General features: G+C 37.0%; 1 protein-coding gene across 29 annotated transcripts; it reads left to right on the forward strand.

Moving 5' to 3' along the window:
* Window positions 1–11187: 11187 nt before the first annotated feature.
* Window positions 11188–169670, forward strand: ARPP21 (cAMP regulated phosphoprotein 21). 29 transcript variants are annotated; one of them, XM_039461936.2, is made up of 22 exons: window positions 11188–12160; window positions 53740–53913; window positions 54783–54873; window positions 55633–55799; window positions 56756–56797; window positions 57580–57669; window positions 61595–61739; window positions 63150–63228; window positions 63979–64038; window positions 65015–65155; window positions 80590–80698; window positions 82545–82646; window positions 88982–89019; window positions 90843–90902; window positions 95097–95329; window positions 102689–102922; window positions 110625–110809; window positions 111662–111757; window positions 113511–113771; window positions 118004–118130; window positions 167539–167687; window positions 168890–169670. In XM_039461936.2, exons 4-22 carry the CDS (start codon window positions 55671–55673, stop codon window positions 169145–169147), a joined length of 2538 nt encoding a protein of 845 aa, XP_039317870.1. In that variant the 5' UTR covers window positions 11188–12160; window positions 53740–53913; window positions 54783–54873; window positions 55633–55670; the 3' UTR covers window positions 169148–169670. The 29 variants fall into 29 exon arrangements, with proteins under 29 accessions (XP_039317870.1, XP_074262085.1, XP_039317867.1 ...); XM_039461933.2 differs by lacking the exon at window positions 54783–54873 and having other exon boundaries at window positions 11191–12160; XM_074405980.1 differs by lacking the exon at window positions 54783–54873 and having other exon boundaries at window positions 11191–12160; window positions 90846–90902.
* The last annotated feature ends 118688 nt before the right edge of the window (window positions 169671–288358 follow it).

The following is a 288358-nucleotide window of genomic DNA, read 5'->3' on the forward strand; positions in this document are numbered from 1 at the left end:
TTCTGCATCACTTACATCCTTTCATTGCTTTTTTCAGATCATGACCTTTTTCTTGTCATGGCTGCATGTTGTGTGAAACACCCTATTCACTTATGTAATAACGTTTGCTTATTACTAGTGTTCTTCCATTTATATCCTCATTGATATTGCTGCCAAATAGCTTCCATCCACTCACGACCTTTTGTTCCTGGCTTCTTTTTATTTAACAACCTTTCTGATTAAGTTAGGCATTTGTGTTCTCTAGTAAACAAGACAAGTCATTTTAAAATATTTTTATGACATACACTAGAAACTTTTCACAAGTATGGAATATTCCTCTGATTTTAAAACCTTTAAGTGTATCTCTTTACATTCTATTCAAGTTAATTCACTAGAATGCAAGGAGTTTGGATGGCATTCTTAGAGAAATAACAATAAATTTATTTTTAAAGTAACTAGAAAATAAAATTTAAATATTATTTGTGAGAAACTGAGACACATTTCACAACTGACTGTGATACTCTGCTATATCAGCCCATTATTAATGACCATTGAGCACCAAGAAACATTCTTAAACGTTTTTGTCTTAAGCAGAGGGAGTAGCTTAGATTTTATCCACCCTGAATTAGTGAATAGATCTGTCAGGAGGATGTACAAGACACTTCAGTAAGCCCTGAGAAATATTCTTCTGTTTGTATATGTCTACTGAGAGGGTTTAAGGATTTCTACTGTCATCCAAGCGTGAAAGCTGCTGAGATAAGATGCTTTTCTTCTCTTTCTAGAAAACTTTATTGTCCAGAAATTATCCAGCTTGTTACACGCATCATAACTGGTTGCACCAAATGTGGTTGTGTTTCAGAGAGACAGATCTAGTCTCTAAGTTTCATAAGGAAGACCGCATGCAGTAAGTTTAGAAACCAGAACAGAGACAGTGGCAGACAATGCAGTACAGCCTACTTCACACTATTTCAGATTTCTTTTTTCAGACTTCCTTACTGTGGGAGATGAAAAGGGAACTATGTGAATGCCTGGACTATATTATATGGAGTCATGATAATGGGACATAGTTTGTGGCGATAAGATATAAGCCGCAGAACCTGGAGATATCTCTCCCCTAGCCCCAGAAGCAAAGTCTTATGAGTTAGACTTTTCTTATTCGTCTACCTATTTTCTTCTTTCTTCCTCAGTGAGACTCAGGGGAATATTGAGTCCTGCTTCCACTATGAATGCATAACCATTTAAAAGATCAAACTCTCCTGAGACAATAATAAACTGAGGAATCAAAGCTAGCATGTTTGGGAAGGGAGTTGATTATTAAAACAAGATATCCGCATGGATTGAGTTAAATATTTTTTTATGGCTTGCAGGCTGAGGACAATCAAAAGTCAGGCTTGTGTGACAACTAAAACTCCATTCAAAAACCTACTGGCTTAATAGCGTGAAGAAACACTGAAAAGTAGGGAAGGATGTCTGGAAAGGATATATTCAGAAAGAAGGAGCCCAAGTCTGTAAACTCTTCTGAAATCTCTGACTGATCCATGGCAGTACATACACTGGACAGACTACAAGCAGTCAGTTAAAGAGAAAGAGAAATAACCTAAAATTTTAAGCTGATGACTTAAATATTGAATGTGAAGTTTTAACCCAATCAAGTTAAGTACCTGGTGAAACAAAAATATCAACAGTCTTCACTGGACAACGATAGTACAAAGACTTTCAACAATATAACATTCATATGATCCATGATAAAATTAAATATTAATTGATATTTGAAAAGATGCAGAAAAATGCTAATCAGTCTCAAATTTTAAAAATGTCAATGAAGGCTGACTTCTGGGTAGCCCTGTTTTTGAAAATTAGTAAATAATAACATTAAAACAGAGATAGATGAGATAAATGAAAATACACTTATAATAATAATAAAAAAAGATGGAAAACCTGAGTAAGAAACAGAAGCTGAAAAAGAAGAAAATGCAAATTCTAGAACCGAAAATTATAATATCTGAAATAAAAAATTACTGGATAAAAGTTACTTTTAGTCACTTTAAAGAGAATATGCTTTGTTTCTGGTGGATTTAAGACTATATAAGAAAAGTTTGCAACACTACTTAACCACTCAGATAAAATAAGCTATGCAGTTATCAAAGAACTCTTCAAAGAGTTTTTCAGGTGTGTAGGTAGTATGTATGTATGCATATATTTATTATATATAATATGTAGTGTGTTATATTTATGTAATATATTACATCTCATAGGGTATTATGTACTTTAAATATTCACTGGTGTATGTGTGTGGATGTGTCTATATATGTATACAATTTACTATAAAATATAATACACAGTGTCAATTGTGTAACACATAATGTATGATATATAATATATACATTATATATATGTAATATGCTATATACATACATTTGCCAATGTATTTTTAAGAAGCTAGTTCAATTGAAAAAAATGTGGAGCTAGATATAATACTACATAGCTGTCAAAGAAATCTGCTAAAAAGTTGTCATATTATATATATATATATGCTATAATATATATTATAGCATGTTTATATAATATAGCAACATAAGCTATAATATATATAATTGTATGCATATATAATATATATTATAGCATGTAATATGTTAGATGGTAACATATAGGTGTAAAAATACACATGTAATATATATGAAGTTATTGCTTTTAGCCTGGTTACTGTAAACCAACCAAACAAATATTGCTTGCCAATGACAAGTTATATAAAAAGTAATGTGGTAATATGTTTCATTATGTAAATCAGGGTTATAGTGTTATAGATATTTTAGAAAGTGAACTTCTTGCTTCTTCCTACTAAAAACCTTAGGCTGGGTGTAGTGGCTTACACCTGTAATCCCAGCGCTCTGAGAGGCCAAGACAGGATCACCTCTGAAACTCAGAGTTCAAGACCAGCCTGGGCAACACAGTGAAACCATTTGTCTACAAAAACATTTTTAAAATTATCCAGGCTTGGTGGTGTACACCTGTGGACCCTGCTACTCAATAGGCTGAGGTGGGAGGATCTCTTAAGCACAGGAAATCGAGGTTGCTATGAGACATGGAAAAAAAATACTTTAAAAAAATGTTTCATTTTTACCATGCCACACTAAATATATTCTGAAGCCTCTTCCTCCTGGTCTAATTCTATGAAAATGACAAAACTGCACAGAGAAATTAGAAGCGGTTTTATCAGTGCATTAGTAATTATGGAAAGAAAAACACATATCAAAGAGGAAACTACATTGAAAAAGTAATCCAAGCCCTTTGCTTTAAAAATAGGGAGAGCTTCAAAGGTGTTTATGTCCCAAAAGTGGCAGCTTTCTAAAAAACAGAGGGAGTTCAGTGGCAATTGAAAAGTTAGCAGTTTGCAAAACCACAACTGTTATCCATGGTTTGATACTGACATATTCATTCATCCACTCCTATTTTGTCAGGTAGCATGAGAATAGAAATAAAAAAGGTACGTGACTATAGCAGCAGAGTGGTTTTTTCATTTGTCTTTAATGTGTGGAAGAATAAAATGTATATGGGAATAATCTGAATAGGTGGATGACAAGTATAGTTTTTCCCAATAAATATAAAATTAAAAAGTTACTATAACAATAACTAAAAAACTGGAATATTCCAGAAATCATGGTTGAAATTGAAATGCATCCTTAATTCTATGTTTTAAGAAGCTATCAAACTGAGACTTTCAAGATCCAGATAATTCTTTTTATTTACACTTTTCTGGAAGATAGCGAATCATGGGGAGTTGGCACAAAATGATTTTATTGAGTCCTCTAATACCTGAAACAGATAAGGACAACCTAGGAAGGGAAAGCTATAGACCAACATAAATTAGAAACATGTAATAAATCATTGGCAAACCAAACAAAAATTATATATGTAGTCATTGAAATAATATTAAAAACCAGTGGATGGTTTAACAGGCGTCCCCAAACTATGGCCCGTGGGCCACATGTGGCCCCCTGAGGCCATTTATCCGGCCCCCCGCCACACTTCAGGAAGGGGCACCTCTTTCATTGGTGGTCAGTGAGAGGAGCACAGTATGTGGCGGCCCTCCAACGGTCTGAGGGACAGTGAACTGGCCCCCTGTGTAAAAAGTTTGGGGACGGCTGGTTTAAGAATACTAAACATAGTGAAAAGCAGCAAAGCTAGATATGAGGAAATCATGTAGAAGTCTATGCAGAGAGATAAGGAAATTTTGTGAGGGAAAACCTATAGCTCATGTCTAATATGTGTCCCCAAAAAGATAATTTTAAAAAGGCCATAATCATATGGGGAAATTATTTAGAAATAAAAAAGTAAGATTCTTCAAATGAAAAAAATAAAAACAGTGCATGAAGTCCCTAGTAAGATAAATGAAAACAAATCTGTAAACCTAACCCTGAGATTTTATATATATATATATATATATATATATATATATATATATATATACACACACACATACTTCTTTTTCTTTTCTTTTTTCTTTCTTTTTTTTCCAGGTTCAAACCATTCTTCTGTCTCAGCCTCCCAAGTAGCAGGAATGCACCACCACCAAATCCAGCTAATTTATATGTATATATATATATATATATATATATATATATTTTTTTTTTTTTTTATTGGAGACTGGGTTTCACCATGTTGGCCAGGCTGGTCTTGAACCCTTGACCTCATGTGATCCGCTCACTTTGACCTCCCAAAGTGCTTGGATTACAGGTGTGAGCCACCGTGTCCGGCCTGAGATTACATTTTTAAAAAGACATCCAGCTGTATGATTTTAAATAAAGCATGATTAGAGTACAGAACATACCCATGTACAATACAGAAAATTTGAAGGACTATAATATATATTAGCACAGGCTAGCCAAAATAAAGTTCTAGAGTCAACATCGGGGTCCCAACCCCTAGGCCTCAGACCCATAGGTATCCATGATGTGTTAAGAACCGGGTCGCACAGCAGGAGGCGAGTGGCCTATAGCAGCATTACTCTCTGAGCTCCTCCTCCTGTCAGGTTGGCAGAGGCATTAGAGTCTCACAGGAGCACTAACTCTATTGTGAATTACACATGTGAGGGCTCTAGGTTGTGTGCTCTTTATGAGAATCTAATGCCTGATGATCTGAGGTGGAACAGTCTTATCCCAAAACTGTGCCCTTATCCCCTTTGGAAAAATTGTCTTCCACATAACTGGTCACTGGTGCCAAAAATGTTGGGGATCATTGGTCTATATGAATGGCAGACAAAATAGAATCTAAAGTAGAAGCATTGACAGAGATGAAAGACATTGAAAGAAGCAATAATCTATCAAGAAGACATATAACTTATAACTTTGTTCCTGTTTAACAAAACGTAAAAAAATTTAGAAAGTGAAAATTGAAATTATTGCAAGAAAAAATTTAGAATCCATAGTTCTCTCAAAGGAAGGTAGATCAAAGCAGATAGCATTGATAATAAATAAGTCATTATTATATTTAATATTTTTACTAATAAAATGAAAATATTTTTACTAACAAAATGAAAATATTTTAAATAATGTAAATAAATTTTATTTATCTGAACATATAGATTTATATAGAACTTGGCACTATTAAAGAATATGCATTGTTTTCAAGAACACATGGACTATTAACAGGAATTGTTCATACCCAGATGCTATGTGATTTCTCAACAAATCAAAATTATTGACTTAAATTAAATTAAAACCTAATAATAAATATGAGCACTCCCTCAAAAAGACCTTTATGAACCAAAAGCAAAAAGTAAAAATTCTTGTAAATAGTCCATGGGATGAAAATGAGAATTACAATGTTGAACAAAACAATGAGAAAGCTTCAATGGTAAAATGTTTGTTATGCAGCTAAAATGTACAAAAATGAATATATATATATATACTTAAGTGGGTATAATAGGAAATAACACATATTACAATTTAATGAGCTAAGCTTTCTTCTTAAAGCTAGGTTTGGTGGCACAAGCTTGTAGTCTCGGCTACTTAGGGGGCTGAGGTGGAAGAAACACTTGAGCAAAAGAGTTCAACTCTAGCCTGGACAACATAGCAAAAACCTCTTATCTTCTCTAAAAAATTCACTGTGGTGCCAAAATGTAAAATATAGATTCTCAGAGAATGAGAAATTCAAATTTTAAAGATTTGCCTAAAGGAAAAATTTCCCAACTTGGAAACCATGCCCATCAATAGCTTTGATTTATGTATAACATACACATGTTCTGTATTCAATAGATTACTATGCTGTTATAAATGCATTGATATAGTCAATTTCATGGGGGAAAAAAACCCATCAGTTATTCTAAAGTAGAGAGCAGATTATAAAGTAGGAAAGCAGATTATAAAGTAATATGCATTCTGTAATCCATATATGCTAACTATAGCTCTTTTTATGGTTATATATGCAGAGAGATTAAGCACAAAAATCATGGCAGTTTGGGTGGTGGTATACTAGGAGACTTTTTTTGTTCCTTTTTGATTTAGTTCACTCACTTTTTTTTTGTTTAACAAATCTCTATACATTTTGCAAATGTACATTTATTTTAAAAAGACAGAAAGAAACTTTAAGAGTATCTTTAGAGAACAAGTTGTACATTTATGCAGAATTATGTATCTGTACATTGTTGTTATTCTTCAGATGCTGGGTATTGAGCCTACAATGGGGTTTCCAGGAAGATCTAAGTTCTCTTTTGGCATACTAGCACTATGAATATACTATGAATATGTTTTACTTTTTGACTACACACACACACACACACACACACACACACACACATACCATTTAAGGAAGGTATGCAGAACAGTTTAAACACGTACATTTACTATACTTCATTACAGATGGATTGAAGCTGTTTTATTCTAGTGGCTAATTGATAGACCTTTTAATGTCATCTCAAGGTTGAGAAGCCAAATATATTATTCCAAGTTCTGAATAGTTTGGTAACCTTTTTCTTTCTTTGTGAGAAAAGGAGAACTGTGTCCATCGTGGAAGAAAGTGTGATCTCTGGAACAGCAGTGCAAGAGAGGCAAGATCACAGAGAGTGGTTTGGCAAATGTTAGGTTATGCTCTGTGTCATCATGCCTTGTGTTTCAGAGGGATAACATTTACCTCTGTTTTTCCCACATATGCTTCTAATGCTTCTGCTTTCAATTCTAGGCCAGGTTTTGAAAAATCAAAAACACCTTTGGTGGGTTCCATAGGAGACTTCAAACACTTTTTGTTGAAGCAGGTCCTGGTGGGAGTGATAATATAGGCTGGGTAGAGAGGGCCCGCTGCTGGGCATCCTGCCTCCAGCCTTGCTCCACATCAGAAAAAGTCCATGCATCTGTGTTCTGCTGGCTGCCTGGCCTGCCTTAGCCACACCAAAGCCACAGATCCCTCTGGGCTGGGAGGGCAGAGGAAGAAACACAGTGCTCTGTGGACCAGGAGGAGAAAACCCCCAGATACTAAGGATGTGTCTGAAAAAGGGTATACCTATCCTAAGAGATGCTGAAAAGAAATAGGAAATTCAGTCAGTGACCTTTCTTGTCTCTTGATGCTCCGATCTTTTAGTGACAGGTTTCCCAACCTTCTCTTTAACTGTTTCCTCCAATTTCTTGTTGTCTTTCCTCTAATTCATGCATCTCTGTGAAAGCACCACACACATTCATTTTTGAGGACATTTCTTGGTTTGCATTTTCAGCAAAGCATCTTTGTGCATGTGCAGGCCAGTATTCATTTGTAGTCTGCTTGTGAGAACTCCAGGGGTTCGTGGAGATGATTTTCTCATCCTATACACAGCCTATTACAGAAGAGACATGGCTGCCATCAAGGGATCTGTGCCATTAGAACATTTGGTTTCTAGTCTCCCAAATCCTCTTTGTTTTTGATCGTGACATTTCTTCATGCTCAGATGCATACGTGATGTAACATTCTTTGTTGATGTTCTGAAATGTGTTTTAGAGTTATTTTGGCTTCCACAAAATAAGAATGGGGCGCAAAACTTTCTGGTTGAAATGCTAATCTTTGGGGCTTTTTCTTTTGCTTTTCTCCTGCTTTTAGGTACCATGCATATTTGTAAAGCTTTACACCCAAGACTGGTATTTAATAGACCCTAGACTGTTTTGTGGGAAACAGGGCAAATGAGAAGTCTCTCTAGGGGATTTGTGGGCCTTTATTGTGGTGCCAGAGTATGCCCTAAAGGGGAGCCACTCGCAGCCTAATTGTTGAGGAGTGATAGAAGCTCAACAGCATGTAAACTCTACTTCTCGCTTCAGCTAAAAAGGTGCTTATAAAGGTAGCTGGGCTATTTTAGCAATTTGCCTTATTTCGAAAATCCAATTTGGTAGCTTCATTAAAGGGCACTAATTTAGTGTCTTAGGGGAATATATGTATAAAGGAGCTTGTCAACAATCGTAGATGTTTTCCAGTGTGTAGATGAGCTCAACTCCCCAAGCTGGGGTTACCTGGTTACATGCCTGCTCCTTCATTTCAAACATAATACAAAATAAATTCAAAAGCCCTCAAACCAAGAGAGGAACAGTACCACTGCCTCTTTCCCAAGTACTGTCTCCCATTCCTCAAGTTAGGGTGCTCTTTGTGCATAAACACATCTGCAGTTGACATAGTCAGTCTGTCACCCAGAGGTCTAATATGGAGGACGATAGTTTTCGTTAGTTTAGTGATGGTTAGTAACAGTCTAAGGGCCTTAAAGGATGATAACTGTCTTAAATTGTTTAAAAAAATAGAAACACTTTCTGAATGCCTAGATTCAGAATTACTTATTGCTCACTGCCTGCCTAATACTCCCAAGGGTATATTTCAGTCCCACATTGGGACAAAACATTTAAAGTTGAGTAGCTGAATGCTAATTATCTACATAGCCTCAAATAAACTTGAGCCTTCTACAGTTTATGTTGACAAAATATTATGAGAAAAGATAGAAAATAGTTGAAGCAAATTAAACTTATTCTTTGGGATGCTTTTTTTAAAAAAAATAAAATAATGAAGCTTAAAATCCATGAAATACTACAACAAATATTGTCATCAAGTTTGTCAATACACAGTTAAGCTATGAAAAGAGTTTTGTTTTTTCAGATAATCACTAGAGTTTGTGCTAAGAATACTGAGTTCTCCCTCCCCTCTTTTAATAGCTATAATTTCTAATCCAGTTTATAGAACTGGGTCCCATTTTAAAAAATAAACTCTCAGAGTGAATTCTGTTTTTTTTTTGTTGTTTTTTTTTTTTTTTTTTTTTTTTTTGTAGAGACTTTGTGTTATGAACAAGCTGCTAAGGTTTCCTATTAATAGATTACCTGTCTATCCATTCAGGAGATGCTGAGATATGGTTCTGTCCAGAAGAGAAATCAAATACACTAACTTTCTTCCTATGCAGTCTCAATTTCCCCCAAAGAAAAATAGATTTTTCGGAATGCCTTGAGCTGAAGGAAATGGTAGTAAATTAGAAATGCTTTCATAGTTTTTTTTAAATTTTATATTTCTGGAAGGAAGGAGAAAATACCTGTAAAAAAAGCACTTTGGAGATGACTAAGTAAAAATGATAAGGATATAGATCAAAGTAACTGTTCTGAATTCATTGGGTTTGGTTTGTCTGAAAACTCATACAGCAGATTCATTCTTATTCTGGTGAGAGCTGAACACCAAGGGAGACAATTTCGAATCGTTGGAAAATAATTACCTATTCATCAAGGGTCGGTACAACCTTATACTATTTTTATAGTCATTTCTAGAAGTACACATATCATTTATTTGAGATTTATAATCAATATCTTAGCACATATGAACATGGCCACAGCTATAGAAATCAGGTTTCTGTAATAATGCAAAGACATTTATCTTAACAAATCTGTTTGTAATGTCTGTCATTATGGGTGAGTGTTCCCAAATAAGCAAAACTAAAAGGATGTGGAAAATTTCATGACATATTTTATATGCTAGTTATTTATTTGTTGTATATTCATGGGGTTACTAATTACAGCTGGTAAAAGTTGATTTTCTCCTCTTCAGTTTATTGTGAGATGGGGCGTTCATTTCATGAGATACATAGTTATTCAGTGTCTACATTTCAGAAACTGAATTGCTGGATACAGTCAAAATGAGCTTTGGCAATTCCATGTGTGAGTGTACAACTATAATTTTGCTGCACATTAATAACAATCTTGCAAAGAAGCCCAGAATCAAATGCCTTGCTCTCAGCTGGGGGCAGAAAGCTAAAGTGGTATATCTTGGCTGGTGACCTATAATGTTGGAAAAGCAGGCTCTACATTCACTCAGAAGGGGTAGGTGGCGTTCTGGAAATTTATTCCCTCTTCTTCACTGAGCCTTTTCCTTTTTTTTTTTTTTTTTTTTTCTCTCCTTGTAGTGTGTTAGTGAGTGCTCAGAGACAATGAAAAAAAAAAAAACAACTGAATCACAGATAATAAAAATAGTGCCTCTCTAGAACAAGCGGTAAAATCAAGGATTTTATTTCTTCAGGTGTCAACTCTGTTCCTTCCCCAAGTCCTGCCCTGCCCAGGCTTCTGCGGCACCTCAGTGATTCCAACTCAGCGATCAGGTGGGCAGAGGTCTGGGCAGTCACCCACAGGGAGGACACTTGCTGCTGCCCGCTCGGACTTGCGGTCTTGGTCAAAGCAGAGAATCTCCAAGAGGTCCCAGGCTACGGATGCATTCGGGTGGGGCGAGGTGTTATTATTGCTGGATTGTCTCTGCAGAGTTTGCCTGGAGAGTGAGCGCTAGAGGGAGTGGAGCAAGTGTCCCCAGGAGTCCAGGGGCGCCTCCCCCCCCCCCCCAAGACGGGTACGCTGGAGGGCTCGGGCACGGGGGACGAGAGAGAATTCCTGCCTTCTGGCTGGGAGCAGGGAGGCGGTGTGGCGGGGCAGGGGGCAACGTGCCAGTTTTCTCTCTGATTAATGATGCTCACGCTGCTGCGCGTGGCTCATGCGCTTTGTCTCCAGCCTTAGGGCTGGCGGAGAACAGCCCAGGGAACGAGTGGTACCGCGGGCGCCCAGCGCACCCAGCAGGTGCCATCCCTCTGGATGGGCCAGTTCTGGATGCTCCCCAAGGGACAGAGGCCGCGACGCCGCCAGGCGCCCGGCTTCGGCCACCTCCCGGGTGTGGCGGGTCTGTGGCCCGGGGTCTCCGGCCAGAGCAGCCGCGGAGCCACGTGCAACACGCGCGTTGCCCTCAGCCCGGGCGGGGACCGGACGCATCCGGGGCTGCGGGGAGGAGCCGGGCGCCGCCCCCGGCGGCAGTGCCAGTCGCGTGGGAGGGCACGGACCGGCGGAGGGGCAGACGACGGAGGCGGCCAAACAGGAGGAGCGGGACCGAGGGATCGGCCGAGGCTGGCTGGCTAGGGGTGGGACTGGCAGCGCCACGGACAGGTGGGAGCAGCCAGACAGCCCGAGAGAGGGAGCCCAGAACGCAGCGAGAGCGAGAGCGTGAAGTAGGCAGGGAGAGGCGCCCGGAGAGAGAGACAGCCGCGCGCGCGCGCCTCCTCCCTCCACGCGCCCTCCTCGCACCGCGCGCAGCGGCCAGGAGCGCAGAGTGGGAGAGGACCGTGGGCACAGGAGGCCGGAAGAGGGACGCTGCGTGGCTGGCGGGACGGAGGGATTCGGACGGACGGACGGACCAGCGCGCAGACTGGCAGCCTGCGAGAGGGGCGGCTTCGAGAGCAGAGCGCAGGCTAGCGGGAATCCCGCGCGGAGCGGCTGGGCGGACCGACAGACGGTCGGACTGACAGACGCGCAGACGGACAGAAGGGCAGACGGGAGGCGGGGGCGCGTCCACTCCTCGCGGCCGGCCGGGCGGAGCAGGCGGCGGTGGCACCTTCTGAGCGCGCCCGGAGCGGAGACCGGCGGCAGCAGGTGCAGCGGAGACGCCCGCCGCGACCGAGCCGCCGCCGCCGCAGCCCTGGCTGCCACAGCTGTGCGGAACTCCAGCCGACGCTGCAAAAAGCTCCGTTTACTAGCAGTTAAATAAATCAACCAAAAACCAAACAAACAAACCAACCCAACAACAACAACAACAAAGCCAAGCCAAAAGCCAAAACTAACAAATCCAGCCAAATCAATCACTAAGAAACAATACTATTAATAAAATCCAAAACTAAATCAAACCCATCAAGGCACCAAGACGCAGGGGGGATATCCACTGTTCGATCAAGGTAATAATCGAGGTCTTCCGACGTGAACATTGCACGCCTTTTGTGGCTTTTTAAGAATTCCTTCTTTCTTTCTGCCATATATCTGTGTGTCTCTTTTGAATTATTTCTTGTCTGTATTTCTCGTGTTTGTAGAAAGCTGATGTTGTTATACATGTATTGTGTTTTGTGTGTTTCGTCAAGGAGGGATGGACGCTCCTTCCCCCAAAAAAGACAGAAGTGGAAAGCTGGAACTAAATTGAAAAGGGCAATGTTTTTCATCGGAGAAGTCTACGGTGATTTCTATAGGCGTTATGGTACAAAGTTTGCAATGCTCTTTTTGGAAGAGACCTATTGAAGAGGTAGAAACTTATACTCTGTTTGTTGTCCTGGCAGGATTGGGGTCCTAGGTCCCAAGGGGTTTAGGGGGAAGAAAAGAAAAGATGTTCAGTTTTATTTTTATATGCATGAAACCAGTGTTTCATCGCAATCACCAGTTTACTTTCTGTCTCAGGTTGTAGATATGGTGGTAGAATTGAGTTGAATTAGACAGGTGTTTCGAAAGTTTCTTAGGAAGAGAATTAACTCCCTCAATGTTTATGCATAGAAATATAGCTGAGGTGGATGTGGCTGCTGTCAGCTATTCAGATTTGCTACCTGATCACCTTCTGAAGATGTAGGATAAGGACAGAATCCAAGCCTAAAAGACAAAAAAAAAAAAAAAAAAAAAAAAAAAAGAGAGAGAGAGAAAAAGAGAGAGAGAGAGAGAGAGAGAATTGCAAGTTATAGGGGTGGGCAGCTAAGAAATATAAAAGGCTGGTAGAAATCATTTTCATTAGAATGTGGTTAGAGTACAGATATTCATTTTGATTTATGATTTCTTTCAGTTTTTTGATTTTTGATTTTCTACCAGTGTGACCCTCAAGCTCTCAAAACAAGAAGGATATTCCTCAAAGTTGAAATGAATCTATGTAAGATTTTGTTCAAATGAAGAATCAATTTTAATGATTCCTAACCCCTCCTCATCTACTTTGGAGATAAAGACTGCTATGATTGTTTTGGGTAAACAGACAAGTGGAAATGACAGGAAATCATTTTTTATTTGTTAAAAATCAGAAAACCTTTGACACACACTTTAAAATAAATACACCTACTCCTTTGATCTTCTATGTATGTATTACCACAGGGCTTAAATATCTTAATAGGATTTTAGTTAATGTCATTTTCATGAAAGACAGTCATTCAGAAACCAAGAGCTCTATGTTTTGTCCAAATAGCCGAGTAATCTCCTATCTTGGCAGTAATTGCTTTTGCTGCATTTCTAATGTGTATTGCATGAAGAGGTTATGCATACACTCAAGTGTGTGTGTGGGTTTTCAAGGTATGTATTTGTGTTTCCTTTGTTATAACATTCTCCTACTTTTCATCACTTTGACTAATAGAATATTTGTAAATTTTCTGGAGAGTGAGTTTGGGCATATGCTTTGAGGGATATGCTTCTGCATCACAAAAGATATGGAAACATAATTGATTACTTGCTTATCAATAATATTTTGATTTTGTTTAAATGAAATTTTTAAGACATTCGGATTGCTATGCATTCATGTTTTAAATTTACCCTCTCTGGGCATGTTTTATGTCATTTGATAAATAAAATAACTAAGTTACTTCAGAAAAATACCTATTAAGCAGAGTACTTTGTTTAGAGAAGGTATATTTAAAGAAACTTATACAGCTAAAGAAATTGACTTTCATCTTCTCAGTGACTTAATTTCACTACCTGCTGATTTGTCCTTTGCAGTATTTAGTTCAGACCAAGACAGAATTGTGTGTGCTGTTAGATTTGCAAATTGCTGATCTCCCAGTGACTTTCCCTCTTAGATCCCAGTTGAGTATGGTTACCTTGAGAACTGTGGTATTAGCCGTGTTAGAGCATGCTCCACTGGGGAGTTCTGTGCAGTCTATTTTTAATGCTATTTAATGAAGGAGCGAGCGCCTCACTCAGCAATAAAAGAAGCATGAGGGAAGACAGAGCAGTGCATGGTTATGGATACTGGACAAGGATATTTGGAAAGGTGAAGACTGACCACTGAATATGGTAATTTTAATTAAGTCCTAATATATTGTATGAATGGAAATATTGATTTTTGTTAGAGAATTATACATGAATAGTTCAATGGATGTTTTCGTATACCTCTTCACTAGTTCTTAGAAAGAAGACTCAATAATATGAGTTTTTAAAACTTGAGGGAGATACTAACTGGGAAATTCCTGCATGCATACTATTTTTAATACAAGCTGTCATATTCTTGGGTGGTGAGAAGTGCAGAAATAATTTCAAATTCCTAAAATATTGTTCTGGTGAAAGGTTTGGAGCTCGTATAACATTCTGCGAATAAAATAACTAATGTGATTCTAAGATACTACAATAACCTGAAGCTCTGCCTTGTGAATTGCTTCATTTTTTTTTTTTTTTTTTTTTTTTTTTATGAACTTGGAGTCTAGGTCCAGAATTGTAACAACTTAAGGAAGCAGGAAGTTTTGATTGAACTTGATAAGAATATTTGGGTTGTTTTCTCTCCTTTGCATTAAGATAAGCACCGCAGATTATCTTACTGAAGGTTAAATATTTTAAAAATATATATATATATATAGCAGAGGCAACACTGATAACTTTCGGCAAGTTGTAATGAGGGACAAAATATCTTAGCATTATAGTGTGTACAATGCAAGAAGCCATCTGCCTGCAGCATTTGCATATATACAGAACACCTGTCTTGAGGTAGAAAGTGAGAATGTTCAATCAGAAAGGTCTTGTGTTGATTTTCATATTAACAACTTACTATAATCAGGGTTTTTTGTTGTTGTTGTTCAGAGTAAAACTAATTAGACAAAATGCTTAAGTAGTTTCAAAGTTAATAAACATAAGAGAAAGTAAGCAGTTTCTATTAGTTGGGGAAGTTAGTCATAGAATTTTTAAATAAAGCTGTTAGAACAATGTGCAAAGTTGATCTGGATTTTTGCCAATTCTTATGAAAAATGATCCCCAAAAATAAACTATTAAGGAAAATACATCACAAGGAGTTACTGTGATTTTTGTTTGTCTTTTTGACTTAGCTCTAGAGGAGGAAAACAACTCACACAGGCTAAAATATTTCCCTTAGTGGTCATGTATTTTGAACCACAATGCTGATACCTTTCTCAAGCTTCTCAAATCAGTAGGCATTCTCATCTGAATTCAATGTCTATTTTGTCTGTGGACAAGATAATGATAAGCTACATGAGTAGAGTGTAGGATGAGTCAGCCACTGAAGATACAATATGCAAGGTAGCCAGAGTGAATATGATTGAGAATTCTCATTAGTATGAGAAGACAGTTTGACGTCCATAAGGTTGGAAATTACAAAATAATCATTTGTATATAAGTCAGTTTAATTCAGATCTGCTTTGTGACAAGGTTAGGAAAGAATGTGGGGCTTAAAGGTGATGTCGACAATGAAAGCCATTTCTTCAGATGGTAAGTACTGGCATCATTCTAACTGGTATCACATGGTAGTAGCCTATTTAGAAATTTGTGAATCTTTAATCACAAAAAGAATTGAGTTCCTTAAAAATGTATTATGTCACCTGGAACGTTCTTAATATATTTTAAGTCAGAGATGATGCATTTGTAAAATATATACTTCCTCTCTTTAGACAAAGGATCTTTTTGATTCCAGAAGCTCTACATTTCTGTGGACTTTGCCTTCTTTTATTTTTTATTCTAGCATTTAATGTTAAATATGATAAATGAATTTCAAGCAGCAATGAAAGCAAATGCTGAAGGACTGTTGAAGGAAAAAAAGAATATTAACAACATGTATTTGTAACTAGATTTGTTTTTCTTAGAGTGTCTTTGCTTCTGAGTGTTGGTTTCCTTTAGGTGGCTTTATGCCAAGTTTTAATAAATTGATTATTTGTAGTGTCTTAGTGTTATAATTTAATTAATTTTGCTCATCTTGAATTAATTTTGGCCCTAGATATTGAAGTATGTACTACTTGTATTTCTACATCATAGCCAGTGGTCTATAGGATTAGATATGAGCTGAGCTATAAAGTATTTAAATTATATACATAATGTTTCATAAAGAATAAAGTGCATGAGAAAGAATATCAGATTTATTCAGCAGTTTTTAAATGTCTGGTAACGTTGTTATTTGTAGTCTCAAAATCTTCTGTGGTCTGATGATATTTTCTTTCGGCATGAAATGTTCATATAACGTTTTGAATGCACCTTTCTCTAAACTTACTGGGACATATCTGTGCTTTCAGAAATCGCTATGCAGGCAAACCAAAAAAGTGAATTGAAATAATTACATCAAGACAATGAAGGGGATGTTGAAAAACAAAGGGGTTTGCTTGAGTGCATCAAATTGCTGTCTACTTTCAGATGGAATCCTTAGCATCATATTATGCTTCTTCTTCTTTTTTTTTTTTTTTTTTTTTTTTTTGTCATCATTATAGATCCTGGAATTGCCAGGTGGAGAGAATGTTAATCACTGTCCATTGTCACAGTAGATCAATATTTTTAGATTTCTTTACACACTTTGCCCAAAGAAATGTCTTTCGGCAGTTGTATAAGCCCTGTTTAATATACCTTTCAATGGGACAGGTTTAGTAGATTTTTGTGTACGTTTTGTAATAAAGTGATGTGTATTAGGATACAGCTGTAATTGCGACATTAAAATGTTGAAGCATTAGTCCAAAATTGTCTCATTCAAGGAATCTATTCATAATTATTTCTCAGTCATAAATTCATACGTTTTAAAAGTAATATACATTGCAATTGTTCCTGTTACCTAGCAAAAGAAAATCACCTCATTTTATCCAGGTAAAGAGGGCAAGTGTCCACTAATAATTATCCCTTTTAAAAACAGGCCTTTTACTACATTCTCACATTTCACACTACTTCAAGAAGATACAAGTCTTAAATTAGAAATCCGTTATGAATAACACGCAAAATATTAAGATTTTATTAACAAAATCCTTCCTGTAAACAATAACATTGGTTTTAAAATAATTGCAAATAAATTTGATTGTAGTTTTAGGGGAGGATTCAAAATTTTTAACAGAAAAACAATTACGTCACTTTTTATTTCAAATATTTCAGCAAATTTTGTGGAGCGTTTTGGCATATTGTGGGCAATGTTTCTTTGCAGAATTGCAAAGTGCAATATACCATCGTTTTTTCTGCAGCTATTTCACTGGAACAAATTCACAAAGCATATCTAGCTAGATAAGCCCAGTCATCTCTCACTGATACTCACACAAATTAGGAAATAATTCCTTGTGATAGAGACATCCAAAAAAACTCAGTGGTTCCATGGCCAAATTTAGTGCTGGAACTCTTAATAATGGACAAGCATTCTTTTTCATTTGTATTATCTTTGCTTGCTTCTTTATTATACACTAAATACTTGAGATAAGAACAAGAACTCTCTCTAGGGAAACAGAAACCAGAGAAATGGTTTTCATATACTTAGCAGATTTCCCTTTAATTGCTAAGATACAATACTCATTCAGAACATTCTAGTCCATTGGATCATACCCTAAAAAAAGATAGTTTATGCATGTTGATATATTTTTGGTCTAGTTGAAATTGAGAAACAAGCAGTGAAGTAAAATATTTCCACATCTTTAGAAAACAAAATTGAACAACAACTTCTGAAAGTTTTATGGTCCTATGAGTTGTGATAAAATATCTTTTATCCTTTGACACATAAACCAGAAGGCCCAGCTATCATCTAATTGCTCAGTGATTCAAGTTGCTTTCAGATTATCTCACCACTGTTACATAGACCTAGAAAAATCAAGCTACTGGTCAATAGAGGGTGAAGGAAGGGCATGTCAACTCACTGAAATTCAGTGACTCCTCATAATTGCTTAAATTTTATTTGCCCATAAATTCAATGGAAAAAAATTGGAAAGCTAACAAATTTATTTTTCAGATTTTTGCATGTTTCTAAAACCGCAAGCTAAAGTCCTCACAAAAAGTTCTAACATAGAAAAATAAAAACATATCTGTACTCTGGATTTGCTTGTTTTCCTTAGCATTTTACTTGTTAATATGTATGTAACTTTGTTGGAAATCCCAGTGTTGCTGGCATCTGATTTGATTTAATCATCAAAGAGCTTTTGGACAGAAAACAAGTAGATTCGATGTGAGTATATGACAGAATCAAGATTTCTGCAGCATTTGCAAGCTTTAACTACTCAATGCTTCTTTAAAACAATTTTTAAATGGGTGTAAAGAGGCTTTTGGTTAAAAACTATGGTACTTTATTCTCTTTGTTTAGAGAAAGAAGATTAAGGTTTTTAGTCAAATCATGATTCTTTAAGCCAATGCAGCATATAGCTCTATTAAAATTACTATGGAATTCTACGAAATTAATTAATTGTTAGAATTCTGCAGTCATACTTATGATCTTACTTCTTTCGTATCTGGCCTATAGGAATGATCAAAGCTAACACTCTTAGATGGCTTTGTTTATATTTTTTTTTATTTTAAATTTATTTAGATATGCTGATGTTGTAAGAATTTTGGGAAATTGTCAAACAACCGGCATTGCACTAAATTCAAAAATTTTACATCAAAGAACTAGCTGGTATAAATGATTCTTCATTTTTTTTCACTCCCGTGTCATTTGACTTTGGTCACAACAATTTTTTTGTATGTGAAGACTCAAATTTTTCTCATAATCACAAATTTTCACATAATCACTAATAGCGCTCTGGAATAAGATAATCTAGCATATAATCATGTTGCATACACATGCTGCAGCTATCTGCTTACCCTTAACATTGTTAAGCACTCTAACAACTGAATGCCTTAATCTTTAATTATCATTATAATTACTGTCTTCAGTCAGAACTTCGTATGACTTGGTGTTTAGTGTTTCTTCAGCGTCAAGAGGTAGGAGAGTATACATAGCGAATGTGATAGAATTTATATATTGCAACAAATTTATACATCTTCCAGGATAAGTATGCAAATATCTCTCCAGCAGGGAAATTATTGTATTCCAAAAATAATTGTAATGTCTGTGTTAATTGTCTGATATAATGTGGGAAGCTGTAGACAGAGATATTTTGAATTTAGTGGAGCTTCTGATTGAGGTTCAGATTAAAACTACTAGAAAGGTTGTATACCAAAGGTATGCTAGGAGCTTATCTGAGAGGGAACCAGGTAAATGAGCTGTAAGCAATGAAGGAAAGCTTTACCAAGGAGGCACATGGCCCTCCGGGAGATTCTACACCTTAGAGAAATGCACAAAATTGGATTAAAATGAAAGGTCCAGGGAAATAAGGGCTAAAAGTAGTGTATCTGAGTGTCACTTTCTGTGGCTTGCCTTCATATATATGCAGTTCACCACCTGAACTGGTGCATGGTACTGGTGTTTGGCTTCTGGGTCTGAGTAAATAACGAATAGTGTGACTGTGGCCGAAGCTCTAAACCTCTCTGTGCTTCACAGTTTCTACAGGTATAATTGGGTAGTAACAACAGTCCCGACTCAGCAACTTACTAGTTGTGTGACTCTGGCAATTCAGTTAACTCCTCATTGCTTCAACTTTCCCATTTATAAGGTAGGAATAAGACCTACCTTGCATGATCAAAGCAGAAACAAAGCACCTGACTCATGGGTATTATTCAGGTAAAGGAAACCACCTTCCTTTCACATAAAAAAATTCAGAGATTGACTCTTCTTTCTTTAAAGGATCCACACCTCCATTTAAGAAAAACAAAAATCTTTTCATAATTTGGGATACAGCTCTCCTTCATTTTTATCCCATAATATTCCTGATTTAAAATTGGTGATGCTTGACTCTTTCTGTGCTATGAAATACTGAAGGTAGTAACTACTCTCAGAAGTGTTCATCGTATAAGGAATATGATGCTTAATAGGGCCATAATCTTCTATCAGTTCGTAAGGGAAGACATGGTCTAATTCAGTGTTGTCTAAAAAGTGAATATATGGGTATTGTTTCTCTAGAACATTCTAGTTGCCTAATTTCTACCATTTAAATGGGGTGAATAAAAAACCAAATCATTGAATAGGAAACAACTGGAATGAATCCATAAAGGAAAAAACTAAAATTCTGCGTTAGTGGATGAGGGCAAGGACTAGCAGTATATTTGAGGTGACACGAGAGAAACATTTTTCTAGTCTACAACAAAGCAAATAGAGCTTTGGCCTCACTAAAGGGTCCTTGGCACTCCCACAGAAGGCTTCGGCTTCCTGTCTCCAAGCACAGAGTGAGCTGTTTGCATGGGGCAGCCAATCTGGCCTCTGATCCTAAAGTACCTGCATTAATTTTGCTGAAATGAGTCAGCAACTGTGCCTCCGTGAACATGGCCAGAGAAAGGAAAGACTTCTATCATAATGAGGTTTAAACAATTGATTCCCCTACCAAAATATGGAGAGCCACAGATAATATTCAGCACAGGAGAAGGTGAGCTATTCAAAGCAGTAAATGCATCAGATAATTGCATTTTATTTTCTATTATAAAATAAATGTCAGCATTCTTCTGGGGAATAACCTAATCAACAATTTATCAAGGAAATTTCTCAGAAGGTGTCAGAGAATAAATTTATAATTTTCTGCTATCCAAATATGTGTTGGAAATCAAACAAAACAAGCAAAGTGTAGACATATTTTGTTCATATATGTTCTTGTGTGTATATATATATATATATATATAGAGAGAGAGAGAGAGAGAGAGAGAGAGAGAGTCAATATGCTTATGCACAAGTCATGTAACTAACTTACATTAAATAAACAAACAAAAGGCCTATTTCCCAGTCAATTTTTCACTGTCCTTAGAAGTTCTTGGCTAACATAGCACTTACATGCTGCAGATATTTAATCAAAGTTTGTTGAATTAAAAATCGACCTTTCTACTGTTGATGGCATCTGATATTCAGGATTCAAAATCTACTCTAAGTTTTAATTGTATTTTTTCCTGAAGTTTCAGCTTAAGCAGATTTGACATTCCTCTTTTTGAGAGGACAAAAACCTGCCCTTATGTGTAGACCTGTAACTGTGCTAGCTATTATTTTGGTTCTTACAAAAAAAGTTTCTTCTTCAGATCTCAAACAATGATTAGGGATTTGATGGGAATAACAAGACTCCTAAAAGTTCAATCTGCTTAAACTGACTACAAACACTACCTTTTCATCTAAGTGGAAGGGAATTCGTTAACACTCTGTTAATATGGCCTTGGGAGAAAGGATAAGGCAAAGGCACGTTTACAGGATATTTCCAAATCATTGTTATACAGAGCTAGAGGCAACCCATCTTTACTGGATGTGTGCCTTTGGGGGAATTAACCATGGTGAAAGACACTCATCATGTGGGGAAAGAAGTCACTCCTCTTAAGAACTAAGCAAGTAGACAGTGCTGAATTAGAAGGCAGGGGTGAGGGACAAGTGGTAAATTGGAGACTTTGAGATCTCCCTTCCTGCTTTAAACAGAACAGTTGTCACCAAGCTACAGGAAGCTCTTCACTTCCTGCTACCTAGGAAAGATGAAAGGATTAACTTGGGTTAAATAGAAAATCATTTAATCCAACTGGACAGCTGGATTAATGTTTTACCCCATCTATAAAAGTAATCTTGTTTGAAAGGAAGGGGTACAGCTGATTATAAATGAAATGAGTTTGTTTCCTTAATTTGTCTCCAGCATTTTAAGAAATGCTAATGTAATGTTGCTGGAATGAACTTAGGGAGATGAGGAACACGTTATTTCTCTTCTCCGAGACTATGGCAGGCTTTAGAAACAGGTAGAAAGCAAGAGATTTTGACATTGTTGACATTCTCATCAGGAAGCCAGGAACGTATTGTATCAAAGTGAGTGAACTTCCACACAAGCCAAATTGAGGACCCAGATGAGTTCTTGGGTGATGGCTAACAAGGCTTGTCTTTGCATTAGATATCATTACCACTCATTTATTCATTCTTATTTTTCAAGTATTTATTGAAGTTTTTTACGTGTTGTGTCTCAGGCTAAATACTTAGGAAAACTTGATGTGTAGTATTTTATATGCACTTGATGAGGTGAATGCATTTTAACGTTTCTAAACAATGAATCGAGTTGTTGAGAGTTTAGCAAAAATCCAAAGTGATAGTGTGGACAATGCCTTGGACGATAAAGCAATATGAATTAATTCCAAAAATTAGAAAAATCTTTCTTTACCAATAAAGTTAATTAGGAAATCTATAGGGAGTATGCTTTGAGGGTAGAAAAATATTGTTTCCAGAAAACAAACATGGAAGAGTGAGCACCACTGAGAAGCTTTGATGGGGAGGAAAGTTCTGTTGGTGGTAATAGGCCACAAAGTAAAACCAAGTTATATTGCTCGCCAACAAGAGGAAACCCCATCAACCAAGACAAATGTATGTGAAATTAGTATGAGCCAGTCATATTCTCTTTTTCAATCCAATCATGCATTTACTATATTAGTTACTAGGGCTGCAAGTAAATGATTGAGATTACATTAGGATTATGATCTGGAACCAAAGTTCAAGGTACCTGATCAGCGAACAGAGTAAAATATAGAAAATATATGAAGCAGCCCACCTGTCTAGAATTAAAAAATAGGTTTATCAAAAGATAAGTCATTCTTTGAATTTGTTGTGAGATTCCACATTTGTGTGTTTGAGAAAGGAAACAGGAAAATCATTTCAGAAATAATAATATAAAATCTCATAATCCTTAATGGATTAAAAATAGTGCCTGTGATCAGAGGAAGATAAAATTATAAATGGTTCTATAGGAAAACCATAGAGGAATAAAATATTTGACCTGTAGGTCATCTGAAGGATGATCTTTTTTTTTTTTTTTTAAATGAAAATTGATGCCGTTTTTTTCATTGGCTGAAAAACAATTTAGATATATGGAGGCAGGGGGATGTCTGGAGAAATATATATTGTCTCTGTCCTGCTTCTTATTCAAATACCTTGTCTGAAATACTGAAGAAAAACCCTACTTTTTGAAGTTACCTGTTAGCAACAGGAGTATGCCAGATTATTTCTAAGATCTCTTCCTGTTTATAATTTTCATTATTTAATGACACTTTTTTGTATAATGTTCACGGATCCATTTTTATTGCCTGTTCATAAATGTTAACTATACTTTATTCTTTAGCCCTGAAAATAAGCACTAATGCTACACAACAGGAGTGAAATTGTTAGGAGGTGCTCTTATCAAGAATAGTTGGTTAAGAAAAGAGGCCAGGTTCCCAGGCCTGGGCTCAGATCCAACTTTGCAACTCACTAGTAAGTTTCCTAAGCTTTCTAAACCTCAGCTGTTTCATTTCTAAAAGGGGATTGTTCTAAGAATTAAATATAAACTTCTCAGCTCATTTCTTGGTATTCATTTTTTTCTGGTGATCACAGTTTCAGAGTTCCTAATGTCCTTATCGCTACGTTTTCTGGATTGCATAGGCCTCACATAATAAATAAAGCATACAATCCCTACCAATCTTGAGAATGTTTTCATGAGGTGACAGTTATCTTGGGTATTTTCTTCAGGTGTAATTGGAATCTGTTCTCAGCACAGCTATACTCCATATAATGAATGCTTCCATAGTTCAGTGAGAAGAGGCCATGTGTGAACACATAGAGTACAGGCCATTGTTTCTAGAAGACACTCCCTTGCATAGACAGCAGAATTTGACCTTTTGTAAGCTTAGATGGCAGTAGAACCTTTGAAAAGGAGATTTGGATATTCATGGCTGATTGAGCGTACACAAAATTCCATACAGTATTTTATTACCTACTAATGTGACTCAGCTTTGAGTAAGATTGTGGCTCCAGTGCTGATTTACAGAGGAAGTTAACTAGGCCTCCTAGATTTGTCTCCTAACAGTGTAGAGAGTTTAGTCTTAGCATACTCCCAGGAGCAGTATGGGACTGTTATCTATGAACTAGGGATGATTTCAAATAAAATTACAGTAAACTTGTGACTTGTTCACTTTGCAAATAAAACCAATGGTTATACCCCGCAGAAGGCCATTTGTGTAATAAAAGATTTGCCCAAAGGACCTAGCAAGAGAAGAGAGCTCTAAAATCCATTTTTCTAAAATCACTGAAAACATTACCTCATTGTTTTGATCTAGCTGTGAAAATAGATTGGTTTTGATGTTTTAAGAAAGGATGAGGAGATATCACTTGTTTCATCATTTATTGATTAGATCCTTAGGCTTAAACAGGGATCAAACGGTTTGCACTGTTAGCCAAAGAATTTACAGCATTGACACAGAAGCAGACCTACAAATGTGAATGGGCTGATATATTTTACTTCAGGTCTGTGTGAACTTACCTGATATACTGAATTGACAGAAAGCCAACCTTTAGATATTCCTGATGAGATACATCGATAAATGGTAAATAGGATCTGCATGAAAGGAATGTGATGTTTTTCTGAACCTGTTAGGGAAACTACCATGTGGCCATTTGTGGAGGAAATCCATACTTATTTCTGTATTGATTAGGTCATTTGTGCCTTTTGTTCTGCTCTGCGGGAATTACTTCACTTGGCTTGCTCTTTCTGCACTCTGATTTACCTTGTTTCTCCAGGCAAAAATTCTTATCAGTATAGATATCCAAGATTTCTGTAGCCTTGTGAGTATTACTTGCTGAAGCCACAGGGACAGTGATAAGTAAAAAGTCAGTATTCTTCTACTGATTTTGAGTTTACCTTTGGATCATGTTTGATCTAAAGCTACATGTGGCATTGTGATTTCAGAGAAATAATTTGTTTTATTGCTTCGTACTTCAAATGGTATCTGATATTTATAAACTTCCTCCTGTGTGCAAGGGACTTTGAGTGTTTGTGTGACGTCCATACTTACCTGCTTTTTGGCTGTGGTCACAGCAGTGACACTATCTCTGTTATGCTATATTTGGGACTCTTAAGGAAGCATGAAAGATGTATATTTCATCCTTAATTTTTTCCTTTTGATATAAACTACCCTGTAATATGTAATGGCCGTGCAAAACAGAGAATTTGATTATCTCAACTGGGTATCATCTAAGTAAGAATCAGGGGCTAGGGGAAGGAGGTATAGAGAAGCCATGACAAAGAAGGCCATGGAAATTAATTTGTGAAACTGCTGCAAAGGGATGGAAATTTGTCTGCATGCATCACAGATCTATACTTGTGGCTGCCGTTTATGGCATGAATGATGCCATGCACTATCAGTTCCTGATTTTACATATCCTCAAGGCACACTTTCCCCTGATGTCATAGAAAGGGGGTAGGTTTGACATCAAGTTGAGCTAAATTGAATTTCATCTCTGCTTCTTACTCACCTAGCCAAGTTAATTAACCATTGTGAACTAAACATTTTCTTCATGAGTTACATATAAAATACTTGCCACATAATAGAAATGATAGCTTGTTCCTGCTTTCTCTACATGTACTGACTATCCATTAAAACACTGAAACTTTTAAGAATATGTATACTGAAACTGTATATCAATATTTGTTTTGAAAATACTATAAAGTTGTGGATTGGGTCAAAGATATTGTATCAGTCCATGAATAACTGGAAACAAAAAATAAACAAAATAAATTTGGAGGGTTGTCAGATTCTATAGCATTGGCTTTTATAAAGTGTCAACAAGATATATTATATAATTAAGTTAAAAAAAGGAAAAAATACTACAGCTTATCTAAATCCATATTTGTATTCACCACCTAACTTAATTTGAAGCAACAAGGTTTATTTAGGGGACCTAATGGTTCACACTTAAGAATAAATAGATACCCAAGAATAAGTGATTAAGAGAAAATATTATTTTTTCAGAAAAACATAGTGATCAAATATATGAAAAATGGTTTAAAAGATGCATATTAAGTGATGAGTGAAGTTTAAAGGAAAATTGCATTTTCATTTTTTTTTTTCTAATGGATTCACAAGGTTTGAGCTTTTAAGTGCATGTTTTAAGTTACTCTTTTGTGATTCTGTACAGTTAAGGCACATTACCTTGCTCTTCAAATACAAGTTCTATGATATTTCCTCTATAAACTCAGGGAAAGGTGCTACATTATTATCTACATCCTGCCTTCTGCCCCATGGGGAGAAATAATACCAGACAGATAAAGGTATGCAATTTACCGATATTGAGGATGAAATTATCCATTCTAACTAATATGTTTCTCCTGTAATTATCTTCTGAAAACCTTAGTTAAGAACTAGCCCATGTGAACTTTCTTCACAGATTATTTGTTCTCGATTTGTTTTCTGCCAAGCAAACCAAACACCTGGAATGCACACGCTCATTCCTTGACTGTGCTTTTTGTGTTAGTTGGCAGATGGTGACGGTTACTTTTAGCAGATGTGCAGGATCAGAGTGGCCTTTTTATCTTTCTACCCTCAAGGAGTCAGTTTCTCAGATAAAGGAAGTGGTGAGGTTAACAGATATTTCAGGCTACCCTGAAATAAAAGTTAAGCATGGTAGGTATAATAAACATGTTTATTAATTATTTATCCGAAGTAGTGCCTTTGTTAAAATAATTGGAAAGAGAAATTTAAAGACAATTTAAATTAATTTTTATTAAATTTTAAACCTTATTTTATGACATGAAGTAAACTAACAACCAAAATAATTTTGTTTTCTCCCTTACCTAACTTGAAGAAATTGAAATGTTAGAAATAATGTTTATAGGTAAATATAAGGCTTTATTTGATATCAGTATATTTTACGTTATGTATATGAAACATATGGCTACAAATTTCTTAATTCATTATACGCATTAGCTAGCTTTCCTTGGAGAACTTTTGACCTACCACAAAGGGATAAGCTTTGTTTTACTATTGAGGAGTATTTCTGCAGAGATAACAGAAAATAAATATGCATACTCTTTGATAAATATATACGTGTGTATATTGATATATACATTTATGTATGTATATATTTAAGATTTCTTGTTATAAAAAATCATTATTATGATGACAGATGGGGTGCTCCACGCTAGCTTATTTTCTACTTTTTTCTTTCTTATTTCACTTTTTCCATTGCTAATAAACAATATCCAATTAAGGCTAGGATTATAGAAGGGAGTCAAGGAAGAGAGGAAACTTTTATGTACCCCTCTTCTCTGTGCATCAGTGCTGATGAAATGGCAAGATAGTAATAGAGAGTAAGATGATGAATTTATTGTTTCAAATGAGGGTTCAGGGATTTCTGTCCACTTTAAATTTTGATTTCATAGCTCTGCCCCAGTGACCAAAATGAGCTACACTGTATGTCTTTTAAATGCCAATTGGTGATCCAGGAGCCATATTTTAACACAAATGAGCCATCCTATTCCTTAAGCGAATACTATTACAAAAGGAAGTAAATGTGAGTTTTCTTATATCATCTCAAGGGGAAATTTCAGATGGTGGCACTCCTATATCATACAGGAGAGTTATTTCTGAAGCAGTAGTTCTCAAAACCTTATATACATTAGAATTGCGTGAAGGTTTATTAAAATATAGAATGTTTAGATGCACCAGATTTGGGGTGGGGCCCAAGTATATGAATTTCTAACAAGTTCTTAGTGATGTTAATGCTGCCAGTACATGGACAAGAAAGAATTTGACAACCACTAATCTAAAACATAAAACTTCTTGCCAGAATGTAGAATTTGTATGATTGATGCTTTATAATCTAAAATAATAAAGGAATACTCTAAAATTTCAAGACAAACTAAACTCACAATAACTTTGAATTTACTTTCATTTCAAAATTATTTTTTAAAACATAGCATCTTAAAGGAGGAGATGAGGATAATGGACTCCACTAGACAGAAAGATTTAAGCAGCTTCTGTTTTGAATGATTATTGAATACAAATTTTTCCCTAAGATTGTGTGTACTAAGAGTTGCCAGTGTAGGAGTATAAAATCCACAGAGATATAGTAATAATCCCCTAATTTCCCTAATCCACAAGACTGGATATTCTAAAAATCAAGAAAAATCTTAAAATAAAAATTTTAAAATCAAAACAGTCGACACAAAAATGTGAAGACAAAGATTTATAACAGCTTTATTTTAATTGCCCAAACTAGGAAGAACTCAAATGTCCTTTATGAGGTGGATGGATAAACTGCAGCACATCCATAGAGTGGAATATTGCTCAGCAATAAAAAGGAGTGAATTACCCATCTACACAATAAATTGGATGGATCTCAAGGGAAGTATTCTGAGTGAAAGAAGCCAAACGCAAGACATTGCAGGCTGTATGATCCCATTTATAGAACAGGTCAAAATGATAAAACTATCATGACAAAGGTTAGACTGGTGATTGCTAGGAGATATGACAAGAGAGGGGTGTCTCTGTGAAGGGGTTGTATGAGGAAATTTTTTGAGTTGCTGCAACTGTACCGTAGTCTGATAGTGATGGTGGTTATATAAATTTATACAAGTGTTAAAATTAATAAAACCATACAGCCCCTACACAAGTCAAATTTACCTATAATAATTTTAAAATTAAAAAAGGCAGAATTACACTATCATTTAGTTACATCAAGTAACTGAATTTGTGCGATTATGTGAGATGAAAGTGTCAATTTATATAAACAAATAAATAAAATATTTTATTTCAAACAAAAGAGAAAAAAAAAAAAGATATGGTCTCCATGAGAAACGTTCTTCAAAAATAATACTAATTCCATTTTTAACCAGGCAGAAATCCTAGGCAAGTTTTGGAATTTGTAAAACTCTGCCTGACATAGTTATTAACTGTGTTACCTTTGGTACCCTTCCGTATTTCCTCATTTGGTGTTTTTCTTAGAATCCTTTTCTGTAACCTTTGCTGCTTTAAAAATGATTTTCATGGGCACACCTTTACCTCTCATTTAGACTGAAAAACTGACAGCCCTATACGTTTCATCCAGTTACCTCCCACATGTATGTACACGCCCTCAGAAATTGCCATCCATTCACGACTTGAAGAGCCCAGTGGTGGCTACCTCGGGGTTTCTGAAAGAACCTCGTACCATTCTGAAGCAGTCATAATTTTAAAGACACTAAGGTTTCTAGAAACGTCTGGAAGATCAGGTATCCAGAAGTATTGGCAGTTTAATTCTAGACAGGGCTCTGATCAGGTGATATCAATAAACATCTGTTGAATAGATGCATATGTTTCCCTCAGTGAGTTAATAGCTAATACATTTATAATGGCAACTCTGTGTGAAGTACTCTCCTGAGTGTTTTATGTATATTAATGTGCTTAATCCTTCCAGCCACTTAGGAGGTAGCAACCCTTATATTTCCATTTCCAGATGAGAAAACTGAGGCACAAACACATTTGGTAACTTGCTCAGAGTCAGTGGTGGAGTCAGTCTTCAAGCCCTAGATGTCCAGCTTCAGAGTCCACACAGTTAACTGTCACAAAACACTTTCTCTGCTTTCTGTTTTGCTTTGTTTTTGTCTGTAGTTCCTCCTTTTACATCAGACTGGTGTATTTGTTAATGTTATCCTTCAGTTTACATATGACCCACCAATCCTTAGGTAATTCATAAACCTTTGTATAGAAATGACTTGTTGCACCAACTGGGAATTCATTCAGATTCTAGTGTTTGAACCCAGCTACACAGAATGCCATTGGATACGTGGATCTGCTTGTGGAGACACAGGTGTGAATAGAGTTGTAGGAACGGGCAGAGGGAGAGGGCAGCTGAAATGCCTGGTGATACCTGAAGCATGGTGGGTGGTGCTCTTGTCAGGGCAGACATGATGGCAAACTCAACAGCATGGTGTCTCCTATCCTGTGGACACTGTCCGCTTGTAAAATCAGAAAGCTGCTCTTATGTCAGTCAGACCTGAGTGCTGCCTGCTTAAATAAGATGCTTTTCCAAGAGGAAGTTTGTCTGAGAAGCCTGCTACCAGCCTAATGAATCTGCTTTTCCAGCTACCTTGGTTGAGCAGTGAAGAATTGGCTGAGGAACACTTCTTCTCACTCTCTGATGTCTCTGATTCAACTTGTAGAACAGACGGGGCATGCAAAACTCCAACCCAAATCTTAGAAACAAGAGGTTTTCCTTCCATTCAGTGCCACTCTGCTCTTTCTTATGTTGAACTCTGATCATGTTCCCACAGGCATTCTTTTTTTTTTTTTTTTCAAAGATAGTCTCAGTCTACTTAGTCCTAAAAGGCAGCTGTGGGTTACAGTTGCAATAGCTTAGGGTCTGCTCCATTCATCAAAGCAACCTCCAAGCCTGAATCCTAGCATGGTGGTCGAGGTGAGGCTCCATTAACCTAAGAAATACTTCTCCCAGGTATGATAACATTTGGGCCTTGGACCAGTGGTCATGCATCCACTTCACAGTAACAGGGGCTTCTGTAGTTACTTTGGTTCTCAGTTTTAAGATTACTAGGGAATCAAGTGTTGAGTATGCACTTTTGCATTTCAGAGGGATTTCTGAAGCAACATTACTGATAAAAAGTAATTGGACATTACTGGAAAGTGATAACTGGAATAATACGCTCTTGTGATGAAAGACACACTTTTTGTACGGTTTAGCATCTTTCTTTAATCAATTCCCATGATTATATGGGTGATTGTTGCATTCCCTTCTCGGTGAACACATTCCAGACTTATAGATGGGCACTGTGAGGGCAGGTAATGGAAAAAGCATGAGTTTCTGAGAACTGTGTTTGAATAATTTTGGTGCCATTTGACCTTGGACAGGGAATTTTATCCTTTCTGAAACTGTTTTCTTTCTTTCTCTTTCTTCTTCCTTCTATGAGTGAATGATTCATTGCAGTGAGGATTAAAAACACTATCAAGTGTTCCTCGTGACATTTTGTACTTGAAATAATGTGTGAAAACATGATAGCCGATATTTGTTTACCACGAGTTAAGATATCTATATTTAAGTTGAATTAAATATGAACAACTCTGGGAGTTTGTGAGGATCATTATCCCAGCACCAATTTTTAGATTTACTTTCAAAAAGTCATATGCAGTATCAATTTCTCTTGGCTACAAAGACTGTTGCTAAGAATTTTCTCCTGATGATATAAAGGTAAGTTTTGAGGAAATAAAGTAATTTAAATGTGAGTTTAATTCCAGCACAGTCATAGAAGTAAATATATGTGTATAAAATGAAGTCCTTGATTCCTTTAAGTAGCTACCTTTTAGCTTCTTTTCTGAACTGACCCCTTTTTGGGCCCCAGGCTCTGATGTGTAAGGCTGGACACGCGCTGTGCTGACTTTCAGGAGAGAGTGTAGAAGTGTTACTCACAGTACAGAGTAGCGAGAAATGGAGTACAGGCTGATCTTCTGCAGCTGGGAAGAGCAATTAGCAGCTTCATGAATTAGGGTCTTGTTTACACTGTTGTCCAAGATAATCATTTGTTTGTTTTAACTAAGATGCTCTGTCTTCATCAGAGGGATCTATCCTCATATTTAAATGATAAAGTCTTTGAATTTCACAGATAATTTTTGGATTTCACAGCAGGAACCCCATCACAGCCCATATTCTTTCTTGCTGACTTTGATAATCAAGACATGAGCTATGTATATTCCAAGTTTTTTTTTTTTCAAATAGATAGAAAAACATGATGTCATCTATTCTCGCAACTTTTTTTTACACAGACCCATTTTAAGAAATACTTTTTACATTAAGTCCCAACACATACACATACATGCTTGTGAATGTACATACACTCCACAAACATTGTGTTCTTCATATAGACACAGCCCACAAACTCATATTTTTTTTGTTAAATTGGTGCCTTAAAAACACATTTTAAAATATGATCATATGAATATAATATAAATAGTCAATGTTTTAAGCAATTGAAAAATTAATAAACTTTTCTGGATTTACATGATTAGAAGACATTCATAGAAGACATTTACATTTTTAGAAACAGGTATGCATTTCCTATTGTATTCCAGACACCTCGATGGGTCATGGAGACCCAGATAAGCAAAGAACAATCCCTGCCCGTGGGGTACTTACAGTCTGACTCTCAGGTAATTTCAAGGCCCTGGGATAAGTGCTGAAGTGCAGGTGTGTAGCCTGATAGAGACATCAAGCTGAACACAGAAGAGGAACAGATCGTGAAGAGTGGGTGTTGGAGAGCTAGGGGATTTGTTAGTGAACGGGTGCATCTCATTTTGTTGGTTCATATATACGTTTAAAGCAAGTAATTCATCACATGTTGTAAGATGAGTTTCTCAAAAGGAGAAAACCTTTAGAGAATAAAGGTGGCAGGGGTGTTCTTCTGACTGATAGAGGGGCTTCCTGCCTTATGCCAAAAGCACGATACTGTTTAGGATCAGCTCAGTCAAGAGACACTGGTGCACAGTGACACCTGCGTGTGTAAAGAGTCGAATCAGTTCTTGTAATGACAACATCAGAGAGCTGTTTTGTGACAAGAGTCACAGGTGTGCATTGCACCATCTGCTGGCATAGGGAGAGCATGAGAAGCTTTGCCAAGGGACAGATCAATGTCCTCGCCCGGACAAGCCTTCCTGGCATCCTTCTCAGGGATTCTCAGCTTTTGGATCTTGACTTTTTTCCTTTTTTGACCTAGAGCAATGCAAGAGGTGGTTTAATAAATAATCATGAGGTATGGAAATTCTTTTAAATATCTGCATTTACATGATTCTTTCCATTTCCTCCAGGAGAACACAGGGGGCTGGTCTATTCCCAATTCTGAATAAAGCACAAGACCGTATCTATAAATGATCGGTCTGGCCACCAGAGGACCTCTTGCTCTCCTGCATTTCTTTGAATTTGTTCTTAGCTTCAGCTTCTGCCTCTGGCCCCATCTTTCCAGATGTGAGCAGGCCAAACTCTCACTCTGCTTCCACTCCCTTGTCCCCCACAGACACTCTAAAAGTACATCTCACTTTTTGCCTCTTCAAACCAACCTTGCTATTGGCTACAGTCTGTGCTCTTAAAACCTCTTCTGTGCCATCCTTGGAGAAAAGGAGAGCCATACTTGAACTCTCAAGAAAGAACGGAGGAAGGTTACTTCTAACTCTCAAGTGTGTGTAACAAGAGGTTAAGGTAATGACTAAATTCATTCTCAAAGTTCACTTCTTGGTGGATAATTATCAGATTCTTGAAGGGTAATTATCAGTAAGGAGAATTAATAATTTTTGACTGAGGATTTTGAGTAAATATCTCTATTCTTTTTCATAGGATACTACTCTCTTTATATTACTGGATGAAAGATAGATGTGGGTTCCCCCCCCCCAAATAATGAATTAGTCTAATTTAACTCTTTGTCTTAAAAATTAGTGAATAAGAACTGATTTGGAATTCACTGCTTAACATACTTACTGAAAAACAAAAGAAAATATGTACTTGGAAAGCTAAATTGAGTAACTCCTTGTTTTTAGCAGATCGTAAATTTCTTAAAGGCAGGTGCAAGGCTACACCTATCTTTGTATCTCACAATTTTTAGCAGAATTCCTTACACCTAGTAGGAGCTGGGTAAATAACAGTTTATCAACTTCACTGGCATAACAAGGCTAAATAACACAGAGGGTCACATACACATGGATTATCTGTACAATTAAAACTGGATCCTCGCCGGGCGTGGTGGCTCATGCCTGTAATCCCAGCACTTTGGGAGGCTGAGGTGGGCAGATCACCTGAGGTCGGGAGTTTGAAACCAACCTGACCAACATGGAAAAACCCCATCTCTACTAAAAATACAAAATTAGCTGGGCATGGTGGCACATGCCTGTAATCCCAGCTACTCATGAGGCTGAGGCAGGAGAACTGCTTGAACCCGGGAGGCAGAGGTTGCGGTGAGCCGAGATCACTCCATTGCACTCCAGCCTGGGTAACAAGAACTAAACTCCTACTCAAAACAAACAAACAACAAAAACAAAAAACTGGATTCTCCAAGAGACCAAGTGCTTTACTGTCACCAATTTAAATACAAACCTCAGCCTTATAAAACATCAAATACATAATATAATTTAATATTCTCTCAATTATTCCTTGTCATAGTATGAAAATCAGTTATTGAGCTGTACTGGTGAGAATGGTGAATTTGTAGTGCTAAAACTTCTCCTCCAGGCATATCCACAAGGAGAAATGGCGAACAATGGGACAGAAAGAGGAAAAGAGACAAAGTGACTGTCAGTCTTTACCAGTAAAAGTCATAGAATATTACTCAGCATATAGAAACATGCTGTAAGCATTAGTGGCTATTTATAATTATTTAGGCAGCTCCTTTATTAGAATATTTGAACTCCTAGTATACATTCTCTGCATGGAGTGTTGATACTTGAAAATAAATACAGCATAGAGAAAGCAGAATACTTAAAAATTTCTTCTGACCAGCTATAAAATTCAAAAAATCAACAGTATTCAATTCTCATTGACTTTTTTATGTCCTGCCTTTTTTCCTGAAAGAGTGCTTTTGTAGAAAACAATAATATGTATTTTCTGGAGAGAGAGTGAGGCACAGCGATGGCTTTGAACTTACTGTGTTACCCTGGGCAAGTGTCTTGAGCCGACTGAATTTTAGTCGTCCCATGTGTATAATGGAGAGAGTGACATAACTATTTTTGGCTGTAAGGTAATAAGTGAGATAATTTGTATAAGTTTTATAATATTTTATGGGCACTAACTAATATGTAATCATAGTATCTTGAATGCCTATTATGTGTCAGGCCTGGTGTTAGCTATTTGGTGGTTTTAAAATTAAGTTTGAGGACATAATTTTCAGAGGTGCTCATAAGAGACATAATTTGGATTTGAGATTAGGGAGTTATGTAGCACTATAGTGGCCTCTGAGAGTTAAAGGTCAAAATAGGATCAGATTTCAGGTATAGAAGAGAATTCACTCCACTGAAAAGAATCATAGTGTGTATGGTTTATTTGTAAGAATTAAATAAGTGGTCCCATATAAACCAACTCAGCAGTACCAACTGGCATATATGTGCATATTGCACGTACAGTTTTAATACCTTTATAAATATTGCAAGATTTGGAGCACTAATGGGGTGCCAGGTATTAGAGAGGTGATTAAGAGCAGCTGACAATGGCTTGAAACTAAGTGGTGTTTCTGAACCTAGGTTTTATTACTACTGCAAAGCATTTTCAACCTTTCCAAAGGGATGTCCTGCGATGTTACAGGTAGGGTTCTGGAAGGCAGACTGAGATAGAGTTGAGTGTGCAGGATGGTAACTAAGGAGAGATCTTGGGACCAGCCCTACAGAGGGACAGGGAGGGGAGCAGGACTGGGCAGAGAGACAAGGTGAGCTGCAGTTCCGGCCAAAGGATGAGGACAGCCCCTGCTGATCCTGCAGAAAGCTCTGCCACTGGAGTGACCTTCAGAGAGTCCCACAGAGGGTTGAGATCTTAGGCCTTCTAGTACCCCCTTGATCAGTTATTGGGTTATTGGATGTGGATTATTCTAGGAAAGAGTGTGACATGAGGTGGCTTCCCTCTCTGCAGCAGAGACAGTCCCACAGGAAGCAAAAAGATCTTGAAGGCAGAATTCCACCAAGTGAAATCTACCATAAAGAAAAAAAAAAGAACAAATATTGCATATTCTCACTTATATGTGGGAGCTAAAAAATATTTGATCACGTGGAGATAGAGAGTAAGAAGATAGAAAACAGATACTGGGAAGGGTGAGTGGGATGAGGGGGACGAAGAGAAGTAGATAAAGGGGACAAACAGCAAGACAGAAGGAAGACATTCAGTGTTTGATAACAGAGTAGGGTGACCATCTCTGAGATATATCTCTCGCCTGAGAGATATATACTCAGGCGATGAACACCCTAAATACTCTGACTCTATCACTATGCATTGTATGCATGTAACAGCATTTCTCATATACCCTATAAATTTGTACAAATTAAAAAAAATAACAACAGAAACTGCCTGATGCTCTAGAGCAAATGGATCTCAATTTACCCCAGAACTGAATAAAAATTGCGTATCACTACTAGGGAGAAAAGCTTTCACTCGATGTGCATCAGGTTTTTTCAAAAAAGCTGTGATCTATAACATTTTTAAAAACCCTCACATTCTCCCTGGAAATAATAATCAATCACCTACAAATCAGAGTCTCTCTCACCTGGACGGAAGCCCAGTGTGGGCACATAATTCTTGCATCTGACAGTGATTTAATCCCCAGACAAATTTTTATACTTTGAACTTTTTATTATGGAAATTTTAAAAATGTGCACAAAATGGAGATAATTGTGTAACAAACCCCCATGTATGCATCACGGAGCGTCAGCATTTTGCCCTTCTTGTTCCAGAGGAATTTTTAATAGCACAAAGCACAGCCTCCCGTGTTGTTCGGAGACAGATCTGGAGGGATGTGTCCTCAGAGCGGGGTGAGATTTCACAATGTTTGAAGTTAGGAACATCTCTTAATAGCACTGACGTGAGTGCAGTTGAAGCTGTCAGAGCCACGATTCTGGGAAGTGGCATGCTCACCCCCACAGTCCTTCGGAGGAATGCTGGGCCTTACACTCGCATTTCCCCTGTTCCAGCTTGCCTGCTGGGCCGTGGGAATTGGATTTGGACCGGGATTGTAGGCTGATGCCTGGGGCTACCTTAAGGTTTCCCAACACCCTAGAAGGCCATACTCCACATCTAAAAAAAAAAAAAAAAAAAAAAAAAAAAGTGCAGGGTATTTAACGTGTTGGCTTTATTTTTGTAATTATGCTGTGTGACCGAGGGGCCTCTTGGAAATTGTTGCATATGCAAGTGACCTGTCCAGCCGTCCCGTCCATGTTCTTGACAAATTTTCAGGCCCAATATAAAACCAAAATCAAAATTTCTGTTTAGGAAAGGATTCTCTTCAAAAAATCTTGCCAACGATATCTAAAGCCATGTTTGAAATCTGAATCGAACCCTGTGACTTGAGCATCTAAACTACTTTTTCTGGTTTGATTTTGTTTTTAATTGGCAAGTACATATTTATGGGGTATAATGTGGTATTCCAACACATGTATTCATTGTGTAATGATCAAATCAGGGTAATTAGCATATCCATCACCTGAAATATTTGTCATTTCTTTGTGGCGAGAACATTAAAAATCCTCTCTTTTGCATATTTCATTTGGAAATATGCAATGCAATGCTGTTAACTATAGTTACCCTATGCGCAACTTCTAGAACAGAACTTCTTCCTCCTGTCTGAGTGACTTTGTACCTGTTGGCCAGACCCTCTCCATCATCTCTCCCACGATCCCTAGACTCTGGCAACTGTTATTCGACCACTTCTGATTCCCCGCATCTTAAAGTCCCCAGATGGCAGAGCGTTCAGGATGACGTCCGATCCCATTCCTGTGGAGCTATGCCTCTGTCTTCAGTGCACAGAGCCCCGGCATTCCTGGGAGTGAATCAGCAGTCCCTCTTTACCCCTTCGAACTGAGCAGGAATTTGTTGGTTGTTTGGCTCCGGAGCAGGTGGTGGCGGGGGCTGTGGCGGTTGCCTTTCCTCTTTGAGGTGGGGGCTCAGCTGTTTCCTCGGTCACGTGCCCCTGGTGAGTGCCTGGAGGAGGCAGAAGGCCAAGAATACAGCTGAGACTTGGGCTGCCGCCAGCTCCCAGCAGCTGCTGCTCTGTTCTCTGAGCTGGAATCGACTCCAGGCTGCTATGTGGCCTGATCTGGCATTCAGAGAGGGGCTTCAGAGGAGTGTCTCTTGCATACTCCGAGTGACTTAGCCCACCTGCTATTTTGTGTGTGTGTAACCTAATTCAAGTGACGCTTCTCCGACATTCAAATTGCATGAAAAATTTTAAGTCACTGAAAGAAACTAACTTTTCACTCCTTTGGAGGCAAATGAATTTGCAGATCTTAAAGGAAGGATTTTAAAAGTTAAAGCTGAGTGGACTACCCTAACTCAGATGCCTGAGTTTAATATAAGTATGTCTTGGTTTATATTTATGTCTATCTACACATGCACAAAAGCAACTTGTAAGGAACTCAGGGCTCAAAGAAGAACCGAGTCCCAGTTTTTGTGTGGCCTTTATGTAGATAAATATGTGACTTTGGACACCACCATTGCCCTTAGCCTAAGCTTTTTTTTTTTTTTTTTTTTTTTTTTTTTAAATATGACAACAAGATCTTAAATGAATGAAACTTTTTAAAAAAAAAATATAACAAACACCTCTCATGAAAACCTAATTGTGTTTTTGAAGTAAAAATTTAGTGTAAGTGGAAAGTTTTGAGCAAAGCACTATACATGGACACTCTAAAAATATCTGCAGAATCAAAATGTGTACTTAGATAACACACACAGACAGCCGTGTGTCTAGTTCTACACTGCGGTACTTAATAGGTTCTTTCAAATGACTTACCGCTGAGTTGTCTGTATAATGTAAACATATTCATTTTGAGGCAAGAGGTTATATCAAACATTCAGGATTTAGTCATTTCCTGTATTTGAGAAACAAGAAAAGAATTCTCTGGGTAAATATTGCATTAGTTAATGAAACCATCCTCATATTCAAAACCACTGCTGCAGATGAAGAACTACTTCATGAACCCTATTCGACCATTTAAAGAATTAATACAACCTCCCCCTGGAGTCTCCTAGAGGGCAGGACTGTACTCTAGCCATCATTGTAACGAGTGTTCTCATCATTCTCATCAAGGTATTTAGTTAGTGTATGCACAATATGTGGAAGGCAATAAAATGTGTCCGGCTCATTAACGGTTTCTTTCTGTAGGGTTTTTTTTTTTTTTTGACAGAGTCTGGCTCTGTCATCAGGCTAGAGTGCAGTGGTGCAATCTCGGCTCACTGTAAACTCCACCTCCTGGGTTCACGTGGTTCTCCTGCTTCAGCCTCCTGAGTAGCGATTACAGGTGTGTGCCACCATGCTCTGCTAATTTTTGTATTTTTAGTAGAGATGGGGTTTCACTACATTGGCCAGGATGGTCTCGATCTCTTGACCTCATAATCCGCTCATCTCAGTTTCCCAAAGTGCTGAGATTACAGGCGTGAGCCACCATGGCAGGCCTCATTAATGGTTTTTTAAAGGAAACATGATAGGATGTGTGTTTGTTGTGGTTTCTAAGACAGCCAGATCATTGCTCACAATACGATGGCTCAACTGGTCTGTGCCCATCTCCTCAGAACCTCCACTCCAACCTTTCAGTTCAAAGAAGAGTGGCTGAAAGGAGCTGATTAAAAGTTACAAACTTACTTGAGGGATACTCAGTCAAGGAGATTAATAAATAGTATAGACTGAGAATGCTACAAATGAATACTGATGTTCTCACTTGTATACCCTTCCCTGAATCTAAACCTACCAAGCAAAAGGGAATTTAATTTCTTTAAATGGAATTATAGTGTATTCCTGCAAACTGTTACTTTCTCTGAAATTTTTTACTGGTTTCTTGTAGAGGGAAGTAAGATTAAAACAAAACATCCCAGTCAGTGGCTCTGCATGAAAGTAACCCTGAATTCTTAAGAAATTTTAGCCTAAGTCGTATGGCAAAATTATTCTTGACTTTGTTTTTAATTATTTTGAGTTGTTTTGATTTCGGTATTTATTCCAAGAACAAAACATATTTTATAATAATTTATTGTTTATTTAATTAGTCTTGAGATTCTTTTGGCATTATTCAACTAGTTTTAACATTTTTATTAAATTATTTGGTTGTGTGTAGGTGTAGGGTTTTTAGTTTGTCTTTGACATTAATTTCAAATATGCCTGCTTGTAGACTAAATTCCCTTTATTGTACATTTTATTAAATGTAGTTCTTCTTAATTTTAGCTTTATTAATAATTTTTCTGTTGTCTTTACTTTTCTATTTTCTGATTAAATGGGTAATTACATTGCAACCACAAACATGCTTCACAGTGTGATTAACACTGCAAATAGGTATCCAGATTCATTCATTATTTTCTATCTCTTCTCAGTCTTTATGTGTACTCTTTCTAAATATAAAAATAAACAGGTTTATTTGGAATTTGGAAAGGTTAGAATAAACATGCAGCCTCAACTATCCCCTGTGGTTCTATCTACCTGAATTGCCACTGGCATCATGATGGCATGCCTTTAGTATTTATCGCTGGGCGTGTAGTGACTATTATCCTCACTCATTTCAAAAGCCTATGGATAAATTGAAGTCCCAGAACCAATCTGTCAGAATTTAGACTCTGCCTCAGCCCTTCCTAGAGAGAAGTATTTGATATGCTTAATGTATCTATGACTCAGCTTCCTTCACTCTAAAATGTGACTCTTTAAGGGCTAGTCCTATTATCATATATTCTTTGATCAAAATACTGTCAGGCACAGAGTGAGTCACCAATAAGTATATTAAATTTGTTTTAAATTGATACTATTTATATTAACATTTAACTTTAGTTTTATTCAAAATCTCAAACTGTGTTATAGTAAAACTAGTTTTATTTACCAATGTGATTTGTGCCAGTGATGATAATAATGAGGAACTAATTCTTAGTCTAAGATTGAAACCACAGTTATTTTGCATTGTGATTAGGTGTCATAATCTCATGACTGGTTAAATTTATGTATTAATTCATTAACTAAATAATTCATCAAGTTATTATTGAATGCCAGGCATTCTACTAGATGTTCTAGTACAATATTCCTCCTTTTAAAATAACGTATGTGAGAGAGGATAAGTCACTTACAGATGCTTCTGAAAGAAGCAGCCGTCTTTTTTGCATTGACCCTTGGAAGTAAGACTGTTTGTAGCTTTGATCACTTCTTAACATATTTGAGAGAGGTGCTAAATTAAAAAAAAAAAAGGCACATGAGTGTCTTTTTAACTAGAGTCCTTCTAGTTAATTAAAAGAAAATGTCATCTAGTCTGAAATTGGATTATAATGCATAACAAATTAATTTATAATGAAATTTTGCAATGGTATTGGTGCATTATCACTCCAAAATACCACACTTTGGAAGTCAGCAAGTCTTGAACACCACCTGCAGTACCTTTTTTCTTGAAGAAGAAGAAGGAGGAGGAGGAGGAGGAGGAGGAGGAGGAGGAGGGGGGAGGGGGAGGGGGGAAAACTCATACAGTCATGTAAGTGAGAACACAAATTTTCCTCTCAGGAAATTGACAATGTCCCTCCCTCAGAAATTTGTTGCTACTATTCATTGTAAAGTATCATCTCTGACTTTGTTCTTATCCATTTTGGGGGAAGAGTAGTCCTAAATATAGAAGTGTAAATTTTTGGAAGTGTATATTTTTAACAAATTAAAATAAAATGGGACCCTTAAAAAACAGGACATTTTTAGTATTTGGATGGGCAGCATTTCTTTTCAGTTTTGCAGCATCACCTTAGGTGTGGAATCTTGGTGAGCCCAGGGGACTGCCAGTAGAGCAAATAGCCAATGTATTCCACTGGCTGGCATGCTGTCTTCTCCTCGCTTCTGCTGGAGTCTCTGAAGTGTAGAGCAATAGTGGCCTATCTGGAATTGACATCCATGGGTATGCCCAAGCCCCATATGAGTCATCAGACCACAGAGTTGCCAGCAGAGATCCAGTGCTCCCAGAACTGAAAACAGAATCTACCAGGATATAAGGATAGTTTTGAACCACATAGAATGTTAGATACCCGGGATCTGCTTTTTTTTTTTTTTTTTTTTTTTGAGACAGCGTCTTACTCTGCCACCATGTGCCAGGCTGGATTGTAGTGGTGTGATCTCGGCTCACTGCAACCTCTGCCTCCCAGGTTCAAGCAATTTTCCTGCCCCAGCCTCCCAAGTAGCTGGGACTACAGGCACAAGCCACCATACCCAGCTAATTTTTGTATTTTTAGTAGAGACGGGGTTTCACCATGTTGGCCAGGATGGCCTTGATCTCTTGACCTTGTGATCCACCTGCCTTGGCCTCCCAAGTGCTGGGATTTACAGGTGTGAGCCACCATGCCCGGCCCAGGATTTGCCATTTTTACATTTGCAAATTGCCAAGGTTCAAATTACGCTAATTATAAACACACACACACACACACACACACACACACACACACACACACACACACAAATATTTAAAATTAGGATACTAATAATGCCCTGTGAGAGTAAAAGTAGTCATTTACGTAAACATGCTTAGGCTTCTTTGGTACTTGGAGATTCAAATTACTTCTCTTGTCATCATGTAGATATGTCTTGAGAGGTAACAGGATCTCATTGTGTCCTTTACTTTATTTATATCTTTTTTCCCCCACTGAAAACGTAATCGTTGAGGTGTAGAACACATTTTTCTATTTGCCAGACCTTATCAAATACAAGGAAATGCTATTCTTAACATACTACTTATCTATAATTATGAACAGTTCTCTCCGCTAGGTGCTAGCAATAAAGAACAAATGACCCATTTTGTTTCCACAGTTTTATATTTGTTTATGAAAATTAAATTTTGCTGTAGGCTTCATCATATTAATACATTCTTTAAAATATTTCATATCCCACTTTCACATATTTTCAGGAGAGTTTCTGACAGTTGGCATGCTATTTTCTCCTTGCTCCTGCTGGAGTCTCTGAAGTGTAGAGCAATCAAGGGCCTGATCTGGAATTGGCATCTGTGTTGTGCCCAATATGAATGGTCAGGCCACAGAGTTGCCAGCAGAGTGAATGTCTTCCTTCCTTCCTTCCTTCCTTCCTTCCTTCCTTCCTTCCTTCCTTCCTTCCTTCCTTCCTTCCTTCCCTCCTTCCTGGTCATCATTACAAGTAAAGAAAGGTAATAATTTCTCCTACTACATAAGATTTTTTTCCAAGTTTAGGCCTTAGACTTTATTAAGGAGACTACACAACAACAACAACAAAAATTCCACTTCTGAAAGTATCTTGCTATACATTAACAAATGCAATTACTGGCTTCTCCTTTCTTACCTACATTTAAAACCTTGAAGGTTTCAAATAAGCCCACAGCTCAGAAGCTGAGTATTTCATAATACATGAGATTGACAGATAGTTGATTTCTGTGATATATCAAATCACAAATTTGACTCTTTGCTGGATAATTTTAACCTGGCAATTTCCACATGCATAGCTTGGATGCACGCTATTGTAAACGTTTAACAACCACATTTTCTTATGTTTCTATTCTTTTGTGTGATGCCAGATTTTCAGCCTCCATTCCAGGGATCAGATTGTTCCATTCGTCATAGGAATGCTACATCACCTTTTCTGTTCAAGTTCATGATTACACATTAGAGATGCCCAAGAGGGTGGGTTAACTTCAGATCTTTCTTTCTGAAATGTCACTATGTACTGGGTGAACCAACAGTTTTCTTCTATTGAAGTGTCTGTAAAGTACACTTTAAGACTCTTTTGTTTGCCGGTAACAACCATGTACAAAGCTAATAACCCCTTCCAGGTACTTAGCTTAGGCATTGTAGAATCCATGAATAAAACCCCCAAATCTTCAACTTCATCATCGGGAATCCCCAGGGAGATTCTGAGCACACTTTAACTCTTTTTTCTTCAGTACTCACTGGTTCATTCAGCCCTGGGACCACACACCAACATCTCTCATCATCTAAGCTCAGACTGTGTTGTTGCCAGATATTAATAGTTTCTGCCAGTTAATTGATTTGGTATGGTTTGAGAATCTGCTTTTTCCTCTTTCTTCAGTAACTGGTAATGATAGCAGGTTCTAATAATTAACAGAGATTATTCCAGCATTCATTTTTATAAGATCATTGAAAAGAATGAAATATTTTGAAATATGGAGATTACAAAATGCAAACACCCATTTTCTTTGACTCTGGCTTGCTAGGATTGAAGAGTCTTATTGTCAGGTTTGTGCAGGGAGCACCCAGGTAGGAGAGTCCATCATGCAGAAGACGTTCATCTGGTTTGCTTTTAGTCTTGAATGTAACTAACTCTTTCACTTCTCCTTCAAACAAGAATGTTTTGTTTAAAAAATTTAAAAACAAAAATGGGAATATCAGATAAAATCAGGCTTACAGCAGTCAGGGGATAGTGGCAGGGGAGTTTGATACCGCCAGGCCATGCCAGCCTTTTTAGGTAGAGTGTGTTTGTGTGATCGGAATTCTCACATTGAATGATGATAGGCAGGCCAACTTCAAACCGCAGCCCTTCTCTTACAAATGACCAACCACATGCTCTCTTTCCGTTACTTTCCAAGCAGGGCATCTGGCATCCAATCAGCATTGCCACAGATGGTCCCAGAGCTTGAGTACTGCCTGACACAAACAGACACACACCAATTCAGATGGTTTAAGTCACAAAGTACCTTCTGGCTAAGCTGTGGACACGTTGCAAAAAACCCCACATTCTGCTCCACCAATGTGCTGTGAGGTTCCTGAAAATGTTTTCCTCCCAGGAATGTATTCATTTATCCTTTCGGGAAATTGGTATCGATAGCGTTCCTCCTCTGCACTAAACAACAGTTGGAAGATACACTAGCCTGAGGGCCCTCTCTGTCCAAGGAACTTAAGAGTCTAGGGCTGACGTTCTTCATCTGGACCATTTCTTCAAAACGTTTGTATTTAAAGCATGGCCGCAAACACAAGTCAAACCCTTGACGGCTTAGAAATAAAGGCTTTGAGACACTCTTTTGCATATTTATTTTTATATGCCATACATTTTTTTCTACCATAGTACCTGTAAGTCCTCTCTCCAAAGGCACATAGCTCCTTTCACCCCCCTGGCTGCTTCCTTTGTCCTCCAGGAAAGCAGACATCACATGAAATGCTTCTGCAACCCATTCTTCAGCTCTTGAGGTCCTGAACATGGACCCTTTGCCTGCAGACATTCACACCCGTTCTCAGGTAGTTTTGTTGTGATTTTCTTGCATTTGCCATTTCTGCACACCAAAAGATAACTTAACTGTGGTGAGGGAAGATTCCTACACAATGTTGCTAGGTGAATAAATAAATGCCAATGTCAAATGAATTATTTTATATTTCAGATTCGCCTATTTACAGAAAGTCTGAGGATAGCAAGAATTATTTCTTGAACACTTACTTTTACCAGCAGATATGTTGATCTCAACACTGCACTTCTTTGTTTTGATCACTGTCTTTGGTGGTGTTAGTATGTGATTTTTTTAACACTGTATTAGACCGTGCAGAGAAAGGAAGTAACAAAGCAGGGAGAAAGGAAAAAGACCCCAGCATTTAAGAAGAGACGGAGCAGGCACGTGTGATGAGAACATATTATCTTCCACTTTGTGATACGAACACCGTTGCACCTGAACTGTTTGGCACTTCCTCCTAAGGGGAGAAATGACACTTAGATGAGGACCCCATTAGAGGAAGCAGAAGAAACTTTGTGCAATAGTGAATTAAGTCTACTGTGGAAGAAAGGAGAGAAAGACATTGCCTTTATCTAGTTTTTTGTTGTTGTTGTTGTTGTTACCTAGCAATATGAGTGAGGCCTAGATGTTTGGCCTATGATAAGTCGTGCAATTAATAATGCCATCACTTTCTCAGAAAAACTCGGGAAACTCAACTCCGCCCACATGTCCGATGACACACATACAAAGAGCCTAGAGAAACTCATCTGCATGAGCATCGTCAGTTCAAAAGTTCAACACTCTCCTTTTATCTTTAATGAGAATATCTTTTCTGTTGTCTCTGCTTGTCGTTATTTATGTCTTTTAGTTTCCTTAAGAAACGTTTTCAAAATTAGCTTTCAAGAAAACATTGCGAAAACCCTAAGTTTGATGTTAGCAGTGGTATATATGTTTATATTCTATGCTTTGGTCCCCTGGTTTGCTTTGCTCTCAAATCTCTTTGTTTGTTGACTTCTACAGTTAGCTTGGTAGCTGCTTCCTAGCAAGTAAGCACCATCTCTTTGCTTTCCCCAGTATCCTATCTAGAAGGCCACAAAATATTCTGCATAGTAGGACATCAATAAATATGCTCAGCTCTCATTGAATAGATAGACCTACTGTCACAGAGTTTAGCCGACCAAAACCTTCACAAGATCCAAACATCCAGAAACAGTTCCTGGTTTTACTTTCGGGTAACTTCCAGTGGCTGTTGGTTTAGTTTAAGAGAAAACTTCACCATTGCCACATTGGTTTTCATAGGTCTTTGTATGATTAGATGTCTTGGCCTTTAGGTGGAGGAGGCAGAAACACAGTAAAGTCACATAGCCACTGCTGATTAGAATCCAGGTAGAGCTTTTAGCCTCTTTTCATTCACTGAGTCAACAAATCCTACTATGCACTAGGCACTATTCTTAATATTGGGGTTAATATAGAAGTACACAAAATAGGCCAAAATCCCCATGATTGTGGAGTTTACATAATTGTGGGAAGAGAATCTTTTTTACTACTTGGTTCAAATTTTGAGCTTTGTTAAACAATGATTCATCTGCTTTGGCTGAGACCTGGGGAATCCAGTGATTGAAGGAGCCATCAGCCAGCCAACTTAACACTGAAGAGATAGGACAGCAGACAGCTTGCTGTCTTCCCTGCTGTAGACTAGCAACGAATAGGTATATTTGATGTGAGGATAAGGTGTAATAATCTATGTAGAAAACTCAGTCAAAAATTACCCCTGTAGTATCACTCAATAAAAAGTAGTTGTTATTTCATTGGTGTGGTTGCTGAATCTTGTAGAAAGAGAATGCTATTCAGATGTTGACACAGAAGTGTAGCTCAGAGCTGCCCTGAGAGACTCCCTTTGTTCCTGTGTCTCCTGAAATCCCACAAGCTACACTTAGGATGGCAGCATACATCCGTCTCTGCTAATCTCTCTGCCCTCTCTCCTTCCCTTTTGGCAGTGGAATACACCTCTTCTGACCATAGCTTCTGCCATCATAGATCCTTTATGCTCACATTTTGCCTTTTAATTTTGGGGACTAGCCCCCTTTCATTATTTTGTGCCTTTAGAAAATCCTTTGATTCATTTTGCTGTTAGGGAAGAGGCTGAGGTCATAGATGGGCAATTTAAACTTCTGTGTTGATTCCTTTCAAAAACATTTAGAAATGATGAATTTGGTAATAAGACATCTGAAAAGGCAATATTAAGGCATGAAATAGTCATTTATGGTACCAAATACAAAGTATTGACAAAAAACAAAGATGTCATAGCAATGGAAACATCTTATTTTCCCCATAAATATATATATGAAAAAAAAAACCATGACTTTTATGGACATTTCAAAAATCAGACAAAATAACAATTTAGCAATTTTTCTTTGCTTTTATTCATTTTACCTAAATGTCTCTTCCTCTTTTCTTCCTGTGAGAAAGGTTTTAATAACTCAAACACTCAGCTCCCATTCTGGCACCTATAACTGCATCACATTTGTTAATTCATTGTTTTTGAAATGACAGATGCTTCTTTCACATCTCATAAGAATGAAGATGAAAAGAGTTCATGTCAGATATAATGATTACTATTAAAATTAGTGTTTCTCCACCTCTATTAAAAATGCCTTTTTTCTTTCTGTTGAATTTTGTATTTTTGAACCCTTTAAATCAGAATTGAATATAAGCACTTTGTGATAAATTCTTGTTCCATTAGAGATCTTCTCCAATAGAAATAACTGAAAGTAAAGAATAGATTGTTTTCTTGAGATCCAGATAAAGAAGAAACTTTTATTTTATTGAACAGAATTTAGAATGCAGAATCTCTCGTACCAGTTAGATTAGTAATGCCCAAACAAGAGTATCATCATTTCAGAAAATTATTTCCTCTCCTCATTCCTGAAATAGTACTGCTTGATATAGGAGATCACAGAACAGTGATATGAGGGAAATATCTAGGATAAATATGTAACTCACTGAAATTCCTGGAAGATCTGACTACTTAAGAACATGTTTGTCCTAGCAAAGTTATATGGTATAATTATCCACAGGATCCCAACAGTATTATTTAAGTTCCTGGGAAATTTGTTTCAGCTACACTAGGAAAGATGAGGCTATTGCTTAAGTCTGAGATCCTGGCTTTTTGCTTGAAGATTAGGGAGACACTCCTTTTGAGATGTTACCCATGTTTTATCACCAGTACGGATTATAATTAATTGTTCCACATCAAAAAATTATCAAGCCTACCTACAAAACCTGGGTACACTTTATCTGTGAATAATGCAAGCATGTGATTTTCTGCTTGGCTTTCGGAAAGATGGGCACTATGAGTTCTATGTGTGGAAGGAGGAAATTAGTCAGATAGATCTCAGACAACTTTATGGTATTCTGATAGGTATGAAAAAAATGGGCCTTAAGAATTTTCAAAAAGAGAGACTGAGCATAATATTTAGAAGCCCAAATGTGTTCATCTGATTGACCAGGAAATCCAGGAAAGAGACACACATACCATCATCAGCAGGTATGCTCAGGATGTTTCTGTGCAGTATTTGCAGGCTTATTCACAAGGAAAAAGGATAGTGGTCCAGTGAAAAACAATGCGTGGGTCCCTCTTGCAACATACTGGGAATTAATTGCATAGATTAGGTACACTTGCCCTATATTTCTAGCAGAACCATCACTAGAGGAGCACAGGTTATTGAAAAGAGCTCTGACATCCAGTCAAAATGACTGGGTTTGTTGAACCAACTCTGCTTATAGATTAACTGTGGTTGCAGATCTTGTCCGCACTATTGGATTTAATGTCAGTTAGACTAACTAATTCCAAGCTTCTTCGGAGCTCTGTGGTTTTCCAGGTCTTTGCACTTTTTTAAAAAAAGTTTGCATCATGCTGAAGGTTGATGACATCACCTTGAACATGGAAAAATCATACCTATACTCTTAATAGAATGACATTGGAAATGTAATGGGGTGATTTTCCTGTACGGGTTATGGAAGTTTAAGCCATTTAAACACTTTTGGATGGATCTCAGTGGTCACACATTCAACTAAAACTAACCTTGATGCTGTCAGATTCTTGGCTTATTTTCTAACATGGAAGCAGAGCCTTTGGCGTCATTCTCCGTGACACTGATTTTGGTCAGAAAAAAACTCTTTATCTGTAGTAAAAATATGCACAAACTGGGCCAGTCTTGTGACAAGGCTGCCCATCAGCTATTGCATTCCATCCAGCTCTCTCATTAAGATTATTGACATCCTGATGTTTGTATTGTAGCAGGACTATATCCAGGGTAAGCTTTGGGAAAAAAAATTATAGAGTTGTCTTTTTCAGTGAAAGATGATGTCTGTTACCCTTTGTTGGTGAAAGCATATTGGCTATACATGCATTGATTCTGGTGGAGGTGCAGGTGTTCTCTGAACATTGTTTTTTCTCTTTTTATTTTTGCCATGTCCACACTGGATGGATAAATAGCAATATATGTCACCAGATACTGCTAAGATGATGATGAGGAGGAGGAGGAGGAGGATGGTGATTGTAGCATTTATTCAGTACCGGTGCGAGTCAAGCACTAACCATGGAATGTTACATCCACAAAACTAGTTTGTATACATCTGTGTCATCAATATGTCAGAGGAAATTTTGTAAAGCAAAAATGCCAATTTCCCCTCTTATAGTATAATTTTCTGCCTTTGCTGTGTAGGTGTGTATATTAATTTGCTTATTTTTTATTTATATTCAGTTAAAAAAGATTTTTTAAAGTGAGGTTGTGTCAATTCACCAGAATAACACATCACAATGTAGAACATTCTTGCACATAGTAGAAGCTCATCAAAGGCTTGTTATATGAATGAAGAAGTGAAACACTGACATAAGGCCTTTCTTCAGATGCTTTTATTGACAATAGGCCTTTCTTCAGATGCTTTTATTGACAACAGACCTTCCTTAGTTTTAATGGCATTCATGATTATTATGGTGCTACTTATGTGCAGAGCCTTGGCATCAGTTCCTTCCACTTTTGGCATTCTACTAAATGTCAGTATTAGTAATATTTGATCCAGGTGACCACAGTTAAAGAAGAAAATGTGAGATTCTACATATGATCTTCTACATCTTTATAAAGTGTCAGGCTCTTAGACTAAAGCTTAAACAAGAATAGTCATGAAAACATTTCTGTTCCCCAAAATCCTAACCAGAAAACTTATTTTCTTAAATGCCCCTCTCTGTTCTTCCAACAAAATAGTTCTCTGGCAATTTTGGCGTTTTCATGACAGCTCAAGAATCTTACAGAATGCCTTCAGATGAAGTTTACTATAAAGAGTTTAATTAAAGGGGAAAGCTCCTGGTAGAGTATTTCTTATACACTATTGAACGATTACATTTGGGGGGGGGGGGGTGGTAATTAAATTAATGTAAAAATTTCTCATTGATATTTTTGTCACCTTGGGAAAATTTCACACTCGCTAAAGATATTAGTATATACATTCTATTCACGGCATTGTTGCTGTCATGTCTGAAGTGATTACATCCCAATTACTTGTTTTTACTTCTTTTAAACTTAAAGGTTCAAATTTTTTCTTAAACTAACAGAATAATTGTTTTGAAAATGAGTTCTATGCTTGGTTTATATAGTATTGCATAATATTTCAATATGTATATATCTTTTGTGGCAACTTGACAAATCAGTCATCACCACAATATACAAGTGGTTTTCATTTACTGAACAATACTCAGCTTAAAAAGAAGAAACAGTGCATATAGGCAAAACATTTCAATTTCAATAAGTAAATCTTGACTGTGTTCTTTCATCATAAAGTACCCATGCTAATCTGGGTTAATATTAATCTTCCTCGTGTTAATTTTTAGTCTAAGTATTGTGAAGAAAGTGATTAATACAGTGACACTTCAACTTATTGATAAAATTTAACTTTCATTTCCTTTTCATTGGAGAACTAAATTATTGCTGAAATTTGAATCAAATCTGACCTTTCTTTCCCAGTTGGTAGCACAGTGATAAATATGTGTAACACACACACTCACACACAAACACACTTAGGGCATATTGATTTTGATGGTGATGAAGAAAGACAGCATAATATTTGATGAGTTGCATTTTGCCTTTCTCCTCTCTACCTTTCTTTCTCATCTCCACAGTCCTAATTGTTACTGTGTTCAACTCTAAAGTAAACTAAAGAAATAAGAAACAGCATGAATATAAAGTGAGATAGCAATTATTTTGCTCACTTTCTTCATAGTTTATAGCATTGTTGATCAATCTCCTGTAGCTTGATTTACGAACTATTGACAGCCTTTGCTAACTACTAACCCCAAGATTATGTTTAAAATAGCAGGCCGGGCGCAGTGGCTCAAGCCTGTAATCCCAGCACTTTGGGAGGCCCAGGTGGGTGGATCACGAGGTCAAGAGATCGAGACCATCCTGGTCAACATGGTGAAACCCCGTCTCTACTAAAAATACAAAAAATTAGCTGGGCATGGTGGTGCGTGCCTGTAATCTCAGCAACTCAGGAGGCTGAGGCAGGAGAATTGCCTGAACCCAGGAGGCGGAGGTTGCAGTGAGCCGAGATCGCACCATTGCACTCCAGCCTGGGTAACAAGAGTGAAACTCGGTCTCAAAAAAAAAAAAAAAATGTATTGCCACTAAAAAAAAAAACTATAGTAACTTTTATTTTGTGCATTTATATATAGTCTCTTTTTTCTCCTTCCATCCTTCAAACTGTAACAGTTGAAATTTGGCCAGAATATTTATTAACCAAATGTTGAAGAAAAGATATTTGTTAAAAATAGTTTGGGTTATTTGCAAAAAGGAAAGAAATTAGAACAGATAAAGATTAAATGGCAGTGGAAGAGTCGGGTTAGTTTTGGCGAACAGAAAGCTGAAGCAGGGTTGATTTCCTGGCACTGCTTTCTCAGCAAAGAGAACAATTTTAATCAGTTACAAAAATATTTGTGATCCATATGTTCCTCTCTGCTCATTCCCATATGCCCATATTCTCTTTTATCCTGGTAGATGATGACTTTATGATTCAGGCATGCAAGAATAATACCTCGCTGACTTTAGAGCTCCGTGCTATTTCAAAACGTGTCCTGATAATTACGCACACACATATATCCATGCTGTCCCCACTTTGAGTTAGTTATGTGAATATCAGGTTGTCCTTTCTCTCTTCCTGGAAGGAATTATATCTTGCATCCTCCTACTGAGGCTGGAATAACGTTTCTAGGACTTAGTTTTGAAAATTACATTGCTGTTCACCTGCTGGATTACATGCCACTGTACAAATATGAGGGTCTGAAAGAGAAAGCGAAAGAGTTGCTGCAATCCTTGAGAACTTCATTTAACTTGGAAAAAGGAAAACAGAATCCAGAATGCATTTCATAACCATCTCGGACATCTATTCTAAGACATATTGGATAAGGATCTTCTTAATTAGATTCTAACTTTTAAGACATGACAATTTTTATTTGAGTATTAGCTAGAGTAGCTATGGTGAAACTGATCAAAATTGAAATATAAAAATTACTATTGATTAGCAATCCAGTTTTGTCTTAAATGGATATTTAGCTCTCAAAAGTCACATAATATCCAAAAACAAAAGAAACATAAAGTCTAATCATCCATCTTAATAAAACATGAATAAATCCAGAAACTATTGACTGTACAAGTGATTGCATTTCCAGCAGTTGTTTTCCCCTTGAACAACAAATGGCTTTGTAACCCAATATGTTATTAATATAGCCACAGTAAAATCCTATGAGGAACCAGCTGTGCTCATTTAAACTTGGGAGGAGTGGGTAGCAAGGAGAAGGGAGAGAGGGTTTCTAACGTTCAAATTAAATAACTGTGATGCATTTAGTGTTTTCATAGACAGGTATATGATGGAAGAGGTGCACATGCTGTTGCATTTAGCTGTTGTAGAGTTACAGGGAAAAGGAAGAGATGCAGCCTGATTTTGGCAAATGTTATTAGGAGCCTGTCTCTATGTTTGCATTCAAGCTGTCTTTGCCGCTGCTCCTGTAGGAGTTGTGAGAAAAAGAACGTGCGCATTATAGTGTGGATTGTTTTCAACAGCCTCGAAGTTTGCAAATCTGTTGAATCCCTCTGTCAGTGCTTCTTTGCTGTCAAACAGAATGCCCAGCTGGCGGTGGCAATCCCGATGGGGAGGGCGGGCTGTGGATAGATTGTGTTCACCCTGCAACAAGAATATTAGGAATGCTTCTTCCCAAACTATAAGTGGAGAGAAAGGAGTTTTTTCAGCCATGCCATTATAAAAGTTTTCTTTTTCTTTTTTTCTTTTCTTTCTTATTTTACTTTTGTTGAGAATGTTAAATCAAAATCTTTCAATTCACTTTATTCAGGTAACTTTCATAAATAAAGAAACCACAGAAATAGCTTTAAATATATAATGTAATCTATAATTAAGACAAAGGCTGTGGTTGGAAAAAAAGGCAAGACTTTTGCTCATAGGTGATCTTGATTCTCATTGAGGCAAACACACAAGCTTGTTTTTTTTTTTTCTTTCTTTCTTTCTTTCTTTTTTTTTTTTTTAACACAAAGTGCCAGATTTCACTAAAAAAGGTTAAAATTGAAGTGAGTAATCTTCGGTGCATAATGCAATTGTTAATTTTAGCTCCTTGCGTGGGTGCCGTTCTGACTTGAACAGCCGGCTGTAGCCTTCATTAGAGAAGAAGCAGGCAGCTTGAGACAGGTGGAGCTGGATCAAGCTGTGAACGTGATTTGCTGGAAGCTGGTCATTAGTGTTAGAAACCCCGTCTTATTTATTTCTTTCTTCACCCTACCATGATTATTGCAAATATTATTATTTACTTTTCATCTTTTTTCAGGTTGACGATGTGTCACACTGTGTAGGGGAATCGCATGGAGATGGGCATTCCGAACTGTTAATGGGGACATGGGACTCCAGTTGTCTCTGATCACTTGTGTGGATTTTCCTGGTGTAGAACGACCGAAGCCGCTAGTAAGTCGCCAAGACCTACAGCAGGAATTCTGCACGAAAGGTAAAGGTCTTGTTGTCTGGCTGTCATCTCATTTATATTTTAGATTTATCATTATATAAATGTGCCTGCTTGCCTACAGCAGTTCACTGAATGTAACCATGACAGGAGCTGTATCAGAGACTCATTTGGCTTGTGGTTTGGAGAATTAGAGCTCAATTTGTTCACTCTATTTTAAATCTGATCACGGTCTGTTTTTTACTTAAATGCTCTAAAAAATGAGTTAGGGCACCAGAAGTCCCCTGCCTAATGCACTAAGAAACAACCTGTTTGCCAGTGGAAAATGGAACTTTTTATTTTGTTAACCACACAGACGGAGTGTCACTGAAATAGAAGAAATCCATCAGAATGCAATGGATGAAATATCCTAAAACCTCCCCAAACCTGAATGCATTGCTTACTAGGCACTTTACAGATTCAAACTACCGTCCTGTTGGAAAACTCCCTTTTACATTCCCACAATCCTTTGCCGAATAAGCCTGTGTATTTTATAGATATCATTCGATACCATCTGTTTTGTCATGGTAGATTTTAGCAAAATTGCTGTGGTTTAGATTTTTCTCATGCCTCCTATTTTCAGTTGGAAATAGTTACTGAATTAGTAAGTGGTAATTGAACACTCTCAAAGAATCATATTAAAACTCTTATTTGTCCAATAATAATTTCCATTGTAATGACTGGGAATGGGACAGTGATTGCTTGGATTTTTTTTTTTTTTTTTTTGTAAAAGAACTAACTTTCTAAGCTACAGCGTCTCTCTCTCCTCCTTCTGCTTCTTTCTTTTTTCTTTCTTCTTTTCTCTCTCCTACTCCTTCCTCCTCCTCCTTCCTCCTTCTCTTCTTTCTTTTTTTTTCTTTCTATTTTTCTCACAGCTTAAAAAAGTGAGGAGGAAGTAAATGCTAATTTATTCATGAGCCTCATTTGACAGCACTTCAGAAGGGGAAGTGTCAGGGTTTTATAAAGGTAGGGAGAAAAAAATAATAAGAGATTTTAACTCTGAAAAGCCATTTCCAGTGTCTGTAGTCTATTGTGAACCTGAGGAAGTAGAGTTTAGTTGCTGTGGCTTCATTAGAGCTGCCTGCCAGGCTTCCTTCCACAGGATCTTGTTGCACCAGCAACTGACAGGAGCTTGGGAGCTTGGGAGAGGGCTTATGCTTTTAGTAATGTAGCTGTCAGTTCAAAGCCTGGAAATGTTGACCCTGAAAGGTTTATTGCCAAAATTAGATCCCATATTTATACTGAATTATTACTTCTTCAGTAGATTTTTACCCTTGTAGACTACTGTATTCCTTATACCTAGGGAAGCATGTTTTATGTTTGGAAGCTGCAAATAATTTTTCAGTCATCTTAGATATGCTGCAGAACATCAATACCACATCTTGAGTCAGAAGTCAAGGGTCATTTGATCAAAAGTTGGAGAAATATCCTCTGGACTAGTAGTTGTGTGGGAATTATATGCCTCTAAGATTTGTTGATCCATTTTGATGGCAAGGTGTATTCACAAGTGTGTGTAGACTGGGTGTGTGGATGGGACCACTGCATCTGCCTCTTGTGCATGCCTTGGGTACTTAATTTTATCTTCTTTTATTTCCACCTTTCGTATAAAATTCTCAAAATTGCTCTTTTGGATTTGAATATGAAAGGATAAATGAAATAGTTAAAGAATTATGGTAAATGCTTCACTTTGCACTGATTTTATTTTCTGATATCTTAACCTTCTAGGGTATAAAATCTTGTTATTTTAATTTGCATCTGGGAGAATGTCTGAGCAAGGAGACCTGAATCAGGCCATAGCAGAGGAAGGAGGGACAGAGCAGGAGACGGGCACTCCAGAGAATGGCATTGTCAAATCAGAAAGTCTGGATGAAGAGGAGAAACTGGAACTGCAGGTGAGTGAGCATAAAGAGACCCTGATTCCCATCAACTGTGTGAAGCTCCCTTCTTTTATTTTCAGAATACTTTAAAGATTTGTTTTTTAAAGAGTTTCACTAGTTGTATCATTAGGAAATTCATAATGCTAGTCTCCTACTTTTTCAATATTTTTCACGTTTTGTCCTAACTCAACCACACTCTAAAATGTGTTTTGTGGGAAAAAAAAAAAAAGGAAAGTATTTATTTTCTGAGTTTGCACACAGCATCCCAGTAACAATTTCTAGAACACCTCAAAATGTACATGGAAGGCTTCCCCCAAGGCAGCTTTAGACTAACTGAGTTTTAAAAATGAATTTTCTATTTCGTGGAAAGATGAAGATTCAATTCATGGAAAACTAGGGAAAATCAAAGGCAGGTGTTCCTTCGACCTTCCTGGGCATGCTAAGGCTCAAATCTTATTAGCAAACAAGCCAAACCCTAGAATTCCCAGCTGAAGAGAGAGTACTAGAATGGGGGAAAAAAGAGTGGGAGTGATTAAGTGAAGTGAAAAAGTGTTGTTAAATACATCATGATTTACAAGGGAAAGAGATTTGGTAGAAGGAAAGTAAGCTGCACTTACAAATAGCTTGTACGTATTGATTTTCTTTAACCTCAACTACGGAAGTGTCAACTCTTTATATACCAACAGTTAACAAAGGCAGAAAACTGCATGATGGCCAAAAGCCTTCAAAGCTGGCCTTTTTCTTTTCCCCTTTCCAATGGTTGCTGTAAAGAGAAAAAAGCTAAAAGTTAGTCGAAAGTTTTTAAAACCTAGGGAAGGAGGAGTCCTCCATAATGTTTGTGATATCTTGTTGCTGTTATTATGGATTTCTCTACTGTAGCCAGTAGTGACATTGTTCTCTCTTTCTTTGTTTCTCTTGGTTGTTGGTTTACTGTTTGTTTTTGTTTGTTTTATTTTCTTTCCAACATACAGAGGCGGCTGGAGGCTCAGAATCAAGAAAGAAGAAAATCCAAGGTAGGATTCTTGAGATTCTAAGTAGACCCAATATCACAGGTATAAATTGCATATTTTATATAAGAGTTAAAGGATTTACCAGCAGTTCAGATGATTGTGTCCAGATATTGCAGGGGATCACGGTTGGTTGTACTGGTGCTGTCTGCTTTTGAATTGTTTGTGTTTATGCATGTTTTACATTCTGGCACTCTGTATTTTTTATTTAGAGGATTTAGTGTTCAAATAGCTGAAAATGTATGTATTTGATTCTGTTTTCACACTTGGAGATTTGACAGTGATTTACAAAACAAATGGCCCTTGTTTTGTTTTTATTTTAAATAAAATTTGGAGCCTATGTTTTATGCTCACTACCTGATTTCTGCCTTGAAGTAAATAGATACCACTGCTTAGTACACACTCTTCATCCTTTTAACCATCTTCTCAGTCAAATCTCCTGCAAATTTAGTTTTAGTAGAAATTAATTTTGTTATTTCTTTCCCCCTGATATTTTCATGAAATGACAGCAATTCAGTCTTTATGTGTTCCCAATGTGATGTGCACAATTTAGTAAGAGTATTTTTCCAATTTATCTAGTCACATTCTTCTTTACTTTCATCCCCATCAATGCAGAGGTATGATGCTTTGAGCCATTGTAGACGGTACTGATTGGCAGACCTGAAATTCGGTTTTAAAAATCTCATTTGGGAAAGTTATGTGAATGTGGAGATGATTTGGCAGGCTGAGAATGTCTCCTGTTTGTTTTCTTTATTTTCCTTTTTTCCCCCTTTCCCCCCACCTCCTAGTCAGGAGCAGGAAAAGGTAAACTGACTCGCAGTCTTGCTGTCTGTGAGGAATCTTCTGCTAGACCAGGAGGTGAAAGTCTTCAGGATCAGGTATATCCCCTTGTCATTATCATTAATTGCATGAATGGGATCCACCTTTGTGTGCATGACTATTAATTTGGTGTTAAACTATATTTTGGGGGAGAAAAATATAATTGAAGAAAATAATTCATTTTTTGGCTTCATCCCCTGCTTATGCAACATTCTAAAATAGTCTGATGGTTTGTCACAGAGTATTACGTTTTTTTTTTTTTTCCAGACTCTCTGAAAACTGCAAATGGAAAGGAATTCAAAAGAATTTAGTTTAAAAGTTAAATAAAAAGTAGGCACAGTAGTGCTGAATTTCCTCAAAGGCTCTCTTTTGATAAGGCTGAACCAAATATAATCCCAAGTATCCTCTCTCCTTCCTTGTTGGAGATGTCTTACCTCTCAGCTCCCCAAAATGCACTTGCCTATAAGAAACACAATTGTTGGTTCATATGAAACTTATGAAATAGTGAATAAGGTGCATTGAACTTTGGAGAAATACTTTTATGGCCTTTGGTAGAGATTTCTCGATACTGCAGAAATTGTCCAGAAATAAATCTGAGCTGATGCTGACTTTAAGTTAATATTATTCATATATCACTGCATATTTTACCCATATTTTTACTCCTTACATCAAGATTAGTAGGTTGTAAAAATTTAAATTTCAACAAAACTCTTTGGTGACAAAATGGGAAACATCACATCATATTTATTTTTGCTTACCTTTTAGGCATCATATTAGCTTTTATAAAAAATGGTCTTGCTGCTGAAATTGTACTTATTTTATCAGAGGCTGAGAGCAGTCAAGACAAAAGTAAAATGGTTTACCTGAGCCCAGGGGAGGGAAACTTGATTAAGATATCATTATTTTTGTTTGGTTTGGTTTTGCTTTTCTCTTTTTACTTTAATTGAAATACTCTGAATTCCCCTCATGGAAACAGAGAGCATTGAGAGCACTTTCTTTAAAAGGACCAAAAATAAATTTCTTCTAGATTTTGTCCTAAGAGTGTTTTTTTTTTTTTTTTTTTTTTTTCCTAGCCTCATTTTCTTAACATGCCACTCATGTCATAAGGCATGTACAGGCTATCTTTCAGTGGCCATTATTATGTTTCACACACTTGCTTTATTTTACTTGGGCTCTGAGAAATGTGTGGCTTTCCTTCAGTATTTTATTTGTGCTTCTATTTTTAATGGAGATTGAAAAGGGGGAATAATGGGAATATCAAGGCTTATATTATTAAATGTTGATCGATGGCTTGTAATGTGCTGCACACAATATATGTTAACTTTGCAGAATGACAAACCCTGGGAAAAGTAACGCCCCAGTTGTCCCCCACTCCTAATGCCAGGCAGAGAAGAGCAGCCTTTATAGACTTAATCTTCTTTTTGTCCCATTTGACAAGGTACCAGGAGGAAACTTTTTAAGGGACCATCTGTATCATAGTGCCCACCTTGGACCTAAGTCTAGTGTCTCCATACAATTGGTGCAGAGAAATAAGGTGTAAATGGTGCTTTGTTCCTGCTGGTTCCAAGCTCAGAAACCAAGACTAGCTCTGTAGGAAAGAATAAGAGCCTGCAAGCTTCTCTTTGGATTGGCTGGGGAGTGGTGGGAGCAGGGTCCTGATAGAAAATACCCAGACACACATATAAGCAAGTGGCCGTGCTACCTTTTTAGAAAATAAAGAAACAGACTTTTGAGTTTATATGCAATGCCTTCATTAGGTACCACCGGCACTTACAAAATGTGCGAACTGAATCCCAGAGAACAGTGGCAGAAGTATACAGTATATGGATTGTATTGCTTCCCCAATGTTTGTAAATTTACAGTATTTGGAAAACTGCCTTCATTTTCCAGTGTGGGAAAAACTCTTGTTACCTGTATTACTTGATCTCAGACCCATACCTGATGGTTCAGTCTGTCCTTAAGTTAAAGGAATTTTGCTTTTCTAATGTTATACTATTTACTTATCAGTGTATTACTGCAACTTGAATCACTCTTTTACTGTTGTTGGATATAAACTTATCCTGTACCAATGTATTTATTAACACTTGTATTTTATTATTGAGCATATCAATAAAAATATTAAAAAATAACAGATTGTTTTTTACCAACTCTATAGCACTTTTGTGTGTTCTTTCAACACCGTAATGTATATGCATAGAAAAGATAATTTTTTTCCTAACTGTAGTATTTGTCAACACATGGCATCAGTTTGTACATTTTTTGTAGTGGATATTCTTCAGCCTCTGCTCATGCATTTATTAAGTCCAAGCCTCTATGATTTTAGATTCATACATACAGAGGCTAGATGTTTCAGTCAGTTTTGAAGAAGTGATGAGATGACTTTCATGGCCTGGGAGCCCTCAGTTTCCCCTGATGATTAGCTGACAAACTGAATCTTTCCCACCCCAGCCATGCCTTCGGGGCCAGAAGTGCCCCAGTGATTTCTTCAGCAAGTAGAAGCAAATCGTATGTCTAGAACCTGCCTAAACCTTTGCATATTAAGACATTTCTGTCCCAAAATGCAATAAATGACTCTATCATCAGATTGCACTCAGTGTTACATATTTTATATAAGTACATCCCCAGGAAAAACATGAAGTCGGAAAACTCGACTAAGATATTTATGGTGAAAGTATGTTTTATTTTATCATTTATATCATGTGACTTTACAATCATAGTGAAACAGGGAGTTCACAATGGAGCCCCTTCCAAAAAAGAAACTTAGCTTTGGAGAACTTTTCTTTATGATTGTTAGATTACCCAGGTTTACAGAGAACCATTAAGAAATCCAAATTTAAGAGGGTACAAGTATCAGTTTAGTCACATGTAGTGTGAGCATTAGATTAATTTTTAGTGAGCGACATTATTAGTCATTGGGATTATATTTTTCCTACATCATAAATTTTAATGTCACTAGTGGAAGAAAGCTTCCCCATCAAATGATCTCTTACATAAGAATAAGTGGGCTTAATGTTGGTTAATTTGTCATAGTTTTAATCATAGCCTAGGTTTTTCATAAAACTAAAAAACATGATTTGGCTCATTCTTCTTCAAAACAGTGAACATACTATCAATCAAATGCTGATATATGTGAGTTAATACAAAATAATCTGGTTTTAGTACCAAAAACATAAGAATAAAAATGTGGATCCAGTCCCAATACTGTAAATGACTAATCTTATATCAAATATCAGTTTAAGAGAATATTATATTTTGGAAAGGACTGATACCAAAATAAACTAACATTAAATATTTATATATTATTTATGAAAAATATAAGTCTGCTTCCTACTTTTCTAAAAGGCAATGCTTACTGTAACTATACATTATAATGATTTATTAGTGGTATTTGTAAACAATTATAATAACAGTTTATACCTCGAATTCCTGCAATTATATAGTCTGATTTTTCACAGTAGTAGAAATCATTGTTGGCCCAGTGCTAAAATTAAGTTTTTATTGTAAATTGGTATTAGTTGCTTTCTTTATGTCTGTTTTATTTGTAATTATGATTCCTAGTATCTGTCTGTCTTTGTACCAATTTCTCCTTATAAGGAATTATAAAATAAAACTATAGAAACCTTCTTTTTTTAAATATAATGGCTGTGATGCAAGCTTACTGGTAAATAAATTTTTTCTAGGTGTTTAAAAATAAACCTGTAGAAAAAATAAGTATTGTGATCTACAGGAATTCAACTTGGTTAAAATTAATATTCATGAGGCAAAGTTTCAGTACTAGATGTTCCTTCTGACCTCCCATTGACTCCTGAAGATCAAGTCATTTTAAAGGGCAATTAGTTTTCTGACAGGTTTAATTTTTACCATTTATGAAAAAAAATCTGCACCTGGTTTTCATTTTTCTATACTTTATAACCTCTATGCAAAATGGGAACCAGACAGAGATTATTAAACCTGGCCCTAAATTATTATATTTTTTCCCAACAGGACTCAATTCATTTACAGCTTTCCAGTTTTTCCAGCCTGCAAGAGGAGGATAAATCTAGGAAAGATGAATCTGAAAGAGAAAAAGAAAAGGATAAAAACAAAGATAAAACCTCTGAAAAACCCAAGATCAGAATGTTATCAAAAGGTGAATGTGAAAATGTTTTCTTAACTTACTCAATTTGGGCACATGCATAGACACAGAACACATTCTAGATTTCACATGCATATTCACCACCCACCAAACCCTGCATGTAATTCTACATGTGTACATACGTGTGTGTGTAAAAAATGTGAACGTGGTTTTCTTTCTTTCTGTTTATGATGTCATTACTTGTGTTGCTAGAGAGGTTATTTTTCAGATCACGTATTTCTTTGAATACACATTTTAATCTTCTGTTGTCAATGACAACCTTGTACAAAGGAATAAATATAAATCTGCCCTGAATTTATGTTTCTTAGACCGATTAACTTGGATTGGTGAACAATAATGAGACTGACCGTGATAGCTTAACTTTCATGTTTATCTTAAAAGACAGAGAGTAGATTAGCAATTCTCAGTTAATAAGTGATATGGTCCCCAAAGTACACATATATATATCAATGGAATACATGATTCACATTTCGTCTGGCACAGAGTAATTTAGTATTTGCACCCATCTACTTTTACATAATGTTTATTTAGAAAATGCACACTTCTACTTCAATAAATTGCTGTCCAATAAAAGTCATACCTTTACAAACCGAAAACCTATAATTCTGACAGCCCAAAACAAAACTAAGTTGAAATGAAGAGTACCATGTGTAAACAGCCTTGCAGCAGACTTAGAAAAAAATGGGCAACTGGGAAAGAAGAGAGTATCTGGTTAACTGTGGAATGAAAACCACCTCTTAACAGTTACATGTTCTATAACCATACATCTCCTTATAATTGTTGTTTCCACTGCGGAATATATAAAATCTAAGGTGTATATGACAGTAAAAAAAGTTCAGGTTTCTAAAACAGTTTTTGAAATTAAGCCTTGGACAACATTAGGATATTTAAAAGACTTGGGACTATTTAGTGTTCTCCTGTATTTTGCACTAATTAATAGATAGTCTCATAACAGAACATTCTCTTTTTTTTTTTTTTTTTTTGCCTTCTTTGTTTTAAAAGAAAAAGGGTTTCATGGGATCTCAAACTCTTGAGAGCTCTCTCTGTAGGTGGGAGTTCTGTCATGTGGAGTTTGTGCCCTTATTATTTACAGTGCAGAACGAACACGTGGTATTTGACTCCACCTCCCCCCCAACCCCAACACCTAGACTGTGCCCACTTCCCCTCCTATGACATTTGGGTCTTTCCATAGTCAGAATTTATTGGGTGTTTTCAATTCCTGAATCTAATTTTCATTCTGATGTTATATTGCCAGGTTTCTAGTTTCGAAACATGTATTTTTATACCAACAGCTTCACCTAAAATTTATCTGAGCAGGAGGGAAATAGGAAAGTTTGGGGGAACCTTTTCCACCCCACCTTTCTACTATCATTTCTGACAACTCTGACCTGCTATTTGTTTCAGATTGCAGCCAAGAATACACGGATTCTACAGGCATAGACTTACACGAGTTTCTGATTAACACATTAAAGAATAATTCCAGGTAAATTATTAAATAAGCCTCTTATTTTTAGGATCAAATAGAATATTACAAAGTTATTAATCCAACACTTCTAGGAAAGCCATTGTAAAATGCAGATACCTTCCCTGACATCTTAAACTTCTATATTTTTGTTCTGCTAATGTTTTGCATGTTTACTTTTTATAGAGAGTCTTAATAACTGGTAGTTATCCAATTAATAAATTATGGTTTAATAGCTCTGCTTTTCTAATCACAAAGATATACTAAGGAGGAAAAATAAAGAATAAAAATTATTGATGTCACATAAGCCAATCATGTTTTAATGCAGCTGTGTATTCATTTACAGTCAAAACTTGGCCTTTGTTTTCTTCCAGTTTCCTATTAATTTGAAATATACTGTTTATTTGATGTGTTTTATGATCCTAGTACCTTGCATGCCATAATTAATTTTAAGACTGCAAAATTTAGATATTTCAAAATACTTAACAGATAAGATTAGGATTATTCCTTCTTGTATTTATTAAGTATTTTAAAATACCTAAATAATCTTAAATATAATGATATATGTAAATGTATGTAAATGGTCAGCATATTCCAAAGAAGAGTTAGATACAGGTTTGTAGCAGCATACATTTAAGTAATCCTTTCCATACATTTAATTTCCATACATTTTAATTTCCATACATTTAATTAATGTAAAGACCTACATTCTTTAGGTCTTTGGAAATGGAGCATATCTAAAACCTTTTAAATATAACATTTATTTTGCAGGGACAGGATGATACTTTTGAAAATGGAGCAGGAAATTATTGATTTCATTGCTGACAACAAGTATGTTAAACTGCAATGCTGGTTAATTTGATGATGTATCCTAGTTTGGTATTTGAGTTAAATTATCCATTCTGGAAAGATTTAGGGATAGAGAAAACATTGTTTAATATGTTCCTTGATTTGTTAAATGGGGAAATTATTGGAGTCAGGAACTATATACTGATGAGAATTGTTGCTCGGACCATGTGGGCTTCTGCTTGTTAAATTCCTGACAAAATGGCTATAAACAGGGGGCCACTGATTAGCATAGAGTAGCTGTAACAAGAAGCGACCCTTTTCATTTTTATTATAGTTTTTTAATGGGCTCCAGCTGGCTGCAGTCAGTTATGCCTGAAAATAATTGTGCTGCTTTCAGTGTAAACCATGTAATGACACATCTCCATATAGGCATCTGCAATCGCATATTATGTCACATCATTTGTCCTGTTCCTGGTCCCGTTGACAAGGTAGCATGGACTAAAATACAATACTGTCCCATAGACATTACCTTCTCTCTGGCAAGAGAAATGTGTAACTATGAAACAAAGATGCTTATTGTAGCTTAATCAATAAATCTATAACAAGTAGAAAATTTATCTGGAAAGTCAGACATTAAGAGATGCCAGAACTGGGATCTGTTTGGGAAGGGCCAAAGGATGGACAATGGTGGGGTGTGGAGGTCAGGGAGAGGTAACATGGAGAGAAATACCAGATGTAGATGATGAGGGGTTGGAGGCAGCAAACCACATTGCCATGTTTGTACCTATGCAACAATCCTGCATGTTCTGCACATATACCCCAGAATCTAAAGTATAGTTAAAGAGAGAGAGAGAGAGAGAGAGAGAGAGAGAGAGAGAGAGAGAGAGAGAGATGCCAGAAATGTAATAGGCTTAGTGGTTTAGATGAAAGAGAAATAGTTCTGTGTGTATACTTGTAAAAGGTATTATGGGCAAAAAATGAAAATGCTGATTCCACTTTTTCTTGCATTATGTTCCAGTAATCATTATAAAAAGTTCCCTCAGATGTCATCATATCAGAGGATGCTTGTCCATCGAGTGGCAGCTTACTTTGGATTGGATCACAATGTGGATCAAACAGGAAAATCTGTTATCATCAACAAGACCAGCAGCACCAGAATGTAAGCCCCATCACTGTACTTATTTAGCATTTTCTTTTTCTCCTATGGATTCATTTATAAGATCACAGTATAAAATTCACAGTATATGACATTTAAAATGTGCAGTGTTATTTATCTCTTGCTCTTATCAGAAGTAGTGTGGCATTTATCTGTAGAAGATTATCTGAGAACCAAGAAAGTTTATACAATTCAGGCAATAAAGTGGATTTATTTCCTGCTCTTTTACATAGCTTCTGAAACATAATTTTCTTTCTGCCATCAGTACTCTATGAAATTACATACAAAGCTGTGAAAAATTTTGTCAAAATATAACTTAAATTAAAAACAATAGATATTTTTAAATAACCATGACATACACAGAATAATTGTTATTTTCTTTCTTCTGCTTTTTACACATCTATCTTACTGTGGTTTCTGGAGTAATAAAAAGCTCTGAACCTAGAGGCAGAAATCCTGCCTCTAAAACCCAATTCTACTTACGAGTTGTGTGACTTGGAGCAAGTCATTTAAAATCTGCCATCTCGGTTTTTTCACCTGTAAAATGAAAGTCTTGAGCTAGATGAAATATCTAAGACTTAGCTCTAAAAAGAGGATAACAAGTTTTTTCTCCTCAAAATAATTGTTTTTATCTGAATACCTGTTCATTGTTTCACTGAATCACCAAAAGCATAATAACATGAGTAGTTATTTGCTTTGAAGCTTGGTACTGCTTTTCTCGAATCCATGTATCTTTTGAGTACAGTACAAGCCACTTCTACAACAAAAGGCCTGTTAAATTAAAAAAAACTGCCCACATAAAGCATCCAGTTTTATAATTTTCTTTTTCACAGTGTCCTTGGTAAACTGTAAATTGCACGGTCTTTAGGAATGTCAGTGAAGGGAGCTTTTGTGTCAAGCAGAGTATCATAGTTAAAATACTCTGTATTTTCTGCTCACCAGAGGTTGGGACAAGTGGGGATGGAGATGAGGCTCTTTCTCAACCCAAGCATCAGTTTGTGCTCAGCAGAGGTCAGGGGAAAGTCATAGTGAAGAGAGCACAAACTGGGAGATCGGGGACCAAGCATGGCTATGATTAATATCTCCAATAAGCACTCTACTTCTGTGGGCTTCAAATTACTTATGTATCTGTAGGATGGTTTGAACTGAATCATGTTTAAGGGCCCTTGAAGTTTCAGAATCATTCAACCCTGTAGTTGCATTCTACTGTGTTAGCACAACACATTTAAAAAATTTATCAGCTTCTCACTTTATCTGATTGTTGACACATGTGCCTCATATTTGAATAGTAGTAAAAATTATGGTAACTTTTAAAGTCCTTTATGTCTTCTCTCTCCATCCAATACTCTTTGCTGTTGTTATAGTTGTGTTGTTGTTGTTTTTCCTTATTCATTTTTTTAATGGTTTTTAGATATCATAATGCAGGGACATCCTGATTGCAAAATAGAGAAGCAGTTGACTACTTCCTTTTATTTTTTCTTCTTCTTTGTCTATAAGGTTATAGCAAACATGGAAAACCTCCATAGTTCAAGCATATTAAATATGATACAGTTTCAACTGGTGGATAATAGATTTATTTTTAATTCACACTGATTTTGCAATCACATAGTCATAAATACTAGTATATATGTTTTAGACATGTTTCCTTGGAGAATGGCTTTGAGAAAATTAAGCATTATATCAAGACTCTTAGAAACTTTTGAGTACTGGCTCTAAACCTGCTCTGCCCAGTAGGTAGCCAAATATGACTATTTACATTTCAATTTACATTTATTAAGTTTATATAAAATGTAAACTTTAAAATTCAGTTCCTCTACCAGGTCAGCCACATTTCAAGTGGCTATTGGATAGAGCAGATATGGAACACTGATAGGATTTTAGAACTTTCTATTTATCAGCTCTTCTTTAAATCCTTGTGTTTCCTGCAAGCTCCCAAATACCAGTGGAGAACATAATTTGTCCTTTAAAACTTTTCTAGCTAGCAGGTATCGTATTACTAGAATTCTTCAGTTCTAGAAGAGTGCCACCTTTTTTTTTTTTAATCAATGGCCATTTAAAACTGGACACCACATGTTTATGAGTTTAGAAGAGTTGAAAGTAAGTGTGTGCAGAGAACACCTCTTGAAGGTACAGTTAAACTGGAAGACCAGGGCTCAGTCTCTGGCTAACCCTTACTCTTACATACCACACTTTAGGTACCACTTTGTAAGTCAAAGCAAATCATGCCTAAACAAAAAAGACAAATAACTGTATGTCATGGACGTTCAAGGTATTTACTGAAGTGTTGAGCTTCAATTGAACAACGTTTAATTCACAGCTGTTGAGTTCTACTGTTCTATTCTAACTACATTTCTGACCATCTTCTATGTGAGTGGCTCTTGAGGAGTATCGGTGGTTCATGCTCTGTTTGAGTAGTTCTTGAGGAGTGGTGGATAACTGATGTGTTTTAGCACAAAAAAACAAGGATGAATTAAATGTCTTTATCCAAATAGGGACAAATCACAGTTTTCAGAACCTGAATCATTGTTGGCAATTTTAGTGAAAATAAGTGGTTTTTTGTGGAAAATTATGTTTGATTTTAAGTCTGTTGCCATGCTCTTTGGGGTTGAAGTTCAAAATGGGGCATTATATCCAAAACATTCTATTCAGGTTTTAGGTGTCTTGGGTTTTTTTTGATTTTGTAAAAAATTTCAGATTTGTCTTATCAGGGCAATCAACATGTGTTAGTTACGGGAACCATATTAACTTAAAAATATTTCTGGATTGAACTGTCTCCATTTATTTGAAGGAGCGAATACTGAGATGACAGTTCCGTGTGAGTTTTGAGTTTGGGGACTACTTTTTCAATGTATACACTTTTATGCTACTCCAATGCAAATACATGAAATGTATATTTCAATGGCACTATAGGTTGAGAAAAATGCAGAAAAATGTGGCTGGGGAATGCAGAAAAATGTGGATTGAGGGTATTTTTGTTAACTGAAAGGTAGAGGGGAAAAAATCTCCGTTTATATTTTTCTTCTTCCTTGACACGTCACTACTCCTCTGACATCAACGTTTAAATAATTGTGACTATTTTAGCTCCATATTGGCTAGAATTTATTTCCCAGAATCCTGATTTTCTAGATGATAGGTAGTTTAAGTAATTATAGAATGTGACTTGAGAAGGTTAGTTTTTTCATGGAGAAGAAAGAGTTTCACACGAAATTCAAAATATCTGGGTCATAACAATACACTGTGAGGGTTACATGTGTGTGTGTACTGTACTGACCTCTAGTATTTTCAATAATATACCCAGATATAATCTATCTGCTCTTTTATGATAAAAAGAACTTGTCTCAGGATATACTTCTGTTTGTTAAATATCATCCATCACTTATAATAACATTGCCTACTGCTTATTAATTTCTCTAAGAACTTTACCTCTTATAACAATATACAATACCTGAGGCAAATGTATATTGTTACATTTAATACAAAATATATTAAATTTACAACACCTCATGTAAATGTATATTGTTACATTTAATATGAAAAACACTTAAAATATAAGTAATTAAAGCTTCATTTTGCAGAAGAAGAAAATGAGGCACAAACTGAGTTTCAGTTTGGGGCTTACATAGAAGCAATGGTTAGCATGACTGGGACCTAAACCAATGTGTCTAATATCATAAAGATTTTTTAAAATAATCTAATTCTCTTAAAGCAAAAATACCCAGAAAATACTGAGTATTCAAGAAGAGTCTCCGGATTGGTTGATGATTTCAATCCTTTTAAGTCCCTTGTTTTCTGATAAGGAAACAGTGATTGATGGACAAGATATTTTTGAAGATTAAGTCAGTGATATCATTAAGTAACAGAACCTTCCTACAATTTCATAGGTCTTGATAGATTTGTTGTGCTTATTACTGCCACAAGGTGATTTTTTTTGAAAGAATTGTGTGTGTGTGTGTGTGTGTGTGTGTGTACACACACGTATATATATATACACATATATATACATATATACATTTATATATATAATTTAAGCTTTACTCCATTTTACTATTTTTCTAAGAATGAAAAAGCCATATTTATTAATTATGTTAGTGTAGGAGATGAACTTTTTTATTGTGTTATTACAAAATTACTACAACATGCATCTGATTATTCAGTTTCATGGCTTTATGTCACATCTACAAGAGCATCAAGTGTGGTTAAGAAACAGTGAGACAAGATGGAAAGGTAGTTGAAGTAAAGTCAACTATCTAGAGACTTTACATTAATATATTCCAGGTTTCTATAAATTACCTGACAAAAGCAGAGATGTTATGTTTTTGCAGTCATAAAATATCCACAGACAAAACTTTCCGGATACTGAAAATATATTTTTAGCAACTCACCCACAAGTATGTGTCCAGCACCAAGACTTCAGCATCTGTGGTCACACAGAAAATAACAAGATAGGATTCTTGTCCTCAGACGTTTTACACTATGCCTATAGATAGGTGAATAACCTCCGAATCTCAGTCGTCTTAAAACTTGAAAAATGTAGTGCAACTCTTTGTGTATCCAAAGTAGACATGTAACAAATGCCTAGAGAATAGCTCCATAATTGAACACTATACCAAATATCCAGGAGAACATATAAAGCAGATTCAATGGGGACTACCTGCCCATCCATTTCATGGTTCAAATAAGCATTTAAGAAGACATTGAGAAAGGCTAAGGCTTAAACAAATATAGTGAGGAGGGGGATACATTGCAAGCTGGAGTACAACCTATAAATGAACGTAAGATAATAATTTCTACATTTTTTGAGCATCTACTAAGAGCAGGGCATTTTGTTGAGATGGTTGTGTTAGGTTCTCAGAGCCACCTAATGACAAGGATTTTTTTTAATTATATTTTTTACTATACTAAAAAGAAAGTACTGAAGGAAAATTCATAAATTGTCTAAAATGATATTGTCAATGACAGTGGACGGCTGCATAAGATTGGATAGAACCTTGAAGGTGGGCAGCTCTTAGAGCTTTAGAACATGAGATTTGATGTGCATAAAGTGATACATTAGAAAGGCTAATCTGGCATTGACTAGTAGGATATGTTCAAGAGGAAATGACCGAGAGTAGAAAGACGTGTGAGTGCTGCTGTCACCAAAGCATGGGGCTGGAGTTAAGAATAAAATTTATGGAAAGTAGGCGATAATAATAGTGTTCATTTGGGGCACAGTTGAAGGTGGTACTGTCACCTGGCAAACTGATGCACTTTAGAGAATTAGTAAATTTCTTTCCCCCACAGCACTGCATTTTTGTCGGAGCTCATAGCTAACCAGAGTAAGAGCAGGTTAGTGTATGTGACCAGTAGCCCCCAACCACACCTTTTGGTCTGCAGATTCAGTCTTAATAGCTGGGACTTTTCTAACAAATGAAGTCTCTGAGCTGAGGCCCTCCACGTTGTGTTTCTTCACCTCTAGTTAGTTCCTGTCTTCTATCCCATTGTAGATTGCCAGAAATATGTTTTGCTCTGACAGACACTTTTTATTTTTTGATGGAATTTTTGTCAGCTGTCTTGTTAGGTTATGATGCTAAATTAGAATCTTGGAAATCTAGGGTTGAGGTATTAAGGTCCATGTTATTTTGATATTATAAATGATATTTATAATGTATTTACATAATGCTACATGTTTTATATCTAGGATTTAGGATAAAAATATAAATAGTGATCTTATTGAAATATTTTTGATGCCACAAATATATATGTCTTTCCAGATAAGAAGTTTCACTCTTCTCTTTCTCTCACTTTCTGATCTTCAGTTTCTCTCTCTTTTACTCATTTTCTGTTTTTGGCACAAAGCAGTTTATTGTTGTTTTGTTAGATATATTTTTAACTCTCCTCTTATCCATCCATGAGAAAGGATGCACACTAAGAGTGTACCATTAGGAGACTAGCAACCATCCAGTTGCACAGGTGTTTTCCAAAAAGCCAAGATCAGCCACAGGCAATGAGAATCCCATGTATATCTGAATGTTTTTGCAGATGTCAGAGCAACTGTTTAACTCATCCCAGATAATTTTCATGTTAAAAGATTGTCATCTCTTGAACATTTTTTCTCTTGTCTTTCACATCCACCCACTGTCATTGCCTCAAATCCCCTACTCTGAGAGTTCAGAGCAAAGAAAGGAAAGAGCAAATCCACTGAAGGAGAGTGGTTACAGACCACAGAAATTGTGAAACAAAAATAGTGGCCCAAAGGCATTGATTTCAGGCTATACCTGAGGTGCCCAAGGACATATCCAGTGATTCCTGAGAAGTGTGAGCCTGGGTATTTTGCCTGGAGTGATGAGTGGTGTATGGTGACTATAGTAGTTTGGTTGCTGCATGCTCCAGAAAGAATGATTAACTGAGTCGGCTATTTGGTAAATCCTAAAAACCATGAAACTCATTCTAGCACTACACAAAGCTTCTCTATAGATAGAGCAATGGAGAAAAATTGGTTTTATTAAGAGACTCTGAAATGCTGGATAGTTATTACTACACCAGCAGGAAAGATCCTGGGACTTTCCACCTTCTCAGTGGGCAGACCCAGTCAGCAGTGGACAGCAGCATGCCAAGGTCACGGAACGTCTACTATGCTTAGTTTTCTGAAGAGGCTAAAGCTGAAAATGGGAATCCTTGGCGTTTGACCCTTAGGCATTTCACTCCCTGCAGGTAATTAAGCACATTTATTACAAAACAAAATAAAGCAAAACACGCTTTTTCTTCTGTGTTTATTATATTTGTCTTCCTTTGGCTGGGAATGTGTGTGGCTCTGTGAATAAACTGAGCGACATCCTGAAGTGGATGCTCCCTTAATCATCCTCTAAGGAAGACCAAGCATTAATTTATTTAAGTGCCTCTTAAAAATTTATGAGTGGTTGGTTAGCATCCTGTCATTTCTAAACACGGTAAATTTACTCTGCGCTTTTTACAGGAATGGCACTGAAAATCACTTGACTAGATGCCAAAGATCAGAAACCTAAGAATCACATTGTTTTCAGGAAAACCATGAAATTTTATTTACTGAGCAAGACACTTTTTTTTTTTTTTAATCTATACTCAGGATCAAAATGAGATTTATTTGTTCACATTGGTCAAACTCCATGTCATTTTCTTCAAATATCATATTTCCTCCATATTATTCTCACATATATCAGAGAATATAAGACTCTGTAGATGAAATAGGTAAATGCCAGAAAGATACTGTAAAAAGGAACATAAATTTGTTGTATTCTTTTCCCTACTTGAAATTATTTATAGGCCATTGAGTGTGAATATGTAATTAACTATTCCAGAAATGAAACATGCATGTACCTTCTATAACATAGTATACTTAATATAACATTTTTATAGAGATTTTCTGTGGAGTCATGATATGTTTAGTAATTTTATTTATTTATCTGTTTTGCTCATGACATCCTAGGTAGATAAAGCTAAGCCATCTGTCACTCAGGCATGATTCTTCTCCTAAAGTTAGAGAAAGAAGAATTAACATTACTACTCTCAAATAATGAAAAAGAAGGAGAAGAAAACCATTGTTCTTTAACTGATACCCATTGATTCACTTATAAAAGTCCTAATTTGCATTTTATTGCCTTTAAAATTGAGCAGTGAACCAAATTAAACAACATCAGTACTAAGGTAGATGGCAAAACTGTGATGCCGAAAAAAATCTTTAGAATCAGCAGACACACTGGATTCATAATTACCTTGGCATACTTAGGAATGACACAAAACTCAATTTCATATTCTTAAATTATGTCAGATGAAAATTATTTCTCAAGTGTTCGGTACTGTGCTTTGAACAAAAGAAGCATGAGCACATGTTAATTCTTTTCATAGTTTATTTGAGGAGCCATGACAATTTTGATCAAGACTGTGTGTGTGTATGTATGTGAACACATAGTGTATAACTACAAGATTGTATGTGTGTAAACAAATACTACGTATCATACAGTTAAGAAGTTAAAAGTTAATCATACACATACCTACTAGATATAGTATTGTCCTAAATGTATAATAGTTTTGGAAGAAGCAAGATTATTGTGGCTTGATTTCCTCAATCTGCCTCTCTGCTTGCTATATGCAGCAGAATTATGCCCAGTAACAGGATTTCCCTTGTTTCTTCTAAATCCTCCTGTAGGGCTGACAGTCATTTTAGCACTCATACTTTGGGAAGTTTTAGAGAATACTTAAAGGTGAGAGTCTGGTTGTGTATAATGAATATAATAATAATAACATGTTATAATGTTTAGTACAAGTCTTCAAACGATAACTTGGAATCTATCAAGAGATGTGCACATCTGTGTAACACATTTTATCCCACAACCTTACTTCTTCCAATGTACAGCCTTAAAGATAACACAGTATTCGCAGAGGAGCTTAGCCTTTAACTTCCCAATCTTTACTTCCCACCTTCTGGCCTTCAAACCAGGAAAATGAAAAAATACATAGCATTTATTTACATGTACCAAAAATATTTGGCAATTCCCTATCAACTAAACTACACTAGTAACTCTGTACCTTCATAGGGATTGAAATACTATATTTGCATATGGGCTTCAATGGAATACTTTTTTTTACAACATTACAATATATAAGCAAAAAACAGTTTCCAAAGAAAACATCACTTTCAGAAAAATACGACTGCCACATTTAGCCTACTTAAGGTTAACTATAAGGAAAATTTTGGATCAATAATCATTGTTGCTCCTTTAGATTTTTTTCTACTCAAAAAATATAAAGAGTGTAACGGTAGTTTCTAAAACTTATTAAGTGATTTACTAGTGCTTAGCACTGGGCTTGGTAGATTAGTTGCATTATTATACACCTGTGTAATCCTCACAAGCAAGTTAAGTATTATATTTTCCATTTTATACAAGAAACCAAACAACAGCCCTCTCTCTCAGAGGGAGGGTTGCAAAAAGTCACACAGTAAGCTGCAGGACTGAAAAGACGTAACTTTTTAGGCTTGTTTCTCAGTGTTATGTCTGTATTCTCAAAACTATTTTAGTTATTGCTATTTCAAGCATAGTATGCTAGTTTATGTTTATTTTATATAAAGAAATTAGGTTACATACTAAAATGTTTTGGTTATTTTAGGGGAGTGGAACTTTGAATCATTGAATGTATTAATGCTACCATCATTTAATGTTCTTATAGCACTGAAATGGAAGGATGGAGAATTTAAAGACAAAAAGTATACCAGTAGTCTAGCCCTGATTTTAGTCAGTTTATTACCACTGACAAGAAAAGTCTGAGATTAGAAAACATGCAAGAAATTAGTACCCTGGAGCTGAAGAAGAAATTATTCATCACCAATTCAGTGTTGGAAGCGAAAATAAGTGAATTCAATATGCAAAGTGTTGTGCTCTTTTATCAAAGTAGCAACAGAGAGAAGTACATTATCAACTATATTGAACCAAATATTGCATTTGTAGATTAACACTAGATTATTTGTTTATAGGTTTGCCTAGAAGATATCACTAAAACTTTCGAAAATAATAAGGAGGCTGAAATTGTCCTAGGCTAATCCTAAATCTTAATTATGATTTTGATTGATGATAAATCAATCAGTGGTTGCTATTTGGTGGAATTCTAAATTTTACACTGATCTAAAACATTTCAAGTTTTACGTGGGACCAATCTGTAAAATGATACCCATGTAAAACATTAACTGTTTTGATAATATCAAGAATCTAGGCATATATTTGATGTTATCTTCATATTTGATAAGATATGTGCACAGTATTTCATAGAAAATTTATATAAGATCATCTGCATATCATTTAGAAGATTGCCTCTCTATAGCTTTTCTACTGTAGACATGATTTTTCATCTGTGGAAATTCTAAATGTATGGGTAAACTTGAAGAAATAAATCTGCTTTGTTAAGCTAAGTGTATTTATCTGATATATGTGACTGTTAAGTGCTGTTGCCAACACCGTGCTCAATACAGTTCATAGCTAATCAAGCTCACAGACCTGGTATATAATATACCAGGTCTTAATTGCATGTCATTACTTTCCCTTTTTAAAGCTTCATATTTTCCGTGTTCTCGTAATCTTCTTCTATAACATCATTATTTAGTTTTCTATAGATAAGTAAAAAGAGATCTTCAGAGTGGACAGTATTATTTAGTTATCATTATATTATCATTAGTAAATGGATGTTTCTATACATATAGATCAAAAAGGACATAGCAAGAAAGAGAGTGATTGGCATGGTAGGTGTGGTTTACATATACTAGAGGGCCTTACAAGCAGGGAGCTTAATTAAATCTGCTATTTTTAAAGTATCAATGCAGTAGAAAAATTGAGAATTACTTTGACAAAACAAAATATCTAAATGCCTATTTTGGATGATTGCAGTAATACATGGTATGAAAGAATATTTTCTAAATATTCAAAATATTTGGATATTTTAATTGTCTATTATCCAGTAATTGGATGCAAACCACTACTAAGCTGTTGAATGGTTTTTCTATCTTTTTAAGCTAATAATTTTCATTATTTTGTTGATTTAAAAATAATTATTTTCATACTCACAAATATATAAAAGGTTTAATGTAAAATTGCTTATTATCCCACCATCAGACATACCTATACCTAGCATTACTATTATTATATATCATAGTTTCAACATAAATATGATTTCAAAGCATATCTATGTTTTTATTAATTGCTTTTCTATGTTACTCAATATTATTAGATACAATTGTATGGAGCCACATCGTATATTATGTACCTTAAATTACTTAATCTGCTATAGATTTTCACAGTTTTACTGTTGTGAATGATATAATTCTGTATTCATTTATTATTATTTTTTGATTCATTATTAGAAATGGAAACTCCTTGTCAAGAAAAAAAATGATACTTTAAAATTTTAAATCTCTAAACCCACATAGCCAAATTGTTTGCCAGAGCAGAGGTATCAATGTAAGGGATGCCTTACAAATGCATGTTGTTTTTAAATGATGTGCTTAATGCTGTTGTTCATGGAAAGTCTTATGTTAAAGGAGAGTCAAAGCTTTGGTTTGCATGCCTCTGCTTATATATAAAATACACTATAGAAACAGAGAAGAATAAAATGAATTTTGCAAGGGTGTTACAAAATTCAAAACAAGAGTTTGAAAGTTGCTAATAAAGAATGTTGGCTGCTTAGCACTGCGCATATTAAATTCACAAGGTATAGTCTTATTTTAAAGAAAACGAAGCGGTATAAAATGACAAACTGATAATGCAAAGTGTGAGATACACTTATTTAAAAAGAAGAACATAGAACTAAAATACATCCAAATTGTACATATTTTTAATTGAAATTTTTTGAGATATTAAGAGAACAGTGTCATTAGAATTCTGTAATTTGACTATTAAAATGTTTTTGATAGGTGTCTTACACCATCAAAATATTTTATACTGTTATGAACAGAAAGTTTTATTTGTTGAAATACTTATACATATTGATAACCACCTTTCAGTTACTCAGGGTGAAATTTAAGACCTCTCTGTGACTACATATTCAGTAGAATTAAATTTTTTATTTATGTTTGGAAAATGAGTGAAAGGTTAAGCTTAACTATTTGGAAGAAAAATAACAAACCTTGTCTTAAGAACCTGGCAGTAAAGTAAACTATTGAAAATACTTCAAGGTAAGAAAAATTAGAAATAATCATAATAATGAGTGCTCATCTATTTCAAGCTTTAAGGGGAAAAAAACTAACTAAAATTGGAACTGAATGACTAGAAGACAGAGTTTGATTATCTTCACTCAACCACACTGTTTCTTAATTCGTAAGCTATGCCTAAGTAAGAAACAGTGAAGAATTAATTCTGACTTTTCAGAGGTTTGATTGGGGTTGTCAAGAAATTGACCAGAAATGCTAGTACTGTTCACTACACATGAACAGTGAGTTTCACAGCAGTTATATGGTGCAATTTGTGGAAAGACATATTTTACCTTCAGAAGAAGAAAGTATTTTTCATCTAGAATAAGCATTACATTTATTTACCATGCTTTTTTTGATGGTAATATAGAGAAAGATAGAAATAATACCACATGTACTGAAATCTACCAGAAAAAAAAAGTTAGGCATGAATGATGTACAGCTATAATATGTATAGTAAAGTCTAGTTATCATTGACTTAATAAATACCACAACTTTTGCAGCTTTGAGAATGATTCACATATTAATACCTTAAAAGTTATCTATTACTATTTTAAATAAAGGTCTGAAACACATTATTTTAGTTCCATTCATTTTATTGCTTAGATATAATATTGCTATGGTGGTAAATTAACTGTGAAAGGGAGTTGAGTTTTCAAGGCTATAATATTAAGGTACATTACCAGTGATTTTAATTTAATAATTTGCAGTACTTCAGGTGGATACCTTAGTTTACATGAGCTTAAACTGCAAAATTGCTCTTTAGCTCAACAATCAAACAATTCTCTATAAAATCAACCTAGAAAAATCTTATTAGAATCATTTAATTTTTTAAAGCAAACTTCAAATAGTTACTCTATGGTCATTCAATATTTTTGGAAAAATATAAAAGGATTAATAATTTGAACTATTAAATTCCAGTATTTGAAAAAATACCTGAGTTATTTGAAATACAGTTATTAAGAATGCATTGTGTATCATTTGTATCAATAGGAAATACTCTTGCTCTAAATAATGTTCACATTATTAATTAGAATAAGCCTTTTGATTACTTTTTATGTTGTAAATGCATTTTTTTCTAAATTTATGAAGAATAAATGACTGCTACAGAGAAATGGAAATGGTATTTTTAAAATAATGTTGAAATAGCTCTTTTAAAGATACAATGACACTTGAAACTGGGAAGTTCCAAAACTAGGAAAGCCAAGATATTCATTTTCACTTTCATATCTTCCCAAGGTATCCTCTATTTAAAACAAACAAACAAAAGCATTTGTTTTTGTAGCATGATTAATTTTGGTCAACATAAATTGAAGCATAACTCGATTTTTGAAGATCTTACTAATGTTCTAAATTTGAATTTATGCTCCTACTAACCAAGTTCTCTTCTGTTTTATAATTATGGAGCTTATAATTTTATATCTTATCAAGTGACTTTTTTATCTGTCCCTGAATAGAATTTATAATAGAATTTTTAATATTCATAAATAAGAATTTATGAATAGCTCTGCTAAATGTTCATTTGTTTATACACTGTTTAGTATATTTATTCAGCCAAGTACCTCTCAGGTACCAGGCATGGTTTTAGGCACTAAGGCTTAAGTATTTTAAAAAGACAAGGTGTGCATTGACATGAAACTTGAATCCTAATTCTGGTTAGTGCACTGAAATCTCACTCTAATGCTTTCAACCTAAATAAGTCAATCTGTAACAAATTCACCTTATGCTCATGAAACAAAAAGTCCACATTCTCAGATCATTTTATTTGTAAATGAACAATTACAGACTATTACAACAAATACAAAATGGACAATTACAGACTATTACAACAAATACAAAACATACCTGTAAATTTGGAAGTCAGCAAATCATTTCACTTAACTAGAGCTGATCAGAGCTTAACAGAGCCTAGGGATATTAGAAGAGACCTAAGTAGCACTGATGGAGTGGACATCTGTATTTAAGTAACCATCCTAACTTCATTTGCTATGGAAAAAAAAAAAATGTGTAACAACATATAAGTATTGGTAGAAAATGTTAGGAAGCTTAATCTAGAGAATTGCTATTGTTTACAGGGACCTGCAAGGTTACACTGTAATATCTTTACAGTGTAATAAGAAATTAAAGTGTACTGTCACTATGCTACACTGAAATGTTTAATTTTTCTACTATAAATGGCCTTTTTATTGTTAAGTACAAGTTTATTTCTTTAGAATACTAATTTTAATATGTCATATTAGTACTTCTGGGCTTTTGTTTACATTTTAAGTTTGGTGGAAAACATTTACATTGAAAACCAGGATAAGTTGATGGAGGATTTTGGTTCTTTATTTTGGGGTTTGAGGGCCTTCAGCCCACTCTGTAGAGGAACAAAACTGGGTCGCTGAAAGGATGGGACCAGGCTGTGTGGTGCCTGTGGCTGACTGGGCAAATTCATCAACGTGAAGTCAAAAGAAGCATGGAGGGATGGTCTCCTTGTCTTTAAAAGAGGCAAAAATATTTGCTTCTGCACCAGACTTTTACCGTAAGGATTGAATAAGATATTGACACCATGTTGCAAAAATTATATTCAGTTTTGAACGCTCAAACTGGTATTACTCCAGTTTTTTGCTGTTGCCTACTCATCAATATGATAATTTATGTATACATATTTAAGGAAAGAAAAACTGCTTTTTATCAAGATTTGAATTATGCACTTAAACTACTTCTTTATTTCCAATGTGCTATTTGCTTATTTTAGAGCTAGGAGCAAATGACAAGTTTCTCCTAATTACTGGTCAGTCACATTAAACAACAGACACTGTGAGCAGCTTCCTAATGACTCAAAACATAATGAACACAGTAGGGACAGAATATCTTCTAGGCTTCAGAAGTCATACATCAGATATGACAGAGGCCATTTAATGACAGTCATAAATTATAGCTGTCTAAATCAGACACACATTTAGCACTTCCTCTGTGGATGAACCCATGTCCAGATCATTCATTGAGTTCTGTGGTCTGCAGTGACAACCGTGGGAAATTAACAAGGAAGTGGAGCCCTTTCCTTTAATAATACAAAATGATAAAGGGGACATAAAAAAGTCAATTGACTAATCCGTAGTGTATAACTGCTTGAAGCATTTTCCCCATGCTAATCAGTTATTAAGTTGTTTAAACTAAATACCTCCAGTTCTCCAATTACTGAACTGATTTACAAGACATGGTAAAGGATGTCAGTCTACTCGAGCCAGATTCCAGAGTGTTCATTATTGAAGAAGACAGAAAATAATTTTTAAGTGATCCTCTCTGACTATGCAGTCCAAAGACTCTTGAAAAGGAGGATGTGATAGAAGATACTCTGTTGGCTTCCAGACATTGGTGAATTAATGTGTTACTCTCAAGTTCTAAACCTGTATATCTGTTTGAGAATAGGGCTTATTTGAATTCAGGAGTAACAGAGGTCAAAATAACTAAGGAAAACATCTGTACACTATATGTAGGCAGGCCTTTAAATTTTGTTTTTCAATTTCAGCCATGATGAGCAGCATGTAGCAAACAAGACCCTGAATTCAAAACAACAAAAGTTCTTCTAACAACCCATGTGAAGTGACATATTATTACCTACCTGTATATTGCCAGCAACTCTAGTTTCAAAACCACTTGTAAACTTTTAAGTTAAATGACACTGTGGGGGAAGAACAACGCTAAGAAATAACTTTAAACAAGGGGAAAAAAACTTTTTTATTGATATGTTTTACTTTGCTGGCAGACCAGAGCAAAGGTTTTGTGAACATTTAAAAGATGAAAAAGGTGAAGAATCCCAGAAGCGGTTTATCTTGAAGCGAGATAACTCTAGTATTGATAAAGAAGACAATCAGGTTGGTTCTCAAGTTTGAGAGTGGCTGACATTGTTGTTTTTGAAGGTGGGCTGACTGATGTTCTTGTCGTCCCTCTGTTGTCCCTGCCTTCCCTCCAATCTTCCCTTGCCTCTAATACCACTGTCCTATCTCCAGCCTCCTTCTCCTCCTTGCCTCCCCCTTTGGCATTCAATGGGTAGCAATATATATATATGTATATATATATGTCTGGTTGCTTTAGCAATGGCTCTGTGTTGGGCTGCATGGGTGGTGCTTGGCGCAGTTTCTGCTGCATGTCTGGGGGGTCGGGATGCCACAGGCTCCGAGCTGTGGAGAAAAGCTTTGTCAGTCGCATTTCCAGATGTCTGTGTAACTATGGCAGTCGTTCCACTCCCTACAGCTTTGTCCTTCAGTTGTGCACAAATTGAGCTGGATAATCAATACGGATCGATGATCAACCGGTGTAGCTGTAAAGAACAAACCTTGTTATGGTGAGGACAGGTGGATTTTGCAACTATCCTAAAATAAGTCTTCACAGAAAAAAATTGAGTTCATGTTTTAGTCTTTTATCCCCTCTCCTTCCCATGTTTTATGGTCCATGTAAATTGTCTGCCTGTTTTGCATGAAGTGTAGCAGAACTTTATCCTTGTGTATTTCGCTTGTAACAAAACACTATGTTGTTCTAGAGCAGGCTTATTTGTGGTATCCAGACAAGAGTAAAGAGACTTTACTAAATCTCTTCTTAGATGGGGGCTGTGGGATCCAGGGTGATTAGAAGAAAACTAAATAAATGGCAAAAACCCACAAATTTTTAAATGATGATAACAATAGAAAGTCATGTAAATGCAATTCCAATTATACTTTGTGTCTCTGACAATCAAAATAGATTTTTTGAAAATGACTTTGCTTTAGAATTCTTAAAGGTAAGACAAAATGCATCTCAAGTTATCATTTTAATCACTCTGAGTGAGTCATTCAGCCGGTATGTGCGTCTCTGACGCACTTCTTTAAAACTTGTTCCTCATTTGTATCTCGTTTCCTCCCACTACCACCAAGCTACACCATGGCTCCTTTTGACTATGAAACCTGTGCCTGTGTCATGTTTAGTGGGTGTCTGTTGATGGATGGATGGATGTGGTTAGTGCAGAGCAGTTTGTAAGGAATGGCAAGAATAGATGGAAGGAGATTTAAGATGCAGGAAGTAGTTCAGAAAACAGGATAAAGAGCAGTCCTCATGCTGGGTTCTTTGAAGCATTACTTTAGTCTTCTTGGTATTGACTCTTGTTAACAAACAGGTTTTTAAAATTTAGCCTGTAAGCCTGAGGTCATTGATTCTATGCTAAATGCAATTCATAGGAGCAGTCACTGAATGAATAATACAAATTAGAAGATGGAGAAATAGTGTCCACATCTTCCTTTCTGTTCATTGCTTTCTTCGCTTCCTTGCTTTTTCTCCAGTCCCCAAGCTTTCAAAATGATTTCTTCCCTCAGCCACCTTGAACTAGCCACTTCCTCTTTTCTTCACCAGCATTCTGCCTCCTTCTGAGGAGTCAGAACTGCAAAGGACAGAGTTCATCAATGATGAGTCACCACCTACCTGAATTGGCTGAATACCTGAGGCACATCGAGGTGTATTCATTTTGGAAACACCCGTGCTACTTGCATCCAGTGAGGAACCAACCATTAGCAGCAAACACACACATGGAACATGCACCCAACACAGCCTCCTCAGGGAACAGAGAGAATGAGATTTTTCAGGCTCCATTTGTTTAAGTGAACATTTATTATTCTTAGCTGACAGTTGCTTGACCGCAGATTTCTAACAACTCAACTTGGATAACCCTCCTGATTTCTTTTTTCTGTTCAGCAAAACAGAATGCATCCATTTAGAGATGACAGACGAAGTAAATCAATTGAAGAGAGAGAAGAGGAATATCAGAGAGTGAGGGAGAGAATATTTGCACACGATGTGAGTAGTTGTTTTAATTGCCTCTTTAGTGCACTCCTTCCAACAGCAGTAGGGCTTCCTCATTCTCCAGACAGAGAGGTGGCAGGGAATAAAAACACTGGAGCCAGAGAACAAATCAAACTGAAGAAAACTAGAGGTGATTTTGGAAGAGGATCTGGTTCAGGGAAGTGATAGAAACCTAGCCGAGGTCTGGGTGTGTTCTTAGGATATGACTGGTGGGGGCATATAGAGGTATGATTTTTGTCTGTGATACAGACCTTAAGTACAGAGAGAGGTTGTCAGATTTGAAGAAATGCCTTCACCTCCACACCAGCCAGCAGATCACGTACCTAGTGTTGTTTTCTTTTTAACAATATTGTACAAGGGAAAGAACTACAAAGAAGAAAGAATCTGTTTATCTCACACACATATCCATAAACAAAGAGCATTTTCTGGGCTCTTAGAAAATATGGATATTTCATTATAGTAAAGTTGGATTATTTTTCTCTTCAATTTCAGATCAGATTTGTGAACAGTTTGTCAAGGGAATAATCACAAAACAAATCCCAACAACAAAAGGTTGGAATTTTTTATCTTTACCCACTATGGTCAAGATAAAATGCAATTACTTAAACATTAAAAGGTGAAAAAAATGGGAAAACGTCAAGCAACTGCCATATCATTTTCATTACATGCAATCATTTAGCAGCCTCCTCAAATGATGTGGGTTCTTCCCTCTGTGGAAGTACCAGTGTGAGCTCCTTTCTAAGACTCTGTGGCCATCACTTCAGTCTTTGGCGAGTCATGTGGAATATCTGATCTCCTGCTGCGATCTCCTTCTGGAAGCTATACAAAGCCGGCCCAGAGAAGTAGGCTTCAGTGCTTAGCTTGGAGGAAGACTGCTGTCCTGAAAAATTTCAAGCCAGAGCCAGTTTCTCTGATCCTCCAGCTGGTGCTGTTTCCTTTAATATGAAAGTACAGGGGAGCTTCAACCTCCTCCACCACTGTGCTGCTTTCACTTTTATATCCCGCCCCCCACCCCAACCCCACCACCTTTCTCGAACACACTGAAATAGAATTTTGATGATTGGGTGCTGTAGCTAAGAGTTCTGAAATTAGGAAAGTGTGAGAGAGAGGGAAATGGAGGTCACCATAGTTGGAGATCTGGATGCAATTTTAGAAGTCTCTGCATACATGTAGGCTACTTAGACTTTTATTGTGGTCAGAATTTTAGACAATGCAAAACACAGCCTGACACATGGTGAGCCTTTAATTGTGTTTGGTGAATACAGGAATGAAGTGATGAGAGGATCTATGCTAGTCATAATGAGATAAGGATGCCTACAGGGGCCTGGGAAGCAGCATGTTCCTGTCTGAAGACCTTCATAAAGCTTCATAGAGAGAATTTTGTAATTCATTTTTTATTCTTATCCTCTCTCTCTCTCTCTCTCTCTCTCTCTCTTTCTCTCTAACACACACACACACACACACACACACACACACACACACACACACATACACACACATTTTCCCTCACACTCTGGTCCTAGCAGGTCAAGTAATTTATAAATGAGTTATTATGTTGAAAAGAAAATGCAAATCATACATATAATGCACAAGCAATATTATGCTTTTTTAAAAGTTGTGTCACATTGCTAAACACTTGAGGGCTAGGTGAAGAAAGTCTTTCACTGATGCCTGTCTGTGATGAAGATGATACCTGTGCTGCTTATTTCATTTGCCAACTCTCACTTTTAAAGAGAGGTCACAGGGAAACAGGGTCTGCCTGACTGTCTTTGTACATTGCATTTCCCTACAACCTTGTTAACGAGATTAATAGCTGGGGATCTGGGATAAACATTTTAGGCAAGTGTTGCTATTTGAAATCTCTATGTCCACATGCTGTGTCAACATTTAAAAAAAAAAAAATAAAAGCACATTTAAATGTGAGAAAGCTTAAATGTCAAGCTATTGCCGTAGCTTTTCCAGTCCAGGAAATCATTTGGCTGCCTTCTTTAACTGCTGTGGCTTCTTCTCTCTGTAGGAAAAGAGGTGTGAGCCCTAGACTCATTAGTGGCCAGCTCTTCTGGCTTTACTAATTTGACTGGAGCACCAGCCTGTTTCTGGCACTCCTTTTAACTTGAGATCCTAGGGCAGGGTTTTAAACTGGCATCGGGTACCCAGACTATACTCGTAGAAGGACTTGACCGATTAAATGAAAGCCGTGACATCATTTGCAAATCATATTCATGGACATGTGTGCTTTTTTAAAGAAAGAATCCCTGTTGTATACGTATTCTTACATGTTTCCATAACCCTTAAAAAGCTAAGAGCCTGCCTCTTAGAGGGCAAGAAACACTCAGTGTCTTTCTTTCTACCTGTATAGCTCTGCTAGAAATATGCAGTCATACCACTGGTATTTTCTGTGCGTTAGCTGTTTATTGCCTTACAACAAATAATTCCAAACGTTGGCAGCTTAAAACAAACAAAAAACACTTACCATCTCACAGTTTCTATGGGTCAGGAGTCTGGGAGTAACTTAAAATCTGATTCTAGCTCAAAATCTGACATGAGGTTGCAGTTGAGTTGTCAACTGGGGCTCCAACCATCTGAAGGCTTGATCAGGTGGTTATCCGCTTTCAAGCATGATCGTTGGAAGGCCTCAATTCTTCACTGGATATAGGCTGGAGATCTCAGTTCCTTACTATGCAGGCTTCTCTGTAGGCTGTTTGGTGTCTTCATGACATGGCAAATCACTTCCCCTGGAGAAAGTGATTTCAGAGAGAAAGAGAGAGAGCCCAAGATGGAAGCCACAGTCTTTTATAACCTAATCTTGGAAATGACCTATCTTCCCAGCTATATTTTCTTGGACACTCAGATCAACCTTGGAACAATGTGGGAAGTACCAAACAAGATTGTGAATATCAAAAGGCAGGGATTATGGGGGTGACTCTGTATACAGAGGCTACTATATCCTCTATTGACACAAACATGAAGGCAGGACGCTTTAGGGGACCTTCATCTAGTTCTTCCAGATCCCCAAATGATCATTACCAGTAGCCCAAATGACTGAGGCACAAGATCGCTTTTTCATAAGATGATAATTACAGTATATTGAGTCAATTAGAGAACAAATGCAAAGAATCCAGCATAAGGAAACTATGTTACAAAACCCTAATCTTCGTTGGTGTTTAGTTTAGTTTCTTCATAATTTGAAAACCGAGCTAACAAAGTGGCTTTCCTTGACAATTGTTGATTAAGTAGCAGAGTTATTCAAGCAGGTTCAGATATCACTTAAGTGTATTGTTTTGCTACTTCAAGTAAAAGTAGAGGATGAAAAATACTTCCTATTATTTATAATTTATCAAAAAAAATTTTTAATCAGAAACATTATTGAATATTTTCCAAATATATCTTGGTGTCTAAGGTGTCTGTGTGTGTGTATGTGTGTGTGTGTGTGTGAGAGAGAGAGAGAGAGAGAAAGTGTGTGTGTGTGTGTGTGTGTGTGTGTGTGAGTGTGTGTGCGCTTTCGTATGCAGGCACATAATCGAAATACATGGGTTGCTTTGGGGATTTACTAGAAAAAAAATTCAAATCTACTTTGAGAATTTTGATATATTGAGATAAGACACATTTATTCATTATTTGAGAGCTAAATAGTTGTAAGCCAAAACAACAATTTAGAATTTAGTACCCAAATAATAAATATATTTTTGTAATCAGTATATATGAATATAATGCTTTTTTCCTTTGGCAAAACTTTATATTTAGGCTTAGTTTATGGTTAATTCTACGCAATGTAACTGACTTTGGAAAGGTTAAATTGATAAAGCAATATACTTGAGAAGGTATGTTTTGCCTGGAGAGTAATTTCTGAAAGGTATTTGTGTATAAACAGGGATTCAGTGAAGAGTTCATCTGTGGTTCTCCTAGCATGTACTAGGACTCCTCTTCAGTGGGAATGGGTGACAAGGGCATGTGGTGCCACGAGAGTTGAGGGTGGGATGTGGGAGAGAACTTTATAACCCATTAAACAAAATCATTTTTCCTCTTTTAAAAAGAAGCAAGCCTTTTATATCTGAGAATGCATATAAGTGACAGCTTTGAATGTTGCACTTAATTACTGTGACAATTTTATCTTTCTCTGCTATTAAAATTTGCAAGTTATTAATACTACATTTTTTAAAAAGTTTATTTTCATCAGCTACTGAATCATAGCCCATAACTATGTCTATCTTATTTACAAAAATGTATTTGAGGGGATAATGAGATAATAATATTTTAGGAACTTTCCAAAGAAATATGAAAAATACAATGTTATTGGGCAACTTTTTTTTTTTTTTTTTTTTTTTGAGACAAGGTCTGTTGCCTAGGTTGGAGTACAGTAGTGTGATCTCAGCTCACTGCAACCTCTGGATTCTGGGCTCAAGTGATTCTTCCACCTCAGTCTACCGATAGTTGGAACCACAGGTGTGCACCACCATGCCCCACTAATTTTTATATTTTTTATAGAGACAAGGTTTCACCATATTTTCCAGGCTGGTCTTGAACTCCTGAGGTTAAGCAATATGCCTGCCTTGGCCTCCCCAACGTGCTGGGATTACAAGTGTGAGCCACCACTCCAGCCTGGGCAAAGTATCTTGACTTGCTGGTGTATTACTTTTTAATACAGAGTTTGGGGTTCTTAACTTCCCGCGAATGCTATTAGATTTGATCTGAAGAGGTCACTATATCTTTAATTAACTCCTTCAGATGAATAGAGTCTCAATAATTCCAATACCCAGACAAAACATTATAAACACAATCAACCTCTTTCCAACTATTAGAGCTGAGAAGTAGCAACGTATGAACTCATAATGTATATCTGAGCTAACCTCACTTTCTTTTACATGCCATTACTTGACTCCAGCCAATAGTAAAACCAAATTAAAGGAAATAAAAGAAGTTAGGATATTCACTGTACTGTAAAGAGCCCTTCACAGGAATGTCAATGGCTCATCATTTATGTTTGTTTTCCTTTCATATATGTATATGAAAGAAAAAAATGACATATATATATTTTTTTAAAGTTGTTTTCTGAAAAGCTTTATTTTTTAATTGGCTCTTTTTGCTTTTTGTTAAATCAAGTTTTTACACACTTGAAATTCAGGATGTACATTAAGCGCAGAAAGGTTAAGCATAAACCTTAGAGATGCCGTCACTGAAATTCTCACAACACTGAGGGAAACACCATGCCTAAATCTAGCCCTTTGACTTAGTGGAAGGAAATTATTTCTCTAGCAAAATGAAAATAGAAACCAATATTCTGCTTGCCTTTCACGTTATGTAAGCAGGATCTTTTAAATCAATAATTGGTTATTAAAAGTTTATTATTACTTCTTTAGTTTTGTTTTATCTTAAAATTGACCTAAGTCGCTACTTATCCCTTTAACAAGTCATTTATTCATCATTTTGAAAATCTATGCATATAACAAGATGTGTATTTATGTTTAAAAACTGAAGTACTTTGGAAATGGTTTTGTGTTACTTCCTAAATACAGTCACCCTGTGATAGACCACAGCATCATATCTTAGTCTAGACTTCTCTTTTCTATTTGTTTAAGTTTAATTTGATCCAGCTTTCCTCAGCATGTAATGGTAATGGAATTTTATCCTCCCTACATTGTGCATTAAACACAAGATAAGGAAGAAATGAATGCTCGGTGAATAGAAGCTAAGAAGAAAGTCATTGATTTTTCTATGTGAAAAACTGGGAAATATTAGATGGAGCTTGATTTTTTTAATTAGCTTATTTTCATCTTCACTGGTCTTCTGCCCTTCCCCTCTTACTTAAAATTAATAATTGATGGCATTTCTTCAATGTTGAGAGTCTTGCAGACAATCTCATGAGAGTTTGTCCATACCAGGTAATAATTTCGGGAATGTGGCTTTACGGCTCTCCCATTCTTAGGTGAATCGTATGGAGTTTGCATGCTTTGCCTTGATTTGAACCCCTTTCCTTGGCTTTTTTTGGTGACTGCACCTGTGCAGCTCCAGAAGAAACCACTAGCTCAGAATCTGACGGCCTCATATTTCTCCAGCAGTCTCATTCACATTTCTCTTCTTCTGACCTCCATGCCAAACAGACTAAATCTAAAACCTGGAGATGCTCTGAAGGAAGCATACCCTATGCAGCATGAGATTATTTACTTTTCTAATCCTAACCTACCTTTTTCCTTTTTTATTTCTATCTTCTGTATGTAATTTTTTTTATTCTTTTCCCCTGTGAGGGAAAATTAGTTTTAAAATCAGGCAAGTATTTGGGATCCCTCAGCATATCCAGAACGTCTGATCCAATGCCTTTTTTTATTTTTCAGTCAGTTTGCTCCCAGGAAAGCCTTTTTGTGGAAAACAGGTAAAATAAAATTTACTTTTTCATGTCGTTAGAGGAACAATGTCTGTCATGTGTGTCCTGTATATTCATGAATACATATGCTATGTATGTGTGTGCTTGAGTATATGTATTAGCAAATACATATATCTATGTGTACACACATATATATTCACACATACATGTTATTTAACACATCTAAAAATTACCTAATTTGGAAAAACTTTCTCTGTTAATTCCAAGCAGAATTGTAAATATTTTTCTTATTTAAAGTCTCAATTTCTGGTCCTTGCAAAGGCATAATTCCTATTACCTTCACCAGGCATTAAGAATAATAAATGCTGAGACATCACAGGAAGTTGCAGTTTCATTGGCTTATTTGGTAGTCTGCTAGAAGCATGCATATATTTGGTATTATCGGCCACTTCTTGTGCCCATAATAATATATAGCTGTACAAATAATAATTGGAATAATATTATTTCAGATTTTTAAATTCTAAACAATCTATTAGTCTTCATAAAAGACTTGGCCTTGAAAACATGATCTAAACTGGCCTAGATTTAGCAGTGTACCTGGTATAGGAGTTAGTAGGGGGAGGTAGTTGTTATGAAATTAATGAGTTATAAAATTTATAGAGAATCTTGGAGATAAGAGCAAAGAGTTTTCAAATGTATATACACCCTTCAAAAATCATTCTTAAATTGACACATATATTAAAATATCTCATTGATTTAATTGCAAATACTCAGGGCAAATTAAGGAATCCACATTAACTGCACTAATCACATTTAAGAGGCATCAAAATGGGTACCTTGATCTGAAAATATGGTATATATAAATAATGTGGTGGTTAATTTTATTTCAGGAGTTTGCTTAATGGGTAGTCCTATGCCATTGATTAAAATGGAGCCTGTTTGATTAAATGCTAGTACTCAGAGATTTAAACTAGGCATTCAAAATGATTGGCTTAAAATTTTGCATCATTCATATTTGCAGTTGGAAATCTTTAAGAAACATGACTAAACCCCTTAGTGGAATGATCTCTTTTAAAAGAAGAAATGCAATTGAGGAACTAAAAAATGGGATTCAAAAACAACTTCAAAGTCCATGTATATTTAGACAAATATACCCTGTTTACAGTAAAACCAAGAATCCATAAGCATTGACATCTTACAGGTGATTCTAAAGGATTCCAAAATTCTCTGTCTCTGCCAGAAAAATTAAGTGAGCACGTACAATTCAGATTCATGGGAAACCTTATTCTCTAGTCTTCTAGCCAATCATTTTCCATAATCTTATTCCTTTATGCTTAAGTTTCCCTTATCCTTAAGTTGGATTATATTCAACATTACAATAATTGGTCACGTATATATACTGCATATGTTAACAGGTCTTGATGGTTCCCAAAACCAAAAATCTGCTTAAGTGGCTTCCCTCCAAATATAAATATATTTCTTGCATACCTGCCTCTGGAATGCTAATATTTCATTATGCCAAAATATAAAGAATAGTTTTAATATATTACCCTAAAAATCACAACTAATATATTTAATTAAATCTCTATTATATCGATCTCTTTCATTCTCTTCTCCTCTTCTATTCCCTCTACTTCCTCTTTTCTTCTTTCCCCCTTACCTAGCATCAGTGCCTTAATCCTAGCATAGAAATCTTAATCCTATTTTACTGCCATTAATTCATTATGGCAAAATTCAACATCATGTAAATAAAACAGTGTGTGGATTGATTTACAAGAAAGGTGTGCGATAGTAGAGTGCACATCCATTTAACATAGGGCATTTAGTACCCTTAGATTTTATATCATAAAAATCATGTTTTTCATTTCCAGTAGGCTCTTGGAAGACAGTAACATATGCAATGAAACCTATAAGAAAAGACAGCTCTTTCGGTTGGTATGGTTTACTTTCTTAAACTGTGTTTTTTCAGATTTTGTGGTAGAATCAATGTTAAATACTAGTGTACTTGTGTAAAACATTTCCGTTCATTCAAAAATGTCTAGTTACCTCTTTGTAAATCTTGTTACATAGCTAGTATTTAAATTATATTTGGTAGTATGAGATATACAACTGGAAATCTATCACTTTGTGTACAATTCTTTAGGGTTCTAGTTTTCTGCTTTTCTAGGGTTAACTTTGGTAGCACACTGCTTTAACTTTCTCAGATTAACTTCAGTGAATTACACTGAATAATTTAAATTCTCCCTGACAGATTGCAACTGTACATACATTCTCAACACTGGAAAATAAATCAATGATAGCCATATTTGGGTAATTAATTTTTAATTTTATCTGTTATAGTTTTTCAGATGGTATATTTTCAAGGGTGAATTTTATTTCTTAAGAAAACTATGAGGTTCCTTCCTATTATAATGAACTACTTAAATTAAAATCTGTGTGGGATAAGAGGAAAAAGTGACAATTTTTAAAAAGTTCTGTACTAGGCTAGAAGCTCTATGAAAGCAGAGGGACCATACCCATTTTCTCACTGCTCTATTCAATGTATATCAGACATCCATTGTAGAGCAAAGTGTACAGAGTACTATGAGTATACTCAGTATCATATATATATATATATATATATATATATATATATATAATGTGTTAATGTGTTTATGAATATTAGGATTTATCTCTGTCGTAGGAATGACAACAACAACAACAAAACTCTAACCCACTTAAAGAAAATTTAAGAATAGCAGATGAATTGAATGTTGAGAAATACATTTTTTTTAATAAATCTGGACTTCAGAACTCATTATGAGTAGTTAATTTATTATCTTACACTTTGATTGAAGCAAAAAACAGAAGCTTCTTTTTGGACTTCCTTCATTTTTCTATATTGAACTATGCAGTCTATGAAGTCTTCTGTATGTATTATCAGACAATTAATTTTCTTCTTTACACTTGAAGATTTAAGAAAATAACCTTGCACTTCTCTTGAAAACTCAGAGAAGAGCTAAAATTTACCATTAGTCCTGCACTCACACATTATGACCTAGTTTGTTTAGGCCAATACGTATAGATAAAACATGGGTTCTTGTCCCCTAGAGGCCAGGTAGTTATACATAATCCCAAATCTGCCCCAAGACAGAGCTACCATATACTTAACCCAAAAAGAATTTCATCACCCACCAAAATCACCAAGCACAGAAACTCAGGAATGTAACTTAACACAAAGCCATTCACACAATTGTAAAAGCAGTTCAAGGTGTATATCATCCCTAACCTGTGCAAAAACCAAAACAAAAAACCCCCACACACATTTAGACATAAAGAAAAATAAATATTTACAGTTATATTAATCAGCACAGAAACAGAGCTTAAAATATATGCTTTATAACTCTATCTTGGGATCAAACCCTAGTTACTTATAAGAGGGCCAGTTCCAATGACCAGATATCTCATTACTATTATCTTCCTGGATTCTGGTAGGAGAGGACCAAGACTGGGCTTAGGAGGGAGGGAAAGACACCTGTGCCTGTGGTTTTCTACAATGCCTATTACCCCTGACCCAAACAGATTTGGAATTCAATACTGGAACTCACTTCACCACTGTTAAGATGAATGTATCAAGATCTCATAAATGATGTTGGCTATCTGGGTCTTCAATCAATGGTTAAATATCTGAAAACAATAATGTCATGCAGGTGGAATTCATGCCAAGTAATCATTACTTGTTAAAATATAAGTGTAGCGGAAAAAAAAAAAGATGATAGTGCAGTATAAAATAGACAAATACAAAATATGTTTTAATGTATTGATACCTACAAATTATAAATTAGAATCATACATTATTTTGAATCTCATTAATGCTAATTCCCTAAGTCAGCAACTTAATTTCTCTTTCTTTTTAAAATGCACAGATTATGGTTTAGAACAGTGATTTGAGCTAGTGAGGTTGAGGTAGAGATGTTAAATACATCTTAGGTTACCTTATTGACCAGGGGATGTGGCATGAGTCTAAAGGAAATTCTTATAGCTCTAAAAATAGCTCCACCAGGGTGAAGGGTATAGACTACAACACACTAAATTGCACCCAGAAATAGTGGTGGCCACCTTCTTTACCCAAAAGTCTCAGTCATACTGGCGTTTGGAGGAAGTCTGGATTCCTGCCACGGAGGTACAGAGGTCATGGCTAAAGAGATAATTGAAGCAGAATTAGTAATGGGAACAAGGGATCACCCTCATATGGAGAGCTTCCATCTCATGCATCCAATAGTCTGAGGCTAAGCACCACTCCCAAATCGTCAAACCAGTGTTTTTCTGTAATAAATATTTCAAATCAGCTGCACATGAGATTATTGTCACATTTCTGGTGCATTCACAGTTGAATAATGATTCTGCTAGACTTTGTGAAAGATAGGTAACATAATCAGGATTATATGGGAGAAGAATGAAGTTGAATCTGGAGAATTAAAGAGAAGACAATCAGAAATAGAACACAAAGCCCTTGAAAAGGCTGTTTATTTCTCCACTCTATCTCCCATGGCTTTCTTGAATTTCAGAGGAGTTTAAGAGATAAAGCCACCTGGTCATTGGTGAAGGTCTGCTCAGTCATACCTACAACTTTGTTTTCATCAAGTGCTTCTTATTTCTAAAGCTAGCCATCTATGTGGTACTGAGAACAGAATGTTTGTAAAATGTTAACAGAAGATGGCAGGGCACTGAGTATTTTCATCTAATCTTCCACTCGAAAGTGCTTGTTTTCTCAATATTCTGTACCCCTTCCTCCCTTTGCTTGACTAAGTTCCTGTCACAAATCAGCCATTTCATTTTAATCTCTTATATTCATTTACCTTCTTGTGTTTTCCTGAAATAAAAGAAAAAGTTTTGTGAGTAAAGTTAAAGCAACACTTAACATTTTCTTTGTACTGTCTGTACAATTTTGTTGGTGAGTATTTCAATCAGGTATGGGCACTTCAAACATCTCAACAGCACATTGTTGTCTTTAAAATATTTTTCAATGAAGCTACCAATCACATCTGCGAGATTTGAATCAAGGCTTAAATATGTCACATTGCTAATATGAATTAGGTGTTATATTTACTGATCATGATTTATATTCCCTTCAGTTATTTATAATCCATTAAAATTTTAAGGTATTTTACTAATGCTTTATTTTTATCTTCAGAAAATCTTTTAAAATAGTAACAAAGTTATGCTTTAGACAGATTGGAAACCAATGAAAATGCAAATTTTATCAAATTTCTCTATAAAATACATGCAATTTTGCATATTTCTTAGAGATACTCTAGGGTCTTCAAAATTCACTTGTGGTTATTGGATCTCTTCCAATACATTTACTCTTTTTCCATTTGAAGTTTGAACAAATGTGTTCTTTCACCTGGGGAGTTTTTTTTGTTATTTCCATTGTTCCCTTTGGAAAGTTTTGTGTCAGTGTATAGTGTTTACACTATTATTAATTTCAAAAGTTTTTCTAAGCGAAAGGAATTAAAGTGTTCTTTCCTCTGACCATGAAGGTTAAACTCAGTAGACAAAATTATTACCATAAGTTAATAGAGTAATTTCTGTGATTTCTATGCTATCTCTCAAAACCTTGGTGATTTCAGATGTATGTTTCATAAAGCTGGAACATGAATTAACAGCTTCTCTGGATATGTGTGCATTTTTCCATTGACAATTATTTTGTGCTAAAGAGAGAGATAAAGTCTTCTTTGGTGGGAGTTACTTTTAGAATCATTTAAGATCATAATTACTTCTGAACATTCATGGATTATTGATTTGAGTCAGGAGAACTTATCTCCCTATTCTCTTTGCAAGAGAAGTTAACAACTACATTTTATACCATGTTTTTCTAGTTGTTTCTCCTTCACTGACAGAGGGATCATGTGACATTTCTAGGTTTGGTTTTTCTGTTTGTAACTTGTGTGTTATGTCTGCTGTGTTATCTGTCTATGTATCACCAAAGTATTTGTAACACTGGGAGGCAACTTGTTTAATGAAAATAGTTAGCAGGAAGGGTCTGGTGTGGATGCCTCTTCCACAGAAAGGCTTGCTCTGCACCACACCATTCAAGTAAGGTAATCCTGTCCCTTTGCATCTTTCTGGTGACTGTGCTCCAGGGGCAACAGAGATGGCTCAGGGAGAACATCTGGGAGTCGACAGAGCAGCTCAGAGAATGAACTCAAGTGGTCTGACCACCAAAGGGCCTGGAGCAGCACAGACTCCGACAGTTCCAACCGCAATCTAAAGCCCGCCATGACCAAGACGGCGAGTTTTGGGGGCATCACGGTGCTGACCAGGGGTGACAGCACTTCTAGTACCAGGAGTACCGGGAAGCTGTCCAAAGCAGGTAGTTAGTACTGAATGTGTTTATGTCCTGCGGTATTTTTGGGATTCTACCCAAGCCATATGGTCACCATTCCCTCTGACTTTGAGTTGGCTGTTAATGATGATATTAATTACAGGGATAGCTGGAAGTCAGAAGGTACAATTTAAATAGGTTACTGCCTCTTGCCAGCTATATGCCTAGGTCAAGTTATTAACCTCTTCAAGCTTCAATTTTCTCATCTGTAAAATGCAGGTTATATAATGTCATCCAAACCCACCTCAGTAGACTTAGAGTTTACTTACTTAAGTACATAAGTTTACTTACTTAATTTAAGTTTACTGAGTAAACTTAAGTTTAAATTACAGTACTTACATAAAAATGATTACCATGGCACCTGCATCACAGAAACTAGCAAAAGTTTGCTATTGCTTTTAAATTTAATAATATGAATTATTCCTTAAAAACAAACTGTAAGATAATTATAATATTAGTAGCTTTCGTTCTTGCATTGAGATGCTCTGAGTGTGATCCTGGGCATGGTTTTCAACTGTTGTGTGCCTCTGTTTTCTTCATCTGATAAATAGAAATAATAATAGTACCTATATTATAGAAATATTATGAAGACTAAAAGAGTCAGTATACAAAAAGCAACTTGATTAACATCTGGCAAGTTATAAACTCCCATAAACTCTAGTTCTAATTCATTTTTATTATTGCCATTTAATGTTTTTATCCCTACTTTGCAGATAAGACAAGTTGAGTGTCAGAGAGATTTAGAGTTTCCAAGTTACCAAATGCTTGTATCTTTTTTTGCAAAGTGAAGCAAATAATGATATTCTGAGGTAGGTAGTTCAAGTTTGCATGAAAGTTCTCGAAGGTGAGTGACAATGAGAGATTCAGGAGAGCCATTATCTTGAAACAACTTTAAACTGATGTAAGCATATACCACGGCGCTACATGAGTCTGCAAAATACCTGCATGGTCTGCCATTTCTAGCTCTTCTGTCTCCCAAAGATTATTTACTATTGTTTTCGAGTTATTTTCAAATGTTCACAATTAAAGTACCTCCCAAAAGCTCAGGGAGGGGACAAATGACCATTCACTAGCATTCTATTAACTGAAGTTTGTGATTTTTGTTATGTAATTGTTTTTGCTTTGTTTTGGTTCTGCTCTGGAAAATCAAATTCCCTGACACTTGTGTGGGTGGGGTGGGGCACTGAGAGTTGTGAATCCATCGTATGCTCTGGGTGTCACACTGTACAGGTGGAGCATTCAGGATCCTGAAGTGACAGGTGAGTGGGAGGCCAAGGCAGGAGTGGGATGATGAATGGAGGACAGCCATTAAGAGTTTAGACACGAGCTGCCCTGGACTGTGGATATTTTCCCAATAAACTTTTACTCTCCTGTTAGAGCCAAGGGGTCCCACACCTCCATGCAAAATCGGGGTTCATCTGCTGATGGTTTAATATAATTAGGTTGTGGACAAATTCCTCCTAAAAATTATCTCATGTTTTTCTATATAAGGAGAAAATTAATAGCATTTTCTTACAGCCCCTATATAATACACACACCCTACTTCTTGGTACAATTCAGATGGGCTCACACTACCTTCCTGCAATTTTTATTCACTAATTGGTGAGTTCTTGATTTCTTACTCTAATTAATTGCTCTCATATCCTACTATTGTAGCAACTGAAGTAAAGAAAATCCACTGTGGTGCACTCGAGCTGTTGTAAACTAAGAAAGGTTTAATAGTTTTAAATCTCCTTAAAATGTGAAAACCAAGTACTTTAAATGGTGCACTTAAAAATTCCAGCATACCAAAAGAGCTCTTAAGATTTTTAAATTAATAGTCATTCTCCATGCACCAGCCCCCCAGTCACTTCCAAAGCAAAGCTCTTTGGAAACATTTAAAACACTTCAAAAATGTTAAAATGCCGTGTTCTTTGAAGAATGGTTAGAGATTATAAGTGCTTCAGACTTTTTTTTCTTTTAATCTAAGTGTCTCCATTTGAAAGCTTGTCAAAGTGCAGGCATGGAAAGGGAATAAAAACTTAAAGAAGATCAAGGTAGGATGTCAAAACAAACTTACAATTTCCCAAGATGGATTTATGAAGCAAAGCTGTCAGTTTTGCTGTCACAGAGCTTCAGAACAGCTCAAGTTTTCCATTTTTTACCTAATTGTTCACAGTGGAATTGCAAACTTTTTTTGATGACCTTTTAGAAACCAAGTCTGGAGTTGTGACATTTAAGTTACTCTTCTCCTCCTCTAATTACACAGATTCTAGCTTTAAATAGATAATGATGAGACTTTTTCAATGTTGGAAACACGTTTTCCGACATTTTGGAAGAAGACGTGTTACTGAAGTACGAATGTACAAGCACATTCTCTTGAGGCCTGTGCTGCCTACCAGATGCCCAGAACACATTTCTGGAGGCAGGTGATGCCATGGTATCCTCCTTACGAAAAGCAGTTGAGTGATAGCTGTGCAGCAACCTCAGCTGTTTCTTGTTAAGAGCCATGTGGTTGAGAAATAAAAGTATGGCATCAATTTCTTACCCATTGGCCTATCTATGCTACCACTATTGTTCCGTCATCTTGATTTTCAAAGCAGGGCTTCTCAACTTTAGCTCCATCAGAATCACCCAAAGGACTCCTTAAATACCAGATCGCAGCACTCAATCTAGGGGTTTCTGGGCACCTAGGTCTGGGATGGGGCCTGAGAATTTGCATTTCCAACAAGTTCCCAGTTGACGCAATGCTGCTTGTCTGGGAACCACATTTCAAACACAATCGCTCTGAAGAAATAAGACGTCCTTTGGTTTGTTTAAACAATTTTAGGTGCTCTGACATGTTGTTTTCTGGATGCAAGGCTATTCTTGCTATTGTCACATCCTTGCATACATGCTAGAGTATTTTTTGATCCAATCCAAGACACCTCATGTTTCTACAATTTCCTCTTCTTGGTCTCTATCTTTGTTACTACACTAATATAATACATCCTGATTGTCCCTTCCTTCTTGTAATTTTGGAAATTTTAGTTATTCCACTGAACCCTGACTCCCCTGAATCTGGAAATATTTTCTTAAATTATGTATTTATAATTTAAATAAAACCTTTATGACTTGTGGTCCTTGTAAAAGAAAAATTGTACCAGATGGTGCAGGAAAAAGAATGTATTCATTATTATTGCAACAAGGATAAAGACTATGATCTCTCTTTTTAGAGAGAGAACTGAATTCCACTGAATCAAAAAGCAGGAGTCTTCAAGCACTGGGTGAGCGAGTGGTGAAATTTTGGAGGACATTATGGAGGAAATTGAGTGATGTGATTAGGCTATATGTGTTTGCTAATTGGTGCTGTGAATGTTAGGCTCCTGTCCTCCCACAGAAACTGAGAGATAGGGGCTCTATTTTTCATGATGATTAGATTTCAAAGGGATGGCTTTCAGGTACTTAAGAAAGTTCTTCCTGGCTTGTAAAAGTGGCTAAAGGCTAGGAGATTTACATCTCAAAGGGGCATAAATGTTCTAAGGAAAGGGAGGTGTGGAGGCCCTAGTCTAAGAAAACAGAGAAAAGTTTGGTCAAGCTGAGGGGAACATTAAGGTCATCTTCCTTACCATTGCTCCCCATTTAGTCTGGTACCTTATATTTTACAAGAGTATATTGAGGTCTAAAGTAGTCACTTCATGAAGAAAACACACCTAGTAAGTGGCAGAACAAGAATTAAAACCCAGCATCCTTCTTCCCTGGGGAAAGTTCTGTCTGCTCCAAGGGAATCTGCCCATACCTTTCCTTTCTGCCGTGTCCTTTCCTGGCTTTTCATTTTGTCTTACCTTGTGATCTCTTTTTCTATCTTTTGTCATGTTTCCCATTTTTGTTTTTCTGTTTTTCTCTGGAGGGTTCACCTGGGTCTCTCACCTGGCCACGCAGATGTCTTCTTTTTTCTCCTCTCTGTGGCTACCCCTTGGGGTTCAGCTTTGGTTTCTAGGCATTGTGTCTAGCATGGAATTTCTATCTAGTATCTCCTAGAACTTCACACAGGCTTGCTCAGGGCCCTGGCCCCAACTGGGCCTTGCTTAAATGCAAAGAAGATGAACGTGACCTACAGACTTAAAGAGCCACCTGTGGAATCAGGTTGTCTGGGTTTGAGCTCAGATTCTACCACACACTGAGCTTTGGGAAATTTATTTAACATGTCTGAAGATCAGTTCTCATCTTCAAAATGTTACTACTGTAAAAATTAGATTAGACAATTGACATAGAGAAAGTAGCACCGTGCTCGTCACATACGCATACTGTATAAATATTTCTTATGGTTATCATCAAACCTCTAAAAAAAGGAAACTAGAAATATTTTTAACTCTCAAGCATTCTAAATCTTAAAAGTTCTCAAATATCAGTTTCATTGTTTAAAAAATATTTGAACACTTCTAATCCTGTGCCTTTTAACAACATCATTAGCATTTGTGTTTTATCACAGACTTTAGCAACCCTGGCTATGTGTGGAATGTGGCTCTCTGTGGCCATCATGATTGATGTTTATATGCTGGTCAAAGCTGGTTATAAGCCAATCTAAACGGCCGGTTACTAAATCCTGGCTGCATGTTGATTGCTGAGTCATCCTTTTGGAGACGTTTGACTTTATTTTCATCTTATCAGGTGCAGAGAATTTGAGCCAAATTTAGGTTTTCTTCCTTCATTTTACCTGTGGAATCAAATCATTTATGTTGCCTCCTCATTTCTCCTATTGATGCTGCTCCTGTTCCCCCAGGTGAAGGAAGGGCATAATATTGTAAATCAGTGATCAATGGCCATCCTTCTAAAACCAAAATTAAATTACTCTTCGGATTTGTTTGTGACACTTCAGTCTGCCTGCATCAACCCACCCCGCCCAACACACACACCCATGCCATCACTAGCTTACAGCTCACATCCGAGTTAGGACGCACTTCTTTGGCCCCAGCTCTTTCTTCCGTGCCTAGTCCCGCAGTCTGGAGATGAGCTGAATCATGTTTGTATAATCTTAAATACCTGGGTACAGGAGTTTTGTCGTTGCTGTGGACTCTAGAGTCAAATGTGTAACGTAGCATCAAATTATACACAGCAGGTCCATAAACAAATGCTACAGTCTGCATTGAGACTATGATCACAGAGTCATAATTTCAGTGTCATAGTCTCAAAACTTCTATTAGCATTTTCAATATTCTTTTTACATATTTTTATTTTTCTCCCCATGCCTTATTCAGAACCCCATCAGCATTCTAAACCACTTAGCAGGAGCGTCCTAAATTGACGTGAAACTATCATTATTAATAATCAAGTCATGGGGAAAGCGTAAAGATGCCCAGCTGAGAACACCAGAACACTTGTGACAGGTCATGGTATATGCATATGTACAATTATAAGAAGCAATGTGGGGTCATGGTTAAAGCTTGAGCTATAGATAAGTCTGCATGGACCAAATTCCAGCTCTGCCATTATCTAGCTGTATGAGCTGACCTGGGTTACCTAATTTTCTTATATTTCAGTTTCTGTACAAGGCAGTAACCGTTATTATTTAAATGTTTATTCAAGGGCTTACACCTACTAAGTGCCCAGTAAATATTACCATTCTCCTCAAAATTATCATGCTCTCCAAATGCCCCTCTTCTCTACACTTAAATGTTATATTCCTATCACTTATTTTAAAAGATCTCCAGTTTTTAAGGGCATATTTTAGAATCTTTTGAAAGAATGTTAATAACTGATTACATATTTTGACTTTAATGATACATAAGAATGCATTTTTAATGACATAATCAATGGTGTAGGCTGATGATTTAATCAACCTCATGTACAACATTCTTGCAACCTGTATTACCCAAGTAATCTATTAGTTTGAATTCGCAGTCGTATAAATTTTACTTAGTGTGTTTTCTCTTGGCTGCTCTGGTTAATACCTAGTGCCCAAGAGAGCCATGGTGAAGGGTACTGGGGCTGCTCAGCTCTTGCTGCAGTGAAATGCCAGTGAGTGCCAACGGACATATTGGGATATGTTTCTCTGTTTGTTCATAATGGTGGAACAGAAGAGATTGTTAGATTCACCTTAGAGGCTTCTTCACACTGTTCTGGGTTATGTATGTGTCTGAAAAATTTGGAATCCATAAACATCATGATTATTTTACTATTCTGTGTCATCTAAAGGATATTCAGTCATTATAAGGCCAAGCCCTCTTTGGTCTACCCTTTAACAATACTAATAAGACTTCTTCAAATATGCAAAATTCAGTACAGTACCATAAACACTTAAATATATTACATTAATAATAATAATGCCTACCATCTATTTGATTTCTTGCATCTTTTTTTTTTTTTTTAATGGAGTCTTGCTCTGTCAGCCAGGCTAGAGTGCAGTGGTGTGATCATGGCTCACTGCAACCTCTGCCTCCCAGGTTCAAGCGATTCTCCTGCCTCAGCTTCCCAAGCAGCTGGGACTACAGGCACGCACCACCACGCCTGGCTAATTTTTTGTATTTTTAGTAGAGATGGGTTTCACTATGTTAGCCAGGATGGTCTCGATATCCTGACCTTGTGATCCACCCACCTTGGCCCCCCAAAGTGCTGGGATTACAAGTGTGAGCCACCGCACCGCATCATATCTAAAGTTTCAGCTTTACACAAAAGAATTATAACATTCAATGGTTTTTAATTGCCTCTAGTCAGATGGTTAGAAAAAGCTCTGATTCATTTGTGTCTCCCTGACATTCAATCCTTCACACTTTCTCCTTAATCATGCCACTCCTTAAAAGAGAGATCCGATTAGATTTTGAAATGTGTTTGCTCATATATGCTATGCTCCCAGGTCTTCTACTCACACATGAAATGAAAGATTATTTATGAATAGACCCCTTCAGACTTCAGCTGCATAGGTGTTGGAGAACCAGTATTTTAGAACCATGCACATGACCTGCATATCATAGGGCCCTTCCTTAAGATGCAGTCTCTAACCTCCATCCCAGTCATTTTATTCCTATTATTTCAGCTTAGTAAGACATTTCCATGGTACTGATTACCTGGGGATATAGGAAGGAGTTTTCAGGTACTGAGTTCAGAACTTTAGGGTACCCTTTACCGATTTATCACCCTAGTAATTTGTGAAAAGGCTGAGAAAGTGAGAAAGTTCTCATTCTTAATTCCTCTTTTCCCAGAAAATTAACACATCTGAAAAATATGTAGCAAATATTTCAATAAAATATGAGGCCAAAATAGGGGAGGGGCATTAGTTAATCTCATTCCACAGCATGCTTCTCAAATTATTTAATGATGCGTCACAGAAAAGCAAGCATTTAGACGCAGATTGGTGCTGTGTTGAATGATTTGTTGATCATATCCCTATGCCAGGTTCGGAGTCTTCCAGCAGCGCAGGCTCCTCGGGATCGCTGTCCCGCACCCATCCACCTCTCCAGAGCACACCCCTGGTCTCAGGTGTGGCAGCTGGCTCTCCAGGCTGTGTGCCTTATCCAGAGAATGGAATAGGGGGCCAGGTCGCTCCCAGCAGCACCAGCTACATCCTTCTTCCACTTGAAGCTGCAACAGGCATCCCGCCCGGAAGCATCCTTCTTAATCCACACACAGGTGAGTTACTACTTGCTTTATGAGGAACACAAGGCTTTTGGGAGTTTCTTCTTATGTTTGATCTTATGAACTTGCCAGCAAATAGTCTGAAAATTCCTGAACAGGAAAGCTAGTTGCATGAACTGTTGTGAAGCATTTTCGTTTAGAAAGAGCAGATTTACAGCAGTATCTATAGCTGTCTATATCTATAGACAGTATCTATACATGTCTATATCTTCATATCAATATTGATATACATATAGATATTTCTAGAAGCATTTACTTTTTTTCTTTGTCTTTTTTCTTTTACAACAATGTCTCTCATGCATGCTTAGGATCTAAGATGAGAGAACATGGTGATAAGCTGGGATATACTAATTAAAACTTTGTGTTCCTTAGGCTAAATCCTCAGTTAGCCTGTATTATGTCAGAAGTGTTTTTGCAGCCAAGGATATTTCTGGAATTGAAGTATCCATTGAGACATATAGTGACCATCAACCACAGAAGTTGCTTTTTAGCCTTAGAACTTCAGCCACTTCCTATGAAGGGCGTAAGAAACAGAAGTGGTGAAGAGGATACAGAGAGCAAATTCTTGTGTACTTTAGAAATGTCAGCCCTAGACTGATTTTGGTGGGGTTTAGAAAATTGTTCACGCTGTGATTACAGTTTCTTCCACGATGAATGGTCATTGGTTCTTTAATTTTGAATTTCTCTAGTGGGTCATTTAACTTCCACATTGATTTCAAAAGACTGGGGGCATTGAGATTCTAACATCAGGAAATGAACTCGGGAATATCTGCTTATTTGTGGGGGAGACTTCTCAACCAGGGGCATTTTTGTCTCTGCCCCCAAGGCCATTTGGCAATATCTGGAGACATTTTGATTATCATGGCATAGGGAGAAGAGGACTGCTATTAGCACCCAGTAGGCAGAGGCCAGAAATGCTGCTAAACATCCCCCAATGCCCAGAACAGACTTCCACAGCATAAGATTATCCAGTTCAAAATGTCAGTGGTACCCTGGTTGAGAATCCCTGGCTTAGAAAGCTTGACATTGACGAGTCACTTCTTAAGAGGTCTTTATTAGGAACTGACAATAAATGGAGTTGTCTTGAAACAGATCTGAAGTTTTGCTTCAACCATTCCAGACTATTTCTTCAATTAGCTAAACTTGAAAATGCAAAACTGGATGAGTATCTCATAAAAATGATCTGATTCAATCTTCTCACAAATATAGTGCTACCAGTAATTAGGAAATTCAGAGAAACATGAGAACTTTAGTAAAATAGTTACTTGAATAATTGCCACATTTTCATAAAACATATGGCACATTCCCAAGTCATGGTGTTTGACTGAGACATATTGAAAATGCCATAAGCTTGAGGGAAGAAAGGCATAATCATTTTATTGAAAACTGTTTGGAGCTTCAAATTAGATACTTCTAAAGAAGATTTTTAGATTGCTTTTATTTTATCTGGATTATTATAGGCACTATAAAGAAACCGAAAAGAAGACCAGGATCATATTCATTACTTTGGGCACTAATCAAAGTACTGTTTGACTTTGTTGGCTTAAACACTTTCACTTTTAATTGAGATAGAGGGCTTGCAGAAAAGAGCACATTTTAACCACTTGTTTTGAGTGGTTTGTTTTAAGCAAAATTACAGAGTGTTTTGAAAAAGCTCAACAGAGTATTTTTAGGGTACAATGCAGGAATATTATTTGTAATGATAGCATGGTTGTGCATGGGTATGTGTATATTATCATCTATAATCTTGTTTATAGAAAAAAGAAACAGAATGTTGTTTGATGCCAAGTCCCAATTCTTATTCATTGGACTGAGTCATTTAGAGCTGTTATCAAAATATCTCTTTTGTAAAAGGATCCCAACTAAGGAAAAGGATTTAATAACACTGTTGAACAGCTTCTCCATACATACTTTTCTGATCTGACAAACACTATATTTAAAATATTCTAAAGCAAAAGGAAATGTATGAATATATTGTATATTATTTTTGAGTAGTGAGATGCAAGGTGAGTTATGTTGAAAATATACACATGTATGTGTATGTACATATATGTATTATATATAATGCATGTTATATGTATACGTGTATCTGTAGTATGTGTATGTGTATGTGTATGTACATGTATTTACTTATCAAATCTCTTACTGTTGAAACTAAAAATTTGCCTCCTTTGGGTTGGAACTCCTCCTTCAGTCATTGCTGTGAATCTAGAAACTACACCGCTCACCCTTTTTAAAGTACCTTTCTACCAAGTACACAACAAAAATACTTGGGTGTTAGGAACCAAGATCATATGACTATTTTGCTTCTCATTTGTAGTGCTCATGGGCTCATTTCCTTGTTACCAACATACTTACAAGCTTTTGTGCAGAGGAGCCATGTACTTAGTTATTTTATTTGCTGCTTCCCCAGAATGGATAAAAAAGTCTTAGGCACTGTGCAGGTGCTCAATAATTACATCATTATTGAAGGAATATCTACTAATCATTACATATGTGGGATGGATAACAGACCAGTTTTTCAGCTAATGTCATATATTTGGAATGTGGCTCATGTGCAAAACTGTAATTGATAAAACATCTGTTTTAAGCAAGAATAAGATAAGCAATGATTTAAAAATACTAAGGTATCTGCCAATCATGTGCCTACTAAATGAAATAAAAATGCAACTTCCTTTGTCAGCACAACTGACTTGGCTCTTACTAAGTACTAAATATTTGGCACACTGAAATCAACCCATTCACATATACCCTTGCAGTTTCCCCAGTACAACCATAACTTTTAATTTTGTCTGGCCTCAGACTCAGCTTTCAGCTGGTCCATTTCTAACTTAGACCTTTTGTTCGTTCTTCCTTTGCTTTTCAGGCATCTGAATGAGTGAGGTGCCACAGAGGCTGTTTTTCAAAGTTTTCCCTGTATAACATCTTCATCCTTGTAAGGCAAGCCTGGACTCGGGTTTGATCTTCCTCCAGTTGTCTCGAACCCAGCCTCCTTTAGGAAATTTTTAGTAGAAAGCTCAGTTTCATTGGGCTATTTTACTTCAACTCAGTGCAATCCAGAAATGCCAATAGACATTGGCCTCCCTTAAGAACTCGTTAATGTTCAAATATATTATTTTGACATTTTGGTTGGCCATTATATGGTGCAAGTTTAAGGCTGTGTTATGTAAGGTCATGACATTTGCAGAGACTTCACTTGAGGAGCTTTTTGGATCTGTTGTCTTTCAAATATTCCTGATAGACTTTATTTTAATCAGGACTTTTAGCATCTATTTATCCAAACTGTTTCCACATTTTTAAAATTAAGTGAACCATGAATTTTGCATTCTGTCTATAAATGTATCTTTGCAAAGTCTAAGTTAATCCATGTCTACCCGTAATCAGTAGCTCCCTTATAATGTAACTATTTCTTTTTAAATAGTTACCCTTCTTCACAGAAGGGTAAATAGAGAAATGCTTTGGTGGTAAAAACCAAGATCATATGATGACTTCACTTCTTGTGTGAATTGCCCTTTAGTTCATTTCCTTGTCACTAACATATATATTCTTGTGTGGAGGGTCCATACTTAGATATTTTTTATTTACTTAATTTTTTGTGTGCTTTCCTGAAATTGATGGCAAGGTCTTAGGCATTGTGCAGGTGCACAATAATTACATTTATTTAAACAATATCTACTGCCCATTATGCATGTTGATATGGATAGTAGAACAGTTTTTCACCTAATGCCATATACTTGAGAGGAATAAGCATTCTGCGTTTAATCCTTTTCTCTGCACCTGCTCTGCATTCAATGTGCCCTGGCTTACTTCTGTCATTGCACTCTCTCCACCTATGCCAGCACCCATGCCAAGGCCTGCTGAGCGTGCTTGCGCAGTTTCTGACATGAAAACCTCCTCTAGGCTAACTAGGCTGAGGGCCAGCCAGTGCTTTTTTCCTCTTTATTCTTCAGCAGCTGTCATTCAAACTAATTGCTCGTATTCAGTGTAATTGCATCTGGATTGGTAGAAATCATAGAATATAGAGAGACTGTCATTGCCTGACTTGGAAACCAGTCATCACCTGTCCTGGGTCTCTTAGGAAATGGCTTTTGTTCTGTTCTCTGGCATCCATCTTCTTTCATGTTTCTCAGTTCTTTCCATCTCTCCTTGTTGGTGAGCATAAAAATCAATCTTTCATATTCTCTTCTCTTTCCATAAGAACCTGCCATCTCTCTGCTTAAGCGAATCCTTACTGATTTTAAATGTGCAATTATTTAGAAACTTCTAGCCCACAGTATATTAATCATATTTCAAATGGAGGATCTAGAATTTATCAAAAGACACATGAATGTTTTTGGAATTGTGTTTTAAAATTTTAGTTATGGTCAGTTTTTTTATACTTCCTTAGTTTTCATTGGAGTAAATCAAAAGCCATACAGAAATATAGAAAAACTCCTTTTCTTTTCCTTTCCGTTGTATATGTACACAGTGTGTGTGTGGGGGGGGTGTGTGAGTGTGTACATAACATGAGACTGATTTTGAAATAATTCCAAATGGAGTTGTATGACTGTCTCTGTGATTCTTTTTTTCAAAAAGTTAAGTACCTAGAATTTTTCTCTTATCTTTCTAAAATATAGAATGAATGAAACACAGGAAAACTAAAGATCAGAACACTAAATGGGCTGATAGATTTTTTAATATTGAGCTTTTAAAAATCTTTCCCCAAATTGCTGATCTGGGAGGGAAAATGGGTTATACTTTTGAAGCTAGAAGAAAATTATTTTTCAAAAAGAAAATTCATTTAAAACACTAAAATGCATCTATGTGATAGGAAAACAAGTGCCTGGAAAATGAAGAACATAAAAAAAAAAAAAAAAGAGGAAGCGAGAGCAAACACTTGATTTTGTTGCTGTTTGGCAAATACAATTCTGGCCCATTTGCCTCGCCATCACAGCACATTATTGTTGGTTATGAAACTGTGATCAGAATTCAGGTATGTTTCTGAATATGCAACATTTCAAGTTTCTCATTACAAATACACAAATATATTTGCACTCAAAATCTGTGGGAATAATAGGGCATATGAGCCTCTGGTTGCCATTCCTAAGTGAGCTGAAGTCAAGGCTTTCGCTCTCTTGAGCATCTTGTTTGGCCTTACTACAATCTCAGCATTTTCCTCCGCAACTTGCTCCACTTTAATTGCTTAATTTATGGAGCTATACAATATACAGGGGAAATGCATGATCTGCACACATCTGAAATGCAGACCTTCATACATTTTTGCATATGTGAAAATCTGTGTAAACTTGACTCAGAATGAGACCTAGACTATATCTGGTCTTCCCATGGGTTTCCTCATGCCCTCCCAGAGGTACTACTGTTCTGAATTCTATTACCGTTGATTAGTTCTGCCTGATCTTGTAAGTAATAAATGAGATTTCACAGTAGATGCTTTTCTGTGACTGATTTTCTTTACTTAGAATATTCACTTAATTAGCTTAGTTCCCATGTTATAACAGTCTGTCATTGTAGAAATAGCATATGTACTTTTTTCACTAGAATATTTCCTTCCCCCGGGTCAGTTTATAGATTTATTTCACTTGTCTTGCTTTTTTATTTTTTTTCTGAGACAGAGTCTCACTCTGTCACCCAGGCTGGAGTGCAGTGGCATGATCTTGGCTCACTGCAACCTCCACCTCCTGGGATCCAGTGACCCTCCCACCTCAACCTCCTGTGAAACCAGAGGTGTGCACCACCATGTCAGGCTAATTTTTTATTATTGTTTTCTGTAGACACAGGGTTTTGTCCTGTTTCCCAGGCTGGTCTTGAACTCCTGAGCTCGAGTGATCTACCCACTTCAGCCTCCCAAAGTGACTGATTTCCTTTACTTAGAATATTCACTTAGTTAATTCGCTTAATTTCCATGTAATAGACTGTTCTTGTGTGAATATCATACAACAGATTACAGGCATGAGCCACTGTGCCAGACACCTTGCTCCCTTTTCTTGCAAATTTTTTCATACGATTGATGATTCTTGGTTGTTCTTAATATTATTGCAGAATAAGGCTGTTCTTGTTATTTCCTCTGCCATCATGCACGTCTTACCCTGGATAAGAATGGTCATGCAAGCCTTGGGTATCAGAACAATGTATGGATTGAGAGGCCTTAGAATACATGCTAGGGCGGAGCTCAGAGTGCTGCCTCCACTGGCTCCCTTATGCCAAGATGAGGAGGACCTTCCACTAAGTATCAACCCCATCCTGGGAGCCCTGTTCTTTCTAGGCATTTTCTCAGGCTTCTAGAGAATATTTCTCTGACTTCAGCTTGTAAACACACATTCATACTGCTCCTTTTCCAATAGGGTTACAGGATTTACTGTAAAGGAAAGAAAAGTCTCACAAGCAGTTCGGTGAATAGTTTGCAATCCATTTCCTCAAGTTCTGATGCTTCTCAATATTTATCTGCCAATACTGGGTATTGCTTCACCTTGAAACACGCCCTTCAACCCATCTGACTTCTCATGCATTGATTAATAATTTTCAGTTACGACTGGATTTTTTTTTTTTGATCGTACTTATTATGTAAAATTGGATAATTCACTTTAGTTATGTGGCATAATGGAAAGTGAATAGACTTTGAAGTCTTACTGACCAGGATCATTTTCTACTTCTCTCGCTTACTGTTTTTTATATTTCTGAATAAGTTGCTTGGTCCCCCTGAATCCTAATTTTCTTTTCTCTAAAGTGGAAATAAGAACATACATCTGCGGGTTGTCAGGAGAGCTCAGATCATGCACGTAAGGTGTCCATCACTGTGCCCCCTTTACTCCCCCTCTTCCCCTCATTCAGTGCGCTTTGCTCTTCTTTTACTTTTTTATTCCCGTAATTATTCTAGGAATGAGGCTTCATTTTCTCTTCTGAAAAACAGAAAAATGATAACTTTCTTCATCACAGGAATTGTGCTGAGGCTCAAACAATGCTATTTTGTAAACTATAAAATATTCCTCAAAGACAAAGCGATACTATGATGAAGTAATTATATCAGTATTAATAATAGTAAACCATGCCGTTATTTCATAAGTCAAAAGACTGTATATGAGCTTTTCCATTACAAGATGATACTGTGATGCACTACTTTTAAAATCTAAAACCCTGTGTATCCTCGCTTATGTCTATTTTGAGAAGTGAGTGAATGTATGTGTTATGTTACATTGCATATTTACTAGAAGAACTGATGATGATTCTGAATTGGTGACAAGGCTTAGTAGAAGCAAAAGAAATGTATTGGTAACTAACTTGTGACTGCATGTAGCCGGAGGTGTGTGACTGGAAAGCAGCCTTATCCTTCAGCCTATGTTACCTCGCAGATGGCTGTGAGGTGCTGGGCGGAAAACATCTAGCTTTGTGAAGATTGCTTCTCCACAGGTCCCTCCACTGGTGCCTCCATCCACAGATACATTTAGCTTTGGCAAAGCTCCCTGCAGGTGGTCGATTTATTTGCTGCTTCTTAAATTGCTATGGGCTCGCACTGTCACCTAGCTTAAGTGATGGGTTACAAACGGTAAGGTCCTCACTCTGGTGAAGGTTTGGGGATCCTAGATTTCCGCTGCCTTGCCCCTTTACTTTAGGTTACTTTTTGAGTATCTATCGGAGTGGTTCTTTCTGCTAAAGGAGAGATTGAGAAGCTCACCTGGACTAAGCTGTGACTCCGTTGCAGGCCAGCCCTTTGTGAATCCCGATGGAACTCCTGCAATATACAACCCACCCACCAGTCAACAGCCCCTGCGAAGCGCCATGGTGGGGCAGTCCCAGCAGCAGCCGCCACAGCAGCAGCCGTCCCCGCAGCCCCAGCAGCAGGTCCAGCCACCGCAGCCACAGATGGCAGGCCCTCTGGTCACTCAGGTAAGGGGCTGGTTGGAAGGCTGGGAAGGGAAGTACCCTGAGGTGAAGGCTGCCTAGTCCTCAGAGCAGCAGAGAATCAGGGAGAAGCATATATTTTCCACTCAAGCCTCATAAATAAAATCTGGCAGCAGATAGTTCTTTGCAGATCGACAGGATTTTATCTGGATTCTTAAGTTTAAATAGAGGTGAGTGCCCCATCCAGTAACTTGCAAGTTGAAGGTATGAAAGTAGGGAGAACAAAGGATATTTTTATTTGGTCTAAATGTCATTTTTTTTTAATGTATTGAGGATCCTACATCAGAGACTGAACCCTAGGTCTTTGTGTCATCTCCCTCCCTCAGTCCTGTCACAGATCAAATGCTCATGTTTGCCAAGAGTCAGGACTGAATTCTTCATCAATGGGAAGAACGGAAATTAGTCAATTCCAAGGAGGACTGGCTGTTCCTACATACTCCCCTTAGAGAGACACATTGCCACCCTCCTTTGCTGGAAAGACACATAGACGTGTCAACAGAAACCTGTAGGCTGTCAGAGTGAAACGCTTTCTAAATTTTTGATATTACTTCTTTGTTTTGGGACAGTATTTTCAGACCCAGAGGATGTAACCAACAATATCAAATGTACATCAATAACTTCTTTAAAAAAATCACCTAAGTGCAAATGGGCTTCTCTCAACGATGTCTGGCTCTGTTCTTTCAGAGCCTGGACTTTTCCTTGGTGGCAAATTCTCCTCTCTGGAGTGCACTGAACCTAGAGAGCCTATGAAGGACAGAGGCGTGCTTCTTGTCAGATTTCAACCCCAGTGCTTTTCTGTTACCTGATCAATTTTTTTCTCTCCTCCTGTCTGTCCAGGGGCTGCAGGCTTCCTCCCAGTCAGTGCAATATCCAGCAGTCTCTTTTCCTCCCCAGCACCTCCTGCCTGTGTCCCCAACGCAGCACTTTCCCATGGTACTGTATTATGTGTATATTACTTTTTCCCCTAGGACAGCATATTCACTGATTTTACTACTTTTCTGCACTGGCTGACACTGGGTGGGTGTAATGGGCTGACTGTGAGGGAGAACATGTGAATGCCTCATTTCTAACCTTACAGCCCAGCTCTGCAAAACAACGGTTTCCTTTCTGTCTTCTGTCTGTCCCATGCTGAGTGCTTCTGTGCTCTGGTACCCTTTTAAGAGTATACCAGCTAAGCAGGAAGTGAATGCTTTCAGAGTTAGAAATCAGGAGCAGAGCCAGGTGCGGTGGCTCACGCCTATAATCCCAGCACTTTGGGAGGCTGAGGCGGGTGGATCACGAGGTCCAGAGATAGAGACCAATCTGGTCAACATGGTGAAACCCCGTCTCTACTAAAAATACAAAAAAATAGCTGGGCATGGTGGCATCTGCCTGTAATCCCAGCTACTCAGGAGGCTGAGGCAGGAGAATTGCTTGAACCCAGGAGGCAGAGGTTGCGGTGAGCCGAGATCACGCCATTGCACTCCAGCCTGGGTAACAAGAGCAAAACTTGAGAAAGAAAGAAATCAGGAGCAGAGAGATACAGGAATTTGGCATAAGGGTTTGAGGAAGATCTCAAAGATGGTGTTGGGATGAGAACCATTATCACTCTGTGCTCCTGATGTAGGTGTCCCCAGGATTCCAATCTCCCAATTTTCTTTCATCTTTTCCCCCCCTCAAGCCACTAGGTCATTTTGAGCAACAGCTTAAAGAATGAACATTGTGGCTGGGCGCAGTGGCTCACGCCTGTAATCTCAGCACTTTGGGAGGCTGAGTTGGGCGGATCAGAAGTCAAGAGATCAAGACCATCGTGCCCAACACGGTGAAATCCCACCTGTACTAAAAATACAAAAATTAGCTGGGTGTGGTAGTGTGCACCTGTAGTCCCAGCTACTTAGGAGGCTGAGGCAGAAGAGTCGCCTTAATCTAGGAAGTGGGGTTTGCAGTGAGCCAAGATCACGCCACTGCACTCCAGCCTGACAACAGAGCGAGACTCCATCTTGGGGAAAAGAAAGAAAGAAAGAAGAAAAGAAAGAGAGAGAGAGAGAAAGAATAAAGAAAAAAGAAACAGAAAAAAAGAAAAGAAAGAAAGAAAGAGAGAGAGAGAAAGAAAGAAAGGAAGAAAGAAAGAACAAGAAGGAAGGAAGAACCTGAAGGAAGGAAGGAAGGAAGGAAGAAAGGAAGGAAGGAAGGAAGGCAAGCTCCTAAATTTCAGATCAGGCCAGTGAACAAATACTCCCTAATATAGGAATATAATCCCACTCAGCCCATTGGTGATACAGGTCCTGGCTCCATCTTTGCAGCAGCACTAGGGGTGATGAGTATGAGTGGTTCTGCCTTATGGATGCTCTCCAGAGGCAGATTCTGTGGTTGCTGCTGGGAAGACAGGCTGACCCTTCAGGACAGAATATCAAGCCTTCCTTGTATGCAATGTCATCCTAAGGAGCCTGTGCTTTCAGTGGAAAAAATAAGAATTTGTTTCCATTGAAAGAGAAAGATTTGGATCAAAATTTTTGCCATCTCTGACCCTTGGGATGATTAATTGTTCTCTTGTTATGTTCTGGCTGAAGAATTATTTTATCTTATTTTATTTTTTCCAAATTGTACTTCCCTTCTCTCCTGCAACTCCAAACATGTGCCCTGTGTCTTCCTCTCTCGTTACCAAGCTGATCCCACAAATTCCTGCATTTATTTCCATGACTTGCAGAGAGATGATGTGGCAACACAGTTTGGCCAGATGACCTTGAGCCGGCAGTCCTCGGGGGAGACTCCTGAACCGTCATCAGGTCCTGTCTACCCGTCCTCCCTTATGCCACAGCCAGCCCAGCAGCCAAGCTTTGTTATCGCCTCTACAGGCCAGCAGCTTCCTACAGGAGGATTCTCAGGCTCTGGCCCTCCAATCTCCCAGCAGGTCCTCCAGCCCCCTCCCTCACCACAGGGATTTGTGCAACAGCCTCCACCTGTACAGGTAGGTGTGTTTCCTCATGCCTGTGCCCTACAGCTGATTTTTGATGCATTTTGACCTTTATCTTTCTATGTAGAATGTAACCAGATTCAATCCCTTTCTCATCTGTATTAATACTCCTCACCAGCAGGAAGCAGTGCATTTTTCCACTCATCAGTTGTTCAAAATTGATGGGTTCAGAAAGTGATTTGATTGAAACTGATCCAACTGCCCATGGAAACAACAGGGGAATATCCCATTTTCCAGGCTGCTGGCACAGAGACCGTAAGAAAGCATTCTCTGCCATGCGATATTCTGCTCAGGGGATTGCACAGAAAGGAAATGCCTTGGAAAAGGGAAAGGTCCAGACCTAGGGGACCTTCAACACTCTCTTGCTGCTACTCCAAAAATGTGTTCTTTCCTTTCTTATCAATTCATAAGCATTTTCTGGAGCTAATCCGGTGCTTCAGGCAGGAGCTCCTCTATGAATATAAAGGAGGAGGGTAAGCTGATATCCACAGTCCTTTTCTTTCCCTAAGGGAAAGCAGAGCTCATGCGTCTCTCACAGGTAGCCATTAATCATATTTAATTGACTTGAGCATGTAAGACACCACAGATCACTGATTTTTACTGTCTTCTGGAAGACTGATTATGTGTTACTGTTCACCACCAAACATCTCTGGTGCTCTCTTGGGTATCCCTTGCAGAATATTGGAAGTGATTACTGTCAAGATATAAAATGCACAGAGGCATTTTCTGGTCCATTTTCAAGTCACACAGATCCCAAGAAAATTCCATCCTAATTATGAAGTATTGCATTGGATGAGCTGTTCAAAGTGCAGTGTCACCTTTGTATCATTTGTTTCACTGCCTTAACATCTTGAATAAATTATTTTCTTTTCAAGCCACACAAAACCCTCTACCATGAAATAATTGTCACTAAATTGTTCATTTTATTTTGAGTGATTAATTAATAGTTCATCTTCAGTTGCCTTCTCTGTAATATCTCTTCACAAGTAGGATTTTAAAAGATGTGTAAAATAAGTTTAAGTTATAGGAGAAAGGGATTCATTAATATAGTAATAATTTTACCAATAAATTAAATACCTCAAGCTTAATTATTAGGAAAAATAATTTAGCTTTTTTGGCCTAAAAAGCACTTAAGTGTCCTTGCTAATTTCTGCAGACAAACAAAATAGCTAGCAGGATGTTTAATTAAATTTAAAAGGAAAAAAACATAAAATAAAAATTAGCCAGGTTTGGTAGCGCACACCTGTAATGCTAGCAATTTGGAAAGCTGAGGCAAAAGGTGTACTTGAGCCTGGGAGTTCAAGACCAGCCTGGACAATACAGGGAGACGTCATCTCTGCAAAAAAATAAAAAATATATATAACTAGGTGTGGTGGCATATACTTGTGGTTACACCTATTTGGGAGGCTGAGGTGGGAGAATCGCTTGAGCCTGGGATGTCAAGGCTACAGTGAGCCATGACGATACCACTACACCCTAGCCCAGGAAACAAGGCAAGACCCTGTCTCAGAAAATGAAATAAATAAATCAATATTTAAAAATGAAAATCTTTCTTCACTGAAGAGATTTTAATACTAATCAGCTGCAGAAGCAAAAACAATTCATAACCCCTGTTGTGTCTGTGACAGAAACACTTTCATTCCTTGTTCAGTAGGTTTAAGATAGAGAGGGAGGGAGGTATCTGTGGTTCATGATCAGTCTAGACAGATATGAGCTTCTTTTTGAAGAATCACAGATAAAGCTATAGGCTACAGCCCACAGTAACTTTTAATTTAGTAAATATTTGAAAATCTGATCACCCAACTATGAAACAATGAAAATAACTTAGTTTAGACTCAGCCTACAACCATATGTGGAAATCTGTTAAATTTCTGCAGAAAATGAATCTGTATAATAAATGTGAAGGTCTATTTCATCTGACTCATCATGTGTGCTTTCTAAATGCCCACTGGAAAGGTGAAGTGGGAAACACATGGGTGAGGCAAAGAGGATTTAAAGGAGGGACATGGGAGAAGTGTGAAGGTTTTATAGTTTCTTCTTTCTTTTCCCTCCTAATCCACTCATTTTTAGATTCTCCATATTTTAACGTGATTGATTGAACATATACATTTTCTCCCTTTTGGGCCATCCTTACTCCTTTCTCCCTTTACCTCTCTCCTTTTAAACCTTTCATGCTGATCTTTTAAAAGATTGCTGTTAACCTGGCTTCCTTTCCATCCTCCTTGGTTGTGGATGAGGATAGACCAAGAGCTCATTTTCTTCATCTGGTTGGGGATCATAGCTCCCAAGAGCTGACCAAAGTGCCACCTTGGAGTGGTGCTGGATACAATTAGCCACATCTCTAGCACAGCTTGCAAAGGTATCACAGAAGCTATGTCTGGGGAAAAGAACAAAAACAAAACAAACAACAAAATTGAATTAATAAAAAATCTTTTTTACATGCAGTTGTACTTTTATCCTAACCGTCAGCGCTCATTAGAATGTTTGTAACTATGAATTCTTTTGTTCCTGAGCATATTTTATGTTTTATATTGAACATGGGAGGGAGATCCAGGAATAGATACTACATTCATGAGCTTACATTTAATCAAGACACAGTCTTTTCTAAAGGAACAAAATGTTATTTCCTAAAAGACATGTAAATATAAATGCTGACAAATAAATTAGATAATAGTTGTTCTTATTTTTACTATTGGGAGGCATCTGATGTTTAATGGTAGTCATCTTTAATAGCACCACAATTTGCCAGAGTATAGCTAAATGCTATTATTAGTCCAGAATTATTTGTTGTTTTTTTTATTGTTATAAACTGCCTGACAAAATAAGAGAAAAGAAGTAAGCTCAAATCACTATGAATAAAGTATGGAATCAATTAGTTGCCAGATATTGACCCAAGATTGCTTTAGACTCATTCAGCCTCTTGCCCTTGAATATCCATATATTATATAACCACAGCTATAATTCACCATGATTCCATGAAATTGCAGAGTTACAGGAGTTACAGATTCACACAGATTGTTATATTTTGTTCCCACTTTATCCTCAGGCAGTAAAATATGTTACATATGTTTCAATAGCAACATTGAAATACAAGAGTGCTTCTTATGTGACCTGAGCAAATCAGAAAACAAAATAACCATGAAAATCACAGTTCTCAAATAATTGGCTTGTAATGTTATTCTGTGTATCTAATGTTTGTAGGCTGTCTGCTTGGGTACCTCAGTTGTCATTTTAGAGAATATAATAGGAGAAAACTCAGACGCCTGAAGAGGGAAAATCATTAACTAAGATTAGTAAGAAAGTGGCCTTCGTATAAATGACCTGAGGTAGTCGAAGTCTAACAGATCAGGGAACATTTGATTTGGATCATAATCAAGTAGTCAGAATACTTTGATTCGTTCTCATTCATAAGAAAGTTAAGAAGGTAGCATAAACAGGATTTAAACAATCTTATTTCCCTTTTTAGATTGGACATAAATTTTTCTGAATAGTGGTATGTCCCAATCATTCTGCAATGTGCTTTAATAGACTACTGTATTTTGTAATTGCATTATCTGCTCCTTTTAGGCTAGAGATCAGCAGTTTTCATGTCTCACCTCTGTTTCCATTAGAAAAGCAATTCAAGTTATATATAATATTTAAAATGTAGGTTTTTATTGTTGGTGGTAACTGTTTTACTCTCTCTTGTTTCATCTAAAAACCACAAAAGGCTTGTTTTAAAATGACCATTTTGTGATCATGACTAGGTCAGGAGTTGAGCAGGATTTATCGCAGATGGCTCACCTCTCCTCCATGTGGCTAGGGTAGCTTGCCTGGTGCTACCCTCACATGCCTGGAACTTGAGGGTAACCAGTCAATTGGAGGTACCTGTTCCACACATGGCCTCTGCAGCAGAATGGTCTGGACTTTGTCTCTCGGCTGGCTTCCCCGCCTACAGGCGTGGAAGCGGCAAGTCTTCTTTAGGATCAGGCTTGACAGTTTCAGACATCATTTCTGCCTCATGGCATTGGTCAAAGAAAGTCACAGAACCAGATCAGATTGAAGGTTTGGGGAGTGGATTTTGCCTCTTCATGGGAGAAGTAGCATGCCCATACACATAGGCATGGGAGAAGTTTGTGGTGGCCATCTTCACAACCTACCACAATTACAAGATGAAAACATAACTTATGTTTAAAAATTTACATGACCGTTCTCATTCTCTGCTTTCTTCCCCCTTTCTTCCACAGATGCCTGTCTATTATTATCCATCTGGTCAGTACCCTACCTCAACCACACAACAGTACCGGCCCATGGCCTCAGTTCAGTACAATACCCAGAGGAGTCAGCAGATGCCACAGGCAGCACAGCAAGCAGGTACTTGGAATTTGTTTCCCATTTTCTTACCAACCCAGTTATTTTTGCTGGTGAATCTTGTACTCTTTGGATGAGTGTTCAAGCCTGGCAATTTAAATCAGCACATTTCCTCTCCCCAGAGAAGATAACAAAGCTTTGATTGACTCTGTGTGGAAAAGTAGTAGGTACAAGAAGGTGAAGCATACGTCAGACTAGCATCCCTGGCATGCATGCTAAACAGTCTACGTGAATTATTTTTTGATCCTTCTTTCGTTAAAGCAGAAAGTCAACCTCGTTCTTCCCTTTCCAGTTCAGATCTTCTTTTTTTTTTTTTTTTTCGTTTTCAATTTGAAGAGAGTGATTTCCCCTGTTCTTAAGGCTAGGGAACCAAATTAGGTTGTTTTAATACCGTGCTAAAAGATACTGCCTTTAGAAGAAGGCTACTGAGAATGCGGCGTGTCTCGATGGAACTGTGACTCCATGGTTCACTTTCATGATGGCCACATGCCTCCTCCTGCCCAGAGCCCGGCAGCCACTGTGCAGTGGGAAGGGGGGCCGATACACTGTACGAGAGTGAGTAGCAGGTCTCACAGTGAACCGGTCTCTTTCCCTACTGTGTCACACTCCTAATGGAATGCCGTTGCCCAGAGAGCAGCAGGAACCCGACAGGGCAGAGTGACTTGTGCTAGGGACAGGTTTGTGTCATTCCTGCTGGCCAAACTGTGGGAAAAACTGCTAATTGTCATGCTGAAGACTGCCTGACGGGGAGACTCTGCCTTCTGTAAGTAGGTCATGTAAAGAGCATGTGCTCCTTGCTGCTGCTCATAGATGCCTGCTTCGTGATCTGATTTCTACACTGAATCTATGTTATGCATACGTCATGTGTACAGATACATGTATGTAATATATATACAATATGTACCGTTTTTATAAGCTCTGAAAAAAAAGTGCAGTTCTTGCCAACGATCAGCACCAATCATAGACGCCCTAAGAATGCTAATGCTGACACTACCAGCATCCTGTCAGATTGCAGAAAAAATTAAATTCCTCCGTTTGTGGATGGCTACATGTTCTTTGGTTTATCTCATGGCCTATTTAAAGTCTGTGGGAGAAGAATTAGAGAAACCTATATCCTCCAGCCAGATTTTGTCTTGTTTCGGCACTGTGTTAGTTTGGGGAAGAATATGTTTGACCTCTGAATTGACTTCAGACTTTTACAGTAGACTTTTACAGTGTTCTAAGAACAGTAAAGGGTTTCAAATAACTAGCTATTTTAAGAAAATAACTTGGCAATATTTTCTCTGACTTGTGGAAAATGTTATTATCTTTACCATTTTGGTGGTGACTGTGCTATCAGTTTAGATATATGCTATAGCAATGTATTGCATTCTGCACTATCTTATTTTATGCTAATGTTGATTAAAAGATTAATTTATAATCTTGAGGATCTTGGTTTAGAGGTTATGGGGAAGTTTTCCTCTTGGTTACCAATGGCTTTAGAAGAAGAAAGATGCAGCTATCTAATTGCAATGATTTTTTATTAGGTTTGGCACCCTTGTGTGACAATTTTAAAAGAGATTATTTCAGTCTTGTGTAGAGTGTCATCACAGAAAGAAATGAAGTTACAAAACATGCCGGAATCCACTAAACCTATAAACTCTAGATCTATGTGAGGGGATGAGAAAGTTAGATGAATATGCTAACTGGGCAACAGAATTAGATTTCAAAAAAGTCTAGGCCTCCCCCACTGACTTCTACATTGCTTTTTCTCCTCTTCACTAACTTCATTGGTAGATGTCAAAACAAGAGACAGTATGTGAGACAGTTTTTACTGTTTCATAAAACACAATGAGAGAACAGGGATGTGGAAACACCATTCCCCATCCAGTTAGAGAGACCTAACTGGCTCCAACCACATTCCATGGCAACCTGGTGGCTTTTGTTTGTCACATGTTCCCACATGACCACAAAAATGACCCTCCCAAGGCAAGATTAATAACACTGTAATGAGAAGCGTGCACTCTAGAGCAGCATCAAGCTCAATATAGAAGCAAGGCAGTGCCTAGGGTGTCAAGGAAGTGGGTGTCAGTTAATGCAGCCTGTACAGGGTGAGGAGGTAAGAACAGTGAAATGATCATGAACAATATTGTCCCCAGAAGTGATGGCATTAGTGTACACAGGCACACTGAGACCTTTGAGCTCTCAGTTTTTGTGACCACCACACTAGACACCTGGCCTAAAATCCTAACACAGTTTCCACCACAGTGCTGAATGTATCCAGTATCTGGGGAAGCAGATGGTGTTCCCTGACCTCACAGAGAATCACTTCTGCTAATAAAATCCAAGTAACCCAGCCCACATAATGGCTCTTTGAGAGTCCGTAGAGGCTCTGGGTCCTACAACTGGGTGGTGTTTTGTTAAGCCTAGTGAGACTAAGAGAAACTTTCCAAATGGACATGGCAGTCATTTATGAGAGCAACTCTCTGTTGATGGACTATCTTATAGAAGAAAGAGCCTCTTTAGATCATTATGGAAGTTATATTTTCTGGAGTAACTAGAAGATACGACTTCTCTATCTTTAAGTCAAACTATGGGCTACTGTCAGCCTGTCACCCTCTCACAGTGATGTTTTGACTTGTTCTTCCTCCTGCCTCCTGCAGTCGGGTGTCTTAAGATCTGACCCTCTTCCATCTTCATTGGATACTGACACCAGATTGTGTCATAGCATCCTCAGCTGTCATGCAGTTAAATATTAGAGTGGGACAGAATTATGTCAGTTAAAGCCAAATGAGATTTTAATCTGAATTTACTTCTTGGCACTGTTCTTAATCTCTATTTAATTGCAGTAAAACGCATCTCTTCCTTTTCCTATACTCCTGCCAGAATTGAAATCTCTGTCAGTTATTCCATATTTTCTAGGACTCAAAACTCTACATAGTTAATTTTTATAAGGTGAACTGGACACTCTATTAGTGATTAAACAGGACACCTGTGTTTCCCTGAGGCCCAGTAGGGAGACATAAGTTATTTATTCGGGTGATTTTGTACTCTTTATCCAATCAGCATATAGTAAAAGGCCCTAAGTATGTAGAAGAGAAAGCCTATGTGGGCGGTGATTATAAATAAAGAACACTAATGTTGGGGCAGAGTGCAGTGGCTAGCACATGTAATCCCAGTACTTTGGAAGGCCTAGGAAGGTGGATCACCTGAGGTCATGAGTTCGAGACCAGCCTCATCAACAGGGTGAAACCCTGTCTCTACTAAAAAAACACACAAAAATTAGCCGGGCATGGTGGCTGGTGCCTGTAATCCCAGCTACTCAATTCCATTCAAGAGACTTGCTTGAACCTGGGAGACGGAGGTTGCACTAATCCAAGATGGCACCATTGCATTCCAGCCTGAAAGACAGAGCAAGACTCTGTCTCAAAAAACAAAACAAAACACTAATGTTGAGAACATGTGGAGAAATCAAATGGCAGAGCTGCAAAATGATATTTGGAATTTGTAGCTACATTTGTGAGAAAAATAAAAGCCTTCAATTTACAAATATCTCCAACAGAAGAATTTGTTTATTGCCAATCTGACATTATCAGGTACCTCTGATAGTGGGGAGACAGTTTTCTTTCTGAGCAAATTATTGATAACCCAAGTCTATGTAGAAGAGCAGTTATCAGGATAGGTGCACTACCTCGTGCCTATAATCCCAGCACTTTGGGAGGCTGAAGTGGGAAGATTTCTTGATCCCAGGAGCTCAGACCAGCCTCAGCAACATGATAAGACCCTATCTCTACAGAAAATAAAAAATTAGCCAGGCATGGTGGTGCTTGCCAGCAGTCCCAGCAATTTGGAGGAATAAAAAAAAACACGAGGCTAAAGAACTTAGGTCTCCCTACTGTGCCTTAGGGGAACTCAGGTGTCCTATTTAATCAGTAGTAGAGTGTCCAGTTCACCTTATAAAAATTGTGTAGAATTTTAAGTCGTGATGTGTGGGGATTGCTTGAACCTGGGAGTTTGAGACCTCAGTGAGCCATAATCATGCCATTGCACTCCAGCCTAGGTGACAGAGCAAGGCAAGAGAAAGAGAAAGAAGAAAGAAGGAAGGAAGGTAGGAAGGAAGGGAGGGAGGGAGGAAGGAAGGAAGGAAGGAAGGAAGGAAGGAAGGAAGGAAGAAAGAAAGAAGAAGAAAGGAAGGGAGAGAAAGAGAAAGAAAAAGAAAGGAGAGAAAGAAAGAAGAAGGGAAGGAAGGGGAAGGAAGAGAGAGAGAGAAAGAAGAAGGAAGGAAGGGAGAGAAAGAAAAAAGAAAGAGAAAGGAAGAAAGAAAAGAAAGAAAGAAGAAAGAAGAAAGAAAGAAAAAGAAAGAAAGAAAGAAAGAAAGAAAAGAAAGAAAGAAAGGAAGGAAGGAAGGAAGGAAGGAAGGAAGGAAGGAAGGAAGGAAGGAAGGAAGGAAGGAAAGAAAGAAAAGAAAAGAAAGTTATTACGTTATGGCTTGTTTGTAAAAAGACTGTAGTTTTAAAATCTTTCTATGTTTGAAAGACTTAGAAGTGAAAACATCTTGACTCAGAACAGTTTTTCAGTGTTCAGATATTGAAAGGAAGTGCTCATAAACATTCATTCCTTAATGTTTTAAGTTTATTTTAGTAGTTAGTTATCATGCCATTTTTAGTTAGTACCTGTGTTGCTGTAGTTTTATTCTTGTTGAAAAACATATTGAAGGCCACAAAAATATCAGCAATCATTACATCTGCCATTGATTTGGGATCTCTTATGGGCTAGTTTAATCACTACTACAAGTTTACAAGGGAAATATTGTGTTCCTTCTTTGCAAATAGGTGAAACTATTGCTCAGGGAGGCAAAGTAAGTTATGTTGAGTCTCAAGGTTGACTGTGTTGGGGAAAAGCACCCAGGCAAGACTGGTATTGTGCCCATGTGTTAAGCATTTTATTGGAACAACTTAAACACAGTTAGTAGTTTTGCCTTTATATGCTAACATGGATGATCATATACAAACTGGCATGTGGAAGATAAACCAGCATGCCCATGTTACAGAGGTAGGTAATATTTAATTAATTGTTCAAATACACAGGTTGACCTAGAAGCAGAAAATACAAGAGCCTTGTACTTCTGCCTCTCTGCTGAGCTTGGGGTTCCATACTACTTTATAGAGCTGGTCAATAACAGCAAATGACAGAAAGCAGCTGAGACATTTACATTCAGATCACACATTAGTAAGGAAAATAAAACAAAACACTTCCTTTTAGATGGTTTCCAACTCCAAATTTCCTTTGAAATTTGACATAAAAAGAAACATATGTAGCATCATTCTCAGCTCTCCAAAAACTTGGTCATTCTTAAAAGTAACAAAAATGAACCTATGAAGTCCTAGGTGTGTTCTTAAATGTGAATTAGGGGAAGAATTTTGGTTTAGCATCAGAATAACACTAGCCTTATAACCTGAATGGGAAAGTGTTGCTTCTTTTTCTATTTTTGGAAAGAGATTGTATAAAACGGGTGCTAAATCTTCTTTAAATGTTTGGTAGAATTCTCCAATAAAACCATTTGACCCTGGAGATTTTCAGAAATATTTATTTAACTTTCTATTTTAAGATAGTTTCCAGAGCTTTAAATTATGAGTTAATTTTTTATAGTTATAGTATATTTCATCTTTGCTTAGTTTGGTTGTTTGTGACCACTAAGGACGTGGGGCATGTCTTCTAAGTTGCTGAATTTAGCAGCATAAAACCTATAGTTGTATTTCTTTACTATCTTTTTATAGCTCCAGGATATGTGGTGATATCCTGATTCATTCCTGATATAGATGATTTTTAACTTCTCTCTTTTTATTTTTGTCAGTTTTGCTGGATTTATCAATTTTGTTGATCTTTTCCAAGAACTAGCTCTCTATTTCATTGACTTTTTTCTCTACTGGTTTAGATTCAATTTCATTGATTTCTGACTTATCTTTATTATTTTCTTCCTTCTATTAATTTTAGGTTTATTTTGCTCTTTTTTTGGTGGTTTCTTGAGATAAGAAGTTAGATTTTTGATTTGAGATCTTTTCTCTTTTTTAATGTAAATATTTTATGCTATAAATTTCCCTTTCAGTCCTGCTTTAACTGTGTCACATAGATTTTGATGTGCTGTATTTTCATTTTCATTCATTTGTATATATTTTTTAATTTTCTTTGAGACCTCGTCTTTGGCCCATGGATTATTTAGAGGTGTGTTGTTTAACACCCAAGTGTTTGGAGATTTTTCTTTTGTCTATTATTGATTCTAGATTGTTTCTATTATAGTTCAAATAACATATTCTGTATGATTTCAGCTCTTATAAAATGGTTGAGGTGGTTTTATAGCCCATGATATAGCCTATTTAGGTGAATGTTCCATAAGCACTTGAAAACACTGGGCATTCTGTGGTTGTTGGGTAGAATGTTCTATATATATCAGCCAGATCAGGTTGGTATATTTTGTTGTTCAGGTCTTCCATATTTTTTTCTTTTTTTATATTTACAGTTCCATCTGTTGCTGAGAGGTAAATATTCACAACCCCAACCCTAAGACTTTCTGAAGCCCTGGAATGAATTTCAAGGCAAACATTGCCTCCAGTGTCCCTGACAGGCAAGGACAGAGGAAGGACTTAGTTTTTCAGACCATGTTATCTTTTAGTTCCTTTTGCAATTGAATAAGACGTTTCATTATCTTAAAAAATGTTAACATTTTATAAAAATAGTCTGGAAGGTAAAGGTAAAGGTGAGCTGTTCCTATGAGCTGCTGCCTGCATCTGTCACTTGCCAGGCTTTCAGCCCTGTGGCTTACTGCCAGGAATAATACTTTAAGTCGAATTATGAAGATGACTGTTCACAAAGGACAGTTCAGCAATTATGCCTTCTTATTGGACCAGGAGGATCTGTATTCTTGAATGCTGTGAGGACAGAACAATATGAAATCAAGACAGCTACATAGCAGAGTACGAAGGGTAAAAAAGAACATGAGGGAAACTTAAATTAGATTAGGTTATAACTGCAGCAAATCATTTGGTATGGGTTCTGAAACTGTAGAGATGTGTCTCACCTCTGCTTTATAAAATCCATTTTGTTTTCTGCCCTCCCCTACTCTCAGCTATCTGCTGAATGATTCATTTTGTGTAAAAAGCAGTTGCATAGAGCATTTTCTATTTAAATGTTTTACTTTTGAAATTACAGTTCAGGAGGAAGCCATGAAAAGGAAATCCTAAAAATGCACAGTATTGCAAAACCCCATGCAGCTTTTATGGGGTCTCTTAAGCTGATTTAATGTACCTCTGTTCTGCATGAGTAAGTGATGCTCCAATCTGCCTTGAAATAGCAGAGTTGGAATCTCTCATGGAAGACAATAGCGGAAGTCTTTGGAATTTTTTGGAAGGTCTTTACTCATTCCTATCACTTCCATTTAAGACAAACCTCACTTTGGACTTTGTCTTATAGTCTGCTCAACAGCCAGCATGAGATATGACTACTATAAATATAAATGGAGTTTAAATACTTAATTTTGCTAAATTAGGAAAATGAGGCTAGAAGTCCAGTCTCCTGTCCAATGCAATCTCTCTTGTCAGAGACAGTGAGGAGCTTCTACCACTTTAGCACTTACAGATTTAATAACAGATGCAGATTTCAGAAACTCAGCAAGCTTATTCAGACAGTCTGACAAAGTTTGATTTGTTAGATTCTGCCCTGCCTATGTGAACTCAAAACCATTTAATACCTGCAAGTTGTAAAGAGAGCACACAAACAAGAGAAAACAATATCTCAACAATTTGGAAATATGTTATCACCCATGCCCACTCATAAGAAAGGAATTAGAGTGTCTCCAACTCTCAGAGTATAATATTTTTCCTCCCAGATAGAGAAGGTGGAAATGAGCCCTATAACAGGCTTCCTGTTTGTTCAGTTAATCAGAGAAGCTAATGATGGATGCAGACAAATCAGGTTGCAATGGACTAAAAATACATGCAAATAAAAGACATAGAAAAGAATGGTGAGGAAAGAGGAAGCCAGGTTAGGGAATGTATATCCTGTTTGTTTTATTTTGCTGACTGATACGATGATAACAGTATCAATCAAGAATCTGCAGACAGCACTCTGACTTTTGGGATCTAGATGCCATTGAATCAAACCTGTATTCTACATCTGAGGAAATCATGTGTGTTTAAAGAGTTCTTTGGAGAAGAATTGTGAAGTTGGAGGGGGTCAGCCTGTCAGAAATATAAACTTTAAAATAGGCCAGTTTTTGTTTCCCTCTGGTACGAAATTCAAAATGCCTTTCAACTCTTTAGTTATAGTTCTTCAACTCCCTCGAGCTCTTCTGTACACAAATCAACTCTAAGTCTCTGAAGATTTCTAAAAACATCTTGCAAATGCTATCCCCAAGCCCTCTCATAGGAGATGAGAAGGTTACTATAGCCATGGCTCCTCAAACTTTAATGTGCATGTAAACCCGGATCTTGTTAAAATGCATTTCAATGCAGAAGTTCTGGAGTGTCTTGAGATTCTGCATTTTTAGCAAGCTCCCAGGTGATGCTGGTGCTACTGGTCTACTGTTTTGAGAGAATACAATAGACAGTACATTTTTATTCATGGCCAGCTCATGTACAAGCTGTTGCAAAGGGAAAGGACCCACCCAAATTCATTATTCGATTTGACATTATTTGTATTAGGCACAATTCTAATATTTCATAGTTAACATATCTAATCTCATTAATTAAAGTTAGTATTTAGAATTAATATGCTAATGTTTACAAATCCAAATTTTAAGAACAAATATGAATATGTGACTCCATGACATAGTAGACACTCATAAATGAATAAATAACATATGTGCATATTTCACATGTACACATTTTAAAATGTATGTGTGTGTGTGTGTGTGTGTGTGTATGTGTGTGTGTGTGTGAGAGAGAGAGAGAGTGTGTGTGTGTGTATTCATTTTAGCCAGTTCTCTTGGTGGTTTATTTTTCCCTTGTGGAAAGTATGGTGCTTCAGGTAAAGTTGTTGTGTGAATATTTAAAAGGTGAAAACAGAAATCTCTCAACCATCTAATTCAACTATAAATAAGAGCAAAACTAATTTAATATTATGAAATCAAATAGAATAACAGCCCAACAAATCAATTCATGTCAACAAATGAATATACACATTTTGTTTTTCAAAGTTCAAACACTTAAGGGATATGTCTCAGACCCTTTGGGAGACTTTCAAAGGTATAGTATGTTTCAATTTTGGTATGCCTAGCGATTTGGGAACTCCTACAAATTTAAAATAATAATGCTTCCATCAAAGCTCATTTTAATTGTTTAGATGGTAGGAAATAACCAGGCTGTGAAAATGTATCCCTACCACCCTTTGCTCCTGGCAGCTCTTTCCTTCAATCATTTTAGCTTACTCTTGAATGTGTAATAGTGAAACGGACTTAGTGGCATGGCTGGCAGGAAGGTATGATTGTCTGTGGAACATGTATATTTGAAAATAAACCAAAGCCACAATTCCTTTTCTGATAGTTCTGCATAGAAATTCAGTAAATAGCCAGGTGTTAGCTTTTTTGTTTCTTCTTTTAGAAGTAATGTTTCTGATATAATAGCGAGCTATTCGTATTAATAGCTCCAAGTAGGAAATAAGGTTATTGCCTCTTTAATGTTGTTCTGAAACACATTTGGGATGGGGCAAAATGTACCTTAATGGAATCTGCGAATTTATTTAACCAAAGCAGTTGCGTAGGGTTGACAGTGAATCCAATATTTTTAGCTTGACTGATTAATGTAATTGTCAATTTAATTGAGATAGATAGTACATTTTCCTCATTCTCTTTACTCATTCTTAGTGGTTATGCTATTCATCATCTGAATTGTTTTTGCTTCTTGGGGTTGGCTGGAGATGAGGAGAAGGAGCATCAGAGCTAAAAACAGAATTTGGAATACTGGTATAACCAATAAGATCCATTAATTTATACACGGTAGGATTTTGCCTTTATACCTTAATTTGCCTTCCCTAAGATTTGATGATTCTTGAAAATGATGTATTACATTAATTATCCTACATATAATTTACACATTTTAATATTTAAAGTCCATTCATCTTTATATTTTTTTATTTGAGAAAATAGGTATAACTAATAACACTCAGAGAAGCAATGCGGAAGTTGTTACACTTGACAGCTCTAAGGACATAATTTATACTTTGAGTATCTGCATTATTATATTTCCAAAAGCAGAGAGGTGAGTTATTAAAGTGTGGTATGAAGATATAATTGTCTGATGTCTGTTAACATCAGTGGGAGGAGTCACATGGATAAATCCTTGCGGAACATGCTGTTCTGAAAATATTACTTTGAAAAAGGTTTCTATGGAAATGTTCATGTGTTTCTTTCATTAATTGGTCTAATTATTCCATTTACGAAAATGGGAATGAGAAATATTACTCCGGGATTAAGAGAAAAATTAACATTATTAAAAGCAATAAAAAGAATCGTGCTATTTTTAGACCTAAAAATCTTACACATTCCCAAAACGGTATAGATGGCCAGGTTCTCCCTATCCCATAGGAGGTTATAGTAAAAGGAATTCGTTCAGCACATTTGCAGTAATTGTTTAGCACTTTGTATTTTATGTGATTCTGAGTGTTTACATTTTCATTCGTTATGCAGTTAAGTACTGCTGGCATTATTAGAATTTCTGCTTTTCCGTAAAGATGGAAAGTAAGATAAATTGTAGTATTATCTGTTTTCTTTACTGTACAAAAGAAAATGGAAAGCAGTCGTTTGTAAAAACAGAAAGAAAAAAGAGATTTGGATTAAAGATGGTAAGAAAAGAAAGGTGGCAAATAAAGCATACACATATACATTATTGAAAACTCTAACATTTTAAGAGAGAAACTTGAATGCTTAACAAAAATAAGAAACAAAATAACCCTAAAAAATCCAAACTACTTTTTCCAAGAGTCTGATTTACCTGATTGTTTAACTGAATGAAATCTTGACCCTCCCTTTTTCTTTTCTCCTCCTCTTACTTCTTGGTAACTTTTTGCCAGCAATTTCTGCTCTCTTTTGTCACCTAGATCTATGAACTACTGTAATTTTCAGTCCCTATTTTCTTTGAAAGCACATTAAACAAACAAACAAACCCCCCCAAAAAAAAAACAAAAAAAATAACTTCTTCATTGTCTCTACCTCCTTCCCAACTCTGTTTTCTCATTGCATTTTCTATCTTTGACTCTTGGCTCTACACAAGTTCTCTGCAATTCTCTTTATACTCTTTCTTTCTCCTTATATTAAATAAATTTTGCACTTCAGATTCAGGGTGCTGTTCATGTTATGTTTTAGTTGTCTGCGTTTTTCTCTTTATCAATTCTTTTTCTTTCTATTCTGCACATGTCTCTGTTATGAGATAGGACACTTCATGATTCCAGAGACAGTGTCAATCTAGCAGTCAAATAATGAAGAAGAATTTCTTGGATTTTCTTTTTTTCTAGTCCAATACCACAAAGAATACCACACTATTCCCTGTTCACCTTGGTATCCCTAGAACCAACATAAATTTGGCACTCAGGATTTGTGACTTCACTTGGAAATTAGTTGTGATAAAAGAGTAAAGAGCATCTTGAGTAGTGTTATTTCTATCTGGCTTTCCAAATTCAGAGATGTAGTGGTACACATGGGAAAATTCTAAGGCTTTTGGATGGTGTTTAAATTTTTCATTTCCAACAAGTCTGTTTGCTTGAAAACCTTGGTAGTATTCCAGCTTTGAATAGAAAGCAGTTTGAAAATTGCTGAACTTGTAAGGCACTGTCTCAGAAGTAAGCAGCCCTGAAAGATGCTGCTTTTTAAAACTCTTTCTTCATTCTACTGTCTTCAGACATGACTGCTTACTTCAGGGACACAAATACAAATTCAGCAAAACCAGTCCGCATGGGCTCATTTTACTTATTACATCCTGGTTTGTGTCTTTCCCAGACCATCAGCATAAGATTAAAGTTTTAATCACCCCCTCCTGCTCTGAAATACCATGAGCCCTCCTGTCCAAATGAGTGGCACATAAGTGTAACGGTACCACAGCAACAATCACTGTGACCCAGGAAGACTACAATACTGTCTGTAACTCATTGATTTTGTATAATATTTTTTTTGAGGCCAAGTCTCACTGTTGCCAGGCTGGAGTGCAGTAGCACAATCTTGGCTTACTGCAACCTCTCTCTCCTGGGTTCAAGCGATTCTCCTGCCTCAGCCTCCCAAGTAGCTGAGACTACAGGCACGCACCACCACACCCAGCTAATTTTTGTATTTGTAGTAGAGCTGGGGTTTCGCCATGTTGGCCAGAATGGTCTCTACCTCTTGAGCTCATGATATGCCCACCTCAGCCTCCCAAAGTGCTGCAATTACAGGCATGAGCCACCATTCCTGGCCAAATTAGTATAATTCTAAAAGGGATACTGTAACTTATGCCCTCTGTTTAGGGCCTATGTGAGTGACATTCTGATAAGTGGGTTCATTAGTTGGCTCAGTTGTTATCATATGATTCCATGACTGAGGCGTATTTGCCCATCTGGTCGTTGGGAGAGTAGGTTACAACATGCAGTAGCCTTCACATTTACACTCCTGTCCAAAGCCACAAAACCACCACAGACCTTCCTCATGCTTTCATTTAGGTGCTATTCACAGTTATCAGCCAATCCTTCCTGGTGGCAGTGATAATTTTGATAGCTCTTCAGTGACTCCCACCAATCCCTAATCATGGGGAAGATGCTTAATCATGGGGAAGATGTCAGCAGACGTCATGATCCCCACACTATTTTTTCAAGGTACCTAGAGACTTGTAATTCTCCCAGATGCTCTTACTGCTTCCGGGATTGTTTGATGTTGTGATTGTCGTAATAGGTCCAGCACAATTGCAGCCTTTATAAGCCACTGTGTGTCATAGTTGTTCTAAGAATAAAAACTAAATGGCAGAAGGAGGGCCCAGATTAAAATCAAAAGTACACCTTGCAGAATGCAGGATATTGCCGTGGAACACGCATTTTGAGTATTGTAAGAATATGCAGTCAAATCTGTCAAGTTAGCTCCAAGTAGCTTTGCATGAATTTTTGCTTTCTAAGGAAAACAACTTATTAAAAAACATCACCACTTTCATTGCTCATTTACGCATGGGCAGTATTAAGAGTTCAGAGGGTTTGAAGTGACTTTCAGTGAATTTTCCTTTTTTTCTTTTTTTTGGAGACAGGGTCTTTCTCTGTCACCCAGGCAAGAGTGCAGTGGCATGACAGCTGCAGCCTTGAACTGCTGAGCTCAAATGAGCCTCCTGCCTTAGCCTCCTGAGTAGCTGGCATTACAGGCACCTGCCACTACATCTGGCTAATTAAAAAAAATTATAGAGATATGATCACACTATGTTGCCCAGGCTAGTCTCAAACTCCTAGGCTCAATTGATCCTTCGGCCTTGGTCTGCCAGAATGTTAAGGTTACAGGAGTGAGCCACCACACTCGGACTCCTTCAGTGAATCTTGATGGAGACTTTAATTTTCCCTAGTTGAAACCTACTATGTCTACCTGCTCAGAAAGTCTCAGCTTTTGCTGACCTAAGCCTGTGGAATTGAGATGAGTCAAAGAGAACAATCTAAGGACAGAAACTAAATCCGAGAGAAAAACTCCCGCCCAGCTGAAAATTGTAGCAAGAATGAGGAGAAAGAGAAGACAAATATAAGTGGTGGTTTTTGTTACATTTTCTTTTGTGTGTAGAAGATCTTATAGATTGTGGGAACAATGTAGTACATAGATTAAAGAGGGCTTTTTAAAAAGACATCAAAACTTTTTGCTACCACAACAAAAAATTTGCAGTTTTGATTCTTCTCTTTCTGCCATTGAGCCTATGTATATGCATGTTATAGATACAAACATGTATTGTGGGCATAGATTATCACGAATTCTTATTTATATGGTGTTATATTTATTCAAACATTATTGTCTTACACTTGACTGATTTCAGTGACAATTTTTTAAAGAAGTAAAATTGTATTTTCAGATTGCATGTAAAAATTCAAAGCAGTCCAAAAAACAACTAGTAGAAATAAGGAGTTAATTTAACAATGTTGCAGAATAGAGGGACAATATATAGGAATTTGTTATTTGTTACTTGTGGAAAACAAATAGAATGTTTAAAAATTTCATTTATAATAGCAACACAATTTTAATAGCAACAATTAATCACAACACTCCTGACCTTGTGGCCAAGGGAGGATTGGGTCATTGCTTCATTCATCTGAGAACCAGTCCTTGAGCCCTAAACGCACAGCAGTGTCTTGTAGAGGAACAGCAATTATGACTTAAAATGTTTCTCTATGCAGTCCTTGCTTTCCTGATTTCCTCATCAATAAAAGAGCACATACTTAAAGAGGGCAGGGAACCAAAGCTTTCAGATGGCTCTTGTCTCTTCTTTAGCTTCCATATTCAACAAATATTTCACAGTACACTTTGCTTTTGCTGCTTCTCTCCCCAAACAAAGACAATGCCATAGAAGATTCAGGGTACTTTTCCACCTTCTGTCAGGGCTTTTGTCTTTTTAACTTCCCGTTGTTAAAAATGATGCAATTCAAGGAGCTCACGCTCTTTGAGTTGGAGTCTACCTTAAGTGCCTCTCCGAATATGCTACACAAAGGAGACAGTTTCCTTAGCAACAGGAATGTGACGAGAAGAAAAAAAATGGAAATATTTGCTCCCTACCTCCCTCCCCAGTGCCCTTCACCCTACTGTTTGGCAAGCACAGAAACTGCACTTTTGACAAGAGTTCAGCTCCTGATTGGTTTAACCATTGACTACAAGACCGGCTACAAACCACTTGCTCTATCTTTCATTAATGAAACCAGTTCAGCTGTGGCATGGTCATTTTCTCATTACTGCCTTTAGCCGATCTTTTCAATATATTTAAGTAGAGAAAGGAAATTGGGTTTTACAAAGAGTGTGTGTGTGTGTGTGTGTGTGTGTGTGTGTGTAAGAGAGAGAGAGACAGAGAGACGTGGGTGGGAGTATGGATGTGACTGTCCAGATAAGCAGATTTTAAGTGACTGATAGTATTTATTTTTACATTTATTTCCAGTCTCTGCAAATTGGTGTATAAGATACATTTTAAACTCTGGCAGGAGGCAATGACATGTCTAAACATAGAGGTCACTAATGACCTCTATGAAAAGTAATGTATTAATTTGGCAGTACTTATGACACACTTATTAAGTGTGCTTTTGAATAAGACCCCATGAGCTCAGTATGGTTTTCTCTCTATATTAAAAATTGGCAAGACAAACATAGGTATGTGAACACATAGATAGAAGAATCTATTGAGGTCTAAATCCAGGGACATTATTCAGCAATATGGAGATCAACAGAATGATTTTAAGTCCTAAATGCTCACTATGCCTAGGAAACCAATAAACCCACATCATTTGGGGTCCAAAGCACAATCTCTTCCCAATGCAATTTATTCCTTTTTCTATATCTTTTTCCATCCTCAGAACAATGTCAGAGAATATGCATATATAGTTGTTGATTTCTAAATTATTCTACTGCCGAGCTTGTCAGCTATTGAAGGATATTTAGTGTGTTGCAGACTTTCTCTCTTTTTTTTTTTTCTGGGCAATTGAGCCACCTGTTCAGCTTGAAACTTTAGGAATCTATGAGTTTTCCAGTATATTTACTATGTATTCAGGAAGGAGTCTTCGCATAAGAAGAAAACAAAAGAATTACTATCTGCCATTTTTTTCCTTTTTCTTTACTTTTCTCTGTGTGTGTGTTTGGGTGTGTGTGTGTGTGTGTGACTTAAATAACTGAAATTTATTTTCTCACAGTTGCAGAGACTAAAAATTCATTATGAAAGCATTGACAGGTTTGATTTCATCTAAATCCTCTCTCCTCAGTTTGCCAATGTCTGCCCATTCTTTGAACTGAAGAATTAAAGAAAAATATTAAGTGTGGAAAACCAATGCACTATGCCAAAGTGTTCTTATAATGTTGCCAAAAAACACTAATGCTTTGGATTATTTTACCACCAACTAGCATTAACCAAAATAGAAACAGTGATCCTTGTGGTAGGAATGACAGTATACCTTCAGGAGCTAGGCGGCATATATGAAGCATCACATTGTATCTTTATGCGTATTTACAAATGGATCTTAAAACCCTAAAAATGGCATGCCAGGGTTCATTCAAGAGGCTGTAAAAACACTAAAAATATCCAAAAACTTTCCTTTTTCTCCCTTGTTGTGGTTGTTGGTTTGTGGCAACAATACCTGACTATAAATTATGTGAATCAGTAACGCCAGCTCTCAGCATCCCTGGGAGCTGTCTTCCTGTCTTAGCTCGCACTGGTGGCCCTCAGGGTCTGTGGCATTGTCTTGAAGGCTGGATGCTTGAATTCTGTCCATTTGCCTGGTGGTGACAGCCGGCACTTGTAAGATGACAACTGCCATCTGGCTCTTTCTGCTAGATTTGTAACAGAAGCCTCGGTTGACTTTGGGAGATGTGAGATTCTCCAGGGAAGGAAGAACCTCTTTGAAATCACCACAGATGGCTTTATTTGGGGAGCTAACGGGCACAGAAGTAGAAGGAGGAGGTTAAAAAAAAATCAGACAGGAGTTTGATGTCTGCTGCTCTTAAAGGAACTTAAGATGAACTTCATTGATTGATCAGGACTATATTGTGTACATGGAAGAATTTGGAGGCATTGTGAAAGCAAACTGAAACTTTAAAGACTTTGAAATTAAAAAACCCATCATGGCACTGTGGGTATTAGACTTTCCTAAGGAAAAGTGTGAATGTGATGTAAATGAGACACGGGAAAAAAATGCATTTTCATGGTTCCTAAATCATTGTTTCTTAAGAGATGTCCCTCTCACATTAGGTTTGACAGGGTGGTGAAGCAGCTTATTAAAAAATGCAGATAAATGGTGCTTCCTGAATTTCTGAGGGCTGGGCACCACCTTCCCAAAAGACTACTCAGTTTTTGTGGGATGAGTGTATTTCTCCAGTCTCTTTCAAAAGCACTTTTTTCCCAACTAACAGATTCTAATGCTAAGGCAGATTCACTTTTCTAAAACGCATTCTCAAGCAATTAATATGCCATTAATATTTCAGAAGCACTGGCCTAAAGCTAATCTACTCTCAGAATTCTTCTGAGTTTTATTTTCTTCCCTATGTTCAAAGGAATCCAAGCTGGCAAGTATACCACTGAGTTCAAATCAAGGGCAAATTTTCTTCCACATATTTAAAGGCATTGAGGTTGTCAGGAACACTGTTAACAGCAAATGTTTGGTTTCTCTATATTTAGAGATGCATCTGGAGATGATTAAAACGACAAGGTAGGTGGGTAGGCAAAGTACATGAAAAAACTGACGTCTGACTAGCAGTTTTTGGCTACTTTGAACACAAAGCTACTCATAAGACCTCTGTGCCTTCAAGAGGGCTTCTTCTGGGCTGGCGCAGTGGTTCACGCCTGTAATCCCACCACTTTGGGAAGCCAAGGCGGCGGATCACGAGGTCAGGTGATTGAGACCATCCTGGCTAACACGGTGAAACCCTGCCTCTACTAAAAATACAAAAAGTTAGCCGGGTGTGGTGGCAGTCACCTGTAGTCCCAGTTAGGAGGCTAAGGCCAGAGAATTGCTTGAACCCGGGAGGCGGAGGTTGCAGTGAGCCGATATCATGCCACTGCACTCCAGCCTGGGTGACAGAGCAAGACTCTGTCTCAAAAAAGAAAAAAAAAAAAAAGAGGGCTTTTTCTTTATACAGTAACACCACACACATGAAGACAGGGTGGTTCGTTTGGGAACAGCCCTCCAGCACGACTTCTGCCTTTGCTTTAATGTCCATGGAGATGACCTGTTGCCACCATCAGCAAAGTTTGTGCTTCACTCTGTTGAAAAAGAAAGAAAGAAAGAAAGAAAGAAAGAAAGAAAGAAAGAAAGAAAGAAAGAAAGAAAGAAAGAAAGAAAGAAAGAAAGAAAGAAAGAAAGAAAGAAAGAAAGAAAGAAAGAAAGAAATGAAGGAAGGAAGGAAGGAAGGAAGGAAGGAAGGAAGGAAGGAACCTCTTCTTTTAAAAGGCATATTTTAATATTCTTAGAGGGAAAAATGATCTGAGTGGAATTAAGCCCTGGTGAGATTCTTTATTATTCAATATGAGACTAGGACGGCAGACATTCAATGACATCTGAAGACACACATCTGATGTCATTCCACACTGAGATTGTTGACGCCATCCATGCAGGGGTCCATTCATGTCTGATGTGATTTTACAATGTGTTTAAATAACAAATAATTTTTTCCAAACACAGATCCCTCAACACCAAGGTCAAAAACCTTGTAATAACTACAAGACTCTCTCTCTCTCTCTCTCTCTCTCTCTCTCTCTCTCTCACACACACACACACACACACAGAATATCTATCATTATTCTTACACTTAAAATTTTCTTTTTTCAAGAGTCAATTGTTATTCGTCAAATATTTTCAGTTAAAATTACAGAGATACTCTGTTGTGAAAAATATTCTTTGTGCTAGTAAGCAAGATGGACTATATATCTTGAACATTGCTAAAATGATATTCGTGATTAATATCAGAGAAGTGCTGATATTACTTTTCAGTTTTTACTTATTTGCTTTCTATGTAGAATCAAGAAAGTTGACTAGCATTGCCTATATATGCAGATGTGGTACTATTCAGGATATTAGTAATTGCTCCCTCAACATGAAACTTTCAGGTCCTCATATATTGTATTATAATTATCTACTTATTTCTGATAAATATTGGATTCATAGAGGCTAAAGGCTGGGAAAAGGAAACATTCATGACCACTTACAACCATTTCATACCCGTTGCATCAATATAGACCTCCCACAGCAGATGTGCAGTCAATATTTCTTGAATATGCAAATGACACACTTTCCTAAGGTAACAGTTAGTAAAAATGTTTCAAAAATGATAGTTCTAAAAGGATGGTTCCAATCTATTTCTAATTTTAAGACAGGCATATGTTGAGGTTTTATAAAACCCTAATTCAGCAATGTTTTAATGGCTAGAAGTTTAAAACTAGACTCAGACACTGGAGCCAAGTAAACTCTAAGACATGATCACACTCTGACATAATTCAGTTCTGGTGGGGAGGGACCATTTCTCTGCTGTCTTCTTTCTTCAGTGCCTTCTTTCACTAAACGTTATTGATGCTGATACTCAGACACACAAGGTCTTCTAACTATTAGAATATTTTAGACTTTTAAAATAACATCTGGAGAATTGGATCAGAGGCTACAATGGGGGACATAAATATAGAATCAGACAGTCAGACACGGGAACCCCTAGACATAGGTCTAATATTAATGGTTCTGTGTGCCTTTTTAAGAATATAGTTACACAGTTAGGGTTGAGAAAATCCTTCCGAAGTCTCTGATGTAATTAAATGACACTCTTCAGGTGCATTAAAAAGCCCTTGGTTTTGATTAATAGTTCTCTCACCTGCCTCATTTCTGCCTCTCTTGGGTATCTCCCTTAACAACTGGGCTGTTGATAGAAGGTGGAATTTTTACATGGCCTTAGGATGACACATTAGCTAGTGTCGTATTGTGAATTGAAGTCCTGTGGAGACTGCCTGGAACAGCAGTTTGTGCATCTGATAAAGTTGTTTAAAAGTCTTGATTTGTGTTTGAAATTCCACTGTTTCTCATTGATGTGCCTCACCAAGGTGGGGAGTTGAGTACTGGCTGACCCTCTGCCATGCTTCTTACCATGCAGTTACACTGTTACAGACAAAAGCTATTATCTAATCCCATGGAACCACATGGAGCTTGGACAGTCACCAGAATGGAACAAACCCCCTGAAAATCCTTTAGCAGCTACCATAAAATTGAATAGATATTGTAGAAGTGAATTTGGTGCATTGATCTTGACTTTAAAGGCAGAACTGACTTTAATGGCCGTTTAGGTGTCTGGGTAGAGCCATTCTAAGTACTAGTATAGAAACCACGTGTTAAATTGTATTATTTCCAAAGTTTTCATCACCTTTGAGTATTCGTAGAACTATTCAGAAAATCTTCATCAACAGCAAAATTTGGCTGATGATTCCTTTGTAACTCAAATATGATTTTAACACCAGACATGGTGGCTCATGTCTGTAATCCCAGTACTTTGGGAGGCCAAGGTGGGAGGATCACTTTGAGACCAGCCTGGGCAACATAGGGAAAATCCCCATATCTACAAACAAACAAATGAACAAAACCAAAAAGAAATATGATTTTCAGAGAGGATTGAATTGCTAAGAATGGCAAAAATGAAAAAAAAAAGTACATTTAGAAAGAATAACATGCTTTATGAAATGAAATTAAATATTAGCCTCATGGAAGAATATGGCAAAAATTTTCACTTTTTTGGTATCCTACAAACGTAAGGTTGATGAAAAATAACATTTAATTTTATCCCCCAAGAAACCTCTTAGACACACATATCTTGGTCAAGAAGAATTAGAACGGTATAATATGCATGCTTTTGCATGATAAATAGTAGCATTTTTAGAAATGTTTACTTTTATTATCATGGCTTTGATTTTAAATGTTGACAGCTTGCACTAAAGCATTTAAAAGTTGTCAACTACATAAAGTATTGTAGCAAAAGATTTTATGTGTTTTTTTTTTTCCTCCAACGATCTTCTTTTCTCCCCTCCAATGCTGATGTATCCTCCTGGGCTTCTGAGTTAAATCTGGGTTCTTATGTGCTTTCTTCCACGCATCCCCGAGGTGAGATACTGATTTATGACAATGAGTGGAAATCAGAGATTGGCCACGGAAAGTGACACACCTGCATCCCACACTTCAGGGGACCTTCTTAAGCACAGTTTTCTTTAGTCACAAAAAGAGATTACTAATGACTCAGATTACAGAGCAAAAAGGGGACCCTCGGTAATGTGTTGTAGGGTTTTAGTTTTCTGTTTGCATATATGTATACCTCTTGTTTTTATAACTGGTTCTGGAGAGATAAATGTAAGGACACCACTTTTACCAAAAATATTATAGTTGTGCCATTTGGATATCATCATAGAAATACACGTAGATTCATAGAGGAATATAGAGGAATTTTAAATTCTTAATGTGGCAAGGAATTTAACATTTGTTATTTCTAAAACCTTTTCACTTCACAGGATATGATTTAATGTTCTATATTCTGTTGATTAAATGTGAAGTTACAACATCAGAACTAAAATCATAAGCAATACATGATGTTCTCATGTATCTACTATTGGTAAAGGACAGGTAATATTCTGCTTAGGTTAATTATTTTAAATCAAAATTATACTTTTAAGTAATTGAACTTAACTTTATATAGAATATTTGCAGAAATTACTTCATTTTTCACACCATACTAAACAGTGTATACACTGAAGATATTGTTTGTTCTTACTTTAAATATCCTGAGCCTACCCTTCTTTTTCCTAGTTTACAACTGTCAAAATGTCAAATTCTAAGCAGGATTGCCTTGCCTCTATCTTTTTCTTCTACTGTAATTTGGGTTGAGAGAGTGATGGCAAAGCTTGTTAGAAACATGTTTGAGATTGATTCTGAGGGATAGTTAAAAAGCTTAGCTAAAAACAGAAATGATGGGGGAGGGTCAGTAGGGAAAAGCTGTAATGTGTAGTTAACCGGATCCCCTTTCACCCTGAGTCCTTCAGTTTACTGGGTAAGTGAAGCATCAGTATACTGAAATCAGTCAGCAAGCTTTCTTGTCAGTTGAGCATAGCTGAGATACAATTTTGCACACACTTTCTTGCCAAGGAACAAAACTCCACCATTCCCAGAAACGAAGAGGTGACATGTAAATGTAAATGAAGACAGAGAGCTTTCAATGCTTATTAAAATAAATTGAAATGTAAGTAGTTTCTTCCTACTGAGATATAAAATGAGAAAGAAAAGACAGAAATCAGTCTTTTAAAATAGGTTAGCCTCAATAGTTGCTATAATTAATAATTTATTCCACATAATGGAATGGTTAAGTTAAGAATTAAGGAACTTGATTTCCTGGGTTAAAATCTCTACCATTTGTAGCTGTGTGACCTTAAACAAATTAACCACTCTGTGCCTCATTGTTCTCATACGTAAAATAAAGATGATCTGAGGACTAGTTCATCAGGGATTAAACACAGTAATGCAAGTGAGGTGCATTTAGTGCTTGACATATAGAGAGCAATGACTGATTAAAAATGGCTCTGGGCTCCACATAGAGCCTGTACAAAAGATGAGCACTGATTCTGAAAACCATTCTAAGTTCCCCCTCTACTATTTATGTGGAGCATCCAGTAACCAATGCATTCAGTGCTCTTCCGTGGAAACTTTCTTGATTTTAAATGCTACTCAAATGCAACTAGAGTCATGTTTTTATTCTTTGAAGAAAAGAAAAACGGGCATTTTGAATTCTATTCATTTGGTAAAATACAGGCCCATGGCTCTCCCAAGTTCCATTCTGAAACTAATTTGTAACTCTACCAGTTGGAGTAGTAATGGCAAACATACTTAATGTTGAATGCAGCATGGAGGTGCCAATCTCTTTATTGATGTAAACAAGAGAAGCTTTGCTACTTAATAACAAAAGAAGAAGCCCTATCACAGAACGAAACAATCAGGTGCTAATTTGTTTCTTTGCCTGCCCTAGATATATGAAGGATTATCATAAAAAATACATTCTTTCTGGGATGTTGAGCCTTTAGGCATTTGATGTGCCAATTGCCTTCACTTGGTTGTAGTCTGTAATTTATCATTGGAGTGTCCTACCCTGCTCAAACGCGCCCTTTGTGGGCAGAGGCAAAGCTAATATACTTTCCAAGTGTATTTGAATTGCTTCAATAAATCACAGCTGCCACTGTAAGCAGTTTTATCATTTGCCAGAACAATAAGTTATCATCTTGCTTTATAGATGCAATGCTTTCCAAGACTTTCATTTGTGTACATTGTAATGCATCATCACCCATTTCTTAAAATGCATTAGGAAGCTCATATTAGACATATACGTGTTGTGTGTGTGTGTGTGTGTGTGTGTGTGTGTGAGTATAAACATATTTTAAGGTGCAAGGAAGTATTCCAAGGAAATGGCGTGAGCTGACCGATAAATGGGGCACTTTTATCCTGCTTATTTTATAGTAGCAATCACTATAATGGTGTGAGCATTAAGTGCTTGGAATTGGGGTTAAACTTCATTTAGCTCTTTACTGCACCAGTGTCTCAGTGAAACCACTCTGTAAAGAAATAGGACTAAAGCACAAATCATTCCTGTTAGTCCTGCCGTGGATGAGATGGAGGAACCTGATGTTTTAACATATTGTCCACCTCTTTGGATAACTCTACAGACAGTCATTTCAATAAATCAGGCTGCAGAATCAAATTTTTGCCCATAGTGATCTCTGGGACTTACTTTCAATTTCTTCTTTATTTGACAGTGACCAAACCACAAGTCAGAATGCAGCTGATTTAAACCCTTTAGACTCCTGAGGAAGTAAATGCGTTATATGAGGATACTATATCTTACGTTCCTAATAAGGCAAACATAACTAACTTTGATACTGTTTTGGGACTCTATTCACCATGATGGACAATAAACTGTACTCTTTTTTATTGGCTTGACTGTAAAACTGCTTAATATTTATAAATTAATTTGCAATCACTTCTTACATGGTAAGAAAATAATTTTGTTTGTAATTGCCTCAACAGTTCACTCCAAGCAGAGAAAAAAGTCTGTAAAAATGCCAAGTTTTATAATTAGAAATTAATTTATTTGTTTCAAAGCCAAGTATTTTCCTATGCACATTGTAATATTTGAATTAGCTTTAATTCTTTCTACATTCATTATCAAGAAGGGACTTATATGTCCTACCATTGAAATTTCAGACTTTTCCATGCATATCTGTCAATGGGTAATGGTTGTTTATTTTTGTATTAGGCTACGCAATAGCCGTTATTAAGAACTTCATAGACCTCCTCTTCATGCCTGACTATATGATCTCTAATCCAGTGTTTCCAAACGTCTAGGTGGTGGTGCCATCACAAAACCCTTGAACACAAGTCCTGGCCCACCAGTCCTTAAACGTTATTATTCAAGTCAGCATGGGTACTCTACCATCAGCCCCATGATTGAGGTGCACCCATGATTTTCACCTTATCACTCTCACTTAATATGGTTTCTGGTTCTATCAACAACTTCCTTGCCTGTCTGAGGCCTGACCCAAGGAAACCCACCCAGCTCCAGGTTCATACCATGCCCAGTGCCCCATGCTTTTCTCTCTCTCTCTCTCTCTCTCTCTCTCTCTCTCTGTGTGTGTGTGTGTTTGCATGAATGAAGCATAGAGAGGCTGAGCTGAGATGAGGATTCAGATTCTCCACTGTTTTAAGTAGATGGAATTTTGCCTTTCCCCTCCCCATTCCCTCTTTTCCCCCACGCCCTCGCCTCGTTCCCTTCTCTCTTTGAATCCGTGGAATGGAAGTGGTTTTCTGTTCTCCAGAATAGATTCAGCTGGCAAATTCTGCTCCAAACAGTAAGTGGCAGAAAGCTTATCATTTAGAAGATTTACTCATTTTCAAAAATATGGGACATTGGCTAACACTGACATAAGGAGTCTCAATTCTTTTCTAGAAAACCAGTTATATAGGCCGGGCGCGGTGGCTCAAGCCTGTAATCCCAGCACTTTGGGAGGCCGAGGCGGGTGGATCACGAGGTCAAGAGATCGAGACCATCCTGGTCAACATGGTGAAACCCCGTCTCTAGTAAAAATACAAAAAATTAGCTGGGCATGGTGGTGCGTGCCTGTAATCCCAGCTACTCAGGAGGCTGAGGCAGGAGAATTGCCTGAACCCAGGAGGCGGAGGCTGCGGTGAGCCGAGATCGTGCCATTGCACTCCAGCCTGGGTAACAAGAGCAAAACTCCGTCTCAAAAAAAAAAAAAAAAAAAAAAAAAAACATTTATATGAGACTACCACTATTTTATAATTCCTCATTAAATAAAATAAAAATAACTGGTATTTGATTTATGATAGCATCACTCATTTCAATACTAGTGTATCCTTGAAGAAAATAAATATATAATAAAAAAGAACATTATTTCATGTATGATTGTTTGCTTCTGTAAGAAACCCCATTCACAAATTTGCTTTTTACTAAAAATCCCATTTTAGCATGTTGAGCTTTACATTTTTAAGTGCTTAATTGAGCATGACTCACTCTAATTTGTCTTATCACTGAAAGGCCACCTGCACCCTTTTCTAAATCATTACCATAATATAGTGTTATTATTATCATCATTTTATCATTAAATGCTTGCTATTTATTGTCATATTGTCAGAGTGTCCCTTAAATACTAGCATAACATTTTTAAATTCTAAATTCACTTTACAGGCTTAGTTTACTAAAGAATTAGAAATGTTATAGGTTACAGATAAAGGGCTAATATATAAGAATTTCCCCTTTGGGTATCAACCTATGTTAAGCGTGAGTGAAAGGTAATGGGAAATGATTATTAATAACCCTTGAAGAAATTTCTTTCTCTCTGTTCCTCTCTCATTCTCTCTATATACATATGTGTATATGTATGTATTTGTATATATACATGATTATATATCCATATGATTATACACCTATATATTGAGAAAGTAAACATCATCTCAGGCTGAGAAAGTAGAAATCTACACAGCTTTTCATCAGGCTGAAGTAGCAGACACAGATCATTCCAGGAGAAAAATTAATAGGAAACAACATGCCTGCGAAGAGGCATTGCACCCATAGGGTATCATAATAACCTTCTCATTTGAGTAACCACTGCCCTCTCCACTCTTGCCTGGAAGACCTTTGTCACTGAAACATAAAGTAGCAGCCTCCATTTACAACCCAAGGGCGGAGCTTCAGGTGGGCGTTTCTGCTCACAAGATTCCACATCTATGTTAGCTTTGTAGTTCCAAAGGAAATAGGATCCTGAGTCTGCTATGCAGTCTGGATGGGATGTGGACTCCTTGACCCAGCCTTGCTTTGCTTTGAGTCTATCGAAACATGCTTCATGTCTTTTGCTGTGGAGATACCCTGTGGCTCCTCCACTTTACTGCCTCCCTCATTGAAAAGAATAATAATTTGTCAGCCTACAGTTTTGATCTTGGTTATCTTAGGTTCACTAGGCTAACACTATCTCTATCCATCCTTCCAAACCCTTTTGATGATAATTTGGGAAAAACTTTCTTTGTTCCCTGCGTAGAAAAGAACACATTCCAGTAGCTAAAGCCATACTATCTTGCTGAGAAACAGAAAAGGCCATTTGATATAGAAATAGTGGTAATAGGGTCATTGCTTAGAAGGGCATATGTTGGTTTGGCTTGAAAATGTACAAACAATTTATTGCTGACTACAAAAATAAGAAGTGTACAACCCTTGTGGGAGTATGGGGATATGTAGCCCATGAAGAAGTTTCACAATCCAGGTGACTCACCACTTAAAGTTTCCATGTTGGTAAAGTTAACAGAAGACATTGCATCAGTGCAAATCTAAAAGAAGCTGGAAATATTCTCCATCAGAACAGTTGCTGACTACAAAATACTCATTTGGAAAAAAAGATTTTTTTTTAATATTCCCTAGGATGAAATCCAAATCTATTTTATATGACACTCTGCTTCCCAACATAGCCCCAAATTATGCTTCTAATTTTTTTTTTTTATAGAAAGAACATCTTAGTTCCTTAGATGTCTAAAATTCCTCATTTTATTCATTTCTTTTGCTTCATCAGCTTGTCCTAGGAAAGACTGGCTTGATGTTACCAATGGTAGTTTCTTTCAGGATGTGTATTAGCAGGACTAGTAAAATGGTTCAGCGTTCTTTGCCTTGGAACAGTTTGGTGCTTTTCTAGCTCAGGCCGCCTCTAATCTTAGAAATGTGGTCTTTCATCTCAACGATCTGGGAACCGAGCATTCTAAAATAGCATATGGTTCTTTTCACCACATGCAGAATTAACTGTTTGTAGTCACATAGTTGCTGCCACATTTTTAGAATATTCTCGAAGAATGGTCTGGAGACACACTCAGCCTTTAGAAATGCAAATGCACTTGACTATGAGTTTTCATTGGTGGGCAGTGATTTTGCTACTTTGTGTTGATTTCACAATTGCTGAGCACTATTTTTGAGCATAGTAGATAGCCTACCAGAAGAATTAAATACAAAAGCCTTAAATTGTAAACAGTAACTTGCTGACTGTATCCTGTGCCACCATTCTTTATGCCCTAATCGACAGTTTGTGTCATTTATGATTTATTCTACAATGAGAGGCTATGTTGAGAATCGCTGCAGTAATATATCATTTTGATTAGTAGATGGCTGTTTGGTGTGACAAATAGAATGAATTACTAGTCAATAAGGAGGATCCAGGATTTTCAAAGTAAAGCAGGACAGTGCTCATCAATATTGGCTAAGCATTAAGGTCATGAATTGATGGCGGTGGTAGAGTCAGCCAGTACTCTCATTTTTAACCTGAAGAAACTCAGGTATAGTTGGATATGCACCTTGCACATGCTACAGAGCTCTTCTGCTAGTGTGCTACCACCCTTGGAATCCACTTAGAAATAATTTTTGTTCTTTTTTGGGCAGGTACTGCCTCTCCCTAGGACCTAGAGTCCTACTTGGCCAGCATGGGAAGTCAAAGCATTGATGGTCACAGTTCTTATAAGGCTGGCCTTTCCATCAGTTTCCTGACCTCTGGGCGCATTGCTGTCCATTGCCTCAGACTTGTTGCCTGCAGGTTCTACTCTCTAGAATAAGAAGTTTATGTGAAGTATTACATAATGTCAGAAGGTAATGATTTCTTTCTTTCTTTTTTTTTTTTTTTTTTAAGAGTCTCACTCTTTCACCCAGGCTGGAGTGCAGAGACATGATCTCAGCTCACTGCAACCTCCACCTCCTAGGTTCAAGCAATTCTCCTGCCTCAGCCTCCTGAATAGCTGGGACTACGGGCACTCACCACGACGCCTAGCTAATTTTTGTATTTTTAGTAGAGAGGGGTTTCACCATGTTGGACAGCCTGGTCTCCAACTCCTGACCTCAGGAGATCTGCTTGCCTTGGCCTCCCAAAGTGCTGAGATTAGAGGCATGAGCCACCCTGCCTGGAGGTAATGATATTTTATCTATCAATAGTTATTCAACAATAATACAATACATTTATTAGTCACCTACTATATGCAGTCATCACATTGCTAGAATGTGCAGGGTAAGCAAAGTGTGAACAATGAGACAAAGATGAATCATATAGAAGCAGTCTCTTAAGAGAATTATAGTCAAGAAGGAGAGGAAAAATGAAAATTGTGGCATAATCATATAATGTAACAAAGTATTTTTAAAGGCCTTTGGACCATATTATGTTCAGATCAAGAGTTTTATTTTTGTTTTTTGTTTGTTTGTTTATTCTTAATCATGTTAATGTAGACTGACTTTAATAGACTCTAAGAAAATCTAATTCACGTTAGGCAAGATTTATTTTAACAACTTAATATCAGATTTGGTTCAGGCTCAATATTATCTTTGTAAGTAGCAAATGTCGCTGTTATTTGAAGCCATTAAAATTCTAAATATGGCTGCAGCTGGTTATTGTACCCAGTCAGAAATGTAAAACTGATGAATTTGACAAGTTTAATTTGAAGCATTTGTGGGCATCTGCTGAAGTATGAAGTATCAGTATCAGTTATTCTTGGAAATGGAATGAAAAGAAATAATATGTAAATGGGAAACATCTTCCAGAGCTTTAAAAAAATTGCATCATAATAATATTTACCAAATTGTCCCAATAAAGCAGTTCTGTTTGAATTTTAGAATGTTATACTCAAAAGAGATCCTAAACAGATCCAATTTAGCCCTGGCCCCTAGTTTTACAGTCATATTAATGATAAGGAAACTGAGTCTGAAAGAAGTAATGTAACTTGCTCAGAGCTTTACAACTCAGTAAATGTAGTGAGCCAGCATTCAGTTTGCTGAACCATTGGTTGGTGATTAGTTCAGCAATCCTTGTTTCAGCAGTGTATGTTTTGTGTTCAGAGATGAGTCAGCATCCTCCTGGGTGGACCTCAAAGTCTCAAATTCTCCACCACATTTCCATTATGCCTTTTTCAATGCTACCATGTTTTTCTTCTGGTCCAGTGAACTTGCTCTACAAGATATAGCCCTCCTCTCTTTTTATTCCACTTTATTTTGGGCAGTCATCTGTGTGGCAATCACAGATTTATTAGTTGCAAATAAATGAAAGAGCTTTGGATGCCTGAAAACAGCTGCACAGACTTGCCTGTGCTGACGCCTTGATGTTAGCCTCTGAGCTCAGGGTGTGTGCCAGAGTCTGGATCAGCTGCTCTTCCAGAACTGCACTCCTGTAACACAGCCTGGCATTATTAGGTTGCAGTTATTTTTGCCTACAGCTGGCTATTCTTCATAGCCATTTTACTTTTTATTAAAGTGAGATAAAAAGGATTTTGTGCTTGAAAAGCAGCTTTTTTGGCCTTATCTTGAGCATAAGCATAGAATTTCTTATCATGTATAGTACTCAAGGAGGAAAATGAGTAAAAAGTTTACCATCTTGAGGATAAAACATATTGCTACAATATAATGCCTTTTTGGTGAACCCTGGGAGTGGCGTACTTTTAGCAGGAAGTGAATTTCTAACGTCAAACCATTTTTAAAATTATAAGCAACTTGTGTGCTTTCTATATCCCAGACAGTTTGCTTAAAGGTATTGCATCACTTAATCCTCTACCTGATCCAGTGAGACTGACATTATTTATCTGTCTCCTTCCCTATTTTACAAATGATGGAAGTAGAAATTTGGCAGGGGAAGTAACTGCCCTAGAATATAGAAGGAATCTGTCTTAAAGACCAGGAGTTTACAGTAATATATTGCCTCTCATGACTTGACTACAAAATCAAACAATAATTATAGTTACTTCCTACCACAAAATGGTTTTTACCCGTGTTAGAATGTTTGCATCCACTGAGACATCATTAGATGTGTAGTCATGGATAGTAGGTATCAAATAGCAGCTCTCTCACACCTAGGTAAAGTGGTTGTAATCATTTATTTTTAAGCTACTCAACTATGTCCTTCATCATGATCTTGTTAATAATGCCAGGCCACTAAGGAGTTATAGTTCATGAAATTTCATCATGTAAGCTTTCCAAAGGCCCTCACCTGCTGAAATAACAACTTTCTTTAATTAAAATTTTATTCTCAAAAGTAACAGCTGTATGTGTTTTTTAGTTAGTTAATAATAAAACTAATTATTGTGCTACATCTTAGGCTACATCTATTTTAAATATGGGCACTTGTAGCTCTGTGTTCTCTGGCATCATTACAAAGGCAATATCAACTAAGCTGATGTTTCTATCAGGAGGTATTGGGGACACATTTTAATCAGACACATTTGTAAGACAGTGTCTGCATTCCGCTTTTGCCGTAAGCACTATCGATGGTAAGGTACTAAGGCTTCACTGCTCAGTTAAGTGTTCCTTACAAATTTAGCTATGGTAAGACAGAGGTCATCTCCAAAAATGTGCTCACTGACTTAATAACACCTTAAAATGATTTCCTAGTAGGTGCAGTGATGTGCGCCTTTAGTCCCAGCTAATCAGGAGGCTGAGGCAGGGGGACTGCTTGAGCCTAGAAGTTTGATGCCAGCCTGGGCAACATAGCAAGACCCTTTTAAGAAAATTTCCCATATAATAAGAGAGTTTTAAAAATATGGCTGAGAATATTACTATGTGAGACAAGATTTATACTTTGAAATGTCATATCAGGAAAACATGGCTTCTACATTAAATTCACAAAGACCTCTCCAAGCTGTGGATTGTCTCTCTTGGATCCGTCTTAGATGCCTGCATTTGTCTAAGTGATATCGAATTGCTCTTTATCAATGCATATGCATTCCTCATGAATTCTTTGATCCTTCCTTCCCTTTCTTCTACCCCCTTTTAAATACTTAGAATTTTTCTGGAGGAGTGTATGGAGAAGCGGACTCCTTTTGAATTGTGTTATACTTGAATGATAAAGAATGAGGGTTGCTCATCTCTCCTGCTCAGTTAAGGGCTTTCAATCCTGGATTCTTGTGACTGGGTTTCTGTGCTTCCAGAAGAAACCAGAGAGATTTTATGCAAATTGCTTTTATATGTGCCTGGGTACAATTAAATAGAAAAGGAGTTGTAGAGAAATTTTCTCTGGAGAAAATTCCAGAGAAAAAAAGGGGCTCAATAGTTTTATTAAATTTTTGATGTGATCCATATTTCTTCATAAGTATTAAATGTCAGTGCTCTTGATCAGTAATTTTTTTTAGTAGTGCCCTGTTCTTTCCGTTTCAAAGACTAATGAAGAAATTAAGCAGCACTTCCTAAACTGAGGACTCAAGGTATCCAGGAGTTTCTGCTGTTAAAGATAGTAAGTAAAATATGTCAATTTAAAGAAGATTAATACAAATTAATATAACCATTCTATCCCACCCCACTCCCCAAAGAAAGAATTTTGGAGATGCTCTCTGAAACCCTGGTAGTAGAAATTCAATAAGGGAGCATGCCATGACTCAGTTACTCACTTCTATGGGCACTATTTTGAACCTAATTAGATGCCAAACTGTTTTAAATAGTTTTAATTCTATGCTTTACGTTGTTTAACTTACATGCATAGTGAACCTTTGGTTAAAGACAAAGAAAACGAGAAACAAAGGCTGCAATGCAACTTATCAGGAGCGCAAAACGAATCCCATTTCTCTACGTTCATTTCAACAAAACCTTCACCATGTTTATAAAAATGTGTATACATATGCATACACTTGAAAACAGGGTGTATGTGTATATGTGTGTAAGTGTACATATGTATGTACATGTGAGTGTATATACATATGTGTATTTATATATGTATTTACTGTGCAATTTTCCATCTGAACCCATACACATTTGAGAGTGAAAACGAGGGCTATTAATAATTAAACTAGAGCCAACAGCCACTAACAGACATACCTGGTCATCCTATATAAAACTGAAAAATTTACCTTTTATTAAAAAAAGGAGTCAAAAAGGTGGATTGGATTTTAATCTTCATTTTGTGCAATATATTTCACAATGTATATTAAATATAAGCTACTGATTAAAAACAGATAAATAATTCCAAAATATAGAGACAGAAAATAGTGACATTTATATCTCATTTGCTTTTTTTGAAAGAATAAAGGCTATCTATAATCTGTAGTATTTTTTGTAGGTAAGTGATTGCAGGGAGCAGCATAATGCTTTTGTCTTGTTGATCAATTAGAAACAAAATACAAAGATCAAAACCAGCCAGTTGACTTTTTAAATGCATAAAGTGTAACATTTTCAAGCATTGTTTGGATGTTTTGTCTACTTTGGTACTTTAATTTGTCTTTAATGTACATTTTATTTATTAATGTACTATTTATTCAATCCCTAAAGCCCAATATTTCAAAAGGTGTCTGTTTATAAATCATTTTTACGTAGATAAATAGAAAATAAATTAAACATCATTTAGCATTTGTTAAATGGGAAAAAGTGAAATTGTTTCATATGTGTTGAGAATATTACTAAACATTGCATTTCAAAGAATATTAGAATATTATCAATAATATGTTATTTGAAATATTGTGCTTTCTCTAAAAAATCACTTGCTCAATCATTTTGTCCACAAATAAAATTACAAAATGGTTACATTAGAAATATCGGTAAAGTGGAAGTTTCTCTAGACCTCTGCAAGGGACTCAGATGTGCTAGGTACTGAGAACTGTAATAGTCTAACAAAGTTAGAAGACAGGCCCTTAGTGAGAGCAGCTGGCCAGGGAAAGCAGAAGGGTGGGCAACATTTTGTGTCTTCTCTTTGATGCAATGACAGGGAGCTCCACTTAATAAGTCACCAGAAAAAGATGGAAAGGTACCTGCTTGAATCCAGAATGCACTCAGCACCCTTTTTCTCTAGGATGACTGGGTGAAAGGGAGCTCTCCTTTGACCGGAAGAAAATGTGGGTTATTGTAGGAAGTGTAAGCATAGCTTTGATTGGGAAACAAAAGACATGGTGGAACTGGGTTTACTCCTTATATGAGGACAAGAAGGGGACCTCAAATTTATCTGAGTAGTTGGTGGCACCCATGGCATAGAGCTTCTAACTAAGGAATACGGCAGCCTGGCTGTCCTAAAATTACAACTCAGAAGTCAATGCTCTACCAGGGGTCGGTGTCTGGGCCCAAGTGCCTTTCTAGGTGGTTCCTGCCTGGATATCAGCTCCCCAGTTAGGACCAGCATGACCTTTCACTCCCTGCTGTACTGACAGTTTTGCCTACTATCGTTTTCAGAGCTGCTTCTGCCACTTTTGCTACTAGGGATGAAAATTTCTTTATAATCCAAAAGCAGAAAAGAGTGTTCATTGCCTGCCCCATGGTCTCTTCCATGTGGCTAGCACATAATGACTGTACCTTGGTTCCTGTGGAAATTTAGCATGCTGAAGCCCTAGAAGGAGCAGTTCCAGGAATAGTGTGTGTGTTTGTTTTGGGCAGATCTGTCTTGGTACTACCGACGCCCAGTTTGTTCTGTATCTGTGGCATGATTCTGAAGAGAGTGAAAATACCCCTATTTACTGAGCACCATTTGGTGGAAATTAATGCCAGCCACTAATAGTAAATGCCACGTGCTGGGCAAGTCACATTACCTGATATCTACCTGATCTCCACAAAAGCCCTGGGAAGTGGGGAATTAACTTTCTCTTAGTTAATAAGCAAGAAAAGTGAAGCTCAAAGATATCAGGCAACTTCCCAGAGTCACAGAGTCAGTGGTCAGTGGCATGGAGCTTGTGAGTTTTCCATTAGAAAGCAAAAATTCCTTAGATTTAAACCAGAAGACTATTCAGTCTCATTTAAATATCACTTCATACTACTCACTTTGAAGATGATTGCTTTAAATATTTGAACAAATTATGGCTAAATGTACTAAACTTGAGACTCATTTCCAGCATAGCATTTTCTAAACCAAAGATGATGTCAGAATTGCAAGGACCAGTTAGGGTCATTGTAGAAATTAACTAGATCCTCCTTTTTTCTTTTTCATTTCCCTGAAATAGTTTTCACCCATTGTTATCTATTTGATCTCAGTCATCTGGTTCTACAGCCAGCGAAGGAAAATGTCAAATTCAACAAAATGCGTAGTACTGCTTGAGTTGAATATTGAATATTTAACTCTTCTTTTTTTTTTTTTTTTTTTGCTCTACAAGATATTTTAAACAGGAACATTGCTTAATAATACTTCCTAAGTTATTATCAGCTCCCTACAAACATTGCCATTTCCTCCAAATGGAAAGGCAGGCATTAGGACCATGGTCAAACACTCTACCCTAATATCTAATGACATATAAATTTGAGAGTTGACATTTACTTAATTGCTGATGCGGTCATGCTAAGTGCATCGTCTTATGTATTATCAGGTGTTAAAAGGATAATTTCTGGAGGGAGAAAAAAAATCTCTAAAACCAAGAGACAGTATTCTACTAAAAGCATTATTCAACTCTTTTTAAAAATCTTCAGTTAAGGCCGGGCACGGTGGCTCAAGCCTGTAATCCCAGCACTTTGGGAGGCCGAGGCGGGTGGATCACGAGGTCAAGAGATCGAGACCATCCTGGTCAACATGGTGAAACCCCGTCTCTAGTAAAAATACAAAAAGTTTGCTGGGCGTGGTGGCGCGTGCCTGTAATCCCAGCTACTCAGGAGGCTGAGGCAGGAGAATTGCCTGAGCCCAGGAGGCAGAGGTTGCGGTGAGCCGATATCGTGCCATTGCACTCCAGCCTGGGTAACAAGAGCAAAACTCCGTCTCAAAAAAAAAAAAAAAAAAAAAAAAAAAAAAAAAAAAAAATCTTCAGTTAAGTAGATTGTCTCAGTAGTTTGGAAATGGTTCCTGACATAGAAATATATCTCTGTAATCTATGAAGGGAAGGGGAGTGCTGGCTATCTTCCGTGTTTCCTCCCAACACATAGCCATTCTGTATCCATCTCTCCTGACCCCATAAACTGCATCTGTCAGGTTCCTTTGCCCCCTTGCTTCCACCTGGGTTTTGCTAATAGAAGGCCTCAGCGGCAAGAGATCAAAGGGCAGAGGGAGAGCCAGAGAGCAGCCTCTTCACCATTCCCTCTTCACCTTGGGATGCAGTTGGTTCTGGCAGGCAGCCCCTCCTCTCAGCTCCTGCTCACTGCTCCTAACACTGGCTTCTCCCCTAAGACCTACAGACAAGGGGAAAAAACAGTTCCCTACTGTTATTAGGATCTGGTGTATTCCTCACTTGTTGATTCCTCAACTTGCCTACCCATTTGGCAGTACTCTTTTTGTTAAAGCCTCTTCAGTTGATTCATTTGAATGCAATTCCATTGCTTCATAGGACTCGGAGGAGATGGGATGGGAAAGTCACTAGAATGCCTGTGTCCTAATTCTGGCACTTGTACACTCTCTGGTCTTAATCTACACAATTTCTCATGCTTCACTTTTATTTTCTTTAAAAGGAAAATAATAACAATACCCATTTCACAAAGCACTGAGCCCTGTGGTTACAATAAGGTGCACCAGGAAGTGTTACTATTAGTTTGCGTAAAAAAGGAGACTGCTTGGTTTTCTGTTTGAGTTAGTGTAAGTGTGGTCTATACTAATCTACTACAGTATATGGCTTCCTTGAAATGTTGCCTATTGGTATTAACTACTCATATGTATTTCTAAACTTTGGGATAGAACAACAGAACTGAGCTGATAGTTTTAAAAGAGATGGTTTGATTCCATTTTTTGCAACTCATACATTCTTTGAACCTCCAAAACTTGTATTTTCTTTCTCCCTAATGGCTTACATCTTAGAAAAGTTTGTTGGTAGCTACTGGAGGCAAACTAGGTTAAGTCCAATTCACATACAGAAGATGTATTTTCTGGGTCCCTAGTAATGACGTGATAACAGCAGCAGAACTGGCACATGTCAGGGAAGAAAATGGCTTCCCCACCCCCTCCAGTTATGAAGCACTTGTGGACTATTACCAACAAAACAGAGCACAGTTCCTCAGTATGAGCATTCAGGAAACAAAAATATATCTTGCGATCTAGTCTGCCACATTTGGAGGAAGCACTGTGGCATGTATGCTGGGCAAGTTAAAAACTGGGATTTTGTCCCTGATTTATGAGAAATTATGTGTGTGATCCTGCACAATAGCTGTCTTAGTCCTCTAAACCTCAGCTGCAGCATCCAGAGTTTCTTGTGCCAGGATATCGCCATATCCACTGTTCAAACTCAAGGTAAATAAATGTAGGCTTAGTAAGGGTCAAAAAAAAAAAAAAAAAAAAAGGTTTAGAAAAGCAAGAAATACTACCTCAAGGAGGAGTAGGTGAGATCCAGCCTCTTGTTTGCTTTTCTTTTCGGTGAAATGTTAACGCATAGTCATAAAGGAGCAAACCCACAATTACATCCTAAAACACACCAGGCTACTGGAATCTTGGTTTCCAAATGCCTCGCCCAGTTTGAGAATGCCAAACGTAACCTGTTTCAGACACCTTTTACCCTCTCTTTTCTCTGTCCTCTTTTCAGTTCCTTTCCATATTCCCTTCCCCTTTTCCTTTCTGGACCTATCACTGCCTCATCCCAACATCAAGAGGTGGAATTTTAAAACTGTGCTGTTAAGAAGAAACCACTTTCCCCTCCACCCGCTCAGAAGCAAACGGGATAAGAGAAACTAGTTACTGTCTGTCCGGAGTTTTCTTTATACTATTTGTGATAATCATAAATCATTTCCCCTCGGCACTGACAAGGCTTTGGACTCTGTGTTCTGTGTACCTTGCTTCTTCATTCATTTTCTTCAAGTTTTTATTTGCTAGCTTATTTTCCAATTGCAGGATACTTGTGGGGTGGCTAGAATAGGACAGTTTTTTTTTTTTTTTTTTTTTTAATCAGCATCATCAGTGAATGTTCTTGAGGCACTGAATGTGAAATACAAGGCTAAACAAACATGTATAAAATATGCTTGTTTTTCCAGAAGTTCGCAATCTACCTAAAAAGCAGGAGCTAAATAAGTAATAAAACGTGATTTGAGGTCATAAAAGTGGGGAGTGCAAATAATGAGGCTCGGGCAATCGCATATATTGGTTATTGCCAGGGGCTCAACCACTGGTATATGTCTTACGAGAGAGATGTTAGTCCATTCTGACAACTTTTCATGAAAATATTGTGCCCATTTTACAGATAAGAACAAAGAACTCAGAGAGTAGAAATGGCCTTCTACATAGTGTGATTTGCCAGATCCCATTACCTACTCTGTTAGGAAAAAAATGAGTGGGCTAAAGAAAAAATAGAAATTTAAGGCAGTGTGTTTAGCGAGAGCCAAGGCCCAGCAGAGATTCTCAAAGTGTGGTGCCCAGACCACCAGCATTAGCATCACCTGGGAACCTATCAGAAATGCATATGTTGGGGCCCCAACCCAAATCTACTCAATCCAAATGTAAACCTCTGGGCATGAAGGCTTAGCAATCTGTGTTTTAATAAGCCCCAGAGGTTATTTGGAGGCAGGCTAAACTTGAAAACCATTGACTCAGGAACAATGCATTTCAGCTGGATGGGGAAGCAGGCAATCAGAGGCAGAGGTGAGATGGTGAGGCTGGGTTGAGTGGGAAGCAGTGAGAATCCGAAGCTCTGAGATGGCAGCCTGCAGACCTTGCTGAGTGTGGATGGACCTGCTGTAGCACCCCTCAGTGAGTAGCCTGGTGTCCTGCCAAGGAAAAAATGTGAGGACTGTTGCAGGCTTTCTTAGACCAAGTGTTCCTGCTATCTCATTACTTTAAAGGAAGGGATCCCTCTGCCTGAGAATTCAGACAGCTGCTTGTCCCTGGTGAGGGAGAGCTCCTCTGCAGCCTCAAGGGAACTTTGAGAAAAGAGGTTTGTGACCACTTAAAATACTCATGTTTCATTTGGGTGCTTATAAAGCACTTTTAATCAAGATGAAATGCAAGTATTGTCTCTGAATGCTTTGAGTTGAAGGGAAAAGTTAATGCGTGAATGATGTGAAACATTTCTCTTCTTATCCTGGAGCAAGCCATTAGAGGAGTGAAACTTGTTGGTCAAGACAGAAACAGCCTGCCCTAGAGGGATGATTGAAAGAGTCTTCAGGACAGGCATTTGTCCCTTAGTTTTATTTTCACTTTAATTATTATAAAATCTGATTTAAGTGTGGACCATAGCCTCCAGTTCCAGCCAGCTGAAAAGATAAGCCCATTGATTTGTATGGACAAGGCTGAAGCCAGACCAGATAAAACAACCCTTTTAAATAACAATTCCTCGCTAGGTGAGATTAAGGACATTTCTTCTTGCTGTTACCAAGGAAAATCATGATCTACTTGATTACACAGATGAATAGAAAATATTTCTTTTGCTATTTTTTTTTTTTTTTTTTTTTTTGAGACAGAGTTTTGCTCTTGTTACCCAGGCTGGAGTGCAATGGCGTGATCTCGGCTCACCGCAACCTCTGCCTCCTGGGTTCAGGCAATTCTCCTACCTCAGCCTCCTGAGTAGCTGGGACTACAGGCACGCGCCACCATGCCCAGCTAATTTTTTTTTTTTTTTTTTTTTTTTTTTTTGTATTTTTAGTAGAGACGGGTTTTCACCATGTTGACCAGGATGGTCTCAATCTCTTGACCTCGTGATGATTCACCCGCCTCAGCCTCCCAAAGTGCCGGGATTACAGGCGTGAGCCACCGCACCCGGCTTCTTTTGCTATTGCTTAGGGTTGTAACATCATTTGGTGCCCACACTCTTTACTTTGGGGTCATCTGCTGTAATACTGATGAAATTACAGAATAACAGGGAATCAGATGTCACGTTCCCCAAGTCTATAATGAAAACTTTAAAAACGTTTAGTCCCAAATTGTCCTTGGAAAACTGATTACGGGTGGAGTACACAGAGTTACATCAAATTCAGTTGTGTTGTTGTTTTCAATGAGCTATATGTTAGTGAATCTAGAACTAATCAATTTCTATTGGGTTGTAATGAAATATAAACAAGTGGACCTTCTATCTTTTATAGGATTCTAGCATTTAAAACTGACTGATTATATCTACCTGAACCTTAAGGAAAAATCAGAGGAAGCTTGATCCTGAAAACATTAGTACTTAGTGTTTTGTACATACATATGCTCAAAGAATATGTATCCATGGTATAGCAGAAAACATCTTACTAAAGCCTGTTTCGCTTTCTTCATGGAAATTTCAGTTGATTGTTCATTTTAGTAAATCATACAGAGCATGGTATTCCTATCAATTGATCGTGTCAATTAATTTGCAGTGGAGAGTTTGTGGAACCATGGACTTCTCATTTCTCTTTAACCAAGTCTTCCCTGGGTTATTGCAATTCCACGTGGATCAGAAAACACTAATCACGTTCATCAAATAAATAAGTGCATATTTATTTCAGGCTCTTCTCAGAAGTTATCTTGGGTAGCTTCTGTTGTCTTCCCAGAATTATGTTATAGCATTTGGTTGTGACTCCTAATCAGCTCTCTGAGCTGTCTTGTATCCTCAAGAGAAAAAACCCAGGACACTTTGCTGCTGGATCAAATGAGGTATACAGTATTAGAAGGTGACATGGAGAGCTACTAGATGATTCAGAGAGAAAGTTCAATTCCCTGTCACCCAAATTCCAGCCTTCTTGGCTGTATGCAACCCTTGATGTTGAATGTGCTATGAATTATGACAGAATTATGATAGGTTCACAGACTTTCTTACTCTTTCTCAGATTTTTAAACTTTTTAAAATTTATTTTCTCTTTTAAAATATACAAATCCTTTACATTTATCCCACGTTGAAAGAGTAAGAAAAACAAACTAAAATCCCATCAACGCTATGCCCCCTTCTGGCTCTCTTCTCCTTTCTCTACCCAGCATGGTGCCTCACTGCCAGACTTCTCAAAGGAATTTTTTTTCCTGTCTGGCTGATGTCCCTATCACTAGCCTTGCTATTGTTGAGGTCACCAGTATTTTTTTTTTAACCTAGGGTCTGCTTTCTTTTCTTCCGTGGCAGTTCTGCAACTGTGAACATTGTCACAGTTTTCTTTCTTCAAATACTCCCCTACCTCTTCTTACTTGATATCATTCTCTTCTGGTTCTTCTGATTTTCCTGCTATTCCTCATTTCTTATTCAGGTTTTATTTTCTTAGCCCAATATTTGAATATGATTGTGCCTTATAACTTCATTTTGACAGCCTTCTCAGTGACTATATATAGTCATAAATATATTGTCTTTAAGAGCAACTATGTCCTGATGACTTCCAAATCTATGCCTTTAACACAGGTTGTTTGTCTGAGCCCTAGACCCCAGACTTTTTGTTCATATGTTTACTGATTATCTCTATATACTTGTTCTTTCTGTATTTATAGCTAAGGCAGTACATTCCACTTCCTTACCCAAACCAGAACCTGGAATTTATTATTATTATTATTATTTTAAAATTTCTGTCACCCCCTCCTTGCAGCTCATAGATGGCAGTTTCTGACAGTTGACATTCTACATCTGTCTCTCTCTGATGTGTCTCTCTTCTCTGTTGCTGCCACGCTTGTCTTCATGTCTTCATCATCTCTGCCCTAGATTATTGCTTTTGCTTTCCAGTAGACTATCTACTTCCAGTTATACAACCCCAGTGTCTCATGGAGAAGCTTTATGAAATGACTGTCCATCATTTCATCACTCTGCTTATAAACTTTACATGGCATCTTAAGTATTTCAGCATTAAATTCCAGTGTATAGCATGCCTTTCCCAACTCTAGGATTTTAGCCTAGCTCCACTCCTATCCTCTACTGCTTCTGCCTCTTTCTAACCTATTGCTACATCTGCATATTTACAATTCTTGAACATATTTTTTTTTGTATCTCTGCCCTTGCACGTGCTGGTTCTCATCTTTATGTCTCTTTTATTCTGATTATTTCCACACTACCTTACCCCATTAACAAATATCTGCTCATCTTCTAATGCTAGGTTCAATATGACCTCTTGGAAGCTTTTTACTGTGTGTTTCTCATTTCCATACACAATAGAAGTAAGTACTCTTTCTTCCATGATTCTAGAGTCTGAGACAGGTGCCTGTCCAAGTGTACTGCAAGTTTCTGTTTGTGACCTGCCTTCACCATTTGTGTGACCTCTGTGAATGGCTTTTATGGTCATTCTTATACCAAATGGCAAAGAACAAATAGTCAATAACATTGTACAAAAAAGGATAAAAGGGACAAAAATTTAAGTGAACTGAAAATATGATTGCTTGACATTGAGTATTAGGTCATTAGCATGCCAGAGCTATCACAAGCCGGCTCACAAGAGCCAACTGTTTAAACATCAGGAATTTTGCCTGCTGGTCGTTAAGCCCTTTGTAGCTTAAAACTAGGCACAGTGGGAATATTTACACTAGGGAAATCAGCAAGCACCACAAATCAGGGCTTTTGTTTTTCAGAGATAGCCGCAGACTACTGATATTCCTGATTACAGTGCAGTCAGTTAATTCATGCTCATGTCCATCAACCATGTGATACCACCAGAAATCACAGATTCCTGTTTCTGACAGTTCGTATCGTAAATAACTCTCTGTGCCTTTTCTCTCCATTTCTTTACCACCTCTGCCTTAGTTCTTGTCTTCATTGTCTTTGCCCTAGAAAACTACTCGTTGCCTCCAAATAGATGCTACCACTATAACAATACTATTGTTAAATCTACCACTGGGACAATCTTTGAGCAAGAGTCCTGCCAGTATGTAATTGAAGAAGACAGTTATTGTTGACTACTTGGGAATGATAGTGTATAATACTTTATTATATTTATCAGTTGCTTATGAAGTAGTTTTTTTATTTTTATTTTTTCAGTTGTAGTGACAGGTGGGTTTCTATGGATTGAATCTGTGGCCATGGTACTCACTTCAGGATAATTGGCCAAGGCTAGGTTACATCCTGTAGTCATGCAACAGTGACAGTAATTTGATCACAATGATGTTGACCCTGTGACTTTTGATTTCGTAATTATCTTGCTGTAGTCAGCTGACCAACAGCACTTCATCATTGAAAATATCCACCAGGAGGAATATCATGGGGACAGTTATTAGAGCCATCTCCATTTTGACTTTGCCCCAAGCTTGGTCTGGGGAAAAAGCTTCTTAATGTTGCCTCAGCAGCAATTTGCTGCCTCCCAGCCTGGTTTTAAGTATATCCATAATTGACACTGCAGTAGAGGTGCAAGAATGCCATATTTTTTTCTAAGCCACGCAACCTCATTAAGAAAGTAAAACGTTTGTGAGTCTTTCATGCAGTCTTTCTCCCTCTGGGTTGCTGAAGCTCTCTGGATGTCAGCACAGCACTATGGGCCAGGAAAGTTCAGAGAATTACTTCAATAACATGACAGCCTCTTCCATTTAAAATGGAATTCAATGCTGGCTTCCCTCGGAGGCATTCATTGAAATTCCGTGCATGATCCATTCCACTAGTCATTTAACAATGTGTCTCATGTTTGCCCTGATTTTAAAAAGAAAGAAAGAAAGAAAACCAGCTTTGTGTTTGTGATAACATGGATCAGGATAGTATAATTGCAGTGAAGAGGCCCCGAGCTTGCAGTAATAGGATGGTTCATCTGATGTGTACTGCCATTAGAAAATGACCCATCCATGAAGGTTCTCGGGGGATACTAAAGAGGCTATTAAGAATTACACTCTGTGTAGTATGAAAGCTAATGAGCAAAAGAGGAAGTACGAAGAAAAAACTACTGCTTCAGGAAGCGTGGTTCCTCTTAGGGCCTGTCACAGCTCCTCTTAAACTCGTCTGGATAGAGTGGTCTTTACCAGGATGAGTTCTGCATTACCCCCATACCCATGAAGCTCCCTGCAGGTCATCTGTCCCAAGTTCCCAAGCAATTAAAACCAGTGAATAATAAATGGTGAGGAAAAGAAAGGATGGATTCAGCAATTGCCAATAAATAAGGTAAAAAAAAAAAAAGACATTTACATCAAAGATGAAAGAAGTGATAATGAACTTCAATAGCAAAAAAAAAAAAGAAAAAAAGGTAAGGGAAAAAAGCAATGTCTCGTATATCCTCTTTAAAAAACATTTCAGAATCACTTTATGCTATTTTGCTTCCTATATAAGGACAGAACAGTGCCTAATTATGATTTCAAGAGTATATATTTTAAACTCTATCTAAATTTTTTGGCATGTTTGAAAATAATGTCTTCCAGTCTAGTCTATACTACTTTCTTCTTTTAAATGTTTTACTTAGAATTTTAGATTACACAAATTGGGAGGTTGGCATATAGGCAAAAGAAAGAATCACATCTTGTTTATCAAAGTTAACCCTACTTGGTCTACACTGTCATTCCTTGGGTTTATCTCCTGGGAGTTGAATTAGAGTAAGATAGAGTCTATAAAGACCAGGGAAATCAGACGCCTTCCTTGTGCCCAAGGACCCCTGGTTCTGACAGGCTTCATTGTGAGTGAAACTGAGGAGGCTCTCCTCTACTTTACCTGAAGGAGAAGTTGCAGGTAGGAACATCCATGACCCCAAAATCCATGTCTCTGAGGTATAAGGCAGCGGCTCCTCTTTCATTAAACCATAGCAATACTAAAATATCAAGCTGTGTATCTGTTTTCTCCACCTAAGGCTACTGTGAACACCACAGTGCTATCAATAGATGAAGCTAGAAAATATTTCTGTCTTGAAGCTGATGTGCCCCAGTCATGAAGTGAGAGAGGAAAAAAAATCCATAGTGTTCATAGAATTAGAAAGCAGATTGACAGTAGTCTATGAATTCCAAAAATATACCCATCTCCAAGTGGCCTGAGGGGGTTGATTTCTCCAGGCCCCCATCTGATGTCCCAGGTGGTTTGGCAGAGTCCTTGTGTATTTTTTTTAAACCTATTTTTATCTTTCAGTTAATATTAATACTATCCTTGTTTCCAAAGGCCAAGTAACTTTCCCAGAGGCACTCAGTAGCCTGGAACAGTAAAATCATTGAATTGATCTTATATTTAATGTAGAGTGAAGTTATTTGTATATGTCAAGATTTTAAGATTATTTTGAGAAAACAAGCCTGAATAAATACACAGTCTCTTGAAAGATTGTGAGGAAAGCCATTATTTGAAATGGTCCTAGTAATTAAAAACTATAGTATCACTGATTAAAAATGAAGTAAATGAAGGGTCGGGGGTCTGTTTGAATAGTCCCCACCCATACCTCACCCCTCAACTGTCTTCCTGGTATCTCACTCTCTACGTAACAAGCCTTGTTGATTCTGACAGGCAGTCATGTTTTGCCTTTAATTTCTCCTGTTTTTCTTTATTTGCTTTTAATAAAATCTTGTTCAACAAACTGTGGAGCATAATTCTTACTTTTTTTACTTGTTTGAACTATTGAGAAAACAATTAATGTAATAAGCAGTCATTGAATACTTGCCACTTAAAGTGATTATGTGAGGAATATGAGAGCTAGGAGAATGTCTAAATAAATGGTACTGCAATTTAGCACACAAAAGCAAGGATGCCAAAGTGAGAAAACCACAACTTAAATTTTAGCGACAATTCCTCATAGTAACTGTGTGACGTTGACAAGTTACTATATCCTCCTAAGTCAGTTTTCTCTTCTGCAAACGGAGTTTAGTAATATTGACTGCCTCCTAGGATTGCTGTAACAAAAGCTTAATTCACTGCTTGGCTTAGAGTAAGTGATCAACAAATATAGCTAGTTCATAATGGAAAATCCTCAAAGAAGATAAAGTACAGAAAATTGTTAGGAAGCCAGGACAAAGAACCAGGCAGATTCTGAAAAGTGGCAAAATACACAAACTGTAAAACTTCAGCTAAAGGTCAGGGCTTTTCTGGATAAGCAGTTTTCTTCTACATATTATTCACCAGCTATACCAGTAAGCTAAGCTACTCTAGTTCTACCTCACACCACGTACAAAAGCAGAGTTTGATTCAGAATCTAGGCTTTTGGTGGTTCCTGTGAAATTTGGAGAAGTATTCATATCTTGTCTCCAAGAGAATTTTTATGTATTTTATATTAAACAGCTTGCTAATTCTAATCATTTGAAAAGACATTCTACCATATTAAGATTACTTCCCTTAATAAACACATGTATATCACACTGCTTGGGTGGATTGGGAGAGGCTGTGAGAATTGGCCAGCTTCTGAAGAAACGTGCTCGGTGTAGAAATTTGTTCTCTTCACTGCTCGCTTCCCTGTTTCAACCTCCATAACTAACAGCAGGCATAATAGAAATGCAGAAATAGAGATTACTATTTTTTCTGTCTTTTCATCTATTTCCAAAACATTGAAAATGTAACCAACTACTCAAATAAGAGTTAAAATAGTACTACTCACAGCCATGCCATTCCACAATCCCTAATCAATTTACATTCTAATTGTTCATAATTGTGCCACATGAAGATAAATGTTTTCTTGATGAAATATTAACAGAATACCCTCAAACTACAAATAGTATACAACTGTTGTATTTTAGTCGAAAACATATTCCATTTTCAGAGCTCTACAATGCAGACATTTTAAACCTTATAAACTCCTCGGTCTTTGCCAAGTGCGTTCCCTTATTTGCTGGGAGGCATTTGTCCATTTCCTAACCTTTTTACCTCCAGAAAATAAATGACACATGTGACTTGAAAACTGAATCGATCTTGACTGAAAAAGAAATAATAAAAATAGCTAATGTCTTTATCAACTCTGTAGCAAGCCTACGGGGCAGATACTGTTGCTGCTTCCGTTTTGTAAGATGCATTTTATCTTGCTAATCCTCAATAAATATGAAAAAGTGATCATTTCACAGCTAAGAATTGACAAACTGGAACACATTTCTCATTTGAATAGACAAGATCAGCAGTTCCCACCGGTGCTGCCATCTCTGCCTTCGGGTGTGTTGTGTCCCAGGCAGACACTGTCGGTTCATTCATAGGTCACTGCTCTTTTATTTCTATTTGTCTGTTTCTGAACCAGAACTCAGATTCACATCCAGACAGCTTGCCCGTCTTAAAGAGTATTCTGCTATCTACCTTCTGTGACATAATTTAAAGAAATGAGTACCCCCAATTAAACCATTGCAGGTGTAAATCTCTTGCCTGTAGAGAGAATTGAGAAATGGACAGGATTCATGAATATAAATTGGGCTCTCCTTACATTAAAGTTTTCATTTTGAAATGGTATTCACTCCCCACATAAATCTTTATTTGCCTTAAGTGTGTTTACCATGGGAACCCCAGCGTAGAGCTGATAGTCCATTGCTATGCATAACTGAATATTAAAGTTCACAAATCATCAGGCAGAGGAGGCCTGGAGGAGAGGCTGTGGCAGGGCAGCTGCATTTGGGCTGGCAGCAAAGATGAATCCTGCTTTCACAGGCTCTGCATACTTCCTGGGATGAGGCAACCAAACCTGCCCACTCTTTTTCGCTCCTTAAATATTATTTGTTATTAAGGATTGCTTCCTCTTCCAACCAAGACATTCTGCTTTCTGAATATCTTAACAGCGTTATTATTTTCCCTTCACACAATTTTAGTTTAGAAGCTGGTGTATTAAATGAATCTCTTATAGGCCACCTAATTTATTTTTAAACAGATGCCTCTGTGAAAGGATGGAAGGATTCAATACGGAAATACACAAATAATCTGCAGACACTAAGTGACCTGCCCCTCTTTCCCTCACTTCCCTCTTCTCCTTCCCTCCTTTCCTCTTCTTTTCGTTATTAGTTTGTTTACATTGTAGCTGTATATACTCTGCAAAGCTCCATTGAGGCCAAATAGCCTTTCAGTGTATGAACAAATATAATCCAAAGTATCAAATGGCACTCCTCTCATTTTCAACTTGTGCTTTCAATTTTCAGCCAGAAGTAAGGCCCTATTATATTCACAATTACATGGGCTTGAGAGTGAGTTTACGTTGCCTACTCTTTGTTATAGAACTAAATCAGAGGGAAGTTTTTTGGTCATAGGTTTTGTATGATCATCCCAAGTTATTTTATTATATATATAATAATTTATGGTACAAAGAGCTTGATATGGTTTGGAATAATGTCATAATAAAATGATAAAATAGCCACGGAAGTTTTCAGGGCAATTGGATATATGAATCACAATTGAAGACCTAGCCAATGAAAAACAATCAAAATCTATTTTCTGCAATTAATGTGAAAAGAATTTTCTCTCAAGTCGTGTCTGCAAATGAGACCAGAGAAGTAGAAGTAGTGAAAATGGTAATATGGACTGAATCGCATTTCTTGTTCCCAGGTCTGATGTTTTTCCTCATCGTATAAACTTCAAACACTGTAGGTATCAGAATTCTGAGCTTATCTTGCTAGTCTGTTTTTGGTTTTTTGAGACAGAGTCTTGCTCTATCACCAGGAGCCAGGCTGGAGTGCAGTAGCATGATCTCAGCTCACTGCAACCTCCATCTCCCAGGTTCAAGCAATTCTCCTTCCTCAGCCTCCCGAAGAGCTGGAACTACAGGCACACGCCACAACACCCAGCTAATTTTTTTTTATTATTATTTTTAGTAGAGACAGGGTTTCACCATGTTGGCCAGGATGGTCTCGATCTCTTGACCTCATGATCCGCCCACCTCAGCCTCCCAAAGTGCTGGGATTACAGGCGTGAGCCACCGCGCCTGGCCCTTGTTAGTCTTAAATAGACCTGCCAAGCATATTAAAGGAAGGTTCTGACTGTCAACTGCGGACAGAATGTAGCTCAAGGAAATGTGGCCATTACTCTTAATTATATTCATAATATGTGGTGTCTTTAAAGAATTTAAAATAATTCAACAAATTGAAACCACTATGATTTAGGGTAATTAGAATGTAAAACAATGAGATACATAAGGAAAGTCAAAGAGTAGCTTTTTAGATTCCACACTGGTTCCACTTGCCAATTGCAGGTATAGGCCAGACCTCCCAAACTCGCCTTTTTCCAAGCTTGCTCTCTGGTTCTCCAAACTGAGGACACCTTGCTTCTAGCTCATTTGATGAACTGAGCCAATCTCCTAATTCAGTGACTATTTGAAAGCCACGTTTTCATAATATTTCTGAAATGAATGAAGATATATTTTTGTATATCCAAGGATAGTTACGTATTGTCTTCTATAAAGACTGTAATATAATGTGATCCTTCTTCAGTATAAAGACTCTTAACAGGCACTCAATAATAGATTATTTATTAATCATGCATATTGATTAGCTATTTTTTAACTTTTGGTTTCAATGTTAAAAATATGATTGTGAAACCTAGTTCATATTTGTGTTAAGAAAATCTAGGACTTTAAAGATTCTTTTCTCTCAGAGAATTGTATTAAGATAGCAGTTCCACTTATTCTCAGGTACTCTACATGGTTAATAGTATGAGCTCTGGAAGGAGCTTATTATACAGTATAAAGTGAATCTGTTTCATTTCTCTACCACTGTGTCATTTTCACCTAAATCATAACTTTCTTCCCAACATTTACGAGAACAATCCACAGGCTTCCTTTATAAGGATGCATTTTAAACCACTCATTGAAGTGAGGATTTAAATAACTAGGATAAATAAATTCTGGCCTACTTGAAAAAAAAAAAAAAGAAAGAAAGCAAACAAGCTCACTCACCCACAAGGACATGAACAGATAAATTTTTGAATATTGTATTCTGTATTATCTATTATACGTATTAGTATTTGGTTTCATTTTGGAGTATTTTACCAAAAAATTCTCTCTGAAGCTAGTGGTGAAACAGAATAAAAATATCACATGCCGTCCACTGGCTGTTGCCTTTTTGTCTAAGGCAGTGGCTATTGTGAATTCCTCAGGGTAGTGAGTCATTTGTTTCACTAGGACACAAAGAAAATAAAATTCATCCAAAACAAATAGGCTGTTTGGTGGTCTCTACGTGTGAAAAGAGATTGTCCAGGAAGAGGGGATAGTAAGGGAGTAAGTCAATTCAATTTTAAAATATCTTGAGAGATAATATGTGAGTTCCCCAAATATCCTCAAAACCAAAGAAAAAGCCAAATATGAAAGGTATAATTTATAGTAGTCAACTGGGATCAATAGAATTTTCTTGTTTTGTGCCATGAAGAATTTACCATTGTCACATGTGTTCAATAGACTGTTCTGCATAACAATGGAAATGTCAGTGAATTTTTGAAGCCGTGATCTTGTTCATTCTTAGAAGTAAAAAAAGAAAAAATACATTCTTAGGGAATAAACATCTGATAACTCATTCTGAATGTAGAGATTGAGATGTCTGAAGACTGCCTCCTGAGCCAGCACTTTTACCCCATGAAACATGACAGTGTTCTTTCTGGCACAATCAGTTCAAAAGATCTCTTTTCTTCACAGGTTTCCAGCCAGTTCTGTCCAGTCAGCAGGGATTCCAAGGCCTAATAGGAGTGCAGCAGCCACCTCAGAGTCAGAACGTGATCGGTAACCAACAAGGAACTCCGATGCAAAGTGTGATGGTTTCCTACCCAACAATGTCTTCTTATCAGGTGCACATAAGCAGTTTGGAAAATTTGGGGTTATTAAGTAGCACTTCCCAAGGTGGAAGCTGTGGGTATGTCCTTGGTTTACATGGTTGGCTGGGCAGTTGGTGCTTGGCCCATAGCTGTTGATCATTCACTTTGAATCAAGATTTAAACAGAAAAGTAAAAATGGAAAATGCATGCTTCTATAACTACTATGGCTTTTGAATACCCTGCTAAGTTTATTTCCATATAAACTTCATATTCATGGAATAAAACACATTAGTCTACAGTTTCATTCATACAGACCTTTGGAAGTTTTATTGCATTTGTTTATTGGTAGAAAGTCCTGTCCTCATGACAAATTTCCACTCATTTTTGTACACACCCAAATAAAGTTCATTTTTCCATAACTTTAAGTTTTAAGAGATTTTAATATGGCATCTCAGATTCATTTAAAGGGTATTTATAGTTCCTAACAAGGCACTTATAGTTCCTAACAACTCCATTCTTTGGACCAAACCCAAGTTGAGTATTTGAAAAGTGTTATGTATTCTTTTGTAATGTACATTCTAAAATACCCCAGAATAGAAATGAAGAGTTAGTGAAATGCTATAATAATTAAATTTAACTGTACCAGGTGCTTCTGACCCTAAGGGGCATATCCTACAGCCCTGTGCCCTACTATTCTTATTCACATTGCATCAACTTCTACCTACAAGCTCGGCAATAAGCGTTTTCTAAAGTTGCAGGTTGAAAGTATAATAGGTGCCCAGGACAAAAGCCTTTTTTTTTTTTTTTACTATGGAAGGCTCCAGGCCACTTTGCATAAAACCAGAAAGGGAGCATGGCTTTTCAAACCAAGAAAAACCCACAGTGGAAAATCTAGACTGTAGTTTCTGGAGGTCATCAAGAGAGAATGGAAGGAAGCTCAGAAATATCAGCTTCTGAGCATCTACTGCATTCCAGGCAGTGTGCCAGGCGCTGTACACCACCCCTTCAATCCTGTCAATGGCACTTTGAAGCAGGTATGTCATTATCACCATGGACTAGGGAATCAGAGAGGTTAAGTGACTTTCCTAATGTGAAACAGCTGATAAATGGCAGCGCTGAAATTGATGATCCGTTAGGAACTCAAAAGGTTGAATATTTATCATGACACCATGTTGCTTATTGTACATCTCAGAATAGCCTCTTCATACAGGGTTCTTGCTTATGTCTTTTTACAGGTGCCAATGACCCAGGGTTCTCAAGGACTGCCCCAGCAGTCATACCAACAGCCAATCATGCTACCTAACCAGGCAGGTCAAGGGTCACTCCCAGCCACTGGAATGCCTGTTTACTGTAACGTCACACCGCCCACCCCTCAGAACAACCTTAGGCTGATTGGCCCACACTGCCCCTCCAGCACTGTCCCAGTGATGTCGGCTAGCTGCAGGACAAACTGTGCAAGTATGAGCAATGCTGGTTGGCAGGTCAAATTCTGAGAGCTCTGGCTGTGGTACATTTCTTCAGATATTTCTCATGGCCTTTGATGGAAGAGGAACAAGGTGGGAGAACAGGCTGAGGACTTAAGTATTCACTCAACACTCAAATGATTGCTGCTGGTATTCTGTAAAAAAATAAACAAAGACTAATACACACGTTAGCTGGTTAATGGTGCATATTTCTGTCATGTCCGCTAGGTATGCCTTTGTAGCTTAGCTAGTGACATGAATTCATCAAGGTAAGATTTTCTCCTACCACTGAATACCACTGTGTAGACTATAATATCCCTAATTTGGATTAGTTTTGTACTTTGTGTTGAGTTTGTGATGCTAAAAGTATTTAAAAATTATATACTAAATCACATTGTACCAAAGCTGTAATGGAAAAGAAAAGAAGAATTGATGAATTGAAGGAATAATTTATATACATTATAGAGTTTTCTTTTTTAATGGATATATACTGTATTGTAGTGTTTAATCAAAATAAAACTATCCGACCTTATGGAGGAAGGTCATGTTTTTACCACCAGTTTGGTTCACTGTGTCTTCCAGTGTGTGTTTTCTTATGTGTCACTGTGTTCCCTTCAAACACTATTTCATGACTACTGCATGGAAAAGGTATTTCAGGTCTTTATAAGTCAACTGGCATCACATGGGGACATGTTGTAGCAAAGTCTTAACCAACTATATAGTTTATTGTCATAATACTAAGGGGTCCTGTAAGTAAGATGGTATCTATTTCATTCATTCATAGAGTTTGCAGTTTTAAAATATATACCTTCCTATTAATTATAGGATTATTAAAACTATGTAGTTATACTTTACCAACTAGGAAAACCTGCATGCCATCATTAACAGCAGTCCCATACCAAACCCTGTTCTACCTTCATGTGAGTTTCATCATGTATCTGAAAACAAGATATCTTTGTTTAGAGGAAACTTAGAAGAGGCATGGTCTAATCCTGCCTGTTGTATTGGATCGTACAATGAAAAGTGCCTCTAGTATTGACAGTGAGTCAGTAACTGAAAAGTGCTAATGTTTGCCCCATTAATTTAAAACAAAGTAAATATACAAATGATTTGATTGCAAAGATCTAGAACACTGGCAATTCCATTTAGATGAAGCCAATGGCTACCTAATGTCTCTCTGAGAAATAACAGAACTGTGAACTCTGAGATTTGGACCTTCTGGAAGATATTTAATGTGGAAATAAACCCCCTATGTTTTCACTTCAGTATCACAGTACAATGACTAATCATTTTGTATTTTATACTTTCTGCCTAAAAGCCATTAATACCTATTGGAGGAGTATAGAGAGTATATCTGGATAATTTCCATTGTTTTTCATATTACCACTTTCTTTGTTAGATTTGCCATGTTCATGTTGTTCAGCAAGGGGGAGAATTAAGCAACCAGTCAACGACTCTATCTAGCAGATTACCATCACTTCATCCTATACTATTGTTTTCTTCTTCCTTTGAAGGGGAACACTTACACATACTCTCATTGGCTTTGAATAAACAGACTTCCTTATGAAGTCTGTTCTATTTTTTTCAAATTTCAGTCTACTAATATTTTCATGGTCTACCCTGACCATGAGAAGTGTTATAAGAAGAGGATGTTGCATTTTTTTCTTATTGAGTCATTAGCTACTTTGAAAAGGAGCAATGTGTTTGCTTAATTAATACCTTTCCCTAATGGAAAGACGGGTTGGCAAATACTCTCCATTTAGCTTTTTGATTTTTGGCAGTGATCCTAAATTTAAGAATCCAAATGTGAGCCTCAATATTTATCTTTTTCCAGAAAGTTCTGCAAACTTTTGACATTTTCTTTCAAGATCCTTAGAGTTACTGAGCCTTCTTTTCCATGGATTTGAAATATTTACTAAGCTAGTGGTAAAGACAGGGCTTTATACCTGAAGAAGTTTCATTTGGCCACTCTTATCCAAAGATGTAGGAGTATTTCATGTTCAGACATTTGACATTTGTTGTATAAATTCATTTGGATACTATTCCAGGTCAAGCCTTCTTTCTTACTTTCACAAAATATTTGTATACATCTGTTTTAGTCCATTTTTGTAGCTATGACAGAATACCTGAAGCTGGGTAATTTACAAAGAAATAAGATTTACTTAGCTCATGATGCTGATGGCCGGAAAGTCCAAGACTGGGCAGCCACATCTGGTGAGAGCCTCAAGCTGCTTCAACTCATAGCCCAAAGCAGGAGAGCAGGTATGTGCACAGAGATTACATGGTGAGGAAGGAAACAAAGAGAAACTAAGAAGAGTGAGAACTAACTCAACTCCACAGCAGGGTATTAACCTGTTTATGAGGGATCTGCCCCCATGACCCAGACACCTTTCATTTGGCCCCCACCCCCCAGCCCTGCCACACTGGGGACCAAATTTTAACATGGGTTTTTGTGGGGACAAAGCACATCCAGACCATAGCACCAGCATTATGGTATTCCAGATCTTAGATTATTCTTGCTGTTTTGTTGCATTCGAATTTTGGAGATGACTATGCAGAAAGATGTTTTTACTAGTAAAGCACTTTCAAAATTTATTACAGGAGAACCCTTAATTTTTCATTTTAGTTACTAATCTTATCACAATCACATTTTGTAAGTAAAGATTATTCAGTTTATAAACATATCAAGATATAGGAAAACATGGATATATAAATATATTGATAAATTGCTATGTTTATTCCTAATAATTATACCTCTATATATATGTAAAAGAGAACAAGAATGATTTATGCATTTTTTTTTCAGCAAAATTTTATTGCATACTGAATTATATTCTAATTACGTGGCACCACTCAAAACATGACACATATATATTTAAAGCACTTAAATTTATCTTGTAAATGTTATCACACATTTGGTTATTGTTTGGCATTTGGAACTAAGTGTTGTAACTGGAACACCAACAAATTTAAGCCATAATCATGTTGTTGATTTAATGTAGTTCTACAGGGTATGAGGTGAGGCAGCAAAATGTGTTATACAACATTATGGAAATGCAGTTATGTAATTTATAATAAATATGTTTGGAAGACTTACAATAGAATTGTAAATCATCACAAAAAATAAGTGGCGTATATATGAACCAGAGCATTTTTTCAAGAGAGAATTGGAGTATGAATCAAATACAATCAAGGAAAAAAATGCTGCAGCAGAAATGGATTTTGAAATCTAATAAATGCATATTTGGACTCTGCTTCCACTTCTGCTAACAGCTAAAGTGCAAGGGAACACTTTCATACTCCCATGCTCCTATTACCTGTGTTCCATATTGTAATAGTCCATTCTTACACTGCTGTAGAGAATTACTTGAGACTGAGTAATGTATAAAGATAACAGGTTTAGTTGACTCACAGTTCTTCATGGCTGGGGAGGCCTCAGGAAAATTATAATCATGGCAGAAGGTGAAGAGGAAGCAAGGTATGTCTCACCTGGTGACAGGAGAGAGTGAGCAAGGGGGAACTGTCACACACTTTTAAACCATCAAATCTCATGAGAACTCACTATCATGAGAACAGTATGAGGAAAATCAAACCCATGATCCAATCACCTCCCACCAGTTGCTTCCCCAACACATGAGGATGGCAATTGAAAATGAGATTTGGGTGGGGACACAGCCAAACCATATCACATATACACAGGTACAAACAGTGGACAAAGCTACCTCTTACCTGTGCCTTGTGACTCATGTCACAGCACCTTGATCATTTACAAACAAAAAATAAAGTATTATAAATACTTTACCCTCAAGATGACATTAACATAGAAGTAATACTTTACATATAAATGTAAGTATTTTATATAAATATAAAGAAATTTTAAAAATTCCAAGGAGACTCTTTCCTTGGAATATGTATATTATTATGAAACAGACTATTCCAAGGACAATCATAATTGAGAGACAATGTAAAACAAGGTTAAACAATCTTTCTAAAAGCTATCTAATGTTTGGAAATCTTTAATATACCACTCTACCTTGTAAATTTCTAAGAACAAGGCATAATTTGCATCGTTTCTCAAATGTATTTGAACACAGTATCTTTTGTTCACAGAATATATCAAAAGACTAATATTGCAAGAACTATTTTTTTGAGTGTGTTAGAGAATCCTAAAACAAGAACACAAATAGACCTCTTTTATTTCTATAGAAAAAGTGTTCTGTGTAAAATGTAGTATCACAACCCTACTTCCAACTATGGCATATTTTGGTAACTGCTGTAGTGTGAACTGTTGCACTATTTCTTCCTTGAATATGTGAATCTGGAAGGTCATGCCATAATGCCAGACTTTCTGGGTCTTTATTTTTAATTCTTAATGTTGAAAGGATTGGTATCTATATTTATATCTATAATTATGGTTATAGTTAGATAGATATACTTGTCTCAACTGATCTTTTAAAACTTTATGTAATTATAAAAGAGAACAAGAGTGATTATGGATTCATTTATTCAGCAAGTTTTTATTTCATACTTATTAATTTCAAGATCTTGAGCCATATTCTATGGAGCTCCTGCCTTTAAGAAGCTTATGAATTTTAAAAATACATTATATAGGCTGGGCATGGTGGCTCATGCTTGTAATCCCAGCACTTTGGGAGGCTGAGGCAGGCAGATCACAAGGTCAAGAGATCGAGACCATTCTGGCCAACATGGTGAAACACCATCTTCACTAAAAATACAAAAATTAGCCAGGTGTGGTGGCACGCGCCTGTGGTCCCAGCTACTTGAGACACTGAGGTGGAAGAATTGCTTGAACCCAGCAGGCAGAGGTTGCAGTGAGCCGAGATTGTGCCACTGCACTCCAGTCTGGTGACAGAGCAAGACTCCATCTCAAAACAAACAAACAAACAAACAAAACACATTATATAAGTGTATAAATAAATAAAAATAAAGGAAATTATATGATGTAAAAAGGTCTTAGAAAAAGAAATGATGGCTTCTGGCTGTGGTTTTAGGAAGCTTTTGTCCTGGATTCCATTGGATAGATGAAATTTGACACAGAGATGGGATGAGTGGGTTGTAACCCCAACCAAGATAAATGCCTGCATGGAAAAGAAAGAAACACAGAAAAGTATGCAATATAATTTAGGTTGCTTAGGGTAGGAAGTAGCCAGAACAAAAAGAGGAATTCACAATGGGCCTGACTGGCATGACTTTGAGAGCCAGGCACAAAATTAACAGGCACCCACCAGCTCCTGCGGATTTTTTTATTGCAAGGTGACCTCAAGATGGTTCATAAAGAGGTATGGGTCTCAAAATGTAGGAATGGATTACACTTGAAAGTCCTCTTCATTCAGAAACTGGCGATGAATGCAACAATAGTTAAGATTTGCCACTGAGCTGCAGCTAGCATTAGCATTGTTGGAATAATTCAAAAATGATTTCTAGCTCTAGACTCAACACTGAGCAATTCTGTTGCATGCACAGCAATGCTTTAGAGATATAGCTCTCATTTTCCCCTCTTAGACATAACCTTCTGCATCAGGGCACATAAGTGCCCTGTCTTAAGCTGCCGCACAAAGCACAGTTACTATAATCTGTCAGGGGAAAACAAATAGAGACTAAGCTGGAATCTGAGGCAGCACTGGGAGGGCTGTCAAGTCTCCATCACAATATATTCAGTATCGATGCACAATATGCAGTGAAATCTGATGTCAGCTCCCTGTTCCCACTTGCATAATGAAAATGATGACAGTGCATTTTCATTATGGCTCAGAATCTTTTTTTCTGGACCCTTATGGATGCCACTTCTTCCAAACAAGATTAGAAATCTTTGCTTTTTCCTTTTTCCCATGTTATTCTGTTCACCTTTTATGAAGAAAGGTTGTTCTCATTAGAGTTTTAGCATTATTTTCTAGTTCTCAGCTTTAGTTTTGTTTCAAGTTCAAATCTTTATCACCTGATTTCCGTGGGGTTTTGCAACCTCTAATCTTTCTAAAAAAAGATTTGCCACTGTTTTGTGTCATCAGTGGCAAGAGCTTTTCACTCTTGCCACTGATGAGCTGAGTCCTCTGCTGCTTTCAATAATGTGTACCTAGTAGAAATGAGAGGCAGCTGATACTCTTCTGCAGTGGAAAATCACTACCTTATTGATATCTTAACAGGAAACTGATTCTTCTACTGGACCTGATGATGCTTCCTCTAAGACAATATTAAACATCTCCCTGACAGCAGCAGCTCAGGGAATACTTTGACATTTGTATTTGTTATTTGATTTGTTTTGTTTTAGTGCTTTATTCCATTTTACCCTCAGTGTTGGAATGGGAGAGAGAAGAGGTCAGATACTGAGCAAACAGAAGGAGACATAAATCTTACTAGGAATAAGCCTCAATCTGAATTTGATGGATAGTCAATGAGCAAACTCAGCAAGTATTCATGAAGATGTGTGGGCAGATGACCCATAGGCCCAGTCCAATTTGTCTGGATAGCATCCCACCGGTGAAAAGCTCAACTTTTCAAATACTCCAGGCTTCTCAGCATCTGGTATATGTAGATGAGAGGGCATGTAGGAATTGGGGATGGGGAGGAGAAAGGCAAGGCATATATGTATAAAGATCTTGGAATTAAAAACAGGGAAACTTATTGTGAAGCACTGAATCATGTTCCTAGCTAAAAGATCCAGAGCCTCCATCAGAAGAGCCTAATAAAACAGATCTGATGGTTAAATGCAGGGGACACTTATGGCCATATCACTCACCCTGTATCCCCAAAGTGTTTACTGCACCAATAGTTTGAAAACATCAATGTCTGTGTTATTGTGATGCTGCCATAAGACTCTTAACCCCCTTGCAGTCCTATTTTTTTTTTTAACATAGCATTGGCAGTTGCTTCTCCCAGGTTATTGAGCAAGTCAGTCTGCAGGCACCTCTGTCTCTGCAAATGTGTCCCTCCCCTTTGCGGAAAAGATTAATGAACCTCAACCAGTATAAGGTTCACATTTTTTGAAGAAATATTAGTGTGTTTGCCTTTCCGCTACTGGGTCACTTAGAGAAACTCTATGTACATTGTACATTCTTGATTACTTCTCTCAGGCCCATGAATTGTTCCTAAGCTAGTGGTGTCATGGGATCCCTAGGATGTCACTTCTCCAGCTGGAAGTTTCTGTGGCTGGTGTCTCCTTTGCCCAAGTTTTGCTCGGACCTGCTGGGCTCGTTATGCCCACTTAGACTGTCAGGCTGCACTCGGCTCATGCTACCAGCCCAGATCTCACACCTGCCAAGGGTGCGGAGTGGCAAGGGGTGTGTGAGCAAAAGAGTACAGGATCCAGCCACTGTGCACAGTGAGGCGTGCCAGTTGCTGTGGCAGGGCAGGCAGGCACCAGCACAGGCACCAGCTCTGTGGAAGGCTGTGGCTGGACCAGGGGTACCACAAGTGGCTTCCACTGCAGGCACTGGGGAATGCATTGGTGCCTGGAAGCTTGGAGACACCAGGAACCATAGAGCCCCAGAGAGGGTGTAACACCCTGGCTCAGGGAGCCCTTAGGTTTGGCCTCCCTGAAAGGCAAGGGTTGGGGGATGTTGGGTGTGTTTCAGCCCTGTTCGTGTTACATACAGGTTTTTCAGTTCCACCATTTGGCAGGTCCTAAGTTCTTGTACCACATCCAGGAAGAATGAGGTATGCGGACAACTAAAGGGTGAGCAAGGTGAAGAGGAGCTTGACTGAGCAACAGAACAGGCCTCAGGACACCCAGAGTGGGTAGCTCCTTTCCACAGACAGGTTGTTCCAACGTCTGCAGCCCTCAGTGGAGAGGAGACCTGGAGTGGGTAGCTCCTATCTGCAGGCAGATGGCCTGACTCTAACTGAGTCTGACTGAGTCCTCGGGTTTTTATGGGCTTCTTAAGGGAGGAAGTCTGTGCTGATTGGTCCATTGGTGGCCATGGGCAGGGCCAGTAAAAGCACCCTAAGTTCTCACTCAGAGCCATGGACTCCACTGGGAACATGGGACAGCCTGCCCCCCATGCTTCAGGCCATCTCTGGCTTGAAGGTGGGACTTCACCAGAGACCCACCTCTTTCTGCCCAAGAGCATTACTGCCTCCTGCTGCCATCTACATGTCATCCATGGCACCCCAGCTGTTAGCACCAAGGGGCACCTGCTGGCCCACATCGAGGTGCCCTCTGCTCCCTCTCAGACTCCCTCCACTGCTGGCTGGTGCCCTATGTCCATAGGGGGCCAAGGTGGCTGGGGGCTTGTGTGTCCACATTGCCCAGAATTTACACACACCTGGCTGGGTTGCAACAGCACCCAGATTCATCCACAACTTTGTGCCACTCTGGAGTGGGCACCAGGAACTGGGAGAGGCCAGGCAGCCAGAGGCAGCACTTTGAAGCTTGTGGTGCCAGGGGGGCTTCCTGGGCCCCCAAGAGCACAGGAATGCTGGGGTCTGCAGCCATGGCTGGTGGCTGCAGCTGTGCCTAGGAGGATGAAACTCCCACCCCAACAACTCAGAAGGAGGCAGGGAGCCACAAGCTTCTTGGAGCATGCAGCCCTGGTGGCACCTCCCCCACTGCAGCTGCCATCGTCACAGCTACCACTCCAGATGGGCTGCTGCTGCCATCCCTGGAAATCTCAGAAACAGGAAAATCACCTGCTTTCTCAAAAAACAGGATGCTCATCTGTCATTTTCCAGTGTTTTAAAGTTTTGATTCAGAAGAATAAGGCCACATTTTCAAATGAAATGTGCAAGCCAATTTCATCCTTTTGAAAGAGAAAGGAATTAGTTAAGGTGCTTAATAGTAATGTAACAGAGAGCAATGGCCTGAGACTGAAAAAAGTAGCAATTTAAATTGTACATTAAGAAAATTTCACTTGAAGCAAGGGCAATTAAACAATGAAATAACTCCCTAAGGGAGAAACAGTGAGATGCCATTAAAAGAGTTGCTTAAAGGAGCATAGATAAAAAACACTTGCCGCTGAATCTGCTGAAAGACCATTTTATGATTTATTGCCTTACTATGCCTGTATGTCTTTCTCACTGGAGATTTACCTGGCTTGGTTAGCTTCCTTTACATGCAGGCAAGACTCACATTGTACCAGAGGACTAGACTGTTTGTATTCTATTTTCTTTATGCAAAATGTAAAGATGTAAATGAATTTGATGAAAGACGTAAGTAGAATACAGGGAGCTAGTGTTGTGAAAAATCTACCTTGTGTTAGTGTCCTAGGATTATTTTTTGGCATACACATGCATATGCACACACAGACACACATATACATACAAACACATTTATCTATATCTACTGTATAATCCTGTTGGGTATGTATCTATATATTATTAAAGCTCATTTAAACTTTCTTCAAGAAATTAATTAATGGATTTTTTCAAATTAGTGGCTCTTCATCGGTCTGTATTTATGGGTGTGGGGATGCATACATAATAAGGATATGACATGGAGTCCTCCACACTGCCATATTGCTACACCTGCAGCACGGGATATAAAAAGCATCCTTTACTGATATAAGGAGTCCTGAGTTTGAATACCACCCCCACCCCTACCACATACACTCACTCACTCACTCACTGTGGAACTTGTGCAAGCTTCTTAACCTTCTGCAATTTCACATTCTACGTTTGTGAAGGGAACAGAAAAATGCCATATTGACTGAGTAGTGTTCATTTACAGAGGTTAAGTCAATGTTTTATTATACTTTTATATATTGTTTAAATGAACCAAATGGCTGACATATTGACCTGAGAGATTCCCTGACATTCTTACTATTAATGTATGTCCTGCAAACCTATACATTTTTAGTAGATATTTTGAGTTTTCTCTTATGCTGTCTTAAAGTGCCTTCCTGAAGGAATCCGTCTTTGGAGCCTTCTGTTCAGATCAGGCTGTTTCCCAGCTCATTCAGGAGAAGGGGCATGCCCCACACTTGCTCAGCCTACATTGATTCTCACCACTTCTCTTTCACATAACTGCATTTGAAATCCCCTCTTCCTGACTGTGGGAATTCATCTTCTTTCTTTGGACAGGTTATTCAGTCTTTGAGTTGTTATTTACTAATCTCCAAGTAGAGAGAATGACTCCTCCATCACTTGATAACTTAAGGAACAAAGTGAGATTTCAGATAGGAAGCTCTGTCTAAGTGTCCATCCCTAGATCTTCCAGTGCAGTATCATGTCCCTAAATGCTCTGATCAATTGTGACATTTGGATGATTTATGTCCAGTAAATGGGGTGGGTGGTAGGGAATGAGACTTTAGGATTTCATGTATTTACACAAATGTCTCTGTTGATCAGTTAGATTTGGGCTAGATGATCTTTGAGATCCATGACAGCTCTAAGAAACACTTAAGACCTGTATAGAATATTTCTAGGTCATGATACCAAAAATCCAATTCATCTAGGTTATTCAGGGCAATAAGGGTTTGTAGAGTAATTTTCTGAGTGTAACAAAGGATACTCAAGGACATGGGGATTTTTTTTTCTTTTCTTTTAGAAGGTACACAGCTTTCAGGGACAGATAGAATTTGGAGAGACCTGCAAAAAAAACCTAGTCCTCCTTTATAGACTTTATTTTTTTAAAAATTACTCTCCATTTGCAGGCCTTATACTACAAGGAATAACCACATTTGCAATTGTGCTTCAGAGGGTGATGCAACAAAGATCAAGGTGAGTGTGATCTGTGTGGATGTTTTAATTAAAGGCAAACTAGGTTTTTCTGTACAGGCTGCCAGCCATGACCAGCCCTTCTTGTCCTGTGTATGTTTTTCCTACGTTTTGTATCCTTGGAGATGAAGTCAATGCCAGCAGACAAGGGGAAATAATTTTTTTATCTTCTATTTCTTCTGAATATTTTTGCTATTTTGAAATTAAGGCTTTTTGATGTATTTATTAAACATACGTTCATGTTACACAAATTCATTTTTTTGTGGTCTCTAGGGATGCTTTCTTACATTTCAGAATCTAAATCTGAATCTTTCTGTGTTTTCATTTACTCTGAAAAAATATAATATTTCTATATCTATTGATTGGGCAGGAAAACCATTGTGATTCAATGTTTGCCTGTGGCTGTAATTCATCTTTCCTGACTCTGAAATTAAACAAATCGTTCTCCAATTAATGCCTTTCTGCCTGTCTTCATAGAAAATTACTCTCAGAGCAAAACACAAGGAATAATTTATTTTCCCCTAGGAAACTGCATTTTTCTCTCTAATAGACAACAACATCTCTAAAATTCATTATTTTTAACTTTCACCCTGGCTGCTAGGGAGCTTATAGCTAGATTTTGCTCTTGTTACAGCTTTCCTCATCAATAAGATGTTACCATAGTTTAGCCTTCGTTCCACTATTGCTAATTAGTGTATCTTTTCCTTATGGTATAAATTGTCTCTATTCTTACTATGAGTTTTTATTTAGTAAAATATGCTTCATAAACTTTTTAGGTATAAGTGAAGATAATTATTAAATCAATGAATCTTTATCTCATACCATACACAGAAATAAATGATAGATGTATTATAAATCTACTTGTAAATGTTGAAGAAATAAAGCCTTTAGAATAAAACATAGAATCCTATTTTATGGCCTTGAAGTAATCAGAGATTTATTAAAGAGAAAATGAAAAAGCTAATGATAAAGGAAAAGGTGACAACAAACTTTTTAAAATGAAGAATTTCTTTTCAACAAAAGTTCACTACTAAAATACTAAAAAAGGAGGCACAAAATAAGATAATCTGTGTATAATCCACATAAATTGCAATTGCTAGTATATGATGCATAGAAAGTACAAGTATTTCTAAAATCCACAAGATATAAAACAGTAAAGTCAATACAATAATGAGCAATAAAAGTTGAATATGTACTTCAAAAAAGATAAAAATTTCCAATAAGTATGGAAAAAGATGTGTAACTTCATTATTACGGAAATGCAAATTAAAACCATAGGAAATATTACTATGTAGTCACCAAAATAGCTAACATAAAAAAAAAAAGGAAATATCAAGTTCTGGAAGGGGGTGGATGGCTGAAAACTCTCATTATTGCTGACGGGAGCATAAACTGGTAGTCGTTTTAGAAAACTGTATGGTAGTATGCATTAAAATTAAATGTACACATAACCCCCATTTGTATATTCAACAGAAATAATGAATATACTAAATAAAATACGTGTTCAGGAACATTTATAGCAGTACCATGTGTAATAGACAAAAAAAAATAGAAATGGCTGAAAAGTCATTTAACAATAGAATGGATAAATATCTTGTGGTATTTATTGAAACATCACAAGTCCCATATGTTATACAATAGAAAATTATATATTAGTGAGGATAAATTAATTATTTCTACATGCAAAAACGTGAGTGTACTTTATAAACTGTTGAACAACAGAAGTCAGTTATAAAATGTACATATTGTAGGATTCCTTTCACATAAAGCTCAAGTAATTTATGCTACAAAACCAGTATGTTTTTTACTTTCAGAGATTTATACAAGGGAGACACAAGGGTGCTGATAATCTTACGTATCAAGTTTGAGACCAGCCTGACCAACATGGTGAAACCCCATCTCTACTAAAAATACAAAAAACATCCTAGCCTGGCATGTGGCCAGCACCTGTAATCCCAGCTACTTGGGAGGCTGAGTCGGGAGAATTGCTTGAACCCAGGAGGTGGAGGTTGCAGTGAGCTGAGGTCACATCACTGCACTCTAACCTGGGCAACAAGAGCAGAACTCTGTCTAAAAAAAAAAAAAAAAAAAAAAAAAAAAAAAAAAAAGAGGAACCATGATGGTGACAATCACCCCTGTACCCTTTGGGTCTTTAATGGTGACACAACCCTCTGCCAACTGCCTGACCCACAATTAGGATACTATATTGGTTTTTGTTTTTTCCTGGCCAAGGATAAGAGACAATTTCAGAGATATATCCTCTTGGCCTTCCCCACTATAATGGTCATATGTGAAGGTCAAAGATTCTGTATATAGGCCACTCCAACTGCCAGGTATGTCCATTTTTATAAGACATTTTTATTATTTAGGAACTGGAGAAATGACTACTACATGGGATAGTATTCCTGGCAGGTTCACTAGGAGCCCAAATTACCCAGTTTTCCATTTATTGCCTGGACCATGTAAACCCCATTCTGACAGGACCTGTGTGACATTTAGGCCTCCAGATGCCTATCAACATGAATGTGGACTCTGTCCAATAAACCTTGAAATGTCTGGATATGCCCCTGTCTACAGAATATGGTCCAGTTAATGGCTATGATAGTTAATTTTATGTATCAACTTGACTGGATAACAGGATGCCCAGATATGTGGTTAATTTCAGGATATGACTGTGAGGGTGTTTTTGGAAGAGATTAGCATTTGAATCTATAAACTTAGCAAAGTGTGCTTCACGCCCCAATGTGGATGTGCATCATCCAGTCTATTGAGGGCCTGAATAGATCAAAAGGGGAAGGAATGGAGGCTTCATGGTTTCTCCACTTGACTGCTTGACCTAGAACATGGGTCTCTTTTTGACCCTGGTGATCCGGGTTCTCAGTCTTTCAGACTGGCATCTCCACCATTGGCTATCTGGCTCTTGGGACTTTGAGCCATGCCACTGGCTTTTCAGTGTCTCCAGCTCACAGGTGGCATATCATGAAGCATTTCAGTCTCTACAAATATGTGACTGAACACTGTATTATACATATATACATATATACAGTCATGTGCCACATAGCAATCTTTCAGTCAATAATAGACTACATCTATAATGGTGATACCATAACATTATAATATCTTATTTCTACTGTTCCTTTTCTATGTTTACATATGTTCAGCCACACAAAGACTTACTGTTGTGTTGCAATTGCCTTCAGCATTCAGTTCAGTAATATGCTGGACAGGTTTGCAGCCTAGGAGCAATAAGCTATACCGTACAGCCTAGGTGTGCAGTAGGCTATACCATGTAGGTTTGTGGAAGTGCATGCTATGATGTTTGCACAATGATGAAATTGCCTAATGACACATTTCTCAGGATGTAGCCTCTTCATTAAGCAACATGTAACTGCATTTACATCCTATTCATTCTGCTCTCCAGAGAACCATGACTAATACAATGGCTGCATTAGTCCATTTGAGAAAGGCCTGAGAAAAATGATCACAGTATATGCTTGCCACAGTGCTGCAGGGTCCTTCTGTGTATTCAGTGAATAATTTCTGGATCTGAACACTGGCTCAAATGTGGGAACTGACCAAGAGATTGTACATGTTTGTTGGATTGATCACTTTCAACCTCCTGCTCCTCTGCTTTTGCTTTCTTTGGTGGTAGATGTTGTCTGCCTGTTTTGCTCCAAGGGACATGATACTGTATCAACCATCTCTACAACTCCCTTCAGGGCAAATATAGTAAGCTGCCTTTCCAAATTGATCTGTCATTGCAGTAACTGTAGCTCCTAGTTTCCAATGGCTAAGCATAGCCACCTGACACTATCAGTGCGGGGCACCATCATTCCTATGGACATTAACACACCTAGCTCTATAACCTCCTCTCTCTCCTACCTGAGGAGAAGGCCACCACTGATCTTAAAAATGCTGGTTTCCTTCTCACCAGTACATTCCCTGTTGATCTTGATGAGTTGTCATAATGTCATAATATCTGCATTCTCCTATGAAAGATAAACTTCCGGTGGGTTCTGACTTGTTATAGTATATCTGGTCCACCAAACCCATTTCCTCACCCATCTTATTTTTCCCTCTACCGTCTCTCAGGAAAGCTTGGGATTTTCTTCTTCAGGGCTGACCATTAATTTTTCCAGGACTCTAAGAGTCAGTCTGCTCAGTCACATAGCTGCACTTCACTCAAAGTAGAGTCTGGGAAATATATTTCTGGTTAGAGGGCCACTAGGCAGCAAGAACCCTACAATACAGAAATAGAAACAAAAACACTTGGTGGAAAGTGGGTCTTTTCTATCACTAAAACTCATAAAGCTAAAACTAAAAAGACTAATAAAATGTTATAATTCTGATGGGATTAATAACAAAAAAAGAGAAAATATATTACAAGAAACAAATGGAGCATACCTACAAATACAGTATAAATAAAGAATGTCAGTACTCTGAATATCTATATGCCAATACATTTGAAAAAGAGAAAAGTATTTGTAAAATATTAATTATCAAATTGCTAAAAAGTAAATACAAAATCTAAAAAACATGATGAAAAATTTTTTAAATACTTATTTTAATTAAAGATATTCTAGCCAGGCACAGTGGCTCACACCTGTAATCCCAGTGCTTTGGGAGGCCAAGATGGGCAGATCACAAGGTCAAGAGATCGAGATCACCCTGGCCAACATGGTGAAACCCTGTCTCTACTAAAAATACAAAAATTAGCTGGGCGTGGTGGCCTGCACCTGTAGTCTGAGCTACTCAGGAGGCTGAGGCAGAAGAATCACTTGAACCCGGGAGGCGGAGGTTGCACTGAGCCACTGACCTCCAGCCTGGGCAACAGAGCAATCACTGTCTCAAAAAAAAAAAAAAAAAAAAAAAAAAAAAAAGATATTCCAACTCCCAAATACCAGTCTTAAAAATTTTGCTAAGCAATCTTATATACGTTGTTCCAGAGATGTTTATAAAAGGCAGTCCCCAAAACAGTGTCTGAGTCTGCTGAAACCATTAAATCAAAACAAAGTCAAATTACAGGCCAATTTATTTATGAAAATAGTTGCAAAAATTCAGAATAAAATATTAACACATGGAACTCTACCACGTCTATATATATTGCATTGACAGATCATATGCATTTATGTATATATCCTAGCCAAATTGTTTTTTCCCCAGAAATGCAGGATAATTTTAAACTGGTAAAAATTAATTAATATAATTTACCATATTAATGGAGTAAAATAAAAAATGTTCTCAATAGATGCTGAAAAGCAACTATTTGATACAGTCGAACATGCCATTGATTAAAAACAACAAAATACCTCTATCTAACTCACTAGACTAAAACAGGAAGTGTTTTAATTGAAAAAAAAATGTAACTAACCCAAACTTATAGAAAACATATTACAAATGACACACTAGATGCATTATTTTTAAAATTAAGTACACTCAAGGATGCTTGTTAATAATCATACTTACTGATTATCATACTGGTGATGTAAACCAATGAAGTATAGAGAAGCAATAAAGGATATAAAGATTTGCAGAGGATTAACAAAGCTATCATTCCCACATAATAAGATTGCATAGGCCAGGCACAGTTGTTTACACATGTACTCTCGGCACTTTCGAGACCAAAGAGGGCAGATCACCTGAGGTCAGGGGTTCAAGACCAACCTAGCCAATATGGTGAAACCTCATCTCTAGTAAAAATACAAAAATTAGCTGGGCATGGTGACAGGCACCAGTAGTCCCAGCTACTTGGGATGCTGAGGCAGGAGAATCACTTGAACCCAGGAGGCAGAGGTTGCAGTGAGCCAAGATCGCACCACTGCACTGCAGCCTGGGCAACAGAGCAAGACTCCATCTCAAACAAAACAAAATGAAACAAAACCCCACATAACTGTAAAGATAAAAAAAATCGTAATTTATACAATAAATATCTCATGCAACCAAAACACAACATAAAAATGTTTAAAATATATTCTTTATTAATCAGAGTAAAACGTATGCAGCAAACATGAAAAAAATTGAGAAGATGTAAATAATAAGTGTATGTAACTTACAAGACAAATTATATATGTACACAGATATATATATATATATATATATATAAAATCTGTACCAATAATATAAATTAACTTTTCAGTCAAAAACAGTAAAAATTTTGAAGCACATATAAAAGACCTAAATAAATGAAACATACATTATTTTAAAATGTGTATTTCAGTGATAATTTCATACAGTTGTTAAGATACCAATAAATTAATGTATTCATAGGAATAAAATAAAGGGCCCAGAAACAGACACATTTATATATGAAAATAATGCAGTGAAAACTGTGAGAAAATTATACTTCATCTAATACCACAGAGGAGACAGTTCTTAATCTCTACAAAAACAAAATTAGATTCTTACTTCACAAGAGACACAGAAGTAACCTTGAGGTAGATTAAAATTCTAAAAAAAAAAAAAAATTAGCAAAGCCATAAAATGTTAGGAGAAACTATAGAGAAATGTCTTTATGTCCTTAGGTTATTATAGATTTGTTTAAAGAGGATACAACATCATAATAAAGCAAAGTTATTAATACATTTTGATTACAATAAAGTGTAAAACTTCTCTGCAAAATTTTACTATGGCAAGGCAAACAGAAATACTCCAAGAGATTGTGTGTGCGTATATTCAAAATATATAAAGAACACTTGTAGATGAGACAGAAAAAGACATACAAACCAATAGAAAGATAGAGAACAGAATTGAACAACCAATTTATAAAACAGTAAACTTGATGGTCAATAAATATTTAAATAAATAATGTCACCAATGATTATGGAAATAACAAATTTAAAATTCTTATACCATTTTACTCATAATCACATTGTATGTTATGTTTTGGTAGTATAACATTTCTATTTATCATTGTGATAATTTTTTCTTTACAGTCATTTGGTTCTTCTATATAAGCAGTCCTACTATGTGGGAGTGACAGCTTTCTTAATTCTTTATGAATTCTATTCTTCAGCACCTAGAAATTGTACTTATAAAAGAACACCTGAGAACACTCCCTTGCACAGGTAAATAATATTCTTGTTCACAAGAATACTTAATGGGCAGTGTTTTTAAAAAAGGAAACTTGGAGTCACTCAAAATTCCTAAAAGTATGAGAATGGACAAATCATTGCATTAATAACTTAAAATCTGATACAACAGTAATATGAGTAAGCCACAGTTGTACATAGTGCAACTGTACTATAGAGAAAAAAGAATAGTGGTAGCAGGGCAGGCTTCAAGAACACAAGACCTGTGCAACCACACAGGGCTCTATGCTCAGAAGGGCCTACACTTGGCTTAAAGATCTGCTATTACCATCGAGAAATTCTTAATAAATTTGAACAAAGAGCTCTGCATTTTCATTTTGTACTGAGCTCCACAAATTAGGTAACTGTTCCTGAGGACCAGTGAAAGTTACCTCAAAAGATCCCCATTTGGAAAGAAGCAGAAGAAAGTCACCCATCTTTGAGAAGTGATTCCTGAGTTCAGATAATGAATACGTAAAAGCTATTATTATGAATTTATCTCTAAGCCCATCCTTCCCCACACCTCCATACTCCCCATTCCCCCATCCCATTTGAGTGTCACTTAATGTCACCTAAGTCTCAATAATTTTCTGCCCCCAGAAAAGGGAGTCCTCAAACAAGACTGAGCTTGAATTTTTTGTCACTCAGATGAGTACAGGCTCAGAATTAAATTTACTTTGATTTACATAAGTAATATGTATTTGTGTGTGTCTGTGTGTGTGCATGTGTGTGTGTGTGTATGTATGTATGTCTGTGTGTGTGCATGCGTTTGTGTTTGTATGGAGACAGGGTCTGTGTGTGTGTATGGAGATAGGGTCTCACTGTGTTGCCCAGGCTGGTCTTGAACTTCTGGTCTCAAGTGATCCTTCAGCCTCAGCATCCCAAAGCACTGAGATTACAGGCATGAGCCACAGTGCTCAGCCTAATATGGTATTTTAGAAGTCTTATGTGGTGGATAAAGAAACATAACCACTGCATATGTTTAGAAAAACAGATCAATCTGATTAAGAATTTTATAGGTGGTCAAGAACAGTTATAAGTATATAAACACCTAGCCAAAAAGATATGGTGTCAGCTAAATTGATTGACTGCTAAACGGACGCTAGCTTGTGATTACATCTGTTCTACAGATTTTGTTGTATCCACATCATAAAAGCAGCGTTAGTGTGGGCTCTGAGCCAAGAAGGGAAGAGAGCTGCATTACAGGGACCGGGAACTCTGGTGGCATTCATTAAAATCAAATGCTGTCAGGCATCTTGAGTGATGAACTGGAACAGAAAGCAATTGACATTTGTTCAGATCTTTCAAGGGAAGCTGGATGTGTGAACAAGAGGAGTTTGAAGATCTTCATTAGTCATGAAGTGATGCATCAAAGTTTGCAGGGAAGCTTTGATGCCCAGAGGCTCAAGAAAATACATGTGTCAAAATCACAAGTGAAGTCCATGTTGATTTTTTTTCTCCTTTGACATCAATTGCCTTGTTCATGTAACATTAATCTCACAGGGTCTATTTATCCTATATGATTAGAAATTAAGACACAATCGAGAATGTCTATATAATCTAGTAAAATTGAACTGTGTTTTTTCCCCCTTATAAATAGAGCAGGTAATTTATCAAATACCTACCACTGAGCAATCCACTGCTTAGTGCAAAGGCTGTAAAAGAATACAAAGATGAAAGCCTTGGGCATGTGTAATCAAGATTATACTTTTTATAGATAGATAAGACATGGACAAAAATGAAGTAAAAAGTCATGTCATGTGAAGGATACTACGAAAAATGCTTACAGTTATTATAAACCTAGGAGCTTTATTCCATTTTAGGAAGATTGAAAGGGAGGATTAAGAAACAGTTGATAGAAGATGATTCAGCCTTTTCTCTCAGTTTTAAGAGATTGGTTGAGTTTGACATTTTATTGTTAATGGAAAGGTTTTTCCAGGTACAAAAAGCAACCTGGATAAAGATGCAGAGGCAGGGAAGAGTGAGCACGTGTTAACTCTGAGAGAAAATTAGCAGAGTAATATGAAAGGCAAGTGGAGGGCAAGAATGCAAACGTGGGAGAGAAAGTCCTAATCCCTGGTTGGTTCTAATGCTTTCAATTGTCTGTATGTTGGTTTATGTATTTATTTTTAGAGAACTTTTTAAAGCTTTAAATATTATTACGCTCTTATTGATTCCAAAAAGGAAGACACTACAGAGTTTGATATTTTTTAAAATATATTTTTAGAGCAGTTTTAGGTTTACAGAATTATTGCAAAAATAACACAAACAATTCTCATATATCCCACAGTCAGTTTCCACTACCATTAATATCTTACATTAGCATGGTGCATTTGTCATAATTTGTAAAGTAGTATTGTTACGTTCTTATTAATCAAAGCCTACACTTTATTTCAGATTTCCTTAGTTTTCACCTATCCATTTTGCTGTTGTTGTGGTTGTTGTTGTTGTTGCAGGATTTGATCAAGGATATCACATTAAATTTAGTAATGTTGTCTCCTGAGGCTTCTCTTAGTTGTGACAGCTCCCAGACTTTCCTTGCTTTTGAGGATTTTAATAACTTTAGAGATTGATATTCAGGTATTTTGTAGAATATCCTTCAAATAGGATTTACCTGATGTTTGCTCTATGATTAGGCTGGGGTTGTGGGTCTTGGGTCTTGGGATGACAAGGTAAAGTATGATTTTTATCACACCATATCAAGGGTACATATATCAATATGACTATGACTATCAATATTAATATTAACCTTAATTATCTGGCTGTTCTTTTATGTCATTTTACTCCACTGTAAAGTTATTCTTTTTTTTCACATTTCCATACTCTTGGAGGAAAGTTACTAGGTACCCTTCAAACTTCAGGAGTGAAGTTCCAGCTTATATGTTCTACATTGAGGGCAGAGTATTTACAGTTGATGATATTTGGTGCGAGACTATTTTTAGGCTCAGTATTCTGTTTTATTGGTCTATAGAACAGATATTCTATCAAAAATGTTGTGCTGTCTTAATTACTGTAAACTTATAGTAAGTCTTGATATTGGCGGTAAGTCTTCTGTCTTTGTTCCGCAGTGTTTTGGTGCCTGGGTTCTTTGCCTGTCTATTTAACTTTAGAATCAGGTTGTCACTATCAACAAAACATTATCTTACTGAATTTTAATTAGAATTGCATTAAATCTGTACATCAAGTTCGAAGGAATTAACACTTTAGCATTATTGATTCTTCCAATCAATTAACAAAAAAATTTTGCCATTTACTTATTAATAGATCTTCCTTGTTTTTAACAGCACTTTGTAGCTTAAAGCATACAAATCCTGTATGAATTTTAACTAATATCTAATATTTCAATTTTTGTGGTGCTATTGTAAGAAGGATTTTTTATAAATTTCACATTTCAAAAATTGTTTCTCATTCTGTTGGTTGCCGATTCACTCTACTGACTGTATCTTTTGCTGTGCAGAAGCTGTGAAGTTTGATTAGGTCCCATTTGTCTATTTTGGCTTTTGTTGCCATTGCTTTTGGCGTTTTGGTCATGAAGTCCTTGCCTACGCCTGTATCCTGAATGGTTTTGCCTAGATTTTCTTCTAGGGTTTTTATGGTGTTAGGTCTGATGTTTAAGTCTTTAATCCATCTGGAGTTAATTTTGGTGTAAGGTGTCAGGAAGGGATCCTGTTTCTGCTTTCTGCACGTGGCTAGCCAATTTTCCCAACACCATTTATTAAACAGGGAATCCTTTCCCCATTGCTTGTTTTTGTCAGGTTTGTCGAAGATCAGATGGTTGTGGGTATGTTGTATTTCCTCTGAGGCTTCTGTTCTGTTCCATTGGTCTGTATCTCTGCTTTGGTACCAGCACCATGCTGTTTTGATTACATAGCCTTGTAGTATAGTTTGAAGTCCGGTAGTGTGATGCCTCCTGCTTTGTTCTTTTTGCTTAGAATTGACTTGGCTATGCGGGCTCTCTTTTGGTTCCATATGAAGTTTAACGTGTTTTTTTCCAGTTCTGTGAAGAAAGTCACTGGTAGCTTGATGGGAACAGCATTGAATTTGTAAATTACTTTGGGCAGTATGGCCATTTTCACGATGTTGATTCTTCCTAACCATGAACATGGAATGTTTCTCCATCTGTTTGTGTCCTCTCTTATTTCATCGAGCAGTGGCTTGTAGTTCTCCTTGAAGAGGTCCTTTACGTTCCTTGTTAGATGTATTCCTAGGTATTTTATTCTCTTTGTAGCAATTGCAAATTTCAGTTATATAGGAAAGCAAATGGATTCTGATCATTAACCTTATATGCTGTAACGTTGCTGTATTTGCATATTAGAAATAGGAACTTTTTGTTAATTCCTTCAGATTTTCTACATAGGCAATCATGTTGTCTGCACACAGAAATGGTTCTATGTAATTATTTCTAATCTACATACATTTTCTTTTATTTTCTTATAATATTGCAATAACTTGAATATCCCATACAATGTTGACTGGGAGTGGTGAAAGGTATGTCCTTGTCCTGTTCATGATCTTAGGAGAAAAGTTTTTACTTTCTCACCATTAAAAATAATGTTAGCTATATATGTTTTTTTATAGAAGTTCTCTTCAGGCCGGGCGCGGTGGCTCAAGCCTGTAATCCCAGCACTTTGGGAGGCCGAGGCAGGCGGATCACGAGGTCAAGAGATCGAGACCATCCTGGTCAACATGGTGAAACCCCGTCTCTACTAAAAATACAAAAAATTAGCTGGGCATGGTGGTGCGTGCCTGTAATCCCAGCTACTCAGGAGGCTGAGGCAGGAGAATTGCCTGAACCCAGGAGGCAGAGGTTGCGGTGAGCCGAGATCGCGCCATTGCACTCCAGCCTGGGTAACAAGAGCGAAACTCCGTCTCAAAAAAAAAAAAAAAAAAAAAAAAAAAAAAAAAAAAAAAAAGTAGGCTAGAAAACATAGAAGGAAATAATTCAAAAATTTTCTTACTTTCTAACATAAACCAGATTTACCAATAACCATAAATACCTGCCTCACCTGTAGAGACAACAGATTAACTACAAAGCAACATGCATCCAAGTAATCTGAGACTTTCCTTACGCTCTTGGACTAGTTTCTATGTGGTTTCTTTGTATCTCTCCCTGCCCTACTCTCTGTTGCTCTCTCTCTCTTTCATCTCCCTTCTGTCCTTCCTCTTTCTCTTTTTCTCCCCTCCTTCTTTAAACCTTTTTCTGTCCATCTATCATCACTTATCTATTTAATCTAATCTAAACTGATCTAATTCAAGGATCTGCAAAGGTAACTCTGTTAGCTTTGCAACATTAGCTTGACTAGAGAAAGTTTATGCTTCAACAATAATTATTTGCTGTTCTCGAAACTGATTCTGCCTTTTCTGTTCATGCTGTTTCCCTTCCCTTTGGTTTTCTCCACCATGGCTCTTTTCTATAGAAATCCTACCTTTCCTATAGGAGTCAGTTCAAATGTTAGCTTCTCTACAAATGACTTATTGAGAATCAAAATATAGAGATGACTTTCGGCCTGAGTAGTGTTGAATATGAATTGTGCTTTGGGATAATTATTCTGACATAGGTGTGCAAAGTAGGTTTAAGATAAAGAAGTAAAAGGGAAAACAGTTCAGGTTGGTAAGACTCAGAAAGCATTCCTTTTGATAGCCTGCGAGCCATTTTCCACAACTCCCTGCAGGTTTTGTACTTTTTCCCTAGTCATATGTGTCAGGAGCACAGGTGGTCAGTAATTTTATTACTTAATGAGAACAAATGACTTCTGGATGTTTGACGGAAGAGGCTGAGTCTCCGTGATGATGACAAAATCAGTAGCTTCATCTCTGGAGTTGAAAGAATACTATGTAAACATGGCTGTGAGTCACACGTATTCAATTTAGACAATTGCATTTGGACGTATGATGATTCTATCTGAAAATGGAATCAGTCAGGGAGAAAAATGGACTTTGTGAGGCTGAACAAATAAGTCGCTCACCAAAAATTGAAATTTTCATTTTATCCCTGAGTTCTTAGATAAAGCTGTCTATGTCTCTGAATCTCAAGACAGTTCTTCTCTTTTTTCTCCCTTGTGTCAAATAAGATGCAGTGTTAGAGAGAGAGAGAGAGAGAGAGAGAGAGAGAGAGTTTGTGCACACACATGCACATGGATGTGTATTTACCAAAGGTCCACAATGACCCAGATGTGTTTAGTGCACAGCCAGACTCAAGGCAGTGTAGCTCTTGCTGCATTTGTACATCTGCGGCCTGCATGGCATGCTTTCTGTCTGTCTCTCTGTCTTACCTGCTCCCTCATTCCCTCCTCCTTGTCTTTCCCCGACCCCTCTCTCTCCACTTTCTCAGTCCAAATCAAAATGAACAGTGATAATAAGATGTGCCTTGTCAAGCTAATTGCACTGCTGAAACCAAACAAAATAGCGCTAGGGTTCTTTGGGAATCTGAGTTTACTAACGTTATATCTTCATGTTTGCAAAACTATGATTTATACTTCCATTGTCTCTCAGGCAAAGCTAATCTGAAATGTACATTGCCATTATTGTTTATAGTGGCATATAGCCTTTGTTTATGAGCAAGACCATCCTCTAACATGCCTTAAGTTACTGAGGCAGCAATCGTAGGTCAAGACTCAGTCTTCAGGACTATATTCCATATATTGCAGTAGTAGTAGTAGTAGTAATAATAGTAACACTATATATCACTTATTTGGCAATTATTACATATTATGTATTGTAATGCTTAGCATGATAATAAGCATTTGATATATAGTATTTAATTTAATCCTTTAGATCATCTTCTGCAATAGCAAATTTTTTTTGGGGGGGGGCAATGAGGGACTTCAGATGTGTACATAGAGCACACAACTTGTAAATATGTCAGATCCTGTATTCAATCCCGAGCCTACTGAAATTGTTATCCTAAGGACTTGCTATGCCACCACTCAGAAGCTTTAAAGGAAGAAGTTTTTACTGCTAAGACTAGGATACATATATATAGAGAGAGAGAACCCATTCTCACTCTTACACCACCTACAAAAACTACATATAAATATATATTGTATATTAATACTATATATAAACATGTACCATATATATACTATATATATGCCTTCACGTTTGTAAAACTATGATTTCTACTTCCCTTGTCTTTCAATCAGAGCTAATCTGAAATGTGCATTGTCATATATATGTGCATACATACACGTGGATATACAATATATGGAATATAGTTCCAAAGATTGAGTCTTGACTTAAAATTGCTGTGTAACTTAGGGCATGTTAGAGGATGGTCTTGCTCATAAACAAAGGCTATATGCCACTAGAAACAACATATATATGGTATGTATATATAGTACACATATATGGTATATTTTTTATATATAGTATATATAGGATATATGTTTATATATAGCATTAATATAGGACATATATTTATACATAGTTTTTGTAGGAGGTATAAGAGTGAGAATGGGGCTAATTTTAGGAGATCACTGCAGTGGCATTTTCTGCACTGAATAAAGGAACAAGAACACATGAAATGCGGAGCAGAAAACACTCACTGAAGTTGCTAAATGAAATTCAATCAACATATATTGATTTCTACTAAATGCAAGGTATGGATAGGCACTAAACTAAGGATAATGAATCTGACCCAGTCTTTGACTTCAAGCACAGTCAAAAAGAAAAGACGCTCATACAAATAACAGTTAAGGCCAGATTATTTTAACATGCTGTAACAAAAGATCTTTAATACATGAAAGTTATTACAGAACTAAAACCCCCAATGTCCAGGCTAATGTTCCCAGGTTCTTCATCATGAGGGGCTTTCTTAAATCTCTACCCACAAAGCAGTTATCAGCCAGCACAATGACCTTCCAAGGGCAGCGGGCAAAGGGTTTGAAAGGTGGGCCTTCTTCATTATCCCTTGGAGCAACTCTCAGAGGACAAGATAAGCAGATGCCAGCGTATGAGGTAGTGTTCTTTATCTGCACTACACTTCATTAGCTGCAAAGCCCCAAATACCCTCTGACTCATGGGAAAGAGAATTTCAGTTGCTGCCATTGTTTATGCCATGGTTTCCCCTCTCAGCCCACAATTACTAGGTTGCGCAAGGCAGACTAAAATGACAATAGCGTGCAGCAGTTAAGGGTGTAGCTGAAGCCAGACCCACCTCATTCCACCACTTATCTCAACCAAATCACAGTTTTCTAATTCTCCAAAGCAAGGATAATAAAAATAATTGATTCAAAGCTTGTGGTATGATAAAGTGAATTAATATGCATTAAACTGATATATTGCCCTGGCTACACAGACCTCATTTTAGCCTAAACAATATACGGACTTGAGCAGCATGCTATTTCATGTGTTTTTGTTTCTTTGCACAATGCTTCCTAAATATTCAAAACACTAGAAGTTGCTTCTGCCCATCCCCTTGTATTCCATACAAGTGTATGTGGCAACCATTATGGCAAATTCACATTTGTCCTGACAACTGAAGGCAGATGTTGCCTCCTTGAAGCCTGTCTTGCAATCTCCTATGTATTTCTATTGCATTTTTGACATGCCTCTCTCCTGCAACTTTTTGAGTGTCGATGTGTTTTCTTTATAAGTGTTGGAACACTACAATGACAGTCTTTGTCTTTTTTATTTTTCTAAGCTCAGTATTTTACTTGGTTCCTAGCACATAAAATTGCTCAATAATGTGAATTAATAAGTGAACGTATGATCTGGTGTCAGAATCTGTGGCATTGCAATCTTGTATGAATCATCTAACATCCCAATACTTCAGTACTTGTTTAGCTCTAGCTAAGACGAAGTTATCCCGCTTGTTCCTGTCTACTCTATGCTGCTTTTCTAAAGTTTAACCAGTTAATCATCAAAAAGCACTCAGAAAATAAGGGATTTGGAAAAATGCCACATGGTATCAAAATGCCAAGGTGTCCCAAAGAAACCTGGAATCAGTGAAAAGTCACGGAATGCAGCCTCAAGCACCAAATACTCTAACAGCTGTTGAATCTTGTCTGCATTTCATTCTGGTGTCAGGGATCCTGCGGACCTATCTGTGAGCCCCGATGATTGGGTCTCAGCTCCGTTCCTACCTGTTTGGATGTATCATTGAAGAGTGAACATGTAACGCCACTGCACTTAGCTCTGATATTCAATTTCACATGTGTTCTTTATGGTACCTAAAGCATTTGCAGATCTTCTATGGTTGTGAATTCTAGTATCACAGGAACTCAAGGCTAGGATTGTCTAAAATGGGCTGGCATTAGCCTTGGAGTGCAGCAGTTCATTTTTCAGCCTTTCCTGGGTTCTGGGACATGAATCAATTTGCTCTTTAAAGGTTTTCTCATTGCACACTTTCAGCTTTGTCAGATATACTGAGTCAGTTATCACTTGCTCATATTGTTTCCAGCATCTGAAATGAATTAACATTTTAAGTTGGCTGTAACTCCTCACTAATTCTTAAATTGCCTGCCTTCTTTCTTTACCTTATCCACCTCTTTACCACCATTTTAGCAGAGTTTACAGAGGAAGTAAATGTATTTGTTTTCATTAACATATTTAACCGAGAATCTTTGTATATATTTGGTTCATTACCCTCAAACATTCTCTGGAGGTGGGTTCTGGGAAGAACAGCTCTCTCCAGTCTATGTCCTGGACTAGATCATTTGAGAGAAACCTTGAAGTCTACTGGCTAATGAAGCCCTCACAATTATAGTCACGATTGCTGATATACCTCTTACGGAATCAGACAGGGACAGATCTCTCAAGAAATTTTACACCCAAATCTGACTGAACCAGAAAAGTGAGAGAACGGGGCTTTATTGAATTGAAGGTTGGTGTCTCTTATAGGATTTAGAGATGGACCTATTTTTCAGCCTTGCCTGTGTACTCTGATCAGGAAACTTCATTTTCTAAGAGGAAGAAAAAGTCCTTCAATAGGTTTCTGTACACCAAAGTGCATGTGTCATCTTCACATAGATCTTGGAGAACTGACAAGGTGGAACCAAATACAGGTTCAGCCACTTACAAAATAGAATAACTAGAATGAGGTATTGTAGAGGAAAGTGACTTTATCTTCCAAAGTTAGCAGTGGAGAACTGGTTCAGGTTCCCACCTTGATGAAACCACTTCAAAATTCTCAGGCAAAATGCTGGGGTTTAAGAAGGGCAAGTGACTGGGTGCAGTGGCTCATGCCTGTAATCCTGACTTCGTGATTCAAGGGAGGTGGATCACGAGGTCAGGAGTTTGAGGCCAGCCTGACCAACATGATGAAATCCCGTCTATACCAAAAATACCAAAATTAGCCCAGCTATTCAAGAGGGCGTGTAATCCCAGCTATTCAAGGGACTGAGTCAGGAGAATTGCTTGAACTCAGGAGGCGGAGCTTGCACTGAGCCGAGATCTCACCACTGCACTCCAGCCTGGGAGACAGAGAGAGATCCCATCTCTACAGAAAAAAAAAAAAAAAAAAGAGTAAGTTTGGTATGGAGGGCAAAGGCATGCAGCATGGCATAGAGGGCTAGGCGGTATAGGTCTACAAGACATGCTCTGATGACTGATCTTGAGTTATTGCCCATCTGGCGTATGGGCTGGTGTCATCTCAGGATCAACCCAACTGTAAATTAGCTGCAGTCTTGAAATAATCTCTTAGTTGGGGAGAATTCCATAGTCACCTGGATTGTCTCAAGATGCTATCTCTAGAACGTCCAAGCAAACATAATTAGATAAGCTAGCAATGCAAGGGAATGCCTGGTGGAGAGTAAATGTTATTATTTTCACCACTGAAAAATTACTACCAAAGGCCACAGAAGGAAAAGGGGGAAAAGTTAAAAATAGGGTATTTGGTTACAAAAGGACAATATTGAAGCCTCTGACTTACTGTTGACTGAATCACCTCATGCTGCCCCAGCCCCATCCTTCCTCACTTGGAGCTTTCTTCCTCCTCAGAAGTACTCTTTGTTTAATTTCTAAAAGGTTAACATGCTTCAAAAATTTAGCTTTATGTAGCAACTCATTACTTCGGAATTTCTTCCCATGTCCCCAACTCTGTTGGATGATTGAAGATCTTGTCCCAACATGAGACTTTTTGTTCATTTGAGAAATAATAAAGGGACATATTCTCCCTGGCCTGGTCTCCTGTTGCATGGGTTTTTAAAGAGCTTGCCACCAAATACTGTCTTTTCACTCTGTAGTTTACAACAAGGTTTTAGAAGTGAAGATGATATTAAAGAATAATAGAACTTGAGACCATTGAAATCAGTCAATTTACTTAGAAAATGCCCACTGTATAAGGATGTGTGTGTACATAATTATCTCCATCTCCTTATTTCTTTCACTTTTGTGAACTGTTCCCATTTGAATGGATGATGAAATTAAATTGGACTTATTTTTTTTCTTTTGCTAAGTTAGCTAACATTCAGTATGTTGAGAAAAGCTAAATAAACCAAGTTGCTTATTTTAATCATTCAGACTGATATAAACAAGCCCTTTAGCTCCTCGTTTTGAATCTTTTCTTCTAAACTGCAGTATATTTGTCCGTTTTGAAGGAGGTATTCTTAGAATCAAACCGTAGCAGTTTCCTAAGATACCAACAGTGAAGGCTCTTCGTCCACTCATGCATTTTTCATGCAAAATCTCACAGACAAAAGCAATGGGATTTCTAGTCTGTTCACATTCTTATAGTATTACTGTATCTTCCTACTCAATTCCCTTTTGCTAAAAAGAATAGTAATTCCTAGATGATACAGGCTAGCAGAATAATCAACCTGGGCATCTCATAAAAACAGGTTCTTCAAGATATCAATGGCCTCCTTTTCCTTCTCCCCACCTTCCTCCTCCTCCTCCTCTTCCTCCTCTTTCTTTATCCCTCTTCTAATACTGATGCCTGGTTTAACTGAAATAATGTTTTCCAAAGAAGTTATTAAGTCTACGAAAAGCTTGAAAAATATAAACATGCAGAGTAGTTTTAACTGTTGTAGTCTTAGTGGTAAAAATTAAATATACTTTTAAAACTTGACTCTTCTCTCATTTTCTATCCTCCTCTGCTTTAGAAATCCCAAATCGATTTGTCAAGAAAGATCAAAGAGAAAAGAATATTTTCATTGGGGTTATTGCTTCTCAGGGTGAACAAAAGACAATGAGTTACAGGCAAGAAAAAAAAAGTGCATAGCAATCCATCCAGCTCCATTACATTTTTAAGGGTAACTAATGATAACATTTACTATTTTCCAATTAAATAGAGGCTACAGTATTTCCATTTTGCCCTAACCTCTCTGAGATATATTAAAATCTAGTACCATGGGTTTATTTTGAAAGTCAAGAATTCTTGCTGTTTCTGATTTTTTCCTCCGTACCACATAACAGAATGCATTGAGTGCTGTGACCTCAATACCACTTAAGTCATCATAGGCACTCTTTTTCAGCCTTTTTGTTCTCTGTCATTAAATGAAGTGACAATATTCTACCAGGTACAAGCTTACCTAGACTTGGAAACAAAGAATTCTGTGTCAGCCTCACTCCAGTTAGCTTACTTGTTTTATACATTTGACTGTGTTTATGTCTATGTGCATATGTGTGCAAACAGGCACACCTCAGATATATCTGTTGGTTTTAGATCACCCCAATAAAACAAACATCATAGTAACACAAGTCATACACATTTTTTTGTTTTCCAGTGCATATAAAAGTTATATTTACACTACACTGTACACTATTAAGTGTGCAATAGCATTCTGTCTAAAAACAAAAGCAACATGCCTACCTTAATTTAAAAATACATTACTGCTAGGGCCGGGCGCGGTGGCTCACGCCTGTAATCCCAGCACTTTGGGAGGCCAAGGCGGGTGGATCACACGAGATCGAGACCATCCTGGTCAACATGGTGAAACCCCGTCTCTACTAAAAATGCAAAAAATTAGCTGGGCATGGTGGCGTGTGTCTGTAATCCCAGCTACTCAGGAGGCTGAGGCAGGAGAATTGCCTGAACCCAGGAGGTGGAGGTTGCAGTGAGCCGAGATCGTGCCATTGCACTCCAGCCTGGGTAACGAGAGCGAAACTCCATCTCAAAAAAAAAAAAATACATTACTGCTAACATGCTAATGAGCATCGGAGCATCACTGCAATCTCCTTGCTGGTGGAGGGTCTTGTCTTGATACTGACAGTTGCCAACTGATTAGAGTGGTGGCTGCTAAAGTTTGAAATGGTTATAGCAAATTCTTAAAACAATAACAGAGATTGCTTCATCAATGGACTCGTTCATAAAAGATTTCTTTGTGGCATGTCATGCTGCTTGAAAGCATTTTACCGACAGCAAGATTTCGTTCAAAATTGGAGTAAATCCCCTAAACCCTGCCACTGCTTTACAAACTCTCAATCTTTTCTTCTAATTTCAATAATGTTTATAGCATCTTCACCAGGAGTAGTTTCCATCTCAAGAAACCACTTTCTTTGTTTATCCATAATAAACAACTCCTCATCCATTCAAGTTTATCATAATATTGTAGCAGTTCAGTCACATCTTCAGGTTCCACTTCTAATTTTAGTTCTCTGGCTATTTCTACCACATCTGTACTTGCTCCGCTGAAATATGAAGCCTCTCACCATCACCTATGAAGGGTGGAAACAGTTTCTTCCAAATTCCTTTCAATATTGATATTTTAATCTCCTCCTGTGAATCATGAATATTCTCAATAGCATTTAGGATGATTAATCCTTTCTAGAACATTTACATGTTACTTCACTCAGATTCATTAGAGCAATCATTAACTATGGCAGCTACAGCCTTAGAAAATGTACTTGTTAGATTAAGATTTGGAAGTCAAAATTACACTTTTTTCCATGGGCTTCAGAACGGATGTTGGTTAGCAGGCATGGAAGTAATGTCAGTCTCCTTGTGTATCTCCATCAGAGTTCTTCAGTGACTCTGAGCAGTAATATTTTGAGAGGAATCTTTTTTTGAGAAGTAGGTCTCAACAGTGAGCTTAAAATATTCAGTAAACTGTGCAGTAAACAGATGTGTTGTCATCCAGCCTGTTTGTTCCATTTATAGAGTACAGACAGAGTAGATTTAACACAATTCATAAGAGCCCTAGATTTTCAGAATGGTAAGCAAGCATTAGCTTCAACTTATTGGCACCCAGCTGCTTCATCCCCTAGCGAGACTCAGCCTGTCCTTTGAATTTGTAAAGCCAGTTATTGATGTACTTCTAGCTAGGAGGGTCCCAGAAGGCATCTTCTTCCAATATGGTATAAAGCTGTTTTGTCTTTACTAAAAATCCGTTGTTTAGTGTAAACACCACTCATCAATGATCTTAGCTAAATCTTCTGCAAAGCTTGCTGCAGTTTACACATCAGCACTTGCTGCTTTGCCTTGCACCTTTTTATTTAAACTTTGTAAACCAATCTCTGCTAGCTTCAAACTTTTCTCCTGCAGCTTTCCCACTTCTCACAGCCTTCAAAGATTTTAAAAAGGGACCTTGTTCTGGATTAGGCTTGGGCTTAAAGAAATATTGTAGCTGGCTTGATCATCTGTGCAGAACACTAAAACTTTCTCCATATCAGCAATAAGGCTATTTTACTTACTCATGTGTTCACTGGAGTAGAACTTACAATTTTCTTCAATAACTTTTTTCTTTATATTCATAACTTGCCTCACTGGTTGGCACAAAATACTTAGCTTTCACCCTATCTTGGCTTTAGACATGCTTTTCTCACTAAGTTTAATCATTTCCAGCTTTGGATTTAAAGTAAGAGATACGTAACTCTTCTATTCACTTGAACACCTAGAGGCCATTGTAGGATTATTTATTAGCCTGATTTCAAAATTGTGTGTCTCAGGGAATAGGGAGGCCCAAGGAGAGGAAGAGAGACAAGAGAATGGCTGGCTGGTGGAGCAGTCAGGATACACACAACATTTATTGACTAAAGTCCTTGTCTTAAATGAGCGCAGTTTGTGGCACCCAAGACAACTACACTAGTAACATCAAAATCACTGATGACAGATCACTACAGATATAATAATAATGAACACATTTGATGTATTGTGAGAATTATCAAAATTTGACACAGAGATAATAAATGATCACATACTGTTGGGAAAATTCCCCCATAGATTTAACTCAGGGTTGCCATAAACCTTAAATTTATAAAACATGCAATATCTGCAAAACACAATAAAGGGGATATGCCTATATATATATATATATATATATATATATATATTTGTATTTATTTATTTACATCTGTGTCTGTGTGTGTCTGTGTCTGTGTATGGGGAGGAGAGAAGAAAAGAAGCATAGACAGAGGTTGAAGAGCGAAAAAGTCATATAGAAAAGAGAGGCTTAGGAGCAATATGTCTATGTTTATATCTGTTTATTTGTGTATACACATAAACATATCCACCTATAATGTCACTGTGGCAGAAAACCAAAACCAACAATGATTACACCAACATGACAGGAAAATGTTCTGAAAAGAAACAATTTTTCTCTACCTTTACAGGGGCACAGGGTAAGAAAACACAACAAATTTAATCCAAGAACATTGCCATTTTTTTTGTTCAATGTGAGCACTGCATAGAAGGTAGAATTAGGCTCACCTGAATATATTACATGAACATTTGCCAGTTTGATCTTTGCACAGTACAAGCATTTCGTGAATTAATGTCAACTCTTGTTCTTTTCCTGATGTTGTCAAATTCCTGTCATTAAAAAAAAAAAATCCAGCTATTTAATGAGGGAAAAAACACTGTAGCACAGGGTATAATTTTGGAAATAAAAACAGCCCTAATGTTAGCTGTGTGTGGGGTGTGTGTGTGTGTGTGTGTGTAGGGAAAGAGAAAGCAGTTCAGGGAGGTATAAGATCGAAGATTAATCACATTAAACAGTATTTCATATCATGAAAATTACATATGATTTTTGTAAGAATAGCTGCCTGATTCATATCATGAAAATTACATATGATTTTTATAAGAATAGCTGCCTGATTTTGAGGCCTGGGAAAAAGATTTATTTGAAAGGGTCTAGACTGCAACAAAACAAACAGATCAAGTTCTTGGCTGCCCCATAATGCTCATTGAACAAAATGAGTCAGCTTTTGGGCAGTTGATCAGGAGATTTAAAAGGCATTTTTCTTATCTCAGGCAATATAAATCTGTGGGATATGTAAAATAATTTCACTAAATATTTTGTTAACTTTATTAACATTTTCTTTTGGGGATTATAACCAGAATCTATCATTTACTCTATAAACAGAAGGATAATCTATTGAGGTATTTATTTATATTTTGTTTTCATTATTATAGTAGGTGAAAAATAACAGAAAGCATCATCTCTTTCAAATTCCTCTGAACTTTTGGAAGATATTTTCACTTCTCACTATTAAAAGCAGCTCATAATATATATTTAAGACCCAAAGCAGTCACTGCCAGACACTCCAAATACAGCAATTCTTCATGGAGGCTTTAACTGCAAGGGAAAGGGAAGAAAGAGTTCCTCGGATATGGAATAGAAAGGTGGGCCAGCTACGGCAGGAGAAGATTTTTGATTGGTTCTCTAAGATTGGGAAAGAAACAAGTTGATATGAATGGGAGACATAAGGCCAGTTCCACTGCAGTGCTGCTTCAAGGTACAAGACCATTTATGGGATGACAAGGTAACCCCAAGTACAGTGAGAAGAAGTGGAGTCGTCAGGAATGGCCAAGGCCCTGGGATCTGGGGTTAAAAATTATCCATATTCAGGATGGGCCTAAAAACAGCTGAACTTCTCTCTTACATGAAATTATAAATACTGGAATTTTGAGTAGATCATTTGTGTCAAATATGGAATGAAGATGGATGCCCCTTCCTTGTGCATTCTTGAATGCAGAGTCCATAAAATTTGAATATTCTTGAATAGGGGAAGTGCTCTTATAGCTCATGACTGTTTCCACCAGCTGATGCATTTGGGATCTCTTATCTGCTTTACGTGAGTTGATAAAAGGAAGGACTGTGATGTTTTTCACAACTGAGATGCGAATTAAAACTTAGAGCAGTTACGGCATTTATTTTGCATTCAGGCAGATCTATAAGAGTAATACTATAAATTAGATGTTCTCTTTCACTAGCTTACGTTTCAGGAGCTTACGTTGTCATGGAAGATGAATCATCAATTGCAGTAGTGAGTTACTGGGTCACTAATAAAACAGAGGTCAATCCAAAGAGCTATGGAGTGAGCTGGAGACAGGTGAGGAAGAAAAGCTTTCTCAGGTGAGGCAACACGAGATCAATCTTGAAAGATGACTAGATGTATTGCAAACTCATTCATGGGAATAAGAAACACAAATCTTGAGTAAGCTGAAGGAAAAGATGATGAATTCTGGTTTGGGCCCTGAAGTTGAAGTTGCTTGTGGATTATACAGCAAAGGATCTTCAGCAGGCAGGTAAGTGTTTAGGTCTGTAGGTCAAGGAAAAGGTGAGAATTGGAACTATGGGTGAGTTATCTACATGTCAGTGATGCTGGAAGTCATGAGAGTACTTGAAGTGGTCCAAGCAAAAGGGGTCCACTGAGAGAAATTTCCGTGCACAACACTTACACTTAAAGATTGTAGTATTGGGTGCCTTGGACTATCAACACTCTGAGAGTCTGCAGGGTGAACTGAATCCCTTCACACCTTTGACCACTTCTGCACATACTTTAGCTTATGTTTTCCCCTCCTTACCAAGTCCTCCACTGCTTTTATTTTTTCACATCTTACCGATATTTCTTATTCACTGGTGTTCCAATTCAGATTAGTTCAGATTTACAGGTTGATACTTTGTACACTCCTTTGTGTAATAGTCTGATTAAAAAAATATATATATGACAGCTTTTAAGCCTCATTCCTCTTGCCCTCTGCCCCACATTTGGGCAACATGATTTAAAAAAAAAAAAAAAAAAAAAAGCCTGGGTGTTTCCCACTTTCCCACTGAGGTGAAGTTCAAACTATGTGCAAGTACCCTAACCTCACTCTAACTCTTAAACAATGAAAACTCCAAGCCAGTCTCCTTTTTCTGATCTCTCAAGCCACTTTCAGATCACTTTGGAGCTACCTTGATCTCCACCGAAAGAGGAGAGAATATATACATACCTCCCATTATCTAACAAAAAAGCCTTTGCATACTCTCTGGGTGCATGTGTGGTGTCATCAGTGTCAACATACGAACCAGGTTTTCAGGGCAGTGTCCATCTTGTCTCAATGGGTCAGATTAAATACTTCACTAACATTTTAGTCAGATCTTCACATGGAGAGGAAATACATTCAGATGCCCAAATCACCACTCTAATGAACGCCTTTCTGATGCCACTAATTCCAGGTCTCTGGGTTGTGATTGAAAAAAAAAAAAATGATACAAGCATATTTGTTCACTACCTGACCCAAAGTTTTATTGGGATTCCAGGTGGGTGGGAGTCCATAAACACATGTTTTTATATTATAGTTTGATTACTATAGTTTTACGGGCTATACAGTTGAGGTGAGAGTTCAAATAAGAATGTAAGAAGGGAACATATTGATAGATTAGGATGACCAGCTGCTGTGTGTACAACACTTGTTCTTCCAGATACTTTGTATCTGAAGGAGCCACAGACTCATCAGTACTGTCCTGAAATGTGTTCTTTAGGCCCTACAATTTACACATCTATTTTTCATCCCCATATTGACATTATACCTAACAGAATCAATTATGACCAGGAGGCAGAGAAATATACAGAGCTAATACATTTAGAAAGGTTTTCATGAGTTGAGTGGGACTAAAGCAATTCAGAATCCAAACATATCTTTGACACTGACAGTACCTCTGCAATGCCAGAATGATAAACTGGGGGTCCCAGACTTGGCTCATTAATTCTGTCTAAATTTTCACATCATCTGAGAAGCATAATCAGCTCCTCTTTCTAAAAACCTTTTTTTCTAGAAGGTGAAAAATCATAAATATAGCAGTGAAATATCTGAAGAGACCCAGTACAGTCTTAGGTAGGTATCCCAGTCAGTCTAAGTGGTACTGAGTTAGCAATGCTCAGATTTGACCCACATATAAAAGGGACAGTAACCTTGCTCTCATAAGCACTGTATTGCAACTGAGGTGAGCTAACAAATCTGAATTTCCAAATCAAGTATTTCCTAGCTTCTTAGAACCAAGACTCTACTCGGGGTCTCCAGATAAAGTTCACATCCTATAACAGCAATGAGCATGCTTTACGCAGAATTAACTAGCTGCTTTCATAGGGGAAAGCATATTAGAAAACCAAAATCTATTGAAAGCGAATTTCAATAGAATGAGGTTATGTGGGCTATCACTAAGGGATTATCCTCCAAATCTCATTTAATGTGGCCATTATTTTTTTATAATGAAATCTCCAAATTTAAAGCCAAATGAAAGCCTCGGCTTAAGACTGGTACAGGAATGAGACAAAGGCAGAGCTTAGTCTAAAGAAATAGGAAAGACCAGATTGTTAATGGCCTTGAATGTTAGTTTTAAAAGTTTATAATTAATTTGTAGGAAATGGATGGGTGGAGGGTAGCTTAAAAATTAAAGCAAAAAAGTGACATGTTAGGATATAATTAAGAAAAATAACTACGTTGCTCCATGTAAAATATTTGCTTAGAAGCGTTTGAAAGTGGAAGCCGGGAGATCAGATGGGTGCCTCCGACAGCAATCAAGCCAAGAGATGTTGAAGGTCTGACTCAAGGCAGGGACACTGGAGATGAGAAGGAGGAGGTGAATTGGATATATATTTGGCGAGGGGTTTGAATTTAGTTTGACTGTGGAGGGCTGGCAAAAAGAGCAGCATGTAAATGAATTCTAGATTCTGACCTGCAACAATGAGTGGATAATTACACCAGAGACAGGGAGAGGGAGGAAAGAGGAGAGAGAGAGAGAGAGAGAGAGAGAGAGAGAAAGAGAGAGAGGCGGGGGGGAGGAGAGAGAGAGACAGAGAGAGACAGAGAGAGAGAGAGGGAGAGAGAGAGGAGAGAAAGAGACAGAGAGAGAGAGACAGAAAGAGACAGAGAGGAAGAGAAAGAGAAAGAGAGAGAGGGAGAGAGAGGGGGAGAGGGAGGAGAGAGAGAGGGAGAGAGAGAGAGGAGAGAGAGAGAGACAGACAGAGAGAGGGAGAGAGAAAGGAGGAGAGAGAGAGACAGAGAGGGGGAGAAAAAGAAAGAGAGGGAGGGAGGGAGAGAGGGAGACAGGAGAGAGAGAGAAAGAAAAGAATATGAATTGGTTTATTTCTTAAAAAAACCTGAAAATACTAGTTACCATATATCAAATGATATTGGGTGCCAGACAATGTTAAAGTCTTTTACATAGTTATTTTTATTTAATCCTCATATCCTCACAATATCCTCGATGGGAATGGATTATTTCCCAATTTTATGGTTTAAAAAACTAAAGTTTAGCAAGATTGATTACTTCCCTGAGGTCACCAGCTTGTGGTACAGGTTTCACATACAAATTTGCCTGATTTCAATGCAGTTTCTATTTCTGCAGTTCTGCCAATGAAAATGAGTTACTTTTATGAATATGCAGCAGAGATACTTGTCCTGCTCTGTGTTCATTAATTAATTCATTTATTCAGCAAAATTCATTCATTAAGCAACAATTACAAAAAAATACACATAGACAAGATCTTTTTTCAGACTGTTTCAACTAGAGAAAACAGTTTTCTATTAAGTTGCCATATTTTGCCTGCGGTATCCATTCATTAATGTGCTTTCCACCCTGTTCTGATGAATTATTAGAAATCAGTGTTAGCTATTATGGGTAGTAATAATAGTAACGTGTGTATTAGTAATAGACATCCAAATCTGAGTATAACACTCATGTTTAAAATTTCACATTTATGGTATAAATTATAAATCCTCTGTAATATCCTCTTCTAGCCCATACTGAACAGTAACATGAGGCTTGGCAAAGGGGACGAATAGCAGCTGAAATCTAGTCCAAATTCCCCTTGCCAAGCATCAGTCCATAGTTCCTTTTCTACAGTTTAATTGTTCCTTTTTCACTGTCAACTCCCTCAAACCACACATCAATGCAACTGTGTCCCAAAGGGAGGGAGTGTTATTTCAAATTCTCACAAAATTGCCTTGTAGGCTAGAGGTGACCACAGCTCGTTTGGGTGCCTACCTGTGGACCCTGACTACAGCTTCTGAATGAAGGAGTAGAGTCAGTACTACAGTTTATCTGAGATTAGCTTTTTAGAAGTAAACATTCTAAGTATGGATAAAAATACATTTGCCTTTTGGTCATTTACAAGTTTTCAGGTGTAACTAATGGATAGAATTGAAAAAAATAGGATGAAAGAGGCAGGATGAAGCATGTTACCCTACACGCCATCACATTTCTCCTAATTACTAATAACAACAATAATGTCACACTGTTATGGCTGTTCTCTGTATATCTATAATATCATTGCTACTATTTTCAGACTATAAATGAATCATGGCTTGGAACTTCACAGTGGGAGAATTTAGAGGGCTTTATCATATCATGCCCTGAATGAAAAAAAAAAAAAAAAGAAGAAGAAGAAGAAGCCTTCATCTTATTGTTAAAAAAAAAAAAGTGTCTAAGTCTGTCTGAATTCGTGTTCTCATGGCAACATATTCTGAAACTAAAAGCTGCACAAAAATAGTACAAAACATCTGGAGGTGACATTATAAAGGGGTCAGTGTTTGACCACCAGCCAATGGAAAAGAAATGATATATATAGAAAACATATTCTATGGATCCCATTGGATGTATTTTCTCCTTTTACTCATGCCTCTCTGCTGGAGTTCCATATTCCTGATTTCCTCACTGCTGCCCTTCATGACCAGGAAACCTTTGTTCACCCATCCATTCAGCATGCTTCCCATTTCTTTCAAGTACCCCTTTGAAGTTTATTAAAGCCACTTCTCTTACAATCTTTTTAGTTTTTCCCTTAAGTAGTCTCTAAACCTGAAAGTCCCTGAGCTTGGTCATTCTGGTTACTCTAAAGTGGTGCCTGCAGATAACAGATATTCCAATGACCATATCTAGCTTAATGATTCTCAGATTATTCACATAGGCAGTCAGTATCATGAGGTCCTTGGGGACTCATCACAAAGATGACTAAAAATTCAGATAAATGGTGAGAGTCACAATTCAGTTGTTTTAGATGGATCTGATGTGAATGCTCTGAGCTTGAAAAGTCAGGCTCCTATGGTTAATGGGGAAATTGCTCTTTTATTAGAAGACGGAAATGGGGGAGATTAGTGACTTTTGCTTCTGGTGATGATAGTCAAAGAAAATTAGACCAACCATATTGCTGAAGACAATCAGAATCACTGGAAATAAAGCCTGTTTAAAGACACTAGATTGATAGCAAAGCTATGGAGAATTCCCACACGTACAAAAAAAAAAAAAAGAAGACCTAGAAAAACGTGAAAATACAGAAAGGTCAGACTGCCATTTGAGGCTGCTTTTCTTCTGAAGTCCTCTGCAGAATTTAGCAGAGCAAGAAACTGAGACACTGAGCAGTACATCTGACAACCACATGGGTTTGTGTGTGTGTTGGGGGCAGGGGGATAAAAATTGGATTACCAACTTGTCAAGTATAAAATTTCACATTTTGGATTAGAATAAAGGCAAACAAATTTTTTCTATAAAGAAGAAGATAGCACAGATTTTTGCCTTTGCAGACTATACCACCTCTGTTGCAACTATTCAGTTTTGTTATTGTAACATGAAATTAGCTGCAGATGATTCATAAATGGGTGTGCCTGTGTTGCAATAAAACTTTATTGCAATACCAGGCTGTAGGGCTTCTTGCCAACAAAGAGGTATAACCTAGGAAGGGAAAACTGGAATACGAAGTGCTTTTACGTCGACTACATCTCAGCTTCAATTCACATCAATCCCTGAAATTAGACTAATGTGTACACGATTATCATGATTCTAGGCACTTGCCAAATATAAATTCAGATCATATCTAGAGGAAGACATGATGTAATAACCTAATGTATTTCTATATTTTTAATGCTTTATTTTGAGATAATATTCTCAAATGCAGTATTAAGAAATAATACAAAGAGATGCTGTATACCCTTCAGTTTCCCCCAGTGGTAACATCTTGCATAACTATAGTACAGTATCATAACCAGGAAATTGACAATGTTACAATCCCCTTACCTATTTAGAAATCACCAGTTTTACATGCACTCAGTGTGTGCATATTCATTTATTCGTGTGTGTTCATTATATTATCTCATGGGCAAGTACACGTGACCAGTGCCACGGTCAAGATACAGAAAAGTTCTTAACTTGAAGATTGCTACTTTGCACTGTGTTCCCATCTAGTCTTTCCTCTGTGTGCAGGCACCCCTGATATCTCTGCCTTTTCTTGTAAAGACACTAGTCATATTAGATTAGAGTCCCACCCTAATGGTCGCATTTTAACTTAATCACCTCTTTAAAGGCCTTATCTCCCAGCAGGGTTACATTTTGAGGGACTGGGTGTTAGGAATTTACCGTATACATACAGGAGGATCACAGTTCAACCCCTAACAGTGGCAGCCTTTTGAGAGTGGCTTCCTTACTTAGCACAATGACATTGAGATCTATCCAGGTTGGCGTGTGTATCAATAGTTTGTTCCTTTTATTAATGAATAGTATTCCACAGTACACATGTAGCACAGTATTTTTGACCATTCACCTCCTAAAGGACATTGGGTTGTTTATAGTTTTGAGCTATAACAAATGAAGCTGCTATTAACACTCAGTGCATGTTTTGGCATGAATATAAGTTTTTATTTCTCTGAGATCAATATCCAAGAACAATTGCTGAGTGTATGTGGTAAGCACTTGCTTTGGTTTAAGAAGGATATTTAGTAAGAAACTGCCATATTCTTTCCCAGAGTGACTGTGCCATTTTACATGTCCAACAGCAATGTTAGAGTGATCTAGTTTCTCCAGACACTCACCAAGTGCCATGCTATCACTGTTTAATTTTGTAATTCTGATAATATCTTGTGGTTTTAATTTTTATTTCCCTAATGTCTAACAATGCTGAACATCTTTTCACATGATTACTTCTCATCTGTATATATTTCAGTGAAATGTCTGTTAATGTCCTTGTTCATTTCTTATTGGGTTGCTTGCTTGAGATTTTATAATTATATATTCTAGGCATTAGTTCTTTTTTGGCTATGTGGTTTGCAAGTATTTTTTCATTGTTGATAGCTTGTCTTTGCAACCTCTTCATGGAATTTTTTACAGAATAAAAGTTTTAAATTTTGATAAGGTAAAATGTATCAATTTTTCTTTTTTCAGAACTTGTTTTTCATGTCAAATATAAGAATTTTTTCCTGGGCTCTGAAGATTTACTCATGTGTATTTTTCCAAAAGTTTTAAAGTTAGTATAAAATTACATTTTACATTCAATGAGATCTATTTTTAGTGCATTTTTTGGTATAAGATATGAAGTTTAGTTTAAGGTTCGCTTTATTATTGTGATTGAATTTATACCTGCCATTTTGGTATTTGATTTCTATTTATTTCTTGTTTTTTGAGTCTCTCTATTTCTAACACCTCCTGTTTTGCATTAAATAAATTTTTTAGTGTACCACTTTTATTTCTGTTGAGTTTTACTGTATTTTTTGAGCTATTTTCTTACGGATTGCTCTAGGGAATAAAATATCTATCTTAATTTATTACAATTGACTTCAGAATACTAGCAACAAGTCAGAAAAAATAAAGAAATTTTTCTCCTGTATATCTCCTTTCCTTTGCCATAATTTATGCCTTATTATCATTGTGTTCAATATGTATGTGTTATGCACCAACAATACAGTGTTACAATTATTGCTTTATCTCATTTTATGTATTTTAAACAAGCCATAAATATGTAAGACAATGTAGTCATAGAGTTTAAAAAATTATTTATATTTTTTTTGTTTTCCATCTGCCTTATTTCCCATGGATACAAGTTATCATCTGGAGTCCCTTCCTTAAAGCCAATGAGCTTTTTCTTTCATTATTTTTAAAGCAACTGTACTAGCAACAATTGTTTCCATCTTTGTTTATCTGGAAAAGATCCATAGTTTGTATTCATTACTGAAGTATAGTTAAGCTCTTCATAGAATTTTTGGTGGATTTTATTTATTATTATTATTATTATTATTATTTTACTTTGGGTTCTGGAGTGCATATGCAGGTCAGGCAGGGTTGTTGCATAGGTGCATATTATATGCGGCATTTCTCCCCATGTTATCCCTCCCTACCCTTCCCACCCCCCTGCTGTCCCTCCCCTAGCCACCCGCAACTGTCCCCAGTGTGTGATGCTCCTCTCCCTGAGTCCACATGTTCTCATTATTCAACACTCGCCTGTGAGTGAAAACATTCAGTGTTTGGTTTTCTGTTCTCGTATCAGTTTGTTGAGAATGATGGTTTCCAGATTCATCCAAGTCCCCATAAAGGACACAAACTCATCATTTTTTATGGCTGTGTAGTATTCTGTGGTGTATATGTGCCATACATTTTCTTTGTCCAGTCTATCATTGATGAGCTTTTGAGTTGGTTCCAGGTCTTTGCTATTGTAAACAGGGCTGCAATGAACATACGTGTGCATGTGTCTTTATAGTAGAACGATTTATAGTTCTTTGGGTATTTTTTTTAATCTTTCAGAACTTTGCGTATATCATTCAGTTGCTTTATGCACTCCATTATTTCTGACAAAAAGCCATCAGTAATCCTTTTCTGACGGTGTTGACTCGTTTCCTTCTTGCTGCTTTCCAGGTCATCGCTTTTGACAGTTTGACTGTGATCTATCTTGGTGTAATTACTTAGTTTTTTCTTCTTGTGGTTCACTGAGCTTCTTCGTATTATGGGGTATTGCTTTTCATAAACTTGGAAAGGTTCTTAGTAGTTATTTAATTTTTTATTCTTTTTTCTCTCTCCTTTATTTCTGGAATTCATATTACATATATGTTGGTATGCTTGATTGTGTCCAATCAATCTTTGAGTCTCTATTGTTCTTCAATGTTTTTCTTATGTATTTTTCATGTTGGATAATTTTTGTTAATCTATTTTATAATGTGTCGATTTTCTCCTGATATTTCAAATCTGCTGTTAAGTTCCTGCAGTAAATTTTTCTTGTCTGTTATTACCTTTATCAAGCCCTTAGTTTCCATCTTATAATTTTTATGTCTTAAAGATTCTCTAATTGTTGATTCATGGTCACTATACTTTCTTTTACAAGTGGTTTCCTTTTTTTATTACCATATTTATAATATCTGATTTGAATTGTCTGCAAAATCCAATATCTGAAAACACTCAGAGGTAGTTTTTGTTGACTCTTGGTTTTAGGGTTTTTTTTTGTTTTTACTGAGTATAGATTATGCTTATTTCTTTGAGTGCCTTGCAGTAGTTTTGAAATACTTGACTTTATTTATTTATTTGTTTAGAGATAGAGTCTTACTCTGTCACTCAGGCTGGAATGCAGTGGCATGATCTTGGCTGACTGCAACCTCCGCTTCTTGGGTTGAAGTGATTCTCATGCCTCAGCCTCCCAAGTAGCTGTGATTATGGGTGTACACCACCATACTCAGCTAATTTGTGTATTTTTAGTAGATACAATGTTTCAGCATGTTGGTCAGGCTGGTGTCAAACTCCTGACCTCAAATGATCTGCCTGCCTTGGCCTCTCAAAGTACTGGGATCACAGGTGTGAGCCACTGCACCCAGCCAATACTTGTCATTTTATATAAAATATTGTAGAGATTTTGCATTCTTTCTTTCCATCTCTCTCAGGGATTGTGGTTTTTGCTAGTGTTGTTTAAAAAAAAAAAAAAAAAAAAAAAAAAAAAAAAAAAAACTTTTGTGGACAGAATGTGTGATGACTGTCTGCCCTATGATGTCTGGCTGCTAATGTCCTTGCTCATTTTTTTAAAAACACCTTGTTTTTATCTTGAAACCTGGTTTCTTAGTAGTTGCCCTTGCGACTGTATATGTTGGCATTCTGCCAAAGATTGGTCAGGAATTGCACACAAAATCTCAAGTCACTAAGGCATCCATTTTCTACTAATGGGTTTGTTTGTAGTTTGGGAAGTGCATACAAATTTTAGATTATTTCCAAGACTTCTTTGGCTTTTACTCTGTGCGAGCCTTTTGTGTCTAATAAGCACAGTGCAGGCTCCATCAGTCAGGGAAATATGAGTGAAGGTCTGACACTGCCTCCAGTCATTTCAGGAAATATAGTGAGTGTATTGGCTCTCCTTTGCCTGTCTCGCATTCAGGAGCTCCTTGTTGAATCCCTGGCTAGTCCACTTATCTGTGTTTTTGACCCCAAAGAGCAGGGATTGTCACTTTGACTGATAATGTTTCAATTCAAATGTATTTCCCTCTGGCAATGACAGTGAAGTTTATTGTTTTATAGTTCACCCCTGACAGTAGACAAACCATATGGACTGTGCTTGGTGAAGATGGAGGCAACCCCAGGAAATAATACCAGGTATCCACATTCTTTATACCCACTGTCAGTAGTTTTTACAAGTAATCACTTGTCAGTTTGTTGTATGCTTTTGGTCAAGTTCTGGAGCATTAAAGCAGTTGTTTTGGGCCATTTTGTCCAGCTTCATAGTTGTATTTTGAGGAAATGACTTTTTAACCTTTTCACCTCATCATGCCAGAAGTCAGAAGTACTACACATCAGAAGCCACAGGTTTTAGCGCTTGTGGTTTTGAATCATTCTTTCTGTGATGGTGTGTACAAATTACTTATCTCATTAAAACTTGTATACATGTTTTCCCCTTTCTTTTTCCATGATTCTTTCTCTTTGTCCTTATGTTTTATATATGTCTCTGTACACTTCATATAGCAATAATTTTTTGGTATCTAATCTTATAAACATGTCTTTTAATTGGGTATTTTAATGCATTTTTATTATTGTGACAATAGCAATAGTTGCATTTTTTTCCTATTTTTCATATTTTTTCTTCTTTTTAACATATTGAGGGTTCATATTTTCTCTATTGTCAGGTTTAAACACTTAAAACTTACTGTACATTTCTTTAGTAATTACTTTTGAAATTACAAATAATTTTTTAAAAATCGGAATAATATTGTTATAATCCCCTCAAAAAATACAAGAATTTTAGGCAGTTTAGACCCCATACATCGCTTTCAATTTTTTAGCCTGTGGTATTTTTTTGTACCTTTGATTTAGATGTTTAAAAAGATATATTCTTTGGTATTTTTGTAACATTACACATTAAAAATATTCTTGTATGCTGTCAGTGCTTACTAACATTTACCTATGGTTTTCTTTGCTCACAATTCCTGTTACATTGCAGAGAATAAATAAATAAATTTCAAATGTGTGTGTTTTATGCATACATTGCCTATTGTTTTCACTTATATAAAAGTTATAATCCAACATGTTAGTGGACAACAAGAAAAAATGTATCTGTAAGTCATTTGCAAATTATTTATTATGAAATTTAACACATTTAACTTAGTTAATGCTTTTTCCTTGATGTTATAAAGACAGCTTTAAGCTGGATACTAAGGTAAGATGTGACCAAGTCATAATTAAGTTACTGTTTTCCAGGTAACAAGTATTATGTTTTTTGCCTTAAAATGCTAATTTTTTTCTTCCTTTTTTTTTTTTTTTTTTCAAGACAGAGGCTCACTCTGTAACCCAGGCTGAAGTGCAGTGGTGTGATCTCAGTTCACTGCAACCTCCACCTCTCTGGTTCAAGTGATTCTCCTGTCTCAGTCTCTTAAGTAGCTGGGATTACAGGTGTGTGCCACCATGCCTAGCTAATTTTTTTCTTTTTAGTAGAGGCAGGGTTTCACCATGTTGGCCAGGCTGGTATTGAACGCCTGACCTTAAGTGATCCACTCACCTTGACCTCCCAAAGTGCTAGCATTACAGGTGTGAGCTATCGCACTTGGCCTAGATTTTTGTTTCCAACTTTCAGCTATGGTTTCTTGTAGAAAATCTGAACTTTGAAACATATCAGATTATTTTTTAAAAAATTATTCACAAGGCAAGTAGCTCTTACATGGATAAAATATTCACTGGCTTCATCTGAACTTACTTTTGTCATACTGTCTTCCAAATAAACTCATCACTCCAGTTGCTTTGGTCAACACTTGGTTTATTAGGATATACTTAACGGAGATCTTGAAAAAGATGTATATTAAGTTATTCCAGAAATACATTTTCACAAAACCAAAATAAAAACAAAAACCAAATGAAAAACACAAGGCAAAAGTACATTTATTTTCATTTATTGCCTGAATTGCATTGAAGTTAAACACATTTTTTAATGGTATATTAAAAAGGATATTATTGTCCTAAATAATTTATGTCACACAGTATTTTAATGCCTTTGGGAACAATGTTAGGTATTAGTAACAATTTTTAAAGCAATTATTAAAGAAAACATCACTGAACCTAGCTTCTGATGATTCCATTATTGAGATTCAGTAAGGTCTGTTGTTGCATGTACTGTCTTATCATTATGACCAGAGTCCAGTTAATGTGTAATTACTTCATTCTGTGCAAATACTAGAAAGTTTTTCCTTTTTGTATGCATTAGGAATTCTTTTAAAACATTGAATGAAGTTAGAGTCACTTCTTCTAGGGTAGTGGGCAGATTCATTCACCTACCGTATGTTCTAGACTTTCCAGAATAGCTCCTTGTACTACAGAAACCAAAAAGAATGAAAGCTAACTTGTTCTTGTAGTTAGAAGTCTGCATACAACTTAGTTTCTATCAGTTAGATGTACTTGCTCTGATTTGAATTTGAAATAAGTTGATAGCAAGCAAGGTGTCCATTTTGCAAGTGCTGGTTAAATTTCTGCTTTCGTTGCTTCATTCTTTGTTTTGTTTGTAAATTTTGTCCAATTCTTTGTTCAAAATGTCAAGAACCTGGACACCCTCCACAGGTAACATCAGATCACTAATAAGGTGATATGTTTCCAAAACATAACAGCTGTTATGATAGTTTTCTGCTACCCAAATTTAGCTACGGTGATTCGTTTCTACAAATTGGCACTATAGCTTTGTGATTTTGAGCTTCCTGGCTGAAGCAGAGGCAGCAGTTTCTTTTATGAGTTAGTGTGTTGTGTTGCTCTAAGAGTCATCCACAGAGGCTCAGCCTGGAGACGGCTCCTGTGGCTCATCCAATAATTTTGTAAGCCTTGAATTCCATGTATTACATTCTGTGTCTCCTTAAACTGTCAAGTGTATTTTTGTTATCTACAGCTGAATTCGAACTGATGTAGTATTTGGTAACAAAATAGGTTGTGACAAGATTGGTGCTTATTGAAGGCACCAATGTTATGGACTGGTGGCAGGAGGATCTTGAAAGTATAAGGTAGGTGAAGACTTAATCATGAATTGATTCCAATGACAACTGCTGTTTAGAAAGTTGCAGATTTTTTTAACACAAATCAACATGGGCCTGAGGCCTGATGTGTATGTAACTACTGATCAGAAAGAAATGGGTACTTCTCTCTTCTCTGTACAGATAATCAAAAAATTGTAAAGTGAGTGTTGCCTTGCGGGATATCAGTCTGCTTTTGCCTCATGAATATCAGCTTCTAGATCCTCATAATCTGCTAAGTGAAACGAGCCAGACACAAAAGGACAAATGGTGTATAACTGCACTTGTATATAATTGCTAGAATAGAAAACTTTACAATGACAGAAAATAGATTAGAAGTTCCCAAGGGAAGAAGGGAGGGAAAATGGTAAGTTATTGCTTAATGGGTATATGGTTCTTCTTTGGGGTGATGGAAAAGTTTTAGAAATTGATAGTGGTGATGCTTGCACAAAGTCATAACTATAATTAACATCACTGATTTGTGCCCTCCAAAACAGTTAAGATGACAACTTATATTTTAGCATAGTAAAAACATCTACAAATTAAGGCCCTTCTTAATTTTTTATTATGGGCCTTTCTAGCTAGAAGAGCTCTTGGTTCCTGGGTAATTCCATTTTGAATCAATAGTGGAAGCTTCTTCAGTAGGTGTTACCTGGCTTCTCTCACTGGAACTGGTGTACCTGTCCCTAAGGGTGTGTCTTAAAGGTGTTAAGAGTACACTGGAGGACCTACACAGACCTTAATAACAGTATCTATCCTTGAGGGCCATGGATGTTACATTAGTTCAACACAATTATTTTGGGAGTTTCCAATTTGAAAAGTCCAAACAGATAACACAAAACAAAGATTATCACAGTACCAGCAGGGCTCCACATTCCAAATTCAGAAAGCAAGGTGATTCTCTACCTATAATCATCATATGCAAATTTATTTTTTCAAATTTCAATACTAGGGCTTGTTAAAAGTCCATTGTGGAAGACAGTGTGGTGATTCCTCAAGGATCTAGAAATAGAAATTCCACTTAACCCAGCAATTCCATTACTGGGTATATAACCGAAGCATTATAAATCATTCTGTTATAAAGATACATGCAGACATATGTTCATTGCAGCACTGTGCACAATAACAAAGACCTGAAACCAACCCAAATGCCTATCAATAATAGACTGGACAAAGAAAATGTGGCACATGTACACCATGGAATACTACACAGCCATAAAAAATGATGAGTTTGTGTCCTTTGTAGGGACCTGGATGAATCTGGAAACCGTCATTCTCAGCAAACTGACACAAGAACAGAAAACCAAACACTGCATGTTCTCACTCATAGGCGGGTGTTGAACAATGAGAACACATGAACTCAGGGAGAAGAGCATCACACACTGGGGTCTGTTCTGGGGGTGGGTGTGGGATAAGGGAGGGACAGTGAGGGGTGCGGAGGGTAGGGAGGGATAATGTGGAGAGGGATATAGATGAAGGGGGAATGAAGGCAGTGAAACACCTGGTTATGTATGTACCTATGCCACAACCCTGCATGATCTGCACATGTACCCCAGAATCTAAAGTACAATTTTTTTAAAGAGTCATAGAAAACAGTAAGTAGTATCTAAGTCAATGAAAGTAGACAGAAAAAAACCTTTTGGTTTCAACCTGTTAACATGCCTATCAATAGGAAAGATCTTTTGAATCTATTACTTGTGTATTTAGGTTTACTTTTTTTTTTTTTTTTTGAGTCAGAGTTTCGCTCTTGATATCCAGGCTGGAGTGCAATGGCGCGATCTCAGCTCAACGCAACCTCCACCTCCTGGGTTCAAGCAATTCTCCTGCCTCAGCCTCCTGAGTAGCTAGGACTGCAGGCGCACGCCACCGTGCCCAGCTAATTTTTGTATTTTTAATAGAGACGGGGTTTCACCATGTTGACCAGGATGGTCTCGATCTCTTGACCTCGTGATCCACCTGCCTCAGCCTCCCAAAGTGCTGGGATTATAGGCTTGAGCCACCACACCCAGCCTAGGTTTACTTCTTAAATGTCTTTATTTATTCAACAAGCACTCATTTTTTGCCAAGAATGTTCCATCTGATATTCCCCTTAAGAGCTTAATTTTACCTCTATGGAATTAAGATATATGAGAAAGGGAAGAAGCACCTAAACCTTCATTTCCTTTTTTAAAGTATTATCTGGAACATTGCTGTCTTCCTGCAGTGTCAGGAAATTGGAACATTAGTCACCTCAGGTATAAAGCTTTTCTTGAAATTCTGTTTTTTCTCTTGCCGTTTATCTAATTGTCTCAATTCCCTTCACTTCTAGGACCCTGTGTCATGGGTATGCCTGTCTCTAAGGCTGTGTCTTAAAGGTGTGGGAGTCCACTGGAGGACTTACACAGACCTTAACAACAGAAATTGTTTTTATTCTCCAGCAACTGCCCCAACAGCCCTTTGTATGTGCACATGTGAGATGTGCCCAAGTACTCCTCAAGTATTGATTGTTGGAGCCTGCTGAAGGCATTTTCCATTCTTGGAAGAGGTCTTTCTGGTCATTTTTAGCTGTCCATAGTGTCCCTTGGAAATACTGATTTTCGTTTGTTGATGCCTGGCAGTAAGCATCAGAGGAAAAGTTACACCACAATTCAACAGATTTGTCTTCACTCAGCTTCCAATTATGCTGTATTTTCCCTATATATTCTACAAATTTGATTGATTGTTTGTTTTAAGGAATGAAGTAAATTAAGCCCAGTCACCTATCTGACATGCTTGTAGCTCTAAGACAGCTGAGGAACAAGTGTTCTAAAACGCATAGCCCTTTCAGTTAATTTAGTGGACTCACTGAATCTAATTCTAAGAAAACCCATCAAGTTCTCAATCAGAGACCCTTGAGTGAAGAGAAGGCAAAACAATAGGATTAAAGTAAAGCAATTATATTTGCCAAGCAGAAGTCTTTATTTCATGAAAAGAAAAAAAGCAATACCAACAGATGTTAAATTGGATCAGCTGAAGTTTGTGTTTGTGTTTGGATTTGGATATATATTTTTCCCTATAGTTTTTCTGAAAAAAATCCATAGAAGTGTTCTATTTTACTTTTAAGACCAAATAAGCCACTATATAATCTCTGTTCACTGGTTGGAGTTTGCATTCTTCTTTATTATGACAGGTGAAAAAGTTTTCTGCTTTGAAAACCAGGTCCCTGGCTTTCTGTCAGAAAACACTATTTTCTGAAACATGATGTCTTCCAGTCTCCGTCTATTACAGCCCTAATACTTATGAAAACTCCTTAAAGACCCAAGATAGACCAGTAGGTGACATTTATAACAACTAAAATAAATAAGTTCTAGATTGTAAAAGAATGCCTTGTGCCACAAGAATTTGAAAAGAAGCAGCTCAATAAAACAATGGGCAATGGATATGAAATAAGGAGGTTTCAAATGACTATTATCAGGAGATTCAACATTGGTTAGCAGTATCAGAGCAATGCAAAACTTCATTGATCTGGATTGGCTACTGTATGATAGATGCACCTGGCAGCAGTAACCTGCGCATACCCTAAGCATGATCCTATATAGCAGATGTACCTGAATGTTCAGATTTTGGAGCTAAGGAATCCAGGAGTAGCCGACGTGGAGGCTCATTTCTTACCTAAGAGGAATATGTGTGTCCCTGGCCCAGCCCCTAGAAGCATGCCATACTAGAGATCCAGGCCCTTGGCTTTGGGTTAAATGAAGATTGCCAGGTGGAGGCTGTTAGGGGGAGGGTGTTAAGTGAAAATTTTGTGTAAACTGCATGCTTTTTAAAAGCAGTTGCAGTTCTGCCCCGCTCACCACCCCTGGACTCTCCCCTGTATAGAAGCTCTTGATGACACCCCATATTTCATTCTCTGGTTCTGGGTCTCTTCTTTGGCCTCTTGAACCTGGTTCCATCCCTGTTGGAGTCAATAGGGTTTAGGCATGACAGCTTTGTACTGTGTTCTACTTGCAAAAATTTATTGAGATGTATTCATGTATACTTTTCTGTATGCTTATTATATAAGGAGTTGAAAAGGGATCAGAAAGTAAAAGCAGTAGACTAATATTTAAAAAAAAAAAAAAAGATGTCAATTTATACCCTTACAGATTGGCAAAGATTTGAGCCACTGAAATATCAGCTATTGTTAGAGTTATAAGGAAATGTAGTACCTTCTGCACTCTTAGTGGGACTATAAATGGGTACCCTCTTCTGAGAGAGAAAAAAATTCTGGCACTATTTAGTGAAACTGAGAATGCTCAAACTGTAGAACACAACACACCCACTCCTGGATAGAACCAAAAATTCTAATTTAGGATCTCAAGGAGACCTGCAAATGATAAACGAGCAGTACTTTGAATCTGATATTAAATAAGATTAATAATAAATATTAAATAGATTCACTAAAGTGCCTGGGATAGTACCTTTTATCTGTTTTGGACCACATACGTACATGGTAACTAATGCACTGGGAAGATGGAGAAGATGGAGTTAGGACACACCTTGTTGGGTGCAAGATGAAATGCAAAAATAACTGAAGCCACCCAGTTAAATATGTTTAGGAGTAAACGACCTATTTCTCCCTTGATTCCTAGGCTCATGGAAGAAAGAGGAAAACAAGAAAAAAGAAAATAAGTATTTGCAGATGAGGAAGTTCATGATAAAAAGGTAATGAAGCCTGCCTGAAACAATTCAAGTTTCCAAAATGTCTCTGGAGCCAGAGGAAGCCTCAGAAAGCCATTCCTGGAGTTCAGATGATGGCCTAAAAAGCCACTGAAAAAGACAAGGATTTATGAAAGTGACAGAACAAGCCAAGAAAGTATATTCAGCTGACATAGGGAGTGGCAGAAGGGTAATGAAAGGAGGCCCGGAAGCTGGAGATAAATCAAGGAGCAGCAACACAGGGAGAAGTGAATTGGTTGAAGAGCTAATTGGGTTTAATAGTCATCATCCCCTCCTCACGCACAAGCCCATCAAAATAGTTTTGTATTCGTCATCATAAAGATAACTTCCCCAAATTTTAGCAACCTAACAATCAAGCCCAAAGGGCTCTGTCTCTAGACTCCGCTTCAGACAAATGCCTTTTCGTTTTTCCTTTTTTTTTTTTTTTGTCCTGTTTATGTTGAAAGAAAAGACATTATGGGTGCCATCTGTTCAGCTGCATCACCTCTAGAACATTGCCTGGAGAGATCACAGAGGATCAGTACATCCCAAGGATTAACTAACTCTCCCATAGTTTCATTTCTCGCCCCTTACCTTATCAGTGCAAAATACATGCTGTTAGGGATTACCAGATAAGAAATTCATGGCAGAAACAGCCAAGGAGACAGTCTTGCCTTCATCCTGAGTCCCACACAGGATGAAAGAGGTAACCAGAGGCGTTACAGCCTCTTAGACATGTGTAGCCTATGAATTAATTACACAGTTCTGTTTTCTCCTGTGTGTCCTGAAATAAAATCCAAAATAGTTGCAAAGCCTTTGGAGAGGATACCAATAGGTCACTAGCCAGATTCACATTTTATATCATAAGGATTCATTGCTTTTCTACCTGAGATTGCATAAAAAGACCATTGAAACCTATGTAATTGTTACATTTGGACAGCTTTTAAGCATTCTATAGACCAGGAAACCCCATTTGGCCCCCTGTAGGGTCTTATTATTGCAGTCAGTTAGCTAAATAAATGGTAATCTGTAACTGCGGGCATAAATTACCTATTTCACAGCCTTCTCCAGAGCATGAAAAAAGAATCAGAGAGAGACATAGAAATTATTTTTTGTAATGCCATTTACTGTGGGCAAATTGATGAAACAACTTATGTAGCTCATTCATTAAGCAAGTGACCCCTGAAGGGGAATGCACAGCAGCTGGAATTGGTCAGCCAATCAAGGCAAGCAGGTGTAGATGTGAGCTACTGGACTTCGCAGCTCAACTTCATAGACTTCACTTACGGGTTACTCTTGCTCTTTGTCAAAGCTTGGGCCTGTGTCAGCAGCAGCAGCAGCACTGCCAGGGAGCTTATTAGCTCAGCAGATCCTTGGCCTCACCCTGGACCCACCCGAATAGAATCTGCATTTCAAGATCCCCAAATGATTCATATGCATGATAAAGACTGAGAAGCACTGGTTTAAAGACACGGTACTGAGATAATAAAAAACTGCCCCCCAAAGAGGTCTAAGCTCACCACTGAGCTGTGAGGAAGGAGGACATATGTAATATATTTGTTTACACGGGCTCTGGAATCAGAAAGAAGGAAACAAACACTGGATCAAACCTTACTAGTTGTGTGCCCTTGGGTAAGTTGTCAACCTCTTTACTTTCAGGACCCTTAACTCTAAAGTGGGATAATAATATTACTTTCTTCATAGGATTGTAATATTCATGCTAAGCTCAGGGCAGGTCGCCTACAATAAGCCCTCAGTATCAGTTCTCTTTCACTAGTAGTATGATTCGAAGCTGTAGATACTGATGGCATAACATGGGAAAGCATAACTGAGTCCAACTACCTCTGCTGCAGACCTTGATTATCCCTTGATTATAAATACTGCTATGGGGTCCTCTGCTTGCCTCCTCCTGGCTCAGTTCTTTGCAGGAAAGCGTGGATCCTCCAAAGGCATTTCTTTCCCCTTGAATCTTAAATGCTTCTCTTTTCTATTAATGCAACTGTAGGAATAGCTCATCTTTCTACCAAGGTTGATTTTTTTTTTTTTTTTTTTGAGGTTTACAGCATTTAAAAGCAGGCCAAAGTAGAAAATGTGCTCATCTTTGTGCAACTTATCTGCAATTCAGCAACAGAGAGATGCTCAACTGCACCATTTCCACATTTAGACATCTCAGAGGAGAAGACACAGAGGGTGGAATCTAAAAACATGTTTTGAAAATTATGGTTCTAGTCCAAACTAGTTAATACAAAAGCTCCGGTTTCTAAATTCCATAAAAATAATTACTCTGGGTGTCCAGAAGAATGTGAGGAAGTCCCATCAGTAATGACCCAACAGGAGGTCTTGGGGGATAAGGAAATAACTGTGTTCCTCATAAATAATATTCATACAGGTCTGTCTCCCTTTCACTAGCAACCATTTTATCCTGTTCTCTTATCTCACTTCTTGATAGAGCCTCTTCTCCTTCAAGAAAGTAAATAAAGTAAACAAAAATATTATAACCATGAGAGGAAATTGGACATGGGAATGAGAATTATACATAACTAGGTGCAGATGAAAGACTTCTGGGTATTGATAATCTAGAAGGACTGTTACCTTTTACTTTATATATTTTGCTGTGCCTGCCTTTACTCCTCATTGTAAAACTTGTCAAATCATGTCTCCTTCATAAGTCAGAAGTAAGGTTCTTACAATGTACATGTTGGTAGCTGCAAACTTTAAAGCAGTTCTCAAGCACTATAATGCATCAGAATCAGAATCAGAGAACTTATGACATGCCTATTTATAGGACCCACCCCTGCAGACTTTGATTCAGCAGGTCTGGAGAAAGGTCTAAGAACCTGAGAATTTCTAAGCAGCTCTCAGGTGATGCTGATGCAGCAGGCCTTGGGTAGCACCGATCAAAGCACATATCATACATTTGTTTCACTTCTTGTCTCCTTTTACTAAGATAAATATAACCAAAAAAAAGGGGGAAGCCAACATTTCCTTGTGAAGGCCTTTGCTAATGACTGCATAGGAGCACCTCAGTTTTCTTTTCTATTTGTTTTCGTTAATATTGAGTACAGGTTTAGTATCCTAATTTGAATCTCTGACATTCAAAATGCTCCCTTCTGAGAGGATACCACAAGTGGAAAATTTCTTCCTAGTCCCCTAACTGCTTCTGATGTTGCTTCTCACCTAAAGAGAGAAAATGCAGTGTATACTGACGATTCAGTCAGAAGCCAGCATTGGAAGTGGAATCTGAAAGCCTGCCGTTGCCTGCAGCTGGCGATGCTCCTGTGCTGCTTACTTATTCCGAATGCGTTGTTTTCGTCACTGTGTTCAATGGCAGGTCATGTTTTTTACTATTAAGTACTTATGTACGAATAAGTGTAAAACAACAGTGGTTGATTGGTAGCATGTAGATTCAGAGGCAGGAACGTTGGTGATGCCAGACAACCACAGATTGGCTCCACGGGTGGCTGAGATACTGACACCTCTGCTTCCTGATAGTTGAATGTACCCGAACTTCGTTTCATGCACACATTACTTAAAATATTGTAGGAAAATCCTTCAGGTAGTGTGTAAGGTATATTAGAAACAAAAATAAATTTTGTTTTTTTGACTTGGGTCACATTGTAATATATCAAATATACATAATTTGAATATTATAAATGTACATAATTTGAAATATATATGTAAACATTTCAACATCCGAAAAAATCAAAATCCAAAACTATTCTGGTCTCAAGCATTTTGGATAAAAGATACTCTTCTGCATGTGTTTTTACTGCCAAGCCCTGCCCTTTCCCAGGATTTTCATGGGGTGGTTTGACTGGCCATGTGGTATTGTGGTTGAGGTGAACAAGGCTAGGCAGAGCTCTGTGTTGGAATCCCAATTCTGTTATCCTTCTAGCTATGTGGCCTTAGTCAAATGACTTAATCTTTTATGTCTTTTTTTATATAGTTTTTTTTTTTTTTTTCAAAATAGAGATTAGATTAGTATATCCCTTTTAGGGTTTTTGTATTAATAAATGAATACAGGAAAAGCACATGTAGTAGGACCTGGCACACCATGTCTCTCAGCCCAAGGTAGGAATGATACTGCCAGGAGGAAAAATCTCAGGTTTTTGGGATACCCCTGTTTGAAGCTTAAAAGCATTTTGTGTCCATGATTTTTATAAATTATAGTTGGTTTGGCCAGGTTAGGTATCCTCCCTTTTTTCACTATTTGCCAAAACAAATGGCAGAATCAAGATTTGGTCCCTTGTTTTAACCCATTCAAGGCCCAGTATTTTGTTCTTTCTTTTTTCTTTGTCAATTTACCAACAGAAACATGCATAGTTCTGGATCATAGAGCTTGATGATCTCCACAAGGCCACACTTCCACACATCCTGGAACACACTTCTAAAGGCACTGACTGCTCATTAAATCCTGTGAAGGATTTATTCACCAATATGGCAAAATAATTATGAGAAGCCCAACCATACGCACTTTGGTGGAAATAGAATCTGGCGTGTTGATTTCTGCTAATGGCTACGGTTCTCATCTTAAAATGAGAAGGTGGACATTAAGACCCTAAGTGAGAAAGTTGGGTGCACATTCAGACTGAGAACAATAAAATAAGAATTGGGTATAAAAACAAAGAGTTTTGCTTTGCACAATAGTATTAGGAATTAGCTCTAAAATTCTATTAATAGAAATATTTCAAGAAAAGGCTTCAGGATCAAGAAGCAAGCATGAACATTACATGTTTTCCCCTGTCCTCTTAATACTCCACTGAAATAAAAGTACAGGAATAAATTAAAGACTAAATTAATAATAGCTGAGGGAATTGAGTATGCTGAAGAAGGCACTAAGTTGTCAACCATTATAATAAAATTTTTAAAGTTAAAAAACAGCTGGAGTGTTGACAGATATGATAGACAGAGTAAGCACAGCCTGCAATGTGCCGGGAAGAGCCAGCAGAAAAGATGAGAACAGATCTTGTAGAAATCCTAGGGAGCTCTGGGCTGAGAGGTAGCAGGTCCAACAGGGATGCAACACAGATAATGTCTGCATGTTTGCTGGTCTTTTACAGGGTACACTGTATTAGTCATGCATGGAATATCTTTTTCCATCCTTTTACTTTCTTTACTTTCTTCTGTATATGCCTTTACAGGAGAAATGAATTACTTGTAGGCAGCATATGTTATATAAAGACAGAAAACAGCAGATGTTGGTAAGCATGCCAAGGAAAGGGAATGCTTATACACTGTTGTTGGGAGTGTAAATTAGTACAACCATTATATAAAACAGTATAAACATTTCTCAAAAAACAAAATAGAACTACCATGCAATCTAGCAGTCCCACTACTGGATATTGATCAGTATGAAAGAAAATAATTATATCAAGGATACCTGCAGGCCCATGTTTATTGCAGCACTATTCATAACAACAAAGATATGAAATCAACCCAAGTCTCCATCAACAGATGGATAAAGAAAATGTGATATATAGGCACCATGGGACACTAGTCAGTCATGAAATAGAATGAAATCCTGACATTTGAAATAACATGGATGGAACTGAAGGTCATTATGGTAAGTGATAAATGCCAGGCACAGAAAGACAAATATTGCATGTTCTCACTCATACGTGGGAGTTAAAAAAGTTGATCTCATGGAGGTAGAGAGTAGAATGATAGTTACCAGAGGAAGGGAAGGACATGGGGGAGTGAGGGAGATGAGGATACGTTTAATGAGTACAAACATCCAGTGAAACAGGAAAAATAAGTTAGTGTTTGATAGCAGGGTAGGAGGACTAGAGCTGACAACTCTGTGCTGTATATTTCAAAACAGTTAAGAGGGGGACTTCAAGTGTTTCCAACACATAAAAATAATAAAAACTTGAAGTAATGGATATCCAAACAACCCTTACTTTATCATTACACATTCTATGTGTATAGCAAAATACCATAGGTACCCCACAAAAATGTACAAACATGTCAATAAAAAAGTGAGAGAAGACATTATGCCGTATGTAACTGACAAATGGTTATGAATATGTAAAGAAGTCATATAAATCAATAATAAAATATAACCTATTTTTTAATTGGCAAAATACTTAAATCTTAACTTCATAAAAGAGAATATTAAAAATGTCATACACATGAAAAGGTGCTCAATCTCATCCATCATTATGGGAATGCAAATTAAAAAGACAATGAGATACCACTATATTTTACCGGAATGGTGAAAATTCAGAAGAATGAGAACTTCAAGTGTTGCCAAAGATGTGGTACGTTTTGCAGACTCATTCACAGCTGCTGCAAGTACAAATTGAAATTAATGCCTTAGAAAATTATTTAGTGTTACATACTAAAGTTTACTGTGTCTGTACATACCACTCTACTTCTGGTTAAATATGAATTTAAATATAAATGTGAAAATATAATATATAATATGTATATAAACATATGCACTTTTGCACCAAAATGCATGCATAAGAATTTTTATAGCAGGGTTTTTCATAATGGCTAAATTTTGGAATTTGAATATGGCTAAAAGTCTATCAACTCTAAAATAAATTAGTAAATCATGACATATTTACACAACAGAGTACTTTACATGCAACAATGAAAATAAACATTTCACAGTATACAAAAAAAAAAAAATGGATGAAACTCACAAAGAAACAGTGAGCAAAAAAAAGCCAATACAATAGACTATTTTATATGCAGGGGTTACTTATAGGATAGGGATTGCCTTTTCAGAAAAAGAGAAGAATAATGATCGTGAAAACCAAAAGGTAGGTAGATTTTAAGGTTCTGGCACCCCATGTCTTTACCTAGTGGAAATTACATAGATGTACTAACGTTCTGGTAGTAAATATGTGAGACTTCCCTGCATGTGTTATACTATAATAAAAACTTAAAACATGGGGGTTATTTAATGGCTATAGAATCTCTGGGAAGATGAAACATTTCTTAAGATGTATAGTGGTAGTGGTTGCACAACAATGTGAGTGTACTTAGATGTCCCTGAACTGTACACTAAAACATGGTTAAAATAGTAAATCTTAAATTCTGTATATTTTACCACAATAACAAACTTTATAAATAAAATAAATGCAAAGAAAACATATATGAAGAAAAGCTGTAAGATGACTCATGAACAGAGTATTGGTTAAAACAGAGGGGAGTATATCAGCAGGCTTAGGTACCCCAGCAGACATTACGTTACTTGGAGCAGTGTGGGGAATTACCAGAGAATGCTGAGCAAGTGTGTGTTCTATTCCAAGGTAAATTCTGTTAACTCTGTTCAACTGGTGGTGATATATAAAACTAATATTAATATATAAAATTAATCAAAGTAGAATCAAAAGCTTTCCAAATCTCAAAGCAGTTTCATTTTGTGAAAACAAAACCAAGTGAATCTTGAGAATCTAGGAGCTTTCAGCTGAATGCCGTGTCTGGCAAGAAAGATGTGGGAGGCAGAGGGCTCTGAGATATAGTTAGGAAGATGTCTTTGGCTATATCTAACCCTGAGTTCCTGGACCAGATTTCAGAAACAAGAAGAAATGGGATTGGTGATTGGACATTAGCTTTTGTGTACGTATATCTCATCTAGTAAGATAATAAGAACCTAATCACAATAAGTTCCAGGATTAAAACATCACCATCATTCAAAATTTACAATAGATGCACAACACAACCAACTTTATAAAGCAATGTATCAATTTTTTAAATATACATGAATGAATAACTACAAAAATGAATTCTTAGGGATGCTTTGTGCTGATCTCAGTGGACCAGCTGAGCTCAGGACATTGAATTTCTGAATTCAATGCACCTGACTTTGAATTTCCTTCAGAGCTAAGCGCACTTCCACAATTTGTGTATTTCAAGTCGAGTGTTTCAAAGTACTTGTATTTTGTGCCTGTTTGATATTTTTTTGCTTGTTAATTGATTTTTTAAATTTGTTCAGTTATTACTTACCCAGACTCATTGAATTATGAATGGTGCTAACGGAATTTAAAGATGAAAGAGATCTGAAACTTCACCACAAAACAGTTACACTCCAGTAAGTTACATTCAAATAAGCAATTACTATAACCATAAAAGATGAAGTAAGTCTTCCCACATCACACTTTCTTTTCACATGTTCTCCCTGCTATCTCTACAGGATACCTGTTGGATTCCTTTTTTCTAACATCTTTCCTTACACTTCATTCTTTATTTTTCTGCTCACCAGCACTCACACTGACTTTGAATACAAGTTTAGAATTTGCCTTATGAGCTGCAACAAAAATATATTTCCTCTCCTGTTTTAAATAACATTGTTTCCAGCTGAATCACCTCTTTCAGTTTGAATGTACATCCTCAGAGATCATTGCCTAATTTTAGTTAAAGTAAAAGGCCAAGTGAAGTATGTTCTCATGATGTCTATGTAGCAGTAGCTTTTCAGTGAACATGTAAACTTGATAGTTCCATCTCAGAAGAAAATGGAAACTAGGCAGACAGTAGTGGTGTATTAGACAATAAAAAATATTGAGAATATCTGGAAGCAAATAGAGAAATAGATATACTTTTCTTTTTTAATTGTACTTTGGGCTCTGGGGTACATATGCACATCCTGCATCCTACAGGATTGTTGCATAGGTACATACACGCCATGGTGGTTTGCTGTCTCCATCCCCTACCCCACCCCACCACCCACCATTGCCCAAATCAGGCATTTCTCCCAGTGTTATTCCTCCCCAAACTTCCTGCCCCTCCCATCCTTCCCCTTCCTGCCCCTCTACCCCCCACCCCCACCTAGCCCAGTGAGTGTTGTTCTCCTCCCTGTGACAAGAGTTCTCATTGTTCATCACCTGTCTATAAGTGAAAACATGTGGTGTTTGGTTTTCTGTTCTTGTGTCATTTTGCTGAGAATCATGGTTTCTAGATTCATCCATGTCTCTACAAAGGACATGAACTCGTTTTTTATGGCTGCATAGTATTCCATGGTGTATATGTGCCACATTTTCTTTGTCTAGACTATCATTGATGGGCATTTGGGTTGGTTCCAGGTCTTTGCTATCATAAACAGCATCACAATGAACATATGTGTGCATGTGTCTTTATAATAGAATGATTTATAATCATTTGGGTATATACCCAGTAGTGGGATTGCTGGGTCAAATGGAATTTCTATTTCTAGATCCTTGAGGAATTGCCACACTGTCTTCCACAATGGCTGAACTAATTTACACTCCCACCAACAGTGTAAAAGTGTTCCTTTTTCTCCACATCCTCTCCAGCATCTGTTGTCTCCATATTTTCAAATGATTGCCATTCTAACTGGCTTGAGTTGGTACCTCAATGTGGTTTTGATTTGCATTTCTCTAGTGACCAGTGATGATGAGCATTTTTTCATGTTTCTTGGCTGCATATGTGTCTTCTTTTGAGAAGTGTCTATTCATATCCTTTGCCCACTTTTGAATGGGTTTGTTTTTTTATTGTAAATCTACTTTAGTTCTTTGTAGATTCTGGATATTAGCCCTTTGTTAGATGAGTAGATTGCAAACATTTTTTTCCATTCTGTTGGTTGCCAGTTCACTCTAATGATTGTCTTTTGCTGTGCAGAAGCTCTTAAGTTTAATTAGATCCCATTTGTCTATTTTGGCTTTTGTTGCCATTGCTTTTGGTGTTTTAGTCATGAAGTCCTTGATATACTTTTAAGTAAAACTGGATTCTTTGGCTGCCCTCTTCCAATAGGTTATTGGATTTGTTTCCAAATCCAATAAACATTGCCAGGAAATAGAACAGATTAGAATTAGAAGATATGGCTGATTATAGGGCCCATTGCTGGACAGAGAGGAATGCATAGGATTTTAGAATTTTTTTTTTTTTTTCTGTCTGTGATCACAAGGGCTCATAATGTCAGAAGCTCCCAACAACAAATACTGTTTCCTGTTAATCATGGTCCATGTTGCAATTTCCATGCTTACTTGTCTGTAGCATAAGCTAAGTCAATTATCCATAGAGTCAGCAGTTTGGCTTCCCTCGTTTCCATGATGCTTCTTCAACATTCTAATCCTAATATGTGAACATCTAAATGCTGATATATGATGTATCAAATGCAAATTAACTGTCTCTAACTCTCCAAATTGACCCTTCAAAGGAACAGGGAGTCTAAATGAAAAAAAAAAAAAGGCAAACAACAACAACAACAACTTATTTTTTGAGGGTCACCACCTCCCAGAAGACAAAATAGAACAAAAACGAAGCCAAAACAACTTCACTCTGTATAAAAACACAAGCTGTTATTAAGTTTCAGCAACCGTATACATTAAAATTGCTCTGAGATAGGTTTTCACCTGTTTATCCCCACTACCAGTGTTCCAGGACAAGCCCTCATCATAGCATTCTGATTGTGACTGCCACTGCCTGCTAACTCTTCTCTCAACCTCCATCCCAAATTAATGAAGTAGACTCTCCAAAATAGATCTGATCATCCATGGCTCCCCATTATCGGGGGGATTGCATTCAAATTCTTCCATGTGGAATAAAAAGCCTGTCACCATCAGGTCCCAAACAATCTTTCCACCTCTCTCCAGAACTTCTGCCAGCTTGCCCTAGATTTCCTGTGCTCTAAATGTGCTAACTTCTGAAGATCTCCTATTGCTTTGCCTTTATTCAAGCAGTTTCCCCTTCCAGGAACTCCTCTCGTGTTACCAGGCATTTGTGTTGTGTATAATATCAATGGCTCATGCCTGTAATCAGGAGTTCAAGACCAGACTGACCAACATGGTGAAACACCATCTCTACTAAAAATACAAAAATTAGCCGGGTTTGGTGGTGTGCGCCTGTAGTCCCGGCTACTCAGGAGGCGGAGGCAGGAGAATCGCTTGAACTCAGGAGGTGGAAATTGCAGTAAGCCAAGATAGCACCATTGCACTCCAGCCTGGATGACAGAGTAAGACTCCATCTCAAACACACACACACACACACACACACACACACACACACACACACAAAACAAAACAAACAAAACTGCATTCTGTAGCTGCCCTCTTCCAATAAGTTATTATGTATTTTTATTTTCCCATCCTAAGACTTCCATGACCTGATTCCTGCCTAATTCTCCCCCCCTCTAGAACTCCTTCTTTTCCTACTCTTCTGAGGTTTCCATTCTGTATGGGCTGATTCTTCCTTTTCTCCTGGTATATTTCTCCTATTCCTATCTCAGGCTTCTGCCTATAAACTATTACTGTTTGTGAACCTTGCCTCCATGGTCACTCATAGATAGGTTAGGACTCCCTTGCCTATGTTCTGACTTATCAAACATTAATTCTTTATTCACGACTATTCACTTTCTAAGTAAATGAGTAATTATTTTAGCTACTGGACTGAAATCTTCCTGAGGTCGGGATAGTGACCTGTGTGTCCTTTGCCTACATGCCCAGTAGGGTATCTACAACTTAGTAACTATTTGCTATTTGTTGAAAAACCTCAATATAATTATAAATATAACATTTCAATAAATATAAAATATATAAATATTAATCATAATAAAATAATAAAGATTATAGAATTACAAACTGTCAAACCAAACATCATTTTCTCCTCTAAATGAAATAACTGATCCAAGAGAATGTGTCTCCATAAAACATCATAATCTGAGAATATTTTTAACTAATTGGAAAAAAGGCATGTTTTCATTTCTTAAATATCTCAATTGTAGACTATTAGGAAGTTTTATTTATTTTGAATTCACACAATGTCACATATAAGTGTTCTTTGAGGTTCCTATGTTTAAAGTATACAATAAAAATAATTTAATTTTTCTTTTTATGTATAAATTTTTGCTAAAGCATTTATAGTAGTGTTATCTAATAGATTAAACATATCTTCTTAAAATATGATTGGCTATCAAATAGTTTGAAACTAAATAACACAACAAATAAAGCATGAAATCAAATACTTTTACTCAAATTCCTCCAATTCCAATAAAAGAGATGTCAGTTGGAATATTTTATTATATTTAAGCTTCTAACACTGTCAGCTACATTTTAGCCAGTTCACACAATCCTAATGTCGATTGAAAATTGCCATGTGCCCTACATATTTCTCATGTGAAGACATTTATACATGTTTTTTAGAGGGGAAGCTTTTTCGAGTTAGAAAATCTTTAGTGTTATTGTTACAGCTATAATTTGGGGGTACAGTGCTGCGGGCAAACCATAATGAAGGTCACTGAGTCAAGTCTGGAGTTTGGGCAGAAGGCTAAATGGTCTGATGGTGCCCATTCTCTCAGCATATTGTGAAAAGAAATTTTTGGGCTTGGGCATGGCTGAATACACTGTAGGGCTACACTCCATTCAAAGAATCTATTCTATTCTTTTTCCCAAGACAGTTATGACAGTAACATTACACCTTAGATTTGGGGGCCTAGTGGGCTAAGATCAGATTGTTTAACATAGTGCTAGGAATTGCCAGGCTTCAAGCAGTGCACATAGAAAATGTGGGGGCTCTGGTCCTGTAGGACTTGAATTTGGGCACAGCTCTTCCCTTTGGGAGGAGACCAAAACATTCATATGAGGTGACCTGGGGGAGCCCTGAGCTAACTCATGAGAAATTCTCACTGCCATCTCCATGCATACCTTCTCTATTCATAGGCTCTTATTTTCATGATGACTGAGTTGACACTGAGTCCAAAATATTTTTTTTTTCTTTCTCTAAGGCAATGTATATAGAATGGCCTGGAAACTTGACTTGTTTACAACCAATCAAAGAAGAAATTAATCTTTCAGTGATAATTGGATGAATATAGGACCACAGAAAAAAAGGCAAGGCAACTATTCTTTTTGTGAATACCTGCTCACGCCTGTTCAATCATCTATTCCTACAATGCCTCTGTGAAGTAGATGTTACTAGTCCTTTTACAAAGCTAGAAAAACTTAAAACTAGAAAAAGGAGAATCAGCAATGCTGAATAAGTGACCCAAGACTTCATTGCTCCTAAAAGGCAGTCTTGTCTGAATCTAAACACCATTTATCAGGGCAGATTTTCTGTGGTCCTCTTCAGAGTTACTATATACACAGAACTGTTTGTTTTATAACTATACAAAATGCATAAGTCAGTGATTTTGTGTTATCTGCAGGCCCAAGATACCATGTCAGTTACTTTCTTTTTGCTTTCCTCCTCCATGTAATCCTCCACTTCAGTAGATTTGCTCAAATTCTAATTAAACCAAAATTCAGGAGTTTGCAAACTTTCTTTAATTGATGGAATCCATTTAAATAGTAAAGTCTAAGTCGGAAACCCATAATATATAAGTGAACAAAGAGGAACTGTTCTGATTGAATTTGGGGTGGGAGATCCACAGCCCCACCTTCTACTCAAGTATAAATTAGGTGTCCCTGAACATGTTTTTGAATACTGAAGTTTCATGGATCATGCCAATTTGAAAGCCACTGCTTTCCTGAGAAAGTTTGCTATAGGAAAGAAGTGTCATGCCTAGCTGTGAGTTTTCTGGTTATCCTTCTCTGTCTTGAACAGAGAAGGCTATTCCTGGCAGGAGAAGTGATGGTGGCTCACAATCTGTTGAGCTGCTGTAGCAGCAAATGAAGGACAGCATTTTTCTAAAGTTTTAACTCACAAAATGGGAAAAATCACCTCATTAACCAAGAGGCCTGTTACTGCAACTCCATCGGATGGTATACAAATGTTTGTGTCATAGAAATTATGCTTTCTATATATCATGTTGGAAACTCAACTAGCCTCACCCTTAAAATAAACTCCTATGACATTGTGTGGATTTGCAGTTTGAGTCCATTTGTCTTTCTGATCCATTAATAGTGCATTTATCATCAAGTGAACTTAAAATGATCTGCTGCTGTTTGCTTTCAACAGCGTGGATGACCAAGGCATTGACATTGGCTGGTGAATTTCATATAGGGCAGAGACATGAGCACACAGGAGGCTGGTACAGATTTAATGAAAGGGGAGAGTAAGAGATTCAGGGGAAGGTAGAAATCAGAACAAAATGTAATCACCTAAAAATTTACCCTTTGTAATAGTGCTTCTGCAAATGTGAGGTTGCAATTTCTAGCACTGACAAGGAGGACCCTACAAGTATTTGCATCTTTCCTGCATCAATAGATTTTACTTACTGATTTGTCCCCAGAGCCTAAAATGGAAATGAATATTATGCTTGTCTTTATTGTTTGGTGGTAAGAAGAAACAAGATTTGTGTGATAACAGTGTTGCCTTGGCTTCAAATTTGTCATTTAAAATACAGTAAAGATATTCAGCTGCTTCAATTCAGTGGGTTAATTAGATAGTCATTTCAGAGACTGTAATGTCCAGACATCATCTCTTTATGGGTGCCTTCAGCCATTACACCTATACAATCACTTCTTCTATGTTTAAAACAGAATCAATAGTAACAACAATAACAAAAGTGACTTATCTGTTCCTTCTAGGAATTACCTAGTTTTTGCTTTCAAAGTCAAACAATAAGCCATCTCCTAACTCAATGTCCACATTACCAGCTTCATTCTGGATTCTAAAACTTGACTTTCCTTAATGCTCTAATCTAATTCTCCCATTTCAACAAACAGGGAACACTATATCAGGAACTCCATAGTGTGTATAGAATTTTCAGGCTGTTTGGGGTGGCCCTGAACTTGCCCAGAATTCAGAGTTACCTTAGAAATATCCATGGAAGAGAGAAGAGACTGTCTCCAAGCAGCAAGTCTAACTGAACCATGAATTCTAAGTAGAAAATAGGAAGAGCAGGAAAACTGGGGAGAAGCAATGAGAAGGAAAACTGGGGTCCAGAAGTGGAATTTCTTCATTTTTTTTATAAAGACACTAATCCACATTAACATAAGCAAGGAGTAAACATTGTCACAGAATTTCCTAATTTCTGCAGCCTTCAGCTTATGACAATCTTGTGATTCCAAGAGTTAATCTTAGGATCTGATCTTCTAAAACTGCCTTTGTGAAAATTATAACAGTGAGAAAATTAAGGCAGTGAAGGAAACCTGACCTAACCAACTCCATCTTGCCTTTTACCTCTAAACTGCCTTTGGTCATCCCTGGATGTGGGTCAAGCTAACTTTGGGAGAAATATTTATAGTTTAAGTGAAGCCTTCCCAAAATTAAACCACGTTTTTAAAACTAATGAAAGTCCACCAGGTTAGGAAGATGAGAAGGGCCTGAATTCTACAAAGATGTAGGCATAAGTGATTACCTGTCATTGTTCTGAAGGTAACAAAGATTTGCAACTTCTCCAATTACTCCTGTAAATAACATCACTCTTATAGAACCTAATATTGGCCTTTAAGATGTCTTTTTATACTTTCACATTTCTGACTACTGGATGAATCCACCCAGACCAGAGACTGCTCTGTGGCCCTCACCTGAAAGTGGATGCAGTGCCTGATAACTATTTTTTATACACCTATAATTGTATTCCCCACCAATAAGCATTCCTCATTCTTTAACCCCTAGGCCACCAAACTGTCCTTGAAAAACCCTAGCCTCCAAACTTTCAAGGAGGCTAATTTCAGTAATAATAAAACTTCTGGTCTCTAATTAGATGGCTCTATTTATATTAAACTCTTCATTGCCGTATTAGTCTGTTTACATGCTGCTGATAAAGACATACCTGAGACTGGGCAATTTACGAAAGAAATAGGTTTAATGGAGTTACAGTTCCATGTGCTGAGGGATGATTCACAATGATGACAGAAGGTGAAAGCTACCTCTCACATGGTGGTGGCAAAAAAGAGAGCTTGTGCCGAAAAACTCCCATTTTTAAAACCATTGGATCCTATGGAAATTATTCACTACCACGAGAACAGCACAGGAAAGACCTGCCTTCATGATTCAGTTACCTCCCACTGGGTCCCTCCCACAACACATAGCAATTCAAGGTGAGATTTGGGTGAGGACACAGCCAAACCATATCATTTGCAATTCTCCTATCTTGATAAATCAACTCTATCTGGGCAGCAGGACAAAAGAAGCTACCAGCTGGTTAAAATCTGGGGGCTTATCCAGGATAGCCTGTGGCTACCTGCCTGTAGCTTGGCAAACCCTCACTGGCAAAGGATCTGAAGGCCAGCCCAAATAGCTGCCTAGTGGGAAGTGGGTACACTTCCCAAGTCCACATGTTTGTTTCTGTCCTGATCTGCTACCACTGGTGGTTCAAGTCAGGGATACTACTGAATCATACTTCGGACATTTTCTTTACTTCTCAATAACTTAGAGTATTTTTCTTCATAAATGCATGAAGAAATTCCTCACAGAAATTCCTTTCAGTTGCTGGGATGAATTTCCAATATGCCACACATTCTTCCATGAATGTATTATAGGCCATGTCAATACAAACTTGATAATGTAATACAACAAGAATGTAAATAAGCCCCCAGCAGAAGAATATTTTAGGAATTCTATTTGGGATAAATCCCTCACTGTTCAGCTTTTCTCTAACCCTTATGATGAGGAAACAGCAGTGTGAGGAGCCATCTTATGTAAGGAAACTAAAAGCATTCAGCTGCCACAGCCAATGCCATCATTGAACTCTTTTGCCTAGAAGAGAAGGCCAATACTTTGAGAGTTTCTGCTTCTACTTCCTGCCATATCCACCCACCCAAGGTGCTCTCTGAAATTTAAAATTAAAATTCTGGTAAGGAAAGCATTTTCCACCCTCAACTTGTCTGAATCAACAATATCGAAAGAGGTACCCATGCAGAGCAACTCCCAGAATTAGAGAAGACCCGGCTGTCTCAGGCAAACTCAACAGTGTGACAAAGATCACGTAACTTTAGCATGATGGAGGCAGGAGTCCAACATACTCGCTCCTTCAGAAACAACGACAGAGCTGCACAAAACTGTCAAAACCACCATGTCAGTGCTCTGGAAATTGGCCAAAGATATTAAACAAACTGAGGCACCTGTATTCATTATTAAACTGTTTAACTTCTCAGATGGACAGAGGATCTTTTCCCCACACCATTCCAACCTCCACTGTTTCTCAGTGTCATCTTTCAGCCAGGGCAGGGATTACTGACTTTATACAAAAGAGCCAAGAAAGATCCCTCAGCCCTTTTACAATGTGAGGTTCTAACAAAAAGACAGCTGTCTATGAACAGGGAAACAGGCCTTCATCAGACACTGGCTCTGCTGGAGGCTTGATCTCAGTCTTCTGGCCTCCAGAACTGTGAGAAATAAATTGTGATTGTTTCTAAGCCATTCAGTCCATGATATTTTGTCATAGCAGCTCTAACAGACCTAAATACCCTTAGTGAATCTGGAGAAAAGCTCTTAAGATAGGCCTTATTCAAAAGACTCTAAAATAGACATATTAATTTTTAAAGTATTACAAAGCTTCATTAATTTTAAAAAGTATTACAGAATAGGAATTCAGGAATAGCGCTGTCCAATATAACTTTCTTCAATGATGAAAATACATAACTGCACAGTTTGATACATTGATTGCTATTCATGTGTGGCTTTTGAGTACCTAAAATGTGGCAAGTATGAGTGAGAAATTGAATTTTTTATTATATTTAATTTTTAATTCATTAAAATTAAAATAGTCATATTTGACTAGTGGCTACCTTGTGAGACAGCACAAATCTACACGGAGATCAAATATATATTTCCATAAACTATATTATAATTTAGTTTACGGAAAATGGACATTCAAAACAAGGGAGAAGGAATGGATCATTGTCACAAACTACAGAATATCTTTTTAAGGCTTCCCACTTAAAAAATACAAATTAAGGTAATGTGATACAATTTTTACCTGATTAAATTGGCAAAAGAAAAAAATATTACCCATTATTAAGCAAATTGTTTTCTAATGTATAGAAGAATGTGGAAACTTGATCTTTAAGACACTGCTAAGTGCAGTATCAAGGAATCTAGTTTCTGGAAGAAAATTAGGTGTGCATATGCAATAATTTTAACTTGTGCTAATAGTCGACACACGAATTCCACCTGTAAGAAATGGCTCTAGGAAAATAAATTAAATAAGCTAAGTATTGGTGTGGGTTGAATTTAACCCCCCAGAATTCATGTGTGGAAACTTAATCCCCATGCTGCTGGTAGTGAGATGTGAGGCCTTCAAAGAAGCGATTAAATCTTGAGAGCTCTGACATCCTACATGGACTGTGCTTTATAAAAGTGCTGGAGGGAAATAGTGTAGGCCCTGTTTTCTCTTCTGCTCTTCCACCGCGTGAAGATACAGCATTTGTCGCCTTTCGTCCTTCTGTCCCTTTTACTACGTAAGGACACCTAGACAGTGCTATGTATGAGGAATGGGCCCTCATCAGACATCCAAGCTGGCAGTGCCTTGATGTGGGTCTTCCCAGCTCCAGAGCTGTGAGAAAATAAATTTGTACTGTTTAGAAATCACCCAGTTTCAGGCGTTTCGCGACAGCAGCACAAATCAACTGAAACTAGTGTGCTCACTATTGTTTACAAGAAACAAACACTAGTAATAAATTAAATATGAAAGAATAGAGGACTGGTTGAATTAATTTCACCACTGTATTGGTAAAATTATAGTGTATATTAATATTTATTGAATGGAAAATATGTTAGCATATACAAAAGGTAGCTGCAAAACATTAGCAAATGTGTGGTTCAGTTTTTTAGATCGCTATGTCTGTTTATCTCTATAGGCAGGGAAATCAGAAGAGCAGCAGGGCTTATCTCTAGGTGATGGAATTTTGGGCATATCAATTAGGAATCTCTGTTGGCAAGTACACAAACCAATTCCCCTTATGCAAGCACTGTTTAATTAAGAAGACTGAAAAAATAGATTAACCTACATTCAATCTGAGGAAAGTGAAAGAGACACAGAAAGAGACAATGGAGGAAACACATATCTAATGATACACACAAGAGGAGGAGAATTTCATGATACACAGCTCTACAGCTCTCCTACAACAGATTTATAAACTTGGAGGGTTCCTAATGGTCCAGACATTAATCCTTTAGTTGCCAGACTGAGATAGTCAAGAGGATACAGGGGAAGAGCCCAGGTAGCAAGGGTCAGGAATGTGGGGAAGATGCCAGAAATCAGGTCAGTTGCTAGGGACCAAGCACTATAGAAGTATTTCAATATTTTAGCCACCAGTATAGCTGTACTAATGCAAAAAAGCTGATTATCAGCCTTGTCTATATATTTACGTACACATAACATGTTTACCATTTTTATTCTCCAGCAGGTCTCTAGTCCGCTTTTTTGTTAGAAGTATGTTTCAAATATTTTCTTAAGAATTCTTGAAATTTCTCAAAATGTACATAACCAGCTAAGTAGATAGATAAATAGAAAAGTAGGGACATAAACATTGATACAGAAACATGTATCCGATAATATCATTTCTGAACTTAGGACCCTCTTGCTGAATCTTTTTTAAAAAATGGTATGCAGTCAGCCCTTCCTATCTACATTTCGTTTTCCATTTGTCTTCTTCTAACAGTTCCATTTCATAGGTTCTGATTATTCTTCTTTGTCATTTCTTTTTGACTTACATACTCCCAACCCCATTCTGTTATTGATGGGCAGTGATTTTTCTGCCAGTCCACTGGTCTAAGTAATCGTTATTACAATAATCTGAATTGTGATGGAAAGCTATAAGCACTCTTTCTCATCTCAGATTAGATTATCTGGTCTTATATCTTTTCATTTTAATGTATCTTTAAGAATTTGTACTCTTCTCAATTTATTTAATACCATGGAAATGTGTTTTGTGTTACTTTTTATTCAGTTTTTAGGACTAATTATTCTGCTGACATGTATCTTAGTGGTGGTATGACATAGTAAGTTGTGAGTGGTGGTAATACCAGACTTCCTCATTGCTAATCCCATCTACTACCTTCCTAGGTATATGATTTACTTAACCTTGTTATGCTTTTTTTAATCTGTAAAATAAATGCATAATAGGAAGCTAGTTGTGAGAACAATACCCCTTGGGAAGAGACTCCTTTAGTTTAATATAGTCCTAAGAAATGCTTCGATGAAGGGAGCACCAGAATTCTTCAAAAATTATTTAGTGGAGGCCAGAGAGGACAGTGGAAAATGAATTATGAAATTGGATTTCATGATTTCAGTGTAAAATAGGATTCTGGAATGACAGATTTCATGTGACAGTGCTTAATCTTTGGAGTCAGTTATATATTTACCGTACGTAACTACAGAATTATAGGAGTGGTCAGAGTGTTTCAACCCATATGAATAGATGTCAGTGACTTATTAATTAATATTTTCCTAGAAACACCATAGATGGGCAATATTTAACTCATTCTTTCATCTGTATAACCAGAAAATAAATATCTCAGTCTGGTGTGCACAATCTTGACCCAGGTCAACATATGAGAAATTGAAGGTCTTTTCTGAGTTCACAGATCTAAGTAAGTCCTCTCAGAGATCTTTGATGGAGGGAGAACCGGTACTCTTGTGAGAAGACTATACCACACATGTATACTATAAAATTTCCTTTAGACCTTTCCACAGAAAAACCTGCTGCTAAAAACTAGGTGAGTGTGCCCTGGGGAAAGAAATACCTAGTGTCTCTGTGGGCCATTAATATAGATTCTGAATGTAAGAGAGACTCAAAAAGCCGCTGTGGTTCACAGGTCAGAGTAGGGCTTATAAACGGCAGGTGAAAAACATAGTCTTTGCTTAAATCTATTTCACTGTGAGTATGGCAGATCCAACAACCCAAACTGAATTTATTTCATGGTAACCAGCATCTGGTGGATTCCTTACATTGACTCTTCTACCCGTGTGATAAGGGCTTTTATAGTAGAAATAGTTATGAAAACATTTAAAAGCCCACCCTTCCCAATAAAAACTATAAATATCACATACATGGCAGGGAGTGAATAAATTTTTGTCCTCATCAAAGAGATGAAAGATTTAAAAGTGATGATTTCTATCATATTCTTTGTTTGGTTCATGCAAAGCTAAATGTGTTTGGAACAAACTATTATAAATGATTAGTAAACTTAATGAGGTTAAATGCATCTGCCATTTCAAATGTGACATATTTAAACAAATTAACAAAACTTCTGTCACCTAGTATGCAGCTATTGGCATGATAAATGATATTTTCTGAAATCTGATGGAAAGTACAATTAGAAATTTCTCACCTTGGCTAGGCACAGTGACTCACACCTGTAATCTCAGCATTTTGCAAGGCCGAGGCGGGCAGATCACTTGAGGTCAGGAGTTTGAGACCAGCCTGACCAACACGGTGGAAACCCTGTCTCTACCAAAAAATAAAATAAAAATAAAATAAAATAAAAAAAGTAGCTTGGCAGGGTGGCTCACACCTGTAATCCCAATTTGGAGGCTAAGGTGGGAGAATTGCATGAACCCGGGATAGCCAAGATTGTGTTACTGCATGCCAGCCTGGGCAACAGAGAGATACCCTGTCTCAAAAAAGAAAGAGCGAGAGAGAGAGAGAGAAGAAAGAAAAAGAAAGAAAGAAAGAGAGAGAGAGAAAGAAAGAAAGAAAGGAGGGAGGGAGGGAGGGAGGGAGGGAAGGAAGGAAGAAAGGAAGGAGAAAAATTTCTACTTTTGCCTCTGGAGGATAGCATTTACACCTTCACTTTCCTAATACCATGGTTATATTAAACTAGCTTGATCTCTGGGGAAATATAGTCCAGAGAATCATAATCATCTTGAGTCTCAGAATGTCCTGTTGGCCTATTACATTGATAGCATCAAACAAATTAAACCTGAGAGCACAGAAAGCAGCAAGGACTAGATACATACAAGTGTGGGCCATGGCCGTTGGCCACCTAAAGGTTCACTGAAAAATCACTGACATGAGACAGATTAACAGGAGAGAAGGCATACAAATGTATTTAATGTGTATACATTGGAGCCTTCAGGATAAAGATCCAACTTTCCAATGAGTTACAGAAACTTATATACCATTTTGAGGTTACGAAAAGAATGGAGGCTTCAGTCCTGGTAAAACACGTTATGGGATTGAGGAGAAGAGGAATTTTATTGAGGGGTAATAACTAATTGTGAGGGAGAAAGACTGGAATGGAGATTAACTTGTAAAGAGTAGTCTTTGGAATTTAAATGATCCTTGGAGACAGTCCTTACGCTAGTAAAAAGGTCTGCTCAGGTGAGGTCACATCTTGGTCTGCTTTAATGAAGTATTAAAGTATGATCTGCAATGGATAATGAGATAACAGGGAAGGGAAGAAAGAACAATTATCTTTTGTGGGTCTGGATCTTAGGCAGATAAAGGAACTTCAGCCTCATCAGAAGAGACAGTTGTGAGAGTAAGGTCAGAGAGACCTTGAAGCTTCCTTAATTCAGCATGTCAAAAGGATATATTTGAGAGTATCAGTTTCTGAGCCCCAACATGGGAAAATGGTTACTCTGAAGATAAACTGGGGGAAAGAAAAGAGTGGGCCAGACTGGTACAGGGTTGGGAGTGAGACATTTCATTGTATGCATTTTTATATTGTTTTGATTTTTGAAGAAGAATTTAAAACCAATTCAATATATAATCAGTTCTCTGTATCTACAGGTTCTGCATTCGAGAATTTGACAAACCACAGATCAAGGATATTCAAGAAATAGTAAAATAATAATAATAATACAGCAATTAAAATAATACAAATTAAAAACATAGCATAGCAACTATTTTTACAGCATTACGTTGTATAGGTATTATAAATAACCTAGAAATGATTTAAATTAAATGGGAGGATGTGCGTAGGTTATATGCAAATACTAAGCAATTTTATACAAGGGACTTGAACATCCATACATTTTGGTATTTAAGGGGCCTTGGAATTAATCTCCCAGAGATAGTGAGGGAGGATTGTAAAATACAAAGTATTAAAGTAAAATTTAACAGCAACCCTGGTTAAATCTAACTTTCTACCTGCTCCACCCTTAGACCTGTGCAGCAGAATGGTGCTGGATGAAACACACAATGTGCTGACTGATCCAACTTTAAATTAATTACCATGAATCCCGAGGAAGCCTTAATGCCGCCTGGCAACCATCCTCAATTCCCTTAGCTTATTCTTTTCCTTACTATCTGAGGGTACTGTTTTATACTTTTTCTCTCTCTTACCGCATCTCACCTTCTACTCGCAGTTGAAGACCTTGCCTCCTAATTCACATAAATATTGGAGCAATTACAAAAGGATATCTTGTGATTCATACAGATCAATTATATATCTAACAACATCCATATCTGTGTATTCTGCCTTTCCTCATGTCACAACAGATTAACTATTTGGCTTCATTTCTAAAAGCATTTCCTCCCATCCCATTTTGTTTACACAAGAACAGTGAAACCACCTTTGCAAAGATTACGGCAGTGAGAGAAGTCTAGCATGACTGACTCCATCCTGCCTGTAGCCTCATCATGCTGGCTGTCCTTGCTCAATTCTTGGCATAGGCCAAGCTAACAAAGGGAGAAATTTGGTTTAAAATTTAACTTTGAAGCCGGGATGAAATAGTCCCTCCCTAAAACTAATGCCCTCCTTTCTCAGGGATGAAAGCCACTTAATGAAAAGGCCACAAAATTAAGATGATGCAAAGGGCCTGAGTTCTTCAAAACTGTAGTTGTAATTTCTATAATTCCTTACTGCTCAGGCGTCATATAGCCAGAGGTCACAAGGTTTGGGACTTCCTTAATTGCTCCTGCAGGTAACATTGTTATAACAATAGTGATGTTATCTGTCGGAGTAATTGAAGCCACTGAGCAATTGAGGAAAATATGGAACCTAAAATTGGTCTTTTGAGATGTTTTTCAGACTTTTACATCTGACAACCAACGACCACCACCTAGAGCCATGACTCATGAACACATTACTCAACTAGACATATGGCTCCACCCAAGGGTAGACTCAGCACAAGCAGATCCTTTTCCACACCCCTTTGATTTTATCCCCAATCAATCAGCAGTACCCATTCCCTAGCTGCCTACCCACCAAATATCCATAAAAATTCTAGCCTCTGAGTTGTCAGAAAGGCCACTTTGAGTAATTATAAAATCCTGTCCCTCCACTTTGCCAGACATGCACTAATTAAACTCTCCGTACTACAATAATGCTGTCTCAGTGCATTTATCTGTTCAACAGGCAAAAAGAACCCATTGGGTGATTACAATAGCACTCTACAATATTCCTCTTTTTAAAATATTATCGGTTCCCCCTTGTAAGAAAAATGGCTGTGTGACAGTCAAGAGTAGGCTGAGGTAAACATCTGGTGCAGCATGACACAGCAGGATTGGAGTGCAGGCACAAAATTCTGTGCATTTTATAATCACGGTTATGTAACTGTGTTATGGGTCATTCTGTACCAGCATTATTTTCACTTAAAAAATGAATTTATGAAATATAATCATTGATTCTAAGAAGTAGTTCCAGACTTAATCATTAGTATCTTTTAAACTTCTCCCTGGTGCTTCTTTAGAGATGTAATCAGATCTGAGGCTCTTCAGTAAAATTTTCAGGAAATACTTGTATATTTTGTTTCCAAAATTTATTTTTTAAATGATGGTACTTAAAATATATTGGTAACAGAATAACCAAGTTATAGAACAGAATTATGGATGATCCCATTGGTGTATGAGATATATGTGTGGGTGCATATGCATTTATTTTAACATATGAACAGGAAGAATAATAGATATCACACTGTTAACAATGGTTACCACTGAAAGACTGAGATTGCAGGAGACTCATTTTCTAAGGAATATGTGTGTTTCCACAATATTTAGTCAATAAAGACTAAAGTGATATTTGATGCCCTTCCCAATCATACTGGTCAATAATGAGCATGTGTCCTTCTCATTCTTCTTTCACTACACACACAAGCACACACAGTGTCTATTAGCAGATCACTAACCCTGCAGTTATGTTGCTGAGGAAGTCTTAGATTGCTCTAAGCCACTATTGTCTGTGAAGTGCATAAAAGTATCACTGATACTGTGAGAGCTCATGCATAATAAAGCCATATCCCACCTGCCTATGTCCTCCCAAGTGTTGTTTCAACTACCTGCCACCCATCCACCAACTCCCCTTGGGCCCTAGCTTGGAACCTGACACCCCTTCAATGAGATTATTCATATTAGCATATGAATGTGTTACTGTTTATTTTACATTAAAAATCTCTCTTGAACATGTTTTCCTCTCAAACTACTCCGTTTATCATCAAAAGTACTGCTGCTGATTATAAGTGATTGTATCTAATTTATCTTTTTACATTGTGTGTTATATACACACTAATCAGTGATTTTTCCCCAGTAATCCTTTGAAATACTTTTAATAACCTTCATATTACTAAATCCAGTGTTCAAATCTCAGTCTTTAGATATTTTACTTAGGAAAAGCACTTTACACAGTTGATCCCTTCCATCCTCCTGGCAATAAAATCATGACTTGGACTCCAACCTAGGTTATCTTTCTACTCCACTGGCTGCTACTTCTCAGTTCTCTTTGTTATTTTTGCCCTCCTTTTCCTGATCTCTGCAGGATAGTATCCTAGGGGTTTTCAAAGCTAAATCAAAGCCACAGATACTTATGTTCCTTAAATAACCAGCCGGTGACCTCCTTCTCAGTAGCACCTTCAGGACCCTTGTCATCCTCCCAGAATAAATTTACTCTTGCCCAATGTGTTTGCTGTGTCCTACCAGAGACCCTCTGTATAGATCTGAGTTTTATGACAGCCAAGAACACTCATCATGCTCCTGTGTCCACATCAAAGAAAAGATGCCGCCTTAAGATATAGGAATGTAGGAGGATAATCCAGAAGGCAGCACCCAAGCACCTGTAGTTGATGGGTGGGTGAGTAGTAAATCTCCCCACCCCCTCCAGGTACTTAAATAACTGGAGAGTCTTTTTTTGTAATCCTGAAACAGCAATTTGCAGCCAAAATGTAGGGTAGACGGACAAAAGATGAATGGCTAGAATTGGGGTACAGTACCCACCTCCCATTCTCAAGAAAGAACACATCAATGTTAAGTAATATTTCTTCTTAGTGAAATTATATTATTCTCACACTCAGGGGTTTCTTGGTAGGAAATCCCTAATAAAAATGTATTATTTTTTCTATTTTTCATTTTCGCCTTCATTAGTTTCCTGTGGTGTTTCTTCTTGTACCCTCTTTGTGCTTTATTAAAGCTCAGCTGTAGAAATTATCTTACACTAAAGAACATAAACTTTTATTTAGCAAGATGTGGAAATTAGGGAGATACAGTAAAGACAATTGAGCTCATTAAACAAGCACCAGTGTTACTAATGCCCTCTCACTCATGACTCATTCATTTCACTGATTGTTTTAACAGAATAGGAGGCATCCCTTCTCACCTGGATAATCCAGTCATTCTCTGTGGGTGTCAGGGAAGGCAGAAGCCCATGAGCCCTAGTTCCTGGGAGTGAGAGCATGAATCATTAACACTTTATATATTTGTGTATTATTTCTCTCCCCCACCTCTTTTTTCATCTATAAAGGAAGCAGAAGGAGGTGATAAGAGAAATATGAGTTCAAGAATTCATCTCTAATGGGAGTTTTATACTCAGCATTTGGTGGAAACAAGCACAGCGGATCTAGAAAACAACATTTCCTATTTATATGGCACAGTAGTTTACACCCAACTCAACATTGATTCTACCACTGGAACTGCTAGAGGCATCCCTTACTCCAAATAACAGAAAGTATCTGTGACATATTTCTTCACAAGTGTTGTTAAAGTTCTTTCAACAGGAGATAGGTAGAAACTAATTTTTAGACTCTGCATCAGTTAAGAGAATTTGCAAGCCTCTTTTCTTTACACATGGGGAACAGATTGAAAGAAATTCTTGTCTCTACATAAATGAATGAAAATGTGTCAGTTACAGCATCTCCTGAAAGGTGCTGGAGGGATTTTTGGCAAACTTGGAGGGGCTGTTTGAAGTGGCCCTACTTAAAAATATAGGCCATGTGGCATAAATATAATTTACTTTATTGGCCCTGTAAAATGAGGGCTGGCATCTCACATAACTGGGCCTTCATCCTCTAGAGTAGCAATGGAGCAATGGTTTGCAACGGAGCCATTCCTCACTAGAACAGCACACCACAAGTGCCCTGAGGTGAGTATAATCAAGTAATTATTTATTTAACAATGTCTAATGATTGCCTGGTAATAATGCTTGTTAACAGATCTAATAATGCCACAATCACTAACAGTCTCTCAACTCTCACTACGTGTCAGGAACAATTCTAAGACTTCACTTGTGCTATGTCATCAAACCTTCAAAATAATTTCACATGTAAGGTATTTTTATTAACCCCTTCCTACCTCCCCCATTTCACACACACACAAAAAAAGACCTAGACAAAGTAAATGCTCATAGAGCCAGTAGGCAGCAGTGTTAGGGGGTAAAGCACGTCTGCTTATTTGAAAGCCATTCCAATTGATGGCTACCTTCTAAGACATTGTCAGTAACACAAATAAGTCAGACACAGAAATACAAACACTGCATTATCTCACTTATATGTGGAATCTCAAGAAGTCAAACTCGTAAAAACAGAATAGAAGGTGGTTGTTAGGGGCTGAGGTAGGGGGAAAACAGTAGGACTTTTGTCAAAGAGTATAAACTTTCCATTTTAAGAGGATTAAGTCCTGAAGATCAAATGTACAGCATGGTAACTATAGTTAATAATAACCTATTACACACGTGAAATTTGATAAAGAGTAGATCTTAAGAGTTCTCACCACACACACACAATGCTAACTTAATGAGCTGATGGATGTGTTAATTAGCCTGATTTGTAATTACTCTATAATATATACGCACATCAAAACAACACATTGTACACTTTACATACATACATTTTGTGTTGTCTGTGTTTTATTGTCAATTATAACTCAATAAAGCTGGGAAAAATTAGTACCACAATCTTTACCAATACATCCCTGGTCAAAGATGATGATGTGAAAGTCAACAAAGTCATCATCAGGCAGGTTGAGAAAAGCAGCTGCAGAGTGGTTTGTCATTTAAGATAGGAGGTTTGAGACTTCAGAGATTAGAAGGCACCCACCACAGAGCAATACAAGTGAGCCCATGGTATAGGTAAGGACCAGAGAGAACTACTCAACTTTCTCTGCGCTTTAGACACACTAAAAAGGCAATCAAAAGGCAACTTGAATCAGAACAAGAAACCTGGTACCTCTTTGGTACCAGTCTTTACTTACTGTCGATAAAATTGACAACTAGCCCTTCTCAGAAATGACTTCATGGGGACAACAAAAGAATATTCTTAGCTAGATAGCCATATGTGCAGGTAGAACTCTGGTACTCTACTATAGAAATATGGGCAGTCAGCACCCAGAAGTTTTACAAGTCACCCCGGCTCTCCTTTAACCCAAATGAAGAATTACTTTAATCAACCGATCTTGGAGGTACAAGGGTTGGATTCTTAAATTGTTTTGTTAGGAAAAAGCATAAGTGGGCTTTAGTTCTTGATTATAAAAAAAATACATATTTATTCTGGAAATTTTTGAATGTGCCGACCTATATAAAGAAATATAAATTACCCATATGGCCACCCTTCAGAGGCAATCAATGTTAGCTGCCACAATGTTTTCAGACCCTGCATCTACTGCTAACTTCAAATCCCAGATGACTTACTACAGACTGAGATGTTCTAAAAGAGACGACTGATTTATAATTAACAGAAGCTGGACAACTTGTGCTCAAAGTCTATGAGGAGAAAATCCTCTTTTCCCTTCTTCTCAGGCTCTGAGCAACCATTTCTTCTCTTGTGATGGACAATTTGATTAAGGCAAACTGCCTACACTCAGTAAATGTGACATGTTATTGGGGCAGAGGATTTTGCTGTAGCCATTCGAGATAAGATTGACTGGTGATACAGAAATATATGCTTTTCTAGGCTAGCCAGAGCCAGATCCTCAGATAGCATTTCCTTTGTTAGCTTTAGACCAAATTCAACAAAGTGCCTAAGGGAAAGAAATTAGTTGGCAAATCACTTGCTTATCAAATCTTTTCCTATTATAGGGCTGTCGCCCTTTGAGGGAATATGGTGGGTGAAAAATTGCCACTTCTCCATTACAGAAGGTTCTTTCTCAAGATTTTGTTACTTAGTTTTGGAAAAGAGCTCTTCTCCAAGCTCTCTCCTTGTTGAAACTAGCATAAGATGAGGTCAAGGACAACTTTCAGCAACGTTTCTTCTTCGCTTTTACAGAGTGCATTTGTGTTTCTGATGGGTGCTGTAAGAACTGTACATATGTTCACATGCATACAGAAATACATCTCTGATATACTCATCATTCAGCAAATATTTACTCACCCTTGTCAATGTCTGTGTGCCAGGGGCTATTTTCATTGCTGATGCTGTGGTAATAAAATCACAGTCTCTGTCCTGATAGAGTTTATCTTGTAGTAAGTGATATAGACAATAAAGAAATAAATAGTATCTAGTATTATTTGAAGTAATGGCAAGCACAATAAAGAAATAAATAGTATCTAGTATTATTTGAAAGTAATATGTGCCTAAATATTACATAAGAATAAGAAATGATTTTCACTGTGATTTAATGATAGAATTAAGCTGGAAGTAAAACGTCTTCATAAAAGCTGAGATATTAAACATAAGAAGTAGGCTTAGGAATTAAATGAAAGATGTTTTTATGCCCTATTTATTCATGTCCACCTTCTATTTTCTTCTCTCATTTTTCTAATTGTCTTAAGTGGAGTTTGTCCTAAAGAAAACTTAAAGCCATCAAGCAGACATAATGGGTGATCAATACTTCTATTTTGCAAGGGATAGTCAAAAGAAAACTCTCTAAGGAGGTGCCTTGGAGCAGACGTATGAATAAAGTGAAGAAACAAGTCCATGAATGACTGCAAGAAGAACTAAACAGAAGAGCAAATGCAAAGGCCTTGGGAGCAGCAGGTGAGGGTGCTTGGCTTCCTCAAGAAACAGCAGGAGGGAAATGCTTATGCTGGAGTGAGCAGAGCAAACAGGAGTGAAAAGAAAGGCCTTAGAGATCAGCTAAGTAGAGCTTTAAATACGATGAAAAGACATCATCATGGCACAATCACTCTCTGCTTTCTCCCTGCTTCTGCAGCCCTGAAGCCCAAATTTCTTTGCAGGGTACCCATGGTCTTTGATAATCTGAACACCATTCAATATTCAGCTCCAAGTCTAGGCCCAAGTCACTATTACTTTTTTCAGTTGTACTGAAGCTAGCTTATGTACCCAAACTCCCCAGGTCTTTCCTTACCTCTTTGCCTTTGCATGGGTAATTTTCTCAGCCTCAAATGCCTTTATCCACATTGACCTGGTGAATTATGATCCTCTGACAGAAAACATCTTTTATGTAAGGTTTTTTCTGGCTCACACAGATAATCATACTTGTCTTCATGCTATTTCTGGCATATTTTATAGCTAGTTTGTAGTAATTACTTGCTACTTTCCATAGAAAAAGTTGTGCTTTGTGCAGTCACAGACTAGATCTTTGTCTTTATATGTCTGATATAAGCACATGTAAGTAAAAGGCCACATGGCACAGTACAAAATTAATAAGTGACTTCGAGATAAATGAATGAGTTTCTGCGTGCCTGAATGCATGAAAGGTTGTCTGAATGAATTTGGGGTTTTGTTTTACTTCAGGTCAATGATACAAAAAGTCATCACCAAATGGACTTACTTCTCTTTCCTTTTCATTCAGCCAGAAAGACAATTTTTGCCTGAACTTTTTATTTTTCTAATAGAAAAGTGCAACTGAAGTGAATGTCAAGAATGTTCTATGCATGAAAAATATAATAGCTACATAATACACCTGTCAAAATGGTGTTTAAAATAAAATGCTACCAGACCCATATAACTGAAGAGGTTTTGTGGGAGTTGCTATTATAAAGCAGTTTTTAACACTGTTCAGAAAATTGTCACCTACGTGAAACTTTCAGAGCAACTGTGACTTAAAGTTGCAAACTGCACTTGACATGACCAGTAAGTCATTTTAAACATTTTGTACTTCTATTCATTGGTTTGCAAATCTACAGAATGGGCCAACTTACATATTTTAAAGGCTAAACGTAAAAAGAATGAAAGACTTTTTAAAGTTTTTCTTTAAATAATTTCATCCTTTACTTAAGGTAAATATCTAAATTTAAAATAGAATGCTAAGTGTATGAAAGTAATATGTGCCTAAATATTACATAAGAATAAGAAATGATTTTCAATGTGATTTAATGATAGAATTAAGTTGGAAGTAAAACGTCTTCATAAAAGTTGAGATATTAAACATAAGAAGTAGGCTTAGGAATTAAATGAAAGATGTTTTTATGCCCTATTTATTCATGTCCACCTTCTATTTTCTTCTCTCATTTTTCTAATTGTCTTAAGTGGAGTTTGTCCTCTTTCTCTACTCTAAGCAGGGATGGGCTGGTCAGTTTCTGAGGTCCCACTTGCAGAGCATAATAAGGGAAATACTCAAGGTGAACTTGTGGTGGACATTGAAATCATGGATGGGCAGAACTAATGCAAATGTAGACATCAAATCTGGCAGTTTTGACATGGGAGTCTAAATGCATTAACAAAATGAAGGAAACAAAGAAGGAATTGATATCTGAGGTCCACAGTATCTATGAAAAAGAATGAAATTCTATAAATTACTTAAACAGATTTATTGAGTCAATTATGAGTGACCAAGGCCCAAGGCACAGTCTCAAGAGATCCTGAGAATAAGTTCCTAAGGTGGTTGGGTAGCAGCTTGCTTTTATACATTTTAGGGACACAGAAGTTACAGGAAAGGAGGAATAACTCAAAGTGAAGGCTTCCACGTAACAGGCAAATTCAAAGATTTCCTGATTGGCAATTGGTTGAAAGAGTTAAGTTACTATCTGAAGATCTGGAATCAACAGAAAAAAGAATCTGGGTTAAGACAAGGAGTTGTGAAGATGGAAGTTCTTCTTATTCCTTCCAAGGAACATAAAACATACCATTATTTTGTTGAGAAAAATTATACAGCTATGTTACAGGAAAGGGGTCCTGATCCAGACTCCAAGACAGGGTTCTTGGATCTCACACAAGAAAGAATTCAGGGCATGATTCTATACAGTAAAGTGAAAGCAAGTTTATGAGGACAGTAAAGGAATACAAGAATGGCTGTTCCACAGACAGAGCAGCCCTGAGGGCTCCTTGCTGTGCATTTTCATGACTATTTCTTGACGGCTTCAAGAACTGCTGGTTGTCCATTTTTATAGTTATTTCTTGATGAAATGCTAAATGAGGGGTGGATTATTTATGCCTCCCCTTTTAGACCGTAAGTGCTAACTTCCTGACACTGCCATGGCATCGGTAAACTATTAGGTACTGGTGGGTGTACAGCTGTGAGGATGAACTGAGGTCACTCTTGTGGCCATCTTGGCTTTGGTGGCTTTGGGTCTGCTTCTTTACTGCAATCTGTTTTATCAGCAAGGTCTTCATGACCTGCATTTTGTGCCGACCTACCGTCCCATCCCATGACTAGGAATGCCTTAACCATCTGGGAATGCAGCCCAGTAGCTTTCAGCCTCATTTTACCTAATTTCAATTTAAGATGGAGCTGCTCTGGTTCACACACGTGACAGCTACACATATATGGAATAACACAAAGATTTAAATTGTAGTATCATTTAAAGCACCAAGCAGAAACCACAGAAGTATTTATTAATTAGGGCTGGTAAAAGAAAATGTGATATATCCATAAAATGGCATACCACATTAAATACTATGTGCATGTCTTTTTTCAAGAGAAAATCATAAGGTACAAAACACTGTGTGTATATTATTGTTCTGCTTGGATTTACTGAAAGAATGTATACTGTACATGAAACTGGGAGATTAAGATTATAGCTAGTGTTAGGGTTGGCATTTGGGGCAGGAGTTTGAAAGTCAAGCTTACAAGGAAGACTAAGTTTTCATTGTATATTCTTTTTTTTTTCTTTTCTTTTTTTTAATTGCATTTTAGGTTTTGGGGTACATGCGAAGAACATGCAAGATTGTTGCATAGGTACACACATGGCAGTGTGGTTTTCTGCCTTCCGTCCCCTCGCCTGTATCTGTCATTTCTCCCCATGCTACCTCTTCCCACCTCCCCACCTAATATTTGAATTTTTACCAGATGCTTACATTAGCTTTAAAAAAAATAAAAATAAAAAGATAACATCTCCAGGTGATTTAAATAGAAGACAAGACATGTAAAAATTGCAGAGAAATCTGAGACAACAAGGTCTAATACTCAAATAAAACCAGAGTGAATTTCAGAATATGCCTTCCAAAGAATTCTTAAGATAGGACATCGCTCAATGATTCAGAATCAATATTCTTGGATAGCTAGAACTTTTTGTAATGACTTTCCTGTTCTTTGTGTTCCAAGAGTGTCACCTTCAATTGGTAGATACTTGAAACGTCAGGAAAAATTTACCTGGTGCTCATTAGTTGTAGGTTTCTGCAGCCAAGGTTGTAGATAAGCAAAGGGGAGCCTTTCCAATTTCTCATTTATGTTATTTAAAAATACGTTTAATTTGCGTGAGTGGGTTCAGAAGTACTGTAAATCATCTTGTGTGAGTCGTAACGATAAATTATAGACTGAAGAACACACTGAGAGTAGGCATTATGTTACATATGCCCACATGGTCAGGCTGGGACATTGCCCCAGTCCCAAAGTATACTGGCTTCCTTATAGAAGGTATTTCCAACTGTTCTAGCTCACTCTTCTTTCTGTCCTTAAAGTTACCAAAGAACACAAAATTATTCAAAAGTGGGTTCTAATACAATTTTCCTTTTATATAGATAAGGCATATAATCCCACTAAAACCTGTTATATACAAATGAGCCAAAGATGACTTTTCTGTAGTGGCCCCGTGGTTGCTTACTTCTTCACTATAACTGAAATTTTTATACATAAAATTGTTTTAAACATAGCCCAAACAACCGTATTTTAGCCATTTAAAACCTGCCTGCTTTGCATACGATGGTAGAAATCTGCTAGCCATAGACGAGAATAATATCTGGTGCTGTTGAGCAGACATCTCTCAGACAGGTAAGCCCCTTTTTTATCTTCCTCTCACAAGGAATTCCCTTTTTCTCTTCCTCCTCTGAATAGAAACGCCCACGGCCTCTAGCCTATGGGCAGATCCTTGCTATGAAGGACTTGCCTGCATTCAAAACTTGTCAAAGCAACTCAATAAAGTTTGTGTACGTTACTGCCACCTCGTGGCCGATTATTTTCCTTGCTTAGCCCCCAAATTCCTTGAATTGTAGCCCCTCCAATTTGAAATGATTTGTTTTGAATTATAGTAATATAACTTCGAGATAATTACCTATTTCTGATTAGAAGATATAATCAGGGAGAAAATACATTGTTCACTTGCCTTGGAGAAAAAAAAACTTAAGTGCATGGCTTATCACTACAAAGAGGTTGAACTTTCTCATTTCTAATTTATAGTCTGAAAATAATGAGCTATTATTAGGTTACGTAGTCGACTTCAGGTCACATAATTAATAACCTCTTAAGTTTTGAACTTAGGATCTTTTTTAAAGAAAAAGTTTAGAATAATAAAATTTAGCAGAGTTTAAGTGAACAAAGATTGATTCCCAGAACCAGAATAAGTTCAAAGTGGCCCCAGGGCTGTCACGTGGTCCTCTGACCAACTTTTAGCGACAGAGAAAGAAAAGCGATTTACAGATAATGGAACTGAGGCACAGAAACAGCTGGATTGGTTACAGCTGAGCCATCCGCTAATTTGAATCTGCCTTCAACAGTTGACTGCTGGTGGTGGGCTGAGATTGTTAGGTAAAAATAGAGTAGCCTACAGTCTGTTTACACATCAGATGATGTTACAGTTCAATATGTCTGGTGAAACCTTTAAGTTTGACTATTTCCTTTTTCCAAATTTTCTGTCTTTTATTTCTTTTACAGAGTAATAGGGTTTATCTTCTTTTTCTATCTTCAATTAATTTTTTTAATTGACGGAATTTGCGTTTTTACTTCAAATTTCAGCTATTATAAACAAAGGTGCTGTATTAGTCCATTCCCACCCTGTTATAAAGAAATACCCGAGATTGGGTAATTTAAAAAGGACTTAGAGTTTCCCATGGCTGGAGAGGCCTCAGGAAACTTGCAATCATGGCGGAAGGCAAAGAAGCAGCAAGGACTTTTTTAACAAAGTGGCAGAGAGAGAGTGAAGAGGGAAGAGGCCCTTATAAAATCTCAGGTCTCTTAAGCAGCACTCACACGCTATCTCGAGAACGGCATGGGGGAAACTGCCCCCCATGATCCAATCACCTCCCACCAGGTCCCTCTCCAACACGTGGGGATTACAATTCCGATTACAATTCGAGATGAGATTCAGGTGGAGACACAGCCAAACCGTATCAGGTGCAGTAAACAACCTTGTATATTTATCCTTATATATATGTGATTATTTCTGTATCTTTCAAAAGCCTTGGTTGCAAGTAACAGAAACCAAACCTGGTTACCTTAAAAAGCAAGAAAAGAGTGAATTGAGGGGCTGTATTTTTCTCGTGGAGATGAATGGAACCTGGGAGAGGAATTTGAAGATGAGCAGGAATCAATTAAATTCCAGAGGGCTGGGCAGCAGGAATGCTAGGGAAGGGTTTCAGGAGAACAATTCATTCATTAGAGTCATTACAATGAAACAAAGCATCTCTGAACTGCCTTACTACCCTTGTGGCGACAACTTAAGAAGATAAAATTATGGAAGCCAGCTCCTGATTGGCAGAAGCCACTTGTCCTCTGAGTGAGGAGAGGACACATATGACTATTTCAGCTTCCATACAGGAAAGTGGCTTCTGCCTGACAGGTATCTCCAAATCCCATCGGTGAAAAGGGTGTACGCATTATGGGTTTAAATTGCATTTTAGGAAATTTGAAAATTTTATTAAGATAAGCATGTTTTAATAATAAAATCAATTTGACTTCGCATTTTCTATTAGGGTATGAGTCATTTTCTTAGTAATTAGTGAAAGCTATTTCTATAATAAGACAATTAGTTCTCTGTTACAGGTAATTAAAAATTTTTAAATGTTGATTTGACTTTTTATAATACATTTTAATATGCACATATATTTTTTCTTTTCCCTGTAAACACTATTTTGCTATTCTCTCAAAATCATCTCCAACTGCAAGATTATTGTCATAAAAATAAAGCAAAAGCCTCTTGTTCTTATTTTTAAGACTTTCATGGTTTTACTTTACTGTCTTAAAAATTCTGTCCACTACCTGAAATTTATTTTAATACTAGAAATAAAGAGCATTCCAGCTTTATTGATTTTTAAAAATTGATTTGTTGGTTGCCTTTTGTCTCAAATGACTAAAATGCTATCTCCATCATAATATTAATTCTTACACATATTTATGTCTATTTTTGGACAATGCATTAGTTTCTATGTTTTTAAATTATTGTATACTTACATATGTTTCAAAATCTGATTGGGCTAGTTCCTCTTCCTTATTCTTATTTTTCAGAACTTTTCCAGGAGTATTTCTACTTTTTTTTACATATTAATTCTAAATGTAGCTCTACTGGTTTCTTAATAAAAAATAAAAATAAAAAATAAAAAAATAAAAAACTTGGTTTTGGGGACATTTTACATTTATGTATTAACTTATGGGGAATGGATATCTGTAAAATATTGAAACTTTCAAGGAAAAAAAGCATTTTACTTTTTTACATGCTTTTATTTTTTAACCAAGCAAAATTCTGACAACCTAATATCCATTGTATGGTTATAGCACACTTTGATTATCCCTTCATCATCTAATAGATATTTGGGTTGTTTCCACATTCTGGTTAATAAGAATGCTGCCATGGACATTTGTGTATAAGTTTTTGTGTAGACATATGCTATTTTTTGGGTAAAGACTTAGAAGTCAAATTGCTGGGTTATGTGATGACTTTATGTGTAATACTTTGAGTTTCTGTCAAACGGTTTCCAAAGTGGCTATACCATTTTACAGTCTAATCAGCAATATATGAGACTTCCAGTTTCTCTACATCCTTGCCAAGGTATGTTATTGTCTACGGTTATTTTTATCCGCAGTCATACTGAATAGAAGGGGTGAAGTGGTATCTTGAGTTGGTTTTGATTTGCTTTCCCTTAATGACTAATCATGTTGAGAATCTTTTCATGTGCTTGTTGCACATTTGTATATTTTCTTTGAAAAATAAATATTCAGATTCTTTGCTTATTTTTAAAATAGATTATGTTTTCTTTCTTTTATTGAATTATAAGCATTCTTTATGTATTCATGATACAAGTCTCTTATCAGATATGTAATTTGCAAATACTTTCTCCTTGTGTATATATATTCAATGAATTGTCTCTTCACTTTTGCATGGCATCCTTTATATAACTACCTAATTTTGAGAAAGTCAAATTTACCTATTTTTCTTTTGTCACTTGTACTTTTGCACCAAGAGCCCAGGCCCTAATCCAAGATGATTTACTACAATTTAAAAACAAGATTTACTACAATTTAAAAACAAGTTTTGCAGTTTTAGCCTTTCATTTTTGACAATTATGCACTTTGAGATAATTAACTTTTCTATGCTGTATAAGGGAAGGATTCAACTTTATTCTTTGCATATGAATATCCAGTTACCTTTGTGCCACTTATTCATGTTATTATTTTTATATAATAGTGAATTATGCTTTAAAATAAATTATTGTTTTGCCTCAATATTCAAAAATTAGATTGTTCTGTGTCTTAGATATTATGATTAATGCTATGTAGGATTCATACAACATGATTGTAAACTTTTATCTCTGTTTGGCAAAGTTTAAATCCCATTAGAGATACATTATATTTAAAATTTGGAAGAAATTGTCTGGGACTAGTGTTTCATTGGTCTGATAGATTATTGCTACACTTCTGAACATCCTCTGCAATAATGATTTGCATGGGTTTTTCATTTATCCTTGGGTAAGTTTGGGTAACTTTCATTTTTCTAGTAAAGTATAATTAATTTGTATGCTTAAATTTCCAAGTGGTAACATTTTTTCTTCCATTTTTAATTTACTGTTTAGCTTTCCAGCATTGTAATCTAAAGAATATTTTCTACATTGTTATGTCAGATTTCATTTTTGCAGAGTAGTCAAATTTTGTAAATTTTTCATAATATTTGAAAAGGAAGTAGATTCTCTTCTTTTACATTATAAAGGCTAATAAAAACACCCACTATACCTATTTTAATAAATTTAGGATTTGTACTTTTATATCCTTACTTATTTTCATTCTGCCTGATCTATCATGAACCAGGACATATAAATGGGATTTCCTGCTACTATGTCTTGCTTTCTTTCTCTCCTTGGATTTTGCTGGAGTTTTTGCTTTATGCATTTTGAAAAAAATTTGTTGCACAGAAATTTATGAAAGTTTAGATATTCTTTGTAATCACAACTTTATTATTTTATGTTCTTGTTTTTGCTGTTCCATAGTTTGAAGCTTGATTTTAACCATGTCAAATATTATTATCTCAGTGTTTTATTTCCCTTAATTTGCATTTGTCTATTTTTTTACCCACCATTTTGTTTTTTACTTTTCTGAGTCATTTTATATTACACATGTCATGTATAAAATATACGGTTAAATTATGGCCTAGTGGAATAACCTTTTTTGCCATCATAAGCTACTTTATTCTGTTTATTTTACTTATTCCAGTCATGTATGATTTATATCACTCAATTTGTTGCTTTCCTTCCTTTCTTTTAATACTTCTTCCCATTGTTACTGTTATTTTTGTGTTTAAATTTACACCTCAGTATCACATAGACAATTTTCTTACCTCAAAAATTTCCCCTGTAGACCCCTCCATAGCTGCTCTCCCCCAATCCTTATATGTTCACCTTTTTCAGAATATCACATCAATGATTCATACAATCTATAGCCTTTGGTACCTGGTTTATTGCATTTAGCACAACGTATTTAAAATTTCTACAGGTTGGAGGGTGAATCAATGGGTCATTCCTTTTTATTGCTGAGTAGAATTTCATTGCAACCATGTGCCAAAATTTTCTTACCTATTCTTCTGCTGAAGACATCAAATATGTTTCCAGTGTTTGGCAAATATGAGAAAAAAGTAGGTAAAAACATCCACATACATGATTTGTATGAAGATAACTTTTCATTACTCTTAAGTAAATAATTGGCAGTGAGATTGTTGGATCATATGCTAAGTTCATTCTGAAGAAAACTGCCAAAAATGTTTCCCAGTGACGGTGTCATTTTCCATTCTCACCAGAAATGAATGAGCTTTCCTACTGCTTACTAACGTTCAGTATTGTTGGATTTGGGATTATATTACTTGTTCATTATAATATGTAGTAATATTGTATTGTGATTTTATTTGCATTTGTCAATGACTGGTGATACTGAACATCTTTTCATTAACATAATTGGCATCTTCTTTAATGGAAATGTCTATTCAGATCTTTTGCCCATTTTTCTAATTAGGCAGTTTGTTTCTATACTATTGAGTTGTAAGAGTTCTTTATCAGATATATGATACAAGTACTTTATCAGATATATGACTTGCAAATATATTTGCCCATCTATACATTATCTTTTCATTCTGAGTGTCATTTTTAAAGCAAAAGTGGTTAACTTTGAAAAAATATAATTTTTCATTTTTAACAGAACATGCCTTTGACCTTGTATCTAAAAATTCATTGAGAAATTCAAGATTACAGAAATTTTCTCCTATGTTTTTTCTAGAAATGTAAAAATTTTGTGTTTTATTTTGAGATCTATGACTCATTTTTGGTTCGTCCTTTTTTAAAAAAAAGAAAAAGAAAAAAAAGAATTAATAAAAGAATGAAGGAGAGGAAGAAAGAGGAAGAGGGAGAGAGAACGGGAGTGTTGCTTTATTGCCGAGGCTAGTGTGCAGTCTAAAAATGGGTATTGAAAAACTCTTTTATACCAATAATTGTGCTTAATAATAGAGGCAAGAAAAAATGAGGGAAGAAAATAACAAACAAGCAGCCAACCAATATTTCATTTAAACCTGGGAGTAGGTGTGATGTGGTGCTGATAAGAGTGTATATTTTGTGTATTTAAAGTGGAGAGTTCTATAAATGTTTATTAAGTTTACTTGTTCTGGATCTGAATTCACTTCCTGGATATCCTTGTTAATTTTCTGTCTCGTCGATCTATCTAATATTGATGTTGAAGTCTCCCAATATTATTATGTGGGAGTCTAAGTCTCTTTATAAGTCTTGTGTATCTGGGTGCTCCTGTATTGGGTGCATATATATTTAGGATCGTTAGCTCTTCTTGTTGCATTCATCCTTTTACCATTATGTAATGTCCTTCTTTGCCTCTTTTGATCTTTGTTACTTTGAAGTCTATTTTATCAGAGGCGAGAATTGCAACTCCTGCTTTTTATTTATTTATTTATTTTTGTTCTCCATTTGGTTGGTAAATCTTTCTCCATCCCTGTGTTTTGGGTCTTTGTGTATCCTTGCATGTAAGATGGGTCTGGATGCAACCTACCAATGGGTTTTGGCTGTGTCTTTTGATTGGGGGATTTAGTCGATGTAAATTTAGGATTAATAATAATATATATGAATTTAATACTGCCATTTGATGTTAGCTGACTGTTTTGGCCATTAGTTGATGTAAATCCTTCATTATGTTGATGCTCTTTACTTTTTGGTATATTTTTTGGAATGGCTGATACTGGTTGTTCCTTTCTATGTGTAGTGCTTCTTCCAGAAGCTCTTGTAAAGCAGGCCTGGTGAGTACTTGCTTGTTTACAAAAATTTTATTTTTCCTTCGCTTGTGAAGCTCTTAGTTTGGCTGGATATGAAATTCTGGTTTGAAAGTTCTTTTCATGATGTTGAATATTGGCCCCCACTCTCTTCTGGCTTGTAGGATTTCTGCTGAGAGATCTGCTGAGTCTGATAGGCTTCCCTTTGTGGGTGGTCCGACCTTTCTCTCTAGCTGCCCTCAGTATTTTCTCCTTCATTTCAACCCTGGTGAATCTGACGATTATGTGCCTTGGGGTTGCTCTTCTTGAGGAATATCTTTGTGGTGTTCTCTGTATTACCTGGAGTCGAATATTGTCCTGCCTTGCTAGGTTGAGAAAGTTTTCTTGGATAATATCCTGAAGCATATTTTCCAACTTGGATTCATTCTCTTCATCACATTCAGGTACACCTATCAAACAGAGATGAGGTCTTTTCACATAGTCCCATATTTCTTGGAGACTTTGCTCATTCCTTTTTATCGTTTTTTTCTCTAATCTTGTCTTCTCGTTTTATTTCATTACGTTGGTCTTCGACCTCTGATATCCTTTCTTCTGCTTGATCAATTCGGCTGTTAAAACTTGTGCATACTTTGCAAAGTTCTCGTGTTGTGTTTTTCAGCTCCATTAATTCACTTATATTTCTCTCTAAATTGTCTAATCTCATTAGCATTTCGTCAAACCTTTTTTCAAAGTTCTTAGTTTCTTTGCATTGGGTTAGAACAAGTTCTTTTAACTCACAGAAGCTTCTTATCATCCACCTTTTGAAGCCTACTTCTATCAATGGAACACACTGGTCCTCCATCAGGCCTTGTTCCGTTGTTAATGAGGAACTGTGATCCCCTGTAGAGGGAGAGGCGTTCTGATTTTGGGTATTCTCAGCCTTTTTAGGCTGGTGTCTTCCCTTTGTTATAAATTTATCCATCTGTCCTCTTTGTAGTTACCGACTTTCTAATTAGGTTTCTGAGTGGACGTCCAAGTCGTTGATTCCCAGCGCTGGAATCTGAGCAAGCCACTGAGCTGGCCAAAACAGCTGCGTTAAGATTGATGGTGCTTTTCTGCCCGAGAATCTCGGGTCTGGCTTCCTTCCTGAGTCCGTCCTTCAATCAGCTGAATAGGCGACTCTGCCTTCCCAGAGCTCCAAACTTCGGCCAAAAGGGGACCCAGTCCCGTTTACTCTGCACCAAGAACCGCTGCGCCCGCCACAAGAGTCACTCTGGCAACCCGTGGGGCTCCTCCGCTGGGAATCTCCTGGTCCTTGAGCAGTAAAAATTCGTCTGGAAGTGTGGCGTCCTCTCGTTATCTGCACTTTCACTAGGAGCTACAATCCCGAGCTGCTAGTGATCAACCATCTTGGATCTCTCTCCTGTGGTTCGTCTTCTTATGAAATATGAGGTAAATGTTGAGGTTTATTTTTGCATATAAATATCCAATTATGTGAGTACTATTTTCTTAAAAGACTGTATTTTATTGCCTTTGATCCTTTTTCAAAAAATCAGTTTATTCCATTTTTTGAGCATATATTCCTGGGCTGTCCCTTTGTCGCTGCCCTCCATGTCTAGCTTTTACCAGCATCACACTGTCTTGATTGCTGTAGTTGATAGTAAGTCTTGAAATCATTTGAGTCCACAAACATTGCTTCTCTTTTTCAGAATTGTTTCAACTATTCTAGTTCCTCTTTCTTTTCATATAACTTTTAGGGTCAGCTGTATCTACAAAAAAATTGACACAATTTTTATTTGAATCTTCTACAATCTATTGCTCAAATTAGACAGAACTGGCCTCTTAATATTGGATATTTCAATTTATTAGTATATCTCTATTTAAAACCCTGATATTTGTTTCAAGTGTTTTTGAGTACTCATGATATAAATTCAGCACATGTTCTGATATATTCATACTTAAGTATTTCATGATTTGGGTACTATTATAATTAATATTGCTCTTTTTCTAATTTCAAGTTCCAACTGCATATTGCCAGCATAAAGGAATACAACTGACTTTTAAAGATTGAGCTGATATCCTACATCCATATTAATCCCACTTATTAGTTCCAGTAGAATTTTTGTATATTCTTTGAAGTTTTCTACATTTGCATTCAAGCTGGCTCTAAATACAAATAGTATTACTTTTTCCTTTCCATTCAATATGTCTTTTATTTCATTTTCTTTTCTTGTTACGCTGACTAGATCTTCTGCTATGATATTAAATAGGAACGGTTTAACAAGAGGTCTTGAGCTTATTTCTGATCTTTGGGGCAAAGACTAGTATATATGATTATTAATAACAATGATATTTTAAATTAATTGAAATAATACATAAATTATTTGTATGTGCTTCTTATTAGAATAAGGATGTTCCTTCTATTATTCCTAGTTTTCTGAGAGTTTTTCAAAAATCATAAATGGATATTGAATTTGAATTTTTTTTCTGGTACTATTGAAATGATAGTATGATTTTCTTATTTATCCAGTTAATGTTGTGAATTACAATGACTGATTTTTGTATGCTGAGCAAGTCTTATATTCTTGGATTAATCCCAATGGTTGTCACAATTCTCCTTTTTATATATTTGATTTGCTGACATGTTAAAGATTTTTATGTCTATGTTCATGAAGGATATTGAGTTATCATCTTTGTATAATGTCTTTTGTTTTTGTATTAAAGTACTGCCGGACTCATAGAATGAATTGGGAACTATTCCTTTTATTCTATTTATGAAAGAAAATTTGTAGAAATCTTATTTATTCCTTACATATTTGCTATAATCCACGAGTAAAACCATCTGGGCTGGCAGTCTTTTCTCTTTTTTTTTCATTTTTAAAATGGTTTTTGAATTTTAAAAAGTCATATTTTTAATAGATACAGTGCTATTTAGGTTATTTATTCTTTTTATTTTTTCAAATTTTATTAGTTATTTAGGGGGTACATTGCAGGTTTGTTACCTGGGCATATTGTGTGATGCTGAGGTTTACAGTTAGAATGATCCTATTACCCAAATACTGAGCATAGTTCCAACAGTTTTTTAACCCCATCCTCCCTCCTGCCTACCTGCTCTTGTAGTCCCCAGTTTCTACTGTTGCCATCTTTATGTCCACGTATACCCAACATTTAGCTCCCCCTTATAAATGAGAACATGCATATTTGGTTTTCTGTTCCTGCAATAATTCATTTAGGATAGTGACCTCCAGCTGTGTCCATGTTGCTGCAAAGGGTATCATTTCATTTCTTTTTATGGCCAGGTAGTATTCCATGATTTATATTTACCACATTGTCTTAATCCAATCCACTGTTGATGGACACTTAGGTTGATTCCTTGTCTTTGCTATTGTGAATAGTGCTGCAATGAACATACGAGTGCATGTGTCTTTTTGGTAGGATTTGTTTTCTTTTGGATATATACCCAGTAACAGATTGCTGTGTTGAATGGTAGTCCTGTGTTATGTTCTTTGAGAAATTTCCAGACTGCTTTACACCGAGGTTGAACTGATTTATATTCCCACCAAGAGTGCATAAGTGTTCCCATTTATCCTCAGCCTCACCATTATGGGATGTTTTTAGACTTTTAATAACCATTCTGAGTGGTGTAAGATGGTATCTCATTGTACTTTTGATTTGCATTCCTCTGATGATTAGTAATATGAAGCATTTTTTCATGTTTGTTGACTGCTTGTATGTCTTCTTTTCAGTTGTGTCTGTTCATACGTTTTGCATGTTTTTTATGGGGTTATTTGTTTTTTGCCTTTTCAATTGTTTAAGTGCCTTATAGATTCTGGATATTAGGCTTTTGTTGGATGTGTAGTTTGTGAAAATTTTCTCCCATTCTGAAAGTTGTATGTTTAGTCTGCTGATAGTTTCTTTTGCTGTGCAGAGCACCTTAGTTAAATTAGGTTACACTTGTCAATCTTACCTTTGTTGTAATTGCTTTTGAAGACTAACACATAAATTTTTTCCTAAGGGTGATGTCCAGAATAATGTTCTATAGGTTTTCCTCTAGAATTTTTATACTTTGAGATCTTACACTTAAACCTTTAATTCATCGTAAGTTAATTTTTTATATAGTGGAAGGTAGGGATCCAGTTTTATTCTTCTGCATATGGCTAGCCACCTATCCCACCACCATTTATTGAATACAGACTCCTTTTCTCATTGCTTACTTTTGTTGACTTTATCAAAGATCAGATGATTGTACATATGTGTCATGTCTGCATTTTCTATTCTGTTCAATTGGTCTGTGTCTATTTTTGTACCAGTGTCATACTATTTTGGTTACTGTATTTTTATAGCATAGTTTGAAGTCAGAAAATGTAATACTCCTTGTTTTGTTCTTTTTGCTTAGGACTTCTTTGGCTATTTAGGCTTTTTCTTGGTTCCATATAAATTTTAGAAGAGTTTTTTTCAGGTTCTGTAAAAAATGTCATTGGTAGTTTGGTAAGTATAGCATTGAATTTCTAGATTATTTGGGAGCAATATGACCATTTTAAATATTTTGATTCTTCTAATTCATGATGATGGAATGTTTCTTTATTTGTTTGTGTCATCCATTATTTCTTTTAGCAGTGTTTTGTAGTTCTTCTTTTGGAGATCTTTCCCCTCCTTGGTTAGACATATTGCTAGGTATTTTAATTTTTGTGTACTATTGTAGATGGGATGGCATTTTTTATTTTTTTATTTTTAACTTTAATAGGTACATAGTAGTTGTATATATTTATGAAATAAATGATATATTTTGGTACAGGCATGCAATGCATAATAATCACATCATAAAAAATTGGTTACCCCTCCCCTTATGAATATATAATTCACGTTACAATCTAACTATGCACTTTTCATTCTTTTAAAAGTTACAATTAGTTTAATATTGATGATAGTCCCCTTGATATGCTATCAAATACTGTGTCTTACTCATTTTTTCAACCCATGGAGGGATTGCATTCCTGATACGGCTGTCTGCTTGAACGTTATTGGTGTATAGAAATGCTACAAATTGTTGTACACTGATTTTGTACCCTCAAACTTGACTGAAATTATTTATCAGCTCCAGGAGCCTTTTGGCAGAGTCTTTAGGGTTTTCTAAGTATAGAATCATATTGTCTCTGAAAAGAGATAGTTTGACTTCTTCTTTTCCTATTTGGATGCCTTTTATGTATTTCTCTTGCCTAATTGCTGTGGCTAGGACTTTCAATCCTATGTTGAATAGGTGTGGTAATAGTGGGCATTCTTGTCTCGTTCCAGTTTTCAAGGGAAATGTTTTCAGTTTTTGCCCATTCAATATGATGTTGGCTGTTGGTTTGTCATAGATGGCTCTTATTATTTTGAGGTATGTTACTTCACTGCCTAGTTTCTTAAGAGTTGTTATCATAAAGAGACGTTAGATTTTATTGATGGCTTTTTCCCTATCTATTGAGATGGCCATACAGTTTTTTTGTTTTTAATTCTATCTATGTGATAAATCACACTTATTGATTTGCCTATGTTGAACCAAACTTGCATCCTAAAAATGAAGGCTACTTGATCATGGTAAACTAACGTTTTAATGTGTTGCTGGATTTTGCTGGATTTTGTTTTACTAGTATTTTGTTGAAGATTTTTGCATGTATGTTAATCAGGGATATTGGTCTGAAGTTTTCTTTTTTGTGTGTGTTTTTGCCTAGTTTTGGTATCAGGGTGATGCTGGATTCTTAGAAAGAGTTAGGGAGGAGTTCCTCCTTGACTTTGTGAAATAGTTTCAGTAGAATTGATACCAGTTATTATTATTTTTTTGTATGTCTGGTAAAATACGGCTGTGAATTCATACCACATAGGGCTTTTTTGGCTGGTAGATTTTTTATTACTGATTCAATTTCTGAACTCGGTATTGGTCTACTCAGGGCTTTACTTTCTTCTTGGCTCAATCTTGGGCAATTGTGTTTTCAGGGATTTATTCATTTCATCTAGATTTTCTGTGTGTATAGATGTGATCATAATAGTTTCTGAGTATCCTTTATTTCTCTGGAACTGGGTGTAATATCACTGATATGATTTGGCTATGTGTCCCTACTTAAATCTCAACTTTAATCATAATCCCCATAATCCACATGTGTCAAAGGCAGGACCAAGTAGAGGTAATTAGATCATGGGGCTGGTTTCCCCCAAGCTGTTCTCTTGATAATAAGTGAGACTCATGAGATCTGATGGTTTTATAAATGTCTGGCATTTCCTCTACATCCACTCACATTGTTAGGCCACCCTGAAAAGAAGGTGCCTGCTTCTGCTTTTACTTCCACCATGATTGTAAGTTTCCTTAGGCTTCCCCAGCAACTCAGAACTGTGAGTCAATTAAACCTCTCTTATTTGTAAATTACCCAGTCTAGGGTGTTTCTTCATAGCAGTATGAGAACAAAGTCTAATACAGTCACCCTTGTTTTTTTCTGATTGCACTTATTTGGATTTTCTCTTTTTATTTGTTCTTAATATAGGTAGTGGTCTATCAACTTGTCTGTCCCTTTAAAACATCAACTTTTGTTTTCATTGATTTTGTGTATGAATTTTCATGTCTCTATTTCACTCAGATTTACTCTGATTTTAGTTTTTTCTTTTCTTCTGCTGGCTTTGAGGCTAGTTTTTCTTTTTCTGTAGTTCCTCTAGGTGTGACATTAGGTCATTTGAGGTCTAATGTTTGAGACAGGCTTTTAGCATTACAAACTTTTCTCTTAACACTGCTTTTGCTGCATCCTAAAGATTTTTTGTGTTGTGCCTCTGTTTCCATTTATTTCAAAGAATGTTTTGATTTCTGCCTTAATTTTATTGTTTACCCAAAGTCATTCAGAAGCATTTGTTTAATTTTCGTGTACTTGTGTGAATTTGTGAGATTTTCTTGATATTGATTTCTATTTTTATTCTGCTGTGGTCCAAGAATCTGGTTGGTATAATTTTGATTTTTTAAAAAGTTTACGGAGACTTGCTTTACAGACAAGAATGTGATCCATCGTGGAGTATATTCCTTGTGGAGATGAGAAGAATGTATATTTTGTGGTTGATGGGTGAAGTATTCTATGGTTGTATATTAGGTCCAATTGGTCAAGTGTCAAATTTAAGCCCAGAATTTCTTTGTCTTCTGCCTTGATGATCTGTCTAATGCTGTCAGTGGGGTGTTGATGTCACTCAGTGCTATTATGTATCATGGTCTTTTTGTAGGTCTGGAAGTACTTGTTTTATAAATCTGGGTGCTTCAATGTTGATTATTCATGAATTAAGGATAGTTAAGTCTTTTTGTTGCATCAATCCCTTTTTCATTACATCATGTCCTTCTTTGACCTTTTATTACTATTTTTGGTTTAAGGTCTGTTTTATCTGATATAAAAATAGTGATCCCTGCTATTTTGTTCTCCATTTGTGTTGTAACTTTATATCTTATCCTTTACTTTGAAGCTACATGTGTCATTATGTGTGGGGTAGGTCTCTAAAAAAAACAGCAGATGCATGGGATTTTTTGTCTGTTTGTCTTTAATCCAACTTACCACTTCATGTCTGTTAAGTGGGACATTTAGTCCATTTATATTCAAGGTTAATATTGATATGTGAGGTTTTGATCCTATTGTGAAGTTGTTAGCTTGCTGCTTTATAGTTTCTATTGTACATTTGCTTTTAGGGTCTGTGGGCTATGTACTTAAGTTTATCTTTATGGTAGCAGATATTGTTCTTTCATTTCCATGTGCAGAATTCCTTAATGATCTCTTGTAAGGCTGATCTAGTGGTATTTAGTTTCTTTAGTGCTTGTTTGTCCTGCTTTTCTGAAAAATGACCAGGTTAATTGGAATAATTGGACTTCAGGCTCTGAGATTTCTTCTTCATGGTCTAGTCTGTTGATAAAGCTTTCAATTATATTTTGAAATTCCTTGAGTTTTTCAATTCTGGAAGCTCTGATTAATTTATTTTTTAGATTTTTATATCTTTCTTAATTTCCTGGATTGCTCTATAAGTTTCTTTGTGTTGATTTTCAACCTTGTCTTGGATCTCACAGAGCTTTCTTGCAATCCACACTTTGAGTTCTTTTTCTGTCTTCCTGAGTCTCAATTTTACTTATGTACTGTTGTTGGAGAGTTAGCATACTCCTTTAGTGGTGTCACTATATTCAAATTTTTCATGGTGCCAGAGTTATTGTGCTGGTTTCTTCTCATCTGGAGATACTGGCACTTCTAACCTTGGTAATTATTTCCACATCTTTTTCTTTCTTTCCTTACATCATTGTAAGTTTTGTTCTTTCTCTTTTACTTTCCTCCTTTTCTAGGGAGTGTTGCTATAGAAAATGTGGAGTAGAGTCCTCTGGTTTTGCTTCTATAGCTGGATGGACTTCTGTCAGCAGATTTTTTCTTTTTTTTTTTTTCTGGGAGAAGGGGAGTCTCCCTCTGTCACACAGGCTGGAGTGCAATGGCACCATCTTGGCTTTGGCTCCTGAATTCAAGCAATTCTCATGCCTTAGCCTCCCAAGTAGCTGGGATTACAGGCACTTGCCACCATGCCCAGCTAATTTTTGTATTTTTAGTAGAGATGGGGTTTTACCATGTTGGTCAGGCTGGTCTCAAACTCCTGACCTCAGCTGATCCACCTGCCTCAGCCTCCCAAAGTGCTGGGGTTACAGAGACACTGCACCCAGCCCTGTCAGCAGATTTTATATTGGGATGTACAGTTCAACCTAGAAGCTAGTAGATGGCATTTATAGGAAAGAGCCAGCTGTGACCAATGTGGCTGGGTATATATTTTTGTTTACTAAAGGAAGCTCTATGTTGCTTTAGGCAATTAACTGAATTGCAGAATGCACAGTGACCTGAGCTCCCTGCTCAGTGACAGAGGAGAGGGGAGCAGAGGCCACAATGGGCAAGGCTGGACTGAGAAGGTCTGCCTACAAGGTCTTCTGATGGTAGGCACAGGCACCAGGGCCAAGGGAGAATCCAGTGAGTGGCCACCAAGTACCCAGAGGTATAAGAAACCCTCTCAGCTCCAAGTTCTTTGCACAGAGATGGGACCACCCTAAATTCCTAATCCAGGAGAGTGGGTACTCCAGATTTCTGTATATCTGCCTGGGCATGGAGCAGAGAGGGCCCCCCCTGCATGAGGATCTCTGCACAGGACAGGTTAATGATCCAGGCAAACAGATGCTCTGAATGCCTGGAGATCTGCCTGGGGGGTGAAGCATAGAGGGCCTCACTGTACCACAATCTATGTTCAGAAAAGATTAGGTGGCTCAGGCTGTTGAGCCAGGAGAGCATATGCTCTAAATATCTGGAGATATGCTTGGGAATGAAGCAGAGAGTCTTCCTGTATCTGGATTTCTGCAGAGAAAGGGTGGAATGGGTCAGACTGCTGATTCAGGTGAGTGAGCATTTCGACTGCCTGGAGATCTGACCAGGCTTGGAACAGACAGAGTCCTGCTGCACCTGGGCCTATGCCCAGGATGGGTGGAGTGGCTTAGGATACTCAATCAGGCAAATGGGTGCTCTGTACAGCTGGCAATCTGCCTGGGTATGGAACAGAGAGGGCCTTGCTACTTTATGGCCTATGTCCATGAAGAGTAGGGTGGCTCAGGCTTCTGCTCCTAGTAAGTGGGTGCTCTAAAATCCTAAATTTCTGTCTGGGGGTGGCACAGAGAAGGCCCTACTGTACCATGATCTTAGGGGAGTAGGTTGGGGTACCCAGTAATAAGACATGCAGATCAGTTCCAGGTTACCAAGATGGCCCTGGTTGCAAGTCTTGCCGCCCAAGAAAAACTGCAGCTGTAATATCTCTCCTTCTGTCCCAGCCTTGCAACAGGGAGAGCACAATTCTGGTGCCTACTACTGGGGCACTTTCCACAGTTTTAGCTATGGAAGTCTCTACCCAACTCCAGATCAGGCACTTCAATCTCTGGTCTGAGACTAAGATGCTTGCACAGCCATGCTGCTGGGTCACCAAAAAATGGCTGTCTTTATATAAACCCAGATTAAAAATGGTGTTCTTCTCTCTGTCCCAGGTCTGGGAAAATGCCTGCAACTTTTCCCAGTATGTTTCCCTGGCAGTATCTTAGCTCCAGGGCTTGAGATAAACAAAGTACACTTCTTCAGCCTGGGTTTCTCTGATCTCCAGTGGAGATGTACATCACAAAAGGAGACTCTCTGCCTCCCTCATGCACTGGAGCTTCACTTACTTTTACCAGCTAAATGCTGTCACAAGGAATATTCATCAGTGTTCTCTTCCCTGCGATCCGGGGGATATTTCACAGTTCTAATGGATTCCCATTTTTCCTCTTTAATTAAAGCTCACAGAGTTGATCTTTATGCACTATCTTCCTATTTTCAAGTGGCTGAGGCATGCTAAGAGCCTCTAATCTGTCATCTTAGAATTTTAAAGGGTTATTCTTGCATGAGAATTAGCAGTTTGTATTTTTCAAAGAATTGATACGTGTGTAATTTATAGGTATATATATTTTTATAGTACTCTTATTGTTTTTTAATGTCTTTAAGATAATGATGTCTCCTCTTTGATTTTTATACTAATTATAATTTTTTTTCTCTTCATAAGCTGTGCTAGAAATTTATCAATCTTACTGACACACCAGCTTTTGGTTTAATTTATATTCTCCATGGCTTTCCTATTTTTAGTTTCATTATGTTTTTTCCCTTTTTCTCTTTGTGTTAAATGTGCTCATCTTTTTCTAGTTTCTGAAGTTGGAAGCTTAGGTTATTGGTGCTAGATCTTTCTTATTTTTTTAATATAAACATTCAATACTATAAATTTTCCCCAAGCCCTGCTTTAGCTACCTCTCACACATTTTTATATGCTGTAGTTTCATATTGATTAAATCAATATTTTAAAATTTTTATTGTGTTAGCTTTTCAAGTTATTTAGAAGTATGTGTTTAATTTCCAAATATTTGGTGATATGGTTTGGCTCTATGTTCCCATCCAAATTTCATCTCAAATTGTAATCCCCACATGTCAAGGGAGGGACCTGGTGGGAGGTAATTGGATCATTGGGGCAGTTTTCCCCATGCTGTTCTATGATAATGAAGTAGTTCTCATGACATCTTGTTTGATCTGTGTCTGGCATTTCTCCTGCTCTCTCTCTCTCTCTCTCTCTCTCTCTCTCTCTCTCTCTCTCTCTCCTGCCACCTTGTGAAGATGGTGCCTGCTTCCCCTTTGCCTTCCACTGTAATTGAAAGCTTTCCAAGGCCTCCAAAGCAAGGCAGAACCATGAATCAATTAAACTTCTTTTGTTAACTATTTGCCCAGTCTCAGGTAGTATCTTTATAGCTGTTTGAGAACAGACTAGCATTTGGCTTCTAAGTAGCTCTTGTTATTGATTTTAGCTTTAATTTTGAGGTGGTCTAAGAACTAGACCATATTCTGAGTCATTTTTTTTCTTCCAATTATGTAGTCACTTTTAGAATAGGTGTGATGTGGTACTGAGAAGAATGCATGTTTTGTGGATTTGGGGTGGAGAGTTCTGTAAATGTTTATTAAGTTTACTTGTTCCAGGTCTGAATTCAAGTCCTGGGTATCCTTGTTAATTTTCTGTCTGGTTGATCTATCTAATATTGACAATGTGATGTTAAAGTCTCCCACTATTATTGTGTGGGAGTCTAAGTCTCTTTATAAGTCATTAAGAACTTGCCTTATGTATCTGGGTGTTCCTGTATTGGGTGCGTATATATTTAGGATCGTTAGCTCTTCTTGTTGCATTGATCCTTTTACCATTATGTAATGTCCTTTTTTGCCTCTTTTGATCTTTGTTGCTTTAAAGTCTATTTTATCAGAGGCAAGAATTGAAACTCCTGCTTCCCCACCCCCCCGCCCCCCTCCATTTGGTTGGTAAATCTTCCTCCATCCCTTTGTTTTGAGTCTTTATGTATCCTTACATGTGAGATGGGTCTGGATGTAGCATACCGATCAGTTTTGGCTTTTTACCCAATTTGCCTGTCTGTATCTTTTGATTGGGGCATTTAGTCGATTTAAATTTAGGATTAATATTACTATATGTGAGTTAATACTGCCATTTAATGCTAGCTGGCTGTTTTGCCCATTAGTTGATGTAGATTCTTCGTTATGTTGATGCTCTTTACCTTTTCGTATATTTTTGGAATGGCTGATACTGGTTGTTCCTTTCTATTTGTAGTGCTTCTTTCAGAAGCTCTTGTAAAGCAGGCCTTGTGGTGATGAAATCTCTGAATACTTGCTTGTTCACAAAAGATTTTATGTTTCCTTCCTTTATGAAGCTTAGTATGGCTGGATATGAAATTCTGGTTTGAAAGTTCTTTTCTTTAAGGATGTTGAATATTGGCCCCCACTCTCTTCTGGCTTTTAGGGTTTCTGCTGAGAGATCTGCTGTGAGTCTGATAGGCTTCCCTTTGTGGGGAACCTGACCTTTCTCTCTGGCTGCCCTCATCATTTTCTCCTTCATTTCAACCGTGGTGAATCTGACGATTATGTGCCTTGGGGTTGCTCTTCTTGAGGAATATCTTTGTGGTGTTCTCTGTATTTCCTGGATTTGAATATTGGCCTGCCTTGCTAGGTTGGGGAAGTTTTCCTGGATAATATCCTGAGGAGTATTTTCCAGATCACATTCAGGAACACCTATCAAACATAGATTAGGTCTTTTCACATAGTCCCATATTTCTTGGAGACTTTGCTCATTCCTTTTTACCCTTTTTTCTCTAATCTTGTCTTCTTGTTTTATTTCATTAAGTTGGTCTTCGACCTCTGATATCCTTTCTTCTGCTTTGTCAATTTGACTGTTAAAACTTTTGCATACTTCGTGAAGTTCTCATATTGTGTTTTTCAGCTCCATTAGTTCACTTATATTCCTCTCTAAATTGTCTATTCTCGTTATCATTTCATCAAACCTTTTTTCAAAGTTCTTAGTTTCTTTGCATTGGGTTAAATAGGTTCTTTTAGCTCACAGAAGTTTCTTATTATTCACCTTCTGAAGACTGATTCTGACAATTGATCACACTCATTCTCCATCAGGCCTTGTTCCCTTGCTGATGTGGAGCTGCAATCACCTGAAGAAGGAGAGGCATTCTGATTTTGGGTGTTTTCAGTCGTTTTGCTCTGGTTTCTTCCCATCTTTGTGGATTTATCCACCTGTCATCTTTGTAATTGCTGACTTTCAGATTGGGTCTCTGAGTGGACGTCCAGCTTGTTGGTGATGATATTTCTGTTTCTTTCTTTTCCTTCAGAGGACGCCCCTCTCCCACAGAGCTGTACCTTCCTGGCTTCAGCTGTGCTTGCTGTGAAACCCTCAACCATCAGCATTTCCAATTGCTGTTTTTTTGTGGGGGTGGGACCAGCCAAGTCCGATCACCTGGCTCCCCGCCTCAGAGCACTCTTTTTTTCTTTTCCTAATTGAACGGTCGACTCTCCCAGGTGCCCCAGTCATCCGCCCAAAAGGCGCCGGGATCTATGCAATTTCTCGTGCGGCGACCACGCAGGCTGAAACAGCTGCGCTGAGATTCCTCCTGCTTTCTTGCCTGGGAGTCTTCTGACCCGGCCCCCTGTTTTAGTCCCTTCTGCTATCAGCTGAATGAGTGACTCCGCCTTACCGGAGCTCTAAACGCCAACTAAAAGGGCACCCAGTCCTGCATACTCCGCATTGAGAACTGCTGGGCTGGGGCACCAGCAAAACAGCCACGCCTGCCAAGAGTTGCGCTGGCGACCCGTCAGGATCCTCCACTGGGAATCTCCTGGTCCGTGGGCAACAAAAATTCATCTGGAAGTCTGGCGTCCACTCACTCCCTGGGGGGGCCTTCACTGGGAGCTGCAATCCTGAGCTGTTGCTAATCAGCCATTTGGATCTCTCTGGAGTCATCTTAACAGTAAGTTCTAGGTTGATGCATGTTCCATGTGTGCTTGAGAAGAATGTATATTTTGCTATTTTTTGGTGGAGTACCCTACAAATATAAATTATGTTAAGATACTTGATAGTTTAGGGTATCTATATCCTAACTGATTTCTGCTTATGCATTCATATCAGTTACTGAGAGAAATGCTGAAGTCTCGAACTATAGGTGTGGGTTTTTATATTTTTCCTTTTAAACTTGTCCATTTTTGCCTCTCGTATTTTGAAGCTCTATTGATAAGTGCATAAAAGAAATACGTATTCTCAAAATGATAACGTCAGAAGTTTATAAAGATATTCTCAGATTAAATGTAAAATTAGTTTTAATGCTAGTTATTTGATTTTATATTAACCTTTTTCTAATGTTTCTGAAACACATTAAGAACATTAAAATTGATACTTTTCTATCAGTAAATTAGTTCATATATTTAAGGGCCATCTTATATTACTTTTCTGTAAAATGTCTATTCATAAATTTGTCCATTCTTCTCTTGGTCTTCCTTGTTTTAATTCTCATTCTTTATGTATTAGAAATTTTAAGTCTTATTTTCTGTTACATATTTCTGTATATCTTTTCTCAAATCTTCACATTTCTCTTTGGCTTTGTCAATGCTTTTTAAGCTATAAATGTTTTGTAATACAATCAAGGTCAATGTTTTATTTCTTCTGGATTTTGAATTCTAGTTAAAGAAATGTTTCCTCTTTCATTTTATGAAATTCATTCATTATTTTCTAGTAAGTTTATAGCCTTCTTGAAAAAAAAATAGCTCTTTCAACTGTTGGGGATTTGTTTACACATGGTGTGGTAAACATGGTGTGATAATAAGTGTGTTTTTTTAAATGTCTCTCCAGTTTTTAAATGATACTTATTTAAAAGCCTGTCCATTCACTATTAACTTGAGATGCCATTTATGCCATGTATTAAGATTCCATATGCTTTTGTATATTTTTCAGAGCTTTAGCGTTTGTTCAATTAATCTGAATGCTCATTCCTAAGTCAATAAGAACACTGAATTAATTATAGACATTATAATTTGGTAGACCTGTTCCCCAAATTGCTCTTCTTTTGGGGGGTTTCCCAGCTATCCATGGTCTTCAAGAATAGCACTGTCTTCAAATTGTGTCCAAAAAAGAATGTATGCATCGTATTGGGAATCCCCTGAATTTATATATTAGGGAGCATTGGCATCTCTCTAATATTCTTTGGCCTCCCTGACCATACACATTTGCCTCTTCTATTTGTTCGCGTTAAGTTTTTATAATGAATAATTATTTCAAAAATTTTCTCATATAGATTTTGTTTTTTTTAACTTTTATTTTAGGTTTAGGGGTACATGTATAGGTTTGTTATAAAGATAAATTGTGTGTTGCAGAGGTTTGATGGAAAGATGATTTTATCACCCAAGTAATAAGCATAGGACCTGATAGGTAGTTGCTTGATCCTCTTCCACCCTCCACCCTCAGGTAGGACCTGGCGTTTGTTGTTCCCTTCTTTGTGTCCATATGTACTCAAAATTTAGCTACCACTTATAAGTAAGAACATGTGTCATTTCGTTTCCTGTTTCTGTGTTAATTCGCCTATGATAATGGCCCCCAGCTCCATTTATGATGCTTCAAAGGGCACAACGATCTCATTGTTTTTTATGCCTGTATAGTATTCCATGGTGTATACGTACCACATTTTCTTTATTCAGTCTATTGTTAATGGGTATTTAAGTTGATTCCATATCTTTGCTATTGTGACTAGTGCTGTGATGAACATACAGGTGCATGTGTTTTCAGGATAGAACAATTTATACTCCTTTGGATATAAAACCAATAAAGGAATTTCTGGGTGGAATGGTACTTCTATTTTACATTCTTTGATAAATTGCCAAACTGCTTTCCATGATGGCTGAATTAATTTACATTCCCACCAGCAGCGTTTAAGTGCTCCCTTCTTTCCACAAACTTAACAGCATTTGCTATTTTTTGATTTTTTTAAATAATAGCCATTCTGACTGGTGTAAGACATTATCTCATTGTGATTTTGATTAGCATTTTGTTGAACATTTTTATATACTTTTTGGCCATGTGTATGTCTTCTTTTGAATAGTGTCTGTTCATGTCATTTGCCCTTTTGTTTATGGGGTTGTTTGGTTTTTGCTTGCAAAAAAAAGATTCTGGATATTAGACCTTTGTCAGATGCATAGTTTGCAAATATTTTCTCCCATTCTGTAGGTTGTCTGTTTACTTTATTGATAGTGTCTTTGCCGTGGAGAGGTCTTCAGTTTCATTAGGTCTTATTTGTCAGTTTTTGTTCTTGTCACAATTGCTTTTGGTGTCTTCATTATAAAGTCTTTGCCAGGTCCTGTGTCCCGAATGGTATTTCCTAGGTTATCTTCCAAGGTTTTTACAGTTTTTGGGTTTACATTTAAGTGTTTAATCCATCTTGATTTAATTTTTGTATATGGTGTAAGGAGACTTCAGTCTTCTGCATGTGGCTAGACAGCTATCTCAGCATTATTTATTAAATAGGAACTTCTTTCCCCATTGCTTGTTTCTGTCAATTGTGTTGAAGATCAGATGGTTGTAGGTGTTTAATTTCTGTCTAGGGTTGTTTGGTTTTAGATTGGGAGACATTAAAGATAATCCTAGCCTTACTAAATTAGTATGCAATGGTAATTCTCTCTTTTGCTCCTTCAAAATTGAGGCCGTACCTATTTCAAGCTTCTCAAAGACCCTACAATAACTCTGAGACCACGGTTTTATCCCCTGGCATCTTGAAGCCTCATTCAGACACACTAGGAAAACCTGCAAAGTAGATTGTTTCCAGAGTACTTTGAAACATAAAGGCATCTTTCTTGAGTACATATGTTGGGAGTTGGGAGCTGGCTGAACTAGTAAAAAATTCAGGAGAAAAAAGATTGACATATAAACTTAACAAGGTGAGTTCAAGAAGTTGCAATTTGGCGTACAAAGCTCTGAGAATGTCAGCCGCCTGCTCTTCATTTCACTTCTTGCACTCCTTTACCACCTTGCAGTCTGCATTTCCCCTGGGCGTTTATTATGTCATCAGAACATCCTGACATAAATCTTCCTTCACTTAAGTTCATAAGCAGTGTTCAGGAAGACTGCGATTAGGAACCCTAACAGTGAAAGTTGAATCAGGTACGGTGCAAAAGGGTGTGGAAAACAATCACGAACTGAAGTGGAGGCATTGTTCTGATGCTGTGAAAGGGGTTTTAAGTATATTAATGATATGCCTGTGAAAGCTGCCTTATCAATTCATTCAAAATAAAACAGCCATTATGCAAAAACTGACACAGAAGGAAAGAACATAATGATCCTTTTGTTACAAACATCTGGGCAAATAAGTCAAGATTCAATCAGGGTTCCCTAAAAGAAATGTTAACTATTATAATTAAGGGATCTTTTAAAAATATTTCTGAATATTACAAAACTACTAAAATAATCTGAAAATATGTATTTTTTCTTTTTTCCCTCTTCCTTATACTAATAAACCTCCCTTTGGTTAAATAACTGTATCAGTTAAGCTTCTAATTGATGCTAAGACCCCAGTTGCTAAATAGTGGAACAGAAATAAATGGTCACCAAAAATTAATAACATGTGTAATTGATTTCTATTCTCTATGTTGGACAGTAACTGAAAATGATCTCTCCAAGTACTTTTGCATAAATTTTTAAGCAGGTGAAGATTAATATCTGTATGCTTTTAAATTATTACAGTATTTGATAATGGCTTGGCTATATTAATAATGTGTTGAGTCAAGTGAAAATAATACAGAGGGGAGGCAGACCTGGGTTTGAATTCCAGATTTAATTTATTTTGGTTGTGATAGCAGGAAAGCTATTTAACTATTCTCATGCTACTTTTTCTTCTCTTCAATCTCTCTAGCTCTTTAGAGAAGAATAAGTCTATATAAGTCCATAAACACTTCAATGAATAGAGGGAGACTGATATAGTCTCTGGCCTAACCGAGGATTAAACACCCTCAAGATATGAATACCATTGCTCACTAGTGACTTCCCATGAAGACAAAAATTCAGATCATGTCTTTAGGTTCAAGTCTCACAAGAATGCAATACAGCTGATAACCTCCAAATTGGATGGATGTTGGTGCTGGAACAAATCCTGAGAAGATCACTCATTCATTGAGTTGTCTTCATTCCATGCTCACACAGAAGCTACCTGAATTTTCCATTGTTCAGCCCATTACCTAATCTCAAGCTCCTATATATGGGCTCACTTTCTCTATGTTGTGCATTTGGCAGTGGGGGTGAAGAGCCAATAACTGAAAATATACTAGGTATAAAGAGTATGAAACGCATTTTCCATTCATGTTATTACTGATTTCACAAACTTATTTTATGGTGTTGATGCTATTATTGTTATTCATATCATACACAACAAAACTGAGATGTATTGTGACTATTTTAAAAAATCATATGAAAGATAACAGTACATTCAGGCACTGGATTTTTGAATTCCAATGCATGGAATCACTTCATTACGCTGTATGCTGTTGTTTTTAGAGGCTTATTCTGAAGCCCTTGGCACTGACCTAAGAACCACAAATGGATATCTTAGTATCAAAAATAATGCCTCATTTCCTCCTTTAGCTTGGAATATTGTGATACAGTCTTAAGATAGAAAGCAGGTAGTCATTAGCCTCCCTTTTAACAATCTTAAGAGCTCCGAAGATGAGTATTACGATAACCCCTTAGTTTTGTCCTTCACCATCTCCTTCTTCTTATTGAAAGGATTCTAAGTACCAGACTCCTAGATCTAGCTGTATTTGTGTCTTCCATATTCAGAGCAAGCCCTTTGACCTGTTAGGTCCTTGGTTTCCTTGGCTGAAAATGAGATTAAACAGTATGATCACCCAGATACTTTTCAGTTCTAAACAGATTTTTATTCTATAATGCAAAATAAAAGTCATATTTATCTTTTCTTGGCCTTATTTTGAAACCTTTCTTCATGATTTAGACACTCTAAAACCTTCAACAAATCCATATATATGAATAATTAATAAATATTAGTGTATACATACACATATGTGTAAAAGGATATGAATTACTGGGATAATAGTAGTCACATAATAGTCACACATATGTCTGTAAATATGTACATGTTGACATGTACATATTTAACAAATACATTTAATGTGATAAATTACCTTTAATGTGGTATGTACACAGGAATAAAAACCAGTGCAAACACACTGCAAGTGAATATTTGAAAGAAAAGCAATCTGTGTTTTATTGACTCAATCAAAACACACCAATTGAAAAAGGCAGACAAATACCATGATAGTGGAAGGTCTACATAGGATGGTAAAAGTGACATATGAGATTACTTAAGACATAGGGTGAGAAAAATAAGTGTTTGAAGGTCTATTTAATTTCCATCTTTATATTCAAAATCTTGCAGGATACTAAGTAAATCCTTCTGATCCCAATAATTCATATATTTTTTCTTTAATTTTAATTTTTCAGGCAGAGGAGGATTTAAAATTGGGATATAGTAAAATTTTGTGAGTTAGCATGCATTGAAAAATTATCACATTCCTGGCTCTGTAGTGTCTCCCTTTCACAAACTGTTTGATTTAAAGCTCACAGTATGACCTATAGAGAAGACCGTTAAGTATCTGTAATAAAGGAATGAAATTTTGGGGATTCAGAAGGTTAAAGACTTAGCTCTTCCTTCTGTAACTAGTAAGTAGTAGACTGAGAATTAGAAACTAATTCTATCTGGATCCAGACACCAAGCTCTATCTGTAACAAAACAGTAATTGTGATTTTGGTATTAGAAAAAACAGGTTATCACCGCTTTCTTTTCCAAAGTAGCATTGTATTAACCATGTGACCTAATGCTTCCTAGTTTTTGATCTACAGAATTGTATGTAATTATATAGTATTTGGTAAATAAAAGAGAAAATTGAACACTGCTTTGAAATTGGTGGATATAATTTACCACCAGTGGATTTAATACAGAGAAAATATTCAAGAGCTGTATGTTGGTAAGAGTTGGTAATTCTTTTGAGTGGTGTTAGAAAGTCTTAGCAACTGGAATAATAAATCTGATGTCCCTGGGACTTGCTAAGGCAGGTTTTTTATTTTTGTTATTTTGTCTGATTTGTTTTGGCCCTAAGATTTCTGATCTTCTCTTCCAAAGCTCCTAGGGTGGACTTCTGAACAAAGAAAAGAAACTCGTAGTTATTTACACTTTGGAAGCTACAGGAATATAGCACAACCAAAATGAGAAGGAAATGGAAAAAGGAACCTCCTAACGAGCCTTATGTCCTCCAGGGATTACTTTGAAAAAAAAAAAAAAGGATAAATTATGTGATATGGGATTTTAGGCCATGAAAGCTAAGTTTAGTGAGAAAAGAAAGGTAATAAACATTTAGTAATGTCTTCTTGTTTGCCAGGCACTGTGCTGATCTGTTTAATCAATGACCCAACTTTCTGAGGTATCCTCATTTTAGAAGTGAAGAAAACTGAAGTGCTAAGGGGTATAGTCACTTTCTTAAGGTGAAGTAAAACAGAATGTTGTTATGTCTGTCTTGATAATCCTTATAATCTTTGAAGATTACCTTTACAATGACACCCCCCCTCAGGTTTTTTGCTTCTTCCTTGTTCTCACTTTTTTCTTCTTCTTTTCTCTGATTTATGACCACCATGTTTTCAAAATATGTTTTAAAAAGCTCTAATAATTTTGATTAGGAGAGCAGCATGCAATTTCGATCACTACCTATTTATTTTTCACCCTAGTCGATCACGACCTATGCCCTTGCCCAGACCTCTTCTAACTCTACCTTCATGACTGACTTTTTGTTTCATAAAAGTGCTCATTAGAGAGCAGAAGGTTGCCCTGACAAGGAACGTGAACCAAATCGCTACAGCATTAAATTTCTTTTCACAGCATAATGGCGGGTGCTTGCTGGAAAGTAATTAGCAAGATGGGTGCCATATAATTTTCAGAACCATCTTCCAATCCTGATATCTTTCCCATAGCAGCATTCTCTGACAGGTATGCCTATTTTTCAACTTGAAAAATTGCAGCATCAGGTGACTTAAACTAGATTCAAGAATGAGGACAATGCTACAAAAGGGAGCATGAGAATTGAAATGATGATTGTTATTACCCCACCACCAAAATGATAGCCCCTACTAGCTTCTTCAGTGCCATTTTTATTGTGGATTGGAAACTCCTCTGTAACAAAATGACATACTAGCTTTCTATTTATTGAGAGGGCTGGAATTGGTGGCATTGCTGCCCCCCAACTCTCATGCATAGCTGACATTCTTAGTTGCAGCAAATGATCCAGAATCTGTCATTGTTTTAAAATACCAACCAGGAGATATGGTCATTTCCTCATAGCAATGAATAATACATTGAATCTTTCAGGTAGTGAAATCACTAAAAATAGCAGGAAAGTTGAATGCCCTGAGCATAAAACAGAATTCTACTATTTCTGAATACTGTTATTATTTAAAGATGACACCAGACAACCTAATTTCCTAAAGATTTTGCTTGTTTTACTTAGTATTTTATTTTACTTCACAGCAAAATTCCAAAACTTCTGAAAGGCTGAACAAATGCTGAAGTGATTCTTACGTTATTGCTCTAGTTCTTAAAATTTGAGCACAGATGAGACCTTGCTTGCCTCTCACACCCTTACCTTGATGTCTGACACTCACATATTAAACTGGAGTTTCAGGGATTGAAAAATAAACGTTTAAACATTGGAAAGAAACCCACCTTTAAAATGAAAAAGCCTTGGATAACAGCTCTGATTTTCTGTTTAAAATGGGTACTCTGCTCTGTGAGAGAGAACACTCCTAATGTGTTAATGATAGTCCAGGTTTTAACCTTGACTAACTAGATATACTTGGGGAAATCAGTCTGCCTCTCTCTCTGATCTGTTTTTCCATATGTAAAATAGAGATATTATCACCTGCTTATAGAGTGTTGCACAGTTAAATTAGGAAGAGATCAGTGAAAAATGTTATAAACCATAAAACTTACAATTTAAGTAATAATGTCATTGATTCAAAGAAGAAATCACCATAAAGGAATTTTGGACAACACCCCCCACCACCGCATTTTGAGTTAAGGTTATTTTTTCATGTTGTTTTATTCACACAATATATGAATAACTCACTGTAAAAGATTCAGAAGTATATGGAGAGAACTGAGAAAGTTTTCTTAGTGAACCTGTTTAATGTTTTTATTTCCCAATGTAATCAAAGTTAGTATTGGAAGTCGCCTTTCTTCTTTCCTCTTTAACAGTGCAATCAACCTGCACTTAGGCTGAGGCAGACCTGGAGAGGTGTTGTGGTTTGACTTCTGTGTGACCCCCTGTTTGTCATTATTCCTCTTTGGAACATACCCACCTTTCAGAGATGGAGAAATAGAAATCTCTTTCTGGATGAAGGTGATGTCAAACAGTGAATCACCAACATCCTCTCAAAAACGCTTGTTGTTTGATCATTTTTTTTTTAATTTTACCTAGTGAAAAGACAATTATTCCATTATCCGTGATTCATCACTTTTTAGGCTGTCATTAGTACATGTTTGAGAATGGAGCTGACAGAAGAATGGTGCCAGATCATTCATGTGGAGCTTGAAAATGCTGGATAATTTGATTGCTCTGCTGTTTTCAGTCAGAGATGAAGCTAAAGTGATTGCTTTAAATCTGTTGAATATATAAATTTTTGATCAAGCTTTTCTGTGATAGTGTTTTTGAGTCTTTACATTTCTGATGTTGCTTTTTGACATTTGAGGCACTGTAATCAAATATAGACACTAGTTTGTGATTTAATATAAATTTGTTTCAGAACTTAATAGAAAATTACCACTTATAAATGCTAAAAAATCATTTATATTATTAATAAAGACAATGTAGTAATTTAATATACTTCATTTCACCACAATGGTGGCTATACAACAAAAACTAATTTTCAGTTTCCAACTCAGTTAAGAAGTGAGAAATTTGCATCCATGACCTTCAAGGTTCATGCTTTTTTACCCCTTAATAAATAATTTTGTAAAACTTTGGATATTTCGAGTTGACCTGTAAAACTTTTAATAAAAAACTTAAATTGTTATAAAAGATGTCATCTGTAGTATTATAAATACCAAAATTTTAAAGTAAAGCTTATATCACTGTTTAAAATGTCTTCAAAAATACTGGAGCAATTTGATATCCACATTTATTTTAAGAAATAGCCAAATTGAGTAGTCAAATATTTTACATAGTTTCTCAATCTTTTAAAACTCACATATCCTTATAACCCTGAAAAGATGAGGCCCAAGGAGGTTAAATGACTTGCCTTAGGTCACACAGCACATATAAAGCAACTCGTATGAATCCAGAGTGTCTGTATTTATATTATTATTAACCATTTGCTATTTACATTCTGAGCTTAAATGAAACTTTAAAAATGTGTACACCATCTATTAATAATGTGTGCCTTGTGTTGATGCTGCTTCTTTTATCTCTGAACATAAATATTTTAATACTGTTACTAGAAGAGCATGATATAGGACCCAGTTGGTTCTATGCCTGGGAGATATATTATGCATTTTTAAAAAGAAAAGAGAATATATTTTTCAGTCATTAAAAAAATATTGACAGACTTTGTGTTTAGTAGAGTGTAATATTTCTAATGAAGGATAAAAGAAATGAAACCCACTTGCAGTGATCCAAATAAGGCAGAAAATGATCTTTATTTTTTTTTTGAATGTCATTGCTGTCAATCATTTTTATGTTTTAAAAAAGGGAAACTCACTGACTTGAGAAGGAGACTCAGCAGGAAGGTCATGTTCCTGTGAATGGCCCCTTTTGTTTGGGGGCTATTCTTCCTATGGAAGTATGGGGTTTCAAGGGTTTTTTGCTCCTGCTTTTGAAAAACTTTAAAAATTATGACCTCACCAGGAAAGGGCTTAAAACCTTATGGGAGAGTATCTGATTTTTATTTCATGTTATTCTGAGTAGAAAAATAAATTTGTTGAAAATACTTTGTGAATAAATTCTGCCTCTTCAACTTCTAAACCTATCATACTCTGCCTTATAAACCCAATATATTTATTAGGGACTTGGAAGTCAGGAAAAAAAAAAAAAAAAACTTCCCTGAACTTGTACTAAAAATGTCTACTAACTGATAGTGTCAATTAATAATAACCAGTGCCCATTAATTACCAAAGGTGAGATGAAAAGAACAGTGGATATTGAAGTCTGACAGAGGGCAGGAAACCTCTCGCGGGCGTGCTGCTGCGTGTGTCCCTGAAAGTTCTAATCCTACTTCTGCTGATGCCTGTTTCCTTGGCCTGTCACCTCTGGCTGGTTCACCATATTCTTTCCTTCTTCCTCACCCCATCTCCTTCTCTTGTCTACCGTTTTATTATCTCATCTCTTTGTGATCCCCTTACCAAATTATGTCCCTTCCTTTTCCCTTTTTTCCCATTATTTATAACCCTAATAAAGGCACCTCCATCCAATGATTAAGTCCTGACATGCCTTGAAAGTAATCCAGGTTAAATAGGATGTTGAGCCTTCCTCTGGAAGAACTAACAACCCAGCTTTCAGCATTCCCTAAGTCGCCCTCACAACCCATCCCCATGGCATGGAAAGTTAGAGGTGTTTGTGAGGTACCATGAGCACTATCATTTACTGTAGAACAGACACTGTGCCACCCATTTCAGACACATAATCATATTAGACCTAGATTACATAAATCCTACATCATACAGATGAAGAAACAGAAACTTTGAGAGCTGTTCAAGTCCATGGAACAGGGATGGCCTGGGTCTACCTGCTCCAAGCCTGTGCAAAACTCTCCCTCTCCCCTTACTGCTTCTGAGAATATGGTTAATCTTAAAATCTAACTGAATGGATGACATCCCTCAAGTTGGGATTTCATGAAGGGAATATTTGCAGAAAACTACTCAAGTCAGGTTTTCTCATATCTGAATTGCAGAAGGGCTGCAGTCTTCAATGGAGTAGTTTCCATTGTACCATTGCTTTCTTCTGGTTTCAGATAAATTCCTTTCACCGAGCAGTTGAAGGCACAAACTCTGGCTTTCTCTTTATAGCCATGTGACTGTTCAAAACAACGGTTTAAGAGAGTTAAAATAAACCTTCCTTTAAATGGGTTATATATGATTTTTAATCTGCCATGCTACGATGCTAAATTACAACAAGTCAGATTAAGGACATGCACACCTATAAAGTGAAATGTCATAGAAATAACAACCAGTCAGAGCTGGCAGGTTTCTCTCAGCTGCTTTGGAAAGGTAAAACCATCTTTCATTTCTCCCACATATGACCAGGTATCTTTTACTATGGCATAAAAGCTATTAATATATTTAGATTTTACTTTTATTTATTCATTTCATCCTGGCAACAAACATCAAGAAAAGAGCTATAGGAAAATGTTTAAATGACTGATATTGCATTTCCTATCCAAAGCACAAATCACATTATCTCCAAAGGTATTTAAATCCCTTTTTTGCCTCAGACACAGTAAATCAAAATGTCAAAAATACTTTTTAGCTTAAACATTTGTTTTGAAGATTAAAGCTATAACCTGGCTTTATTGTTAATGAAAGTCATACAAATTTTGTTCTTTTGAAGATTCCAGCAGTCTGGGTCCACAGAAACAGGAAAAAGCAATTTTGGAATCTTCATCTAGAATATTTTTTTAATGATAATGTTATTAGTGAATCTTTAATAGAACAATATCATCAGAAACAAGATTTGGTGCTATACAAAATCACAGGTTCTGAACTCAGGGTCTCCATTTGTTATTTGCTATGCAGGTCTGGGCAAAGTTGATAACCTCAGTTTTCTCATC

The sequence above is a fragment of the Saimiri boliviensis genome, chromosome 9 (genome assembly GCF_048565385.1).
Source record: "Saimiri boliviensis isolate mSaiBol1 chromosome 9, mSaiBol1.pri, whole genome shotgun sequence".
Lineage (NCBI taxonomy): Eukaryota > Metazoa > Chordata > Mammalia > Primates > Cebidae > Saimiri > Saimiri boliviensis.

Excerpts from the sequence above, each read along its gene's own strand:
- ARPP21 (XM_039461936.2), top strand. The coding sequence starts at position 55,671 with ATGTCTGAGCAAGGAGACCTGAATCAGGCCATAGCAGAGGAAGGAGGG. Across the intron at positions 57,670-61,594 it reads GTGAAAGTCTTCAGGATCAG|GACTCAATTCATTTACAGCT; the intron begins GTATATCCCCTT and ends TTTTCCCAACAG. Across the intron at positions 63,229-63,978 it reads ACATTAAAGAATAATTCCAG|GGACAGGATGATACTTTTGA; the intron begins GTAAATTATTAA and ends TTTATTTTGCAG.